General features: G+C 46.4%; 2 protein-coding genes across 2 annotated transcripts; both read left to right on the top strand.

Moving 5' to 3' along the window:
- The first annotated feature begins 21881 nt into the window (after positions 1–21881).
- Positions 21882–47366, top strand: EIF4EBP2 (eukaryotic translation initiation factor 4E binding protein 2). Its single transcript, XM_048507022.1, has 3 exons — positions 21882–22275; positions 33360–33536; positions 36746–47366. Exons 1-3 carry the CDS (start codon positions 22137–22139, stop codon positions 36775–36777), a joined length of 348 nt encoding a protein of 115 aa, XP_048362979.1. The 5' UTR covers positions 21882–22136; the 3' UTR covers positions 36778–47366.
- A 25626-nt stretch (positions 47367–72992) lies between these two features.
- On the top strand, positions 72993–226771 carry PALD1 (phosphatase domain containing paladin 1). Its single transcript, XM_048505826.1, has 21 exons — positions 72993–73012; positions 138576–138770; positions 139844–139946; positions 141913–142092; positions 143013–143177; positions 144060–144220; positions 144658–144733; positions 146340–146491; positions 147271–147384; positions 157524–157546; positions 159116–159152; positions 162951–163077; positions 165781–165915; positions 166515–166631; positions 168513–168692; positions 170798–170995; positions 172461–172601; positions 172984–173055; positions 174195–174335; positions 205308–205463; positions 223922–226771. Exons 1-21 carry the CDS (start codon positions 72999–73001, stop codon positions 224069–224071), a joined length of 2637 nt encoding a protein of 878 aa, XP_048361783.1. The 5' UTR covers positions 72993–72998; the 3' UTR covers positions 224072–226771.
- Positions 226772–241324: the final 14553 nt, after the last annotated feature.

Raw genomic sequence — 241324 nt, 5'->3', positions numbered from 1 at the left:
CTGCTGGGCTAAAAACTGCACCCTTGCAGGCCAAAAACTGAAAACACTAAAAAATACAAAAAAACCCCCCTGAAATTGGGGTGCTGTGTGGTTTCCGGGCTGTATGGCTGTGTTCTAGCAGCATTCTCTCCTGATGTTTTGCCTGCATCTGTGGCTGGCATCTTCAGATCAGGCGAAACGTCAGATGCAGGTGAAACGTCAGGAGAGAATGCTGCTAGAACACGGCCATACAGCCCGGAAACCACACAGCACCCCAGTGATTCCGGCCGTGAAAGCCTTCAACAAAACCTGAAATTTTTGCTGCCCCCCAGGAGTGCCCAGTGCAACGCGCACCCCCCATCCCCCTTGTAGCTCTGCCTCTGCTCCATAGAGCTCTACATTGCGCCCCCCCCCCCAGTTCCAGAAACATTTCCAAAACAGTTTTTCTCCATCATCCTTGAAAACTCTTTACAGTGCTTCTTTCTGCTGAAACATTTTGGAGCCCGTCGGCATCCCTCCAGTGTCTTTTAAAACATTTTATCTTCCCCACCGGCTGATTTTCACACCTCTGTGCCATCGCCCAACTTTCCCCTCTGTGCCATTTTTCACATCCCTCATTTCACTCCTTTCCCCCGTGCCGCTATTTAGCCATTTCTTCTATATATATTTTGGCTGTTTTGGTTGAATCAAGAAAGCATTGATTAAAATTGAAGCAATAAATCGATGAATCATCTTTTCAACGATTAAGCAAAAATAATTTAAAAAACCTTTCATGGCAGCCATGAAACATTTTGGAGGACATGAATGTGAACAAACGTCATGGTAAAGGGAGGTTGAAAACATTCTGGAAACGTTCTATGTGACTTATGCAGAAAAGGCCTTTCATAAGCTCTGCACGCCTAGGATAAAACTGCAGCTGCTCTGTTTCCCTGTCATGCTGATCCTTGTGATCTTTTCCAACTCTATGATTCAACGAAACAATAATCATCAATGCTAAATGTGTTGGAAGACAAACAAATCTATTAGTTATAGAGCCTGCAGAATTCTAAGAGTCTTTCTAAAGGTATCAGCTAGTGAGCAGTTCTTGTAGCAGGATAAGCAGTCAGTCTTAATTTGAGATTATATCCTTGCAGCCCACTGTCAAGAGAAATGGTCCCTTCTGTATCAATCAGTCTGACAGTTTATAAACGTCAGTGGTTGGCCATGCCATTAATTTAAAGCAACAGACAATTTCCTGATGTGTCTTCCAAGTGTTAAAGAATAACACGGGGAGAGTCCCATCTCAAACATTTACAAACTCTTCTGCTATTCCGAGGAGAAGATGAGAAGCTTGAGAGCGAACCTTTGTATTTCAAAGTGATCTGACTTAACTGCTCTCAGCTATGTCAGATGGGAGGAGGAATCTTGCTCCTCTTCAAGAATCACCTTTTGGATTCCAGCCTTGATTGGCTTATACGAGTCAGGGGGTCAGTGGTTCAGATTCCTAGGAAGTTAGCCTACAACCATCTGACACAAGTTCTTCCAAGCATGGCTCAGTAACACCACCCAGATCAGTAATGGGCCAGGGACTGTTTTGTTGCATCTCCTATTTGGTTGCCTTCATGTATATAAATGTATGTTAAGAAGCTAGATTTTTCTGTTTTATTGCACCTGCTTGTCCTTTGTCTTATGCTTACGCCTGAACCTTTAAAAGAATCTTTTAAATAAAGCTGTTGTTTTCATTGGTGGGTTCTACTGTGTGCATGAGAGTCTCTAAGCACAGTTTCGGTCAAACCGTTTCCTCAAGCCTCGCCCCATTCATAAGGACTTGCCCTGGGAAGGAAAGTGTCTGAAAAGAAGCACTTGCAAGGAACATAGTCTGACAGGGCTCAATCATCCAAGACAAATAATTTACTGACCCTTCTATATAGAAACCACCAGAGTCCTGCTTTCCATATCCAATCAATTCTGAAGCGATGCTACAGAAAGCCACTTAATGACTACAGTAACTTCATTTCTACCTCCTCTTTGGGGAAATGCTTTTATGGTACTATTTCTCATCACAGACTAGAGTCACAATGCTGGTGTGGGCTCAACTTTGTTGAACCTGTGGGGATTCTGGGAATTTTGAGAAAGGGTAGTGGATGATTACCATAGAGAATGTGTGTCATGGGAGGCAATTATAAAATGCTGCCGTTTCCAAGCCAGTCACCCTCCCATGATGGGGCAAGCTATTTCCAAATTGATTCTTCCAGCTGACACAGAGGTGGATGATGCCTCTTGGGTTCTTCTGAACCACCTCCTAATCCAGTGAAGTGAAGGGAAGTCAGGATTGGCTCTTAGCTTTTGGAGGAGGAAAGTTCCAGTTGGGTACTGTGTTGGGATTCCCATACTACAGCAGTGAGTACAGATATCCTGATAATGAGGTGATGAATGGTGAAGATCTAGCGATGACCTATTCATACATAAACCACTAGGCCAAAACACATTCAGCAATAAGAACTATGTTCTAATTAGAACACGATTCCATCGTTTCAATCATTTGCTTTAGCAGCACATTTGAAAAAAAAACTAGAATACACCCACTGAAGTGTGAAATCACAACAGATTTCCTACACAATGAATAGTTCTGAATAATTGATTTAGGCCAGGGTTGCCCATGCTCAGGTCTTCCAGATGTCCGGGAACTACGATTCCCATCAGCTCCTGTCAGCATGGCCAGTAGGCAATGCTGGCAGGGCTGGTGGGAATCATAGTCCATGACCATCTAGAGAGCCAGAGTTGGACAACCCTGATTTAGGCCGTCTAAAATAGCCACTGCAAAATATTGAAAGTTACCTGTGGGCAATTTATAAGACCAGTTCCAACTGATACCTGCACTCCAGGGGGCCAGCCACAACCCAGAAAACTGCTGCCCTCAGTTGTTGTTGTTGTTGTTGTTATTATTATTAATTCGATTTATTGGACCACCCTACCCCCGAAGGGCTCAGTTATCTTTTTCCAACTAGCAGAGGTTCATGGCAGAGTACAATTACCAGCCAGCTTGCTGAATCTCTGGTGCAGAAGGCCAGGGTAAAGGACTAAATAGTTTATTAGCAAGAGGGTCGTCCCCTTTGCCAATAAACTACAAGACTCATCCTGCTTCAGTTCTACCCTGCAGAATGAGCAGCAGGGAAGCATACTCCACCAGTGGGATAGCTATCTATACCATGCTGCAAATGGCATAAAAGCATATGGCCACACGCACAAGTGGATAACCTCCTAACCTCCTACTTAAGTCTTATTCTCTAGTGTGGTGCAGTGGTTAAAAGCAGCAGACTCTGATCTAGAGAGCCAGGTTTGATTTCCCACTCCTCCACATTGGTGACAGATTCTAACCTGTGCATTGGGTTTGTTTCCCCCTCTTCCACATGAAGCCTGCTGGGTGACCTTGGGCTAGACACAGTTTTCTCTGAACTCTCTCAGCCCCACCTGCCTCACAGGGTGTCTGTTGTGGGGAGAGGAAGTGAAGGAGCTTGTAAGTTGCTTTGAGACTCCTCATTATTGAGGAAAGTAGCCTGCAGGGTATAAATCCAACCTTTTCTTCTCCATCATCCACCGCTTTCATTTCCATTTCTGACCTGGGTACTTCACACCCAACATTCTCTTACCTCTTGCTTGTTCTGCTGAGTTGCATGCACTGGCTCACTTGCTTGAGCCCTCTACACTGCTATAATGAACCATTTTGCAAGACACCTCCAAGGACAATTTGGTATACTGCCTTATTCAACAGCAGGAGCCACAACGTTAAGCTAGGAGAATCTTTTCCCCTGGCATTTGCTCTAGAAATGTTAACGGCAAGCCCTACACAGAGAAAATCAAGGCAGCCTTCGTGTTATTGGTCTCGGCTTCTGAAAATGGGCATATGTTTTAGCAGCAGTGAAACAATTCCAATTGAATAAAAAGTGGAGCAGAAGGTGGCATTAGAATTTAAATTAAAGCTACTAATTAGAGTTACTGATGAATGCTTAGGATCAGAGCAAAATATGTTTTTAGCTCCTTTCATGCAAGAGAGACAGACCTCACTCCTTCAGACTTCACCTTCCCAATATTTTTTCAGGTGTGGCTGCTGCATTCATATGTACAAAGTATCGCAAGAAGCATCTTCACTTTCTATTATTTCAAGGTGCCCAAAGGGGGCATAAAATGTGGATTTAAAAAAGGAAACTCTAATCCTCTTTCAGCTATTACCGTAACATCTCCAAACGATTCCTACCAGGAACTGAATCAACGTTTAAACAATATACTTGTCAGTTTTACAAAAAAAAGGCTCTTGACACAGGATTCATAAAAGCTTTTACAAGAACTGTTCCTTGTAACCCCGAGAACGGTCACATTTTAGATCGTTTCTGCACAATATCAAAACAATTACATGCAAATAAATTCACTGCCCCAAATTCCTTTCCACAGTTTTTCTATCCCATGTGAGCCTAGATCTGCTCTAAGTTTTAAATAACATTTATAATTATTTTATAGTGCAGGTTCAACTTATCACAAGGAATAGGACTATAGCCTTCCAAGGGAAACATCTCTGTTACTCTTATTCCTGGCAAAGAGCTCCTGTGACCACAACTCATGCTCACAGCCTGGTTGGTGTTGCGGTTAAATGTCAGGCCGTGAGTAATGGGCCCATCAGCCCCTTGCCAGGAATCTGCCGCAAAGTTTTACCGCAAGAGTGTTGAACTCATTTGTGATGTGGGCTGGATGTGACATAAATGTGATTTGGTCAAGCTGGGCCATGGGGGGTGAGCTGCCTCAGCTGGCTACAGAACGGCACTGTGGGTTTGTCTGGACTGCAAGACTATAGAAGGGTGGGGTGGCCACCTTGAGAGGGCTTATCAGGGCCACGAACCAGCTGAGGAGAAACCTTCTCAAGGGGTGGGGGGTGCCTCAACTGGTTCGCAGGCCTGATAAGCTCCCTCAAGGGGCCACATCCAGGCCACATGTTAGAAGAAGAAGAAGAAGAGGAGGAGGAGGAGGAGTTTGGATTTATATCCTCCCTTTCTCTCCTGTAGGAGAATCAAAGGGGTTTACAATCTCCTTGCCCTTCCCCCCTCACAACAAACACCCTGTGAGGTGGGTGGGGCTGAGAGAGCTCCGAGAAGCTGTGACTAGCTCAAGGTCACCCAGCTGGCGTGTGTGGGAGTGTACAGGCTAATCTGAATCCCCCAGAGAAGCCTCCACAACTCAGGCAGCCTGCTTTAGAGCATAACTGCTTTAGAGCATAACATGCCTGCTTTAGAGCATAACTTTGGGCAAGTCACTCTATCTCTCAGCCTACTCCAAATTACGTGACTGTTGTATGGGCAAAATGGAGGCAGAACCACATGAAAAGAGCCACTTTTCCTTGAAGGAGAAGTGGCTCTTTTCATGTGGTTCTCCCTCCATTTTGAAGGAAAAGTGAAAGGAAAACATGTAGCCACACCACGCCAACCACCAGCCTGAAGCGTGCATTCAGAAGCACTCTGCGTCAACTGGTCAGGCTGTTCAACAAAAGGCACAATTATGTAAACACTGAATACCAAAGCGGGTTTTTATACACAGGCTACAGAAGAGAGAAGGACAATGTCAATGGACTTTCAATTTGACCTGGAAATACGGTTTCATTTTTTACACCGAAAAAAGGAGACTTAAATGAGCAGATTAAAACTGGTTTCTTGGTTATTAGAGAAACGATGCCCTCTGCTGGATTTCTCATTACAGAACACCTGCAGAAACACAGGAACACTGGTAGACTCGCTGTTGTGGGTTTTCTGTGCTGTGTGTTCACAGTCTGGTAGTTTTTGCTCCTAACATTTTGGCCATATCTGTGGATGGCATTTTCAGAGGCGTGTCATGGTAAGATGTGTTTCTTTCTGTGGCACAGTGTGGAGTGATTGTGTGGTGGGGGAATACGTTTTGTCCGGCTCACGGAGGGATATGTGTGTGGGTGAGCTATATTTGCATGTGCCCGGGTAGAGTTCGACAGCTATTTGATATCATCCACACACATTTCACTAATCCAGCAAACACGAAGTAGCCAAACCAGCAAAATTGCAGGCAAACTCTGAAAACGGGTGCTGCTGCGTGTCCATGGGGGGAGGCTGACGGGGCCGTGTGATTGCCCTTGTTTTCAACGAACACAGCCCTCAGCCCTTCCTCCTCCTCCACTGATCCAAGCAAAACATGGCTCTTCTTGGAACGGGTACATTGTCATAAATTTTGAAGTGTGGAGGAACATCCTGCCCCTTTATTTTGTTTTGGTGTGATAAGTTCATCACAGTAGACCAACAGCAGGGTTTTGGTGCATGCAGCCTCCATGTTTGTATTTTCCTTCTAAATTGCAAATTTAATCACAAAAAGGGGGGGGGGTTGGAACCTCACAAAATAAGGCAGCAAAATAAGTCTCCTAAAATGGAGGAGAACCTGCAACTGACCCACTGGGATGGAACCCCCTCCATATAATGGTGTGAGGAACGCAGATCCCAATCTGGTCAGTGTCTGACTGTGGGAGCTACCAAGTCCTCTCCTGGAGTGCCCTTTCTGGAGAAAGGGAAAGTACTGCCAAGATGCCCGTGGGCGCTTGGATGTCTTGGGAGTACTGGCTCCGTGAATCAAGCCTTGTCAATTTCATCAGCGTTTAGCATGCTTTTGCTAGATTGGTGCTGCCAAACTTTTTAAAATAAAAAATGCTGGGAAAATCTTCCACGAACTTTCAAACATCCCAAAGTGTTGGTGGCGTGGCAATGAAGGGGGAGGAGGCGTGGAAGGTCAAGTGGAAGGAACAACAGTGGTGCAAGTGGGGGAGGGGGTAGAGGGGGAAAAATCCGTGGAAGTCTTTACACTTCAGGATTTCCTCCACCTTCGCTGCAAAGGAAAAATTCATGTTTTGTAAGCATTCACAAAACACAGGGAATAACTGAATGGGTGGTGCTGAGGAGTGGAAAATACAGGCAGGCAGGAAAAGCCCTTGTGGGGAATGTATGCTGAAAGTGAAGGAGAAGACTCGTGGGTAAAAGGCCTAACATTTTTAGAGAATATTTTCTTCATATTATGATTTAAGGTAGTAAAGAGCCGTGGGTACAGTCAACTCCTGGAAACCATGCTACATGCAAAAGAGAGGGAGAGCGAACTCACACAGTGCAATCCTAAACCAAAGGTCAGTAGAGAATAAAAGGACACAGCTCTGTTTAGGATTGCGCTGATAGTTACAAAGTAAGAGCCAGATAAGAATCCAAGCTGATCTTGCAGATAGGCGGTGGTGCCAAGTTCAATTGTGGGCAGTCCCCGGGCACAGCTCCCTGATGACAGGAAGGTCTTCCTCAGGTTCTGGAGTTCGCTAAGAAGTGTCACTGTGGCAGACACATCCAACCACAGATCACTCACACTCAGACACACAGATACACAAAACAAATCTCACTTAGGAAAATGTGCCAGACACATGAAAAAACTGAACTCCGTCCTTGAAAGAACAAAAATTAATTATTAGCCTAATAAAGCTGAACCAGGTAAGGAAGCTAAATGCAGTTAAACCGTATCTAAAAATAAACAACTATGATCTCAGGGAGCATTATTCAAATAAATATTGCAGTGGGGCAAAAATGCTGTCTCTGTTAGTTCTTATGCGCACAGGACCAGTGTGGTGGTTCTTGTAATTGTTCTGGATGATCAAATATTTTATTTTACAAAACTGTTTTTTTTCCAGTCCACAAATATTTGTAAAATCTACGATGTGGTCTCAAATTGAAAAGTTTACAGACCCCTGATTAGAATCACAGGTGTCTAACTCGTGGCCCTCCAGATGTTATGGACTACAGTTCCCATCATCCCCTGGGGGGGGGGGGTGGGGGGGGGGCACACGGGGGTGGGGGGCGTGGGGGGTGGGGGGGGGGGGGGGTGGGGGGGGGGGGGGGTGGGGGGGGGGGGGGGTGGGGGGGGGGGGGGGTGGGGGGGGGGGGGGGTGGGGGGGGGGGGGGGTGGGGGGGGGGGGGGGTGGGGGGGGGGGGGGGTGGGGGGGGGGGGGGGTGGGGGGGGGGGGGGGTGGGGGGGGGGGGGGGTGGGGGGGGGGGGGGGTGGGGGGGGGGGGGGGTGGGGGGGGGGGGGGGTGGGGGGGGGGGGGGGTGGGGGGGGGGGGGGGTGGGGGGGGGGGGGGGTGGGGGGGGGGGGGGGTGGGGGGGGGGGGGGGTGGGGGGGGGGGGGGGTGGGGGGGGGGGGGGGTGGGGGGGGGGGGGGGTGGGGGGGGGGGGGGGTGGGGGGGGGGGGGGGTGGGGGGGGGGGGGGGTGGGGGGGGGGGGGGGTGGGGGGGGGGGGGGGTGGGGGGGGGGGGGGGTGGGGGGGGGGGGGGGTGGGGGGGGGGGGGGGTGGGGGGGGGGGGGGGTGGGGGGGGGGGGGGGTGGGGGGGGGGGGGGGTGGGGGGGGGGGGGGGTGGGGGGGGGGGGGGGTGGGGGGGGGGGGGGGTGGGGGGGGGGGGGGGTGGGGGGGGGGGGGGGTGGGGGGGGGGGGGGGTGGGGGGGGGGGGGGGTGGGGGGGGGGGGGGGTGGGGGGGGGGGGGGGTGGGGGGGGGGGGGGGTGGGGGGGGGGGGGGGTGGGGGGGGGGGGGGGTGGGGGGGGGGGGGGGTGGGGGGGGGGGGGGGTGGGGGGGGGGGGGGGTGGGGGGGGGGGGGGGTGGGGGGGGGGGGGGGTGGGGGGGGGGGGGGGTGGGGGGGGGGGGGGGTGGGGGGGGGGGGGGGTGGGGGGGGGGGGGGGTGGGGGGGGGGGGGGGTGGGGGGGGGGGGGGGTGGGGGGGGGGGGGGGTGGGGGGGGGGGGGGGTGGGGGGGGGGGGGGGTGGGGGGGGGGGGGGGTGGGGGGGGGGGGGGGTGGGGGGGGGGGGGGGTGGGGGGGGGGGGGGGTGGGGGGGGGGGGGGGTGGGGGGGGGGGGGGGTGGGGGGGGGGGGGGGTGGGGGGGGGGGGGGGTGGGGGGGGGGGGGGGTGGGGGGGGGGGGGGGTGGGGGGGGGGGGGGGTGGGGGGGGGGGGGGGTGGGGGGGGGGGGGGGTGGGGGGGGGGGGGGGTGGGGGGGGGGGGGGGTGGGGGGGGGGGGGGGTGGGGGGGGGGGGGGGTGGGGGGGGGGGGGGGTGGGGGGGGGGGGGGGTGGGGGGGGGGGGGGGTGGGGGGGGGGGGGGGTGGGGGGGGGGGGGGGTGGGGGGGGGGGGGGGTGGGGGGGGGGGGGGGTGGGGGGGGGGGGGGGTGGGGGGGGGGGGGGGTGGGGGGGGGGGGGGGTGGGGGGGGGGGGGGGTGGGGGGGGGGGGGGGTGGGGGGGGGGGGGGGTGGGGGGGGGGGGGGGTGGGGGGGGGGGGGGGTGGGGGGGGGGGGGGGTGGGGGGGGGGGGGGGTGGGGGGGGGGGGGGGTGGGGGGGGGGGGGGGTGGGGGGGGGGGGGGGTGGGGGGGGGGGGGGGTGGGGGGGGGGGGGGGTGGGGGGGGGGGGGGGTGGGGGGGGGGGGGGGTGGGGGGGGGGGGGGGTGGGGGGGGGGGGGGGTGGGGGGGGGGGGGGGTGGGGGGGGGGGGGGGTGGGGGGGGGGGGGGGTGGGGGGGGGGGGGGGTGGGGGGGGGGGGGGGTGGGGGGGGGGGGGGGTGGGGGGGGGGGGGGGTGGGGGGGGGGGGGGGTGGGGGGGGGGGGGGGTGGGGGGGGGGGGGGGTGGGGGGGGGGGGGGGTGGGGGGGGGGGGGGGTGGGGGGGGGGGGGGGTGGGGGGGGGGGGGGGTGGGGGGGGGGGGGGGTGGGGGGGGGGGGGGGTGGGGGGGGGGGGGGGTGGGGGGGGGGGGGGGTGGGGGGGGGGGGGGGTGGGGGGGGGGGGGGGTGGGGGGGGGGGGGGGTGGGGGGGGGGGGGGGTGGGGGGGGGGGGGGGTGGGGGGGGGGGGGGGTGGGGGGGGGGGGGGGTGGGGGGGGGGGGGGGTGGGGGGGGGGGGGGGTGGGGGGGGGGGGGGGTGGGGGGGGGGGGGGGTGGGGGGGGGGGGGGGTGGGGGGGGGGGGGGGTGGGGGGGGGGGGGGGTGGGGGGGGGGGGGGGTGGGGGGGGGGGGGGGTGGGGGGGGGGGGGGGTGGGGGGGGGGGGGGGTGGGGGGGGGGGGGGGTGGGGGGGGGGGGGGGTGGGGGGGGGGGGGGGTGGGGGGGGGGGGGGGTGGGGGGGGGGGGGGGTGGGGGGGGGGGGGGGTGGGGGGGGGGGGGGGTGGGGGGGGGGGGGGGTGGGGGGGGGGGGGGGTGGGGGGGGGGGGGGGTGGGGGGGGGGGGGGGTGGGGGGGGGGGGGGGTGGGGGGGGGGGGGGGTGGGGGGGGGGGGGGGTGGGGGGGGGGGGGGGTGGGGGGGGGGGGGGGTGGGGGGGGGGGGGGGTGGGGGGGGGGGGGGGTGGGGGGGGGGGGGGGTGGGGGGGGGGGGGGGTGGGGGGGGGGGGGGGTGGGGGGGGGGGGGGGTGGGGGGGGGGGGGGGTGGGGGGGGGGGGGGGTGGGGGGGGGGGGGGGTGGGGGGGGGGGGGGGTGGGGGGGGGGGGGGGTGGGGGGGGGGGGGGGTGGGGGGGGGGGGGGGTGGGGGGGGGGGGGGGTGGGGGGGGGGGGGGGTGGGGGGGGGGGGGGGTGGGGGGGGGGGGGGGTGGGGGGGGGGGGGGGTGGGGGGGGGGGGGGGTGGGGGGGGGGGGGGGTGGGGGGGGGGGGGGGTGGGGGGGGGGGGGGGTGGGGGGGGGGGGGGGTGGGGGGGGGGGGGGGTGGGGGGGGGGGGGGGTGGGGGGGGGGGGGGGTGGGGGGGGGGGGGGGTGGGGGGGGGGGGGGGTGGGGGGGGGGGGGGGTGGGGGGGGGGGGGGGTGGGGGGGGGGGGGGGTGGGGGGGGGGGGGGGTGGGGGGGGGGGGGGGTGGGGGGGGGGGGGGGTGGGGGGGGGGGGGGGTGGGGGGGGGGGGGGGTGGGGGGGGGGGGGGGTGGGGGGGGGGGGGGGTGGGGGGGGGGGGGGGTGGGGGGGGGGGGGGGTGGGGGGGGGGGGGGGTGGGGGGGGGGGGGGGTGGGGGGGGGGGGGGGTGGGGGGGGGGGGGGGTGGGGGGGGGGGGGGGTGGGGGGGGGGGGGGGTGGGGGGGGGGGGGGGTGGGGGGGGGGGGGGGTGGGGGGGGGGGGGGGTGGGGGGGGGGGGGGGTGGGGGGGGGGGGGGGTGGGGGGGGGGGGGGGTGGGGGGGGGGGGGGGTGGGGGGGGGGGGGGGTGGGGGGGGGGGGGGGTGGGGGGGGGGGGGGGTGGGGGGGGGGGGGGGTGGGGGGGGGGGGGGGTGGGGGGGGGGGGGGGTGGGGGGGGGGGGGGGTGGGGGGGGGGGGGGGTGGGGGGGGGGGGGGGTGGGGGGGGGGGGGGGTGGGGGGGGGGGGGGGTGGGGGGGGGGGGGGGTGGGGGGGGGGGGGGGTGGGGGGGGGGGGGGGTGGGGGGGGGGGGGGGTGGGGGGGGGGGGGGGTGGGGGGGGGGGGGGGTGGGGGGGGGGGGGGGTGGGGGGGGGGGGGGGTGGGGGGGGGGGGGGGTGGGGGGGGGGGGGGGTGGGGGGGGGGGGGGGTGGGGGGGGGGGGGGGTGGGGGGGGGGGGGGGTGGGGGGGGGGGGGGGTGGGGGGGGGGGGGGGTGGGGGGGGGGGGGGGTGGGGGGGGGGGGGGGTGGGGGGGGGGGGGGGTGGGGGGGGGGGGGGGTGGGGGGGGGGGGGGGTGGGGGGGGGGGGGGGTGGGGGGGGGGGGGGGTGGGGGGGGGGGGGGGTGGGGGGGGGGGGGGGTGGGGGGGGGGGGGGGTGGGGGGGGGGGGGGGTGGGGGGGGGGGGGGGTGGGGGGGGGGGGGGGTGGGGGGGGGGGGGGGTGGGGGGGGGGGGGGGTGGGGGGGGGGGGGGGTGGGGGGGGGGGGGGGTGGGGGGGGGGGGGGGTGGGGGGGGGGGGGGGTGGGGGGGGGGGGGGGTGGGGGGGGGGGGGGGTGGGGGGGGGGGGGGGTGGGGGGGGGGGGGGGTGGGGGGGGGGGGGGGTGGGGGGGGGGGGGGGTGGGGGGGGGGGGGGGTGGGGGGGGGGGGGGGTGGGGGGGGGGGGGGGTGGGGGGGGGGGGGGGTGGGGGGGGGGGGGGGTGGGGGGGGGGGGGGGTGGGGGGGGGGGGGGGTGGGGGGGGGGGGGGGTGGGGGGGGGGGGGGGTGGGGGGGGGGGGGGGTGGGGGGGGGGGGGGGTGGGGGGGGGGGGGGGTGGGGGGGGGGGGGGGTGGGGGGGGGGGGGGGTGGGGGGGGGGGGGGGTGGGGGGGGGGGGGGGTGGGGGGGGGGGGGGGTGGGGGGGGGGGGGGGTGGGGGGGGGGGGGGGTGGGGGGGGGGGGGGGTGGGGGGGGGGGGGGGTGGGGGGGGGGGGGGGTGGGGGGGGGGGGGGGTGGGGGGGGGGGGGGGTGGGGGGGGGGGGGGGTGGGGGGGGGGGGGGGTGGGGGGGGGGGGGGGTGGGGGGGGGGGGGGGTGGGGGGGGGGGGGGGTGGGGGGGGGGGGGGGTGGGGGGGGGGGGGGGTGGGGGGGGGGGGGGGTGGGGGGGGGGGGGGGTGGGGGGGGGGGGGGGTGGGGGGGGGGGGGGGTGGGGGGGGGGGGGGGTGGGGGGGGGGGGGGGTGGGGGGGGGGGGGGGTGGGGGGGGGGGGGGGTGGGGGGGGGGGGGGGTGGGGGGGGGGGGGGGTGGGGGGGGGGGGGGGTGGGGGGGGGGGGGGGTGGAGGGGGGGGGGGGTGGGGGGGGGGGGGGGTGGGGGGGGGGGGGGTGGGGGGGGGGGGGAGTGGGGGGGGGGGGGGGTTGGGGGGGGGGGGGGCGGGGGGGGGGGGGGTGGGGGGAAGGGGGGGGGGTGGGGGGGGGGGCTGGCAGGGGATGATGGGAATTGTAGTCCATAACATCTGGAGGGCCGCGAGTTTGACACCTATGGCCTATAATCACTCATCTATTCCATCTGACATTTTGATTTGGACTTCCTTCCAGTGTTCCCCCACCCCCACGAGGTTTATCTAACCACCAGACAAACAACTCAACACCGCGGTCCTATATTTAGTTGACAGAGTAGCAACATTAAAATGCTAGGCCAGTTGCAAAAAAATAAAAAAACTTGGATCTGCTGAGCTGAAACTCCTTGCCAGACAAGTAACACTAAACCTGCCTGAAACTGGGCTATGTGTCCTATGAACCTCTGAATATAACAGCAACCAGGCTCTGCCAATCAGAAGTGTGTTGAGACATACACAAACCAAAAGTTCAGTATGCTGAAGCTAGGAAACTGTTTGCATTCACCCAGATTGTGCACATCAAGCCAAAACGCATATGCTGCACTTTTGCCTTAGTGTTTTTCAATTATGTTTAATTCCATACAAGAACATTCAGGAATGTGGCCTTAACATCTTTCCATTACACGAAAGCTGTGCCTTGTGTTGATGTGCTGCATTATGTCTTTGTGATATATGTACTTTGGAATCAAGAGAGATCAGTCACCTTGTCCTTGTAGCAGTCAAGGTTATGTTTATCTCACCCTTTCTTAACAGCCAACCAAGAGTCTTCCAAGAACATTGCCCTCTCTGGCGAAGGTTTCAGCTTTTCACTCTGGCTCTGCACCAAATTGTTCAGATTGTCTTCATGAAATTCCCCTTCACTTGCATTTTTTTTTAATTCTGGGAAAAACAAACTACTTATTCTTTAGCAGAAGCGCCACTTAGAAAGCAGCAGAAACTAGACAAGGGCAACAAGCAGTTGGTCTCTCCTTCAGGGTTGCTTGCTCTTGGTTGGGAATACCTGGAAATTGGGGGGGGGGGGTGAATCCTGGGGAGGGCAGAATTTAGGGAGAGACCTTCGCAGGGTACAATGCCACCCTCCACAGCAGTCGTTTTCTCCAGATCTTGGTCGTCTGCAATAGCAGATCTCCTTGTCTGGAGATCAATTGCAATAGCAGATCTCCAATAGCAGACCAGATTTCCTACTTTCCTTTCGACCAAGGACTGCACTGTTTCTCCAAGGAACAATGCATGTGTTCCTATACTGTTTCCCTTCCTTCCTTTTACCCACACAACAAACCTGTCAAGATAGGTTTGCCTGAAGAAAACCGACTTAGCCCAAGATCTGGACCCAGGTCTGCCAGGTCGTAATGCAACACACTAAGTAAACCCCACTGGTTGCGTCCTGAAAAAAATTAACCCTTCTAACACAAATAAATATAAAACTCCCCCTCCTTCCACCAAAGGCTTTCTCTCGCGTCACCATAGAGTCGGGAAAAAAAGTCACCCACCATAGCAGTAAGGAAAGGCAGCACCGCGATTGGCACTGAGGGGGCACAACGGAGCCGTTCTAGGGTTTGGCGTCTCGGTGACAAAAAGCCCGCTTTATTTTGCGCGTGGCACCCCACGCGCAAGATAAAGCGGGTTTTTCGTCACCGAGACGCCCAACCCTAGAACGGCTCCGTTCTGCGCCCAGGGCCAATCGCGGCGCTGCCTTTTCTTACCGGAAGCTCAGCTCCCTTTCTGCTTGCAGCCGTCGCCCAGGCAGGCTGCTTAGCCTCTTGCCCCGTAGCCCCAGGAACGGGTTGCCCCGTCTTACCGAGAGGCTGAGTCCAACGCTGCTAGAGCTTTGCTACCCTGCAAATACAAAGAGCGCCTGACCGGCTGCCCCTGGCCATGGTGAAGAACAGCAACAGCTGCCCTTGGCCGCTGACCCAGTTTGGGTGGAGGGAGGTGATGGAGGAAGTCCAGCGAAAGCGAGCCGGTTGGTGGAGGAAGGAAGACGGAGTACAGATGCCGCGTGGATGTGGCAACCCCTTCCTCGCCTAGACAGAGCCCTCCGCCGCTGGGTCGAGCGGGGAGGGGCTTTGTGTCCAAATGCTGCAGAATAACCCCCCGCCCCCCGTAAAAATGTGTGTGTGATAAAGGGTTTAAAAATTGCAACCCTTCTAGGCTACGTGTTGCACTGCACTGTACATTCTGTTATTGCATGACGAAGCAGGAACGAATAGTGTGGGTGCCAGTGCTTCAGGTCTTTGGTGGTCAGGAGAATGAATAGGGTAGTTTCTTAATCTGATTAACTGGACTTGTAGTCAATGCAGTTTTCAATAGGGCAAAATGGACACTCTTTTTTTGGCCCTCTCCCTCACGACCCTCTCTCTTCACCTGTTTCATTTTCCCAACAGCTTGTTGAGGCAGCTTAGACAGGCGGACTGATGACTCTATGGTCTACAATGGAGCTTCATTGCTGAGTTAGATTCCAGTTCCCCAGCAATAAATGGGCATTCTAATCTTTATACCATGCTGGCTGTATGAGTGAAAGGTGTTTCAGAAAACTTCTGCACTTCCTTTCATCTGGCCTGAGAGGGATTTAATCCCCCCCCCCCCTCCAGGAACTCCGGTAATGAGCAGGAAATAAGTACCCAGTTAAAGTAAATAAATACCACTTCAGGATTCTGGCATCTCGGGCATGGCTCACACGCACGAGGATAAATTGGCAGAGTTCTGAGATGGTAGAATGGCTTATGCTACATCAGTTTTGGTTGTTCCTTTTGCCTACTATTTGTCCATACAGATAGAAAACTAACAAAGCAAGAGAAGAGAGTCTATCCCCTCTATTTTCTGTATAGCTTTTCTGTTTGTTTTAAACATAGGGAAGCATTCCAATGTGTTTTGTGATGCTTCACCCTTAGTAGTTAATTCTTCCACTCTCCTGGCTGCAAGCGGAAGTACAGTTTCTGGGCCTGGTTGATTAAAGGGCATGACCCTATTTGTCTTTTTTTCAAATGCAGCGGAAGTATATGTAGGATTACTTTGTGCAAACAGTTTTTCAGTAGACTTGTACCTATAATACTGCAAGTAAATATTTGCATTGCTTAGCTTTGGCTTATCATTGAGTTTTTAAAAGCACAGGAACCCTGACTAATGAGTAGTATAAAGTTGGCAGCTCTATGGCAAAATCTGACCAACACACCTAATAGGATGACCAGATATAAAGGCAAAGTGGACAGATAAGAGAATTTCTGTAGGAGCCATTTTTCTAACCCTGCAAATGCCTGCTCAAATGCCTTCTGTTAAAGGTACAAGAATCCTGTTTTCCTTTGCATCCGGTCACACAAACAAAAAACACCCAATAGCTTTATTTTCTGAAAGCTGAATACTATTAGTGTAATCCAAATAACATTTTCCTGGGAGTAGGCCAGGAACTAGATGAGTAGATGGGAATAGGCTTCGGAATAGCCTTGTTTAGGATGGCACTGTATGTAACAGAATACATTTTTCTGTGTAAAAGGCACCTACGCCATTGGAGAGCAAATACAATGGCAGGCAAATGCCATACAGCCTCGCAGTCCCCAAACCCAGAAGGGCCCACTGCTCCAAAGCTATGCCCATGTAGAACAACATGCTGGTGGGGGATGGGGGAGACACCTTTAATCATCTTCCACCAGGATTTCAGGCTGGGAATGCCCCTCTCCCTGGCTGCTGACTTACGCCACCAGAAAGTGTGGCTTAAGTCATTTTGCACATGTGGCTTTTTCAGGCAGTCAAGGGGGTGTTATGTTATTTTGTAGGGGTGAACTTCCCATGCCACCTGAAACTCCTTTGGAGGCAGCACAGCAATGCAGAAGCAATGCTGACCCTGGCCGCCATGCACTCTGAATTGAGCTGCCTATCCCACATCCTCGTTCATACATCAACCATCAGGTACCCCTGGAGGGCTATAAGCAGTCCGTAGAAAGCTAAGTCTCCCCATAGTTGTCCCACAGTTGTACTCAAGCCAGTTACTGCCTCACCATGGAAGTCATTGTGACTATTTTCTGTGTAGGACAGAAGAGCCCTGAATGGAAGAGGTGTGAAGCCACATTCACATAAACAGTTCAGCAGTTAAGGGTTTTTTATTTACTCCTTTCCACAAATGTATTTAGACAGCTGAATCACGTTCCATTTCTAATTTTCCCTCTCTGAGGGTTTTTTTAACCTATTAAGTGGATTTAAAATGGATGTAACTTTGCGTACTGGACCAGCACTCCTTGTTGATAAGAAACGTGGGGTATAAACAAAATAAATAAATAAATAAATAAAAAGGACTACCCAACTGCCTTTTCTATTGCATTTGCCAGTAGCATTTCTCTATGCAGAAGGATGTGTGTGGTGGGGGGATCAATTGAAGCAAGGAGTAGTAGATGTTTCTGAATTGACTGGAGGAAAAACAGCATGTGCAGACAGAATACCACTGTATTATGTGACCAGCTACCCATTTCCTAGTCAGGAATTACTAATACCCAAGGCATTCTCCACCTCAAACAGCGAGTCTGCGTACCATGCACATAAGGGTGCTTGGGCTAACTCTTTCCCTGGCTTTAGAAAAACATACAGGGGAAACCCATATCATTATACTGTGACACTCCACTTCCGCAAGCAGAAAGAAATCACAAGGGTAGCACTTACCTGGTTGGGTTGCCTTTGGAGGAGAGAGCGCTGGAAACTGGTGGCTTTTTTCGGAGGGGGCAGGGGTAGTATTTGCTATACCTACAACTATAGAGGTAGCAAATCCACTTCTGTCATCACATCCTTAGACAGAGGTCACCTTGGGTGCTTTAGCCAACTCACAGAAGTGTCTATTTCTTTAAGAATCTTAAAGGGGGTTTCTTTTCATGCACAAAAACCCATATAGTTGCCCCTTTCCTTCAATATGGAGGAGGAAGTCACTTCTTCCAAGTCCGTAAAGACTGGAGCAGGAGTCGCTTCCTAGCATTAAGGAAATACCTGCAGTTGTTAACACTGAAACTACAATTGTTTCTTTGGTCATAAACTCTGGTTCCTGTGGGCAAACCCACAGACCCATTCTCTGTACATTCAGAACAATACTGTTCAATAGGTGGGGCAGGCACAGCCCTAACCTAGTGCATTTGTACTGAGAAGTAAGTCCTACATTACACAATGGCACTACCTTCCTAGCAAGAGTGCATAGGTTGCAATCCTGCACACACTTAGTTCAGTACAGACTCCAAGAAACTGGATATTTAATAGGACCAAGATCCTGGGAACTATCTGATCAAATAATTTCAGTTGGAAAGAGCTAAAAGGGTATGTCTTTAAAGTGCTGTCAAGTCCCAGTCGACTTATGGCAATCCATTAAGGTTTTCAAGGCAAGAGACTAACAGGTGGTTTGCCATAGTGACTCTTCGAATAGTGACTCTGGTATTCTTTAGTGGTCTCCTATCCAAATTCTAACTGGAGTGTGCACTGTTTAAGTTCTGAGATCTGTTGAGATCAGGCTAACCTGGCCTATCCAGGTCAGGGCAAAAAGATACTTAGGAGTCCTTAAAAGTCTGGTTTAAATCAAAGGGATAAAGAGGCAAACCTAATGACCTATGCACAGGCATTTGAAAGAAAATCCTGCCAACTCTGATAAGATTGTCTCCTATGTAAATGAACCCAGAACTGCAGCCTTGACTTATAAAGATGTGAGCCAAGGCCTAGCTACTGTTTTGAAGAGTATTAACTCTTTGTTAAACACGAAGCTTACTGAGAAACTTAAATATTGTACTGCAGACTGTCACAACACAAGCCTTTATTGGCATATAAAACAGGACAAAATTTTAAAACAAAACAAGGTTAAGAAATATAGTTAAAATTACTAATTTCCAGTATAAAATTTGCAACTGTTTCACAAAAGAGCACATCAGAGCTGTTCAGGAGATTGGGTATCTTATAACACTCATGCCACTGAGAACATTGCAGTGTACTGCAGACTGGTTCAAATGCAGAACTAGGGGTGGATACATCTGTTGCTAAAATCAACTAGCTTAGTCCCACCTAACACCATATAGCTTTCATGGCATTAATCAGTAAAACAGAGTTTATTGCCCACATTTGACTTCGTAAAGGTCAGAAGTATAAAGTGCCTCCAGTACTTTTCACTTCTAGCTTGTCAAAACTAGTGCTGGGATGAAGTGTGCCGGAAACAAACAGTGCCTTGTATGCCAAAAGAAACATTTAATTCTTCACTTATTAAATCACAGGGAAGAATCATGCACTAGTAAAGAACAAATAAATACTAGCCTGCCCTCAAGTTCCATTTTAATTCTGTGTCCAAAGTGAGATCCAATGTATATTTAAGCCACATTTTACTCCATGGGATCTCACACCCAAGTAGAAGTGCAAATGATTTCAGCCATAGGAAGCAATCCAGGGACCCTGCTTCCCATTGATCTCATGTTTGCTTTGTGCTCTAATGAACTAATTTTTCATGCTTGAGTTTCAGTTGATCAAATTAATTATTAACATTACAAAATAAATGCAACAGATGATTCATACACATGATAGTTTTACTTCTGCATGGACTGAGGCACATACAGAAAACCTTATGTAAAGGTCAGCTGTTAGAAAAACACACCTGGTAACAAATGTTTGTTATGGTGGTGAAGGTCAGCATGAAAAAAAAAACTACAGCCAGCCAGTGGAGGGTAGATAAATTTACAGGCAGGCAATTGCATTCAAGGCAAGTGAGAACCATGTAGATATTCATGAGGGAAAAGGGAGGATTGGGGTGAGAGGAGGTGTACCTTTGGAGTCCAATTTCCTCTCTCTTAGCAGTCCTTTTGCCAGTAACTGGACAAATGTTCACCACTGAGAAGATCATTTTGCCAGGAATGGGATGAATTCTTTCACCTTGGCTCATTCCGCACACGCAGAATAATGCACTTTCAAGCTGCTTTCAGGGCTCTTTGAAGCTGTGCGGAATGGCAAAAACAGTTGTGAAAGCAGCTTGAAAGTGCATTATTTTGCGTGTGCGGAATGAGCCCTAGAAACTGTTTCCTGAGCAGAAAGAAACCTAATCCTAAACTGCTTGGCCCTTCCTTGGTATGCATTTGGATATCTTACTTGTGCCTATAGAGCCCATTCTGAGAAGCATGTGCTTTCGCAGCCCACTGAATTCAACAGACTCACTGCCAAGTAAGTGTAGGAAGGATTGCTTTACTGTTTCGCCGTCTGATCAAGTAATATGCAAATTTTGCATGCACCTGCTTGCACTGCAGTCAGCCTCAACCTGCACCACCAAGATCATCCACATGGCTTGCAACTTGTCATAGCTCTTGTTCAAGCTTGATCTTACAGATGTTTGCTCAGCGCAGAGCACAATGAGGCTTGGTCTCCAGTACAAAATGGATAGGCTTGAAACATTGTTGTTTTGCATGCCTGCCTGCTTTCCTGGAGCAGGGCCAATGAAAAAATGGCCATGTGGCTTGTAACACCCTTATTTATTTAATTTATACCCTGACCTTCTCCCCAACAGGGTTCCAAAGTGGCTTACAATAATCTCCTCCCCTTCATTTTATCTTCACAACAACCCTGTGAGGTAGCAAGCTTCTCTGGCATGAGTGGGGATTTTAGTCTGTTGTGCTCACTGTTTTTTTTCTTTTTATTGAAGTTGCATTTTTGTCTACCTCTTTGGGCCCCCTGTGGGAAGAAAAGTGAAATTAAAAATGTGTGTGAGCAAATGTGCACACTCAAGAATGCATGAACCCAGCGTGTGCTCAGCTGAAGTGACTCCACACACCACCAAAATAAGATGCTACATGTTCTAACACTAGCACTTTGCATTGTGCCCAGTGGGCAATGGGCAGCAAGCACAGGTAGCTGTGACCCCCACGTCCAGTCTTTGACATTCATCCTGCAGACACTTTGGGGGCCAACTGAAGTTTCCAGTCTTGAAAGGCAGCCTTACTTACAGAGCATTATAATAACTGAACCTGGATATGATCAAAATATGGATCAAAGAACACCTGATAGATCAACTGTAGGTGATAAAAGGTGGTTTGTGCCATAGAAGAAACTGAGCCCCCAATGACTGGTCAAGAGGACCTAGCAACACTCTCAAGCTATCAATCTGCTCTTTCAGGAGTACAAACCCCCCTCAGCACAGAAACTTCATAAGAACATAAAAATCTTGCTGGATCAGATCAAGGCCCCATCAAGACCAGCAGTCTGTTCACAGCGGTCAACCAAATCCTTGGGTGATTTTCACTGATCTACAGCATCCCTATTACTCTCTTTAAGAATGTTTCAGGACTATCACAGACCTTGTTGCTGTTATCTGCTGGGAATTATTCACAGTCCGTGAGTAAATAACACAATGCAAAGGCTGTTTCCATTCCTAATCCAGAATGTGCCTCCCAAACCTATTTCTTCCAAGAATGCCCCAAACCTGTGACTATTTTAATAGTATTTTAAACCATGCCTATTGTTTTTGCGTCCCTATGCAACAGAGGAGATGCCATTATGCATTTTAATTGCCCAGCAGGAGAGTTTGGTCGATGCTGCCATTCCTGCAGAAGCAAGAAAAGGCAGCACCTGCCCAAATGACCTCTTTCGTAGAACTTTTGCAGCGTTTTGGCCCTTTGCTGGTCTTGAACTCATTGCTCATCATCACCCAATGAGCAGCAAGGCAGCCAGTCCATGTCAAGGCAGGTTTTTCTAAGTCCCCTAAGACACTCAGTGGCCCCACATTGGCCACAAGCCCTCGATGCACTGAGCTTTAGTATGGGGCCAGGAGAAAGTGTTCACTTTATGGCACTCTAATCTGGAGAACTGGGTTTGATTCCCAGCTCTGCCACTTGAGTTGTGGAAGCTTATCTGGTGAACTAGATTAGCTTGTGCATTCCAACACATGCCAGCTGCGTGACTTTGGGCTAGGGTCAGTTCTTCTGAACTCTCTTAGCCCACCTACCTCACAAGGGCTCTCTTGTGGGGGGAAGGGAAAGGAGCTTGTAAGCCGCCTTGAGTCTCCTTACAGGAGAGAAAGGTGGGGTATAAATGCAAACTCTTCTTCTTCCTCTCCTTCTTCACTGGGCTTCCCTTCCCGAGCCAGTTGCTCCTTGGACTTCCCGCGCGCCCGGCCTTGGGGCGGCTCCCGCCTCCTGGCTGCGCCCCTCCTCGGCCGCCTGTCCCCGCCTCTCCGCCCGGCCCCCTCGTTTCCTGCTGCTGGCGGAGGCCGAGGGAGAAGGTGGCGGTGGAGGCGGGGGACGGAGAGTAAAGTGCCCGGAGACCGAGAGGCGGCCCGCCGCTTGTCCCCGAAGGAAGCCCCGCGCCGCCGCCGCCGCCCCCTCCTCCCGCGCCCTCGCCTCCCCCTTTGCTTTCCTCCTCTGCAGCCACTTTCGCCTCCTTCCCTCCCGCCCCGGGACAAAAGAGCAGCAGGGCCATGTCCTCCTCCGGCGGCCACCAGCACAGCAAGAGCCGCGCCATCCCCACCAGGACGGTGCCCATCAGCGACTCGTCGCAGCTACCTCATGACTACTGCACCACGCCCGGCGGGACCCTCTTCTCCACCACGCCCGGAGGTGAGCGGGGCAGGGGGCGCGCCAGACCAGGCCGGGCCTGCCCTGCAAGCCACCACCGCACGGGGGGCACGAAGCGGCCGGGCACGCGGGAGCTCGCGGCTGCAAGGGGGGGCTTGCAAGGCGTGTTGCGTCGGGTGGGCGTGCAGGGAAAAGGCCCCGGGCTCGTGGTGGGAGGGGAGGGGCCGCCCGGTCCGCCATGCAAGCATAAGAGAGGTTTATTCGCAAGGAAGCCCCGGGACTTCGCTCTCCCGCAGCGTGGCGGACGCCCCCGGGGCCCCCCTGCGTTGCGAGGGCAGCTCTCGCCGTGCAGCGGCCCGGGGGTGGGGTGCGAGAGGGCAGCAGCGCGCGTGGCCGAAAAGGGAAGCGCTTTGCCTGCGCAGGCGATCGGAAAAATACGTTAAAAAATATAAGTTCTGGCCGGGGCGGGGGGAGACCACCAGCACCACCCCTTTCCCCGTGTGCTGCTATTCTTGCTGCCGGGGAGGCGAGGCCTACCTCGGGAACCGCGGCGCGCTATTTGTAAACAAGGCCCCGGAGCCTCGAGGAGGAGCCCGTGACTGTTGCACAAGAGCAGAGGAGGAGGCGGAGGAGGAGCCGCGGTGGGGAGAAGCCGCCGACAGCTGCCGCCGCGGGAAGGAGGCCGACGGGCGGGCGCGAACTCGGCCTGGGCAGGGCGGCCGGCCGACCTCCCGCAACATAACGGGGCCTCCTGGGTGGGGTGTTGTTGGGGATGGGAGTCCGGGAAAAGGCGCCTTTGGGGGCCTGCCCTGTCGGAAACCCCGACTTCTTGCTCGGTCGGGGACTTTTCTCCTTGAGTTTGCTAAAACGGAAAGGAATCTAGAATCCCTTCGGGTTGCCTGTAAATTTGAAAGCCTCTTGTGGCCACACCAGAAGGGGGGTGTAATATACGAAGCCTGCACCCAAAGCCATTTAAGCGCTGCATGCAAGGATTGTGTAAACCTTACAGGCTAGCTGGGAAGGCAGCATCCTAGTCTTGCAGTAACTGTTGGTCCAGTTTCAGAGAAGTCAGGCCAGGGCATTGGAATAGCATTTCAGGCAGGCGGAGGAGCTTTTGTTTTTAAAGAGTTAGATGGGCAGGTATTACACTTTAGGACCTGAGGAATAGTGGCCTCCATCCTGCAGCCCCCCAAAATTCATTGCTTTAAAAAAGAGTAGAAGTAGCCTTTAAGCTGGTTCTGCACAGGCAACACAAACAGATTAAATGAACCCATGAGGCCTGTGTCACCATTCGCACAGTGGGTGCAGGGGCCGTCCGGGATTGCTGGGATCCCAGCATCAGGATGCAGCATGGTTCGCACAGGAAATGCTGTGTTTCCCTATGAACCACGCATCTGAGAATCCCCACACCCAAGTATCCCTCACACACTTACTGGCACAAAAAAGTCAGCAGCCTAGAGAACCCACAATAATGGTGGATGGAAAGGGGGAAATAGAACAATTTCTGCTTGCCGTAGTTCACACAGGCAAGTAGGAAGTGTCTGAAACTCAGTTTAAAGGGAAAAAATTGCTAATGTAGCAATTTTCATTTTAAGCTGGGTTCAGACAATTATAATGGTTTAGAGGCGTTTGGGGAATCTGTGGGAACTTCTCCCCCATAACACTTTTTTCACACTCCTGAACCCATCATATTTGGCTTGTGGAGAATCATCCTACCCTGTTTCCCCGAAAATAAGACATCCTCTGAAAATAAGACGTAGTATAGGTTTTGCTGAAGTGCTAAATATAAAGCATCCCCCGAAAGTAAAACGTAGCAAAGTTTTTGTTTGGAAGCATGCCCGTCGAACAGAACACCAGAAAAATAAGACATCCGCTGAAAATAAGACATAGCGCATCTTTGGGAGCAAAAATTAATATAAGACACTGTGTCATTTTCGGGGAAACAGGGTGTGTTAGTTTCTTATAGCTATACAGGATTAAAACAGATACCCAGGATTAGTGTCCTGCTGTTTCTCTCTGTACTCCTTCATAACTCAAACATTGTCTTTACCTCAAGCTTAATTTTTCATTGCTCTAAAATAATTGATTAACACAGTCAAGTTCTAGTGTGGGTACAGCAAACAGGTGAAGCAAAGGAACGAGGATTGTACATTGTGTGTCCATTTCACACAATTTTCTATACAAGTCTTTATACCTAACTTGGGCTGCCGTCTTGCAAAGGCACACATCAGCATGATTTGTATCTGTACAATTATGTGTAGGAATATTGCCCTTTTTGTCAAATTTTGTCAGGCTTATGGATTGTTAATGTTTACCAGAAAACCTTAATTTACCTGTCACTTTTTTTTGCATACAGCTGAAAACCCAGCTCTTTTGTTTGCACCACTGAGTTGAGCTTAGTGTGCAGCCCTTGAACAGTATTGATGACATAACTTTCTTTTGTGGGTAATGGATTTCCCTTATGAACCTACTGCATTTTGTGCTACTCCTGTGTTTAAGCCCCCGGTATTTGAAATTAATGGGGGCAGGGTAGCTCTTTCATCAGGACACATTTTTGAGCCTCTTTAGTAGATAGTGATTTTTCTCTTCCATATGGCTGAGAACTGTGATGGTTGCCAATCGAGTGTAAGGGGTTAAAAGAGAACGTTATGGCTACAATATGTCAAAAAGCCATATTAGGCAGCAAAATAAACTATAAAAGTATTATTGTTTTGTGCAGAACCGCTGTACCATGCTGGTTATCCTTGGAAATCTGCAACAGAAATTTAAGCAGCTTCAGAAGTTAACCAGAACTTCAGTGACCGTGATACTGTTTAAAGGGAAATGAGGATTGTGCATTATAGATACCCCATTTTAGCTGAACGTCAGTTGTTCAGTCATCTGAACTGCTGTGTTTTTCCCACAGTGATATATTTCCATGTAGGCTGCAATCTTCTGTTTTGTTAGAAGCTCTGGCTGTCCAAATGTGTGATAACTAGTTATCTCAGCAAGGTTATATATGAAGTCTTACAAGTATATAAATAATGGGCAAAGAAAATGTGAAAAGAGGACAAATGTAGGAATTCAAAATATTAATTATTGTCTGTCAGTGTTTGTTTTTCCTCCAATCTTTTTTCCTTAGAACAGTTGTTAAAAGGTGTGTTTACTCCAAAATTACAAATTTTATTTCAAATACATCCTACCTGGCTTGGATAGCCCAGCTAGCCTGATCCTTGTCAACCTTGGCAAGTATTTGGAGGGGAGACCTCCGAGGAATACCAAGGTCATGATTCTTGCCTTGAAAACCATATTGGGGTCACCATAAATCAGATGAAACTTGACAGCAAAAAACCCCCGAACCTTTCTTTCAAATTAGCTCACGAGACTCTATCAATAAAACCAATAATGAATCCCAAAGTATGTTGAAAGGAAATAATCTGCTCAACAATATTAATTTTTTAAAAAAGTCTTGAAACCCCTTGCAAGCTACACAGCCTTGCACTGCCCCCTGAAGCCATTCCACTAGGTGGGTGTAACAAAAGAAAAAGGTTAAGGATCTTACAGAAGAAGAGTAAACAACCTTGGATGGGGGAACAGTGAGAAGAGACTGATTTAAGGAGCATAACTGGTGCATAAAGGTCATCTAGGGAGAGATGAATACGCTGCTTGGCCCATCATAATTAGCCTCTTTGCTGAAGATGCTAAAAGGATACCTGATTTGCTGCTAGCAGCTTTGTTAGCACTTGGCCAATGTGGCGCTTTCCCAGGAAATAATTGATGGCCTTTGAGGTCTTTAATTCCATCAGTGCTTTGCAGTAGTGGTGGGACGAAGATAGCAACATACCAGTCAACTGCTTAGTGCCTGTTGATTGACAGGGATTCCTGTGAAGGAAGCTGGATGAGGTTTACCTTGATGTGATTCACACATCTTATGCTAAATGAATGTATGCTTGGGACCACATAACCTTTACATTATAACTATTGTGTTTGCAGAGTACCAGCATATTCACTCTTGCATTCTAAGTTTGAAATGCACCAATGGACCACAGAAATTCTAATTAAAATAGCAAGTGATATTGCAAGACTAATGTCAACCTGTCCATGTTTTGCAGAATTTATCTGGCCATAATTGTTGTTAGGGCACCATTTTAGTTTTAATGTATTTAAATTCTAGAGTTTGTATCTGGTGGGCCACTGCGAGTAGCAGAGTGCTGGACTAGATGGACTCCGGTCTGATCCATCTGGCTTGTTCTTATGTATGGTTGTTGTTAGCCACCTTGAGCCTGGCTTGTGCTTGGAAAGGACAGGATAGAAACCTATACGTAATAAAATTGTTGAAATAACCTTAGGAATGGACAGACCAAAGTGCGTTTTGTGAATTTTGACTTTGGAAATATTGATGGATGCATATCCCGATATTCATAGTTTCATATACATAAGAGGAAGGTGGCTCAAAATGGAGACTAAAGATTTGCTGACAGGTACTTTGGGAGATATCAAGGATTGGAATAGTACTGCAGAATGTGACTAGCAGATAGGCAAAGGAGAAGGAATTTAGGAAGGTCAGAATATCAGCTTGCTGCTTAGGACTGCCAAGAAGAACTGAGGAGAGGCAAAAAGCACAGATTTTTGGCAATAGTGGGTTGGTTTCTCAGCGTATACAGAGTTCCTTCTGTCTTGCAGGAGACAAGTACCATGCTTGGTCTGTTTTTGTTTTGTTTGAAAGTACTGTGTGTGCCTTATTACCTGCCGTGGACATTGGCACTTTGCCCAGGTCAACAGGGAGTTGATGCTGGTGCCAAGAGGAAAAAGACATGAGCATTTGTCCAATAATTGACACTTCTGCTGAATCTTGCATTGAAAAGCTGCTTCGTGGCAAACATCTTGGGAGCTGTGTTGACTGAACTCTTGAAAACCAAAGTAGAAGAGTTCTCCCAGCTCAAGCCAGTTGCTTTCTGTCTTTCAAGAAGTGGATTCCTGTTAGGAAAAGGAACCATTGCTGCTTTCTGAGAGCAGTTAGAGAAGGTAATGGCAGTTTCTCCTGCCTGCAGCTATTAGTTCCAGGAATATATATGGTCAAAGCACATGCCATTAATTCCTCATAACCATGGGGAGTCGTTACTCAGTGTTTGTTTACTCTTAAGGCATAGTCCTTACTGCCTTGTTTTGAAGTTCAAGGGAACTAGTATATCACAGTCTCGTTATTCTCCTTGGATTAAAGTTGCAAAACATAAGGCAGCGTGTCTTGGTTTCAAACTTCTGTATTTCCGAAGGAGGTCAAGATCAAGGAGTTGGTTTTGAGATTCTTCCAGCATGCACGAAGACTGAAAATATTTAGAAATAAAAATGTGAGTTGGGGCGGGGTGCAGCGCTGAGATGCAGGTTGTATTAATCAGAATTCTTCTTGTCCCTCTTAATTTGCATTAATTTGATATCTAAAGCTTACTCTTACTCAGATGTGAAGAGTTTAGATTAAAAATATTTTAATTATAATATATTTCTGGCCTAGCCACTCTTTATGTGAACAATGTTAAGTAAGACTGTGCAGTGCTGGGTGGCATGCTGTGTTTCTGGCATCCAGTCTAGGAGCGAGGAATAAATAAGCAGGCTGATTTGACTAGAATATCCTGGATTTCATGCAGCTTTCCAAAGCAGCTACTGAGAGTCTAGCTGCCTACCTGCTTCATCAGTCACCTGCTCATCTCTCTCCAAGTACCAGCTGCTACTTTGGACCCTGTAGTGGGGAGTGAACCCTTGTGCTTTATTGTGTTAAGGTCAGAAGTACAGTCCCATGGCATATTTTCAGTTAGCTTAATAAGGCCATCTCTCTGGAATTTATATGAACTGCTACAGTTCAGTTTTGGGTGAACGTAATGCCTTGTTTACCTGTCAGTAGCGTTGCAGATTGACAAGCAATATGAAGTCATCTCAACTAGATAAACAGTGTGGTTTTGTGCAACACATTCTACAGTCCAAACCTTTGGCTTGCATCTCTTGGTTGTAAATTATCCCCTATCATTTTGAACACTTACCCTTGGTTTCCATTTATATCTGCATTTTAATGAGGTTCATGACCAAAAGAATGAACATGGAAGCCCTGTGCTGTCACTCAGATCACAGTTGAAAGAATCTGTTTAGTGTGTTGCTGTCGACAGTATATATAGCTTCTGGACTGTCCTTTTTCTTGCCAGTGGGCTTTGCAGACCAGTTCTCTTTTCAGTCTCCCTGTGGTTGTAGTGCAAATGGTGGGAACAGTTGGTGGGAGCTTTAAGCTGCTGGCATCAGTCCTCTTCACTGGAAGGCTATGTCAGTTACCTCGGTGAAGCTTATATCATTCTAAATATTGATGCAAAGGCTGGAAAAATGATACTTCTTGTATACAGGTAGACTACATGTACATGTTCTCAAGGCTACATTTATTGTCCAAATGTGAAATCAGTTTGATAATACGTGAAAGAGTTCAGTTATGAAATTCAACTTAATATTCAGACAATTTAACTTAATATTGCTGACAATTCATTTGAGACTATGAGGCTCTGATCCACCCAGTAATAATTTTGCATCTGTTTACAAAATTTGTTTTCTAATGTTAACATTTTTTCCCTGTCAGATTACAAAAATTAAGTTGCAGCTGTCTGTCCCTCTGAGGCCCCTTCTGCACATGCAGAATAATGCACTTTCTGTCTACTTTCACAATTGTTTGCAAGTGGATTTTGCTATTCTGCACAGTAAAAGTCCAGCTGCAAAGTGCATTGAAAGTGCATTATTCTGCATGTGCGGAAGGGGCCTGACTGTCTCTCACTTTCTCTCTGTCTCTTTCTCAAGTTTTGCATGTATTTGCATTTCTGTTTGTAGAAAAATATGGCATTTATCCTTTTACATTCCAAAAATGTCAGATAATATTTTATATACCAATGTTATAAATTATTTATTTTACATTGTTAAAGTAAGAAAATAAATAGGTTTGATGGGAAAATAAGTATTACATGTGTTTTAATTTCTCCCCAAATTTCTAGGTTTTTCTCCCTGAAAACTTTTTAGTTCCAGAAGTTTTACATCTCTGTATGCAAATAGCTGGCTGCTTATTGCAGTACCTCGATCCTTATTCTCCAGTCCAACTACAAATATTGATGATAATTAGACACCTCTGTTCTCCAAAGTAAGCTTTAGATCACCCTCATAGTGTGCCCTGCAGATTTTGGATCTCTGCCTCACAAGGTAACACATTCAGAGGCCTGCCTCAAATCCTTGCTTTTGAGAATCCTGGAAGCTCAAAACCCAGGTTTTGGGCAACAGATTAGGTTTATGGTTTATTAAATTTGTATACCGCCCTACCCCCAGAGGGTTCAGGGCAGTGAACAACAGCTACAGAGTAACAACAACAGTAATCATAACATTCAATAGTAACAAAAAAAGCGTAACATCAATAAACAACAACAATAATCCTAATAGTCAATAACAACCAGCAAGAGCATATAATAAACAAGAAGTAAATAACATGGCATGAATAATAACATAATATTTTAACCCAACATGCTAGCTATAATACATACAGCTTTCCAACATTGGATTTATAATAGTACAACATCAGCATAGTACATCGCTACATCCCATAACATCGCATAATAATTAACAATCATAAAATAATAATAACATAAAATAAAATAACATCACAAATTATAAACAACAATACTCATATAATGACATTCCTAGCAGCCTGAAAACAATGAGACGTAGGGTATGTCTCATTGCCGAAAGAGTCCCGGAGTCTGGGTACATGGCTTGATTCACTCCAAAACATGTTTCGGGGCATAGAGCTGTTTAAGTATCATCAGTTTTGTGGCTGGATTAGAGAATAAGGAACTGGAGCTGATGTCAGCCCCTTTAGGATCATTAATGGGTGAGGAGTCCTTGTTCAACATAAAAACGCTTGTGGAAGTTACCAATATCCAAATTCAGATTTTTTTAAAACAAAACCTGCCACAGGTCGCTGAGCTTGAATGTACTATATCTGATTTTATGTGTTTATTTTTTAAAAAAATTCAGCCTTTCTTTCTCTAGAACGTGAATAACAAGATATGAGATTGCCTGGAGGCTTCGCTTCATGAACAAATAGCATACCATGTGACTTTATAGCTTTCATAACTGAAGTGGCAACTTCCTAAATGTTTACAAAAAGTTGAGGCCTGGGTTTTTTGACTATAGTGGCGTGGTGGTTAAGAGCAGGTGCAGTCTAATCTGGAGGAACCAGGTTTGATTCCCCGCTCTGCCGCTTGAGCTGTGGAGGCTTATCTGGGGAGTTCAGATAAGCCTATACACTCCCACACACACCAGCTGGGTGACCTTGGGCTAGTCACAGTTCTTCGGAGCTCTTTCAGCCCCACTGACCTCACAGGGTGTTTGTGGAGGGAAGGGAGGGAAAGGAGACTGTAAGCCCCTTTAAATCTCCTACAGGAGAGAAAGGGAGGATATAAATCCAAACTACTACTCCTCTTCTCCTCCTCCTCAAGTTGAAAATGGGCTTTCAAATGCTGTTATCCTTTTCATGCCAGTCTTCAGTCACTTGGAGCGCTGTCGTGGCCTGAAGCAAACAGCAAAGAATCAGTTCCAGTTGAAGTTTGTGATCGCTTCCAGGTTAGCTGACCCTTTTAGGAGATGGTTGATAGCCATAGGTAGCATCTGGTCCTGCAACATCCCTTCTCTTGTTGTCTGTTATGTAGTCCTTGTCTTTTAGCTATTGTTGCTTGGTGCACAGATGGGACACCTAAGTATTGTGGATTTTAACAAGTGTGATGGGGCATAAGAAGCAATTGCTCTGCTTTCCTGGGCCCAAGCCGTTCAGAGCTCCTAGGTCAGAACAAAAGCCATAGCTGGTTGTTTGTAATAGCTGGGCAACCATTCTAGTTGGTGGACTATATAAGGGAAATGGATGCTCCAGGTGCGCAATTACAGAAGAAGAAATCATGACAAAGATGAGCATATCAGAGATTTGAGCTGAGAGAAGGGATGAAAGGGATGTGCAAGAAACAAATACCTTTGTCAAAAAATACCTTTGTTAAAAAGAAGTCTTGTTTCTGTACCACTGTACTACTTCTCACTTTTTGCCTTTCACGGGCCAAAAATGAGAATTAGACTTTTGGTGGAATGGCGTTTCACTCTGGTTGAGCCTATGAGTGCTCCCAGACTACATATTGCTGATAGGGGCTATTTTGCCAACTGCAGAGCGGGTTTTCCTTAGTTCTCGCCTCACTAGATACTGGGGACCTTAAAATTTGACAAGTGGACTGCAGAGGTCTGGATTCTGACCCACCAGTTCTGAGAAATTGTGAGCTCTCGGAAACCGTCTCCCCCCTCCCTTTTTTGTTTTTTCCTCATTAGTCTTTCTCTCCTTTTCTTATCTTTTCCCTTTTTTATCATTTAAAAAAGGAATTCTCCAAAATAGTCCTTTCTCTGTTCCTTACCCGCTAAACCTTTGTGCTTGCTTTGATTAAAACCAGACGAGGTAACTTTCTTAAGCTGGAGTAATGCCACTCATATGTGTTAAGACTGCTGTTTGTGTTTAACAGTGCACTTAGATGGATATCCTGTCTTCAAGAAAAAAGCTGACCAAAAAGACAAGTTTGTTTTGTTGGAATGAAGTACAGTGGAACCTTGGTTTTAGCTAACTTCAGTTATCGTTGGTTTGGCTTTTGTCGATTTTTTCCATGAACATTTTGTCTTGGTTTCCATTAGTTGCCTCGGATTTTGCTGCTTTCATCATTGTAGATCGCTACTAATTTCCTATGGAACTGTCCTATGGAAATCATTGCCTCACTTTTCGTCAGTTTCGGATTTTGCCGATTGTTTTTGGATGGATTACCGACGAAAACCGAGATTCCGCTGTACTGTGTGGCAGGTGATAGCAGTTAATGTGCTAACCTCCAGAAAATGCCAGAAAAGGGAAGAGGTATGCCTTTTCAACATAAAGAACCAAAGAGATGTATGGATAAATCCACCACAACTTCCTAGATCTTCTTTAGGTTGACTGCTGTGTCCTAGTGCCTGCCAACTCCCCCCCTCCCCCGCACCGCATTCTCTGTTCACATCAGAGAATCCAATTTAGGTGCTGGTTGTGTCAAAAACATTATTGCCTGCAATGGCAGCCATTGATCTTTGTAAAAAGATCATTTATGTTCCCCTGGACGGCTCTTAGCAAGACTTCACTTTTTTGTATAGTTGTGCCCTCCATTTAGTTTTCCATTCCTGGTGCGGGACCTACTAGTGCCAGGGAGCAAAGTGAAGCAAAGGAAGGAGATGACAGGGGTGGATGAAGTGTGTCCTTTTCTCCAGTTGAAGTTCAGGAGGCGATCAAGGATCAGAGATGGGGCAGTGGGCTTTGGAGAGCAATTTCCAAATACAACTTGGCATGAACAAAGGGCATGTACCTTCATCCTGAGCAGAAGAGAGAGCTGATAAAGCGTCTCTGACCTTAAACAGTGCTTTGGAGGCACTTGCCTTCAAAGCTCAGTATGGTGCATAAGTGCATAATTACAAAGGACAAATTTTGGGTGGGCTTCTAAGGTCAGCTCAAAATTGTGAATCCCCTCGAACAGGGGGGAAATTAGGCTGTCCTGTTAAACTGAGGTTGAAACCAAGTTTACCCTGAGAATACTGGAAGGAAAAGAGAGTCCTCATCGCCCCACATTCTGTATTTAGATTTGGGATACATTTGCAGGAAATCTGACTTTGAGCTACAGCCAGCTTGGTGTTCAAGCATTGCGATCAAAGAACTTTTGTATTAAAAATGCGTTGAAGATTCCTGCAGAAATTAATGACTTATGACTCCAGGAAGCTGACTGACACACAGCTTTGGACCTACCTGACGACTTCTTTCCAAACTGGTTTCTTGCACGTGCAGGGTCAGTTTTGTAACTGTCTCTTCCAAAGGTCACGATTTTGAGTGTCTTAGCCCAGGAGTAAAAGTTCTTTGCCTACCCAGGTCTTCATTGGTTGTAATTTCATCCCACCCGTTTTTTTTTTAGGTCACCACTTAAGAAGTAGCATCCTATCTGGCTAGTTCTCTTAAAACAAGTATTGTTTCTAATTCATCCCGGAAGAGAAAAAAAAAACTGGTGTGCCAATCATTCTTCTTTCCCCCTTCCCCCTAGGCACCCGAATCATCTATGACCGCAAATTTCTGTTAGACCGCCGCAACTCACCCATGGCTCAGACCCCTCCTTGCCACCTTCCAAATATCCCAGGAGTTACCAGCCCTGGCACTATGACTGAGGATTCCAAAGTGGAAGTAAACAACCTGAACAATCATGATGGGAAGCCTATCATAGGTAAGAGATAACACGTGATAATGGAGTCACATCACCATGACTGTTGGCGCTCTAGAGTCTAGACTGCATCCATGCAAGGATTTTACCCACATGGAATTCAGGAAACCCCTGGATGTAAAAGGAACGTTCCCATGACTGGGTGGTTGTTCTGAGACCAACTCTTGATACTCCTGGGGCTTTCCCTTTTAATCAGGAAAAAAAAATCTGTGGTTTAAAGGGGAGCTGCAGGGAGGTACATCCAGTTTGGATGCTGTATCCATAGCCACTGCAGGGATGGTGTGGAGCTGAGGTGGACTTTCAAAATGGCATGGGCAGCTTGATTCTGTGTGCCATTCTTTTGCACACTCCCCTCCCCCTTAGTTATTTAAAGTTGTTTGTTCATTTCCCTGTTGATTAACACTGTGGTGTTGCAGTGTGGCAGAGGAGGGGGAGAGGAGAACATCTGGGTCACTGGTTTATCCATTGTGGAAAATGATCACATTTGGGCTTCTTCCAAGATGTGATGGGGGTTGATAGATGCAGAGACTTCCCTGTACAGCCTTGGATCAGCATACCTCAAAGATCCCCTTCCCTCATATGAACAGACTCGTTTGCTCTAGTCTAGTCATTTTCAGAGGCTCTGTTTCAGTTGCCTTTGCCATCTGAGGCTAGACTGGTAGCATCCCAAAGAAATGTTTTCTGGGTTGAGACACCAAAACTTTGGAACTCCCTCTTGGGAGATTTTTTTCATTCTCCTTCTATTGGCATCTTCCACTAGTGGGTGAAGACTTCTTTGTTTTGTTTGGCATACCCCAGTGACATGCTAACTTGGGGATCCTGATTGGGTGGATAGGTGGCATAAAAGATAACTAAATAATGGTGCAGGAATAGATGTGTGCGGAAGGTGTTCTTGCCCGTTGCTGTTCCACTTTCTGCTGCTCGTATTTTCACACTCCTACCTGGAAGCAGCCGTAGTGATATAAAATTTCAATGTGTTTCCAAATGTGTGTCAAAAGTTAAGCAACTGCTTTTCCTAGAGGAATAAATGTTGGCTCTTGCCTGTCCCTGCTGTTTCAACAGCATTCACCCACCAGTGGAGTGGAAAAGGGAGCCTCGAGAAAAAGACAATTACTTTTCTTGGATTTTAAGGGCAAATATAGGTGGTCTATTTTCAAAGACTTGACCTGGCCTTTGGGGTGGCAGCAACACAAAACTGTGGGCTCTGAACCAGAACTCCAGACCCCAAAATACGTTTTTAACATGGTATTAAAGAAAGGAAGTAAAACATAGGTTGAAAATACAACAGTGAGCACAAAATTAAAGTACAATTCAGTTACATAGTTAAAACAACAAAAGCTAAAGTCTACATACCAGAAAGAAATACTTGCAGGCAAAAGACTTCCATACATGTGCAAAGTTGCAACAGAATTTTTCAGCAGAGTGAGGGGCAAAACATAGACTAAAGAAGTAGAAGTAACTGCTAGCACAATAGAACTAATTTATGGTTTAGGCTGGCCATGCCAAGTGATCATTAATTAACCATTCAGGGTACACTTGGATCAGAACGTTCTGGAAGATGAGCAGACCTTCCTCTCCTTTCTAAAATGAAACCATTTCAGTTAGTCTCTAACTGACTTGTTCCAGCTGATTGGGATTAATGAAGATGATTCCATACCTCCTAACAAGCACCATGACCTTGAAGAGATAATACACTCATTCCCAGTTAAAGACACCTACTTTGTGAACCCACTGAGTTCATGAGAAAGGCAAAAGGATTTTACTAGGCCTTTCAGCAAACAAAATGAATTCTCTCTTGACAGCTGTCTTCTCCTGACAGAAGGGCTGGGTGGTACCATGTGAGATTAGCCCAGTTCTCTCTTCTGGCTTTAAGAGAAGGCAACTAGCACAATCATAAATAGTCTGTAGTAACATTTATGCTTCATGTGGCCAGAGGGGCTGGGGGTTTACAGAGAGAGGAAGTAGGTGGCAGCTGACAATGAGAAGGGTGTGAGTGAATGCATGGCTGGACTCGAAGGTCTTATTTATTTGTAAGTCCGAGTCATAGGGCGGCATACCTTATTCTACTGTTGCAATGAGATACTACAATGATAGCAATAATGTTGCACCTTTTTCTAATCCAGGGGTCTTCAAACTATGGCCCTCCAGATGTTCATGGACTACAATTCCCATCAGCCCCTGCCAGCATGACCAAGTGGTAGGGCTCATGGGAATTGTAGTCTATGAACATCTGGAGGGCCATAGTTTGAAGACCCCTGTTCTAATCAAAACGGAAGCAAAATAATCCGCTGAAGTTTCAAAAAATTTGCTTGAAAATTGCTCAACACAAGAGCAGCTTAGGATATATTCAATTTAAAGTTACAGAATGTATTGCTTTGAATTATTGCATAGATGTCATGTGAGCAGCCGATATGCTGGATCGTCTAAAGCAGCGTCTCCTACCTTTTTCAGCCTGCGGGCACATTTGGAACCTTGACACTGTGTGGAGGCCGCAGCGACAAATGGCTGCTGCAAGAGGCAGAGGCAGCCACAAAATGGATGCAACAGCTTAACTTCAGTAACATAATATATATCCTTGTACTGCGGTGGCAGTGCTGCCAAAACATTTTAAAAATCTGCACAGCCAACCCAATCTTTAGTAATCATTCAGAAGCCTTGCTGGCCAAAAGCCCTACCTGCACCTGCCCACTTCCTAACAACACTTGGGTGGTGCCAGAAGAAGTGTTGGTGTGGGCTGCATGTCTAAGAATCTGTAACAGTGGAAATGGCTATATAAACCTCAGAAGCAAAATATATTTTCTGGGCTAAGCAAGTAAAGTTTGCAATACAGTATTGACAGCTGCTTTAATTAAAAACTGAAAAGAACATGTCTGATTTGCTTCTGGATGGTGGCAGCTGCCAGCAAGCTCCTTACAAGTAAATAAGCAGCACCTTAGCGGGAGAGCTTCTGTCCATTTTAGCTCTTTCCCTGCTGTGTTGCTTTTCTTCTTAGCAGGGAGGGTTTTTTTTCCTGCAGGGGCACATTCAAAACTGCAATCTTCCATTTGCGAACTGAAGTAGTACATCCTGCTGATCTGGGACAAATTTCATGAACGATGGACAAGGGAAACATTCAGTTGCAACTGTTCGAAACTGTTAGACCTTCTGTGTATCATGATTGTCTTCAGAAGCCCCTGTTCTGATGTGTTTGTGTCTCCTTACCTCCATACCAGGTGATGATGCTCAGTTTGAGATGGACATCTGATCTTCCTTGAGGGTAACCATGGAGAGACGCCAGCTCCTGACAACCTGCTCACACCTGATTTGGCCAACAGGATCAATTACTGAAGGATGGAAGAAGCAGAAGCTGTTTCCACCAGACTCCCCACTTCAGCCTTTGAAGTGCCAAAGGATAAGAGGACTGTTTCCCTCCTCTCCCCGAGTCCCTTAGCCATGCCATGATACCCCTGACCCACTTTACCGCCATCCCCCCCCTTTTTTTTTAAGTCTCTCCTCCCTGGTCTGTGACTGAAGCCCATGATACATTTATATAGAGCTAAGGAATTAATCTTGGCTTCTCGCACTTTAGAGACAACCTACCAAATCATGCACATGCGAGAACATAGTTCCATCAATAATTGGATATTTATTGCGAGCCACAAAAAAAGGGCTGTGATCCATGTTTGAAGGGGCATGGTACTGCCGTTGTCCCCTCCTTCCTCCTGTCAATCATAGTTCAGAAGGCAGTTGTTGATTCCTTTACTGCTGTGTGGAAAGCACCTGCTTGGGGGTCTGATCCTCGTTCCTTCTGTTCAGTCGGCATCTATTTGCAAATGGGAACATGGCGAAGTTCTTCTTTTGCCCTTCTGTGTAATCAGTTCCTGTCGCGTTCCTTAACCTAGAAAGAGCCATCACTGCATTTTTGCTGCTTGCCATTTCATCCCAAGGAGTGCCTCCTAGAATATCCTGATTGCAGTTGATTATGTCACCATTTTCAAGCTTGACTCCATCAGTGTTAAAGAGGAACCATGTTTTGTTTGGATATAATTAAGGGGTGTCATGCTTGACAGTCCTCTATACCTGTCTTTAATTTTTGCTGCTGTTATGTTCGCTGAATTCCTTGCGAGTCTACTATTGTGCCAAAAGAATGAATTAAAGTAACCTGGCTATGCTTGATTAGGAGGGGCTTGGCAAACATCTGATGCTTTTGTGAGAGATTCCGGTTTAGGCTTAGGGCATCCTATGAATCAGGATGTGCGTAGCTGATTTCATGACGTGTGATGACAAATAAAGTAGTGGAAACAATTCTGTATTTTACTGCAGTCTCCTCTGGAGCAAAACCATGCCTCTGCTATCTGGTCTGCATGTGGTTCCTGAATTCGCACATTACGAAATCAGCTAAGGGAGCCAGCTGAACTTTAGTCTGTTGAGAGCCAGTTGCGGCATACAGGAAAGTGCCCTTAGTCACCAACTTTTAGAGTTTTTACCCATTTCTCTCCCTCCGCCCATCCCAGTTCATGTACTGGCTATTTCACAGGGATGAGTTTTCCTCCCATTAACTGCTGCTTGCACGGGGCGGTCCGGATCGTTGCAGAGAGACACAACCCTTGTGAAGGGAGTGCTTAGCCAGCCCAGTTATCTTGCAGCAATGGCAATTGCTTTGGGGAAAAAGTGGGCCCTTTGCTTTCAACAAGGGGGTGAGTTCAGGCATCAGTTGCAATACCCCCTGGGAAGCTAAACTGTCTGAAACTGTTCCTTGGGGTGGTAATGTTTGCTGTCTATAATTGGTTAGGTAATCGATTTAAGAACCTGTGGATCGATTAATGCGCATCTGATAAAATAGGCAACAATTTTGATGGGGGTGGGGGTAGCTGTTATTTAAACCCTGGTGACCTCTTGGAATAGGGATCACCACCCTTCCCTTCGTTCTGACACAAGGAATGTGTATTCCCCCTACAATTTTTAAAAAAATACTCTCAATTCATTGATTGGAGCTATATCAAACTGCTGTAATTTCTTCCATTAAGTTCAGTCTTGTTTTCTCCGAGTTACCAAGTAGCTGGTTCTTGTCTCGTATTACCTCATGAAGCTTCCCAACAAGGGGTCTGATTCATGGGCTACTCGTAAAGCATGTTAGTCGCTTTCCTGTGACTGAATCTCACCCCTCTTGGGTCACGGTTGAAAAATGGGATAACATGGGGCAGGTAGATAATGTGGGAAACTCCCCCCCCCCCTTGCAGGGTTAGAGGGAAGTGTGGCAGTTAAACTGATGGTGGTGTTTAAAAGTGACTAGACTGGCTTGAGACCCAGCCCTGGGAAATGACCCCCACGCTTCCCTTGTCACTTGGGAATTGGTCTCGGAAACTAGCTTAGAGGGTGGAAACTCTGCTCCGTTCATTAACTTACCTTCTGCCTCTTCCTTTTGGGGCAGAATTCTCATGATCATTGCCAATTTGTTTTTGTGATTATTTTTTAAAGGGAGGGCCACTATTCCGGTAAAATCATTTTGCTTTCTCTGTTCTTTTGTGGTAGTTCATAGGGTTCATAGGGACAGAGGAGTAAACTACAGGAATGTTTTGTTCAAGGTTGTTGGGTTTTTTGTTTTTTTTTTGCCTACACTAAAATGTGAACAATACAAGAGCAAAACTGCTTTGTAACTGTTGATCTCTCAGGAATAAGCTCTGTTTGCAGTGTTTCCGGGAAAAGCGGCATCACTTCTGAAGTTGTGGTCAAAAAGCAGTCGTAAGCTGTGACTAGTGGGGAGGGGACACTCTTTGTAGGGCACAGTCTGTGCTACCTGGTTTGGGTCGAGGTAGTTCTGAAACGTCGTGTAAGTTCAGCCTGCAGTCATAACCAGTTGTTCTTCTAATCTTGCCTTCTTCATAAGCACCAGCAGTTGTTTCTGGAACCTACTGTCTAATTTGTTGACGCGGCAGAACGGATACCAGGGTATTGTGTGGTTTCTGGGCTGTATGGCCATGTTCTAGTAGCATTTTCTCCTAATGTTTCGCCTGCATCCTCTGAAGGTGCCAGCCAGATGCAGATGAAACATCTGGAGAAAATGCTACTAGAACATGGCCATACAGCCCGGAAACCACACAACACCCCAGTGATTCCGGCCGTGAAAACCTTCGACAATACATAGAACAGATACCGCTTTGCTCCGCAGTGCTGAGAGCCGTGGAATGTATCTTTGTCCGTGAACTAAACCAATTTTGATAAGGAGGACGACAGGGCTTCAGGTGTTCCTAGCAGCCCCTTTTCCCATCATTGTAGAAGCACTTTTATAAGTTTTGGATTAGAGGGGCAACTTCAGACTTATTTGTCCTTCCCTCTCCCAACATCCCAAGATCTTGTCTGTTAGAAGAGATATTGGCAGCTGCTGCTTGTACAGGCTTCATGTTGCTTCTCTAGGCTGTCCTACTAACACGACGGGGGGTAATCTAATAGTGCTAACTTGGGACTTGGTGGAATTCTTTTTCTTGCTCTGCTGCCAGTTTCCTAAGCAAGTCACTTACTGTGCCTCAGTTCTCCAGTCTGTAAAAATGGGGGACAAAGAATCCTACCTCACAGGGTTGTTGTGAGGATAATCTTTTTTTGTTTTGTTTGTAAAGGTACTCTTGATTAAAATAGGAACGAGTGCCATAAAGAAGCTAATAAATCTTTTGTTTTCTTTATAAAATTGCAGGGTGGTTCAGTCACGGCCACAAAGGTATCATCTTCTGTATAGCAAAGAATTTTTCATAGGAGTGGTATTTTTAATTGAGCAAAGAATAAAGGGTCAGAAGTAGGAGCACTGCTTACTGACTCGTTCCTGCTTGAAGCTGAATGTTGGGGAAACGTCCTTCGTCCCCAGGGCAAATAGCAATACAGGCTGCTATGCATTTCGCCACCGCCCCCTTTTCTTTCTCCCTGTGTGTTTGCTTGCACAAGGAAGTGAATAGCTGTGGGGCAGAAAGGATGAGCTCTGCCAACACCTATTGCTGTTCATGCCGATAAGCTGGTGGTTCAGAAGACCATTTGCCAAACTAGACTCTAAGTAAGGCTTGTGACCATCACGGGGACTTGTGTTCCAGTTGCATCTGTACATTCTCTGTGGGAATGGACTTCTGCAGTGCTGCTGCAAGGGCCCAACTTAGATTGAGACTGTGGTGTGGGAAAGGAGGGGCTTCAGTCCCCGTGCTGTTTTCCTAACCTCAAATGGTCTGGGAGTGGTTCTTGCCTCATCAGGGGTGGGGGCACATGAGTAGTATCAGGCAGCTACACATTAAATCCAATGTCTAGTTTGGCTCCCTGCTTCATGGAGAAGAAAGTGATTGAGCAGTGGGTAGAGCAGTGGGCTCTTTAGATTGGAGCTAAGGGTGGGCAGGGGAGACCAGTTTGAGCCACCTGGGTTGCCAGGTTCTTGTCCCTGTCATAGCAGTGTGGGAAAACAAGGCCAACAATACCAGCTTTACATACATGACAATTTCTAGTTCCACTTGTCTTGTTCCCCACTTGCAGTCAGTGCCTGCAGTGCCCTGCAGTGATGACATAGAAAAAAATTCCGTGTGCAATCTTTTTGACGAATCCTTGCCTGGAGAGCCACATTTCTGTTCTTCCAAGTCTTACACACTTGTTCGTTCGGCATCACCAGCCGTTGGGAGGCAGAGGAGAACGCAAAGACGGTTTCCACCAACTCATCAGCCGTGATTTGAACAGTCAAAGTGCGGAATCGCATGGCTTGCAGTTGTAAGACGTCAGTACCTACTTAAGAGCAAAGATTCTAAAAACATGTCCTTTCCTCTTATACCCCTGATTAATAAGAAATATGCTAATATATGTTTTACCATTTATTTACTGTTTGTGGTTGGGTGGGGCAATGGAAGCAGTTTGGACTCTGGATGGCGTCTTCTGTCATTCTCAGGCTTCATGCAATGCTGCAGAAGCTACAGCGTGACAATTTAATAGCATTTGAATAAAGACGATTGAATCACGTTCAGCCAGGGGCTGTGGCTCAGTAGTAGAGCATCTGCTTTGAATGCGCGTCTCAGGTTCAGTCCCTGGCATTTCTAGTTAAATGGGTCAGGCAACAGGTGAATTGAGTGACCTCTGCCTGAACTGCTGTTCCGTAGGCGACACCAGTCTTGATGGACCAGCTGTCAGGCTCAGTACGCAGCAGCCGCTCCATGCGATCAAAAAGGGAAGGGTGGGTTTTGCCCGCTGACATAACTGCAACATTTAATCACCTTCTTAAAATCTGTTGTTGTGGCCCAACATTTGAAGCGGCTTTCCTAGGCTCTGAAAGCTTCTTGAATGTGTCGGGGTCAAATTTTGCTCAGCTATTGTTGCAGCAGTTATGTGACACTTCAGGTTCTTGTTTTGGTGGAGTGGAGGGAGAATGGGACTTCTTCCAACTGCACCAAAGCTAGGGAATTGTTACCTTCCAAATCCTGTAGAAACATATTTTGAAAATCCACGTTCTTTATCTCTTAACAAAAGATCACTGCTTTCAGAAATAACAGACTAGCATGCTTATGACTCGGTATGTAAATAATCACTCACCTATGGTGTGAGAGAATTGTCTTCAGGTAATCAGAGAGGACAATACAGAGAGGAAAGGTTTGCAACAATTAGATCTGTTCTGTTTTGGGTGTGGAAAAGGATGAACGGGCAGGGTAGTAAAAATTATTGGGAGACTACTAATTTTCTGAGTGCTTGTTGTCAGATTGGATTAGAATTAAAGAATTATAAAAATTATAAAAGTAGAGTGATCAAATAACACCCACCCCTCCAGCCCTGCATGTAATGCTTCTTTTTGAAATAAATTCATCCAGCAAACTATACAGGCCACAGGGATCGCACCTTTTTAGTGGTGCCTGATTGAAAATCATGTTGAATTCTTTTTTGTTACTTAAAGAAAATTATCCCTTGTGCCAAGCAGCGAGCTTTATCAGTGCAGCCAGCCAAAAAACAAACATAGCAGCTGTCGCTTCCCTCTGTTCCTTCCTTTCCCCAGCACTGTTATTAATTGTGGGTATTAAATTACAGAGGTTTTTAATTTTTAAACATTGACCAGTTTAAACAAATACAAGGAAAGTTGATTTGGGGTCTCCGTGCGTAAGGACACGACTGCTCTGATAAAGTGTTCCGTGTTTGTCTAGTTTAATCAGCTCCTTCCTTAAACATTGGCTCACTCTAGTTATTATTTGGGCCGGGGGTAGGTGCAGATGAACCCAAAACAATGAACCCTACTTGCCTTGAAAAAAAAAAATTCACCTGCAAATTCAGTCCCTTTTGCCCTGCTAGTCCTTGCTACCTTGTTTCTTTAGTCTTGTTGCTTCATGCAATTCAGGTTGTCTTGAAAAGCTTTTACAAGGTAAAGTTGTTTTTGAGAATGAAAAAAAATTACTGGGGAGTCACACAACCATGGTACTGCTTGTTCATTTGTAGATGTAGCTCCTCTAGGTATTGTCCTTCGCGAATGAGCAAGGTCTCGAAAACTTATAGCCAAGTCCTATGTGTGGTTTCTTGCAACTGAGTCCCACTGAGTTCAGTGGATTTCCCTTCTAGGAAGGGCACATCGGATTGAAGCATAAACGTTTCATTCCCTGCTCTTGCTTGGCTTTGTGATTTGAGTTTTGCACTTTAACAAAAGCATAATTTCACCACCACTCCTTTGAAATTCTTGAAATTGGATGTTTGGAAGTAGTAAGGTTCGGTGACTGAAGCTAGTGCGTAAGAACCTTCATCTTTTCAGAGACATGGGCTGATGGAACGGATTGCCATGTATTGGAAGTTGCACTTTTTGTTTTGTTTATAGTGCAGTTTTATTCTCTAGGAGATGCATTCAGGAGTGATACTAAATCTGCAGCAGCTGCTTAAAATGATTGCTGCTGGTTTTTGCTAGTTCTTGCGCTGTAACGGCTTTACTTGAATTTCTGCCTGGGGCTGATTGAATGGAAAAGGTCTCCTGAAACTAACATGCTAACATAAACTATCCCTGCAACCCCAGAACAGTTGCGCTGTTATTAGTGGGGATAGTCTTTTACTGTGTCTTTCTCAGAATAAGAGGCCTGCAAAATGTTCAAATGATTGGTTTCTGAATTGTCTTGCACTGTGTATGTGTGCTTTTTAAAAGTGGTTTTTAATGGCTAACACAGACTTCTGCTTCAGGTTAGATTCAATCATTAATGGATTAGAAGGACTGAGATTTTCCAGTGTATAAATTTATGCAAGTTTAATCAGTTGACTAAACGATACTATTGTCAGTCCAATAATCCCTTAATTATGTGATAGCCCTACAAATTAATTTTTTTTACATCTTTGTCGGGCAATTCTTTAGAATCACAGCCCTATGCATGTTAGTGTACAAATTAGACCCATTGAAGACAGTGGGATTTATTCCAAACAGGGAAGTACGGCAGGGATGGTCTGCTTATGTATTCTTGGCTAATTTCATTTTCTAGACAGTAATCTGAGGGCAAGACACAGTTGGTTCAATTTATCACCTTGTGGATGATTGGGCTCTGCCATAATGTGGGCGCCATCTTGTAGTAAGGGCTTCACATTTGTAGATCAGGTTCAGCTCTACCATAACATACAAGATCCAGCTATATTTGAAGCTTAAACTGTGTGTGTGCAATGCAACTTTAAAACATTTCCCCCTTTTTCTCACTAGTGAAATTCTGAGCAAACTTTCACCTCACTTGATTCAAGTTTGGGAGGCTGGCAAGGTACTAGGTTGGATCAGGCTTGGTCTGAAGGCTACCACGAGCTTCTGCTAGATAGAAGGAAGGCTGCCTTTCTCGTTGTGTTGGGTGACAACTACATATAGTGAGCTTTCATTTGCACCTTTTGTCTCATGTGAATTCAACTGGCTGTTTGTGTACAGGAATTGGGGGAACATTCTGGAAAGAAAAGGCACAGTGATGCCATGAGCAATTGGTTTGATTCTCTTTCAGTGTGTTGCTCAGAAGTTCTCGGATGCATTAGTTCTGGTCTTGCCTTCGTGATGTGGAGACTTGTCCACGTGTTCTCAAGCTGCAAATGTAAAAAGTTCTGTGAATGTTGGTGAAATGCCTACTGTTCTGGGCTGTCTGAATGGCCACCAAACTAGCTGAATCTCTGACTTTATTGCCACTGAAATAAATTTGTACCAGGAAACTGAGGCTTCTTCACTATGCCTCATCTTTCGATCTTCTTTCCCCATCTTCAGGGGGAAATGGAGTGTAGCTGTTGCCAGCAAACAGATGTTTGTGAGGAGTGCAGATTTATTGAAATGCTCACCTGCTCCTTCCCTCTTGCGAGTGGAGCAGCATTCCTGATTTCTGGTTAAATCAGATAAAACCATGGTCTTGTTTATCCAGACACCCACATTTGGAAGTCAGGACAAATTGGAGCTAGATTGAAGACCTCCAAAATGAGGTCATCAACAGCATTCTGCTTGCCTGTTACAAACAAACCTCTGTTTGATGTCTTGAATAAGCCCATGCTTATTTCTACATTTTGAGATTTTTGCATTTCGAGATTGCAGGTGCAAATTAATTTTGCTTAGGGGATTCCTTGTAGCGAACATTTCAGGTCCTGAATTTTCAAGAAGCACAATGGCTGGATCTTGACTTAAACGGTGGCATTTGAATTTACTGTTTAGAAAAACTGTAAAATTCAAGAGAATTTATTTCATGCTCTTTTTCTTTATGCACCTCTTGTTGGTAACGTCCAACTAGCTCTTGAAAACGGGAATTTGGATATATCTAGCATAAAATGGTTGGAAAAGTAGGCCACTATCCCCCCCCTCCACACCCCATGGGATAGCAACGATCTAAAATAGGAACAGTACTGGGAGTGTTTGTACTGGGAGTTTTATCTTTCCTGATATCTAATTCTTTCATCAGACTCATGCATAACACATTGCATCTCATTCTGGCGCATAAATCCACATGAATAGCAGTTAAGGATATAGAATAAGTAATATTTAAATGCTTTGAGTTACAAACTTACTACTTGTGATTATTTCAGTTTGTGTTAGTAGCATCACCAGTCTAATTAATAATGATGGTTGTGTTTTTGTGGCCTTGAAATACGGCCAGTGTTATGCTGGACACCCAAGATCTTTCCCTTTGGAGGGGAGAGAAGCCACACCCAGCCAAATCAATGGTGAAACATCACATTCTGTCACCAAAGAGAACTTGCCCAAAGCATCGGTGGTTGTACCACCAATGAAAGTGATTTCAGGCCCAAAGAAAAAACAGTTTTCTCTCTATTGATGGCTGAGTTGCCATTTGCTTGTGAGTGTGTCCCCCCCCCCCATTATAAATTTATCAATAGTCCTATCTTTTGACCATGAAGTGATATTGACTTTCTTATCAGATCCAAGTTGGGAGAGATCTTGCGTTAGACCTCTTCTTACCATGAATCTCTCCAGGAAATCTTTACAAGTAATATTTGATATCAACAACTGCGGGTTTCCTGCCTGCAGCTGCCACTTTTCTGCAGCTCCTGAAGCGTCCTCACTGTAGTCATACTGTCCTTAATATTTCAATAAACGGTCACTTTCACATTTTCAGTACTTCTTAGGTTTCAGGGCCGTGTGTAACACATTCTGGATTTGTTTTGTCGTCAGGATCTTTTGGCATCAAAGATGCAGAGATTCTTACTCCCTTTACCTCTTTCTAAATGTAATTGGCTAAGATTGATGCAACCGTGAATCTTTTAACTATTCTCTCTCCCCGTGAGCCAGGAGAACAGACGCTTTGGTGTTTTTATAATCTGCTTAGTGGTAAGGGAAGAAATCCTGATAGATTTCTTTTTAAAGGGGGACCCTCCTTTAAACTAAGCTTATGCTCCTGTTTAACAGTGGTTGAGGTTTCGTTCTGTGCCGACCTTAAGGTATGGTACTGTGGTCCGTAAAACTTGCAGTCCTGGAAAAGGAATCCTCCATATGCAAATTCTGCCTGGCGATAAGCTTCTTGCCATTTGACTCAACTTTATGCTGCACAGAGTGTGTGGTGGGTTGAAAGATTCACTTTGAATAGTCACCTGGCGAAACCAGATGATTGTGGGAAATGAGAGACCTCTCGTGTGGAAAGGATGAGTGCAAAAAACAAATGTGTATATGTATGTGGGTGGATGTTTATGCACACACAAATATATATAAATATATATTTTAGAGGGAAAAAAATAAAGAGCTATTGATTCTTCTAATGCGGGGAGAAATAAACTTAACGCAGATGACATAGACTATCCAGTTTAGTAGGCGATCACATTTCACAAAAACCCCAGCTTTAGCACATCCAAGGGTGGCGCATCTGAAATGGAATAGCGAGAGGCGTGCAAAGCGGGGACAAAATGTAGGCGTGGGTGTGAATCAGGCAAGACGTGGGGGCATGGATCAGCACCTTGGTCCTGGTGGACATCGAGAACAGGACTTGGGTGCCTCTCGTCTGCCCCGCCCCCGCCCCCCCTCTTATGTCTGTCTGCGTCACCGCGAGGTAGTGATCCAGTGCCTTTCTTTGTTTCGGACTGGAGAAGAACTATTTGTGACTTTGTATGGCAGTTTCCTCCGGAGTCAAAATGTAAAGGCTGCTGCCGGTAAAATGACTGAATGTTCTCGACTTATTTAAAAATTGATTACGACTGTCCCCTTCCCATTTACTGGTCCCTCACTTCCTTCCTCACCCTCCAGATTTTTCTTTGTTTAAATGTAATCCTGTTTTTTTAAAAAACAAACAAACAAAAACGACAGAGGTTGTCTGAACAAATCTTGGGCTCCTTCTGTGCCATTCTGGTTTTTAACTGAAACAGGTGTTGGGAAAACACTCTCACCAATGGTTGCTGTTACAGTGAGATCAATAAAGATCTTGATTATATCAAGGTATAGTGTGTTGGGTTTTCTTCCTGAAAAGCTTCCGCTGATTGAGGATATGGGAATTATGCAATTTTAATTTCAGTGGGGTGTTGCCAGTGGGGTGGGGGTGGGGGAGTCATCGATGCATGAACTACCCCACTTGTCCAAACCTGCACTTCTGTGCAGTTAGCTCCTCTTGTGAAATCTGTCTAAATCTGCCAAAGTATAGTCAGTGCATATGCCCAGATTGTACCCTTTTCAACATAAAAATCCAAGGAGATGTGTGAATTAATCTGCCACATCTTTCTGGACCTTCTTTGTGGTTGGGCTGCTCTGCCGGGGTCCTCCCCCCGTATTCTCTTTCGGTGGCTTAGAATCTTATTTACACACTGCTTCCATCAAGACCATTATTGCCTGCATTATTAAACACAAACTTTGAAAAAAGATCATTCATATTGCCCCTGACAGCTATTAGCAAGACTTGCCTTTTTGTAAAATTGTGCCTGCCATTTTCTTTCCCTTTCCTGCCATGGGAAACAAAATGGCAGGCGCAATAAGAGGATTTTTACATAATAAAGCAGGCAAAGACAGACATTTGGCACCCTCAGAAGAAAGGCAACATTACAAAGTAGGTAGAAGGCAAGTGGATTTATACAACAGGCACTGGCCTCCATCTGGCTTTCTATGAAAGGTAAGGGAGGCAACAACTTAGGGCTGGTAAAGGCAGGGTTACAGAAGGTGCACAAGAAGTAGGTGATGTGATGCTTATAGGATGGACACACACACCCTGGGAAACCAGTTAAAATTACATAGTGGAAACAGAAAATGTTCATAGCCCTAGATCTGGGTAGGCACATCGGCAGGTATTTTTATATAGCCACCTTTTTCTAATCAAAATGTTTAGTGGCCCGTAAGCAAATCACCAAAGTAGAATATGCTTACAGCACGGCAAAGAATGACTAGCAGATTTGTGCAATGAATAACAGTATGCATTTTGCAATACCAGGAAGTAATATAGAGGAGGTAAAGAGGGGGATGTTTTGCTTACAGCTGTAGACAGGAAGTTAAGAGAGCCCAGTGAACAGCATCTGGCAATTGACACCCTCAAATCACAGCCTTATTGGTGGGGAAAAAAAGATCTAGTAGAACAATTATCTTCTGTTGCTAGATGTTTGACTTTGATGATTGGAGAAATCCTATTCCCGTTTTGTATTTCCTGTCTCTTCTGATTCCTTCTCTATACCCCTGAACTCTATAAACCAGACTGCCAGGTACCAGAGAAAATCATTAAGTGAATAAAACAAATACTTCTAGGTCATTTCCATTATTTCTATTCAATGTTTGTTTCTCTAACATAATAATCGGGCTTCTTAATTAATTTTTCAGTCGTTTAGAAATGAATGCACGTTTCTAAGACTTTTAGTTATGTTAGGGGGTACTTATTTTTTCAATTTGACAAGAACTTGTTAGAGTTGTTTCTAGAAGCCCTTTTTAAAAAGATGACTAACAAAAGCTGGGAAATGTTAAAGTTGCCTTCAGGTGACTTCTTTGTTTTGCATTTTGAAACAGATGATTGCTTTTTCAGATATTCCTGAGTCATGAGCGGTAAGACATATTCAGTGTCCACGCCATCTACAGCATCTGATAGCGAAGTACTGTATGCAATCTTGTACATGAGTACAGGAACTTTTCGTCACCTCTTTCTGGCAACAGCCCCATTTCCTTCCGAAAGCTTTCCTTCAAAGTTAAGACTCCCCTAGTATGGTACATTGGGGTGAGCTTGCCTGCCCCCAGAAGGGAGAATCAGCACACATTGTGCCCTCAGGCAAAGACTTCTTTGGGTCCTGGTCTGGAATTCTGTATTAAGAAAAAACTAGAAATGTGTAATTTTTAAAAAATTGATCCAAAACTTACAGCTATGCTCAGTTTTTGCATCTATTGTTTCTGTCTTTCCCATTGGTTTCAATAAGCTTGCTGAGGGTAAAGTGTCGACGAGTGGGAAAGGCAGCAGCAAACCACCCATAAATATAGTCTGCCTAGTCAACATGCCGGTGCAACATCACCCCATGGGTTGAATGATCTGGTGCTTACACAGGGGACTACCTTTACCTTTTACAGTTTGTTCATTTTGTACCCAATTTCAACGAAACTTTTGGAGAGCGTACCCCACACCCAAGAAGTTTTCCTTACCATATTTCAAACAGATGAGATAAAAGTGCTAAGCTTTAAGCTTTATAGGCAATAAAGGTGCACATTTCCAAGTGTAATTTGGTTGATTTCTGCAAAAATTGGGTAAGATTTTCAGATATAATCCAACCCCATCCCCCAAACCCCACATGAATAATTAAAGGCAAAACAGGGAAAAGCAAAGACCCTGGAGAGCTGCTGCCAATTTGAGTCAGCAATGCTAACCTGCTGTACCAGTTGTCTGGCTCTCTATAAGGTAGCTTCATTGGTTCATGCCAGTGGCGTAGCACCAATGGGGAGCGGGGGGCATGATGCCCCAGGTGCGTGATGGTGCAGGGGTGGCACGGGTGCAGGACGTGCGCATGCCCCAGGCACAGTTCTTCCTCGCTCCACCCCTGGTTCATGCAACATGAACGTACTTCCCTGATAACACATCAGTGATCTTCACTTGATGTTACTGCAGCTCTGCACAAACACTGCCTACACTGCCTTTGATTAATCTCCTTTTTGGAGATTTCTGTAGGGTTTTTTTTTAATCAATTGGCCATATAAATTGCTTAACCAGCTCTTGAATGAAGGCTGCTTACCAACTGACATGGTGAAGAAACTCTTCTTAGGGGTTTGGATTAACTATTCTGCTATCCTTCAGTTTAGGAGGCAAGCTAAATTTAGGGCCAGATATGGTTTCATTCCTGGGAAATTCTCTATATCGAGTAGCCATCCTGTCCATGCTTAGAACATGTCTGAGGGATAGTGATCATATTCCCAAATGCAAGGAAACTTAAAATACCTGTAACATGCTAAACCCAGGAAGAACAGTCAGGGAAGAGTGTAGGATATACCTTGAGTTTCCAATGTCCAGGCAGGGTCTCGAAATCTCCTAGAATTATGGCTGTTCTCCAGATTAGGAATAGTTCCCACGGAGAAAACAGCAGCTTCAGAGGGTGGAGTGTGTGGTATTATACACCTTTCAGGCCCCTCTCCAACCCCCCATTCTCTAGGCTCCATTTTCAAGTCTCCAGGAATCCCCTAACCGAGTTAGCAACTCAGGTACACCTGCTTCTCCACCCAGGAATACTTATGCACCTGACCCTCCAACTGCTGTTAGTGACAGATGTGGTCTGAGGTCAACATAAGTTCAGCATTGCCCCCAAACCCTTTCATATGTCCCTGCAAGCAATACATTTTTGTTTTATGCCACATCAACTGCATTGTAGCAGAAGTATTTCTGAAGAACGCAGAGACTGCCTGCAATGTATTGTCGAAGGCTTTTACGGTTGGAATCAATTTGCCGTTGTGGGTTTTCCAGGCTGGGGTGTGTGTGTGTATGTGTAACCTGGTAGCTTTAGCTCCTAATGTTTCACCCACATCTGTGGCTGGCATCTTCAGAGGCACGTCACAGTAAAAAACACACCTTACCATGACATGTGAGCCACAGATGCAGGTGAAACTTTCGAAGCTAAAACCACCTGGCCACAGCCATGCTGCCCAGAAAACCCACACTGGCCAAACTGTCTACAAATTCCAAATCATCTTGTTTTAGAAACAGGAATATGAATACATTACTCTTAATTCCAGCCAGTCATTATGGGCTTATTTTAAACCACAGCCACAGGATGTAACAGAGGTACTCTCCCCAGACTTCCTGAGATAAGATGTGAATGGTATCTAGAAGAAATGGCCAGCTTTTGTGTCCTCTGGCCACTCCATTGATATGTTTTGCCTCACAAACGGATCTCCTCATGGATAGTCAACTTCTTCTGGTGTCTTCTTATACAGCTTCACCAAATAACGCATGCAGGCCTGGACACTGGGTACACATTACACATCTCTTTGAAGTACAAAACAAAAAATTCCTTTGCTGGCGAAACTCTAGGCAAACTTTTTACCACCACTTTTGTTTGATGGGGCTATCAGGTTTCACCTGCAAGGCTACCTGGGGAAGGAGGATCCTTCTTTCTGATAGTTGGGATAACTTGTGTAGTGAGTTGCAACTGGCGGGGTTTTTTGTTTGTTTGTTTTTGTCCTGACTGCTTTTCACATACAGGGCTTGTGACTGTGGTCATAAAACAGGGCCTGGGAGCTGCTTGGCATCTGTGCTACTGAATTTCCACTCCAAACGCTGAAAGAAACCAGTGAGTGGCTCTGTGGCAAAGGTTGAGCCATCTTGCAGTAGGAAGCATTTGACATCAGGCAGAGAGTCCAAGCGTTGCATACAAAAATGAGAAGGCTTGCATTACTTCCAGACTGCTTCCATCACAAGAGCAGCCCAATCCGGGATGGGGGGAGGCACAACGGCTCCTGGAACTGGTGTGTGGCTGCACTGGTGCATCTGCCCACCCCGCTGGTTTAGGTGGCATCTCTGCTGGCGGGGAGGGCAAACACAGAGGCCTGACCTGGAAGAGCCTGCCACCCGCAGAGCTACACTGGCCTAAAGGTACACACTAGCATAGTTGGGGGTGGGCTAGGGGTGTTCCTTGGGGCCTTTGGGCCTCCAACTTAAAGCCACCCAAATGTGTGGCATAAGTCTATTTGGTCCAATGGAGGACTTTCACATGGCTGGGGGAGGATTGGATACTGCTGCCTCTCCATCCCACCTGGAAACTCTCTGAAGGCGGCACAGTAATGGCACTGTCCCTGGCTGCCGTGGTCTCTGGAATGAGCTGTTCTCTTATAAGGAAAATTGGGGGTGGGGGGGCAAACCTTTCACTAGATGTATGTAAAATTTCAGTAGGACACTAGAAGCTGAGTAAAGTCATTTTCAAGGGGCAAGTTGGCATGCAAGCCACAGTTTGGCCACCCCGGTCTTCCCACATGGATTTTAATCACTAGCAAGAATAGCATTTCCTTAGTCTTTTCTGCCAGAGTTCAGTGTGTAGACTTGGAGTATCCTTCTGTTCATGGAAGAGAAAGATGTCTGTGGTTCTTTAAATCCTTAGCTGCGGCTGCAGTTAAAATCCAGAAAGCTTTGTTATCTGCCTGTCAGTTAGACGGTACATCAAGACAAATGGTTTGGAGCATTATTTACTCAAATCAAAGTAAACAAATCGCATCTGCTTTCTTCTCAGCGGGCAATAGGCATGCCCCTCTGGGAAGCAATCATTTGTGAAAGAGCTTCTCTTTCTGCTCTTTGAAGTCAGTTATAGAATTAGAAACAAATGCTAATTTTGAACGATTTTCTGCATTCGTTAAGCCCTCCTTTAATGCAGGGTAAATGTGTGAGATGCTTTGCCCTTGGAGTCAAATCAATTCTTGTTCAGCCTGAGTCCCTGAAGTAAAACACTGCATAACATCAGTATTTCCATGTATCCAAGATCAAGGAGATTGTAGTCCGTATTCGCCCCTGGGAAATGGGCCTAATTGAGTCGTCACAGTTTTTTTCAGATGATGGCAGATGTGCTCATGAAAGGATACACATTCAGAAACCACTAAACCAATGTTGGGTTGAGAGAAGGTGCAAATATTCCAGCTCCCTGGCCCACTCTGCACAGGCCAATAACAGCGGTGCAAGCACGGTGAAAACATCGGTTGGGGGGAGAATTTCCATGGCTTCCGCCCCCGAAACGAAGCTGCACCATGCTATTCCCCACCACCACCACCAGTGTTTTGCACCCTCTGCCGAGAGAACAACCCTGGGTGGGAGGCGCCACTTTAAAAAACCCTTCTCTTTTGTGCAGCACCGCAGGAGAGGATGACCGGCCCTCCGACCCCCAAGGCATCTCCAGGGCTGCAGGGGCCTGTCCCCTCATCCCTGTGAAGCTGTGCAGGGAAGAGAAGGTAAGTTCAAAAAACAAAGGATGGGCCTCTGTGTGAAGGCACATCTGCGAGCCATGGCAGCTCCAGGGCAGTTCACACGGAAGTGTGCAAACGGCTCCGGGGCTGCACCAGAATCATATATCTCAGTGAGCACCCACGTTCCTGGCCCTTGGTAAAGGGCCTCTGTGTAGCCTAAACCAGCGTTAGTGGTTTTTGAGAAGCCAACCTTGAAATCTGGTTACACCAAACTCTCATTATTACCTTCAGGAAACAGACTTCATTGCAATTATAGATAGAATACTTTTGCCCATCCATAACTTTGTGTGCAAGAGCTGGCTGCTTTCCATGTTAGATTAATCATGTGACTTTATCAACAGTTCCTTGTGGCTCAAAAGCGCGAGAGCCATTGTCTCTTCTTAGGTGGGGGAAAGAGAAGCCTTCGCTAACCTCTGCAGCTTCCTCAGTGGCAGCCACATTCTTCGACTATCATATCTTCATGGTGATGGAGAATTACGTAGCTTTCCTTTGTCATAATGAAGCAGGCTTAGTGGTCTCAGTCTCACTGGTACACAGCAAGAGGCAGGGACTTGTTCAGGGTGAAAATACTTCAACAAACTCTGTAAGAAAAATGTAAACGATGTTAATAATCTGCTCAGTGACATGGGCAAGGAATGCAAAATAAGAATTTGGACATTCCATGCATAATCACTTGTGTTTCTCTTTTTTAAAATCTCAAGAGTGGGAGGGAGAAAAAGGTAGTTTTCTTGCATCTCCAATAGCTTTGAGGGGTGGTTCACTTTCAGTAAAAACTACAGCAGAGCTAAGGTCTGAAAGCCATGCCTTCTCCTCTCCAACCAGGACTGCCAACATCCAGGTGAATCATGAAGTTCTCCTGCAGTTACAACTGATCTCCAGACTACAGGGATAAGTTACCCTGGAGGAAATCGCAGCTTTGAGGGTAAACTTTATGGCATCATACCCCTACTCAATGGTGGGATTCAGCAGGTTCGCACCACTTCGGCAGAACCGGTTGTTAAAATGGTGCTTAAACAACCAGTTGTTAAATTATTTGAATCCCACCACTGGAATCGGTTGTTAAATTATTTGAATCCCACCGCTGCCCCTATTCATCTCTTCACTCTTCCCAGACACTGTTCCCAGATCTGCAGGAATCTCCCTGGCTAGAGTTCGCAGCTCTGTTGCCAATTATTGGGTTACACTGCGGCTATCTGGAGGGGAGGAAAGGTATTCTGTGCATGTTTAAATGCCCAATTACTGTTTCCAGGTTGCAAGACTGTTTCCCAGAACACTGTAGATACACGTACATCCTACACATTTGTGCATTCGTCTGTTTGTAAGAAAGAGCCAGTGTGCATTTGTTTTAAAAAAGATAACAAGGGATCAATACCTGGATAAATGTGTGGTTTAAATTGTGTGTCCAGCAACAGACATACTGAAGAATTGACGTGAGTACAAAGAAAAATCCTGCATCCGTAGTACGTATGTTCAGTGTAATGTGTGTGTGTGTGCAGGTCTGTTTAGCCCTGTTGATAAACCTTGGCTGAGCCTTTGTATTATAGCATCAGGCCAGAAAAGAATCTGTGGGAAGTAGACAGGTAGAGCTACGCCCATCACACATTTTCACCATCTTGCCCAAGTGCCTGAAAGCATGGTGTAACACCCTCAATGACCAGTAATGCCCATTGACTGTTTGCTGAGTGATGGTCTAGGCGTGCTATTCAGAGAAAGGCAATGGGGATTCCTTCTTTCCAAAGAGAAGCTTTTGCTTGTCTAATCCTAAACAATAACATAGCTGGAGCCTTTGAAAATGGTTTGGATGCTAGCGGCATCTACAGGAAGCTCTTCCTTTGCACAGCCCAGTGAGTATTCGGTCTCTTTTTGGAAGCAGACCACCTGGGGCAATGAACTTGGCATAATTTCAGACATTTGTAGCAAGTCATCTTTTCTAGAATTCCAAGTGCCTCTGAAAACAGAAGCTCGCTGTGCTTGCCTAACCTCCCATGTTGTCCAAATTATTCCTGCGTGAAATTATCAGGCGTCAGATACATCCTTTGCCAAACATTCTCACCTGCTCGAGCACCAAGGTCATGTCACAGCAGCTTTTTCAACTTCTGCCAACGTTCAACAAGAATCCTTTCCTTTCAAAGGCACAGCTCAGTTGCTTGAGCCACAAACCCTTCCAAGCACCTAGGGGCTTCCTGTTTAATTCTCTCCAGCCTTATTTACTTGTGAGAATAACAACAACAATGGAGAGATCAAAGAAGCTGTTACAGCACTGCCTCTTTGGAGATGCCCTAGTTTGTTTACCACATATATTCAGGCAACAGCCTATTTTGTCTGACGCATGCCGGTGAATAAATAGGGCCCATCCTAAATAATCAAGGCTGTGCATTATGTTTCTCCTTAGGGAAATAAGAATTGTCAGTAGGAATGTGAAAAAGAGGTTGTATATTTGAAATGAAAAGAAGATGCCCCCTTAAATTTACGTAGACTTGTGTAACTTTTCGGTCATGCAGAGACCTACTCCTGTCATTTTGTGACTCTGTTCAAAGTTTGTGTTGGACAAGCTGATATTGGCTTCTGTTTTTGTGTAAGAACTGATCATGCTGAATAATGTATGATGCCATTATTTCTAATCTTCAGAGGGACTGTTGTTCCACCCGCTGGGGAAACAATACCAATAATCTAAGGCATGCATTTTTTCTTCTGCATTTTCCTGCAAACCTGAGAGGCATCTTGTTTTAGGAAGATATTAATTCCTATTTCAGTCAACCTTTCACCCAAACAAAGCTGCATTCATTACCTATATTTAGAGAGTCTTTTCTTCCCCTTTCCTCAGTACTGTTATCAACAGTAACAATGGTATCTAAACATCCACAGACTTCACAGAGCTGGACTTTTCCTCTTACCCCCTCCTGCTCCAGTCCACTGGGCCCCTTGAAATTTTATTTTGGGGGGGGGCAGGTGGTCCAGCAGAGCCTCATGCTCAGCATATTTTGGACAGTGGAAGTCTGCAGTGGGAGGATGGAATTGGCAGGAACTGCCAATGGAACGGCCATTCTGTTGGAGAAACTGAATAGCTGAATTTTAAAAAGGTAAAGTTTCCCCTTCAGTCGTGTCCAACCCGGGTGTGCCACTGCGAGCAGTGATTTCATAGGCAAGCCTCTTTTGTGGGGTAGTTCGCCATTGTTTTCCCCGGCTATTCTTCACCCCCTAGCTATGAGCGAGGTACTCATTTACCGACCAGGAAATGGATGGATGGCTGAGTTGGCCATGAGCCAGCTGCCAGGATATCTGACCAACAGGGGGCTCGAACTCCTGGCTGTGTGAGTGACAGTGCAAGTACTTAACCACTATGTCACACAGCTCCCAAATAGCTGAATACATGGCACAATTCATGTACTTTAATACTCATTGTGATGATTCTTACAGGGGACCGTGGTGGTCTTCCAGATGGTTGATCAGATCTGTACCTATTTGCTTTTAGAAATATGGCAGCACTAAGTGTTCTCTAGCCAATGCACTGGGCAGTCAGGAGTTGGGGGTACAACCTGTGCCTCCAGTCTGATGATGTCAGGCTCTACTAGCGTAAAAGAGTGGAAAGATGATATCATCCACTGCCGCCTCCTCCCTGCAGTTGCCTGTGTTTCATGGCTTTTTGCTCACAGGGGTTCTTCCAAGGCAGGGGTCTGGAACCTGCGACTCTCCAGATGTTCATGGACTACAATTCCCATCATCCCCTGCCACCATGGCCAAGGGATCACTTTTTTGGTGCTGACTGGCAACCACAGGAAAAAGATAGAAAAGACAAACAACTTCTTAAACCATAATAGGATACAGCCCAAGCTTTAGAGTCACTTTTTTTGAGACTGTGTTTGGTATTCCACTGTCTGACCATCCTGAAATGGTTCCGTCGCTGGACTGTTATTGGTGAACCACTTGGAAAGTTGCTCTGTGACTTCCAGGACTATTCAGCTCGAAGGGAACGCTGAAGACACCGTAAAGGAACCCAAGTGGACAACGTGTGGGCCATTGTGACCATTTGGGCAAGTTACATTCTGCTGGTGAAATAAGTCTACCCAGACTGGATCATTTGTGGGTGGAAAGTTTCTCCCAGGCTTGGAGAGTTGGAGTTGTAACTCAGCCAGCTGCAGCTCCTCTCCTTGATGAGCAGAAAAGTTGAAAACGATGTTCCATTTCTGTCTCACTTTGTGAACACCTACTCCCCAAAAATAAGACATCCTCTGAAAATAAGACATAGTAGAGGTTTTGCCGAAGTGCTAAATATAAAGCATCCCCTGAAAGTAAGATGTAGCAAAGTTTTTGTTTGGAAGCATGCCTGTCGAACAGAACACCAGAAAAATAAGACATCCTCTGAAAATAAGACATAGTGCATCTTTGGGAGCAAAAATTAATATAAGACACTGTCTTATTTTTGGGGAAACAGTGGTATTATATAAACAAAGCATGGAAGATCAGCAAGCAAAGACCGCTTTCTATGGGAACAAAATCTGCTCCCCCTTTAGTTCTCACCAAGGAAGAAAACCTGTTTCTAGCAAGTGTGCCACTTAGTGTGGGCTCATGGGACTGAAGGCTATTCCACAGGAAACTAGGCCTTGGGGAAAAGTTAGGCTAGTCAGAAGTGGAACAGCTTGGGAAAACACTGGGTAAGCATGACGCCTGAGATTGTTGGTCTGTTTGTAAAAAACATTTCCTGACTGCCAAATGATACATTTGAATGTGATAGAACTGCCTTCAAAGAAAACATCTCAGAACCTTTCAGGTAAGCACCCAAATAAGGCTGGGGAGAAGACAGAATTTCAGAACATTGTCTCTGAAAATGGGAGTGAACCAGTGAGGAAGACCTCTCATTGTACCACCAGAAGGTACCCATTAGGTGACAAATATCTTTCGTTTTAAAAAAGAAAAGAAGTCCAGACCATTCAGTTGGACAGCCATTTTTTCCTCCTAGAAGGACTCTTTCTTCCTCCTAATAATTGTGTGATAGACAGAAATCAACAAGTGAAGCTTTTCATGCTGCTGAGTCTCTATGCCAAATAAATTTCATCTGCTGCTATTATACTGAATTATACTATTATATTATATTATATTATATTATATTATATTATATTATATTATATTATATTATATTATATTATATTATATTATATTATATTATACTAAAGTCACCAGAACCCTGCCAGGTAAATCTGTTGAACCTATGAAGACACCTTGCACCAAGTCAGCTCAATGGTCCATCAAGCTGCCCAGTGACGTAGGTATACATTTCTTATGGGGTGGGTTTGGGGGCAGGGCTCAGGGGGCAGGGTCACACCCCCACCCACCCCTGGGGCATGGCCACACCTCCCCAAGACGTGCCCCCCTCAGCTCCACCCCTGCCAGCCCATGCCTGGAGATGGAGGCTCACCCCCACCTTGCTCCGCCCCCTCCCCCCACCCACCCCAGAGCTTCGGAGCTTCAGACATGTAATGGGGGGGTTGAACCCAGGAACCGCCCCCGTTACCTACATCCTTGAAGCTGCCTACTCTGACCAGCAGCAGCTCTGGTAGGCGAGCAAATTTCTAATACCAGCTATCTAAGATTCTTTTTGATGGGAGATTTTAAGAACTAAACCTGGGATTGGAACTGCTTCCTTGTTTTACAGCTAGTTAACGTTGAAAATAATTCTTCTGTCTTCTGCGGAGATATAGACCTGACCCTAACCAACCTACAGGCCTTATTTGAGCTGTACTTTTTGTTCTGCAGAACCAGTCTAGCTGAATCATAGAATCACTGAGTTGGAAGAGACCCCAAGGGCCATCAAGTCCAACACCCTGCAATTCAGGAACACACAATCAAAGCACTCCCAAGATATGTTCATCCAGACTTTGTTTAAAAACCTCCAAAGAAGGAGACTCCACAACTCTCAGAGGCAGTGAATTTGAGTGAATTCATGTCCCTGACACACTTTGCAGATGGTGGTCTGGAGATAATCTAATCACCTTAAGTTGAAAGGATAGCTAGCTACTGGACATGAATTGTAAATCTGTTTCTATAGGGACTGGTGTCTGACTACTGATCCACATTCTTCTTGTTTAGGTCAGCAAAAGAATACAGAAGCCCCCAGAGCTGGAAGCAAGGTAAGTAGGTGGGTGGGGAACTGTTCAGATAAATACATTCACATCCTTGCTCCCCAGGGTGGAGTACATTCAGCCAGCAATGTGGATTGAGACAGCTGGGAGTGTCTGGAAAGGAGGGCTCGAAGGTTTATTGGCTTCCCATAGACTTGTGTATCTTGGCATGCAGACAAACCATCTCTGAATTCAACATTGTGAGGACCACCAGGGGCTGTAAGCAGACCAAAAGGAGTATGCCAGAATGTGGTGAGCAGCACAGACCAAGTCGTGAAAGAATATGAAAGACTTTCTAAATGCACAGCGGAGGGTCAAATATGTACGCTGGTCTCCTGGGGCTGGGGATGTAGCTGCTCCTTGCAGACCATGAGAGGAAGAGGAAAACACCTGCCCCAGTGTTCTTGGCAGCCAGGAAAAATGCAAGACTGAATAGGCTGGAGAATGTGTGGAGAGCCTCGAGGCCTTGGGGAAAAAGCTACAAGGCTTTCCAAGGAAATGTCCTGTGCTTATGGCTATTCAGTACACTGCTGAATTGAGAAGACAGGCTGTGTGGTCTCCCCTTGAGTGAACAGCTGCAGAACTTCCATTAGAGTTGGCTGATCTAATAAATGAAATTCCTTCACTCTAAAGTTGTTGTTATCAATTATCTGTACAGTAAGATGAGAGACTGCAAGTACGATAGGAATGAGGAACTCAAAACTTTGTTCTATATTTATGTTGTACTATGGATTGTTTTAAAAAAATACCATAATTACTGCTTAAATTTTTAAACGAGGCTGGCCACCCACACTCTTTGTCCAAGGCTGCAATCCTAAAAATGCTTTCCTGGGAGCGAACCCCACTGAATAAACTGGGCCTTAGCTGCTCAGATGGCTCCCCAAATTACCTAAGAGAACGGAACAGTTTTGCTTTGAGCGTCAAGGACTGGAAGCAGATTGGAGCCTTCAAGACTTTAGTGCTACACAGTGGTTTCAAATATTCAAAGCAAATCTACCCAAATAACGCAAAACCACAAGAAGATGCCTTCTGCTGAATCAGGCACTTGGCCCTTCAAGATCCGTGTTGCCTACTCAGACTGGCAGATGCTCTCCAGGGTCTCAGGCAGGGTCTCAGGCAGGTACAACCTGAGCCTCCTTTAAAGAAGAAGAGTTTGGATTCATATCCCCTCTTTCTCTCCTGTAAGGAGACTCAAAGGGGCTAACAAACTCCTTTCCCTTCCCCCCCCCCCAACAACAAACACCCTGTGAGGTAGGTAGGGCTGAGAGAGCTCTGAAGAACTGCAACTAGCCCAAGGTCACCCAGCTGGCACGTGTTGGCATGCACAAGGTAATCTGGTTCACCAGATAAGCCTCCGCAGCTCAAGTGGCAGAGTGGGGAATCAAACCTGGTTCTCCAGATTAGAGTGTACTTTTTACCACTATACCATGCTGGCTCTGGATTTGCTGGGGATTGAACCTGGAACCTTTGGCATGGTTTTTTGTCCCTAGACCCAGTCTGGTGGAACTCTCTGTCCAATGAGACCAGAGCCCTGCAGGACCTTAAGCAGCTCCACAGGACCTGTATGGTTGAGGCAGCTTTGCTACCATCTGGCCTCCCTGCCATCTGCCTCCCTCTCTGGTTCTACTGAATTCCATCAACAAAACAACCCCATTCATGTGGTTGCTATTTTGGTTGCTATTTTGAAACAAGTTTTACATGTTAATTGAGAATAATTAATGTTTTAATATTTATATTGTTTATTTCCATTATTGTTTGTGTGAGCCACAGTGAGCCTGGAAAGGGAGTGGTGGCATAATAAGTCTAAACAACAACAACAACAACAACAACAACGAAATGACCTGGCTGTGGTTAACAACTGGAACTCTGAAAAAGGAAACTTAATAACTGATTTTAGTCACTCAAGAGCAGGCCATTAGGAAAATTTGATCAAGATCAGAATTAAAAAAAACCTGTTCCACAAAGTGTAGATTGTGCAAGGAAGCTGACAAAACTGTAGATCATGTACACAGCTGCTGCAAAAAGATCGCCCAGACTGAGGGACAATTCAGTCGCCAAGATGATCCACTGGAATTTATGCAAGAATTACAACATTAGGACAGCTAAAAACTGATAGGAACATTGTCCAGAGAACATCATGGAAAATGAGAAGGTCAAGATCTTGTGGGACTTTTGAATCCAAACCAACAAAGTGTTGCCACATAATACACCGGACATCACAGTGATCAAGAACAAGAAAATGACCACCATCAACATAGCAGTACTTGGTGACACCACAAAACTATGGTGGAAAGTGTTTTCAAGCTAAAGCTAAGTTATGACAACACTAGGGTTTTCAAGGCAAGAGACAATGAGAGGTGGTTTGCCAGTGCCTGCCTCCAAGTGAGCTGAAAGAGAACTCTTAGAACTGAAAGAGAGTTCTCTTAGAACTGTGAGAGCCTGAGGTCACCCAGCAGGCTTCATGTAGAGGAGTGGGTAATCAACCCTGTTCTCTGGGCTAGAGTCTGCTGCTGGTGTAATGGTTAAGAGCAGGTGGATTCTAATCTGGAGAACCGGGTTTGATTCCCCCCTCCTCAACCTGAGTGGAGGAGCCTTATCTGGTGAACCAAATTTGTTTCCCCACTCCTACATCCCTGCTGGGTGACCTTGGGCTAGTCACAGTTCTCTCAGAACTCTCTCAGCCCCACCTACCTCACAAGATATCTGTTGTGGAGAGAGGAAGGGGAAGGAGTTTGTAAGTGTGCCACTTACAAAGTGTGCCACTTTCTCTCTTACAGGAGAGAAAGGTGGGGTATAAACCCAAACTCTTCTTCTCTTCTTAACCAGGTGACTACACCATGCTGGCTCTCTAGCCCTCAGGTGTGGGGGAGAGGTGGAGATGCAAACCATGGCTCATTCTGCAAGGGTGGCGAAGTTTGTTGGTCAACACTATTCCTTCTTGCAGGGGTCTAAAACCTGCGGCTCTCCAGATGTTCATGGACTACAATTCATTGGCCATGCTGGCAGGGCTGATGGGAACTGTAGTCCACGAACATCTGGAGAGCTGCAGGTTGCAGACCCCATGCAAGATAAGGAAATGTTAGACTGAAAACATTGAAAGGTCTCCAGTATTCCGCAATAAACGCTTGCAGACTATGTCAAATTCTCATGTCTATGCTTTCCTCCACATCTAAGTCAACAGAGTTTCTAAACTCAGGTACAATTATTTTATATAAAATTCTATTCATGGCAAGTCTTGTGAGTAGGGAAAAAATAAATATTACTGTAGTGGAACTACAACAGCACTATGGAGCTGCAGATAAGTGTACAAATCAAAATAGGCAGTGTACATAACCTTTCGTTAAGGTGGGATTGGAAGCAAGGTGGTACAGGCCGGTATGAAGTACAGGTAAGATAGTGGAATCTCTCATGTTTGGCTTTGAGCCTCCCAAGACAGATAATATAGGCAAGAAATGTAAGTTTGTTTCACTCTTGACTTCTGCACTGATTGCCTAACTGGGCAGAACTACCACAGAGTTGCAATTGACTCTTTGCACAGATACTGGAACTGTTCCATAGTGATTCCCTTATTAAAGGTAAGCATGACGTGACTGTGGATTCAATTAGTCTTGCACCAACAGCTTCAATTACCTGCACACGATGTTGTGTTTAATAAAGCAGCTCTGATTGGCACAGAAAGAAATCTACTTAAGTGACCATGTAGTTTTTTTGATGTTTGGGTACTGCTCGGATTTAATAGGCTACCAGCGCTCGTCTTACTTGCCTCTCATTTCCTTGCAGATATTTTGGGCAGGGGCAGCTACTCTTAATTTGGGAAGTGACTGACTCAACTGGACACACAGGACAGTCTGACCAACACAAGGATTACCTTGAGTACACTCCCGTCCTTTTCCCCTTGGACCTGAAAGAGCAAAAACTTAATCCAAAAGTGCAGTTTGTGCATCATTCTTACTGAATGGCCAGTGTTTCCTCCTCTCAGTATGCACTTACTGGACACTTGCAAAGTGTGAATATTATTCAATTGAGAATAGTTTCTATTAGCTGATCTCAATTTCACTGGCTAGATCTATAACTCTCATTCAACACATTGCTGGAACTTGGAAAACATTAATCTGCTTTTTTGTGTGTCAAAAAAGAAGAAGTTTAGTTAACAAATCCATATCAAGTGAGCTTAAGCGTGCGTGCGAACAGATCAAGGTAGATGTCTGATTCTTGTCCGGGTCTGACAGCTCTTTGCTTGGAAATGTGTGGCAGAGTTCAGCTCCTTTGTTCCCGTCAAACCTCTCAGTCAGTCCCTGAAAGATCAATTCCCATCCCCCACAAAAAAACCCAAAGAAGCTCAGAGCAGCATAGGTACTTCCCTCGTTTTAATGTCAAGCACCCCATGAGGGAGATTAATCCAAGAGTTACAGGTCCAAGGTCAACCAGTGAGTGAGGTCTCCCCATGTTTGGTCTAGGCATTGTACTATATTGTCTCCTGACCCCAGCAGAACTGCCACATACACCCCACACTGAACATCCATAGATTATGAATGTATGTGCATGCATCTGTTAGCAGGGAAGATCCAACACACATTCATTTTAAAAATAAAACCAGGGACCAGTACCTGGATAAATGCCGCATTCAAATCTCATTTCAACTGTACATATGGTAAAAAATTTCAATGCACACGGAATACAATGTACATGGACTATTTTATGCATTCCCTGTAAGATCGTTGTGTGTTGTATATCCATGATATCCCTGTCCACGTTACAGAGAATGCATATGCACAATCTTGATTTTTCTGCATGTGTGCTTTAGATAATTCTCACGCTACATACAATGCATAGGCATGCGACTGTACTCCCACACTTCCTCAGGTCCTGGTCCCCAAATCTTTTGTCACGTTAACTTGGGTTGGCTCTCCTGCACATGCAGGACGTACCTGCTGCTACCCTGTAACTTGTGATCACGATTGAGACGTTTCTGCATCCGCCCCCCGCCCTCTGTCTCCACCTGGTCAGGTGAGCATCCCTGGCCACCTCCCGCCCCACCTGCGAAGACGCGCAACCCACGCCGGCTTACTGCGCGGCCGCAGGCTCCGGACGAGGTCTGCGCGCGGAAGGGCGCCCCTCTGGAGGCTCCTCATGTAGGCTGGCAAGCAGGGGCGTAACGAGGCAGCCCTGGGCAAACTGTAGCCCTGGGCAAAACCTGAGTTGGATGCCCCCCCCCATGGGCAGCCACTCCACCACGACCAAATTTTTTTTTGCACCAGGACATTGGTACCCCCCTCAAAGGGGGTACCCCATTCCACATTCTTTGCTAAGGAGATGGGGCTACCCTTTTGAGGGTCCATAACTTTGGACCCCCCTGAACCAAACTGCACCAAACCTCGGGGGTGCCATCAGGACAGTCTCCAGATTATACCCTGAAATTTTGGTGCCGATACATCCAAAAATACGCCCCCTGCAGGAACATCCCAGAAATTTGCCCAAGAATCTTTGTTCTGTATTGAGTTTTCTGTATTGCTGTCAATGGGGGTTGCAGGCTGGGGCGGGGGGCACATTTCTGAAGGCACAGTCTCAAAACTTTCAGGGTCTCATCAGGAGACTGCCCTGATGATACCCCACAGGTTTGGTGCAGTTTGGTTCAGGGGGGGGGCAAAGTTATGGACCTTCAAAACTGTAGCCCCCATCCCCTATTAGCTCCCATTGGAAACAATGGGGGATGGGGCACCCCCTTTGGGAGTCCATAACTTTGGACTCCTTGAACCAAACGTCACCAAACTTGGGGGGTAGCATAAGGACAATCTCCTGATGATTCGCTGAAATTTTGGTGCTGCTAGCCTAAAAACTGCGCCCCCTGCAGGCCAAAAATGGAAAACCACTAAAAATACCCAAAAACGAACCCAGCATTTTGATGCCCCCCACAAGGTGATGCCCTGGGCAGCTGCCCACCTTGCCCAATGGGCATTACGCCAGTGCTGGCAAGGCGGGCGAGACGGCACAGCACCTGTCCCTGCCTGGCCGGGCGCCGCTGCCCGCCTCGGACACGAGCCCTGCCAGGACGAGGAGCAGAAGGCTGCCCGGGCGCATGGCGGCTGGCCACGGGCCCTTTGCGCCCCTCCTGTCAGCTTCTTCGTGTCCCCGGTTCAGGGGGGCGCAAGAGGAGCCGTGTGGTGCTGAGCGTGCTGCGCAAGGCGGGCGCCAGAGGGAAGGGTCAGGCGGCGCCCTTGAGGTGACCCCGCGCAGCCTCGGGCTTTGGAGGGCCCACAAGCCTCGGCTGGTCCTTCAGGCACTTCACTCTCTTGCCCCAGAAGCTGCAGCAGCCTGGGGGCGTGGGGGGAGGAGGAGGAGTTTGAAATTTATACTCCACTTTTCTCTCCTGTAAGGAGACTCAAGGTGGCTTACAAGCTCCTTCCCCACCCTTTCCCCACAACAGACACCTTGTGAGGTAGGTGCGGCTGAGAGAGTGAACTGTGCCTAGCCCAACAGGGATGTTGGAGTGTGGAAACACATCTGGTTCATTAGATAAGCCTCTGCCGCTCAGGAGGAGGAGTGGGGAATCAAACCTGATTCTCCAGCTTAGAATCCACCTGCTCTTAACCACTACAACATGCTGGATCACAAACAGCCCACTTCCTTCCCCGTCCCATGCAAAAAAGCCTTCTCATTCTTCCATGGGGCCTCAAACAAGTTATCCTGGTCTTCAGATCCCGAAGCCTCTTTCCAATACCAAGCGGAGAAAGTGCACCCCAATTGGTGGTTGTTTGAGTCACAGCAGATAAACCCGGAGGGAGACCAGACCACCCTCAGATTTTTTCATCTTTGTGTTCCTGGCTTCTTAAATTTTCTCCACTATACCTTAATCTTTTCTTGTTTGCTCAGCAGCACAGGAAGCTCTGCCTTCTGCATGAATGCACCCTGTTCTTGGATCTTGGCATTCGTTTTAGCCACTGCCCTCAGCGATGATTAGGCTTGCCAGCCTCCATGGATGTCTGGCTACTACATCTCGTTTCCAGATGACAGTGATAATTTTCCCTGAAGAAAATGGCAGCTTTAGAAGGTGGGTTCTATGATATTTCACCCCGTGCCACCTTGCTGGTGGCCGAGGGCACCTGGCAACGCTACGGGCTACACTAAGATCCCTCCCTATAGTCTACAATCCTGCAACTCCACTGCCAAATTTCCAGGAATTTCCTCACCTAGAGTTGGAAACCTCAGCAATGACAGAATGGCTGTCTGATAGCCAGCATGGCATACCTCAGTCCCACCATTGCACTTTCTGAACCTCATGACTCTTGGAACTAACCTGGGCCCTCACAATTTCTTCAATACTTGCTGTAGCGACTTCCTCAATCAATAAGGCCTTACAGAAGTTTTGCATCACTCACATTTCTTTATGCCATCCTCTATTTTGCAGCTAAACACTACTGCTTTTTCACTCCTTGGCACCTTTTTAGGTACTTAGTTACTACCCCATCTTCACACCACAAAGCCTTTCACACTCACATATTTATCATCTATTGGACATATTTCGTTTGTATTTAGCCCCACCCTCCACAGCAATCCTGTTTGGTAGGTTAAGAGCGTGTAATTGGCCCAAGGTCAAGTTCCTGGCAGAGAGGGGATTTGAATCCCGGTCTCTTCATTTCTAGTTCAACTATAACGATTCTCTGCACCATCACCCTTCCCTTGGCTTTCAGAGGACACAAATCTTAGGCATGATATTAAATAGAATAAAATAAAAATCCTCATATAACAGCTCACAAGTCCATTGCATGGAGCTTCAACTGCAATAGATCCGACGACAGGTTTTTGATGTGATCTGATGCTTCTCTTAATTCTGTACAATTTTTGTTTTTTAGAATCCAGTCTTGTTCGATAACAGAAGATGGTAGCTTACGAGTAGAGCAAAGGCAACTCCCCAGTTTGTGGCAATTGATCTGTCGCATTGACTACTCAGCCTTTCCTACGTGTGTTTGAGGTGGGTCATATCCTTTACTCTTTTTATGTCAACACTCCTTATAGGAGTGAGTTTATCTTTGTTTTACAAATCCCATATTTGCAGAGATTGTGTCATCACAATGATCTGGATCGACCTACACCATGTCAAGATGTTCCTTGTTGCCAGAGCTGGATTTATGCACAAACTAAGCAAGTCCTGGTTGATGGCCACGGATTATGAGGAGCCCCTAAAAACAACAAATTAGAATGACTACTGGTGTCTTTTAAACTTGACAGACCTTGACATGTCTGAATCTGGCCCTGTTCGTTTCATGGTCAAATCTAGAGTCTTGTTATTTATTGAATTTACAACATTTGAATACTGCTTTTTCTTTACCAACTCAGATTGGGTCCTGATGGCATTTTGACCATTCTGTGATATTTCTAGAAATAACATTTCAGCAACAATCACACAGTCTTCTGACAGGTATACATTTTTTTTTGGAGGGGGTGCAGTCAATAACTTCTGTACAGCTAAAAAGATAACAAATAGAAATTGTTAACATATTGTGTGAGCCCACTTGTTCAATTAATTTAATTGGATGGGAGAGGCATGAGGCAGGGTAAAGATGTGTTGTTCGCTGCTTATTGCTAAGCAGTGCATGAAGCAAGGCAGGCTGGTAATGAAAGATAACTTCCTTTGTGATATTTCCACTGGAGTCGATGCGCTTTCTCTGACAAAAGCCTTTCCTAAACAGCCGTTGTAGGCCCATCTGTAGCAAAGGGTGGCACATTTCTTTCTTACTACATCTTGGATTATCAACAAACTTAGTGTGTATTTGCCATTCCATGCACAGTTACTTCAGAATAAATTCTACCTCACAGTTGTGCAATAATGAGGGGGTAAAATGGAAAGCACAGCTGGAAAATGCAAGGAGTGGTTTCTAGCTTTGAATGTCCTATTGAATAGAGAACTCCACGCAAGCAGTGATGAATGTGCAGCAGAGTGATGATTCCCTTTTAGTAACTTTAGTGTTGTTATTATCTTTATTGGTAGGTAGCCCATCTTTCTCATCGAGGCTTGAGGCAGATTATGTAATTAAAAATTGCAATAAGAACAATATAAAACATATAGCAGGGAGTTTTAAACATAGAGGACAGTTCCAAAAAGTGATTTTCCATCTTCAGTCTGAAGTATGGCAGTCTGTTCCACTGCCTCATTCTGCATGGATGAACCAGATTGAACTCAGATTTAATGCTGAGACAACAGATATAATTGGACTGCACATTATGCTTTTTAAATATTTGCTTTATTGTTGTATCCACAGCTGTTTGACAATCTCTAGAGTGATCAGAAACAGAACAAGGTTCCTTTCAACTTGATCAGTGATCACCTGTAGAGGGCATACACAAGATTCTGATGAAGATTACCGTAATAGTGCTTGGGATTTCTTCCTTAATGTGGGTCTTTAAACCTCTGAGTAGTGGTTCATTTCTGAAACTAAAATGAAGCCTAGCAGCTTGTTGTTTTCTGAATTCAGATATTGTTTTATAACAACTTGCAGCATTTGATATGTTTATATGCATCCTTTTAATGAGAGAGAAAGAGGATATCCAAAGTTCAGGCTTAAAGGCTGTGATACATCTTAGTTGCAATTCAGATTTGTTGGACTTGACAACTTTGCCATAGAGACCAGTCAGCAAAGTTAGAAAACTAGCCCCAGTATGTGAAATGCCTCCGCAGTGCTCTAAAATCCTGAAATGCCAAGTTATGGGAATCGGTTTTCTGCAAATAATCTCCATCACTTGATATTTTCCATTTTAAAATTTAACTGTCTTGCTTATTAAATGTAACAGAACAGGAGTGGTTCTGTTAAAAAAAGGCTGTGATCATAATCCCTGTGTTATACCAGGAATTCATTTTATTCCATTCATTTTAATAGGATCAGTACACATAATCACATTTAAAACTAGACCCAAAGCCTTAATATCATAAATTATGAATAATGTCATAGGAAACAGGCCATGTAGCATTCCATTAAAGCTTGAAGAGGCATTTTAGGAAAACAGAACATGTCCATCATGGACACAGAGTTTTGTATGGATTTGTGCCTCTGTTGTGCTTTTCATTTGCCTCATGTAACCAGATATGCCAGGATTTAATGCTTTTTTTTGGCTGCAAAAAAAGAGAAAAGAATGATCAATACAGGGATTTTAAGCATTTATCTCTTTGCTAAAATACTGACATAGTGAAACTCAGGAGAGACAGGAGTCACATGAAGCAACAACAGACCCTAAAAAGCAGGAATAAATTAAAATATAGACAATACCATTCTCATCGCTACATTTGTCCTGAAGGAATTTCCTTTGGCATGAAGTTTCTTTGGACCAGCTGTGCCAGAAATTCACCAAGCAGTATAAGGATTGGCAGGAATAGAGGGGAAATAGTTTTCCATAGATCTTTTGATGATGCCACTGCCCAATTAATCAAGGCGTTATTGGAAAATGTCAGCTTTTTTAAGTAATATTTTTTTCTCATGTAAAAGGACCCTAAAAGGACAACACAGAATGGAATCTGAAAGGCCCTTAAAAGTTCTAATTAAAGCAGTGGTTACTGCAGTGGTAATCTCATAGATAGTGAAGTATTTAGGCTGAGCTTACAATAGATAGGAGGGTTTTGAGTGGGGTAGAGTTGCCAGCTGCAGGATGGGAAATTCTGGAAATTTGCAGGTGAAACCTGGGTTTAGGGAGGTGAGTGACATAAGAAGGGTATAATGCCATAAAGTCTACCCTCCAAACCAGCTATTTTCTTCAGTGGAACTGATCTCTGTCACCAAGAGATCAGTAGTAATTCTGGGAGATCTCCAGGCCCCACCTGGAGGTTGGCAACTCTGGGCAGAAGATTTATTACGTGCTGTCACGTCACTTTTGAAATATGGTGACCCTGTGAATTAATGACTTCTGAAATGTCTTATCATGAACAGCCTTGCTAAGGTCTTGCAAAGTGAAGGTTATGGCCTCTTTTATGGAGTCAATCCATCTCATGTTTGGTCTTCCTCTTTTCCTTCTGCCTTCAACTTTTCCTAGCATTATTGTCTTTGAGTCTTTGCTTCTTACGTAACCAAAATAAAATATCCTCGGTTTAATTATTTTAGAACTCATTTATTTATCTTTTTTAGTGGTCTACAGTATCCATAATACTTTCCACCAACACCACATTTCAAATAAATAATCTTCTTCCTGCCAGCTTTCTTTGCTGTCCAATTTTCACATCCATATATAGTAATGGAGAATACCATATTATGAATAATCTTGATCTTGGTCTCCAGTGGCACATCCTTACACTGCACGATCTTCTCTAGTTCCTTCATGGCTGTCCTTCCCTGTCTCAGTCTCCTTCTGATTTCTTGGTTGCAGTCTTCCTTTTGGTCAGTGTTTGAGCCAAGGTATGGAAAATCGTTTAACTATTTCAGCTCCTTCATTGTGAACTTTAAAGTTGTGTAATTCTTCTGAAGCCATTACTTTTTATCTTCTTGATATTTAGCTGTAATCCCGCTGTGGCAGTTTCTGCTTCAGTAACCATTTCAAGTTGTCACTATTTTCTGCCAATAACGTGGCATTATCTGCATAAAGATTTTTCCTCAGCCATCTACATCTGATCTGGCATTCCTTTTTATACGTTCTGCATATAGATTGCAGGCAGAAGGCATGTCTGCTTAATGCCTGTTTTGCTGCTCTATTAAAGACAGTTGTGTCCAGCTATTGAAAATAGTATATGTTTTGAAGGGAACAGACCACAGTTCAAGGTAGCCGAAAAGATAGAAAATATTAGCTTGATGAACTTGCTGAGGATTTTTCAGATCTTTGAGAATTGTTGAAGTATGGATGAGGGGCTAGCAAACAAAAACGGGCAGTTCTAATTCCAGTTTTTAAAAAAGTGTGAAAAGGAAGATCCAGGAATTGGAAATGACAGGCCAGTTTGCCTGACACTGATATCCAGAAAGGCAGCTGATTAAGAAATAGTTGATTTATAAACCTTTAGTAAACAGTGCAGTGATTGCTAGAAGACACTGTGGATTTGAAATGAAAGGTAGGATAAAAGTCAGCTCATAAGTATAGAAAGGGAGATGATGACTGACAATTACGCTTCCATCATGCTAGCAAAGTATATGTGCTATTCGAGGGAAGAATCTAATTTTCTCATGCACAAAACACTGTGCATTCATGGGTCTTTGCAAGAACTGGTATCTTTACCAAAGAAGTCCAACTTTTAGAACAACATATGGATCAATGTATTGCCGAAGGCTTTCACGGCCGGAATCACTGGGGTGCTGTGTAATTTCTGGGCTGTATGGCCATGTTCTAGCAGCATTCTCTCCTGACGTTTCGCCTGCATCTGATAGTTGATTTATAAACAGTTGATTATAAACACTGATTTATAAACACAGAGGATCACTATCAGATCCTCTGAAGATGCCAGCCACAGATGCAGGCGAAACGTCAGGAGAGAATGCTGCTAGAACATGGCCATACAGCCCAGAAATTACACAGCACCCCAGTGATTCCGGCCGTGAAAGCCTTCGGCAATACATTGATCCATATGTTGTTCTAAAAGTTGGACTTCTTTGGTAAAGATACCAGTTCTTGCAGCCCGGAAGCCACACAGCACCCCAACATATGGATCACCCACAACAAATGCCTAGTTGTGCTAAAAGCTGAGCATGCGGACTTAAGCTTCAGAGTCCAGGTTTCAGCAGGATCGATTCTCAGAACCGTCTTATCCTCGCTCAGCCCGCTGAGTGATAAAATTCTGTTTTGTGCCTCAGTTTAGCGTTATGGTAGCTGAGCTTTTAAATATTTCTGGGAACCCACCGAACCTGCGTCTGTTCAGTGCGTGATGAGGATGGCAACAGTAAAACAGCATGCCGCCTCTCCAGATGGCATCCCCCCCACCCCCTCGTTTCTTTTTATCCATGTGAAATATCTGCCTTGGTAAAGAAAGAAAGAAAGAAAGAAAGAAAAAAGCAAGCAAGCAGCCTGGGACCAGAGCAAGAGCTGAAAAGAGCCATCTGTCTGCGCCGGGAAACAGCTGCTGCAGCTGTGCCAGAGCAGCCGGGTGCGCAGGCCCCGCCTTCGCCGCCGGTGCTGGGGAAGGGTTTGGCGCAAGCTGCGCCGCCCAGACCCTACCCCAGCACCGGCGGGGAAGGCGGGGCCTGCGCACCCGGCTGCTCTTGCAGGTCGGGGAGCCCAGGAGCCGCGTGGCGACTGCACGGAGCGGCCCCGGAAGCATGCTGCAGAGCGCGTAACAAAAGGTGGGTCAGCCTGCGCCTGAGCCATGTCCCGTCCTGGGGGACCGGCTCTTCCGCCTTCAGGGGCTGCGGCGCACGCCCTCCCGGTGCCTCCGGCGAACGGGCAGGAAGTGCGCCTGGCCCGGGAGGTGAGCTCCGTGCGCCGCTTGGGGAAGATCCGGGGGGACGGGAGAGAGGGCGGGGGGTCGCCCGGGGGTCGCCTTGGAGGGCTGGGAAGCTTCGGGGCGCAGAACTTCATTTCGTGCAACTTGCAAGCATTTGATTTAAGGGAAATCAGGGGAGAGGAGGATGGTCTGCATTCCTACTCGTCAGTAAGCCCCTCGGTATGCACGCCTGCTCGTAAGTAAGCTTACTAAGTCCCACTGGCTCCTTTGGAGCCTGCCTTTTAGGAACTGTTTGGATTGCAGTTTGCAGCCGTGCAGGTTGGGCTTGTGTGTACTTACTGTAAAGTAGTTCACGTTTATTTTAGCGGGCTTGCTCCAAAGTGTGCGTAAGACTGAGGTGTTAACACTCGCTTGAATAGGGCTCAGTTGTGTCTTCCCCCTGCGAATCAGGTCCTGTTCTGCATAGCACAGATAAGACGTTCTGAGGACGCAGGAGGAGGGAAAAGATCTTGGTTCTCTCTGACTTGAAGGCCAAGAAGGTGGTATTAGGTTAGATTCTCCCATCAAAACTTATTTAATGGGGGAAAGGGCAAAAGTAGTCCCTTGAAAGAGACATCCGGATTTTAGTGGACTGGATCATGTGGTTTAGCTTTGCTGTAGCCTGTTTCAAGTGGGCAGATTCTGGAATCTGTGTTGGAGTGAGTGCATTTGAACATGCACAGCGTGGCTCTCCTTCAGTCTTGGGAAACAGCAGTTCAGTCTCTGCACAATGGGATTATGCTTCTAGATATGACATCCGGAAAGGCTTGAGAACTGATGTTTCCAGTTTTTGAAACTAACCGCTGCCTAGTGATAGTGAAACTCTACCTGGCCTCAATTCCTGATTCTGTGTCAGTCTGAGTTGGAACATGATTCTCACCAGAGGAGACAAAGGTGGTTCTAGTGTTGACATTCCAACCAAGCCCATTACATGTAATTGAGGGAAAGAGGCTACATCTTTAAGAAATTTCCCCAACCCCTGAATTTCTATATGCTGGATTATGGCTGCTATCTAGAAAAAGATACTGCCCATGATATGTGTGTGGGGCATCTAAAAATTATTAAGATGTAGATAATATATTTATTTAAAGAGGGAACTTATCGAACATGCTGTTATATTATTTTTTATTTCCTGTGTCCAGTTTTTTTAAGCACCAGTTCTTTTTGATTCCCTTGACCAATTCCTTCTCGGCAAGAACAAGATAATCCACAATGAATGAGAGTGGGTTGCCGCAATACAATACTATCAACCACATCTTTGCATGGCAAGTTCCACCCAAACACTTACTGATTGGTTCCCCACTCTGGGGCATGGACAATATACACCCCACTAAACATTCCCTTCTCACTGGACCCAATGTGTAACAGACTTCCCTCTGTGATACACCTCTGAAGTTGCCAGCCACAGATGCAGGCGAAACGTTAGGAACAAGATCCACCAGACCACGGCCACACAGCCCAGAAAACCCACCTCAACCAATGAGAGTGGGTTTTTGTTTTTGTTTTTTCGAGGCGCATTTCTTCCCAGAAGGTGCAGCCTTTTCCACTGTTGTTTTCATTTATAGGCTCTTCCCCTCAACTCCACCCCCATCATAAAAAGCTTCTTAAAATATCCTGAGTAAAAACATTCCCTTTCTTCCCTGGTGAATTACTGATAGAATCAGCAATCTCAAGGCTAGAAGGAAAGTCTTACAGCTAGAGAAGGCGATAGTTTTTTTCAGCTTCCTTTAGGAAGGAATTATGTTTGCTTTGTGGGGGGGGGGGAGCAATATTTAACATTTTTTAAATTATTTTCTCATTTTAACAGAACATACAGAAAAAAAAACAGAATAAAAAAGATTGTACGAAAGCAAAAGATTAAAAAAGTAAAGATAAAAAGAAAGGGATCTTAGCTTTTATAAAAGATTTTCAATATAAGAAAGCCTGTATTACAGTTATTTATTTGATATATTATTCTATAAGATCGGTTCCCAACCTAGGGTATGCGTACCCCGAGAGGTATATGGCAGAATGCTGGGGGGAATGCGGGTACAATTCTTTAATGGTGAAAAAAGGCACTCCTGTGCACCCAGGTTCCCCCCCTTCCCCCGCTGCCACCTGAAAGTAAGTTAAGCTTAATTTTAAACCAGAGGCCTTTTTTGTGTGTAGTGGCAATGGGGGTGGTGGGGGTGGGGAGAATATGGGAGTTGTTTCCTTCTAACCCTGAAGCTCCCTCTTCCCCTTTTCTCCCCCCCCCCATTTCTTTCTTGTTCCCCCATTTCCTTTTCTTCTGATTCTTCCACCCTTTCTCTCAATTTCTCCCCTTAGAATCATAGAGTTGGAAGAGACCCCAAGGGCCATCAAGTTCAACCCCCTGCAATGCAGGAACACACAATCAAAGCTCTCTTGACAGATGGCCATTCAGCCTTTCTTTAAAAACCTCCAAAGAAGGAGACTCTACCACACTCTGAGGTAGTGCATTCCTCTGTTGAACAGCCCTTACTGTCAGGAAGTTTTTCCTGATGTTTAGGTGGAATCTCTTTTCCTTCAACTTGAACCCATTACTCCTGGTCGTAGTCTCTGGAGCAGCAGAAAACAAGCGTGCTCCCTCATCAACATGACATCCCTTCGGCTGTTATATCACCTCTTAACCTTCTCTTCTCCAAAGTAAACATACCCAGCTCCCTAAGTCTCTCCTCGTAGGGCATCGATTCCAGACCTTTTACCATTTTGGTTGCCCTTGTCTGGACCCATTCCAGCTTGTCAATATCCTTCCTGAATTGCGGTGCCCAGAACTGCACGCAATGTTCCAGGTGAGGTCTAACCAATGCAGAATAGAGATGTACAATTACATCCCTCGATCTAGACACTATACTCCTATTTGTACAGCCCAGAATCGCCATTGGCTTTCTGGGCCACTTCATCACACTGCTGACTCATGTTCAGTTTGTGGTCTACTAAGACTCCCAGATCCCTTTCACATGTAGTGTTGTCAAGCCAGATGTCCCCCATCCTGTATCTGTGCATTTCATTTTTTCTGCCTAAGTGAAATGTCTTACATTTATCTCTGTTGAAATTCATTTTTCCCGTTGTTTCTCTCTCTTCCCCTGCTTTCCCCCCTTTTCTCTCCCTTTCCTTCCTTCTCCACCACTTTATTTCCCTCCCCCCTCCTCTCTGGATGGGAGATACATTACTGAGTGGCAGTGTGTGTGAACAAGATCTTGGAGAAGTAAGTTAAATATGAGAATCCAGTGTGATGCAGCAACAAAAAAGGCTAATGCAATCTTGGGGTGTATCAATAGGGGTATAACATCCAGATTGCAAGAGGTTGGGGGGGGGCAGTTAGAGATGTTGTACAATCAATTACATTTTTTTCTTCTTTTAGAGGGGGAATTTAGTCCATTAACATTACCTGACATAATCTTAATTTTATTTCTTTAACACAAGAGTTTATTTTCTTCTTGTAGCGGTTTTACCCTCTTTTTCAGCTTTAGGTGAGTTGTTGTTTGAATTATCTCGACTTCTGGATTCTTCTGGCATTTCTCTCCTGTGAGATGTTTTGCTAATTGTCTAGCCTGATTTAGCACTTTTAGCGCTTCAATTCTTTCCTCGGCTCTCTTGCTCTTTGAGAAATTAATCTGTTTCCTGTTGTTTCTCTTTTATTTTCACAATTTCCTGAGTGTTTTCATGTATGGTCTTCTTGATATCTGAAAGTTCCTTTGAAATTTCTTAAGTTTTGTACCTCTTTCTTCCAATGTTGCTTCAGTTCATCATTTGTGTTTTGCTTTGATTGCTTAACTTGAGTCGAGATTTCCTTTCTTATGCTTTGAACTTCTTTTCTCAGTTCTTCTCTTGTACATTGCTATGACTATTTGATTTGCAGTGTGACTTATGGGATTTGAGGATTTCTGAAAGGGTTTCTGATTGATCTTGGATATTTTCTCCTTTTTCTACCTTTACATTTACTTTCCTCCCCCAAATTCTTAACTATGGTTTTGTGCTGCCTCCTTTATTGATCAGAGCATTGCTTATTTTAAGGAAAAAATGTGTAGTCACTGTTTGACCCTCCAACTACATACTCAACATTGCAGGCACCACATTAATGTTGGCAGATTACAGCATGTGTATATACATGGGTGTGTGTGTGTTGTAGCGTGGTACAAGAATGTATGCTATGAATAGGGAAGACCCCAAACTAAGTTCCACTTAAGGGATCTTCAGTGACGAAGGGCCTTTTTGAAGGAATCCTTGGTTAAGATCCACTTAAAGGATCTTGGATGATGAAGGGCCTTTTTGAAGGAATCCTTGGGAGAGCCATTATCAGTTGGGCTTCCATGGGAAGCCATTTATAAACACATTTCTGCTGTGAAAGCACCACATCCAAAGGGGAAAATTCTTCATTCTTTTTCTCTGCATCCCCAATGCTTAACACCCATATCTCTCCCTTTCCCTATGCTGTCAGAGGGTTTTTAAATCCTACTACAAGTTATTTTTAAAAGTCCCAGTGGCTGCTTGCCCATGTGCCACTAGAGTGCTTTAAAATCCTACTACAAGTTATTTTTTAAAAGCCCCAGTTGCTGCTTGCCCATGTGCCACTAGAGTGCTTTAAAATCCTACTACAAGTTATTTTCAGAAAGCCCCCAGTGCCCTCCAGCCATGTATGTCACCAGAGTGCTTTGAAATCCTACTTCGAGTTATTTTTAAAAGCCTCGATTCCTACCCGCCTGTCACCAGAGGGTTTTTAAATCCTACAATAAGTTATTTTAAAAAGCCCCAGTGCCTACCACCCTTCCCTTCCCCCCCCCTGCCCCCCCCCCGGGTGCCACCAGAGGGCTTTACGTTTCTACTACAAGTTATTTTAAAACACAGGCAACAAACCTGCTGGGGGGGGGGGGGTGATGGGTCTTGGCAGACACCAGGGAGTTGGGAGGGGAAGTACCACTGGATGGCCAGGTTCAGCCAGCCACCTCTTCCTGTCCACACTGTGGGGAAAAACCACTTTGATTCCGATGTTTCGGGAAACATTGGGACAAAGTCGGGGCAACCATGGAAGGGGAACGATTGGAGGATGAGGTTGTGTGGATGTCTGAAAAACCCCTTTCCAGTTTTCAGAGCTGAGGTGAAACAGATCCTCCATGTTGAAGGAGCCAGGTGAAACAGTAATGGACAAGAGGGATCAGCGGTCTGATGTGACAGAATTTAAATATGGCTGGTTTAATTATCTGTGCTGCAAAGTCACTCATCTTTATGCAGGAGGATACTTTATGACCCAGAGCATCTATTCAATTGGAGATGTGTAAATATACACTCAAGCAGATTATTAACGTGAACCCCCCCCCCCCCCATAAAGCTCCCTGAAATGTATGAAACATTAAAACATTATGGAAGGTATCAAATTAAAATTGTCTACTTTACCCCTTGTCATTAAAACCCAGCATTGCAGGACCCTACTTGGCTTTAATGTAACTGTGACTTGGTCAGGACTCAGTGTGAGTGTTGAAGACCCAAGAGGCTTGGCTCTCTTTGTGGTGCACACGTCCATGCCATGTGGTCAGTGAACAGATGGTGTAATAAAGTGGGAGCTCTCAGCAGGTCTTGCAGATTGCTTGCTTGGTTTGTTCTTTTGAAGCAGAAGTCGTTTGTATGTTCAGCTGCCCAGTAAGAACAATCGTGAAAAGTCTGCGGTTGTAAACTTCCAAGGGCGGCGTACAGAGCGTTCATGTTGAGTAGTGCACATGGGATGTATGCGCTCAGGTTTAACAGTACCTGGCTGTTGAGGTTGCAGAAAGTGGGTATAATATCACAGAGACTGGATTGCCCATGTATTGCTATGGAACATACAGATGTGTGTATGTACTGAATCTTGCTCTGTTCTACAGACTCAGTCTGGAAGGGTATTACTGAAATGTAAACATAATAGCCCTTGTTGAAGGGAAATTTCTAGGCTTTCCTATGGGCATTAGAGTTCTGTAGATCAGTATTGCAGAGAAAAGATGGTCGTAGGCCTTCAGATGAGATAAATGATAAGCAACGTTTTTGGAACTATGTTGGCTGTTTTGGGCGTCAGGGTCAGATTTATACAATGAAGTCCTAAAAGGAGTTACAACTCGCTAAGCCCATTGACTTCAGTGGATTTAGAAAGGTGTATCTCTTTTTAGGATAACACTACAGGAGTCTAAGAGCTTGGCTTTCCTTTCCCCACTTCTCAGTCCAGTATGTCTGACTTCTCAGAGATAGAATATTATGCTTTGTGTACAGTTGATAACAAAACTCATTACACCCATTGTTTATCCACAGTCCTCCACTGAATTAGATTGTTTATTTTAAAAAAACATGGCATGTTTGTTGTGCATTTGCAGGTGTTTCTTCTTGCAGATATTTCAAGATTGCTGTGGCCGGGCTGGCCCAGCATCTAGTGGGTATGCCCTTGCACAGTGCTTGCAAAAAGCATTTTAAAAAAGAGTTGACGTTTTAATTACCTCTTATTCATTACTGGATTTCTGCTCTGCCCTTTTATAGGGTGCTGAAGGCAGCTTATAAGATTAAAAAGGAGTGTATGAAAATAAACATTATAACAGTAGTAACAAGAGCACCGTTGAGCAGCAAAAGAGTACAAAGATTAAACCCAGCCACCAGAATAATATCCCCACATAAAACATCCAACAGCAATAAAAATGGAAACCAATTAAAACCTGGCATAAAATGTCACTGACATTCCCTTTTCAATATTCACCTGCTAGAAAATAGTGTTTACTGATTTCTAGAAGGACATCAGTGAGCTGGCCAGTTGGGCATTTGTGTCCAGGAGGTTCTAGAGCAGTGGTGGCGAACCTTTGGCACTCCAGATGTTGTGGACTACAATTCCCATCAGCCCATGCTGGCAGGGGCTGATGGGAATTGTAGTCCATAACATCTGGAGTGCCAAAGGTTTGTCACCACAGTCTAGAGTGTGTGGGCTCAGGATGTTGTGGACTACAATTCGCCACCACGGTCTAGAGCAGGGGTAGGGAACCTTTAGCACCCAAAGAGCCATTTGGACCCGTTTTCCCACGGAAAAGAAAACACTTGGAGCCGCAAATACTTTTTGATATTTAAAAAGAAGATAACACGGTATATATTGTTTTTTACCTTTACGCTTTGTATAAACAATTATAGTGTGTTGCATAATAAATCCATGAAGTGCTACAGAGAAAATTATATTTTATTTATGTAAAGAACACATTTTGAACAATTTGAACTCTTAAACAATAGTGAAGTGCTTAAGAGAGAGAGATGGGTACCCCTCCCCCGATTTGCCCTTCCACAACTAGCCATGGATAACTTCTTCCCATCCCCAGCTTCACAATGAAGTTTAGGAGGTCATCTATCAGGTCTTCGAGGTACCACCGGACTCAAATTTTTATCCCATTTAAATAGTGAAGTGCTTAAGGGAGAGAGATGGGTGCCTGTGCCAGACCTCATCGCACCCCTCCCACCTGGATTTGCCCTTCCACAACTAGCCATGGATACCTTCTTCCCATCCCCAGCCTCACAATGAAGGGAGAGAGATGGGTGCCTGTGCCAAACCTTTCACGCATGCATGCATGCACACACCCTGGATTTATGGAACTGTGGCACACCCCCCCCCCGATTTATGGAACTGTGGCTCCCTCCAAACCCTGCCAGGGGTTGGGAGAGAGGTGGGTGCCTGTGCCAGACCTGATCTCTCTCTCTCTCTCTCTCTCTCTCTCTCTCTCTCTCTCTCACACACACACACACACACACACACACACACACAGGAGAGAGAGAGAGAGAGAGAGAGAGATCGGATTTAAGCAACTTTGCCCCCCCTGGATTTATGGAACTGTGGCTCCCTCCAAACCCTGCCAGGAGTTGGGAGAGGGTTGGGTGCCTCTGCCAGACCTGATCTCTCTCTCTCTTTCTCTCTAACACACACGCACACGAGAGAGAGAGAGAGAGAGAGAGAGAGAGAGAGAGAGAGAGAGAGAGATTTTGCCCCCCACCCCGGATTTATGGAACTGTGGCTCCCTCCAAACCCTGACAGGGGTTGGGAGAGGGTTGGGTGCCTCTGCCAGACCTGATCACACACACACACACTCACAGCTCGGATTTATGGAACCGTGCCCCCCCTGGCTCCCTTGGCAACCCTCCTCCCTTGGCAACCCTCCTCAAAGTCCTGCCTTTATGCCTCCCTTACAACCCTGTTCCTGCACAGAGTCTAACAGCAGGGAGGGTGGACTTTCCCCCTCTGTTGCTTCACAGAGAGAGGGATGGACAGGTTTGAGGGTATGCCTCTCTTCTGTTCCTTTACAGAATGGGGGGGGGGCAAGAGTGGGTTCCCCTCTTCTCCACTTCCCCTGGGTCCCTGCCCTCTGGTTCTCCCTGGCTCCCAGTTCCCCTTTACTTCCCACCACTTCAATCTTTCCACTTCTCCCCCAGATACCCTTCCACCCTCGTCTCTCTCCTCCTCGTGCTTTTGCCCCACCCCCTTACATCCCTCCGTCCCCATTGCTCTCCCTCGCCCCAGCTGCCGTTGGCGGCTTTCCCGCACAGCCGCTTCAGCTGTGCGTGGCTGCGCCTGCCTGGGCACACAGCCTCTGCCGGCTCCTCTCGGGTGGCTGGCTCCGCCCCCACCCACTCTTCTCCAGCCCAAGCGGCCAGCATTGCATTCTCCTCGGCCATTGGGGCTGCTCAGCTGTCCCCACTGCTGCCGTCCCCTCCGCTGCCGCAAGCGAGGGGCTCGCTGCTGCCCTCGTCATGCCTTTGGGGCCAAGACCGCCCTCCACTGTGTCTCCCCAGCGGCTGGCGGGGCCGGCAAATCTGGGCGTCGCACCCTTTGTTTCAGCTGAGCTGGGACAGAAGGACTCCCCTCAGATCTCCCTTGGACCGCGCCCCCCGTGAAGGGGTGGCCACGAGAGCCGCAGTAGAAGGAGGAAAGAGCCGTGTGCGGCTCTCGAGCCACAGGTTCCCGACCTATGGTCTAGAGTGTGTGGGCTCAGGATGTTGTGGACTACAATTCCCAATTGGCCATGCTGGCAGGGGCTGATGGGAATTGTAGTCCATAACATCTGGAGTGCCAAAGGTTCGCCACCACGGTCTAGAGTGTGTGGGCTCAGGATCCAAATGTGAAATTGCCAGTCTGCTAACTAGTATGTGTAACTTGTTTGCTAAAATCAGCTTCAGTGGAAAGCATTACATTGATTTTATTAAAGGGTCTAGGAAATTACTGGTCAGTTAGGCTAATGTCTATTCTAAGTAAGTTAGTAGAAATTGTTGGTTAACTGTAGAGTTATTAGGCATCTGGAAGAATGACGCTTGCTGAGGGAAAACCAACAGGTCTTCTGCAAAGGGATGCCCTGCCTCGCCAACTTTTTGGAGTTCTTTGAAAAAGTTCACAAACATGTGGATACTGGTGACCTTGTAGACATTGTATCCTTGGAATTCCAACTTTTTTTGACAAAGTACCACATTGAGGACTCCCAAGTAAGTTTGGGAGTCGTGGGTCTTTTATGGGTTAAAAACAGATTGGTGGACAGGGAGCAGAGAGCAGGAATAAATGGACAGTTTTTACGGTGAAAGGAAGTGAATTGTGGATTCCTCCAAGAATCAGTTTTGGGACCAATACCTCAATTTTGTTAGTGATATGGAATGAGGTAGATGTGTGTGTGTGTGTGTGTGTGTGTGTGTGCGTGTATGTAATATTGTGACCAAGTTTGTGGATGATATCCAATTATTTAGGATGGGGAAAACCAAAGCAGATTGTGAAGAGTAGTTTGCTAAATTGAACAGCAACATGGCAAATTAAGTGCCATTCTGACACTGCACAAAACCATGGTTTAATCTAACTAGCTGTGGTTAGTTTGATTGTCTGAATGCAGCTCCATTGTTTGAGTTAGCTAGTCAAATTAGCATCTAAAACCAGTATGTAAAGTTGGCTTGTTAACCACAGTCACAGCCAATCCTGTGGGTGGGTGGGTGGGTGGGTGGAATGGAGTCTTGGAAGTGGCGGTGGCTTGTGCTGATGCGGCATCCGCAGCATCCATCCACACAGCATCCAATCCCGGAAGAGCCTCTATGACGTGCGAGGCCATACTGGCACAGCAGGAGGTGGCCTGAGGGTGTTTACAGTGGTGGAGTTGACTTTAGTTCAGTGATTCTCAACCTTCCTAATTCCGCGACCCTTTAATACAGTTCCTCATGCTGTGGTGACCCCCAACCCTAACATTTATTCATTTTACAGATGGAGAACACCGATGCAGAGAGTCTTAGGCGACCCCTGTGAAAGTGTCGTTCGGCCCCCAAAGGGGTCCCGACCCACAGGTTGAGAACCATTGCTTTAGTTGAACTTTATCAGGCTTTCAGCCTGGAACATCCCCCTGCAAGTTGTTTTTACAATAGTAGTGGCACTTTGATGTATTTAAGTATCAATTTGGGTGCTGCTAAATCAACCACTGCTTGCAAGTTCAGTTTCCTGAAATATGCCTTGTATTACACTTAAATGTAAAGTAAGCTATTTGTGCATGATTGCCTTGATTTGCCAGAAGAGGTCAGCATGAGACAGCATGTTGAAGATTTTTTTTTGGGGGGGGGGGGTACAAAATCCAACTGTTCTTGATTAAAATCTACAAAAAGCACTCGTGAACTGGTTTGTTAGGGACTCGTAATCAGAATAAAATATAAAGATTGTTTAGGGGTGGGATGGGGGAAATGGCACATCTAATCGAAGTAAGCATTGATTGTGCCAAAAGGCAGAGATTTGGTCTCCAATGTGCTATGAGCAATTCCTCCCACATCTATGACAATTCCACACATGCTGTCTTTCTCCTTGGAATGACCAAACAGTGAGGGATCTCATTGTCATTTAGATCACTCTCTGCTATTATATTATTCATGTTAACTTACTTCCCTGCCACAAGGAAGAGAAATAAGCAGAAGACTTACAGCACCTTAGAGACAATCAGATTTGATGTGGCCTAAACTTTCGTGGACTACAGCCTTCCCCGACTGTGGAAAATAAATGCCAACCAAAGTTTTGGGACACCATGTTGTTGAGCTGACGTGGGCCCCACTGGCCAGCTGGTAGGGGAGGCTTGCTGGTGAAAGCTGGCAGGCCTGTGCCCCAACATTAAGATTGACAGCTCTGGGAGGGGAAATACCTGGAGATTTTTGGGGTGGAGCCTGCGGAGGGTGGGATTTCTGGAGGGGAGGAACCTCCACTGGGTACAATGTCATACAGTCCACCCTCCAAAAAAGCCATTTTCTCCGGGGGAACTGGTCTGTCATCTGGAAATCAATTGTCATAGCAGAAGATCTTGAGGCTGTACCTGATCTTAATGATCATCTTGGTGACCATTTTGCTGACCTGACCCATCAGCTGACAGTGGTGAGAGAAGATGCCCATCATCTCACTCGGGGGGGGGGGGGGGTTGATAAAGTGGGAAAACAGAGGGGAGGAAGCAGGGCCAATGCTGTGTGTGTGTGGAGAATTTCTCTGTCTGAAAACTCCCTGTAAATATACTCTTTATAACCACGCTCAGTGGTTAGAAAGCCACATCTGTTGGGGCAGTCCCAGTGGGCTCCTGTTACCCCCTTTTTGAAGGATCCCTGGGCAAGCTGAAACAAAGTTCACTATTTTGTTCACTATTTCTTTTGTTCACTATTCCTGGCATTTGTTGCAAATGAAATTACTAGTTAATGACGGGTCCTGCACCCAAAGTTTCTGCGGGCAAGCCCCCCCCAACCCTCCCCCCCTTGATATATTTTATTGGGACCAACCAAAATAAAACCGTGTGGAAACTGAGCCTCCAGAACTCTTCATCTGGCTGATGTTTAAAAAGAAAGGGGGAAAATATAATTTTGGACCGTGGTATAAGGTGCCCCCCCCCCCACCCATATCCAGCCTGATGAAGAATTCTAGAGCACTTGAAATTTAAACACTTACATTTGGGTTGATTCAAATGAAACAATATTAAGTGATCATTTTGTTTTTTTACTTGGACCAACATGACTGCCTGCAACCATTTCTAAATTCTTGGGGTGAAGAAAAATAGATTATTAACAGTTTCAGTCCCCTGCATCCTTGTGGACATCAGAAACTGCAATTTATGTTACTTGGTGGGAGAGGGGATCCTTTGCATCTTCCTGCCAACTTGCCTTACTTTCTCAAGTAACTTCTAAATCAGTCATTACAAACTGGATCCCTAGAGAGTGAAAATTTTCTCTCTGGGACCTTATAAAGGCACAGGTTACTTCCATGGTAACCCAAATGAATGCAGAAACTTGTGTAGGATGGTCATATGTTCGGTGAGATAGAGACCTTGTAAACACCATCTGTGTGGTTTCCTTACAAAAATTGTTTCACAGAGCATAAATTTTTGTGCAAGTTTTCCTTCTTTCTTTAGGGCATGACTCCACAGACTTCCTTTCATTGGGAAAGTTGACAGGGAGCTGTTTCCACCTTTTCAGCTTCATAAATAGTAGTGTAGCAAAAAAGAAGGGGGAAAAAAACGTGAGGAAATTTCTGTTGCTTGGAAACAGCCTGGCAACAGACCGTATTTCAAAAAGCCAGAGGGAGCAAGTAAAAACAATCAAAGCTTGACACCCTTGCGGCTAGTGGCAATGGTTGGGACGTGGGTTTTTTCTTTTCATTTTCCAAATTGTACCATGTCTACTTCTGTGAACTTCTAGTCCACTTTCCCTTGTAAGTTTTTTAAAAAAAACAAAATTGATTAAATAATTATAGATTTGTTTTGCTGAAACATTTCAGTTCTTTAATGCCTCAACATTGAATTCTTGTCCTAAACCACATGTTGAAAGGAGCACTGTAAATCTTTTGACACCCACTAGAATATGCTTGGTTGTGGGGGGAAACTGATGCCTTTTGTTAATTACATTGTGGGAACGTATAATCCTTTTTTCTAAGGCCAGCTGCAGTAGATGCCTTTCCCACTGTGGTAGTGCTCCATCTAATCCTTCTCTGCCTCCAATGGTCCTACATCATTTTCTCCCACTCAGTTTCTTCCTCATGTTGACAAAGATTAAGGGAACGTAACTTGACTAAGGCAAATGGTAAGTTTATGGAAGAAAATCCTTATACATAATTAGACCATGACTTAATTTCCTTATCTAGTTTGGGAACTTAAAAAAGACGGCCTGACAAGGAGAGCTCATTCACACATTGATGTGTTCTTGTCCCTGTGACTTTGTTGGCAGATGTACTTCCTTTCTTGGAGCTCAAGTCTCAGGGACGCACAGGCCTGATCAAGATAATGGTGTGCAGGGAGAAGGGTTTTCAGCCTCCTTTTACAGCCGGCATGGTATAGTGTTTAACAGTGTGGATTCTAATCTGGAGAACTAGGTTCGATTCCCCACTCTTCCACATCCAGCCTGCTGGGTGACTTTGGGCTAATCATTGTTTTCTCAGAACTCTCTCAGCCCCACTTGCCTTGCAAGGAACCTATTGTGGAAAGAGGAAGAGTTTGTGATTGTAAGCCACTTTGAGACTCCTTAAGGTAGAGAAAAACGGTATAAAACCAACTCTTCTTCTTTTCCCTACCTGAAGAGGTGAAGGGGAGCCACTGTTTACTACATTGGGGAAACCCCAATGAGCTATTAGCTTATGTAAATATACCCAGTGGTGCAAATAGTGACTTTCCATGATTGCTTCAAAGTGGAAAAATCAGGTAGGGGGCTCATGGGTCTGTAGTGGGTCTGTATGTACCTAGGAATTAAGGTCTGAGCACAGAACCTTCAGAGCATAGTGGACGATACAAAGACTTTGTGATGTGTATATCGGCCCCTGAGTCCTAGTATGAAAAATAGCCTGCTTGATTTTAAATAGTCATGTAAGGGGAGCATCTTTATTGAAGCAGTTTACCTCTTGTATTGTTATAGGACTTCTTTCTAGAAATGCGACTGTTACAGCGTATATGCAAAATGAACTTCCCTCATCATTAAATAACTGTGTTTGTCATCTGTGGATCTGAGATAATGGTGGAAGGGAGCCCAATTTGGTATCTGTGATTTCCCACCTGACTGGAGATATTCTAGAAACTGAGGGTTAAATGGGCATCCTGGAAAGTAGGTAAGACAACTGGGAGATTGAGACAACGGTGCAAGAGTCCCAAAAAGATTGTGGCTACAACGAAACATTTGCAGGACAGGACATGGAGGGGAAGTACGGATGCGTGGGACTTGAGGGGAAGTTACTGGGAAAGTACAACAGCAATTTGGGGCTTGGAGGGACACAGATGGAGTATTTTCTACCAGAGCGAAGACCGTCCCATTACTGCTTTCTCTTCGTTTATTAATCCTTGACCCTGCTGTGAAGAGGGGGAGGGGGCGGGAATTTTTTGTAAGTATCTACACAGGAATCTCTACTACTGTTTTTACAGGCAAGACAAATAGAAACTGCCTTGCAGCTAATCTCCAATCAAGATCAGTGAGGCTAGACTTCATCTCTGATCCACCCGCTGCATGCCAAGATCTTTCTTGAGCAGGGTGTTCACAGTTTTCCCAATTCAAAACGACTGGCAGAGAAACCAGTGTTTTTATAAAGGACTGAAGTTAAAAAAAGATAATGGATGCTAGAGAACCACTGCTCCCTTGGTTTCCTTGATGAAGATTCACTGTCCTGTTAGAACATGTGTTGGTGTCTATAAATAACCAATCCCTTGTCCAGGAAGCCCTAGTCTGGTTTCAGGGCAGAATTTCTGCAGACGTGCAATATTACAGATGCATGAGAACGCAGAGCAGAGGTGGCATTTGCGATGCCCACTCCGATTTCTTTACAGATAAATAATATGATCGGTGCAGATTAATGTTTATTTCTTCCTTTCGTTCTCTGTCTATATTTCTTTGCCACCAAGAATTTAATTCCAAATCCCTTTCTACTTTCCCCTGAAATAGCGCATTTGAGCTTTAAAGCAGATTCGAAGGGCTACGTGATCCTGAGGAAAATTACTATTGTGAATTCCTGGTTACATTTAACAAATTAAAATTTTAGTTATGTATGTTCTTAAGCCTGAAGGTTTCAATAAATGATTCACAACAAATAAAACAGAGGCAGCAACTTCTGCTGAGGTGACTTTCACGTTACATCAATCCACTCTCAAACTCCTTTACATCACTGAGACAGTATTAGGAGTTGACTCCTTTTCTAGTCTCGCAAGGTTTCTATACACTTAGTTAACTCAGACAGACTCTCTGTCAATCACAAACAGAGTGTTGTCTCTCTCTCCAGTTAGACACACACTCGGACTCTCTCTCAGTTCAGCAAACTTTGCAGTCACTCTCCAGTATCATCCAGTCACCTTGCTCTCTCATCCCTCTTTCACCCCCCCTTCCTTCTCTACAACTTACCTCTTGATTTATTATTTATTTATTAAATTTATAGGCCGCCTCATCCCCGAAGGGCTCGAGGCGTCTCACAACATGGCTGTTTCCAACAGCAATTTAATACCGCATAAAAACTTAACCCATTAAAACACAACAGCAGTTAATAACAATAAATAAATTAAAACAACAAGATTGTGTAGAACATACACACACAGGTGCCCGATCTAAAAGGCCAAAAAAGAAGAAGGAAGAAGGGGAGGAGGTAGGTAGGGCCCAAGATGGAATTAGGGCCCAACCAAGGTGGTCCAGACAGGCAGCTTTGATTTCAGTGGGGGTGGGGGTGGGGGTGGGGTGGGGGTGGGGGTGGAACCGCGGTCTGCCCCTCCAAATTTAAAGACATACATAACATTTTAAAATGTTACAGGGTTTGTTTGCTTTCTCTCTCTGTCTCTCTTTTTTACTAGAGCAGAGCAGAACCCTGTGAACTGTGATGGAAACCTTCACTGAGGAAGGCATTTGTGCTTAAGCCCACAGAGATCAAAACTTCTTCAACATTGCAGCGGCCAGTTGGAGGCCTGGTTTAATTGGACCTGCTGTCACTGGCTTGGGGGGTGGGGGGAGAGTCGCAAAGCTTAGTACTTTTGCATAACAGGCAATGATTTCTTAAGTGAAGCCAAAGTCAAATTAATTCTCCCAGATCCGTTTGTAAGGTGCGGATGTAGTCTGGCTATTATATCCATAACCAGCATGTTGTGTTCAGCTTTGAAGACCCATCTTCAAGCTTTACCATTTTCGGACACTGGCTGGGTTCCGTTTACATTCCTCCTTCCTCCCTCCTCTTGACTTTGAATGTGCCGAAGGCTATTTTTCTTTCCCTTTGGCCTCATAGTATCCTATAAATATTTGGCTTCTGCTCAGCAGCTGTGGTGTGAGTTGACAGCGTTGTCGGAGGAAGGATAATATTTAAAGAGCATGTTTCGTTTCTGTGCAGTTGATGCTTTTCCAAAAGCTTCCTCAGGCAAAGCTTGCTAGCCATAAAAGACTCTGAAGGGTCTTAGCAGTTCAACGTTGGCTGCTGCCACTTTTTTTTTGGGTTGAAAGAATAAAGTAATTTGAATTTGGGATGTGAAGTCAAGATACAGAGTGATGAGAATATTGTAAACAAGATGGCCCTGCTCTTAGGTGGGCGTGCCTGCTGCACCACATGGAATAGAGCATAAATCTGAGGTCTCTGTAGATCTCCTCTTCAGTCAAAAGCTCTTAGTCCACTGAAATTTCAAGCACTAATCTGGTTGGGATTTTGAAACTGGGATAGAGTTTTTCTGCCCACCACAGGTTGCTTTTTCCTAGCTGTCCCCCATCCCAACTGTCTTTCTCAAGGATTTCAGACTCTGCCCAACCTTGCCACTTGGATCCATGTGGTGGTTATTTACTTTGAGGCTAGACTATTGCGATGCACTCTGTAAAGGTCTGCCCTTAAAGTCAACATGGAAATTCCACTTAGTGAAGAATGTTGTAATTCTGTTACTGTTGGGAGCTTGGTGGAAAATGTCTATCACAGCCATTATGCAGTTACTCCATTGGTTATTAGCCAGTTACCAGATTCAATTCAAGGTATTGGCCATCACCTACAATTTAAGCCAGTGGTTCTCAACCTTCCTAATGCCGCGACCCTTTAATACAGTTCCTCATGTTGTGGTGACCCCCAACCCTAACATTTAATCCATTTTACAGATGTAGAACACTGATGCAAATAGTCTTAGGCAACCCCTGTGAAAGGGCCATTCGACCCCCAAAAGGGTCGCAACCCACTAGCTGAGAACCACTGCTCTAGATTATCCAATCTCCTTGTATTACCAAGATTCCCGGCTCTCAACCATGCTTTGTTTCCTTCGTCCTTACTGTATATGAGCAGTGGAATTCAGATGCCCTGGATTCTAGCTGGGCCACCCGGCAGACAGCTGCCATAGAGATGGAAGTGAAACTAGCTGGTATGGGGGGGGGGGGTCGTAAAGGAAGCAGCATGTGAGAAATTGCTGGAGGGTTTTGTCTACATAATGGGGGGAACCTTTGTGAGTATGTGGGCCCCTTTGGAATTTTATGAGAGGATGGTGAACACCGCTCCAAAATGGCTGCTACAGGGGGTGGAGCTGAACCCAAAATGGTGGCTCCAAGAGGCAGAGCTGAGAGGAATGCTTGCCTCTTTACACCTTCTAAGAAGAAGGAAAACATGAAGGAGAATGAAACCACAAACTTGCTAAGGAAAACCCAGCAGCTTACCATTCCGCTTAACTCTCCAGTGGAAATATTCCTCATTTGAAAGAGGAAAGCCAATAACAAGTCCTGTTTTAGAATGGCCCCATTCATTTCCTGAAAATCTTGGAGAGCGCCAAGTACTGTTGGACTTGACATCATGTTGGGGAACCCTGGTTCACACATTGACTGTATTTTGCACATTCAGTTTCCTGTGCTTCTGAGTGCTTAATTGCAAAGAGCTTTCTGAGAAGTTCTGATTTGCTCATTAGGATCGCCATGCCTCCTGGGTTCTAGATAGATTGACTGGAGGGAAGGTGGTTTTGGCTGCAGACCTTCCTGGGAGTAAATCACCCTGAATAAAGTGACACATACTTATGACTAGAACTCCTTAAGATTTGCTTTCTTCTTGTAGGAGGCAATGGTATGTACAAATCTACCAAGAGGTTCCCTATACCCATTTGCAGCCCCACCACGTATCAGTCTTTGACCTTGATCATTACCGATTATTACCGATTACTGAAACCGATTATTACCGGTTACTGAAACCAATTATTACAGATTATTACCAATTACCGAAACCGAATATTACTGATTGCCAAAACCAATTATTACCGATTATTACCAGTTACCAAATCCAATTATTACCAATACCGAAACCAATTATTACAAATTTTTACAGATTACTGAAACCGATTATTACCGATTATTACAGATTACCAAAACCGATTATTACCGATTACTGAAATCGATTATTACCGATACCAAAAGCTATTATTACCAATTACTACCAATTACTGAAACCTACTATTACCGATTATTACCGATTACTGAAACCAATTATTACTGATTACTGAAACCAATTCTTGCTGATTATTACCGATACCAAAACCGATTATTACCGATTACTGAAACAGATTCTTACCGATTGATACCGATAATTACGGATTACTGAAACTGCTGATTACCAATGATTACCAATTACCAGAACCAAATATTACCGATTAATGAAACTGATTATTATTGATTATTACTAATTACCAAATCCGATTAGTACAATACCAAAACTAATTACCAATTTTTACCAATTTTTAGTGATTACTGAAATCGATTATTACTGATTATTACCGATACCAAAACTGATTATTACCAATTATTGAAATTGATTATTACAGATTACTGAAACCGATTATTACTGATTATTGAAACCAATCATTACTGATTGTTACTGATACCAAAACCACTTTTTACCGATTATTACTGACTATTATGGATTACTGAAACTGATTATTACCGATGATTACCGATTACCGAAACCAAATATTATTGATTAATGAAATCGATTATTACCGATTATTACCAATTACCAAATCCAATTATTACCGATTAATGAAACGATTATTACAGATTATTACCAATTACCAAATCCGATTATTACCGATACCAAAATGGATTATTACCGATTATTACCGATTACCAAAACTGATTATTATTGACTACTGAATCAGATTTTTACCGATTAATACCAGTATCGAAATTGATTTTGACCGATACTGAAACCAATTTATTACCGATTACTGGAACCGATTATTATCGATTATTACCGATAAGTGATACCGATGATTACCAATTACCCAAACCGATTATTACCGATTACCCAAACCGATTATTACCAATTACTGAAACTGATTATTACCAATTATTACCAATTACCGAAACATATGGGAACGTAAGCTCTAAGAGAAGGAGGAGATCACATGTGCATAAATGACCTGATACTTTAAAAGCTGTTCAAAGACAGGTTCTTTTCCCCATATTTCCCTTTTCTTCTTTCTCTCCTACCCTAAGCCCTTAGTGGCCTTGGAGGCACCTACTTACACAGCAGCATTTCTGGTTGTGCTTTATTGCGTCAGCTTTGATCTTCTGAACAAAACTGTCTGAAGGTACCACCCTGAAAACTAGTAAGATTGGTAACTGCTCATAATGTGCACACGGGTTTGTGGTTCTTGCCTTGTGGAATGACCTGTCAGAGCAGGTTGGGAAGGCTCCCGCACATCTATAGTTCTATAGAATGTACACAACAGTATTGCTTGGGAGGCTGCTTTTTAAATATTAGAACTGTAGTATAATGGAGCAGCAGTTCAGGATGGCACTTGTATAAGGGAATGGGATTGTAGTTTGTTGTATGCATCACCTTGTTTTTCGATCTTCAATATTGTAATCCATTTTTTCTGCATTCTGTATGGTATGCCATGCCTTACCTCAGACAGTGTTTGATTGCCATTGATTCTATTTCTGTCATTCTAGTCCTATCACACTTTTTATTGGATATTTTTGGTTCCTGGTTGCATTGCTTTTTACCCACCTTGAGTCTCAGTGAGAAAAGGAGGATATAAACAAAGTCGGTTAACAAAGACTTATGAACTTTTGCCACATAATTGCATTAGGCAAGTTTTTCATCATATTGCTGGTCTTGGTGTGGAATACTTGTGGGGGTATATGTGAAACACTGCCTGAGAAGTGTTGACAGTGAGGTTGGTCATAAGTGACCGAATGGCTTCAGAAGGGAAGTTTTCTATATTCTTTTGATACAAGTAACAATGACCCCTCCTAACCATCTGATGCTAAGCACAATTAAGGATTGTTTGTTGTTGGAAGTAGAATGATCTTTGAAATAATAGAGACAGACAGAGGGAAGGACTAGAGCTGCTGCTTTTTCAAAACTAGCAGTAATGGCTTTGTACGTGGGGCATGAATTCCCAGTCTTACCTTCCTATCCTTTAGGAGTCAAGTCCTATGTGGATTTCCTGTTGCAAATTGTGAAATCTCACCTTTCCCCTATGCTCCTTCTGTGCACTGTAGCCATTTAAGGCTGTAAACGTGAGAACGTTTTAATAGAAAACAAGTCCCAATGAACAAGTGTAGAATCAGTCTACACTGCATCAGTCTCATTTTTAGTTTGGTTTTCCTTGCACTGTAGCCGCTCAGCACCTTTTTAATGTACTAAGGTATCTTTTTCTATAGTACCTTTTCTTGAATATTAATTTTCCTCTGAAATGTTAGTTAGTTCAGATGCAAGCCAATCTGTATTTCCGGCGAGAATAAGGGAACTATAACACACGTTACCCCTCTTCTTTTGACTGAGTCATGTGTTTCTTTTCTTTTTTTTATGGGAATGTATTAAACCAAGCTCATGACGTAGGAATCTAAAGCAGCTGCAATATGTTTGCAATTGAAACGGCAGCCCTGTGTGACGAGGGGGAAAGTCCGACAGCAGACCCAGTTTATACTTCTATGCAAGTAATACTCCAGTTGCCCTGTATTTTCAGCAAGACCTTTGATAACATCGGGTTATACCTTTGGCCTATTTGCCCCCTCATTGTGGTGCTGTCCTTTTCGCAAAGAGAGGAAGAAACACAAGATCAAAAGCTTGATAGAGAAAGTGGGTTAAGAATGGAGGAGTGACCCATCTGTAGGTGCTTTGTGCATGCAGGGAAGTGGTGGAAAGGTGGGTAGAGAAAGCTTGTGTTTCTGCTGCCGTATGCTTCCGAGAAACGTATAAGGAACTGACAATTCCTCTGCAGTAAAATGCACAAGTGTCTCCTATGGAGAGCCGGCGTGGTGTAGTGGTTAAGAGCAGGTGCGCTCTAATCTGGAGAACCGGGGTTGATTCCCCACTCTTCCACTTGAGCTGTGGGGGCTTATCTGTTGGACCAGATTAGCTTGTGCACTCAAACACGTGCCAGATGGGTGACCTTGGGCTAGTCACAGTTCTTCAGAGCTCTCTCACCCCCACCTACCTCACAGGATGTTTGTTGTGAGAGGAGAAGGGAATGGAGATTATAAGCCCCTTTGAGTCTCCTTACAGGAGAGAAAGAGGAGATATAAATCCAAACTCCTCCTCCTCCTCTTCTACCACTTCTACTACTTCTTCTATTCTTCTATGCCTGCTTTTTTCTTTCAGTTTGTGAAGCAGCTGAGTCAACATTCTTCTCCCATCCCAGGATTAGGACACTCTCGCTGCTGCAGGGGCTAGAGCTAGGAGCTTGTTGCATGTTCCAAAAAAAATTTCTCACATTTACTTGCCACATCCAATACATGGCCAGTGAATCCTAAAAATAAATTAAAAGCTGTTTATGCTGCCTCATCAGTGTCCACATTGCTTCTGAGCTGCACAACAAAAAATACTAAGTTTAAATTTTGAGAATGCAGCAGCAAAGGAGAGGAGCAGAAGAAACAGCAAGGGATGAATGGAGAGGCATATGCATTCAGCCTCTTTTGTGTTAGTGCAACTAGGGGAAAGGAAGAGGCCAGTATTTTCTTCACTTCATAAACACAGTTCAACCCATTAACAGCTCAGTTAAAACAAATTCTTATAGCGCCACCCCTTCCAGGATGGATTTGTTTCTATTGTGCATGCATAGAAAATCAGCCATGCTTTTTGCCCCTGTTTATGTGCACATTATGAAGAACATCAGGAGGGCGAGGGGACTGGTTGACGAGCATTCCTATTGACTTATTGCTCATTATGGTATACCTCCAGGTGTTTGGCTTGCATTTCCTATCCTTGACTCTTTCAATTTGCTGCCAGGACACTGGCAATATTTATATCGCTGACTTCCTCTCTCGCTGCCATGTGATGGGAAGACATCCATCACATGATTTCCTGTCTCACGTGGATCCCCTGTTCCCTGGGCACCTTTGCCTCTCAACCCCACTTCACAGCCCCCCCCCCCCCCCCGATCCCTGAAATGCTGTTACTGGGGAACAGATTTGCCAGGAGCCTCATAATGGGCTGGAGATCTGCATTAGAAGAGGAGTGCATCAAATTTGTGAAAATATATCCCCTATCAGTGGAATTTTTCTGGTAAATCTACCCTTCTACTGATTGGCCTAAGGCAGGGGTGTCCAACTCTGGCACTTCAGATGTTCATGGACTACAGTTCCCATCAACCCCTGCTGGCATGGCCAATTGGCCATGCCAACAGGGGCTGTTGGAAGATGAGAAATGGGAACAGCTGGCTTGCTTTGCAGCCCCTCTCCCCACCCCCCCTTTCCCCTTCCAGTTTGGTGCAACCTCCTGAAGAAGGAATAAACATGAACATCTGAGGGTGAAAGCCAGTGACCTCCCATCACTCTTGCTGAAGTGGTAAAATTTTCCTCAGAGGTGCTGTGGAAGCTCACCCACCGGTTGGATTCTTGAGGAAGAAGTTCCTCCCCACCTCTCCCTAATCAGCTATAGAAACCTCCTTCTTCTGGGGCTGTTTGTATGTCCTGTGGTCTCTTAGCGCGTGTGGCTTGAGTTGCCAGGAATCCCGAGCTTTTCATTGGCAGAGAAGCCCACGGAGCTGACCCTCTTTAAAGTCCACCCCCACATCCTCAGGGGCTCACAGACAGTGGAGGCTGTTCCTCTCGGAGGGTGCAGGGTATAAGCCGCTCTTGCTCCACTTGCCTGTTTTTACTGGCAATTGCTAGGATTCGATCTCTGCAGACAAAGTGCTACAGTCTCGGCTTCTGCTGCCGGCTCCTCCATCGATTGCCTGCTGTCCTGCCCCCCTCCCCTCCATGGGTTTAACTGCTCTGAGCCACTGAAGCAGCAGCAGCAGCAGCTGCTGGCTCTTGATGGATTGTCCTGAGAATCTGAACGACGAAGGGAGTTGCGTGCGTGATTTTGTTGAAGCGCTGCAAGTTTAAACTTTTCTTCTTCTGTGCACCGGAGAGGAAACTGGATGCCCTCCGCTGCTGCTCAAAATCAGGTACAGTAACTGATTTGCTGATGTCTGTTGCATTCCATCATTCTGGAATGGAAAAGTGGACATGCTTGGTCAAATGTAAAGGGGACGAAAAGATGCACCTTTCGTATCATCAATGTTTTTAGCCGCCTTCTGGGTTGGTTGTTACCTTCTTTGCTCTGTCCTGGATGGCTTTATTCTTTTCTCCGATCCTTTCAGAATGGGATTGATTCTCCCATGCTTTGTTGGGGGTCGCAAGTACTTGATCTTCTGTTATATGCTTAGGATCGTGAAAGGTTTCCCTGTCTCAGCAGTCTTAAATCGTGCCTTTTACTCCAGTGCTTGTGTATATCATCTGCTGAGTACTGAAGATCATGTTGGAAAGATATTGGTGCTGTAGAGTTGCAGTTTCTCTGCATTCTTTAGCCGCATGAAACGAACATAATTTTTTTAAATGATCTGGATTTTTCTCTGCAGGGGGAAGCAGTTTGGCTGCCAGTGTTCTGGTGGGGAAACTGGGATGCTTGAAAGGTGAAAATCTGGTGTTGGCTCATTAAAAAAATATAACAACACTTCAGCATCTGTGTAGCACATTAAACAAGTTAAAGCGTGTCACGCTTAAGTGACGGTGTTTTTTTTCCCCAAGTTGTTTGAAATGGAAAGGAAGACATGCAGCCTGCTGTTGTGAGGGCCAACTGGGATGTTGTGTATTTCCCCGTTGGTATCTGCACATTCCAGGGTACATCTGGTAGCCTGCACGTTGTCCATACCACCGCTGTTGTTTATACAATAGATTTGCATTATGATTTTAAGGTTGTCAGTTTGGAAAGAAATGCTGATGCCAGTGGAATCTATTTCCAAGTGTGTTTTAGATCTGAAGCCTTAGTTACATTTCTTCTGTGGCCAGATTAGGAAAATCCTCTTGCACCTAGTTCCTTTGGGCCCTTGCCCCAAGCCTTTATGCCTCTGCTGGCTTATTCTGAGGTCTGTTTGGCTTACGATTTGGTATGTCAGTTGGGGGGGGGGGGGCAGTGTTTACCATGAAGGTGAAACATTTGCAGTGAGATCTACAAGAACTTTGCAAAATGTTTTTAAGAGGGAACTCGAAAGGAAACAGAGCTTTTGTTCTGCTCAGCTACAGAAAGTGTTTTTGTTCTGGGTCCTTGAGAATAGGGGGTGGGTGGGTTAGGAGGAGGTTTTCAGATTTGTCTTCTTAGTCTGTGGCAGCAAAAACAAGAGTGCCTTGTGGTGCCTTAAAGATTGATGGATGACATGAGCATTTGTGGACCTGCAGCCCACTCCTGTGGTCACACATGGGGCACTTTTAGAAGGCTTTGGTCAGATGGGTGGAGTTGCCTTTAAAAAAAACTCCTGTTATAAAAACTGTAACCCTTCTCATTACTTTGAAAGAGTTCTTTCTGAAGTAAGGCTCATGCCAACATGGCAGGTGAGGAAAGGTTCCCAGAAATTGCCCCCAGACTCAGGAATCTCCTTTCTTAGAAGAAGGCCTACGTGACTCCATCACTCCAGGCTGCCTGGTGCACAGGGAAGCCATTTTGTGGAGGAACGTATTTACAGATTTGGAGAATGAGATTGGTCACTATTTGCAGTTCTTTTGCTGCTTGCACTTACGTTGTATGTGCTGTTTTTAAAATATGTGTGTGTGTATGTATGTAAGGTTGCCGAGCTCCAGGTGGTAGCTGGAGATCTCCAGGATTGCAACTGGTTTCCAGGCAACAGAGATCAGTGGTAGCTGGAGAAAATGCCCGCTTTGGAACATCGACTCCATGGGTTGTATCCCATAGAAGCATCTTCCCCTCCCCAGATCTTGCCTTCCTCAGCTATACCCCCAAATCTCCAGGTATTTCTCTACCTGGAGCTGGCGATCCCATGTATAGGAGGAGATAGAAGATTTGCTGTTTTTATTGTTTGGTTTGCCATCTTGATATAGAACAAAGGGAAAGGTGTACATAAATGAAGTGGTCACTTTCCTCCCCCCCCCCTTGAAATGGACCTTTTGGCCACACTTTGTTCCCACTCTTGTTTTTCTCTTCTTTCTGAATTTGCCTACCCTTCTCAAAGTGACTCCCAATGCAGTGCTATGTGGAGTCCCTCCACTGAATTCAGTGTGCTTGGACTGGTATCGTCCCACATAGGATTGCATTATGAATTGTATATCGTGACTTTGTGGGCTATAGCCCACAAAAAGCTTGTCCAACAAGAAGACTGTTTTTTAAAAACTGCTCATTTGGCAGGAAGAGTATGCATTTGTGTGAGAAATACAGGAATTTGTTTGTGTGCAGACGTCAAAGATGCAAACAAGTGCAATATTGAAATGGATTTGGTCCTCAGCACATACCTAGTAGTACTTGCAGTCCAGCTGCCCTACAATTGCCCATTCCCATGTAATCGATTGGCACTAGTTGTATTGTAAAGGGGCTAGTTTTGATAGCAGAGAGATAAGCCCCAAGACAGGTCGCTGGGACATCTGTAAAGACTGGATAGAAATTGCATTAGTATATTGCCCAGAAGAATTATAGGTCTACTTACTTGGATAAGTCTGGTACATGCAAAGAGGGCTCTCCACCTGAGCCACCCAAGTGGCCTTTTTTTGGAGCAGCACATTGAGGAAGATGCTAATTCACCCTAGGTGTTGGGCTGGCTCTCTGCCATCAGTGGCATAGAATGTGATTGCATTACCTGCTGAGCCTGAGTCACCGTTTACCCACGGGATGATGGGTATCTTGCTTGAGGTAGCAAAATCTTTTGAACAGGCCCTGGGGATGTATGAATCTTAAATCTGAAAAGGGATGGGGAAAGAATCCAACAGTATGATACTTTAGTAGTTTGCGCATTTTTAAGAAGGCTAATCCAAGCACCTGAATAGCTTCCACAGAATTTCTGCGAAGAGGAGCCATGCCCATCTAGTACAGTAGTGGCGAACCTATGGCACGCGTGCCAGAGGTGGCACTCAGAGCCCTCTCTGTGGGCACGCAAGCACAGAGTTCATCATGCGGGGGCGGGGGATCACACACCCACTCACATCTAGGCTGGCCTGGACTGCTGGGCACAACGTGCATGCACCGTGGCGAGCAGGGAGGACTTGGCTAGTGGGCCTGGTGCCTGTGCTCTGGATGGCTGCTGCCTAAGGGGGGGGGGGCAGAGGTGGCAGAGATGCTAGAGAGGCATAGAGTGGTGCACGCAAGACTTCCTGGAGGCTAGAGCAGGCTGGCCCCTGCTCGAGCGGGTAGGGTGGAAGCAGAGGGGTGGGGCAGAGGCGCTGGAACAGCGCAGGGCAGAACGGCGGGTGCACGCAGGACCTCCTGGAGGCTGTAGCAGGCTGGTTGCTGCTGCTCAAAGGGTTGAACAAACAAAATGTGTGCCTTTCTAAACACCGGGAAAACGCTCAGACCCAAGTTTTTTGCTGATCACCTGGGCAGTTCAAGCCTAGGGTGGGGGAACTGAGATGCATTTAAGATTTTTTAAAAAGCACACCAAGGGCTTTGCTAGAACTGCTTTTAGTTTTCTGTTCCTGTTGCATTTTTGTGGGAACTCAAGTGCTGTGATGACATGTGAAGAAAAAAACGCAGATCAGAGTGCTGCTCTACCAATTTTAGCTTTCCTGAAGTTATCCCATCCCTTGCACAGCATTCTTTCTTAGGATTGCCTTCCTTGACTGCCTTTTTACTTCTATTTTGTGGTGGGGGTTTATTGGGTTTCGGAAAGCAAAAGTTTTACTCCCCTCTCCCACCACACCCCTTCCCCTCCCTGGCCCCCAGTGTGATAATAGTGTACTTATTTCAGGGAGATTATTAGCATTAAACCTAAGACCTAGTTTTGGGGAAGCAGTGTAGGTAACCCTGTTAAGCACTGTTAAGCCCCACTGATTTTCATGGGAAGAACTAAAGTGCGATCCTTTACCTGGGAGTAAGCTTGGTTGCTGGCAATGGGGCTTGCTTGTGAGTAAACCCTCCTAGGGTCATGATTCACCTGTTCGAAGCATTGCACGGTTGCTTCAACAAGCTTACTCCCGAGTAACGTGCCTTGGAGCGAACTGTTTTTTTCTAATCTAAAACCTCAGTATTCAGGTTAAATTGTTGTGTTGGCACTTTATGATAAATAAGTGGGTTTTGGGTTGCAGTTTGGGCACTCTGTCTCAAAAAGGTTCGCCATCACTGATCTAGTACCGTACTTATTGGGCCTGGAAACCTGGAGCTGAACTGTGTTGTTGTTGTTGTCTTGAAAGCCACAAGTGCTGTCCAGCAGCCTGCTGCCCTTTGGTTCTTGTGGACCCTTCAGAGACGGCCAACTGGCAACATGTGAGCCCCCTCTGGCCTCTTCACCAGGATAGCTTGAAAGTGCAACGCTCAGCTCCTTTCCTGGCAGGCTTTGGTGGTGAGTTTTCTGCTCTGCATTTGATAGTGTGGTAGGAAGCTCTCTTTGAATTCCTAGAAGCACTTAGAATCATAGAATCAGAAGGGACCTCCACAGTCATCTAGTTCAACCTACTGCACAACACAGGAAATTCCCAACTACCTCCTCTCAACTACCTCAGTAATCCCTACTTCATGCCCAGAAGATTGTTTAAAAAAACTTCACCAGGATTCCTGGTCAATTTGACCTGAGAAAAATTGCTTCCTGACCGCAAACCAGTGATCAGCATTACCCTGGGCTTGTAAGAGTGGGCCATGAGAGCCGAGCACTGATGCACCCCTTCTCACCCTCCCTCTCATGATCTGCCTAAGTTCACTGGTTATTGGTTCAGGGGTGCCAGCCAGGCCAGGGCCCTGCCTTTAGTGAGTCTTTCTGCAGCAGGCCTGGCAGAGAAGTGAAAAAGAATTCCATGGGGCCACCCGTTGCTTCTCTCTGTATCCGACCAGCCTCTCTCCTTCCTTCTGCAGCCTTTGAAAAAAGTTTGGCTTTTCTGACGCTTGTTTCCTATTGGTCCCAAACGGTGGCAGGTTAAACTATGAATAAACAAACTTTGGGAATGGGGGGACCTGAAAACCTTTTTCAGTTTTAAAATCACTTGGGATCAGCAAAAGAGGCTTTCACAAAGTCTCCCCCCTCCCCCCCGCCACCCAAAACAAATGGTGCACATTTAGTAACTTGTTTTCCTACGTGAGCCATAATAGAGACATTGGAATGAGAGGCTGAGCTGCATGAAGGGAGAAATTGGCAAAGCCGGCTGTGTACTTTGGAGGATGCCTTTAGGCACATATAGGGAAGAAGAAGAAGAGAGGAGTTTGGATTTATATCCCCCCTTTCTCTCCTGCAGGAGACTCAAAGGGGCTGACAATCTCCTTGCCCTTCCCCCCTCACAACAAACACCCTGTGAGGTGGGTGGGGCTGAGAGAGCTCCGGAAAGCTGTGACTAGCCCAAGGTCACCCAGCTGGCGTGTGTGGGGGAGTGCACAGGCTAATCTGAATTCCCCAGGTAAGCCTCCACAACTCAGGCGGCAGAGCTGGGGATCAAACCCGGTTCCTCCAGATCAGAGTGCACCTGCTCTTAGCCACTACGCCACTGCTGCTCTCAATTCAGGCCACTGGGGAGGCATCCTGGTTCATATATTCCATAGGGAACACGAGGGTTTGTGGGACGTGAGAGGCGAATGGAGCTCTTGGGATTCCTGTCTCCAGTTTGTTTTGCTGCAAAGTCACTGCAAACCTTGGTCTACTTCCCAGCCTTAAATTTGCAGCTCCTGAAATCTGTATATAAATAACTGCACTATAAAGGCTGTTTGGTGAGACTGCAAAAACAACTCCAAAGTTGGGTATTGGAATAAGAACAGGGAGAAACCCTGAGGACATTTCGTCTAGTTCCCTGGTTGCAAGTGAGGCCATCAATGAAACCAGCTGTTTGATCTGCACCACCACTGAAATGACTATTCACTGTATACTGGTGCTTATGGAGCAAATGGCTCGTTTGCTGTACACAGAACTAACTTGCAAGCATCCGGGAAAGGCAAATACTGAAACAACTCCCCCCCCCCCCATCAATGTGTGTGTGTGGGTGTGTAAAGTGTTTTCAAGTCACAGCTGGCTTATGGTGACCCCAGCAAGGTGTTTTTAAGGTAATTGAGAAGCAGAGGTGGTTTGCCAGTGCCTTCTTCTGCAGAGTCTTCCTTGGTGGTCCCTCTTCCAAGTACTGATCCTGCTTAGATTCCAAGATCTGGCTACCCCTTCCTGCCCTCTCTCTCCTTTGGTCAATATTCAGCCTGATTTGGGTGACTGTGGTAGGGGTCGGGTTTTTTTGCTTTCCCCCCCAATTCTGTCCTTCTTTACAGCAACTGCATGATTTTGTAGGATCTGTAATTGCTCCTTTTTAACCGGAGTATATTTCAGCTGGGTCACAACTAGGTCTCCTGTCTCTGCTCACTGTTAGAAATTAGTAGAGCAGGTACCAGGAAATCGTTTTGAGCTTGAGTGTAAGTGTAGAGCCATTTTTGTAAGCCGGTAGTTTCAGAGGGTGTCTGTCTTGGTCTGCAGTAGAACAGTTGAATCGAGTCCAGTAGCGCCTTAGAGACAAGATGTGGGGGAGGGGATGAGCTATTTCAGGGGTAGGGAACCTGCGGCTCTCCAGATGTTCAGGAACTACAATTCCCATCAGCCCCTGCCAGCATGGCCAATTGGGGCTGATGGAAATTGTAGTTCCTGAACATCTGGAGAGCCGCAGGTTCCCTACCCCTGAGCTATTTAGAGCCACAGCCAGTGTGGTGTAGTGGTTAAGAGCAGGTGGATTCTAATCTGGAGAACCGGGTTTGATTCCCCGCTCCTCCACCTGACTGGCAGAGGCTTATCTGGTGAACCAAATGCGTCTCCACACTCCTGCATTCCTGTTGGGTGACCTTGGGCTAGCCACAATTCTTCAGAATTCTCTTTACAAGGTGTCTGTTGTGGGGCGAGGAAGGGAAAGGAGCTTGTAAACTGCCTTGAGTCTCCTTACAGGAGAGAAAGGTGGGATATAAATCCAAACTTTCTTCTCCAGACATAAGGAATGGAGATCTGAGTCTTTTCATCCCAGACAAAAGGTGAGTGAGGTGTTGTAAAGAATTCTTATAAAGGATGCAAATGCCATGCATATTTTAAACAGCTTGATTAGACCAGTGGGGAAATGCTTGGGCGCAGAAATTAGCATGTGTGGTAGTATCTTGCAAGATGGGAATCAGTTAAAGTGATTGTAGTGAACAAATTAGGAGATGGGTTTAAAGAAGGATACCTTCGTGTATTTTGGGAAGCTCACCTAGACCACGGGTGTTCAAGCGTTCCAGATTTAGGATCCGTGCTGCAAGAAACCCACTGAGCTGCAAGCAGATGTATAGCAAGCATTCGTATGGCAGGAAGTTGCATGACATTGCAGTCAAATGGTGGGCAGCAGACCAAGAGAGGTAGTTACAGGAAACAAAAGCTGAGTACCAGATCCTGAAGTGAGAAACAAGCCAATAGTCAGAGCCATGAAGGAATTCTCTGCCCTGCAGAATAACGTCACCTTCTTGCAGCTCCTGTGAGCATGCAAAGCAAGGCACCCTCCCTATCTGCACATTGTGTTGGCACCAAAGAAGTAGCAAAAAGTATGGCGGTTTTGTAAGGGCTCTTGACCCAGTGAGCAGGTGGGTGGCTTTTGTGACCTACCTGAGGCTCTTGACTCATGGTTTGAAAACAAGTGATGTAGGCTGTATTGAAGTCAGTGGAAGCTCCTAATGGGGGGATGTGTAGCCATATCTAGGGCTCCTGGTCATACTGCATAATGAACAACGCATAGGGTGAAGTCAACTTTAATTAAAAAAAACCCCCACACAAATTAGCTGCTATGCATTCAGAGGAAATAATTGGGTAGAAAGCACCCCTTCCCCCCCAAACTTTTTGTTCTTCAGGAATATGATTTGTAGAACTGCTCCATCTTACAAGCTGCTGTCCCTCTTAATTGCAACAATATGGAGAGATTACGAAGGCTTTATACAATTGTTCCCTGTTGCTTTTGGGATTCTCTAATTGGCAGGAAAGAGTGGTGGTTTTGCTACAAATAGAACTAAAATGATAGTGTTGAGTTTCCAAATATGTGTCCTTTTGTATGCTGAGTCCCGTCTCCAGACCAGACCTCGTGCGTGCCAGTGTTTCATGTTATCTTAAGTGGTATGTAGCATTTGGGTTTGCATGGGTGTTTCCACTTATTCTGGGTCAAAAACCTCACATTGTTTCTGGTGTTCTTTCTTATTTTTGGCCTAGCTTTTTTTTGCATCTATACTGAGAGACTTCTGGTCTCACCATACCTCAATCCTTTATAGTACTGGCTTCGCTATAGATGAACATTTTATTATTTTTTGTGTAACATTACTGTTTTACATGGTGCATTACAGGACAACTTGGGGGTGGGGTGAAGACAAATCCTCTCCATGGTAGTTTTTTTCTTTCAGCCTGAACTACCTCACAAATTGTCAGAGGGGAAAGTAGGATAACCCTATTTATTCTGTTCTGAGCTCACTGGAAGAATAGGGGAAGTGGCAGGGGCACAGGAACTCAGATTTAGGTGAACACACCTAAATCTGGCATGTTATAAAATAATGTTACAGATAATTTTGAACCCAGGTATCTTTTAATAACAGATTTATGAGACAGACCCCAATATAACTCTCCTGTTGGAAAAAAGCTGGATTCTCTTTTTTAGTTCCCCTCCCTCATCTGAATAGCAGAAAATCCAAATAGTCCCACTTTTGCTGCTTTATTGCCCTTTCAAATAATGTTCTATTTTCCCTCAGAGTAGCTTGATTTAACGGTCCCTATTGAAATCAAATGTGTGTATTCATCTTCAGAACTGCTTCTCTCAACTTTTAAAATCCCCCCTTAATGGCTTAAGGCCCAGGCAATAAGTCACTTTTTAAATGTGGCGCGATACCTCTCTTCAGAGCAATATTTTAATGGGTGCTTGGAGAAGCTACTGGAAATTGTGGCTTTAAACATCCATTTGGCTAAGTGTTTGCTTTTCTGTTCATAACAATATAATAAATTTGAGGAAAAGAAATTTAATCTGCCCTCCTTTGCGTAAACATACTGTAGTTCTAATACAGTGTCCAAATTCTTTTGGCTTTTGGCAAGCAGCTCTTTTTATATATTTGACAAAAATTATATCTGTTATGTCTAGTTTTCTACCACTTCTCCTTACACCGAAAACAGATGTTGTTTTACACTGTTTCCTCAGTTGCTGAACGCCTCTGTTGAGTTAGGCCTTGTTCCTGTGGTACTAGGAATCAAATTATTGTTACAGAAGCCATTATGGGATCTTTTCCTCTTTAAGCAGTAGACTGTTGTGGTTAAACTGCATATTCCCTTTGCTGTGAGGTAGTGACATAGGTTGGAATGGTTTAATGGGAAGAAATCTCAACCTGTTAAGCTTTGTTTGAAAAAGCCCTTTTGGTTTAGCAGCTGTACAAAATCCCCTGTACCACACATTCAGGATAAAGCTGGGCCAACGTACGCCTCAATGAAATGAATTTTCTCTGGTTTGAGTGTGTATTGCGTACTTTTAAAATTTGTGCCCTGCCGGGCTGTTCAGAGCAGGTTCTTCTGGGTCTTCGCCAGGGAGAATGGATTTGGCAAGGTAGGTCAGCTTCATTACTAACTGTGTTGCTGCTGCTAAAGATACAAGTTGTCAACCAGACTGGCTCTACTTGTGTGTTTCAACAGTGTAAAAACCTCACCTGCACAGTGGTACCGTGGTATCTTAATCTATGGATCTGATTCATATAACTGCTGCCTTTCTGCCATTGAATTCAAGGTGTCTTATAGTTCAAAACGATATAAATTGTTTTGAACCAGTTACCTGGCACTGGCGTTAGAGAGCTCAGTTGCCTCATACTAGCTTATATGCCACTTATTCTATTCTCCCCCCCCCATGTTGTTTATACCACCAACATTGCAAGGAATGGTTTTAGTGACACATGACATGAGATCTTCATGACTTGTTAAATGTAATACAGCAACTTAGTTTTAGTTGTGAGGATTTTTGATCCACTTGAGGGTTCATGGAAGGCTTTGTGATGCAACCAGTGGTGGGATTCATTAGGTTTGCACCACTTTTCCAGAACCAGATGTTGAAATCGTGCTTGTAAACAACCAGTTGTTAAATTATTTGAATCCCACCATTGGATGTGACCATATCTTCTTGTACAACCCATTAGCCAGTTTTGCTTCTCTAGTCATCTGTCATTTATGGTGCTTTCCTGGACCTCTGTGTGGCTTGGCCTGGAAAAGAGCCCCGTAGTTGCATTCATTTGCTTGTTCTAACGTTAAGAGTTGGATTGAAGTTGGCAGATCGCTTGACTGAAAGTTCACCCCAAACTGAATGGTTTGTGCACACATTACATTTTTAAGTGTCAGAGAGAAAGTTACAGGCTGTCTTTCCCCTTGACATAATAGGATCATAGCAAGTAGAACTTTCTGATCAGAATGTTAATAGTATTGGAACATTGATTAGCAAATTTGTCTGTTGCTCTTTCAGTCAGCTATTGCAGGTTGTAACATTGCAGGTTGTAACATTGCCTGTATCCCCTCAAGTACGTGTTTTTTTTATAATGGATACAGATCACACATTTAACAGTGAGCTACTGAATGGTGAACCTGCACATGTGAAGCAGATTTTGTCTTTCTTCAGCATGTGATCATGGCTGTAACCTTCAGTGCAGCCGCTTCAGGCTTGTTGCAGCATTTCATAGCTTGTCAGTGAAGCGTCTCTAGCTCATGATCCTGAACTCTGTGTGTTGGAACCTCTTTGCAGGATTGATTAATGTGCTGTAAAATGATACGGTCAACTGACATTCTGGGATCATGACGAGATCTGACAGGGAAGTGTTGCAGATTACAAATGCTCTCCTGCTGCACAGGATGTGTCTCTTGGCTTGGATCTGGTTTAACTAAACAGCCAGCAAAAGCTGCTGCCCTGATTTGCAGGGGGAAAACAGGAAGGTAAAAGGAAACAGTTGCCTCCCCCCCACCCCCAAGAACTGCATGCCTCATGTTCCTTTCTTGCATGGATAAGGGGTAGGTTGTTAACTTCCACTCCCACTCTTAATTTTCTTGGAGATGTTATCACAGTTTCTTGACTTTTGTAAACAAATCTCTCATTCTAGTGAAAGCCACTGTAATGGAGTGGTCAGAATGTCAGACTAGATTCTGTGAGACCCAGCTATGAATCCCCACTCTGCCATAATGTTCTCTGCCATGGGCCCTCCCGGGGTGACTTTGGCACACGGGAGCTTCTGGGGTGACTCTGCCATGGGAGCTCCCGGGGTGACTTTGGGCCAGTCAAATACTCTCAGCCCAACCAGCCTCGCAAAATTATTGTGAGGATAAAATGGAGAAGTGGAGAAAGGCACCGTATAAAAGAAGCAAGGAAACAAATAAAATTCAATGCCATCCTAAGCAGAATTACTGTTGTGCGTCTGGGGAAGCCAATCCTGAAAAGGATGCAACTTTGTTTAGGATTGCACTGAAACTCTTTTTAACAATATCGTGTTTTATAGCTGAGAAAAATAAGCTTGAAAAAGTATGGCATTTAATCATCTGCCAAAGTTCTAAAAATTAAGCTGGGCAGACTTTAGTTAAGATTTCCAGGGTTTGGTATATCTGAAGTTTTTGTAGGGGCTTAAGGACTGAAACAGAAATAAATTAACCCAAGTTCAAATCCCTGTTCTCTGCCACGAAAATGTAGCTCTGTTTAGGATGGCATCGCAGAAGCCCTTGGGCTGAGGGTGTTAACGTTTTAACCTTCATCCGTGTGATTATGGGGATAAAATTGGAATCTCCATAGACCATTTGAGTATCTGGAGAGATGGGTGGGGTAAAACTCAGGTAATTTGTTTTCCATTTCACAAAACTAGCAAACGTGGAACACTCTGTAGTCAGTGACTTTATGGAAATATGCTTAACTTGTTTGATGTGTACAAGTCAGACCATTCAGTTTTCCTCATTGTACAATTTAGGTTATATTTCCCCCCTCCCCCGTTACATGGAACTAGAGTTATGAGGGCCTATTAAAAAAAACCTGCAAATCTTTTCCCGTTTCTCCCCTCTCCCCATTTTGGGAAAGTTTAAAAAAATCCTTTCTGATTTACTTGCTCTAGTGAGAATTAGTGGAAATGAAATAGCTTGTGCTAGAATAATAACTTGATGGTCTGAGGATGGTTTTGTTTTCTGAGCCTTAGGGAGCTATTCAAAGCAGGCCTATTCAGAACGAAGCCCCACTTTATACTGCTGGGAGACTGTTGTTAGGAATGTTGCCATATTCTATAAAAACACAATCTTTTGTTTCTATATAAGGATGAAATGTTCCTATTGTATTTAAGCCCAGCTCATGAAGAAGAGGAAGAGGAGGAGGAGGAGGAAGAGGAGGAGGAGGAGTTTGGATTTATATTCCCCCTTTCTCTCCTGCAGGAGACTCAAAGGGGCTTACAATCTCCTTGCCCTTCCCCCCTCACAACAAACACCCTGTGAGGTGGGTGGGGCTGAGAGAGCTCCGAAGAACTGTGACTAGCCCAAGGTCACTCCGAAGAACTGTGACTAGCCCAAGGTGTGTGGGAGTGCGCAGGCTAATCTGAATTCCCCAGATAAGCCTCCACAGCTCAGGCGGCAGAAAGGCACCGTATAATTGTTCCTCCAGATACAACCTTCCCTTTGTCAGTTACAATGTTGATGGTTTCTGTTTTCACTAGACTGAGTCTATTTGTAACTCTTGTTTTAATAAAATAAATACATTTGTAGTTTACATGCCTCAAATATGCCAAATAGTACGTTATGTGACAATTCAGCTTGAATTGCCAACCTCCAGATGGGGACCGGAGATCCCTAAGAATTATAGATGTCTCCAGACTAGAGAGATTCGTTCCCCTTGAGGAAATGGCTGCTTTGAATAGTGGGTGTTACGGCATTACTATTATCTTATATTCCACAACTGAAGTCAGCCAAATGTTTAGAAACTTCAATCCAGTGACTGGACCTGTGAACCAGCAAGGGAGATCTCTCTATAAACCTGAAAAGGTTTGCGGAAATATATGACATTAAAAAAATACATTGGGAGTGATACCCGCAATAAAATGAAAGAAGCTCATTTTAATTTTATTATCTTATGTTTATTTAACCATATTCTGTTTAGGTAGTTTAGTTAGGTTTTTAATCCTTAAGGTCCTCATCGTGTATGTGACTATGGAGGCATCCAGGCCTGGCTCATAGAGCTACACTCTCCGCTTTAATGGTCATGCAGTTTGAAAACAAAGGACTCATGAAACATCACAAAAGGGTGCAGGACTTGGGCCACCTATAAGATCACCCACAGCAGAGAAGACCCTGCTTTACCTCTGGACTTGCCTTCCATCAATGAGAAAATAGGACCTTTTATTATTTACCCTCCTTCTTTGTGTTTGAATTTTTCTCCTATAAATTGTGTTGCAAGCCCCTTGTTTGGGCGTCCGTTTTAGCAAAGAGCTCCTTCATTCAAGATTCTTGTGTCTATCCTCATTTCCATTGGGAATCCCTCTCTTCTTGCCGGGCCGAGTTTTGCTGCCGCCCGGTTGATACGGTTTCAGTTCAGCAGCATTAATTGTTACTCTGGCAGCAGGTAACAGGAGGTTTACAAAACCCAAACATGACAAAAGAAGAGCCTGTAGCTTTTAGCAGTGAATTCCCTCAGTGGCTCTTTCTGAGCAGCCATAGGGTTCCAGGACTTGGTTCTGTCTGTAAAAGCAAGGGGGCTGGGAAGAGCCTTTCAGGCCTATTTTAGCTTTTGAGAGAGGGCATCTTGGGGCCAGGCCTGACTAGGGTTGCCAGCTCCAGGTTGGGTAATTCCTGGAGATTTTGTGGTGGAGTCTGAGGAGGGCAGGCTTTGGGAATTGGTCTCAGCTGAATTTAATACCATAGAGTCCACCTTCCAAAGTAGTTATTTTTTCCAGGAATCTCCAGGAATTTCCCAACCCAGAAATGTCAACCTTTGTTATACATTTTGAAATTAAGTAGTAAATGTTTAATTTTTATATGAAATTAGACAATGATGCCCCCCCACCTGCCCACCTGGCTTGTTTTCTGAAAGAAATTGGACACAGTCCTTTCCCTCAATTTTGATCATTTCCCCCAGTTTTGCATCTTTATCCAGTATTGTCCCAGCTACAAGCACAATTCTTTTTCCAAACTCTTATCTCGCTTCCTTCTCTTTGTTCCTCATTTGAGTTGTGTCCACTTGGCCTTATTTTATAGAATTTTGTTCGTCCAGAAAAGTTCCTCAAAACAAGAAGTTCAATCTGGTGACTGCAGGAGAAAGCCCTCTCCTTTAAAGATGTTATTATCTTTTCACATCAATTGAAAAGGAACATATGGGATGTTCCGGATGTTCCCTGGGAAATACCAAAGGACAACTGACTTGGAGAAGCACTTCCTTCCTTGTTCTCTGAACCTCTGATTGTGGCTTTCTTCCACAATAACATTTCCTTTTTTTAAAAAAGAGCCACTTGCTGTAATCCCATTTTGCTGCAAGCTTCAGGTCATGAACAGATGTAACTCTGCACACTGCCCTTTAGGACGGAAATGTCTTTTGTGCATTTTGTATGGCTTCTTTTTCCTGTCAAATTAGGCCAGCGTTTCCCCTGGAGAAGTTAGCTTTGATTTATTAGTACATAGCTGGTCTGGGAAAACCCCATGTGGTGCCTCAGAAAATGGACTATGTTGGCAAAACCACAACGCAGGAGGTTTATTTAATTTTCAGAAAGATAGAATTAACTGAGCCTCATGAACAGAATCTAAAAATGTGGGCCTGGCTTGCTACAGGATAAACTTGGCCTATTTTCACATCCATTTCTGAGGGCACATGACTTTACTCAAGTTATTTGATGGTGTGAGTTTCATGCCTTTTCCAGGGCCAGGACCAAGAAGTTGGAACATTTTTCTCCCCACAGAGAAGAACTGTTTGGAGAAAGATCCCCATGCAAAATGAGCTTCTTGTGAGTAGGTGGCTGTACAGGGATCCCTTTGTGCTGTTCCTCTAGAAAGACCAGAAAATATGATCAGAGTGGCATATTATAAGAATTGGTGAAGATGAATTACTTTCATGCTTGTTCGCCCCAAATTACGAATAGCAGAATTGGAACATGCTGAATTTTACCCACCCACCCATCCATCCATCCATCCATCCATCCATCCATCCATCCATCCATCCATCCATCCATCCATCCATCCATCCATCCATCCATCCATCCATCCATCCATCCATCCATCCATCCATCCATCCATCCATCCATCCATCCATCCATCCATCCATCCATCCATCCATCCATCCATCCATCCATCCATCCATCCTCTTCCCTCCTCATCAATCCTCCTCCTCATCCCTCCTCATCCATCTTCTATCTTCTATCTACTGCCCTTCCCCATATGGCTTATAGCAAGTACATAACATTAAAATACAATCAGTTTCTGGTGTAACAACTCCTGGTGCTAAAAACCAAATCTAGCTAAGTGGGGGAAGAGAGTAGGGCGAAAATGAGGACAAAGGGTAGGGCAAGGGACAGGAGGCAGAGAGGCTTGCTCTGTCGAAACTACTGTTGCTGCCCTAAATCACAGGCCTGGCCGAACAGCTCCACCTCACAGGCTCTGTGGAACTGTTCAGGAAATGCCTGCCTGCCAAACTGTATGTCTGAGTGATGTGGTTTACCTTTTCCTAACCTTCCCTTGACTTCAGAGTTGAGGTGGAAGATTGCATGTTTAAATGCTCGCCCTTTAAAATAAACGAACAAAATCAAAACACTGCTTGTGCATAGGTGTGGAGAAGCCTTCACTGTGCAAACCATCTGCAAAGTTACTCCAGCCTATGCCCATTGTTCAGTTGGTAAAGCCTGGATTAAATGTGCTAGTTAGAGTGGTTAAGAGCAGGTGGACTTTGATCTGGAGTACTGAGTTTAATTCCCCCCCTCCTCTACACGAGCAGCAGAGTGTTATCTGGTTCACCAGATGTGTTTCCCCACCCCTACATTTCTGCTGGGTGACCTTGGACTAGGCACAGTTCTCTCAGAACTCTCTCAATCCCACCTGCCTTACAAGGTGTCTGTTGTGGGAAAAGCCACCTTGAGACTCCTTACAGGAGAGAAAGGCAGGATATAAATCTCTTCTTTTTCTTCTACTTCTACTTGACCAGAGGTCTCCATGGCCGTTTAACGTAGGAAAAAATGAGAAGTAAATATTTTCTTAAAAAACCAAACAAAAACAAAGAGACTGCACTGAAAGCCAGCGTGGTGTATGGTTACAAGTGGTGATCTGTAATCTGGAGGAATGGGTTCAGTTTCCCACTCCTCCACACGCAGCTGGCTGGGTGACCTTGCGCCAGTCACAGTTCTCTTTGAACTCTCTCAGCCCCACTTCCCATTAAGGTGCCTGTTCCAGGGAAGGGGGGGGGGGAGGGGAAGGGAATGCAGCTGTAAGCCACATTGAGACTCCTTCTGGTAGAGAAAAGCACGGTATAAAAACCAACTCTTCTTCACCTGGAAAGGGGAATGATGTACTGTGCCCTTCCCCGTTCCCCTTGCTGATGTTCAAAAGCACACTGGGTCTGTGAAGCAAACTGGGGCCACGTAGCACCTGAGGTTTTTAATCCCTAGGGTAGCACTCTGGCAGAATTAGAATCTGCCAACTCCTGGCTGATGAAGGGATGGAGGTGGTGCTGAGGTGAATTATCCTCCCCCCATCTGTACCTCCTGCCTTAACCTCCTAAACTTATCCCTACTCAATCATGCAGATAAAGGAAGACTTGGAAGCCAAAAACTTTTTGACTCCCTGCTGTTGCTGAGTGTTTTTGTTGGTGGGCCTGATAATTTGGCCCTAGTCAAGTCCAACACATCAGGCCCTGTACTGCTTTTGTTTTCTGAAGTGTGGCCCTTGATTTGAGAAAATGCTCTTGCACTACAAATGTGTGTGTCAAATAGTCCTTTCTCTCTTATCTTTCCCAATGGGCTTTCTTTATCCTTTTCCCTGCTGAAAGGTAGGAAGGCACTTAGTTGGCATTGGTGGGGAAAGATGGGTGGAAAATAATCTTTCCTGTCTGCGATATGCTGTCTAGCTCACTTGTCACTTTCAGGGTGTGGCTGGGATACAGACCTGTCATCCTGAAGAGTTATTTCTGCTTAGCTGTTGGAGCAGCTGAGCAGAGCCTTGTATGCATGGATTTCACCCCCTGCCAACCAGTTCTGAAAAGAAAGGAAGGTGAGGGGATGCTTCTGTGTCATGAACACAATCCTGGACAGATGCATCCTGCAGCTGCGGGTCTCTTTCTCTCGCCCTGGTAGACACACTGTCTATATTTAGTCCCATTGTCATGCGTGGCTTTGATTCCTTGCCAATCTCCCTCCTTTGGTGGGACGTAAATGCAAGATGTGTGAATCATTGTGGCCCTGGACAACTTAGGAAAGGAATGAAGCTCCAACGGGAGGGGATCAGCAGGGAGTTGCTATCATGTTACTTGAAGGAGATAATCCAAAAGCTAGCGTTTGGGGATGCATCTCTGATTTGTTGTTTTTATCTCTGCTTGTCTCCTGGAAGGGGGATTCTGAGGCACAGCTGAATTGGGAACTGTGGGCAAACCCTTCTCTTTCTTTTCTCCTTTTTAGGATAACTTGTGAAAAGGGGGAGCTGCCCTTCAGGCCTGCAGGGAAATGTGGTGATAGCCAGCTAAGGGACAGCTCCTACTTAACTTAGCCTTTTGTGTCGCATCAGAAGTGTAGAAGATGGAAATGTGAATTATGAACATTAAGCAAAATTCTGCTGTGAGGGGAGAGGTTTCTGCTGCAGTCTTTTTTCATATGCTCCCTTTAACCTCCAAGCTTAATGTGTTAATGCTGGGTTAGACTAGTAATTATCTCTGTAGAAGTGCAGGTGTTGAGGCCATAACCTGTGGGAATCACATCCCTTAGGAGAGGCCACAATATACTGCACAGATGAATGTCAAATGTCAGCACCTTTTGTTCACACCTTCAAAACCCTCTAAATGGGCTCAGAGACTGATTTAAGGCAGGAGAAATGGCGTTCAGAATTTCTGTGTTGAACCAAAGAGCTTGAGAATTTGTGCCTTTTTTTACATTATTACAATTAAAAGAAAAACAAAATGGACATAAAAACCTGTTCACAGAGTGGTGAGAGTGGAAAAAGAAAGATCTAAAATGCATTTCTCACAAAAAGCTACAACTTGCTCATTTAGGCCCCTTCTGCACACGCAAAATAATGTGTTTTCAAACCACTTTCACAACTGTTTGCAAGTGGATTTTGCCATTCCGCACAGCTTCAAAGAGCATTGAAAGCAGTTTGAAAGTGCATTATTCTGCATGTGCGGAATGAGCCTTAGTGAAAGAATTCAGTGATAAATTCAGGCTTATATAACGCTGTGCTTTAATGGTTGAATTCACTGCTATTGGATGTGGTGATGTCCACTAATTTGGGTCCAAACTTTTCATAAAGCACCTGTCATAGAAAATGGGTCTTTTGATACCTGCCAGCCATGTTGAATAAATCATAGAGTTGCTATATTTATGATTGCTGGACCAGCAAGGTATGGTGATTAAGAGTGGCAGACTCTAATTTGGAGAGCTGGCCCGTTTCCCCACTCTTCCATATAAAGCCTCCTGGGTGACCTTGGGCGAGTCAAAGTTGGCCTTAAACCTTGAGCAAATCTAAGAGAACTGCGTGGAACCATTCAATGACAAACCACCTCTGAACGTTTCTAGCCTTGAAAACCCCAGGGGGTCACCATAAGTCAGTTGTGACGTGATGGCACTTTCCCCCACTAGACTCTTGGGACAAACAGTAGATAATGAGAGTTGGCATTATGAAAGCTTCTGTAAGGTATTTGGCTTCTCTTAGCGACTTAACAGTGCCATCCTGTGCAGTTACACCCTTCTAAGACCACTGAAGTCACAGGGCTTAGAAGGGTGTAACTCTGCTGAGAATTTGCACTGTATGTGACTATTTGGTCTAAACCACAACCATCAAGGCAGTTTTTGAGGTTGACCAATGGTGCATTTCCTTGCATTTGTGTTTGACAGGTGGCAGCTAGATTCTAGAGCAGTGTTTCCCAACCTTTTTGAGGTCAGGGTACCCTTGACCTCACTCTTCATATCTCACGGTACCCCTGCTGCCACCCTCCACCTTCCCCTCCCATTGCCCTTGCTTGCCACACCCCCCACCTTCCCCTCCCAGGGTGAAGGGTAGCACGGGGGGGGGGGGTGGCTGCTGACCTTGTGGCTGGCCCTGCCCCATGGGCCAGCTCCATGTCCTTGCTGGCGCCGGTGGGAGACACCACAAAAATGAGGGGGGTGAGGTAGTGTTGCCGTGGTACCCCTGGGACATGCTCACGGCACCCCAGGGTACCAGGGTACCCCGGTTGAGGCAGCTTGTTGGCATCTGTCCCCCCGCTTGATAAAAAGGTCGCTTCTGCTAGTCATTAGTACTTTCTCTGATTGTATTTGCTGTCTGTTGTGACTACACACCATCAACAGACTTGTCCTTCATGTTGTCTTGTGAGAAGTTATTTTGTGCAAGGGGAGATTGCAACACCCTTTCAACCCAAATTTCATTTTTCTGTCTACTGGAAACAATACATATTTTACCAGTGTTTAAACTCTTGCCTAATGCTGTGGGTCTGCATGTTGCCATATGTGCATGCCCCCACCCACACAGTCAAGGGGGCTAAAACCGTTAATAAAATGTGATCCACAATCCAAGGATTTATGATGAAACAGCACATTCATTGCACAAGAAATTGCCCCTTGGGCTCCATGTGAGTGATGTGGTACTAACTTCTGAACTGAATCAAGTTCAGAGCTATCCCAAAGGCAGCCCACAGGATTTTGTGTCTGTTTTACATCTTTATGTGATAGGGCTTGGATTAGTTGGGCTTTACCAATTTTGAAGGCAGGCTTTGCATTTTTAGAGTAACCAGAGAGAATGCACAAACATGTCTGGTTTCTAATGAGGAGGCTGAAAGTCAAGTGCTGATTCAGCAGCTGAGGTTGCAGCTGATACTTTACGCTTGGACGGCACTTCCTTTAAAGCTTAGGAATGGGCAGGAAAAGGGGGCTTTAAGAAATACCATTTTTTAATGAGAAGATTCCTTATCACAATCTTTGTAAACCTAAAAATCTTTGTTCTAATGAAGTATCTTCCATGTACAAAAATGGCATGTTTGTCAGAATCAGCTTTTTCCATTTTCTTTCTACTTGTGGTGTTACCTACGTGCCTGCCCCCACCCTCCTCCTGCTGCCCTGTTTCTGTCTTTTTCTCTCTCCAGGCTTGGACATCTGCCCGCCCGTCCGTCCTGCTTTTGTTAAGTTTTGCTTTCTATGAAAACAACAAAGAAGCCCATCAGTCTCCCAAGAACATAAAAAAGTGGGTTAGGAAAGCAAGCATGATTGTTTAGCTGCTTCCTGGCCATTTGCCACTAAATTGCATTTACATCTAATTATCTGTACTGTTAAATATTGTCTTTCTGGACCTCAGCCAAGGTTTTCCCTGCATTCTCAGCTAGAGAGCTCCCTCCCCCCAATTCTTATATGCTCTTTTTTAGGACACAACCCTTGGTTGTTCAAGGAAAAGGATAGGGAAGGGGCGGGGCACATTAAAATAAGGAAACATTGGCTGGTTTGGTAAATGAATTCTTACAGAATTATCAACCGATCAAAGATTCAAAAGGTCAGCAGAACCCCAATGGAAGCAATGGGTAGTCTCTGAGGGCTGCGGTCAAGTTTTGCTCAGAGCAGGCTGGGCCTTTGCTGTGCTGACCCCTGTTGTGTAATTATAGTCCAGTAAGAAGTAGGGATGAGAGCCACATTGTGTACTGGTTAAAGTGTTGGACTAGGTTCTGGGAAACCCAGGTTCGAATCCCCACTTTGTCATGGAAACTTGCTGGGAGACCTTTGCCAGTCACACACTGTCAGCCCTGATCGGGGTGAATATTTGGATGGGAGACCTCCAAGGAATGCCAGGGCCATGAGGCCAAGGCAGACAATGGCCAACTGCCTCTGAAGGTATCTTGCCTTGAAAACCTCTGTGGGGTTGCCACAAGTCAGCTGTGACTTGATTGCGGAGGGGGGGGGGGAGGGAGTTGGCAGGTGAAACAGATTTAGTAGAGCTGTAGAACTGGTAGTTTCCTGGCTTTTGGATTTGTCCTGAAGAGTGGGAGAAAGAGCAAAGTGTGTGATCAAGATGTGATTGTTATAGTACAGTTGACGAGACACTGCATTGTTCTGTGATCTGACGTACGTTTCTGTACATGGGCATGGGGAGAATGTGGGAAAATCATCGACAGCAACAACCAGGGAATCCATGAAAATCCATATAGAGCTTTTTTGATATTGATTCACTGCATATGTGACAAGTGAATGTTCTGTTGTAGCATAGCGGCTAAAACTTAGTGCATATATGACATTGCCGGGTTGCCTAAAAATGGAATGGATGAGCACTGTGCCAGGGACATATCTGCCACAGGGACATAGGAAGTCAAATGTCCCCAGACACCCCCATTTGGTCATGTGGGGGGGGGGGGCAAAAATTCAGGTTCGTTGGTGTTTGTGTGTGTGTGTGTGTGTGTTTTGGTTTTTGGCCTGCAGGAGGCGCAGTTTTTAGGCTAGCACCACCACAATTTCAGGGTATCTTTAGGAGGCTCTCCTGATGATACCACCCAGGTCTGGTGAGGTTTGGTTCAGGGGGTCCAAAGTTATAGACTCCCAAAGGGGTGCCCCATTGTTTCCAATGGAAGCTAATAGCGCAGGCGTAGGGAACCTGCGGCTCTCCAGATGTTCAGGAACTACAATTCCCATCAGCCTCTGTCAGCATGGCCAATTGGCCATGCTGGTAGGGGCTGATGGGAATTGTAGTTCCTGAACATCTGGAGAGCCGCAGGTTCCCTATGTAATAAGCGGGATGGGGCTACACCTTTGAGGGAGTCCGCATAACTTTGGACCCCCCTGAATCCTAAGCGATCACCAAACCTGCAACTGAGTATCATCAGGAGAGTCTCCTAAAAAAGATACCCTGAAGTTGGTGCTGCTAGCTTAACAATTGCACACCCTGACAGCAAGCACCCCAAATTCCCCAGATTCTCCTTTTAGAAATCCACCCCTTCAGCACATGGATTTAAAAGAGGAGAATCTAAAGGTCCCAAGTTTAAACATTGAAAGTGATGCTGTTTCAGGGTGAGGGATAATCCACTCCAAAACAGCATCACTTTCAATTGTGTTTAAACTAGGGACCCCAGATTCTCCCTTTAAGGTGGGCACCACAGGTCGAGGGAGGATGCTGACCTTCCGGAGCCAGAGCCCGTGCCAGCACACCAACTCAACCCCTTCCAGCCTACCCAGCAGTAGACCTGGGCCCCTTCCAGCTTTCCAAAGCAGTATACCTGGTCCCCTTGCTGGCTGCCCAAGTGGTAGACCTGGGCTCCTTCCTGCCTGCCCAGTGGTAGACCTGGGCACTCCTCTGTGAGATCGGTGAACTGCTTGATTTCTCTCCCCCACTCCACTGTATCTGGGAAAAATGGAGCAGCCCCCCCCCCCCCGGAAAACTCAGATTATGCCCTGGGCTTCATTTCCCTAGATATGCCTCTGCTCCACCCTCCTGGGGTCCGTGCAGGCAGGCATCTACCTCCCCAGGCCCTGGGAAGAGCAGGAGCTGGCAGCAGGGGCACGTAGGAGGCGGGGTTATGCAGTGCATGGGGGCAGGACTACGTGACCCATGGGGGGGGGCCCGGAGGAGGTTTTGTCCCCGAGCGCCACTTCCCCCCCATCTGCCTCTGCCCTGTGCCCATTTTGTGAGAGCAATTCCACTCTCCCTTTTTGGTTTCAGAAGCAAGTTATAGTATGTTCTCTGCACTTGTGTTGTCACCAACCAGACATAGTGTTAACCTCTAGTTTGTAGCCAAGGTTAGAAGCAACCTTACAAAGTATAGTTTGGGCAAAGGCTGCTTTCAGATACCCAACAAGCAGAAGCAGTGGCACAGCTGGGGGGGCTTGAGCCTCAGGCGCCACTTCTAATGGTCATGTAGGGGGTGCACTGTACACTCCCTGCAACTGCACCCCTTCCCTGGACTCCCCACTGAGTTCAGTGAAGGGGCAGAGTTGAATGCAACCAGTAGGACTGGCCCTCTCCCAACCTCCATTGGTTGTAAATGGAGCCAGCAGTATAAAAGTGGAGCTGGTGAGCTCAGAGGTTCAGTTCAATCCTGGCTTCAGGGAGGTTAGGGTCGAGCTTTAAACTTCAGGCTTGAAACAATTTAAAGCAGTTGGGACCCTGGTCACCTGAAGCCAGCGTGGAGTGTGCCCTCCCCGAGTGGGCCCTGCCCCCAGCTCCACGTGGAGCTTAGGGGCGGGGCCAGTCTAACTGCACCCCTGTCCTGAACTCTGGGAGTTTGGGGAGGGGTGCAGCACAGCTAAGGTGGGCAGTACCCAGGGTGAGTCCCAGGCATAGTTTTCCTCAGCTACATCCTTGAGCAGAAATGGGTCATTAGTCGGTGCAAACAGATTGTTGTTGCGCTCCTCTGTCCCCCAATTCTTCACACCACTCACAGCTTAAGGCTTCCTGTTTGGAAAGGCTTAAACCAAGCTTGTGACACTAGCTTGACATGCAGAAATTAAGTGCTGCATTTGATATTTGATAAGTGCCAGGTTTGTGCAATCCTGGTGTACCTGTACAGTGGAGGAAAAGAAAAAGAACTGCAATTTTTCCCTCTGAATTTTCTTCTTTCCTCCCTGCTTCAGAGGTCACACATTTTTCCGGCACTTTTGCCACCAGTGAAAGCTCTCGGTTCCAGCCCATGTCCTGTCTTTTTCTGAGGGAAGCCAGGAAATACAAATGTCCCTTCTCCTATACACATGTAAATGTGGGCCATTCATTCTTTTGTCCTCGCTGGTGGGCAGTTTGGCACTCTGAGCATGCCCCACTTTGCCATCTTCACTGAAAGCTGGTCCAGACAGTCCTGCATAATTGTAGCTTCCCATGTTGGACTGGATGATCAGAAGCCTCACTGAATGAAACAGCATTATGTAGCAAAGCAATTTGGCTGCAAGTCCATCTTTGCCAGCAAGGCACGTTGATACCGAAAACCAGCTGGTGGTCAGTGCTCAATTTCCCAGTGATGATGGGAGAGAGGCTGAGTCTTATGTTGTGGCTTTCCAACAGTTTATTAGTCTTTCCCCTGTAGGCTTGAAACTAATGCATTTGCACAAAACTGTTTTTAAACACACACCCCCTTCTCTAAAGGCAGGATTGGATTATTATTGCATGATATTTATTTTGGGGGGGAAATAGATCTATGTGTCATATTCAGAAAATGTTCATATGTTATTAACAACTGATTTTCATATCATATATTCACCCATATGAAAGGGGGTGCCCTCAAACACCTGAGTGTCTGTATACATTACATGTGCCCCCTCCCCCCTTTTCAGGTCATTGGGTATAATGAGGTTGCCTTCAAGCCTCATTGCAGCAATAGGCAATTTCAGGAAACAAAATAATGCAATCTATAAAACATAAACATTGCCATTATTAAGTATACACTTATCATATTATGCTTACCAAACACAGTTTGCTAAAGCATAAAAACATTTTAAACACATTTGAGTTAAAACATTTCAAAACAATGTAACTAATAAATCACCAGTTGATTCCATTCAATCATACAATTTTGTGGGGTCGTCTTCGATGATTGGACAAAGCATCAGCCATTACAGTTCCTTTTTCTTACATGAATAATATTAAAGTTACAGGCTTGCAACAGTAAGCTCCATCTGATTAGCTTGCTGTTGGTGCTTTTAACTTGGTTTAACCATTGTAAGGGAGAATGGTCAGTGCGCAAACTTCCTCCCCCTGTGGTAAGGCTTAAGTTTGATAACTGCCCATATGATGACTAAACATTCCTCCTTGATTACAGAAAGGTGCTGTTCCCTTTCGAGGAGCGTCTGACTCAAATATAAAATGGGCTATAAGGATCCATCCTCACCCTTCTGACATAAAACAGCTCCATTGCCAATTTTGGAGGCATTTGTGAATAGTGTGAAGGGCTGAAAGAAATCCTGCTTTCAGGAAGGGTTCAGTGATCAAGGCATTATCTTAACTCTCAAAAGCCTCCTGGCAATGAGATGTCTGGTTAACTTTTTCTGGTTGTGTCTTCCTCACACAGTCATGCAATGGTGCGGCATATGTGCTGAAGTTGGGGATAAAACATCTGTAAACCCTACTGCCCCCCCAAAAGGCTCTGATCTGCTTTTTGGTAACTGGTCTAGATTATTCTTGTATCAATTTAATTTTATTGCAATCTGGTTTTATAATACCTCCACCCAATAAATAGCCTAAGTTGCTTGCTTGCTTCATTGCTGGTTGACATTTAGCAGCTTTTACAGTCAACCCAGCAGACTTTATTCTGTTAAGCACTAATGTGAGGAGGTAAAGATGTTTCTCACACTTATCAGAACGAATATTAATCATGCACTTCACCTTAGAAATGTTACCCATAATATTATAAGGGCCCTCCCTAGAAATGTCAAGTTTTAAAAAAATTTCTTCCGGGTTGCAACATTAAAACTGAATCTCCTGCCTGGAAGATGCAGTGTCTGGCTCTGTTGTGCTTTTTCATCTGTTTATGTTGGGCTTTGCAAATGTTCTCTGAAAGTCTCTTTAAAATTCTTCACAGTTTTTGTAGACTGTTAATAATATCCTTACCATCGAGGTGCCCTTGTCCATTACAGGCTTCCTATCAAACTGTCTGTCAAACTTCTCTGGTCAATTTCTTGACTCGTCTTTTCTTTCTCAGTTCTCTCTAAGCTTCTGCCTCTTTTGATGACTCTATCTTCAGGTGCTACGTGAGCATGTATTGATATTCACTTCTGATGACTGGCGATACAGGAACCATAATATTATCTCCAGTGGCTGAAAAGGATTCAGCAACCACAGGATTCAGTTGGAGCTTTCTGAGCCTCTGGTCCTAAGCTTTCCCTACCAGCTGTCAGACTTGGCAGAACTGGCAGAAAACCTTTAGGTCCTTTCCCATATAGGGCCAGTAGAACCTTGCTTGAATATGGTCTCTGGTCCTGTTGATACCTGGATGACCAGCTAAAGGAGTGTCATGTGCCATTTGTAAAACCTTCATCTGGTGTTTGTGTGGGACAACAGGTGGGTTCTCTTTTCCCACATAACAGGAGCCTTCTTTCTCCTGGCAACTCTATAAAGTCTATTGCCCATGATTTTAAAAAGGCAGGGATGTTCAATGGTAACTTCAGCATCAGATGGTTCAGCTGCATTCCAGAATTCCTAAAGAGATTCATCATCTCTCTGATAATTTTGAAACTGTACTGCATGAAACATGTCTATCTGGATTGCTGGCTCTGCCTCATCAACTGCTTAGGTCTCTTATTTTCTTGGCCAACTGTAATCTAAGCACTCCCTCTTGTTACAATCTTAATATTTTTACCATGCTCAGCCAGGTTGTTGCCAATAAGTACGGGCTCTTCTATTTCATCCCAAACTCCCATAGGTCATTTTCCAGTAAAATGCTTATATTTGATGGGAATTTCAGCAATTGTAACCTAAAATTCTGACCCACTTATGCGATAATATCTATTGTTGACATATTTTTCTGGAGCTGCTAATTGAGATTTTATTAAGGTGGTCTCAGCACCAGTGTCTCTTAATCCCAAAAGGTTCTCATTATTTGTAGTCACCTCTTCCATCAAGTTTTTACTGAGATCTTCTGCCACGCTCCAGACCTGTAAAACTTGTGCAGCTTTGTCTGTTGGGGTTTGGTCAGGAGCTACCATTTTGGTGTTTTGACTGTTCATGTGCTGAACCTGTTGAACTCGTTTGACATGCTTGGTGCTAGTAGGCATCCTAGCTTTCTCTAGTTTAGGGTACCTAGATCTAACATATCCCTCCTCCTGACAGTGAAAGCAAATAATCCCACCAGACTTACTTTGTGCCTGAGTGGCCCGCCTTGCAGGGTTGGGACATGTAGTCCCAACTTTCTCTTTTGGATTCCAATCTCTTGGTTTCTTTTGTGGTTTTGGGATTAGGTTTTTTCCAAAGTCTCCCTCAATCTCATCCAATAATGAGGCAACTTTTGCCACTATCTTTAACTTTTTATCTTTAATAATCCAACTGAGTTGGTAAGGGACTTTTTTTTTTGGTAACATTGTTCTAATTTAAACAAGTAGTAATCTTACTCCCTTCCACCCACCTATCCAGCACTTTGTCTATGCAGTTCCCCATCTGGGAATATGTTTCACCTGGTTTGCGTTTGATATCTCTAAAGGTTTTGCGACTTTGTTCAGCTCTCAAACCATCTAATCCTGACCCTCTCTTTAAAGAGAGCTTAATTAGACGTTTCTTCCTCCCTTAAATCAGCATAAATCTTGCTCAATATTCCATATAGTAGTGGACAAAAAACCCCCAACATGCTTTTTTCCTCAGGTATTTCTAAATCATGACATGTTCTCTTAAAATTAAATAAAAATGCCTCCACATTATCTCCTTTTTGATGCTTTGGAAATCATTTTGCATCTATTGAAGGAGATTCTACATTGCTGAGGGGGTTGGGCAACTCAACCATAAGTTGCATTTCTTGGGAGGTTTTTAAGGCAAACATTTCCATCTCATGAGACAACCTGGCTTCTCTTCCTCCAGTTCAATTCTGGCTGACTTCTCCTCACCTTGAATTCTGGCTAATCCAATTTCTTTTTCTTTCTCTATCTTTGCCATCTGAAGCTTTATCTTCATAAGTTCTAGTTCCTGATTAACATTTTCCTCAGGTGAGATGGCCTGTACAGCATCATCATCTCCTTTAGCCTCTTTAGAAGAAGAAGAGGAGGAAGAAGAAGAGTTTGGATTTATATCCCCCTTTCTCTCCTGCAGGAGACTCAAAGGGGCTTACAATCTCCTTGCCCTTCCCCCCTCCCATCAAATACCCTGTGAGGTAGGTGGGGCTGAGAGAGCTCCTAGAAGCTGTGACTAGCCCAAGGTCACCCAGCTGGCATGTGTGGGAGTGCACAGGCTAATCTGAATTCCCCAGATAAGCCTCCACAGCTCAGGCGGCAGAGCTGGGAATCAAACCTGGTTCCTCCGGATTAGATACACGAGCTCTTAACCTTCTATGCCACTGCTGCTCCACTGCTTTAGTTTTCTTTGTATGTGCCATTTCTGACAGGAATTTTTTTCAATATAATTAAAGCTTTATTATGTTGATGAGCGAAAGTTGTGAGAACACTGAAAAACCCATTTACTGGTATAAACATTTGGCTTTTTTGGGCTTTTCCTAAAATTTTTGGGTCCAGTAAACCGAACCTGAAAAATATTGGGGGGAAAAAAGCGCTTCCCTAGTTACATCCATCACACATTAGAGTTGTCTGTTGGTTGTGTGGCCAAATGATCCAAGCTACCTTGGGATGATCTCTCTCATTCTGCAGTGGTTTCATAATCTGCGTCAACCTTTTGAGAGATAAGAAGGGTTTTTAATTTATTTACATTATTTTTAGTCCACCTTTCTCATTGTGATGCAGGACGTTCTGATGTGTGCTAGAATAGTAACGTGTAATCCTTTCTGCCGTAAAATGTGGTCTCAGAATTGTGGATGCCCCCTTCAAAGCTTGAACTGTTATTTAAACAAACACAGCTTTTATTAAAGGGTGTGGATAGTCCAGGCTAGCCTGATCAAAATCAGGGTTGATCCTGGCATGCATTTGGATGGGAGACCACCAAAGGCTACCCAGGGTTGTGACATGGAGGTGAGCAGTGGCAAACCATCTCCCAAAGTCTCTTGCCTTGAAAACCCCACCAAAGGTTGCCATAAATCAGATATGACTTGATGGCAGAAAAGATGGTGATGGAGGACCAGGGGTGTAGAACTATGAGTTTGGACCAAAGCGCTGTTAACAATAAAAATATATTGAGTTGATGGTAAAAGAATAAGCAAGCCTTGGCTCCAACCTATGCACTGCAGGAAAGTCTGTATGCTTGGCAAGAGGTCCCTCTTCTTTCTTGGCTCTGAGAAGCAGCTTTTGCTCAAAGCAGCAGAAAACACTACAGAAGAAAAGACCACTGCCAGAAGAAATCCACTGTTCTGCAGTCTGCCCTTCTCACGGCTTCACAGACTGTGGAACTCCTTCAGAAATCCTACGTTCCCTCAAGAAAAAACCAAAAAAAACCATAGAGCTCCCCTCAACTGTCCACTGCCATCTATCTGAACATCCCAAGATGTCAGCCCCTCACAATCAGTGAAGCTTCCAGCACAAGGTTGCAGTGCCATACATGTTTCCATCCTCCCTCTGTCCAGAGAGCTCGTCCTACATGGTCCTCTTCCAGCAAGGCTACAATGCATCTCCTAGCAGCCATGAGCCAAAGCCTCTAATATCTCAGAGCAGAAGCAGGAGAGCAAGAGGCCTTGACATCATGGCCGGAAGCAAACACCTCCCTTTCATTTTTGTTTGTTCCTTTATATTTATTTACCTGTTCCTATGCCGCTTCTTCACACTACTCAAAGCAGCTTACAGTGTAGTGGTAATGAAAAGTGCCTCCAAGTTCAGCCAACTTGCGAGGACCCCATAGGGTTTTGAAAGCAAGAGGTGTTCCTTTTGCCATTGTGTTCCTATGCCTCATGACCCTGGACTTCCTTAATAGTCCCCCATCCAAATACTGGCCAGGCTTAACCTGGCTTAGTTTCTGAGATCAGATCAGATTGGGCTACCCTGGGCTATCCAGGTCAGTGCATCTTACAAAAAAATCCAGGCAGCCCAAGTCATGTAATATCTTTTTATTAGAACTTACCAGAACTACTAAGCAACAAACAACTATTTAACTAGAGTGTGCATCTTATAATATATACATTACCATATTTTCCAGCGTATAAGACGACTGTTTAACCCACGAAAATCTTCTCAAAAGTTGGGGGTCGTCTTATACGCCGGGTGTCTATCCCAGTCGCCGTGCCCAGCCCTGATGGCCAGACAGCGGCACCCCATGAGGCCGCGGCCTCGACGGAGGCGGACCTGTCGAGGAGGTGGGGCAGAGCCGCGGCGGAGGCATCAACGGCACCCCGGATGGCTGCAGCCTCAGTGGAAGTCAGCCAATCAGCACAGGGGCGGGGCGGCGAACGGGACACGCCAATGGCGGCGGTGCAGGCCTTGGCCTCGGTCTCCTGAGGCCAGGTGTGGCAGGGCAGGACGGAGCTGCGGTAGAGGCGGCAACGGCACCTCGGATGGCCGCAGCCTCAGTAGAGGCCGGCCAATCAGCATGGGGGTGGGGTGGCGAACGGGATGCGCCGGCGGTGGCGGCGCAGACCTCTGCCTTGGCCTCAGTCTCCCAAGGCCAGGTGCGACGGGGCGGGGCGACACGGGGCGCGAGGCTATTGCGGGACGCCCCAGAAGGCCATGCAGGCCTATTTAAAGAGGGGCTTGGTGGGTGAGCAAGGGTTCGGGTGGAGGGAATAAATTGGAGAGGGTGGTTGGTAGAGGAGGCGAAGGAGAATCAGGAGCCAGAAAGTTGGGGGTTGTCTTATACCCCCAGTTGCCTTATGTGCCGGAAAATACTGTAGTTAATTGTTAAATAACACATTAGTTAATTGTTAATTAGTTAATTGCTTAAAACCAGCCAGGTGAAGGTTTTTTGGAAAAATGGCAAAGTTGAACACAGTTTTGTGGTTTTAGTTGGTCCTAATAAAAATATACTTTGGCCTGGATAGCCCAGTTTAGCTGGATCTTTTCAGATCTCAGAAGCTAAGCAGGGTTGGCCCTGGTTAGTATTTGGATGAAAGACCACTAAGGGAGTTCAGGTTTGTGATACAGAAGCAGACAATGGCAGACCATCTTTGAATGTCTCATGTCTTGAAAACCCTACAGGGTTGCTATAAGTTGGTTGTGACCACATTTTGCATCAACATAAAAAAAAATATTACATAGAATCACAGAGTTGGAAGGAGCCATACAGTCCGTCGAGTCCAACCCCCCTTCAATGCACTATTAGCTTAAAATATCCCTGACAAGAGTACGTCCATCTGCTGCTCAAATACAGCCAATGAGAGGGAACTCACCAGCTCCAATCTCACTGCTAAACTACTCTTACTGAAAAAAAACCCCTTAAAATCCAGCTGGTATCTTTCCACCTATAATTTAAGCTCATTACTGTGAGTGCTATCATCTGCTGCCAACAGGAACAACTCCTTCCCCTCCTCTGACAGCCTTTCAAATACTTAATGAGAGGAATCATGTTACCCCCTCAAGAACTTCTTCTCCATACTGAACATTCCCAAGTCCCTCAGCAAAGGACGGCAGCCTCCAGGAGGGACTTGGGGATCCCCTGGAATTGCAGCTCATCCCCAGATTGCAAAAATTAGTTCCCCTGGAGGAATTGGATGCTTTTGAAGGTGGGCTCCAAGGCAGGGGTGTCCAACTCTGGCCCCTCAGATGTTCATGGACTATGATTCCCATCAACCCCTGCCAGCATTTACCACCCACACATTTGAAATGAAGCATGATTGATTTATAAGTACAGAGGTAATTGAATTTTTAAAAACTTCTCTCTGGCTATTAATAAAGATTTTTGGAGAAGGGCAAACCTGGAAACAAAATTTATAATCCCAATACAACACAAATGGTTTGAAGTGTTGATTTTTTTTTCATAAAGGAATCTAAATAGCTCAGCATATTACTAATATTGGGGAAGAAGAGATGACCTCAATGGCCCAGACTATTCTCATGTGAACTCAGAACCAGGTTAGCCCTGGTTAGCACTAGGATAGGAAACCACCAAAGAAGTCCAGGGTTATGCAGAGGGAGGCAATGGCAAATCCCTTCTGTTTGTCTCTTTCTTGGCAACCTTATGGATTCACGATAAGTTGGCTGAGACTTGATAGAACTTCACACACTCATTGATGATGACTCTTTAATTGAATAACTGGAGAATTGTTGTTGTTTTTTAGTTGTGCCTTTATTCAAAGAACTTGGGGGCACATTTAGGGCTTGTAATTTGTTTATTTCTTTAGGTATTTATGGACTCCTTTTCTCTCCCATGTGTATTCAAAGTGGTTCACAGCATCTTTTCTTTCTTTTCAGTTTTATCCTTACAACGCCCTTTGAGTTATGTTAGACTGAGAGAGAGCCACTCACTGAACTTCCATGGCAGAGTGGGGATTTATTCCTGGGTCTCTCAGATTCTAGATTGACACCCTGATCACTATTCCTTACTAGTTTCACTACTACCAAGTATGTAAAGCTGAGATACAGCGATGCCAAAGCTATCCATTCAAGTTTTTATAACTGAGGGAATTTGAACTTAGGCTTCTGCGTTCTTTATTTATTTGATAAAAAGACAACCGTGACTTTTCCTGTAAAGTGTTTTCCTGCTGTGTTTCAGTTTTAAGAAATTCCTGCACGACTGTAAATGTGGACCAAATAATGCCGACTGGAAGAGAGAGGCCTGTTATAGAAGCAGAATTGTTTCTAAATAGAATATATACTAGCTTTCCCTAAAGCTTCAGCTGTTGTTTTTAAGGGCATCATATTTCTGTGGGAAGAAGACCTCAAAATGCCTCCAGCAGCTATGTTTGGTGAGATTTTGTTGTTACACTTCTTGACAATTGCTGTCTTAAGGACTCCATTACCCAGCTGTTTCCAGAAGGTTTCCTTAAATCACATCTAGGGGATTATAGTAAAAAGACTGACAGCAGAAAAATTCTTTCAAGAGTTTTAGTTTTTAAAGCAAAATTGTCTAATCCTCCTTTGATGGCCTTTAGTCATTTTACAGTGTAGTCCTAAACCAAGAGACACCCTTCTAAACCCATTGACTTAAATGGAGCTAGAAGGATATAACTCTATGTAGGACTGCACTGCTAGAATCTTTGTGGTGATATTTTTCCCAGTGGAAAAAGGTATTTTATCTAGCTTGTGATTTATTAGAGCTTGCTTTTTGCTTTGGAAGCATTTTCATTGGTGTTTTGCTCATGATCTGTAAAAAGGATGACGGGTTTTTGTTTTGTTTTCTTTAAAAAATAGTTAGATACCTTTTAGAATAATAGACTAACTCATAGCGAGTAACTATAATTCCTCTGCAATGGCAGTTCTCAACATAAGGGACCCCTTTTTGATTTTAACGTTTTAATGGACATCCCAGATCTCCCTTCTTGCCACTGCCTGCTATTCACCAGACTGATGCTTTGCCTAGAACTGGAGAGAAAATGGATTAACTGCCACCTATTCCGTATTTTCTCTTCTCTATCCTTGCCTGCCACTTATCTGGTAAAAAGTAGCGTGTTTCCTATTTGGCTGCCTCCCAGCTAGAGTTGCCAAACCTGGATGTGTACTGGAGTTCACCTGGAATTACAAGAAAAAGAGAAGAGTTTGGATTTATACTATGCTTTTTTCAACTGTAAGGGGTCTCAAAGGGGCTCACAAGCTCCTTTCCCTTTCTCTCCCTACAACAGACACCTTGTGAGGTAGGTGGGGATGAGAGAGTTCTGGGAGAACTGTGACTAGCCCAAGGTCACCAGCAAGCTTCATTTGTAGGAGCAGGAAAAAAATCCAGTTCCCCAGATAAGGGTCCACCACTCATGTGGAGGAGTGGGGAATCAAACCCAGTTCTCCAGATTGGAGTCTGCTGCTCTTAACTGCTACACCTTAACTGCTACACCATGCTGCCTCTGATCTCCATACTGCAGATACCTGCTTCCCTGGAAGAAATGGCCACTTCAAAGAATCCCATGGCATATCATGTCTGCTGAACCCCCTCCCCTAGGGAGCACCCCCAAATCTCCAGGAATTTCCAGGAATGGCCTCTGTTCATGCCCTCTTTGGTCATTTCCATCAGCCTCCTCCTTTCATCCACCAGTAACTCTGGTTGCTGCCTCTTGTGATTCACTGGGCCTCTACCTCTTCCTGTTACCTCAGAGCAACTTGATCAAGCCTCAGGAGGCTTCCCTGAGGGGGACAGTACATTTATGTTGGTTCATTGCTGGATCGCTTGAGGGCTGGGGCTGGGCTGGGCTGGAAGCCCCATTAATCACTGTGACACAGCAAAAAAGATAATAAAGTCTGATTGTCCAGTATTTTAAATATTATTTCATAAGATAGGCTTAAAGCCATCTTTATTTACATAGAGGCCCTTTCCGCATGGGCCATTAACAGCGCCCTGGGGATGGCAAAAATGCCGTCCCCAGGGAGCTGTTCGCACAGGGGGCGCAGCTGCTGTGCAGCCGCGCCTCCCGAGCTGCGCGAAGCCGCCGTTTTCCGACCTCGCTTCCCCAGCGAGGTTTACAGAAAACGGCTTCGACGGCAGCGGCTCCAAGGCGCCCTCCCTCCCCCCTTGTAACTGTCGACCTACCTTCGCTGCGGCCGTCCAGCGCGTTGCCGATGCCTGGGGACACGCCCCCCCTGCCCTGCGACGCCAGAGCGGATGGCCGCAGCGACAGTAGGTCAACCGGGCAATGGCGCTCCGCAGCGCCGTCTTCCCGGTTGTTTCTGGGACCGTTCGTGCGAACAGTCCCGGGGGGTTGGGTCAGCGTCGTGTACGCCAACCCAACCCCAATTGTGGCTGTGCAGAAACGGCCATAGATTTTCTGAAGCAGAAAGATTAGCCCAGTCTTAATTACCCTTTTTTTTACAAAGTTTTGGAACAACTGTTCCTCCTCCTGTTGTACTTGAAGTGGTGAAGGTGCCTTTTCATTGTACTGAGGGTCTTTTGTCAAAGAGTATAAGCAAATGGGAACACAGAGTCCCACAGGTCTTAGAAGATCAATGTCTAAGTGTTTCAACAGGGTACAGTAGGAGGAAAGAGCACTACCATCTGTTCTTAGAAGAAAAAAACCTGATATCCTTCTAGGATTCTACCCTTTGAAAGAATCTCGGCCTAAATATTCATTTCTAATAATAAAGGAAATCTGTATCATCTTTCTGAATTACTCTGTAATTTAGTGATAAACAAGCCTCCTTTCTTAGTTCAAACAAAAATAAATGTCATTTCTACACTAATTCCTAAAGACAGAAGGCAGTGAAAAACCCAGTACAAATCTATCCCTAGGCGGCCAGTTATTCTTCTGTTTTTGTGCGACATCTGGAGTTAACTTCTCTTTAAAAGAGAGTTGAGGTTTTTGAGGATAAAAAAGCGGCCTTGCCTTTTAAAAAGCTGTTTCTTCAGATGAGCTGCTGCCCATCTTGGGCCGTATCTGTATTTATTTGAAGTGGCTTGGAGTACGAAACATGACTGAACATTATCCGTCATCTCAAATGACAGCATTTTAAGGCTCAAGGTTTATAAATGGGATTTTTAAAAAAATAACTACTTGTATAGGGAGTTATTCTCTCACGTTGGCTCTTTTGTTGGAAGAGTGTAACAATTTCTGACTGGATTGTGAGCTCAGCTTGCCTACTTTATGTATATAATCATTGCGGCTGATTTGATACTCTCACTTCACCTCTTTATTTAAGCTCTAAGGCCAATTGGTCATAAGCCAATATAGGGGATTATTTGTTACAGTGGACCCAGTCTGGTAGCAGTTTCCCAGAGATGTTAGCAGGTGAGGCACAAAGTAAGAATATGGAATTCCCAGCTGAACCCACCTCACAGGGTTGTTGTGAGGAAAAAATGGAGAGAGGACAACAGTGTAAGCTGCTTTGGGTACCTACTAGGGAGAAAGATGGGTACAAATGAAGTAAATAATAAATTTAACTGCTATTAGAGGGCATCTCACCTAAATGGAGATCCAGGAGGAATCTTCTGAGGTTTAAACCAGAAGTGTCCAAATCTGGCTGTCCAGATGTTCATGGACTACAGTTCCCATCAGCACCTGCCAGTATGGCCAGTCGTAGTTCAAACTGATTACAGTGTACGTAATTACTGTAATCAAGCTGATGGGAATCAAACTGATTACAGGGCACCCTGAACCTTTGCATCCTGAGTCGTCCCTTCTTTGCAACATGTGTTCCACCTTCTGACTGGGATGTCAGGTTGGGATCTAAGCTGCTGCTGGATTCAAATCTACCTGTTCTGTTTCAGTCTGATACAGCTACCCTCTAAAAATATCTTGAGCAAGAGAATCCTAAGGAGGCTTTTTGCAAAGTTTTAAGCTTTTTTAGTATGGAAAATAGCTAATGATTATGTAGTAGGTTGGTAGTGTAGATATACAAATATAAGAGATCACGCTCTATTAAAAATATAACCTGTTCCTCATGCCCCATGTACATATGTGTGTGTTATGTATGTATGCATAAACATAGCCCCGGGGCTTAGTAGGCTATTACTTAGCACCCCCCAAATCTTTAATGTCAAGTATACCAGGCCAGTGTTTGTGTGGGCTTATTCTACTGTGAGACAATTGCTCAAAAACTGATTTCATGCCTGCGGGTTTAATGTGGGTGCCTCCTTTTAACCCTGCTGAGCAGGAGGAAGGGTGGAGTTGGCTGTATTTTGTGAAAGCGCATCCTGGATTTATGACAAGGCATAGTCAGAAAGGAAACCTTTTTTGTTGAGATTGAGAATCTGATAGAGGAGACCTCATCATTGAGCAAAACAGAAGGCTGCTGATCTTGAGAAACTAAACTTCTCTTGGAGGCATAGGTCATCTTGGTGGGTGGTTTCCACCCCCGACTCAGGGAGGTAGGAAGAAGAATTCCGTCACTTCCTGTCGAGGCTTGGAGTCTATCTTAGCCAGTACCTTTCCTGCCTCGACAGGGAGTGCCTGGGATTCTCGGTTCTCCGTACCTGAATTCTTCTCTTAGCTCTTCTTGGCTCCATCCATCCTCCTGTCTGTGTTTTCTTTCTTTTCCTTCTTCTCTGTTTGTTCCAACTGTAAGTAGTAGGGGTAGGATTGGATTTATTTCTCCCCTTTCTCTCCTGTAGGAGACTCAAGGGGGCTTATAATATCCTTGCCCTTTCCCCCTCACAACAAACACCCTATGGGGTGGGTGGGGCTGAGAAAGCTCCGAGAAGCTGTGACTAGCCCAAGGTCACCCAGCTGGCGTGTGTGGGAGTGCACAGGCTAATCTGAATTCCCCAGATAAGCCTCCACAGCTCAGGCGGCAGAGCAGGGAATCAAACCTGGTTCCTCCAGATTAGAATGCACCTGCTCTTAACCACTATGCCACTGCTGCCCCCACTGCTGCCTTTACATACCATGTTCATGATTAGCTTGGGTTCAGAACAGGGACTAAAGTGGTGACCAGTCTATAAATTGGGATCCTCGGGTAGGATATAGTGTCATACCTGCTGGATCGCGAGCCCTTATAGAGCTGTTACATTTTTGCTGCTTTTTTGGAAGGTCCTGCTGATACTGTGCTTGCTTACATTGCTCACTACCTTTTGATTTCTTTATTTCCTTACTGCAAGGAGTACCAATATTGCTAGGTGAGGTCACTCAGCGGTGGAAGGGATTCCTCCATGACTTGGTGCTTGACCCGGGTTTCATGACCGTGGTTTTCTTGGTTTGCTACCCACAGTCCTGGTCTTCACATGGACAAAACCATCACTCTGATTTCCCCCCTCTTCCCAATGTACAAGTCTGATGCAGCAGGATTTTTTTTCTGTCCCTTTTTTACAGCTTGATGGGCTTTAAGTCAGGAATGGTTCACTACTACTGCACTACTACAAGGCTAAGCCAGAAGATCCTTGTAAGGGGTTTTAGGGAGTAGTGGAGAGAGAAGCGGTATTAAGATTCACATTCTGGGAAGTCCCAGTCATAAGAGGCATCAATGGAAATGAGAGGACTAGAAGCTAGAAGCACACAGGCAAACTGATAGGAATGTAGTGGGGGATGAGGACTTACTGAGGCTGGACCCAGTCAGCGGAGGCATTGAGACTGTGGCTCAGTGGTAAAACGTCTGCTCCAATTAAAAGGACCAAGTAGAAGAAGAAGAGTTTGGATTTATACCTCTCTCCTGTAAGGAGACTCAAAGTAGCTTACAAGCTCCTTTCCCTTCCTCTCCCCTCAAGAGACACCTTGTGAGGCAGGCGGGGCTGAGAGAGTCCAGAGAGAACTGTGACTAGTCCAAGGTCACCCAGCAGGAATGTAGGAGTGCGGAAACACATCTGGTTCACCAGATAAGTCTCCGCCACTCAGGTGGAAGAGTGGGGAATCAAACTCAGCTCTCCAGATTAGAATCCACCTGCTCTTAACCACTATACCACCCTGTAGAAGGTGATGTGGAGGACCTCCACCTGAAACCCTGGCCTCAGTAGAGTTCTGACCTCGGTAGACGAAAGGCACCTTATTGTGAAACCCCAGAAGCTGTGAAACAGAAGAAGCTGCCTTCATTTCACTGTGTTTTGGGGGGCTGTGATTTCTTTTCTCAAGTGGGAATCCCAGGAGCCAGGCTTCACTTTTTTTCTTGTTTCACAGATGCTGCTTTTTGACAGACTTGTCAGTGGCAAAATTTTTAGCATCCTGTTTGTTGTTACAAACAGATATCCCCATAGTTGCTCAAAAGCAGAACTGTGACATTCTTTTGGGCATGTTGGGGAACAAATCTGCAGACTTGCAGTTCAGAAATGATATCGATCGCTTCCCCTGATCAGCAACAATCAATGCTAAGTTTGTTCTCACGGCTACCGAGTGGGCACCAGAGCTTGCAGGGGCTAAGGAGGGATGGGGGTGTGGCACACTTGCTGTCCGCTGCTTGCAAATCCTCGGTTTGCTCAGGTGGGCCACCTGCTGGCTGATAGTTAACAAGGCCCCTGGCTGTTGTTAAAAGCGGATTTTAGAAGCAGACTTCATCACTGTGTTCTGATAAGGAGGATGCATTTGCACAGAAAAATAGATGGTGACCTTGGTAGACCAGTCCTCTGCCACAGTTTAAGGTGACTTCATGTGCTCGCTCAAACTACTTGATGGAATTCATTCTGATGCACAAGCATAGCGACCACGGAATAAGGTGTTGCTGAAGTCTATACAGATTTTCCGCAGTAAATGGTTTGTATTTTGCCATTCAGGCAGAGTTGGCACACTGTGATCATTGAGTATGTGTGCGCACCCAACTTCTTATGTTCTGTCTTTTTTCATGCTCTCCTTGCTATAAACTGCAAAATGCTTGTTGGGTGGTTTTACTTTCTGAAAACAATTTAAAATGAAACCTCTGTATTCAGATGTAGTGTAGAGTCATAGGATCATAGAGTTGGAAGAGACCCCAAAGGCCATCAAGTCCAACCCCATGTCATGCAGGAACACACAATCAAAGCACCCTCATGTTCATCCAGCCTCTGTTTAGAAACCTCCAAAGAAGGAGACTCCACCACTCTCCGAGGCAGTGAATTCCACTGTTGAACATCCCTGACAGAAAGTTCTTCCTAATGTTTAGATGGAATCTCTTTTCCTGCAGCTTGAATCCATTACTCCGTGTAGTAAAACTCTGAAATCCAATGCTAGGAGGCAATATCAGAGGAAGGCCTTGGTCTCTTTGCCTTGTTCGTTGGCCACTGTGTGAAACACAATGCTGGAGTAGTTAGACCAGGGGTCGGGAACCTGCGGCTCGGGAGCCACATGCGGCTCCCTCACCCCTGCACAGCGGCTCCGCCCGGGCACAACACAGTTGTCCGGGATTGGGGACTCTCAGCCAGCCCTGCAAGCCCCAGCCAGCCTGACCCATGAGCTCTGGCGAGTGAGAGCACCGTGGAGATGAGCTGGCGCAGCCCTGATCCATCTGCCAAGGTGCGACAGCGTCGGGGAGGCGTTAGTGGCTACTGAGCCACCCAAGCTTGGCTGGGTGGGACCAGGAGGAGGACGGGGCTGGCGGCGAGGAAGTGCTGGCAGCATAGAGGCCAGCCCGGACCTGGCGGATCGGCCAGGGCAGCAGGTGGCAAGGAGCTCGCCCAGCGCAGCAGGGCGGCCCCAGCTGCAGAGGAGCCCCAGCGAGAGAGGCGGAGACTGATGCCCAGACAGGCAAGAAGCAGGGAAGCAGAAGGAGGAACCGGCGCCGGGCCGGGCGAGGTGGAGAGGGAACATGGATTGACAAGCTCGAGCGAAAAAAGGTGGAGAGCTGGTTGCAGAAGAGCACACCGCCCTCTTCTGCGACCAGCCCTCCTGCCGCTTCGCTGCTCGGAGGCCTCCGCCCTCTCCACCTCGACCAGCTCCTCCACCGGTGCTCTCACTGCGTCGGGCCGCTCAGCGGTCAGGTGTGCTGAGGAGGGGACAAAGAGGAGGGAGAGGCATGAGAGACGGGAGGAAAAGGGACGAGGTGGGAGGCTGGAGGAGGAGGTGGTGCCAGGGAAAGCCAGACACTCAGAGGTCCTGGTGTCCCAAGCCTCACCCCAGCTGCCCAGGCAAGCAAGCATGCAGCTGCCACTCCAGAGCCATCCTTTAAAAGGGATCCCCTCCCACTTTCTCTCCCAGTCTGCGTGCCCATGAGGCTCCACCCTTTACCCGCACACCCCACAAAAAATGTTCAAAATCCACACTCCATACAAGTAAAATTCAATTTTCTCTGTAGCACCGCATGGACTCCATAACAACACACTACAACTGTCTACTCTATACAAAGCATGAAGGCAAAAAACAACATATACAGTGCTATCCTCATTTCAAATGCCAAAAATATCTGCGGCTCCAAGTGCCCTCCCCTCCGTGGAAAACGGGTCCAAATGGCTCCCTGGGTGCCAAAGGTTCCCGACCTCTGAGTTAGACTGTTGGTCTGATCTGGCAGGGTTCTTCTTTTGTTCTTAAAAGATTTGTCTTCAGAACTACCTGTATGAAAATGGGAAAAGAACTGATGCTATAAGATGAACTTGGGGGGCACATTAATCTATGACATAAAATATAGGGTTAGCATTTGGATTCAGATTGGTGATTGTTGTTCATGTAATATTCATATTATCAAATCTGAATTCTTAAAGAATGCCATCAAATAAAGCAGTAGTATCAGATCTGATACCTGTGGCAGCTACTTCATAAAGGTAATATTTGTATTGTGGACAGCAACTGAAGGAATCCTGCATGCATTTGACAAATGTCTATATAGCAGGAAGCCATTGTATGCTAGTGTGTATCACATGCCTTCAGAGGCATGTTGGATTTGTGTAGTTTCCGTTGTGGAAATGAGTTCCAAATTTGGCAACTCTGTTTGTAGGCGAACCAAGCTCACACTTCCGTGCTGAATAGGTGGATGGAAGAATGCATTGCAGTTCAGTGTATGATATTGTCCTTTCATCATCATTATGAATCTGCCCCGACCTGATATATGTGAGATTATTCAGCTTTGTGGCAGCATTTTAGTACTTGCTGCACAGTGGGAAGAGATTACTAGATGTGTGTGTAGGGGGGGGGGGTTAGAAAAAAACTCATTATTTTATTTTAAGACTACTGTTCAACTAAAAAATCCCCAAGGCAGTTTACCATATAGTAAAATGCAATGAATATCAGTAATGCAGTAAACTATTATACATAATTTAAAATACAATATAATGAATGTCACCATCTCAATAGTGTTCCCCCTCCCTGTCTCCCCTCCCTCTCTCTTTTTGATCTAACGTGGCTCAAAGGTCTTCTGGAAAAGACAGGTCTTCAAATCCATCCAGAAGGCTGTTGGGGAAGCAGCCATTTTCAGCTCCTGAGGGAGCCAGGGAGCAGGCGCGTAGCTGCAGTGGGGACATCCGGGGCGGCTTGTCTCGGGCGGCACCGTTGCAGTCAGGTGGAGAGGCAGGGTGGGGGCTTTTGGGGGGCAGGACAGGGGTGCTCAGGCAGTTCATGCTCAGGCGCAGCTCCCCAATCCCTCTGTCCCTGCCAGGGAGTTCCAGATTTGGGGTCAGAGCTGAAAAAGCTGACCTCTGCATTTCCACCAACTGATGGTGAACTAACTCTGATTCCCAGAGAAACGTTTAGGTTGGTCTTGGGTCGTATTCAGTTGGAAGTGGTACTTCATGAACTCGGAGCCTAAGGTGTCTATATGATCTATCCCCTCAATAATGCTATTCAAATTGTTGCTGGTAGTTGCTATGTGGCTGTCCATGACTTGGCTTTCTCCCCAAATTGTGGACCATGATGTACATTTACAATAGACAACATTATGTTAATATCTGTCATGGGATCACTGCAGTATACTGAATAAGATTTTGAAGTTTGTTTTTTTAAGCACACACTCATTTCACATGGGGAGGGGAGTTGGGAGGGGCTGTTGGACTTCACTGTTGCTCTGGTTAAACTGAGTGTGACTCCCAACCTTGTCATATACAGTACAGGAACTGTTTTGTTGTGGTGGGCAAGATGTCTTTCCATGAAACTCGTTGGCACTTGCTGATTCTTGTAGAGGAAATTCTAATAAAACCATTACCCCTCGTAAAAAAAGCATCTTAAAGAACAATGCAATACAAAATGAAATTGCTCTTTCAGGGATAGCTCAGGTGATTATTTTGTTGTAATTGTAAACAAAGAATAAACTGGTCTTGATCTTTACCTGTAATTTATTTTGTTTCTTCTGATTTATATTTGTACAGTTGCCTGTGGATTATGGGTACAACTGCTAGCACAGCTCAGCAGACAGTGGCCACAGCAACGTTTGAGAACATTCACGGCAACGGAACCATGGAAGACCGCCATTCCCTGAGCATCCACTCCTTCCAGACAGTTGGCCTCCACAACAACAAAGCCAAATCTATTATTACTAATAAGGTGGCACCAGTAGTCATCACGTGAGTATCTTTGATCTTCATTAAATGCATGTTGGCTTCTCTGCCCTAAAACGTTTGGTGCCTTGAACAATCTTATCAAAAAAACCATTTTAAAATGTTTTTAAAAGTCATGCCATCAACAAATTGATCAACAAACTGGCATTAAATATATGCCACAGGCTAGGGCGTGTGTCTTATACCTCTGCTCTGTGAATGCTTTCTTCGTGCTGTGGAAGCAGTTCTCTTCTATGGAACTCACTACCTGTGGTTCGAGGCACTTCTGTTTGTGTAGTTCCAGTGTTTTTCAATGAACCTTTAAGGAACCAACAAGAGGAAGCAAGCTACATAGCAGAGGACCAACTTCACAACTCCCAGAGAGACTAGCAAAGGTGTAGGATCCAAGCCTATGAATGGGCAATTTTATTTCTTTCAAATATTAAGGCAAAGAAGAAAAAAGAAAGCTAGAAGACCCATACAGACCATTGTGAAACTTTACACAAGTCATGAATAAATCGAAATATTTCAACCTGATACCTAAACTAAGCTCCAGATTGATAGCCATGGAGAGAGAGAGCCTATGATTGAGGTGCCACCCCTAAGAAGACCCTTTTCTGATAAGAGTGGAGATGTGCAAGCAGGGTCTCTGGAAAGATGTTAATTATCAGATAATATTGCATAGGGATAGGTGGCCATTAAACAGCCTCACTGGCAGGCAGCTTAGAACTTTAATAATGAGCACTTTAAATTGTGCCTGGAAGAAGATGCAGTTTTAAAAAATAGTGAGATATATTGAATTACCAGAAATTATTACTGATCAAAGACCTTGCTTCAGGGCTTGTACCAGCTGAAGCTTCCAAATGGTTCTCCGGGGAATCCTCTTTTGAGCATCCCTGTTTGTTCACACTTCCCTGGGTTTCTTCTGCAGATGTCTTGGAAATGGAAGAGGGGATGGTACATTATTGTTTCAGACTCAGCAAAACATAAGCAGTTGGTGTCAGTGCTGGCATATTTTTTCAGTGTTTGAAAATGCATAACAACTATTCAAATTGGGAGAAGGGGTTATTTTATTGATGTATTTCATGTGATTTTCACAGCTACAATTGTAAAGAAGAGTTTCAGATTCATGACGATCTATTGAAGGCTGGCTATACCGTGGGCCGGATATCAGAATCTGCTCCAGAGCATTACCTTGTACAGGTGAGAGCAACAGATTTTCCTCTGCAAAAGACGTGGGGGAGGCTAACAAATCTACTATGGGATATCAGAGTGAGATTATGATTGGTATCAACAAGTGGCTTAATTTTTGTTGTTGTTGCTCTGTCCTGTGTACAAACGGGAGAACAACAGAGCCACATTTACCTGCAGGATTCATTTTGCAGGATCTTTAGTCTCAGCCCATTCTGGAGAATGGCTTTCTGTCACACAGACTATGGTTTTGGGAGTTCTTCTAGAATGAGTTCATCGGGGTTTTCTGCACTCCCCTGTGAACCCCCCCCCCCCACATCCCTGGAGAGCACATGGCATCCTTTCCACCTTCTACCGATCCCCCTGGTAGTCTGCATAGTAGACAGTGCAGGAGGCTGTCTGTGGTTTGATTCAGGTCCTTGATATCCTCCCTGTGATCCCTTACAGGTGCACTTGAGGGCTATCAACTGGGTCAGCATCCAGCAGGCAACTGCAAGGAAAAGTCAGTTTTATGAACTGGCTCCTTTTTGTGAGGACTGTTAATGCAGCCACAAATTGCTAGTGGCTTGCATTTACAGTCTGCTGGGGGGTTGCATTCACAAAAGGCAGATGGAGGTATCCTGTATTCTTCTGCACAACTGCAATCCCTGCCAACCCCTGGGCCCCGTTGCTGGGTTCATGTGACCTCTGTACCTGAATAGCTATGTGGGATGGGATTCAAGTTGCCAACCTTCTGGTAGCACCTACATATCTCCTGCTATTACAGTTGATCGGCAGACGACCAAGATCAGTTCCCCTGGAGAAAATAGCTGCTTTGGAGAGTGGGCTTAATGGCATTATACCCTGCTGACGTTCCTCCCCAGGCTCCACTCTCCACATTTCTATGTGTTTCCCAGCCCAGTGCTGGCAGCCTTAGGCTGCAGTGAGGAGGAGGAAGAAGGTAAAATTATCTCCCTCCCTTCCTCTTCACCAGCAGAATTGTGCTGATGCAAGAAGTGTGATCCCCCCGCCTTCTTTACTATTCCTGCACAGTTGTTTGTTGACACAAATTCTCTAATCTGGAGAACCGGGTTTGATTCCCCACTCTGCCGCTTGAGCTGTGGAGGCTTATCTGGTGAACCAGATTAGCTTGTGCACTCCAACACATGCCAGCTGCGTGACCTTGGGCTAATCACAGTTCTTCAGAGCTCTCTTGGCCTTACCTACCTCACAGGGTGTTTATGGGGGTGGGGGGGAGGAAGGGAAAGGAGATTGTAAGCCTCTTTGAGTCTCCTTATGGGAGAGAAAGGGGGGATATAAATCCAAACTTCTCCTCTTCCTCCTCCTCCCCCTCTTCCTCCTCCTCCTCCTCCTACTCCTACTACTACTATTACTACTACTACTACTACTATAAACCCCAACAACAACCTTAATGGGAGTCAGAAGGGTTGTCAGAAGTGGAAAGAAATATGGGAAAATCTGCAGAAGGGATGTCAGAAGTGGAAAGAAATATGGGAAAATCTTTGTTAAATGCTGGCCCCTTTGTGATTCTACCACTGCTTGCTCCATTCTGCTTCACTAGTTCTGTTGTTACTGGTTTGCAAGCTGGCTGGTGGCTTTGGTTTCCTTAAGATTCCCTGTGTTCTACTTTATTATTTTTTTCTGGTGTTGCTTTTTAATGGTACTGCACACAAGGAAATATAAGTAAAAAGAAAAGCAGGCCTCAAAGTTTTCCTCTCTTGGGTGAATTTCTAGTGAAAATGTGAGGAACTTCTTCCACATCATTAGCTGGCTTCACAAAGCCTTATGGGAAAGGCCTGTAGCTGTTTGTTTCTGGTGAGAGTGTAGCAGATGGAGGACAAATATCAGAGATGACTATGTTGAGTGAGTATTCCTCCATGAGGTGCTGGAGGCTTATTGAAGATGGCTGCTTCATTTTTGTCATGTCACGTTCTTTTGCATGTTCAAATTAATGCATTTCTTTCTCTCTGTTTTGCAGGGGAAATATTTTATGGTCCGTGATGTGTACAGTAAGCTAGATGTGCTGAACACCACTAGCAGTTGTGGTGCTCCGAACTTTCGGCAGGCCAGGGGTGGGTATTCTGTGTTCGGCATGGGGCAGCCCAGCCTCAATGGATTCAACCAGGTCCTGCAGAAACTCCAGAACGATGGCCATAAGGTACGTGTATTCTTGAAAGCAGAACCTAATATATGTCTGAGTGGGAACCGGGACATGAAAGGAAACTAGATTTGCGAGATAGATCATTAGGTACAGTTTGGACAGACAGTTCATACTTTAAAAGATTTGTATCCCTCTTGGCAATGGCAGGTTAACACATATTTATGAATCTGGCAAAGGTAGCTTTGATTCTTGAAAGCACATACCCTGAAAATCTTGTTGGTTTCTAAGGTGCTATTGGACTTCTAGACGAAGCTTAATTTTATCTCATTCTTTCTTCAGGGAGTTGAGGACAATATCTTAGCCTTACGTCTGCAAGATGGATTAGGCTGAGAGCTGTGATTTGTTGGAGGCTACTCAGTGAATTTCATAATTGAAGTTTGCCTATCTAAGCCCAGCACTTCAGCTGCTGTGCTGCAGCACTGCAGAGGCTATTTATTGTTTTTGCAGAGCAATAAAGTAAATCACCAGTGTGGCATAGTGGCCGCTGGGCCAGAGGAAGGTTAGGGTTAAATCTGGGTTCAGCCCCTACTTTTCCACTGACACTCTTTGGGTGACCTTGGGCCAGGTCCTCTCAACCTAGCCTACCTCACTGGGTTGTTTTGATCCCCTTAAATGTCTATAAACAGGAGATAGATTTCTTCTTTGTATATACACATTGTTCTTCAAATAAGTGACGTAGTAATGTGCTCTGTGTAGTCTTTTTGCTATGCCTTGCTACTTTGAACTGAAATGTGGCACACATGCAGCAAAATGGGGCTAGAAATAGCCAGTCACTTTTAGTGAATAGAAATTGCCTCCAGACAAGTAAGCAGCAGCCATGTGGCCTGGCAAATTGGATGCGGGCGCTTTACTTTCTGTATCTTAGCCTTCTGCTTGGACAGGACTTTAGCAAATAGTGTTTCTCTTTGTCACAACAGGAGTGGATCATGTTATGTGTGCGTGAGGAACCTGTGCTTTTTCTGCGTGTGGACAACGACTTCGTGCCCTACACCCCCAGAGGAAAGGAGAATCTGCATGAAAATCTACACAGCTTGCAGAGAGGCGTCAAAGTAGAAAACCTGGAACTTGCCATTAGGAAAGAGGTGACTGTGGGTGGCAGAAGGAAGGTGCATTGCATTGTGGGGGATGCTCATCAGTTGTCCTTTGTTGAAAGGTCTGCTAATTACCTCACAACATCAAAGTCTCTTCAAACATCATGTGTGATCCTTATTTCAGTTACTGTTTTTACTTTTTTGCAGATGTTGTCTTTTTGACATTTTGATATAATGCATATAATGTAGTTTGCTATACATTAATTATTAATCCGAAAATAGGCGTCGTTGATGGGGACCAGTGTGAGCAGAAGGAGCTGAAAGAATGATCAGTGATCAGCTTGGAAATCTTCTAATATTTCTGAGCAGTTGAGTTTGGAGATCTATACGTTGTATTGATCCACTTCCTTATGGTCTGGTTGAATGCTACCCTGGTCAGATCTAGGTGCACAAACCATGTAGGTGGAATAAATAAAGCCATGCTTCCATCTAGATCAGGAGTCGGCAACCTTTACCACTCAAAGAGCAATTTGGACCCATTTTCCACAACCTCGAAGATCTACTGAGCCGGAGAGATGGCTCCACACGGAGCCACCTCCGGTTAGGCCCCTCCACACACATTTCCTTCCAGCGCTGCTCTGGAGGGCTGGAGAAACATGCTCACGCTACCCTCCAACCTCCAGGCCACACGGAGCCACAGTATAAGGCTGAAAGAGCCACGTGGCTCCAGAGCTGCGGGTTGCAGACCCCTGATCTAGATATTACCGGAGCAGCACTGGGCCATGAGAACATATCCTTGTGTCTTTGTGGTAACATTTGAATTAAGACAAAGATATCTCTAGGGAAGAAAGAAATCTGTGTAGAGATGCTGTGGAAGTATGTTTATCCAGCAGAACTCTCCTGAAGTTGTCTTGTTGGATTTATCTGTTGAAGATACATGACTTTGCCCAGCTGAGAGAGCACGCGTATTATGTCTACAACGATATTGAGCATTTCAAAGATGAGCCTCATTTGGTGGGCATCCACTGTGAAGAAGACATCCATGTGACTGAAGAAGTTTACAGAAGGCCTGTATTTCTGCTGCCCTCTTACAGGTACTTTTTGAGGGAAAGACACTTATACCTTCTAGTGTATCTTATATGATGATTTGGCTGTCCCTTCTGTTCAGTGCCCTTTGCCTTCCACTGCCTTTGTATGTGTGTCTAATATGTTTATCCGCAGTGACTGTATTTTTTCTGAGGTTACAGGGCAGTGAAACTGTAGCAGTTTCCTCTCATTAATGAACCTCAGAAAATATTAATGATAAGTACATATAACTCACAGGCGTTGTATAAAATGCAAGCACAACTCCCAAGTGTACAGCAGACAAATGGTCAGAGGGAAAAACTTGAATGGAGGCATAATAATCTGTCACTCTTCTCTCCCATGTCTTTGTGGACGTCAGTATTTGAGGGCTGTGTCAGTTTGCCTGCCTTGAAAGCGGATACAGTCCATTCCTCCCATCCCATTAACAAGCCCTTTCTGCTGGCAGGTATCATCGGCTGCCTTTGCCTATGGATGGAGCCCCTTCAGAAGCACAGTTTGATTCGTTCATCAGTTTTCTCAGGGTAAGGGCTGCCGCCAGATGTGAGATCTACAAGGTAACTTGGGTATAACAGCCTCATTGGGAGGTAAAGTCTGGAATAATGCTATACTTGTATAATTGCCATGGAAATTATTCCTGTCGGGGGAAATCATTTGGAATGAAAAGAACAAACTGTCTGATCAACATCTGCATAACTGGCACAAAAAAAGGAAGAAAAAAAATGTAGAAGTGATTATAAACATGTATTCAATAATATAACAAGTATTACAATTCCCACCAATATGAAATACAACAGTGTGAGCCAATTAATGAAAGTGAATATGTGCAACCCCCCCTCCAACCTAAAAAATAAATAAATACAAAGAAAAATGTTTTTGATATTGTGAATAGGGGGTGGGTAGCAGGAGCTGTGGATGTTTCTGTGTAGTATTTATTTCTGAATACATGTATGAGTTTATATTTGCATTGCAATCATCGTCAGGGATGGTGCAATAGAAGGTTTTTGATACTGGCAAAACCAGGAACTTTTCCAGTTTCCTCATTTTCCTTTACTTTGAATTAAGTAATTCTCTTCCTTTGTCTTTTCCCCCAGGGCCCCCATCCATCCCCGCAATGTTTTATTAGGGCTTCTATAAATTTTTTTTAAAAAAATATGTTCCTTTATTCCATCACATCTGTCATTACTCGTCAAAGGAATGTCTTACTGATGCCAAAGCATTTCTTCCTGTTTTACTATAGAATGAATTATGAGGGAGAAGAAACCAACTTTTTCCCACCCAGTGAGCCATTTTATTGTCATCCCTTTTTGTCTTCTTGCTAGCTCAATTCAGTGTGGCAATGGCGACATTCTGATTTTCTGCAGTTTTACTTCTGGGCAGTGGTGGGATTCTATTAATTTATCTAACAGTCCCCCTGCCCCCCGCCACTTGCCACCCCCCTGCTGCCCACTTACCAGGCTGCTGCAGAGGAACGTGGCTGGCCCAGCCGGGGCCTTTTCCTCCACCTCCCCACCTTTTTGATTGTTGGGCCACGGGGGCGGGGGGAGGTGAGGGAAGGTGGCGGCTGCGGCTTGGCCTGGAAGCGCGAGTGAGGGGGCTTTCCAAGCCCTGGAGTGGCGTGGCGCCTTGCTGCCAGGCCACTCCAGGACTCAGAAAGCCCCCTTAATCACCCTCCCCTTGGGTGGTGGGATTTAGCCGGTTCAGCAAATTAAGGGAAAAATTAGCTACTGGTTCGGCTGAACTGGTTCGAACCAGCTGACTCCCACCACTGCTTCCGAGCTAGTTAGATGACTGATTAAATTAAACCTAAATTAGATTAATACTCTATCAAGGAGTGTGATGAACAGAAACCCTACATAAAAAATGAGAATTCTTGTATATGCATAGGGAAGCAAAAAACAGTGTTATGACAATAATCTCCCCACAAGGCAGATGAGGCAAGATGGCAGCCATTTTGATAGAAATGCTACTATGCCACTTCTGCCATGCCAGGAATCAGTTACTATCCTTCCTCTCTCTCCTTGTTAGCCCCAAGAGGGGGAAAATATGCCTTTGCTGGTATCACTGTATTGCCAGTTGTTTAGGGAAATGGCAGCCCAAGGAATGTTTCTGTTGTATTTTGTTCTCCAGGAGAGTCCAAACCTGCTTCTCCTGCAAGACCCCAGTAGGCCGCCACCTGCTCTACTGTTCAGCTGCCAAACAGGAGTGGGAAGGACCAACTTCGCCATGGTCTTAGGGACCCTAGTGCTCTATCACCGCAGGGGGGGTTTGCAAAAGCAAGAGTAAGTGTGTCTTTTCCCTTTGAGCTGGCGTTAGGGTTCAGTATTGGTGACTGATGGGTATCAGAGAGTTGGTCACCTCCATCCAAAGGGCACAGTGCTGCAGTCTGGGAATTGTTGAGCTTCAAGAGACAAAAAGCTTCCCTTGATTCTTGCCTGCCCCAGAGATGAGTCCTTAAACTTCTTAACACAGTTTGCCATAGGCAGGAAATAGGTGTTATGATGCCAGCCAGTTTCAAATGGCTAACGCAAACCAATCCATAAAATACAGAGGAAGGGCTGGAGAAGACCCTGTATGTGGTATTAGCCTGGATAAGCATGTGCTGGAAGTATAGTGCTTACAAGAGGAACATTCAGTATTATCTTTGGTATTCCTTGTAGGTGGTCCTATTCTTCCAAAATGTAAAGCTAAACCCACCCAGAGACCTCTGGGGATGGGGCGGGACATAAACCCCCCCCAGAAATACAAATAAATAAAGAATCCAAATAATCACAGGATCATGAGAGATGTTACAGACTCCAGCAGTATTTGGGAGTTGCTCTTGAAGTAGAAATATTCGAAGTATTTCAAAGCAGGTGCCACTACTTTTGAACATAATCCATTTGCACACCACAGCTCATGTGCTCCTTATTTAGTAGTGCTATGTGGACTGTGGAATGAAGTCAGTTAATTTCTAAGAGAATGGAAGGAGAGACCCCTAAATCCTTGAAAGAACAAATATAATTTTTTAAAAATTGCAGTGTTTAAAAAACCACCTGAATTTGGTTTTTTCTACTCACAGCCTTCCTCAACCCACTAAATGCTTGCCAAGGGATCGCTTTCGGATAATTCAGAACTTCATTGACAGGGTACCAAAAGGCCAGCAAATAGTGGAGGAGGTAAGTGATAGGTTCATGTTGACTATGCCTTACTGTTTTGGCAGCAGGCGCTCTGGGGGTGCAAGTCTCATCCTTGCTGCTAGCCAGTCCTTGGAACTACCTGAGCTAGCTGTTGCTAGTTAGGAGGAGGCTTAAATACTTGAGGCCAGGACAGCCGTGCGGTAAAGATGGGCACACAGTAGCTTGAATTCATCAGAGAAGGTCTGTGGATGGGAGGCTTTCTGCCCACTGAAGCCAGCTTTCTTACTTTCTCCCTATTGTTGCACTTTCAAATGCTGCCTCTAGGTGGGGTGGGGGGATGGGATGCCTCTAGGTGGGGTGGGGTGGGGGGATGGGATGCCCAGGAACAGAACTGACAGGGCATTAGCAGCAGGGGAAGCAAGAAAGTCATGCTCTGTGGGTAGAAATGTTTCTGGATGCAGAAGGCATCCACTGGATATAAGCCAGTGGCTCTTCAAGGCTAAATGGGGAAAATTAGACTGCCGTCTATGCATTTTCATGATGCTTGCCCTTGATCAAAGGTGATCGGTACGACGTAAGCATTGTATGAAGCTTACTTTTGATGCTGCTGGTAAGCAATGTGGTGCCAAAGGAAACACTAGGACAGTGGTGGCGAACCTTTGGCACTCCAGATGTTATGGACTACAATTCCCTGGGGGGGGGGGGTGGGGGGGGGGGGGGGTGGGGGGGGGGGGGGGTGGGGGGGGGGGGGGGTGGGGGGGGGGGGGGGTGGGGGGGGGGGGGGGTGGGGGGGGGGGGGGGTGGGGGGGGGGGGGGGTGGGGGGGGGGGGGGGTGGGGGGGGGGGGGGGTGGGGGGGGGGGGGGGTGGGGGGGGGGGGGGGTGGGGGGGGGGGGGGGTGGGGGGGGGGGGGGGTGGGGGGGGGGGGGGGTGGGGGGGGGGGGGGGTGGGGGGGGGGGGGGGTGGGGGGGGGGGGGGGTGGGGGGGGGGGGGGGTGGGGGGGGGGGGGGGTGGGGGGGGGGGGGGGTGGGGGGGGGGGGGGGTGGGGGGGGGGGGGGGTGGGGGGGGGGGGGGGTGGGGGGGGGGGGGGGTGGGGGGGGGGGGGGGTGGGGGGGGGGGGGGGTGGGGGGGGGGGGGGGTGGGGGGGGGGGGGGGTGGGGGGGGGGGGGGGTGGGGGGGGGGGGGGGTGGGGGGGGGGGGGGGTGGGGGGGGGGGGGGGTGGGGGGGGGGGGGGGTGGGGGGGGGGGGGGGTGGGGGGGGGGGGGGGTGGGGGGGGGGGGGGGTGGGGGGGGGGGGGGGTGGGGGGGGGGGGGGGTGGGGGGGGGGGGGGGTGGGGGGGGGGGGGGGTGGGGGGGGGGGGGGGTGGGGGGGGGGGGGGGTGGGGGGGGGGGGGGGTGGGGGGGGGGGGGGGTGGGGGGGGGGGGGGGTGGGGGGGGGGGGGGGTGGGGGGGGGGGGGGGTGGGGGGGGGGGGGGGTGGGGGGGGGGGGGGGTGGGGGGGGGGGGGGGTGGGGGGGGGGGGGGGTGGGGGGGGGGGGGGGTGGGGGGGGGGGGGGGTGGGGGGGGGGGGGGGTGGGGGGGGGGGGGGGTGGGGGGGGGGGGGGGTGGGGGGGGGGGGGGGTGGGGGGGGGGGGGGGTGGGGGGGGGGGGGGGTGGGGGGGGGGGGGGGTGGGGGGGGGGGGGGGTGGGGGGGGGGGGGGGTGGGGGGGGGGGGGGGTGGGGGGGGGGGGGGGTGGGGGGGGGGGGGGGTGGGGGGGGGGGGGGGTGGGGGGGGGGGGGGGTGGGGGGGGGGGGGGGTGGGGGGGGGGGGGGGTGGGGGGGGGGGGGGGTGGGGGGGGGGGGGGGTGGGGGGGGGGGGGGGTGGGGGGGGGGGGGGGTGGGGGGGGGGGGGGGTGGGGGGGGGGGGGGGTGGGGGGGGGGGGGGGTGGGGGGGGGGGGGGGTGGGGGGGGGGGGGGGTGGGGGGGGGGGGGGGTGGGGGGGGGGGGGGGTGGGGGGGGGGGGGGGTGGGGGGGGGGGGGGGTGGGGGGGGGGGGGGGTGGGGGGGGGGGGGGGTGGGGGGGGGGGGGGGTGGGGGGGGGGGGGGGTGGGGGGGGGGGGGGGTGGGGGGGGGGGGGGGTGGGGGGGGGGGGGGGTGGGGGGGGGGGGGGGTGGGGGGGGGGGGGGGTGGGGGGGGGGGGGGGTGGGGGGGGGGGGGGGTGGGGGGGGGGGGGGGTGGGGGGGGGGGGGGGTGGGGGGGGGGGGGGGTGGGGGGGGGGGGGGGTGGGGGGGGGGGGGGGTGGGGGGGGGGGGGGGTGGGGGGGGGGGGGGGTGGGGGGGGGGGGGGGTGGGGGGGGGGGGGGGTGGGGGGGGGGGGGGGTGGGGGGGGGGGGGGGTGGGGGGGGGGGGGGGTGGGGGGGGGGGGGGGTGGGGGGGGGGGGGGGTGGGGGGGGGGGGGGGTGGGGGGGGGGGGGGGTGGGGGGGGGGGGGGGTGGGGGGGGGGGGGGGTGGGGGGGGGGGGGGGTGGGGGGGGGGGGGGGTGGGGGGGGGGGGGGGTGGGGGGGGGGGGGGGTGGGGGGGGGGGGGGGTGGGGGGGGGGGGGGGTGGGGGGGGGGGGGGGTGGGGGGGGGGGGGGGTGGGGGGGGGGGGGGGTGGGGGGGGGGGGGGGTGGGGGGGGGGGGGGGTGGGGGGGGGGGGGGGTGGGGGGGGGGGGGGGTGGGGGGGGGGGGGGGTGGGGGGGGGGGGGGGTGGGGGGGGGGGGGGGTGGGGGGGGGGGGGGGTGGGGGGGGGGGGGGGTGGGGGGGGGGGGGGGTGGGGGGGGGGGGGGGTGGGGGGGGGGGGGGGTGGGGGGGGGGGGGGGTGGGGGGGGGGGGGGGTGGGGGGGGGGGGGGGTGGGGGGGGGGGGGGGTGGGGGGGGGGGGGGGTGGGGGGGGGGGGGGGTGGGGGGGGGGGGGGGTGGGGGGGGGGGGGGGTGGGGGGGGGGGGGGGTGGGGGGGGGGGGGGGTGGGGGGGGGGGGGGGTGGGGGGGGGGGGGGGTGGGGGGGGGGGGGGGTGGGGGGGGGGGGGGGTGGGGGGGGGGGGGGGTGGGGGGGGGGGGGGGTGGGGGGGGGGGGGGGTGGGGGGGGGGGGGGGTGGGGGGGGGGGGGGGTGGGGGGGGGGGGGGGTGGGGGGGGGGGGGGGTGGGGGGGGGGGGGGGTGGGGGGGGGGGGGGGTGGGGGGGGGGGGGGGTGGGGGGGGGGGGGGGTGGGGGGGGGGGGGGGTGGGGGGGGGGGGGGGTGGGGGGGGGGGGGGGTGGGGGGGGGGGGGGGTGGGGGGGGGGGGGGGTGGGGGGGGGGGGGGGTGGGGGGGGGGGGGGGTGGGGGGGGGGGGGGGTGGGGGGGGGGGGGGGTGGGGGGGGGGGGGGGTGGGGGGGGGGGGGGGTGGGGGGGGGGGGGGGTGGGGGGGGGGGGGGGTGGGGGGGGGGGGGGGTGGGGGGGGGGGGGGGTGGGGGGGGGGGGGGGTGGGGGGGGGGGGGGGTGGGGGGGGGGGGGGGTGGGGGGGGGGGGGGGTGGGGGGGGGGGGGGGTGGGGGGGGGGGGGGGTGGGGGGGGGGGGGGGTGGGGGGGGGGGGGGGTGGGGGGGGGGGGGGGTGGGGGGGGGGGGGGGTGGGGGGGGGGGGGGGTGGGGGGGGGGGGGGGTGGGGGGGGGGGGGGGTGGGGGGGGGGGGGGGTGGGGGGGGGGGGGGGTGGGGGGGGGGGGGGGTGGGGGGGGGGGGGGGTGGGGGGGGGGGGGGGTGGGGGGGGGGGGGGGTGGGGGGGGGGGGGGGTGGGGGGGGGGGGGGGTGGGGGGGGGGGGGGGTGGGGGGGGGGGGGGGTGGGGGGGGGGGGGGGTGGGGGGGGGGGGGGGTGGGGGGGGGGGGGGGTGGGGGGGGGGGGGGGTGGGGGGGGGGGGGGGTGGGGGGGGGGGGGGGTGGGGGGGGGGGGGGGTGGGGGGGGGGGGGGGTGGGGGGGGGGGGGGGTGGGGGGGGGGGGGGGTGGGGGGGGGGGGGGGTGGGGGGGGGGGGGGGTGGGGGGGGGGGGGGGTGGGGGGGGGGGGGGGTGGGGGGGGGGGGGGGTGGGGGGGGGGGGGGGTGGGGGGGGGGGGGGGTGGGGGGGGGGGGGGGTGGGGGGGGGGGGGGGTGGGGGGGGGGGGGGGTGGGGGGGGGGGGGGGTGGGGGGGGGGGGGGGTGGGGGGGGGGGGGGGTGGGGGGGGGGGGGGGTGGGGGGGGGGGGGGGTGGGGGGGGGGGGGGGTGGGGGGGGGGGGGGGTGGGGGGGGGGGGGGGTGGGGGGGGGGGGGGGTGGGGGGGGGGGGGGGTGGGGGGGGGGGGGGGTGGGGGGGGGGGGGGGTGGGGGGGGGGGGGGGTGGGGGGGGGGGGGGGTGGGGGGGGGGGGGGGTGGGGGGGGGGGGGGGTGGGGGGGGGGGGGGGTGGGGGGGGGGGGGGGTGGGGGGGGGGGGGGGTGGGGGGGGGGGGGGGTGGGGGGGGGGGGGGGTGGGGGGGGGGGGGGGTGGGGGGGGGGGGGGGTGGGGGGGGGGGGGGGTGGGGGGGGGGGGGGGTGGGGGGGGGGGGGGGTGGGGGGGGGGGGGGGTGGGGGGGGGGGGGGGTGGGGGGGGGGGGGGGTGGGGGGGGGGGGGGGTGGGGGGGGGGGGGGGTGGGGGGGGGGGGGGGTGGGGGGGGGGGGGGGTGGGGGGGGGGGGGGGTGGGGGGGGGGGGGGGTGGGGGGGGGGGGGGGTGGGGGGGGGGGGGGGTGGGGGGGGGGGGGGGTGGGGGGGGGGGGGGGTGGGGGGGGGGGGGGGTGGGGGGGGGGGGGGGTGGGGGGGGGGGGGGGTGGGGGGGGGGGGGGGTGGGGGGGGGGGGGGGTGGGGGGGGGGGGGGGTGGGGGGGGGGGGGGGTGGGGGGGGGGGGGGGTGGGGGGGGGGGGGGGTGGGGGGGGGGGGGGGTGGGGGGGGGGGGGGGTGGGGGGGGGGGGGGGTGGGGGGGGGGGGGGGTGGGGGGGGGGGGGGGTGGGGGGGGGGGGGGGTGGGGGGGGGGGGGGGTGGGGGGGGGGGGGGGTGGGGGGGGGGGGGGGTGGGGGGGGGGGGGGGTGGGGGGGGGGGGGGGTGGGGGGGGGGGGGGGTGGGGGGGGGGGGGGGTGGGGGGGGGGGGGGGTGGGGGGGGGGGGGGGTGGGGGGGGGGGGGGGTGGGGGGGGGGGGGGGTGGGGGGGGGGGGGGGTGGGGGGGGGGGGGGGTGGGGGGGGGGGGGGGTGGGGGGGGGGGGGGGTGGGGGGGGGGGGGGGTGGGGGGGGGGGGGGGTGGGGGGGGGGGGGGGTGGGGGGGGGGGGGGGTGGGGGGGGGGGGGGGTGGGGGGGGGGGGGGGTGGGGGGGGGGGGGGGTGGGGGGGGGGGGGGGTGGGGGGGGGGGGGGGTGGGGGGGGGGGGGGGTGGGGGGGGGGGGGGGTGGGGGGGGGGGGGGGTGGGGGGGGGGGGGGGTGGGGGGGGGGGGGGGTGGGGGGGGGGGGGGGTGGGGGGGGGGGGGGGTGGGGGGGGGGGGGGGTGGGGGGGGGGGGGGGTGGGGGGGGGGGGGGGTGGGGGGGGGGGGGGGTGGGGGGGGGGGGGGGTGGGGGGGGGGGGGGGTGGGGGGGGGGGGGGGGGGGGGGGGGGGGGGGGGGGGGGGGGGGGGGGTGGGGGGGGGGGGGGGGGGGGGGGGGGGGAGGTGGGGGGGGGGCAGAGAGGGTGACAGACGAGGCTTTCAGGGACTTAACAGCTGGGTCCCACTCCCAAGGTGACATCTCTTCAGATGTCATGGAGAATGAAGGCCTTGGGGACGGAGGGTGCCAGTCTGAGGTGGGGGAAGATGCTCCCTTAGATGGGATCCCTTCCTTAACTTGTGATCAGCTATCCTCTCGCACTGAGGATACCCCTCGGGGAGGTGGGGGGCTCCTTGTAGTGGGTGATTCGATCATTAGAAATGTAGAGAGTTGGGTTTGGGAGAGGCGTGATGACCGCATGGTGACTTGCCTGCCTGGTGCGAAGGTTGCGGATGTCACGCTTCGTCTAGATAGGCTTTTAGACAGTGCTGGGGTGGAGTCAGCAGTTGTGGTCCATATTGGCACCAACGACATTGGGAAATGTAGCTGGGAGGTTCTGGAAGCAAAATTTAGGCTGCTAGGAAACAGGTTGAAGTCCAGGACCTCCAAGGTGGCATTCTCAGAAATGCTACCTGTTCCACATGCAGGGCGAGCTAGGCAAGCGGAGATACAGGGTCTCAATGCGTGGATGAGAAGGTGGTGTAAGGCAGAGGGTTTCAGATTTGTCAGGAACTGGGGAACCTTTTGGGACAAGGCAGGCCTGTACAAACGGGACGGGCTTCATCTTAACCAAAGAGGAACCAGGCTGCTGGCGCTCAACATTAAAAAGGTGGCAGAACAGCTTTTAAACTGATCACTGGGGGAAAGCTGACAGGAGCTGAGGTGACTTCGGTTCGGAATACAGTATCTATGGGGATGCAGACAGAGAGGGAGGTTTTTCTAAATCAACCACATACAAGCGAGGAACATAGCAATGTGCATGTGACTAGGGATAGTGTCTGCAAAAGACTTGAGGGTAAAGCACATAAATCCCAGGTTAAGGACAGAGACAGGGTATACAGGTGTCTCTATGCTAATAGTAGAAACATTCGACCTAAAATGGGGGAGCTAGAGTACAGAGTTTTGAAGGAGGACTTTGATATAGTGGGCATTACAGAGACATGATGGAATGAGGAGAACCAGTGGGATGCTGTTATACCAGGCTACAGGCTGTATAGGAAGGATAGGACAGGGCGAATTGGGGGTGGAGTTGCCCTTTACATCAAAGAGAGCATAGTATCACATAAAATAGACAATGCAAGGGGAGCTGGTTCCCCTACAGAATCACTGTGGATATCAATACCAGGTGTGAAGGACAGTTTAATATTAGGAATATATTATCGTCCCCCAGACCAAAGTGCACAAGAGGATTCTGAGATGGAAAAAGAAATTAGAGAGGCCAACAAAAACAAAAATGTAGTGGTAATGGGTGATTTTAACTATCCCCATATAAACTGGAAAAATGCATGTTCAGGTCATAGTAAGGAGAGAGCATTCCTGGATATGCTAAATAACTGTGGCTTAGAGCAGATGGTTGTGGAACCAACCAGGGGAGAGGTGATCCTAGATCTAATTCTATGTGGGACCCAGGACCTGGTGCAGGAAGTCAGTATTGTTGAGCCGATAGGGAACAGCGACCACAATGCTGTCAGATTCAGTATCTCAGCATGCGAACAAGTGGCAACTACTAATGTAGTTACATTCGCCTTCAGAAAGGGAAATTTCTCAAAGATGAGGGGGATAGTGCGCAGGAAGCTGAAAGGGAAAATCAAGAGAGTCAAAACTGTCCAGGATGCTTGGAGGTTATTTAAAAACACAGTAATAAAAGCTCAGCTGGAATGTGTTCCACAGGTTAGAAAAGGCAGCACCCAGTCCAAAAGAAAGCCACCATGGTTAACAAGAGAGGTTGAGGAAATTATCAGAAAAAAGAAAATGTCTTTTAGAAAATGGAAGTCCAGTTTGACTGATGAAGAATATGAGAGGGAACACAAATGGTGGCAAAAAAGAAGCAAGTTAGCTGTAAGGGAGGCAAAAAAGGATTATGAGGAACGCATGGCTGCGAACATCAAGACCAGCAACAAACAGTTCTTCAAGTACATCAAAAGCAGGAAGCCAGCAAGGGAAGCGGTAGGCCCGTTAGATGACAAAGGAACAAAGGGTGTGCTAAAAGATGGCAGGGAGATTGCAGAGAAGCTGAATGAATTCTTTGCATCTGTCTTCACCCAAGAGGAGGTGAGGAACATTCCTGCACCTGAACCAAGCTTCTTAGGAGGCGAATCCGAGGAACTAGCGAAGATAGTGGTAGACAAGGAAGGGTGGTGAGAACCACAAAGGATTGCGAAGAGCTCCAAGCGGACCTTGATAAATTAGGTGAGTGGGCTCAGAAATGGCAAATGCAGTTCAATGTAGCTAAATGTAAAGTGATGCACATAGGGGCAAAAAATCCAAACTTCACATACACGCTACAGGGGTCAGTGCTATCAGTCACAGACCAGGAAAGGGATTTAGGCGTCTTAGTTGATAGTTCCATGGGAATGTCAACTCAATGCATGGCAGCTGTAAAAAAGGCAAACTCTATGCTGGGGATAATTAGGAAAGGAATTGGGAATAAAACTGCAAAGATTGTCATGCCCTTATATAAAGCAGTGGTGCGACCGCACTTGGAGTACTGTGTCCAGTTCTGGTCGCCGCATCTCAAAAAGGATATTGAGGAGATAGAAAAAGTGCAGAGAAGGGCAACAAGGATGATTGAGGGACTGGAGCACCTTCCCTATGAGGAGAGGCTGCAGCGTTTGGGACTCTTTAGTTTGGAGAGGAGGCGGCTGAGGGGGGATATGATTGAAGTCTACAAAGTTATGCATGGGGTAGAAAATGTTGACAGAGAAAATTTTTTCTCTCTTTCTCACAATACTAGAACCAGGGGGCATTCATTGAAAATACTGGGGGGAAGAATTAAGACTAATAAAAGGAAACACTTCTTCACGCAACGTGTGATTGGTGTTTGGAATATGCTGCCACAGGAGGTGGTGATGGCCACTAACCTGGATAGCTTTAAAAGGGGCTTGGACAGATTTATGGAGGAGAAGTCGATTTATGGCTACCAATCTTGATCCTCCTTGATCTGAGATTGCAAATGCCTTAACAGACCAGGTGATTGGGAGCAACAGCCGCAGAAGGCCATTGCATTCACATCCTACATGTGAGCTCCCAAAGGCACCTGGTGGGCCACTGCGAGTAGCAGAGAGCTGGACTAGATGGACTTTGGTCTGATCCAGCTGGCTTGTTCTTATGTTCTTATGTTCTTAACTATTAGGAAGATGTTGCAGGTCATGAAGTAAAAAATATGTACCCCTTAAACAATACGCACTATACAGTTTAAGAAGACTGACCCTTGAGAAGTTGACATTTAATTTCTATTGGGTCCCTGCATACAAGGCAGTCATAGGACGATCACACACAAAGTCTTTGCTGTGTAGTGGAGGCCAGTGTCCGCCGCAGCATGATTTCTTGTACAGAAAATATGTCTTTACAAATTTTCAGACATATTTTCTGGAGCCTCACTTTCACTTCCCACTCACTTTGCGGCAAGCAAAACCATTTATAGCACGATTTAGATCTTGCTTCTCTGCCAGAGCAGGACAGTTTTGCCAGTGGACACAGCTTTGCCACAGACATCTTCACCCATGGCCAGCCTCCCCAGTCCCCCGAAGTGCTTTGCACGGCTTTTCTCTTACCCCTTCCCTTCATGCTATTGGCTCCTTTCTACTTCCCTAAATTCACTGTTCAAGAGACCAATAGAGCAATCTCTCATATGTATTGGGTGGGTGGGTGGGTGGGTGGGGGGAGAACTCTCCCTCATTTCTATCTAACATCTGTGTTCAGTCTCTCCTCCACCAGTACAGCCTCAGGACAGGTGCTCTGGAGCCCCCCCCCCCCCCCCCCCCCCCGCCCAATGCTTCTGGCTTCTCCTGCTTCTCTCAAGTGCACATATTGAGAGATCGAGAGATCAATAATTTAATAAAAAATAACAAGAGGGCTTTTGGAAGGAACAGTACAACCAGGCATCTTTTCAGCTCCACCCACCTCCCCCGCTCTGCATCTGTCCTCCCCAGTGGCTAAGAGGGCTTTTAAAACTTTATTTCAGGCAAGACTCGGTTTCAAAACAAGTCTCTCATGGGATGTAAATCCGAACTCTTCTTCTTTTTATTTATTTCCACTCAGTGAATTGAACATTGGTGTAGAGTTCAGATCATAATCCTAATGCAGTGTTCAGTGTGCCTTAGGAACATGTGTTTGAGGCGTGTGTATGTGGTGAATATTCTGTCACGTGTGTTCTGTAGATATGGTAGTTCAGGCCTTTCATGCCAGTTTCTTGCTTGCCGCATGCAGCGCAAGCAGCTTTGCGTGTGTGAATGGACCATCGCAGCAAGAACTTTCAGGCTGTATTTGTGGCAGTGGAAGGCACTGGTACTTAATGTTGTTGGCGCATTTCAGGTGCAAGTCATCCTGTGTGGAATAGACATGGTGTATGCATGTGGGAGGGCGAATGAACACCAAGCCGTAGGATTTGAAAAGGAGGAGACAAGCCAACCATGCATGAGAAGTCACTGTTATCAGATGCATGGTACAAACAGAAGGACCATTCCTGTGATGACCTCTCTTGTGAGTGTACAGGCACATGTGAAGCTGCTTTTGGCTGGTTGGGGGTGGAGAGTGCCGTCAGGTCACAGCTGGAAACCCTGTAGGTTTTCAAGGCAAGAGAGGAACAAAAGTGATGTGTCATTGCCTGCCTCTGCATGACAACCCTGGTCTTCCTGTAACAACCCTGGTCTTCCTAGGTGACCTCTCATTCAAGTCCTAACCAGGGCTGATCCTGTTAGCTAGCCTGGACCATCCTGGTCAGGGCATTGGCTGGGTAGAGAGAGTCTTTCGTTCTGATCTAGCAGAGTGATAAGTTACATTTTTTTCCTCTTGATCCTCAGTCTTCGTTTCTCAAACAAAAGGAAAAAAGAAAATTCACTGTTCAGTGTCTACCACTCCTACCCAAGCATATTAAGCCTCCTGAATACTCCCCTCCCCTTCATGCAACTGGTCCCTGTGACCCTCTAATTGCAGACTTGTCTCCTGGCCTGTTTCCTGTAGCAGTGCTCTTCCTCTCCCTGAGGTGCATCTGCTGTCGGCTGTCACTTCCTCTCTTGATCTTCTCAAGCAGTGGCTTTATGAGAGCAGCTCCACAGTTCCTGTTGGGGTGACTCTCAGCTTGCCCTTGCAGGATATGAATGAGGTGTAAGTCCTTTACCGTCTCTGGGAAATCAGATTTTGGAAACGGCTCCACATTTAAACACGGGCGGTGTTTATTTGAAGCTGAAGCCCAGCAATAGCTCTCTTAAACAATGGAAAAAATTATGGGAAAGTATTCTTATTTGGACAAAATACATCGGGGTGGAAGGGAAAGCCGGATTATGTAAGGTAGGCTGGACCAGACATGATTGGTTGGGCCCCAAGCTAATTGCAGCTCAGCAGCTACAAATGGTTGACTTTTGGGGGCTGGGGGTGGGTAATCGGCTGCCCAGGCAGTGGTGTCAAGTACCTGGCAAGGCCTGTTGTGTGACTATTGTGTACAGCCCAATCCTGCTTTGTTGAATTGAGGAGAGGAAGGGCCACTTCACTTGTTATGGTTGTCCCCAGATGCGCACTTGCTGCACACATGTTAAAATGTTGGGGGCTCGTGCAAGGTTTGCGTGCTTTTGCAGCTGTGTGTGTGTTCTCTTAGAAAGTGTAAAGTGTGTTGTGTCACAGTTTCAAACTTTCTCCCATTTAACTCTTGCATAAACCTCACTCATTAGTGTGTGCGACTTTACCATGCTTAATTCTGGTTGGAGCTGTGCCTGGTAATCCCCCCCCGCCCCCGGTCTTATGTGTGGCTGGAAATATTCCAGGCAAGAATATTTCAGCTCAGTCCTAAACATCTTTCTTAATCTTTTGATAAATGGCTGCAGGCCGGATTTCTCGAAGGGACAGCAAGTAAATATTGATGAAAGGCGATTGCATAATGTCAGAGTTTTCCAAGAGACACTTGCCAAGTTGTTCCCACTCAGGGAGAGAGAAAAGTTTCTTACAAATATGGAGTTAAATGTTGGTGCTGTAAATTTTCCATCAGGAGCATTGGTGTGTGTTACAGTAGACAGACTAGGGATCAAGTCTTCTCTCAAGTGCGAAACACACCTTGAGTCTGTCTGTTTCCCAAATTGGTTGGGGTATGCATGTGTGGGTATTGCTTGCACGTGTAGAACTAGACCAGGGGTCTGTAATCTGTGGCTCTCCAGATGTTTGTGGACTACAATTCTCATCAGCCCCTGCCAGCATGCCATGCTGGCAGGGCTGATGGGTATTGTAGTCCATGAACATCTGGAGAGCCACAGGTTGCAGACCCCTGAACTGGACACTGATCCCACGGGGTCTCTTGAGTCTGTTGCCCATACACTAGAGGCCTTTAGTGGAAATAAGCCTCCCAGGGAAGAAAAGGGGACAGGCCCTTAACCAAAAACTAACTTCATTGACCAAACCAGGAAACAGAATAGCAAAGGAAAGTGAAATAATAGCAAATGTAGAACTTTAGGATCCTTGCCCCTGTGGGTGGAAATGCCAAAATCCAAGCTGTCATAGGCTAATTTAAACTTTCTATTGTGAGAGGTATTAGTGAGGAATAATTCTAGGTGATGTAATGGGAACAGGAGATGTGTCTGGTTGCATATGATTGAATTAGCTTGATGATAGGTGTAACTCATGTGTGTGTTATGTGCTGGGAAGTTGCTTCGGAATTATGGCACCCTTATGAATTTATGACCTCCAAACTTCCTGTAATTAACAGCCTTGCTCAGCTCTTGGAAACTGAAGGCTATATCTTTCTTTACTGTGTTGGGTTCTCCTCTTTTTCTACTGGCTTCAACTTTTCCTAGCATTTTTGTCTTTTCCTGTGACTCTCTTGTCATCTCATAATTTAACCAAAGTATGACAGTCATTTTAGCTACCAGGGAAAATTCAGGTGTGACTCAGACTTGTTGACTATGGTAAGGAGATGGGTAGATGGTCCTTCCTGTGTACTTAATTAAATAATCAGAGAAGTCTAAATAAGGAAGGTGATTCTGAGTAGATAGGTTATTGCCCTTCAAACACGAGTGGTTACTAATTGTGAGGAGGATGAGGAGGCTTAGAGGGCCAAAGTAAAGAGTCTTAATTGACGTGGCCTGTTGTTCTATCGGTGGCCAGGTTACTTCCTCTTGAATGATCCTGGGGAAATGCATGGCTTAAATCAAGAGACCCTGACTTGATCTCAAAAGAGGTGTTCATCTAAGCATCTGACTTCCCCTAGACCAGAGGCTTTTGAGGTGCAAAAGACGTGGTTGTCAGTGTGTATGTATGAAGAGAGGTTAAGGGGGCAGCACCTCTACCTCTGCCTCAGCCTGCCCCACCTCACCAAGTTGTTATGAGCTAGACAGGAGGGCAGGTTTTTTTTTTAAATTCTTCTTTGTGGTATATTTGTGCTGTCCCATGTGGAACCATGCATGCATAAGCCTACTGTGGAGATCCAACTACCAAGCTTCTAGAAAGATCTGCTTAATGGAGTGCTTTTCCCCCCCTTCCTACTGTGGGCTATAGATGGTTTTTTTTCCCCTGTCCAAACAGCCATGTGGCAAAGGGAAGGAGAACACCTATTCCTCAGTTCCCTTTCTGCTGCTATGGAGAGATAACCTCTTGCTTCTGCACTTCAGCTGTGGTCTCCAGCAGGACAGAATGGAATCAAAGAAGGCTGTTTTACGTAAGTGTGTCAAGTGTGGCACCAAAATGCCTCAAAACGACAGCCATGCAGAGTGCCTTGTGTCCCTTGGAGAAGGGCACATTCCATCTATTTTAAGGCTTGCAGGCTGTTAACCCTGAAATCTAGGCAGGAAAGGACAGTCAGACTAAAGGCTGCACTCTGGGAGAGCTCCCTCAGGAGAAGTTGGATAAGAACAGTAAGAGGGCCCGCTGCCCCCTGGTTGCCTCAGAACCAGTGATTGGAAAACAGTTTACTATCCCTTCCTTGGAGGACCAGAGAGCCACCTCATAACCACCTTCAAAGAAAGGCAGAGATCTAACCTTTTGAGGAGAGACCCCTCCAGTCTGACAAAATCGTCAGAGCATCTGCCAACTGACCCGCTGTTGTCTTGGCGCTGATTGGCATCAAGATACAGGTTGCCTCCATCGTCTTGAGAGGTTGAGAGATCCTACCAACCTGGTGCTGAATAACATCACATCCAAGAAGCTGATCATCCTCTCAGTGCTGTAGTAGGCCACCTTCTCAAGCCCTTTGACTCGACCCCAAACCAGCAACAGGGGCATTCTTTTTTGCCTGTTGAACTTCCTCCAATGTCAACACTTTCCTTGGGTGAGAAGGAGTCATATTCTTCATGGGCAATATCACTAAGGTGCCTCCGTCCACATCAGAATTGCCCTACAATTACATAGGGCTTCAGAGGCTTGGCTAGGGGACAATAATTCTGTCTCCTCACCATAGAGCTCCTGCTTCTTGGCAAGCAGACTAGTGGTTTCCACGGGGGTTGTGTTCCTGCCTCCAGTCTTGCACCCCCCTCCCAAAGGTGCAGCGGGCACAAGGCTGCAATAGATCCCATTTTAACTCATGGAATCATTTGAGAGACGTCCCTCACAAGAGTTTTTCAATGTTGAAAGCTCAATGTTCCCTTCAGCCAGTGTTGGAGGCTCTGCCATCCGAAGTTGAGGAGCAGACCCACAGAGACTTGAAGGACGAGTCAGAGGCGACATCGATGCCATTTCCAGAAGGACATCTTGGGTGATCCCACACCTTGGATCACGTTAAACTTTATGCAGGACATTTGTGAACTGAGGACTGGTCTCTCCCTCGCCTCTGTTACGTGGCCATTTATGAGGGAGAAACGCAGTCTGCAGTCTGTGGGAGGGAGGAAGAGCACTCCATTGAGCAGATCTTTCGAGAAGCTTGGTAGTTGGATCTCCACAGCAGGCCTGTGCATGAGCGGTCCTCTTGGCATTGCACAGAAGACTACTGACTGAATAACAGTTACAGTTAAGTGCAACACTATTTTTCTTTGGAAGAAAGAGGTGGGATAAACATCAGGGCGTTCTCCTAGAGCTGAGTTTTTCCAGTGTACATGTTTGATCAATCTCCTTGGAGTACTTTGTGTGTTTTTTGAAACGTGGAAAACATAATGGCATCTTTAGAGTTTGAAAACTGGGCATGTGCAGCATCAGAATTGGTCCTGATAGTGAGAAGGAAGTTTGGCAAAACATTTCCCTAAGGTGGCTTCCGATGAGAAACCTTCAGGAGACAGTATTTCCTGGCACAGCTGACAGGCTTGTGAATGTGCAGAAAGGGACTGGAGCAGGGGTCTTCAAACTATGGCCCTCCAAATGTTCATGGACTACAATTCCCATCAGCCCTGCCACTTGGCCATGCTGGCAGGGGCTGATGGGAATTGTAGTTGATGAACATCTGGAGGGCCATAGTTTGAAGACCCCTGGACTGCAGTCTCAGTGGAGAGCTGTTGTGTGTCTTGGGGTTTTATGCCTTTCACAAGCCAGCCATCACGATATGTAAGAAAGAACAGCCAACATGGAGTCCAAAATTCAACCTAATGAAATCCACATTTTTTTTAAAAGCAAGTTTCTCGTGGGTATGGAGTTGAGATTAATTGCCTTCTGGTATCTGTTTGTTGATGCACAGAAGAAAAATGTGATCATACTCAAACATGCATAGTCGTAGGATTATTTTCTTGACGCAGAATTTGATTTTTTTTAAAAAAAAGAATACACACATCTCTGAGTGTTTTCACTCACTTTAGTTGGCATATGGTTTATGTGGAGTGTGAATCGTCTGTTCTCATACATTCTTAAATAATGTATTTATTTAGATGGCGAATAGCTTTCCCACTGAATAAGCCTAGTGCAGCTTTCCAGCTGAACAGACTAACTTGTGGTGTATTCCTAAGCAGATGTTTGTGTGATGGTTTTTGTGCCTTCCAGGGAAACAGCACCAAAGAGTACTTCCTTCAAAGGACGTTGCAGAGCCTGGAGCGCTATTTCTACTTGATTGCTTTCAACTATTACCTTCATGAACAGGTGAGCACTCTTCCTGGAGCTCCTGGCAAATCATGCACACCTTATATCTTTGTCTTGGCTACCCTCTGGGCAGGGGGAATTTGAAATTGTTTCATTCTTTTGGTGAGTGAGCAGGGCCCTCTTATCATTTGTAGTAGCCTTGCAAATACATCCATAAAAACTAATATGCAGTGTTGAAAAGTACCTGTGGGGGCAGCCCGTTCCACGGTGATGGTGGTGGTGGTGGTGGCTGTGGCGGCGGCGGTGGTCTCACCTCTGAAGCTGGTGCAAGGAGTGAATGTGCCATTGGAGGACCATACGCAGGCAGGCACCCCTCACCTCCACCTGTGTAAAAGCTGGAAGGCCTGACTGTGGCTGAGTTGTGCTGGCGCCTGGAACAGATACCAGAGTGGAGGGTCGGCTGGGGCATTCCCAAGGGTGGAGCCCATATTAGTCACCTCCCACCCCAGGTCTGTGGCCAGTTGCATTGCAGCCCTAGCCTTGGACATATCCCACCATTTGGGGGCGGGGGCGGGGGCGGGTATAAGCCCCAATGGAGGGCTTTCCAGATGCAGGAAGGGTTTTTGCTGTTTCCTCCCTGTGCCTCCAGATCAGAGGGGTGGCACTGTCCCCAGCCAGCTCCACTGTCTGAATTGGGCTGTCAGTCAGTTGTGGTTTAGAAGGCAAATTGCCAATATTTGTAAAGGTTGCCTGGAGACAAATCTTCTTTGCCCTTGCTGAGATTAAAAAGGACCAGGCGCTACATTTACTGTCAAGTTTTTTTGTACAAGTTGGGCGGGAGTCCCACGTGGGTTTAATGAAATTATCCATTTGCGTGACACCCTTTTCGGCGATGGTAACAGTACTGTGTACTGCAGAGAATCTTTTGCTTACACAGCCAGAAATGAAGGCTGCAGTGGCAGTCTTTGCAGACGAGGAGGTCATTAAAGGTGACTCATGGAACAATTCACACACTTTGCTTAGTGCTGTCATGATTCACATTTTGTGACTGGGTCTGGTTTTCGTTTTCTTTAACAAGGCATTGCCCTCTGAAAGATTACTCAGGTTTGGGGTCCCAGTGAGGGTAAGAACCCAAGGCCACTTATGAAAACGGCAACTTCGTGTTGTGTTTTTCCTGCCCTTGCTGTAATGTCCATCTATCTACTGTTTGACATCATTCAAGTATGCGTTTCCCCATATTTGCCAAATGCATCTAATGATGGGGGCGGGGGGCATACTAGTGATGCCATAGCATAGGGCAGTGATAGCGAACCTTTTCGAGACCGAGTGCCCAAATTGCAACCCAAAACCCACTTACTTAACACAAAGTGCCAACACGGCAATTTAACCTGAATACTGAGTTTAGTTTAGAAAACTGAATACTGAGTTTAGTTTAGGAAAAACGGTTGGCTCCGAGGCGTGCGTTGCTCAGGAGTAAGCTTGGTGGTAGTCGGTGGCTTTGCTTGGAAGCAACCGTACAACTCTTCCAATGGGTGAATCACAACCCTAGGAGGGTTTACTCAGAAGCAAGCCGCATTGCCAGCAACCGAGCTTACTCCCAGGTAAAGGATTGCACAGTTCTTTGCATGAACATCAGTGGGGTTTAGCAGCATTTAACAGGGTTACCTACCCTGCTTCCCCAAAACTAGGTCTTAGGTTTAATGCTCATAATCGAGCCCAGAGGCCCAGGCCAACCTAGATGTCTGTGTGGGGGTGGGAGCAACTCTGTTTGCACGTGCCCACAGAGAGGGCTCTGAGTGCCACCTCTGGCACCCGTGCCATAGGTTCACCACCACTGAACTAGGTATGTTGGGGGAGGTGGAACTTCTTAACACAGGGCTATTGGAGTTGATGGGAGCCCTGCGACCTTTCTTTAAAAATGGTGCATCCATTACTGGCAGAAGTTGACTGTTGTGCTGTTGAGACTAGTGTATAGTAAGTAGTAAATCAGTAGAGGAACTTCTGTTTTTTTTAACCTGCTGTCCACTTTTGCATGTGGCTGTAATTTGGGATTGCCTCTTGACCGTTTCCTTTTGTAGTCTATGATAAAATGAATTGTGGCGAGATAGAATTGTGAAGGAAACGGCCTTGGGTGACATCAGCATTGGCATCATTACCCTTATTCAGTCATTCAGTCATTGTTACGCTGAGAAAATATGCAGTTTAAAAGATCAGGAGGCCTAATGTGAAGAAGCCTGCAGCCTTGCTGTCAGACCATTAAATCTCTCATGAGACTTCATTGCATTTGCTTGCAATAAAAAATCCAGTGAGATTTTAATGTAGACGCACTACTTTTCCTTTCTCCATGCAGTGCATGTGTTGGTCTAGTTGCACTGGTCAGCTTCTAATTCTATGGCCTAGTTTAGTAATACGTTGGGTTGCTTTACACTGTTCTGTAATGAAAAGTGCTCGCTCAATGTTCAAGCCAACAAGAGCCCAGCAGTGCTACTTCTAGGGTAGTGGGTTTGCTTGGCTCAGATACCTTGACAAAATCCTCTTGACTCCTTGAAAGCCCATACCCTGGAAATCTAGTTGGTCTTTAAGGTGCTATTGGACTAGAATCTTGCTCTTCTACTGCAGACCAACAGGACTGCTTGTCCACAAGGTTTTTTTCTGTGCATTTCTCTGTATAGATTACTTGGGACATGTGCAGTATTGAGGGTCACAAGCGTATTCCTGAAACTGTCCCTGTCCGGGTCTCTTTTTTCTCTTCCTGACCGGCAGTACCCCCTGGCCTTTGCTCTCGATTTCAGCAGATGGATGTGTCGGCATCCCGAAGTGTACAGGATGCTGGTGAACATGAACCTTTCGGAGCATACAGTCACAGGGGAGCACATCACTAAAGGAGCACGGGTGCTGGTGAGTTAATTGAATGGGGTTTCTTGGACCTTGGAATTGATCAAGTAGCATTCCCCTGACATTTCTCAGCTTGATCAAGGTACTTTTCCTGTCAGTCTCCTTTTTAAATATCGCTTCTTAAAGCTGAGACCAATAGCTCTCAGCTTAAGCACAATCATATAAGAACTTTAAAGTTTAAGGTTGGACAGATTCTCTTCACTCCTCTTAGAAATCATTTTTGTCATCTTCTGGGAATGCAGTGAGATTTGTTCAGGGTCATCTCTGTACCATGAGAAAAGGAAACATGCATTCTTCCAAGGAGTCTGCTAAACCGTGCCTGCATATCTCTGTTGTGCGCCTGTTCATGACTGAACCCCTATGGAGATCCGACACCTCCCTTGCATCTGAATACACTTTTTGGGATTCTTTGTTTGAATTCCACTTAGGTGACTCTTGTGTCCCATGAGGCTTCTTCTAATGCTTTTAGGAGTTTGATTCTAGTGTTTTAGGAGTTTCGTGACAGCTGTTGTCTTTCCCAAGGAAGTTTTTATTGGACCAGGGAATGCCTGATGAAATGATTTTTATGACTGCAGTCTCTGTTGTTTTCACCTCTGCTGAAGGTGGCGGATGAACGGTTTTCTCCGGATGTGCTCAGCACCATCAAAGAGATGAGCGTGGCCAATTTCCGCCGGGTCCCCAAGATGCCTGTGTATGGAATGGCACAGCCCAATTCCAAGGTAATCAGTTAATACTGTGCAGATCTTGGAGAGTGTGTGAGAGGGAGAGATGAGACAGATAGATAGATATTTATTACGGCCTTTAGGCCAGCCAATAGTTTAAGATCAGAAAACATGTGAGTTCATAGCATTCCATTTATACAAAAATATAATATAAATTGTAAAATCCATTATAAGATCTATTGATAAATAACATTAACTTCAGGCATTGATACAGTCCTCGTCACACAGTACAGCTCTTTGTCTTAATAAGGAACTACGGTTGTTGTGTACCAGTATGGAGAGGTGAGGCCAAACAGCACCTGAGTAAAAATGGGAGCTATTCTCAAGAAAATTTGCATCCTTTTTTTCCCCAAGCAATGTTGCTGGGATTTCCAAAGGTCCTTCAGTTGAACATTCATGCAACCCACAGGAACCAACTATAAATAACAGTATAAAAACAGTGGCCTTTTTATTATTCTGGTGATCATATTGTTTCTTGAAAACATTCAGTGCTAAACGCTTAATTGAAATCACAGCAGAGTTCCGTTTGTGGGTGTCTTTGGAAACTGAGTGTATTGTTATACTAGTAAAGGGACAGTATTTTTGTCATTGCCAACTTGGCCACCTCCCCTGTATGCATCAGCCACACCTCCTTGTGCTTCCTCCAAAAACTTGCATCCACCCTCCAGTTCTTCTGCTTGAAGAAATATTTCCTCATATGGATTGATGAGTACCATGGAAGAAGCAATGGCAAACAAGGGACTGAAGCCTTTTTACCCTTCTCACTCAAGTTCTTCTCACTCAGTTTGTTGCTGAGCTTGAAAACACCTGGGGAAGGAGAGGAACCCTTAATAAACAAATAAAACCCTCAATGCCCTCCTGTTGGCTCCCTTTGTAGCTCTGGGAGGAATAGCTGTCAGTGCTATCAGAGCCAGTGTGGGATAGTAGTTAAGAGCAGGTGGTCTGTAGTCTGGGGAATCGGGTTTGATTCCCCACTCCTCCACGTGAGTAGCGGACTTTTATCTGGTGAACTGGATTTGTTCCCCTGCTCCCTGCTGGGTGGCCTTGGGCTGGTTGTAGTTCATTCAGAACTCTCTCAGCCTCTCGTACCTCACAAGGTGTTTGTGTGGGGAGAGGAAGGGAAAGGAGCTTGTGAGCCCCTTTGAGTCCCCTTGCAGGAGAGAAAGAGGGGTTATCAATCCAAAACTCATATCTTCTGTGGAGGCCAAAGCCATTGCGTTGAGCGTGAGTTGCAGCAAAGCAGGGATGCATGTGATTTCGGTAAATCCATGTGCCCAAGCCTGTGTTTGCTGAGAGAACATGTCTGCACTTTCAGAAGCAGATCAGCTGGTGAGAATGCATGAGCTGCATTGGAACGCTTTATCTCTAGAAGTGTTCCCCCTGACCAAACCGTTCTCAGTTTCAGAGACCGGCTGGTTGTGGGGACAGAATGGGGAAGACCAAAATATCCAGAGGGACCTTAAGGTGGAGAATGGGTTGATAGAAGGTTTAGAAACCTCTCTCGTTCCTGCTCATTCTCCCCGACAAATACTCTGCTCTTTCATTAGTTAGAGCAAAGAAGGAGCTTGGGAGCCTTGCATTTCCCTGAAAATCTAGCTATGCCTTTCGTTATATCCACCTTTTGGAAGGTGCAGTGTATTTATCCTCCAGCTTTTCAGACTTTCCCCATTTCCTACTAACTAGAGCCACAGAAAAAAAAGTTATTATTATACTGGATAAATTCTGAGGAATCGCAGGAATCAATTTAATGTGAAATATGCTAAGAGAACTGCAGTGTCTCCCCAAAATCCTAATGTGTGGAGACACCATAAAGAACTTTTAACAGCTGTGGCTTCCACTGTAGAACAGTCGTGACTCCGTGTCCCTATTTCTATGTAGGCTATTGGAAGTGTCTTAAGCTACTTGACTGATGCTAAGAGGAAATATTCACATGTGTTGTGGGTTAATCTCCGTGACGAAGTGGTTCTAGAAGGAAATGAGCAAACTTATACTCTCCGGGAGGCTGGCAACCTGGAACAACAGATAACAGTGCCCACAACATCACCTGAACAGCTAGAGGTGAGCACTCTGGTATTGCTTTAACTGACTACTGTTTGCTGTTTAACCAACTACTGTGCACAGTTTTCTGAACAGCTGTAGAGGTTTTCAGAAGGAGTTTTGGTTGCATGTTAACTAAAAGTGGCCTCCACCTTTACTTTATGTGATTGGGATGGATTCTGGGATGGAGAATAATTACTGTTCTCCTCCTGGGCAGAAATAAGTGGAGAGAGAGCCATTTTCCAAAGCTGGGCTTCATTCCACTGGTCTTGTAGTGACACAGAGATAGTGGGTGTTTTAAGCCATCTTTTTTTTCTTTCCTCTCAGCCAGAGCAGCCAGGCATTGGGATAAAGTAACTCCACATAATAATTACCCCTCCTCCCCAGTATAAGCTGCAAGGATCTCACATCAGTAGATACTGAAGTTCATCTCGAGCCCTTCGGGGATGAGGCGGCCTATACATTTAATAAATAATAATAATAATATCTTTTTACCTGCTTACTGTATGGATAGCAGCAGGCAATATTCCAAAACGCTTTTGAATGTTATGCTGAGACAAACCCAAATTTATAGCTGAGCCTCCTCCAGCTTCCTTTCTCTGTTCACCTTGTTCCTCCTCTTCCTCCTTCTTGGTTTCACGATTCACTTGTGAGTAAATCTCAGCCCACTTCTGGGTCCTGACTCACAGTCTGAAAACTGCTGCCTTGGTAGTAAGAAAGCAGTGGTGGGTTTCTGCTGCCAATTGGCAACAAGGCATCTCAGCAACATCTGGTAGGTTTGTTTTGCCAGTGGAAAAAAACAAGAGGGCTCTTCACAATGAACAGACCAGTGTATTACGGAAGTAGAAGTTTAACAGGCTATAAGGTCAAGTACAGACAATTTCTAGGTATCCTAAACTATACTGTTCTCTTCCGAACTCTGGAATTAACATCTCAGACTTGGTGGACTCTAGATCTGCTTCATAGTTAATCCAGCTCTTTTTTACAGCTGGGATAGAATCATAGAATCATAGAGTTGGAAAAGACCACAAGGGCCATCAAGTCCAACCCCCTGCCATGCAGGAACACACAATCAAAACTCTCCTGACGGTCACCCAGACTCTGTTTAAAAACCTCCAGAAGGAGACTCCACCACTCTCCGAGGCAGTGAATTCCACTGTTGAACAGCCCTGACAAATGGGCTTTAATAGACTGAAAAAAATACAGAGCAGACCTAGAGTTCACAAGTCGAAATTGATTTACAGAGTTTGGAGGAGCACAGTGTTATTCCTGGATATAGGGATTTTCCCCATTTGAATATATATCATTTCAAAGCGTGTTTGTATGAGTTGGTCTGTTATTTATTGCACAGGAACTTAGATTATCCCTCGGTGTGTTCATATCTTGCGGAGCGTTTTGCCAGCCGTGTGCCATTGCCAACAATAACAGCTTGCTGTTTCAGATCAGTCTGAGAATCTGTCAATCCTGAAAGGAGAATGGTGTGTAGGACAGGGTTATTGCCTGCTTCTGTTAAGGATGATGCGTTTTTCCTCTTCCACTTCTGCAGTTGTAGTTGCATTATGCTGTTGGGGTGGACAGGTTGGGTTTCTGCCTCTTCCTGAGAGTGATCAATGGGAGCAAATGTGTCAGCCTGACCTACCTGTAACCCTGAATCTAAGAGAGACAGGTGCAGAGGGTGGTAGGCGTTCTGTGTGAGTGGAAAGAAGAGAAGAAGAAGAAGAGTTTGGGGCTTACAATCTCCTTGCCCTTCCCGCCTCCCAATAATCGCCCTGTGAGGTAGGTGGGGCTGAGAGAGCTCCGAGAAGCTGTGACTAGCCCAAGGTCACCCAGGAGCATCACAGTTGCTTCACTAAGGATCTTTACTGTTGAACCTGAATGTTGCTGCTGTATTTTGTAATCCTCGGGCTGATTGACTACATATCTTTGCTTTCCTAAGAATTTTTGCTCTTTGATTCAAATATTGCTATTTTTCAAACGTTGTTATGTTTTTGTAATAGGCTTATTGACTGACTGAATAGTTCCTTTGTACTTGTAATCCACCTTGAGTCCCAATAAGAAAGGTGGACGATAAATGAAAATAAATAAAATCTGCTTAACACGACTCCACCTGTGCATCCCTGCTTTAGAAGCTGGAATCCATTTACAAGAATGATGTGCTAAAGTCCCAGAAATGGCTTGAGGTTTACCTGGAACAGGAGAAGCAGATGAAGATGTTTAAGACCTGCCTGACTATGCAAGAGATATTTAACCAGCATAAGAGTACCTGTCAAGGACTAGTGTACAAACGGATCCCAATTCCAGACTTCTGTGCCCCCAGGGAACAGGTAAGTCCCTCCTCAAAATGTTTCCTATGTAAGTCAGTTAGTTTTAAGCCAGTCCTGTAATGGGGCTTTTGCGCCTCCAAGGCCCAGTTGGTTGGGCAACAATTTTGTAGGAAACAATGACTTTTTTCTTTGACTTTGGGCTGGCTGAGGTTCTGCTGGGTCCCATATAGTTACTGGTGAGAGCTGTATGGAGTAGTGAGTCTGACGTTCTATAACGTAGGAAATGTGTGTCCAAACCCCCACTTTGCGACAAGACTCTCTGAGTTGTTTTAGGCTGGTCACCCATACTCAACTTTCCTTATAGGGTAGCTATGAGATTAAAATAGGAAGGGGAGAAACCGTGCAGTTGTCCTGAGCTACATGTAGGAAGAATCGACTAAAAATGTAATAGATATTGCCATGAATAGGCTTGCAAAGGTGCCTCCGTGTGGACAGACAGCTGCTGCCATTTGCGTTGTCATGAAGACTCTCAAACGGGCTTCTGCGCTTGAGCAAGGAGGACCTCCACCCCCATAGGAGGGTGCTACATTGGAGGTGCCCAAGCCGAGCTAGACCTTGAATCCATCAGCCAATCTGTGAGCTTCTGTGGATCATTTGTGTAGGGTCAAGAAGCAGCTGAAGTCCTTAGACTTAACATGACTGGCACAGGAGGGGAATTCTGGTTCTTGGTGAAGAATCTAAAGACGGGCTTTGGATAGTGCCCACAAGTGTGGTCAGTTGGCTGCACAGCCTTATCCTTGGTTGCCTGTGGCTGCTCTTTGGCAACTGCATTTTCCCCTGTGAAAGCATTGCATTTCCGAAATTAAAAAAACAAAACAAAATAGGAACACAAATCGTTTCCGTCCAGTCTACCAGGGAAAACATACCTTTCGTTGAATTCTGCTGCAGAGCTAAGCGTTCAAATCAGTTTTCCATTCTGACTTAACGTTGTACTTAGATTGGCCACAGAAACATTGTTTTCAGTTTCGCTTCCATCCTAGCTCCATGGCCTCGTGGCTTCTTTTTCTTGAACTGTGCATTAAGGAACGACAAAGTGACATGGGAAAAGTATTGATCTATATATGGCTCAGAGACAGTATTTCTATCAGGCTGCGTTTTTAGACATTAGTGTAATTGCTTGTTGTTTATATCCTAAACCTATAGGGTACTCTATGTGATCAGTGCACTTTGAAAATGGAAATGGGAACCTTAGGACCCTCAGTGTCAAAGATGTGTGGTTTGCCTTTTTGGGTCGTTCTGAGAGCCAAGGGGCATTTGGAAGTATTTGTTTATGAGCAGCCATAACAGCTTCATAACATGCAGCCTGCAGTTGGAACTCATGGCTTGTAGTTTGGTTGACACTGGAAGTGAAAGAATCCTCAGCAAAGTTGGTGTGTAATGCAACAGGGTGCACCTAAAATCTCTTGATTTACGTGCCCTGAAAGACCTCTCTTGCCACTTGCTGTTTTTTGTTTTCCATCCGCAGGACTTTGATCAGCTTCTGAAAGCAGTGAAGAGCTCTGTGTCCGAGGACCCCCATACAGCCTTTGTCTTCAATTGTCACAGTGGGCGGGGAAGAACGACAACCGCCATGGTTATTGCAGTCCTCACACTCTGGCACTTTGGTGTACGTATTTCTGATACAGAAATGTGTGTTCCATTCAGTAAAGAGTCTAGAATTCTCAAGGGAATTATTTGGGGATGCTTTTGAGAGATGTTCTCAGGGATTGAGCTCATGTACTTTGATGTGGAGTGCATCCTGGCTTCTGGGGCAGAGTTCAGAGGTCAGAGTTTAACCTTTGAAGGACTCAGTAATGAAGGTATCACATACTTTGCAGAGCATCTCTTCCTATTAATATCAACAAAAGCAAGGTCCTGATTGGATCCCTCTGAGCAAAGTTTTCAAGCTCTTCTGTGAGAATGGTCCCCCAGTTGCTAGCAGGAACTCATCATTTTGTGGCTGTGTTAACATCCCACATGGCTTAAAAATATCATTCTCGTTGTTGCAGGGAATCCCAGAGATCACTGAGGATGAAATTGTGAGTGTGCCTGATGCCAAGTACACGAAAGGAGAGTTTGAGGTGAGTGGCAGCGTTTGTGCTGCAGCGTCTTCCAGTTAAATTCTGCAACTTGACTACTCTAGTACTTCTGAAGTGGTCTTCGGGAAACCCGAATCTTTGCAGATGATGCGCACTGCAGTTCCACTGTGAGCCGAGCTGACCGTGATGGTGAACTTGATCCGGTCTTAAGTTTGTCATTGGCCTTTAATAGTGATTTTTGAAATGTCGTGATGCCCTGATTAATCATAGGCTTGTTGTGCAGAATTCTTTGGCTTCACTTTGATCCTTTATAAGTACCAAAACAGCTGCAGGGGCATCCCTGCATCTGTTTTTGCACTTGAAAAGGTGGGGAGAGCCCACGTTGCAGGTACAAGCTTGACTGGGGCCTTGTAGTGTTTTAAAACGACTATAAAATGGCGACAGTGAACTTTGTGGCAGGCTCAAGTGTGCCGTCGTGTTCAGTTGGGCCCTGTTCCACTGTCCCCAGTTCCTGCCACTTTTCTGCAGCAGCCATTACAGTGTTCAGGTTTCTCATAACCCCTAAGAAGAACTAGGCACTTGGGAGTAGTAAGCAGCTATGCATTCCCTCACATTGTGGTTCAAAGGGGAATGGGGAAAGCAAAAGAATCACAAGGCAAGGGCTATTGGTGCAGAAATTGGAAGAGTGCGCTGACCTGTGACTGTGTTCAACATTCTTCCTGCTCGCATATTGTAATGCCTGAGCTACTATGCTGGTGATGTGTATGTGTGCTCACATAACGCTCTGGGAGTTTTGCTAATTGAGGGTTTTGTACATGCATCTGTCTTTGTCACTGTTAGACATGATGGCTTTTAGCTAGATTCTGCAAAGTATGTTTTTTTTAAAACCCAGGCATAGGTATGTCATGTCCTAGGTGACATTAGAGGCAAGCAGTGCCTTCCATTTTAGTAACAGAGGTTACATGATTTTTGTATTTTCCCTTTTTGGGCATTTATTTAACTTTTTGTTTTCTGTTATTTCCCCCCAATGATGATGCGTAGGATTCTAAATCCATGACAAATGAAAAGTACAAGATTTTCCTTCAGAATAAATGTTCATCTGCTTCAAAGGTAGCCCTCTTGTTGTGCCCTGAGCAGCAAGGTTTCATTTCACAAGTTGCGCTACTGCTGTTTTCTGTCAGGTGGTGATGAAAATAGTTCAGATACTGCCAGAAGGACACCGGATGAAGAAGGAGGTGGACATGGCATTAGATACGGTGAGCGAGACGATGACACCCATGCATTATCACCTGCGTGAAATCATCATCTGCACCTACAGACAGGTGAGTCAGGTTCTTTGCAACAAGGGCAGGTATATCCTGGTTGACATGCTTTGGACTTTTGCACAGCTATGACTGTCCAACTCTTCTCTGAAATAGCAGCATGACATAGTAACGCGCGGAACTGACGTTATTTGGCAATTGGGCATGGGTGAAGATATAAATGAGAGTGCAAGAGAGGGGAAATGACATGCCAGGAATTACGACGGTAAGGAAGAGCTTTGTAGGCTGGAAGTGGCCCTCTTGAGAGCTCTCTCTGTGTGATCCCATCACACAGTTATAGTTGGGAGGCTTTGGCTCTGCCTTAGAAACCGGAAATCCTGGTTGCAGATCATTTAACCCTGAGCCAGAGCTGCATGTCCACTGGCAGTGAATGCCACAATTTAATGACAGGCTCAGGGCAGAAGTATTTCGTGGCTTTATGGGGCACCCCTTAGTTCTGTATGGGAAGAGGGTTTCATGTCCAATCTCCAGATCAGAAAAGGCACTTAAAGCGCTGGTACCCGGCCAGTACTGTGAGCTACATGGATTTAGAAATGCAACTAGAAATGTTTTTTTAAAAAAAGTTCTTGTCCAAATGTTCTGCCTGGGTCTGCAGGTCGCATTCCTGCAGAACCATCCTTTAGCAGGGATATTGTATATCTTGAAGTCCCGAGTCATGTCCTCCGATCAGCGGAGGCGAATCTGTTAGTGGTCCCTGGCCCCTCCATGATGCAGCTGGCCTCCACGCGGGCCAGTGCATTTACTGCCCTGGCCCCTGCCTGGTGGAACGCTCTTCCTCCAGCAGTTAGGGCCCTGCGGGACCTCGGAGAGTTCCGCAGGGCCTGCAAGAACATGTTGTTCCACCCAGAACTTTTTTTGGGGAGGCCAACCCATGCAAAATTACTCCTCTTTTGTTGCCCGTGCACTGGCTATATATCTGACCATCTGTCTACCCCCTCCCACCCAGGGTTTGTCCACTGGGGTTTGATCATAGATGCCTTTTGTTATCATTCATTTTTTGTAGGTTACTGCTGCTATAGTTTTAATAGTTTTAAGGTTTTGTATTGTTTTAATTGGGGCTATTCGATTTGTTTTATTGTCTTGTTATTTCCTGTTGTACACCACCCTGAGCCCTTCGGGGGTAGGGCGGTTTATCAAATCGAATAAATAAATCAATAAAATAAATAAAAATAAGTTCAGGTAAATGTGGATTGTACTGAGAAGCACCTAACTGGAAGAGTCTAAGTGTTGTGTGATCTACCGGATCAACCAGGGCTGCCTGCAACCTGGAGGAAAAAAATGTTCTGCCCGTCTGTGGAAATGGGTAGGTGAAACTTTTCATGGCACAGAGACAAATAACATCACCTGGTACATAACTTCCCACTCAGTCTCTGTTAAAGGGGCAGGACCTTTTTCTCCAAACTTTTTGGCATTCAGAGGTTCAATGTGTGTATAAAGATATTGGAGGGGGGTCTTTTTTTTTTTAACATCCAGCTGCCCGTTCTTGAGTCAGACCATTTCACCCAGGGTTGTTTATTCCACTTTCAATTGGTGGGTTGTTCTTTACCAGAAGCAGGTTGCATCTGCAGTGGCACTACCAATTTCCTTAAAAGAAAGGGGAAAATAGTTTTAAAACCCCTGAAACCCCTGCAAGTTACAGGGAACCTCTCTGAAGGTGCATTATTTTAGGAAAACTAGTGGAAAACCACACACAAACAGGGAAATACAACGCCTTCAGCTCTGTTGTCTCTGCCTCCTCCTGTTTTGTCCTGATGTACATTTCCTGAAGCATTCCTTCCCTGTGCAGACATCTAGAAGGCACTCAGTGATGTCCCAAATTGTTCGTTTTTCACATTACGTGATAGCTGTATTTTATGCCCCTGTTTTACTAGGTAGAGCACTGCCTGTTTGCTCAGCTTGGCAAACTGCTCATCAGCTTCTAATCTGCAGCCCAATGTGACCACAGTACTCTTTGTCTCTTCAGGAGGTGACAGTGGTTGTGTTTCATCTTAAGGACACCACATAGGCCATGCATTTCATCTTCAGCCAGGCTTTTGATGTGATGGGGGTGGGCCACATGTCTCAGAAGGGGCAGCTGTGAGTGTTAACCCCCACCAGGAGCCATGTGTTGGAGTTCCAGAATGGGACAGAGGAGTCTGTGATTTAAAGGGCATCCACAGGGACATCCAGCTTGTCTCCCCGCCCCCCTCCCTCAATGGTCACTTGGAACACCTTGGTAAATATCCTTTCCCCATTGTGTCCTTTGTGAGTTTGCCCAGGTCAATTCAGATCAGTCTTTATTACAGTCATCAACCAGCAATACACACATGCAAGCAAGAAAAAAAATACTGTTGAACATTGGGACCATTCAGCTAATTCAAGCAGATTTGCGAATTTGAACAGTAATCATTAATTAATTTGGCAAAATAAAACTGTAAAATATTGTCTATGTAACAAAATTTAATCCGCCTGAGGAACTGTTTGTGATTTTTGAACTTTGTATGCCAGTATGCATACTGTATGCCAGTATGCATACTTTGTATGCCAGTACACACAATCTAGCAACTTGTCCAGAGAGCTGAGGATTCTCATCAGATAAGAGCTGCTCTAACCCAGCTTTTCCAGATTTACCTGGAAACTTGTCCAGCAAAGGGCTGATAATCTCAGGGACAGCCACATTGTAATATGTTTGTCCAGGTCTGCCATCCTCTTCCAGAATCTGAATTAGCCCAAAGCACTGAGTCAAGCCCAAATCAGATATGATGTTACTGGAATGAAAGCTGTCAGAAACCAACTATGTGTGGGTGGAAGTCCGTGCAGTTAATGCTGATTGGTTGAAATGCCTTTGCTTCTAGTGACTCAGTCCTCTTTGTTTCTGCTGTGAGTCACTAGCTGCCATGCTGACAGCTCATGCACTGGGGAGTATTGGTGGTCGTGGAAGGGTTTTTGTCATTGATGTCCAGAGGTGGTTTGACATAGCCTGTTCTTCATAGTGACGTTGAACTTTCTTGGAGGTCTCCCATCCAAGTACTAACAAGGGCTGTCATTGCTTAACTTCAGAGGCCTGACAAGATTGGTATGGCCGGGCCATTAGTTGGTCTTAATGGACCAACTGGTTTACTGAGGTTCCTTTGGCTTTCAGGACACAGAGTTGCAGTTACCATGTTAAACCAATAGATGGCAGGCAAGCATCAATGGTTTCCCATCAGTATGCCTAGGGAAGAGAAACTTTTCTATTAAATCAACACACTGCTTTAATTGGATGCTGCTTCTGAAAACTCAGGAAACTTTTGCTGTTCCTTTGTCAAAGTCTGTGTTTCCAGACAGTAGACCTACATAGGGATGTGCATTCAGACGTTTCCAAGCTGAAAATATATCTGAAAAATATCTTATTGGTATTTTCTGGATATATTCAGGTCTTCTAAATATAGCTGGGGTTTTGGGGGATATCGAAAGTTGGTCCCAAAAAGTCGCTGAAATATACAGGATTAACCAGGAATATGGGGAGATGGCATTTGCAGTCTCCCAGGGCTGTTTTTTCCCTCCCCCTTTCCCTATGACGCTGTATTTCCCAGGACCTGGTATCGGCATGCCAGGCTGCTTCAGATAAGATTCTGGGCGTTTCAAGTGCTTTCGTTGTTTTTTAAAGTTTGTTATTTGCTGGAATTGGTTTGTGAGATTTTGTGGCTTCTTGCATTTTATGTAGGTTCATTTTATGTAGATTCTCATGTTTTACATAAGTATTGATTCTTACATTTATGTAGTTTCTGATTCTTGCATTTTAAGTAGGTTTAGATGCTTGTTTTTTATGTAGGTTCAAATTCTCCCATTTTGCATTGGTTTTGTTTAGTAATAGGTTCCAGGGGTATTCCTATTTCTTGGGTTTTACTTTTTTTTCATTTTTCCCTCCATAGAAAACGGTGGAGGATTGCTGGGGGCCCGTTGTTCAGGGGCCTATAAAATTGGACTCTGTGGTCCAATTATCTTGAAATGTGGTTGTTATTTAAAGGAAAGGGATCAGCCGCTCCCTTGTAGCACAATCTGAGGCATGCCCACTAAGAAGAAAATCAGAAGTCTAGCGGCATCTTAAGAACTAACAAAATGTATCCCAGTGTAAGCCTTCATGAGTTAGAGTTCATTTCGTCAGATGATTGCGACATACATCCGAAAAAGATGTATGAATACTATGGCAGCACATGGTGTCTCCAGTGGATATTTGGAGTGTACCTCCATAGTATGTATACATATTTTCTACATCACCGGTATCAGATGAAGTAAGCTCTGTCTCATGAATCCTTATGCTGAAATAAATGTTGTTAGTTTTTAAACTGCCATTGGAGTTCCCTTTCATTTTGCTGGATGTAGCTCTCAAGCAAGTTTGTAAAGGATTTCAAGCTCACATCACAGTCTTATGCATATAGAAGTCTGTCCAGTTTTATTAAGTGAAGCTTACTTTCTTGCAGATGTGTGTAGGATTACAGCTTGTGCCTCCTAGAAGTTTGTGTTCCTTCACTTCTTAAACAGTTGGCATTGGAGTTTTGTTTCCAAACTAGCACATGTCTGAACTTACCTACTTTTGTTGTCTTTTGCACCACCGATTCTTTGCCTTTTTGTTTTTATGCGGAGTTTTGATGAGCAGGAAGTGCCGCTAGAGGGCAGGCTGCAACAGTCAACCCCCCATCTAAATCATGAATGGTGCCTTTTTGTGGAAATAGGAAAACTAATTTTAAAAAGGTCTTTGTCAAGGTCTCTGTATTATGGACACTTAAAAGTAAATAGAAATATATCAGATGAGATGTGGCTTTATATTTTTCACTGGGAGTTAAGTGTGTATGGATTTGGTGCTTTTTTGAAAAGGTAGGTTTTTATGGGAGCTATCAAAATTTTTAGCAACTAAAAATTGGGTATCTTATGCTGTATACACATTTTCCTCCACCTGACAGGTGGGTGCCAATCATCACTCAGAAGAAATGGGAAAGTCTTCTCACTTCTTGGGGGATGATTAAGGTCCCAAAGTTAGATGGTAACAACTACCTGTTCACCAGGGTGCAGGCAGCCATGATTCCACAAAGGGACATCATGGGCAGTACACAGAACAGTTCCCTCACATGGTACTTGTGAAAGGGAGGCGGGGTCCAAATGATGACAGTCTGCTTAAGCTTGCCCTTACTCGATTGGAGCAAGTTTTTAAATAATCATATATTATGTTTATCAAATATGCCTAATGCACACAAAAATATATAATCTAAAACTAAGTGCACTGATTTTAAAAAAAATGTAGTCAAGTTCCAGTGATAGGGAAACATTTGTTGGCATGATTTTCAGTGACTGTAGCTTGACAAGCTTAAGTTGTTTTGTTGTGGGTTTTCTGGGCTGTGTCGCTGTGATCTAGTTTCAGCCTGGAAAACCCACAACAGCCAGTTGATTCCAGCAGTGAAAGCATTCAACAGTACATTTAAGTTTTGTCTCAATTTGGTTGTGGTCTGGAGGAGCAGACAGTTCAGGGGTCTTTATGAGGAGCTAGACTGGTGTGCAACACTCATGGCTCCTAGGAACTGTGAGGGAAATAGAGGTCCCACGGTTTCTGAGATACATGGATGTTGCTGGCCAGCCTATTGGACCTCATGAAAGCGCTTCATACAGTTTCTACTCATCAACAGTTTGGGCGGGAAAGGGTCATGAATTACATCTGGCTGAGTGCATGATAAGCTGACCCTGAGCTCAGAAAGATTTTGGGCTTGTCACACAATTAAGATTTCCTTAATCTTGTACTTCTGTGAAACAGTCCAAACAGCAGCACCCTATGATCAGTGGTGGGATTCAACAGGTTCGCACCACTTTGGCAGAACTGGTTGTTAAAATGGTGCTTGTAAACAACCGGTTGTTAAATTATTTGGATCCCACCAGCAGAACCGGTTGTTAAATTATTTGAATCCCACCAGTGCCTGTGATGCCCAAATAAATAAAAAGCATAAAAGTAGAGCACAGTTGATATGATAACTCAAGACCTAGGCCTCTTCTACACATGCAGAATAATGCACTTTCAAGCCACTTTCAGTGCACTTCACTTCTGGGTTTTACTGTGCAAAATGGCAAAATCCACTTACAAACAATTGTGAAAATGGATTGAATGTGCATTATTCTGCATATGCTGGGTTTAGTCACAGTTCTTCAAACTCTCTCAGTCCCAACTATCTCACAAGGTGCCTGTTGTGGGGAGTGGAAGGGAAGGTGATTGTGATCCACTTTGAGACTCCTTAAAAGTAGAGAAAAGCTGAATATAAGAAGAAGAAGAAGAGTTTGGATTTATATCCCCCCTTTCTCTCCTGCAGGAGACTCAAAGGGGCTTACAATCTCCTTGCCCTTGCCCCCTCACAACAAACACCTGGTGAGGAAGGTGGGGCTGAGAGAGCTCCGAGAAGCTGTGATTAGCCCAAGGTCACCCAGCTGGCGTGTGTTGGAGTGTACAGGCTAATCTGAATTCCCCAGATAAGCCTCCACAGCTCAGGTGGCAGAGTTGGGAATCAAACCCGGTGCCTTCAGATTATATACACGAGCTCTTAACCTCCTACGCCACTGCTGCTCTAACTCTTCTTCTTGCATGAAGGGCAACGTAGACGTTAGAGAAAGTCTGTTCAAAACCTCTTCAGTATTCCTGGAAGGAAGCTTTGGGGGTTTCTGAATCCTCACTGTGCTGTGGGTGTTTAAGGCAAATAAAACTGTGATGGGTTAATCTGGCAAAGTTGTGTGTCTTCAAAACAAAAATGAAGGAAGGGTTTAGAAAAGAGATTTGTTCTCAATGGTTTGAATAGTTTTTAGTGACTGCAAACATTTTTCTCCCCCACTCATAATACCATAGTATGTTCAGGACACAGAAAGAAAGTTTAGATGATACTCAGTTCACCGATAGATAATAGGTAGCTTTAAAAATTATGATGCATGAAAGGAGGTGTGTCTGTGAGCAGTTACATATAATATGGTTTGTCTCCTTGAACATGTTGTAGAAAGGAGACTCTGACATGTTCATAGATCATTATAAATTAGCTGTGATAGGTAAATGGAGTGTCCATGTTAAAGACAGCATACCTTTGAATATTGGATGCCTGAGGAAATGTTATCATTATTATTCTCTGCTTGTGAGCTCTCAGAGGCAACTAAATGGCTTTTTCTGAGTGTAAAATGCTTTATTCAGTGGCTCTCAATCTGATTCAGTTAGTCAGCTGTCCTCTTAAGTATAAAAGGTCAAGGGGCTTTTGGAGAACAAAGTCAATTTACGCAAGTTAATATCGCTAGTGACGCCAGCATCTTCTTAAAGGCCATTGAAAGCAGCCTGTCTTTTTTGTGACGGCACAGCCCAAGAACTGAAATGTATGAACCCAGGTTTGTTTCTTTGCTGCATCGCTGCTGCTTGGAGTCTCTGTGCCTTCAGGACTTGCAGCTTTTCCGGGCTGGGATAAAATGTAAATACCAGGCCAAGGGACATAAGCCCAATGTTCTTGCAGGTCGTCTTCTCCCGTGTCCAGTGAAAGAGTCCTCTTTCCAATGACCTTGACTCAACCCTGCTCCAGCGCAGTGTTTTTGGAAAAGGAAAGCAGAAACCTTCCAAAATAACAAGTCTGCGCCTCATGGGCCTTCGCAGGAAACTGTCAGGGAGGCTGGGCTCCTTCTAGAGGATTTGTGTCTAGGAGCTCAAGTAAAGTTTTAAGAAGTGCAGTTTTAAGAAGTGCAGTCTTCAATTTTAGAAGGTCTGTCTGTCTGTCTGTCTGTCTGTCTGCCTGCCTGCCTGCCTGCCTGCCTGCCTGCCTGCCTGCCTGTCTGTCTGTAATTGTCAGAGGTTCTTAATGCTCTTTTCAAGCCTGCCCGTAAATATGAAAATATGTCTGCTTCTTTGGCTCAGTGAAAATAAATTAGATCAGTTGCATGCAGCAGTAGCTCAACTAAGTAGCTCCTAGACTCTGCGGTTACTTACATCAGACTCTATAGTGGTATATATGTATATGTTATTATTTTTAATGATGATAATGTCAACCTTTTTCATAATCTTCTGTCTCTTCTTAGAGTCTCATGATGTGCGGCAACATTTTTATATTCATGTGTTTATTAATTCTAAAGGCACGTCAATTAATTAATATTAATTCATGCACATCAACTGAACTACTCCGGATTATATGTTTTCCTCAATTTAGGCAGTTAGAAGTCCATACCTAGGAATTCAAAATCCAAAACCCCTTAAACTTTTCTTGTCAGAGAGTTATCCCCCCTCCCTCACTGTGTCATCAAGTTGTTACACCAATCAGAGTGCATGATACCACGTCCAATCAAGTGGCTTCCATGTTCCTGAAGCTTATTCTCCACTCTGAATGTAAACAACACTTTTTCTTTAGACAGACCTGCACCTTCTAAACTGTTCAGTGCGTCACAATCTGCCTTTAGTCCACCTCTGTGTTAGATTATTCCAAGTGGTCACTTACATTATCTCTATGATTCTTATCCTGATTCTTCTAAGAGAAGATAGTGTTATTGATAGGGTGTGGACCCAGCATGGCTGACGGCTGCACAAATATCCTCCATCTTTCAGGTCATTATTATCCTGATCTTTGCTTAAGGAACTCTTTCCTGTGTTCTCCTTACAACTCTGGGGGACAAATTAAGTTGAGAGGGAACTGACTTGAGCTTTTCATCCTTTTAAACTCTCATCTTCCAGACTTTCCAATACTCCAGGGGTCTGCAACCTGTGGCTCTCCATATGTTCATGGACTATATGTTCAATTGGCCATGGTGGCAGGAGCTGATGGGAATTGTAGTCCATGAACATATGGAGAGCCGCAGGTTGCAGACCCTTGCAATACTCTAACAACAACACCACACTGGCTCTGGTCTTTGCCTCAATCTAGTAAGATTCTGGTTATGTGAGGTACCGTTTTCCTGAGTAGAAAAGGAAGGTCTTGAGGAAATGTTTTGCCTGGAAGTCAGTACGGCTTAGAAATCAAAATCGTGAAAACTGGGATTTTATGATTCCTGCCACATTCCAATTCCATGTGCTGGTATCTGCTCCTGAATTGATGGACTGCTTCCCTTGGTATGCCTTGGCCTGTCTTTTTAGGAAACAGGTTGAAGAATTCCTTGATCATTTTAAAAGAAATGCAAAAGATTTTGAAAAAAAACAATTGAAAAAGAAACCTGAGGCATTTCTGTTGGGATTGATGGGGAAAAGTATTCCTGATCAATACAGAACACTTTTTATGTATATGACAAATGCAGCAGGGATTTTATATGCATACCAATGGAGGGTCAATAAAATTCTAACAAAACAAGACTGGATCTTGAAAGTCACTGAGTATGCAGGTATGGCAAGGCTGACGGCGGTTGTAAGAGACAAGAATATGGACAATTTCCTTATAGACTGGAAATCCTTTGCGGACTACTTACTGAAAGCATATACAAACAGAGAAACAATGGCAGAATTCGAGACTTAAGTGAAAACAGCGTATTGGATTAAGACAATTTTATAAGAAGAACTGAAAGTGGGGAAAATGTAGATATTGATTATAAGCATGGAGTTAGATTATGTTTGGATCCATAGTGAGGTAGCTGGAAGTTACCATATGTATGTATAGGGGAGGGGTGTATGTGTTTTTTCTTTTTGTTTTCCTTTTTTTCATTTAGTATTATTATTATAGGGGGCATAGGGGACTAGATCAGGATCTCTTCTTTGTCTTTCTATGTATGTGTTATCTAGATGTGCAAAATAAACAATAATTCTCAACGAAAAGAACTCCTTGATCATAAGTGTAACAAACAAATCCAGCTTTGCACATGCTCTGCCCTTTTTTCTTTCTTTTTTTCTCCTGCTCTTCCATTTGTTTGCCTTACCTGCTACTGCTGCTTCTTTAACGTTGGAGGTTGAATGTTCCTTCCAATGGCATCAACTTCTGGCGATCCCTTGGGGGTTTTCAAAGAAAGAGTCAAACAGTGGTAGTTTGCCACTGCCTGCCTATGTGTAGTGACCCTGGACTTCACTGGTGGCCTCCCATCCAAGTAGTCTTGGGCAGTATTTTTAGACAATACTGTTTTTCTTCCTGGATTAGTCACTTGGGCAGTCCCAACTACGGGAGATAGCATAGACAATAAAATGGAATTATGTCAGAGCCGGCTATGTGGTGTCTTCATTGAGGATGAATGAAGTTGACTGAGAGAGGCAACAAATTAGGAAAATGTTAATGGAAAAATCATGACAAAAAAGGGAATGGCTTTTGGTATTGCTGGAAAATGTTCCTCAACCACTGTAGGATCGGCGGGGCTTGGTGTCTCGTGAAACATTTTAATCTCGCTTCAACACTTCAGGTGAGAAGTGCTGTGGCCCTTCGGAGGATAATTGGTCTATCATGTACAAGTGTGGAAATGCTTTAACTTCTGCTTGCTACTAAATCACGGACAATGTTGCTCCCGCCAGGCCATATGAGGTTTCCTTTGCACTCTTGAACTGCTGCTGTTTTCGCCCTGAGGATCAAGCAAGGCTGGCGGGGGGGGGGGGGGGGCGGGGGTGTGGTTTTTCGCCCAGCAGTTGGTTTTCGTTTTGCTGGATTAAATGGGTTCCAGGTGGCAGAGGGAGAAAGCCCTGCCCTTGCTGTGTTCTGAAACATTGGGGAGGGGGGGATATTTTGCGCTTTTGCCTCCTCCAACCTTTTTAAGTGAGCTTAGGTGCCTATTAAATTTATGTGCCAAAATTCCAAAACAGCCGCCTCCAAACCTTGCCACAATATTGGCACAAAGCCCCCTTTCTCTAGCCCAGCAGGGTCGGTGAAAGGTGAAGGGGAAACGATAGCGGCCCCAAGCTCTTAATTTGCAGTCAGGTAATTCCCCCAAGGGGCCTGTTGGCCAGTTGTTATCTCTCCTGCTCTCTCTGTACATCTGCTCTTGCTCAACCCTTCTGTCCTCACCAAGGACTTCAAGGTCCCCTCCCCTCCCCTCCCCTCCCAGCCTTGTATATGTGCAGCTGGTATCAGTGATTGGATCGCAGGCAGATGTGGCCTCTTCAACTTCACTTAAGTGCCTGCCACCGACTCTGTTTATAAAACAACAGGGCTTTGTCCCTTGCTCTTTGCTTAATTTCATCTGGTTTCTGCCTCTTCCTTCTCTCCTCCCTCGGTTCCATCCCTGATGTCGGCCAGATGGCTAAACTTGCTTGACTGGAGCATGACTTCTTGCTGTTCATAACTAAAAGCTCAGAACAGCTTCCTGTGGCTATGCCCACAGTCCAGCACTTCTTTTCATATATGGGAGAGATGCATAGTAGTTGCCAGTGCGCTCCCCGTGCGTGCTCTGCTTTTGGAGCAGGTGATACACTGGCAGGCAGACCATCTCTCTTTCTACAAGCCACGTGGCTTTTTGTAACATGCAAGGGATCTCAGTCGAAGGGCCTTGAGAGCCATGTTCCTGCCATCTTACTCCCTGTGCCACTGCAGACAAAGGCAAACCAGTTTGCCAGAGCCTGAATTGAGCCACAGCCAACGTTCCCATAAGCTGCGCGCGTGTGTGTGGCAACACAGCTGCTGTGTTGGTGCTGCACAGGTAAGGGACTGCCCAGCAGGGGGAGCACTCCCAGGCGGCTCAGTGTTTTCAGACTGTTGTGTAGCACCTGGGGATGCTTAGAGGGACCATTGGCCATAGTGCTGTCCTCCAAGCGTCATCACAAGAACTACAACCTGGGCCAGCCCGGCAGAAACGTGTGGTTGGGAGAGCCAGTTAGAACGGGGCTGTGCTGTGTAAGCTCAGTCTGAGACTTGTTAGCTGCAGGCAGAACCAGTTCTGTCCTGCCTGTTTACAATAATATGTTCTGCCTCTGGACTCACTGTCTGCTGTATTAGAACTGACCCAAAGCCTGCCAAGGACCATGCCTCTGCCTCCGTCTTGAAACTATTGATACCATGTTGGACTTGCTCAGCCTTGGCGACATCCAACGTGGTATCAATAGTTCTGACTTACCTAGAGAGCCTAATTTAGTTGGATCCAAATAGAGTTGATCCTCCATGGCACTAAAAGAGCCCCAGAGATTTTAAAGTCTTGGCAGGTGCGCCTATAACCCATTTTAAAAAGCAGCACAGCTACTTCAGGTGCCTGAACTTCAGAACTAGTCATATTCAGGATGAACTAAGCAATCTCACCTATGTGCCTTGATATCCATCCTTTCTATGCCCAAATGATGACAATATTGGGGTCATGGAAAGCGAACCGGCTCCTTTCTATTGACCAGCCACATCGAAAGGGCTGCCACAATTCAAGTTTTGTGCAAAATATGTACTAAGCTCTCAGGAGCAGAGCAGGAAATCTTGTCAATGGAGCATCCTCCTAATTTCTAGCAAGCCTTGATGTCTTGTCTGCTGAAATGCAAGTTTACCCAGTCCTTCTCAATAAACAGGAGCCTGTATACCAACACCACGGGCACTGGTGATATTTTTGTAGACGCTGCATAGACCAGTTCGTAAATGCAGAAGGGGACAAACGTTGCCATAAGGGTGGTCTTATGAATTCCATCTCTGCCTGCTAGACCTTGTCAAAATGACCTTTGGTGCCATGAGCCTTCTGAAAGGCCATGCAAGTGAAGAAAGCTTTTGATGAAACGAACTTTGAGATAGTGAACTACTTCTTCCCCTGCTAAGTTTTCAGTACCCGTTCTGCGTGTAGTAGGGCCAAAAGAGCAATGTTTGCAGCTCAGAGATCACAGAGGTGGATGTGTAGTCAGATATTTATTTTAGCAGAGGGAACATTTTGCTATTCAATGGAGGCCCTCATGGAAATGAACGCAGTCTCCAGGTTGCATGTGGATTTATGTTAGGTGACTTAATTATATATGGATTGTTTTTCTAAATTGCCCAGGTAATGGAATTACTGTGTTTTTGTCCAGCTTTACTTGGGTTTCTAACTACTTGGATGCAGGAATAAAAAAAGATCTTGCAATGCTTTTCTGGAGTTCATAAAAGCTTTCTTGAAATATTTTTTAAATGACTAAGATCTTTTCTTTTTCTGATTCTGTTCATTCTCTTTTGATTTTAATGTAAATTTGCTAGACTTGGAATGAATAAGAATGAATGAACAAGGAAACTGGAACGTTCCTGATTGTTTTCTGACTTTTATTTTCCTTACTCTTCTTCTCCCAGTTTTGACTTCTGACAAAGATCTTTTTGATCTGTAACCTTTCCTTTCTTTTCAGGGATTTTGTTCCTGAACTTCAGGTTATCTGTCAGCATGGGATTCCCTCCCGCCCCCCCCCCCCCGGCCCTCCCTCCCCATTTAATGTCAATGTTTAGGACTGTGAAGAAATGCTCACTGCCATTGAATTCAGCACAGTAATCCAGCCATTGAGTTGTGCTGTGCCTGTGATACAGGAGCCCCTGGCAAACCTGTAGCTGACAGAAAGAATGCCTGGAACCACCTGGAATGACGCTTTCATCTCCCAAGGACTGAGCCAGCGTGGTGTAGTGGTTAAGAGCAGGTGGATTTGAGTCTGGAGCACAATAGTTTGAAGAGACAGTGTGGCGTAATAGTTAATAGAAATAGACTCTGATCAGGAGAACTGGGTTTGATTCCCTGCTCCTCCACTGATTCCCTGCTCCACAGGTTTGTTTCCCCACTCCTACACATAAAGCCTGCTGGGTGACCTTGGGCTAGTCACAGTTCTCTCAAAGCCCTCTCAGCCCAACCTACCTCACCAGGTGTCGGTTGCGGGGAGGGGAAGGGAAAGTGTTTGTACGTCTCTCTGAAACTTCTTATGGTTGAGAAAAGTGAGGTATAAATCCAAACTCTTCTTCTCTTCATTGTAAAAGTGTCATCAGTAGTCCCCATCCTCATTTGCAGCAGCAAAGAGGGAGACACAGCACTTAGGCAGAGCCTTTAAATGGCATTGTTGGTATGGAGTGCTGGATGTGCAAATCTGTCATGAGGATGATATTTTCTGATTTGCTGGGGGTGGCAGTTACTACCCAGTTGGTCCCCTTAGGACAGTGGTGGCGAACCTTTGGCACTCCAGATGTTATGGACTACAATTCCCATCAGCCCCAATTGGCCATGCTGGCAGGGCACAGTGGGGTGTGAATCTAGCATCTGGAGTCTCAAAAAAAGGTCCATCTGACTAAGGCACAAGGGGAGTAAGAAGCAGTGTGGCTGAGCAGAGACTTGGGACAGCTGCAGGCTTTTCCTGCTCTGGGAAATCCGGAGGAACAGGACTGAAGAGACTGTGCCTTCACAAGAGTATCTAGTATTTCCCCAGCTCTAGGGCTGTTTAGAGGCTTGAACCTGTTCTGATCTCATTTCAGTAAGATTCTTGTATTTACTTTGCAAAAATAGTCCTGACAACTTTGAGTTATTATTTAGAAAAGGATTGGTAGCAAATTTTGTGAGGTCATATCTGTAAGGAGAAGGTAAATAAGGAAAATAAATGGGTGTTCAGGGTGGATGTACTCCGGAGTCTGAATGAGGCTTTGTGTGTTCAGAACCCGAGCATAGGTGTCAAACTCGCGGCCCTCCAGATGTTAAAGACTACAGTTCCCATCATCCCCTGCCAGCATCATGCTGGCAGGGGATGATGGGAACTGTAGTCCTTAACATCTGGAGGGCCGCGAATTTGACACCTGTGCAAAGTGACTGTAACAGCTACCAGTTCGGACATCTGCAATAGCCACCTACTTTTCATAGTCCAGCCACCTGCATTGTATGCCTTTGTTTTGGTTGGGTCAGTTTTTACAAGCGGGATTGGATCAGCAGAGAAGAGCAAAGAAAATGCAGTGATGTGCTTGTTTCTCTTTACTAATTCCCATTTAATAAGCAGCCTGACACCACCGGGGACAGGGTGAGCAGGTAGATGGCGAACGGGTCTGAGAAAGGTTGGGAAAAAGCTTTGGTGGTTGTTGGTTGCTACTTCTGCGAGCCAGCCGGAGTGTTCCGAACATGTGGAGGTTCACTTATTGCTTCCTATGGGATGATTCATTTTGGTGGCTGCATTTGTGTGGAATACTGTAAAAGGCAACAGGACGGGCTCGGAGGTTATAACATGCAATTGGATAATAACATAAATGGTAGGTTGAAATGGAGAATGGGTTTTGCGGCAGCTTATGGGAAATATTTAAAGATGTGGTGTTTTTTAAAAAGTGGAGCTCTAAAAATAGAACTACTAAAATGGCCCTTTGGATGCTTTGCTACGTAAGGGCATACCCTAGTGACCCAAGTCGTTGGTGGTGACTTGCAACAGATTTTTTTGATTTTATTAAAATTGACAGCAAACCTCTGATAACAAGCTGCATCCCATTTGAATCCAAATTGCTTTTTGAAGGCCTCTTGGTGGGAATGGCTGCAGAGGAAGTTGCAAGGTCATTGTGTCAACTCGCACTTTTTATTACTTCTGAATGCGGGGTTTGGTTTGGAGGGCTTTTTTCCCCACACAATCCAGACATCAATGACATTCTAATTTACATCTGTGAACGAGATTTTCTGGAAGGATAAGCCCAAAACATAATTGTACTGTAGTGTTGTCTGCTTAATGTCAGTTTACATCTTAATTTTATATAGTCCTCTGATGATCCCCCCCCCCCCAAAAAAGAAAAGCAAAGGACAAGCATGAGTTTTCAGTAGAGGGGTTTTTTTAATTGCAGAACAATAGAGGATTTTTATGTGAGGGCTCATACAAATCTGCATGGCCTCTAATTCTGTTCCATTTTAATGCAACAAAGGGATGCACAAACAGAACCACCCACATGTCAGTCCAGCTGTGTGTGTGAAGATGGACAAGGCCCAGCTCAGCCATGTAAGGGGCATGTGTTGACTGTAGCGGCTATCTGTATCTCCAGGGAAAGCTGCTCCTTGTGCTGTGAGAATTCCTCATGCTAAATTCTAAATCCCTGCTTTGATGGGGGTTTCTAGAACTGAGCCAGCCACAGCAGATGTTCAGCATGAGAATGTAAACAGTGCCCAAACTGCTATTCAAGCATGTTGTTTTCTACAAGCAGCTATTTCCCTGCTGTCACCCATCTACTTATCTAGATCAGAAGTCTGTAACCTTGTTGAACCTGTGGGTGGATTTGAAAGTTTGAGAACTGGGAGAATGCATCAAAACAAAATGGCTGCCATCAAGCACAGTGGGGCCAACAACAAGATGGCTGCTATGGAGGCTCTGGCCAATCTCAAAATGTCACAAAGTTCATCCCAAGAGTTCATCCCAAGCATCTTTGTATCATGGAGACAGCTGTCGCTGAATGGTTGCTGTCTGAGGACACAAAGGAACGATGCTTCTTGGTCTCTTTGCTTTGATGATGCTTTGGGGGATGAGCCAATGGGCACCAAGAAACATTAGCAGTCACTATTGTGTCCATGAGTACTATGCGCAGGGTCACTGGTCTAGATTACTATATTTACTAAGTCTTTTGGCAGCTAAGGACACATGTTTTGATAATGTAATTAAGAATCGCTGCTGTTCACAATAGTACCAAGATCAACCTGAATTTGAATGTGACATTGCTGGGTCTCTGCATATGGTGAGCCACTCAAGGGTGAAGAGTAAAGCAAGGAAATCAGTAACATGGTGCTGTCCTAACATGTCTTCACCTTCCCAGACACCCTACTGGTTCTACTTGACCTGACCTGGCAGGCTGTAAATGTAAATATTTCCAGGTCAGAGCTGAGTACTATGTAGACCACAGACTTTATAGCCTTACTCAGCCTAGGTGTTTCTGACTACTGGCTGTCCCAGTCTGGTAGCTTCCAACACTTGCTGTCCTGCTTCGTACCTGAATCCTTGCTCCATCTCCACTGTGGGAGAACTTCTAGGGTTGGGCCCCCCCTGGTCTTAAGTAACTTCTGCCACTTCCCTACTTCTTCTCCCAAGTCTATACTAGCACTTTGTCTGGTTAGGAAACACTAGACAAAGCAAAAGACTGCTTGACTCATTCGGAAGATGGGGGCAGAAAAGGACAAATGAGTCGCTCTGGGGTACTAGTTCAAGAGTTTTAGTGCTCTTACCAATAAGGCCTTCTCCTGGGTTGCTAGCCATCTAACCTCAGCAGATGGGGAGCCTGAAGCAGGGCCTTGGAAGATGACCGTAGCAGTTATTCTTCCCAACCAAATTGCCTGAACACTTTTTATGGTCACTCCACATGAAGCAACATGCAGTAATCTAATCTAGATGTGAATCAGGGCCGGATCACAGTGGCCGGATCTTTTTAGCCCAGAAAAAGTCACATCTGGCTCACCAGTTAAAGCTGACTCCTGGCCACAGCTACCTCCTATTTATCCAGCAACAGGCCTGGGTCCAGGAGTACCTCCAAACTGTAGATCTGTTCCTTCAAAGGGAATGCAGCCCCATCCCAGATCAGACTTTCTGCTCACCAGTAGCACTTCCATCTTGTCTAGACACAGTGTGTAACAGACTTCCCTCTGTGATACGCCTCTGAAGATGCCGGCCACAGATGCAGGCAAAACGTTGTGAACAAGATCTACCAGACCACGGCCACACAGCCCGGAAAACCCACCAGAACCAGTTGAAGCCGGCCATGAAAGCCTTCGACAATAGTTTGCTGTGCACTGTTTGGCATTGGGTGTATTCACAGTTTTGTTGGCAGAAATCGTTACAGTGCAATTTTAAACAAAGTTACCTCTTTCTAAGTGAATTTTAAACAAAGCTACCTCTTTCCACTGAAATCAGCGGGCATAAAATAGTGTAATGCTACTTGGGAATGTGCTGTAAATTTCAGACATATTGTAAATAGCATAAATGTAATCTGCCAAGGAAATTATAATTTATACATTTTATTTTAAGCTGTAAACTTAGTTTACATTTGCAAAGAAGAATATCCCCCCCCCCCCCAAAAAAAAATTATGTTAAACCAAGACAAATTGTCAGGCTTTTTTTCATGACTTAAGAATTTCTGGAAAATTTGCATCTGCTTAACTGTCTGTGCCCCAATACTAACAGACAACATCTAGGTCTAGCTTTTGATGCTACCACATGGGGTGCATCTTTCACAGTATTTGGGGGGGGGGGTATTTGCAGAATTCCATGCAGCCTTGACACAACCACATCAATGTGTGGCATCCAAAGTGGAAATTGGCGTGCATGACAGCTGCCATGCCAGGCGAGGTTGCTTGGATAGGCCTTGGCTCAAGAAAAATACAGTCCCACCCACAGCTGTGGATCCTTAATCATATACTTACAATGTTTCTTACTGGAATGCATTACCGATTTGAATCCTAGTGTAAACTCTATGCTAGCTTTCTGGCAGGTGAGCAAACCAAAGTGCAAATGGGGTTGAAAAATATGCCAGCTAAAAGCGTAGCAAATGTTGGCTGTTTCAGTTTGGTCCTTGGTCTGCTTTCCTACCCTATGACAAGTAAAAAAGCAGTTTAAAAAGTTGCCCCCCCCCCCCAATCTGGTGCCTATCTTGTTTTTGGTATCCCAACAGTGTTGCTGTGTCTGACATTATTTATTTACTTCATTCATGCTCCGCCTTTCCCCCCAGCAGGGAATCCAAAGAAGCTTAGATCATTCTTCACCATTTTACCCTCACAACAGCATCACTGTGAGGTAGGTCAAGCTGAGGATATGTGACTGGGGATTCAAACCTGGATCTTCCAGATCCTAGTCCAAAACCCTAGCCACTACACCATGCTGGCAAATCCATGCAGGATTTGCTTTTAAATTAGTCTTAAAGCTTCAGCAGTTTCCTCCTAGATTAAATCTAGACCTCGGGAATATTGACAGCCATTTTTTTCTCTCCTCCGTCATTAGTATCTACCTGTGACCAACCTTGATGCACTTTAGGACGTCTCTGCGTGTGCAACATGTTGTTAACTCACAGCGGACTTATGGCGACCCAGTAGGGTCTTCAAGGCAAGTGACCTCAGAGGTGGTTTGCCATTGCCTGTCTCTGTGTTGTGACCCTGGACTTCCTTGGTGGTCTCCCATCCAAATACCAACCAGGGCCAACCCTGCTCAGCATCCAACATCTGATGAGATTGGGCTAGCCTGGAGCTGTGATTGGCCAGAGCTGCAGTTGACCCACAATGTACCCAACATCCAGTGTGCCCACCTTTCTAGCAGGGGGTATGTGAGACTAACATTGTCGGAGGCAGCGCTTGAGAAAAAACTGCATCAAGCGCAGTCAATAACTCTTTTTGGAAGTGGTGGCTCAATTCAGCCATGCCTCCTTTTCTTGAAAAAGGGGCCAAACTAAGCTAAAACTGTGAATCTGACCAGCGGCCCCTTTTTGCTTAGTGGTATCTCCTCTTGACAGTGCCTCGGACGAGAGGTCTTTCCTAACTTTTTGCCCAAGATCCCTTTAAGTGGGAGCTAGCAGAAAGTGAACCTGGCGCCTTCTGTAGGCAACATGGGATCTCCCAGTGATCTGTGCAGCCTCTCCCTTCAATAATCCTGTCATAGATTTCAACCAGAAAAATGTTCCTGGCTCCGCTGAGACTTAGGCAGAGTCCTTTCCCAGTTTTCCTACTTGAGAAGCTTTTAACAGGAGCGCTGAGAATTGATCCAGGGACCCTCCATAGTTTTTATTGCGCAGTGATGTCCCCAAATGATCCTTTGTCTTGAGCAGCTGGTAACACTGAGGCTACATGTGTGATGACACAGGCTTGGAACTAACCATGCTCCTCCCCCCCCCCCCCATTCTCCTCCCAAGTGAAACCAGATGTGTGTGCTGGATTGGAGTATCTCTGACAGAGAGGATATAGTTTTTTTTAAAAAAAAATTTTTGTTTGTATACATGGTGGCCATTCTGGCAGGGGCTGATGGGAATTGTAGTCCATAACATTTGGAGTGCCAAAGGTTCACCACCACTGGATAGTCGGACCATTCCAGTACATACATGCACAACAGCTTACATTTTATCCAAACCATACAGTTCCCCCCTTTTTCCCCTCCCCCCAGGAGTTAAATTCTTCTTAATTTCTTAACTGAGCAGCAGCAAGTTCATTCTTTCCAGCCTCTTCTCCCATCTTTCTTCTTTAACTCCAACTTCTCTCATCCAGTCCGCGTACAAAATCCATATCTTCATGATTTCATTCTGTCTATCCTGCCATAATTGATTCCTTGACATTATTTCAAAGTTTTCTAGCTGTTCTTGTTCCCAAGTGTATTCTAGCCATTTCTGTTTTGTCCATATTTTCCTACCCTTCCAACCCAACGCTATAATTGCATGTACAGCTCTTATCATTGTTTTATACAATGTTCTTTGTCTTTTATCCTCTTCTATCATCCATTATACCCATAAACAATAAATCTTTATTTCTGTTTTAACTTTCACTAATTTCTCTATATACATCAATACCTTTTCCCAAAATTTTTCCAAGTCTTTACATTCAAGCCACATATGCAAATAAAATGCTTCTTTGTCCCCACAATGCCAACATTTTGGGCTGAAACCCCTAGCCAGTTGCTTTGGAGTTCTATACCATTTGGGCTGAAACCCCTAGCCAGTTGCTTTGGAGTTCTATACCATTTTAATATCACTTTTCTTTCCAGCTCCAAATATTTTTCAATTTTTATAGTAGTCATCCCTTCCAACAATTTCCGCATTTTATCTTTATCTGTAAACCTGTCATACTCCCATTTTTGATTCAAAACTCTAATAATAAATTCCTTGTCCTGTATCATATATTTATATAAAACAGTGAGGATATAATGAGGGCCCTGTGCCTCATATTTTATGTGGGTTCCAGTTTTCCTTGCAGGAGCTCAAACCAGCATGCATTGATTTATTTCACTGGTTGATCTGCTGTTTAAAAACCTTGAGAACAATAGTATGATGTAGCTAGATGAATTGTCACATTCACCCATTTGTTATATATACTATTAATACTGTTTAACTTAAGTTTGACCTGGAGTATTCCACACCTACCATCTAGTTGCTTTTAGGCTTGCAGATTTGGGTGCAAGAAATACTGGGCTAATTCGGGCATATTCAGGCAAAAATTGGCTGAATATGTCCTGCCCGAATACGAACAAATCCAAATGCAAGGTATTCAGGCTTTTGCGGGGTATTTTTGGTGTTTTTGCGTTTTGGCCTGCAGGGGACGCATTTTTAAAGCTAATGGCACCAAAATTTCAGGGTGTCATCCAGAGACTGTCTTGATGAGACTACCTGAGTTCAGTGAAGTTTGGTGCAGTGGGGCCAAAGTTATGGAGCCCCAAAGGGGATGCCCCATCCCCCATTGTTTCCAATGGGAGCTAACAGGAGATGGGGGCTACACCTTTGAGGGTCCATAACTTTGGCCCCCCTGAACCTAACTTCACCAAACTCGGGTGGTATCATCAGAACAGTCTCCAGATGATACCCTGAAATTTAAAATTGCACCGCCTACAGGCCAAAATGTGAAAAAACACCAAAAATACAAAAAAAATCAGATGGACCCGAATTTTTTGGGTATATCCAAATATGTTATTTGTCTTATTCAGGCATACAAATAATTTTATGCCCTAATAAATCCAAATCTCACCGAATTTCTAGGGTATTGACCAAGCCTAGTTGCTATACTATGCTGGCTCTCAAATGTGTTGTCACTTTCCAACAGTCCCCTGCAATAGTTGATAAATCTTATAGCTTTGGAGACAGCAGAAAATAGTGGTGTGCGACTAAGATCTGAGAGATCCAGGCGCAGACCCTTACTCCACCATGGGAACTTGCCGGCTAACCTTCTGCCAGTCACATATTCTCAAGTGAACCTACTTCACAGAGCTGTTGTGAGGGAGGCACAGAGAATGATGCAAGCCACTTTGGGTCTGTGTCAGTGAGAAAACTGGAGTATAAATTATGTAAATATGGACAGAAATAAATGTATTCTAAAGACCAAATTTCAGAAACTTTGGCATGGGTTCAACATAAAGCATGGATGATCAACTTGCTACATGGGTCTGACAAGCAGTGGTAGATGATTGTGGAATACATGGACAGGGGAGGTCATGGGCAGCATCAGAAACGAAGCTCTCATAACTCATTCCTTTTGGTGCCAGGTGTATTTCTACAGAATGTATTTGGCCATTCTGCTCCCAAGGGGGTTGAAGATGAATTTAAAGCTCATCTTGTCCAGTATACTATTTCACACACTGGCCAACCTGTTGCTTGCCGAGCCAAACGAACAGAAGTTGGTGAAATACTTTGGCTTGGAGAATATGCACGAGAGCAAATAGGAATATAATACCTCTGCTTTTTAAAGCAGCGGAGCATTGTTTAGAAAGAAGGGCTGAAGCAGGATTCTGTGGAAAAGTCTTAACTTCTCATTCAAGCTGATACTAGATTGCTGTTTTGAATTCTTAGACGTAAACGTTGAAAAGTTTCTGTGATTAAAAAAAAAATCCAAATGAGTTATTTGCAGAAATGTGCTGGCATACATACTGATGTGATTAGCAATTTACCAATGCGGTGCCTAAAAGGAACAGAACAGGCTATTCACCTAACTGTGTTTACGTAGAGATACTCCCTTGGGTTTCTTTGTGTATGCCAGTTAGTGAAGCTGCAGCTTGCCAGGTGTGAATAACATGAAATGAGGGAAGTGTGAAACTTGAAAGGCAATGGAGCTTTGGGTTTTCTTAGGAACAAGGCCCAGACTCCCCCCACCCTGCCAAGAGACAACAAGGGCCACGGATCTGTTTGTAAGCAGACACACCTCGCACCAGAAATAATCTGTCATTTCAAACCATCCGTTCCACCAGTTCCCTAGAGATATCCTTTTGGTAGGTGAGTGGATCTGAGGTCCGACCGCATGTAAATAGAGCTGCTTTGGAATGCTCTAAACTGTCCAATAAATGGTGATTCAGGGAAGAGTTGCCATCCCCGGCCTCTTAACACCTGTCTTAAAATAGATCCACCAGGTTGTCCTTTTTGGCAACTAGGACAAGAAATTCTTGGCTGCCCTGCAGACAAACACACATGATGCAGACACCCTGGATGGCGTTCTCTTCTTTTTGCGTTACGGCATAGAAACTTCTATTCTTCACTTTGGTGTTAGTGTTGTCAGTGATGTCATATGAGTTACTTGGGTTACCAAACACATCGCAAAAAGCTGAGCTTTAAGCCACGATGAGATGCTGAACACATGCATGTGGAAGTAAGGGCTCATTCATACCTCCGTCTTCATCTTTGGATGGGCGCAATCAAGGAATTACAAGCGTGTGTCGATCGGCCATTACAAAGATAGGATTTTTCACATCATCTCAAAGACTCTGTGTTGAATGGAGTTCAGATTCCAGTAAACCCTCCTTTATAGGGTATTTGCATGATGTGTAGGCATGTGTGAACCACTTCTACTTCCTGCTAATTTTCAGTAGACGCGACTTCCTCTTAGCCAAGTATGAGTAAGAAGTGTGCCATGGTGCTCCTTAGAATACTTTGGCATAGACTTTCATCTACACATTTCTTAAACTTTTCAGTGGAATTGGAATTTTTGCATACGCGTCTTAACTTTCGGGCCCTTCCTGCACTTTCGATCCACTTTCACAATTGTTTGCAAGTGGATTTTACTATTTTGCACAGTAAAATCCAGCTGCAAAATGGATTGAAAGTGTATTATTCTGCATGTGTGGAAGGGGCCTCGGAGAGCTCCTTCTGGCACTAGCTGTTCAGTACTGTGAACATTATATCACTATCTATTCTGTCCTTTATATACAACTGGATTTTCAATTATGTGGTGACCAATCACTCCAAATTATTAGTTAAGTGCATGACAGTGTAACAGCACTCGTTAACAGATGGTGAATCTTGAACTGAGTTTGTGTTCAGATTCCTGTAAACCCTCCCTTACAGAGTATTTGAATAATGCGCATCCTTATATGAACCACTTCCAACTTCTACCAATAGTCACTCTGAATTATTAGTTAAATGCATGTCAGTGTAGCAGCGCCCATTAACAGGTAACGAATCTTGCAATCCAATCTTTAATCAGAACTCACTCCTATTGATTTCAGTAGGTTTTATTTCCAGGTAAATGGCAAAAGCTACTCTGAGACTTAGTCTATAAAGTGCGGGGAGAGAAATCAGCTGAGTCAATTTAAACCTAGCTAGATGATAACCTTGCTCTAGAAGGCTTTGGGGCATTTTAGTCCCTATGTCTTTCATTTATTATATTTATACGTTAATGATCAGACAGGTGAATGGAATAGTTATATCTGCAAGCAGTATCTGCCAGCAGCAATTTGAGACCTTGGGTGCTGGTCATAATTTCATCCAGATTGCACACTGGCCTCTACTCCAAACCCACAGGCTATGTGGAATAAAGACAGTAACACACCACATGGAATCAGATTGTTTAGTAAAGATTCTGTAAAATATATACAGCTTTGCAGAGAAAAATAAAAAGTGGGAAACCAAGATCACATGGCAAACAGTCCCTTTGTCAAAGGAATTAGAGGTGGGGAGGAAGATGGGACTCACTGGAATAGAGAAACAGTATACTGGGCTTTGGAAATGGCACTATGCTCTGTCTAAGACAAAGATGTTAGTATGGTCAGCTGAGGTGCAGTGGTTGAAAATATCGTTTGCTTCCATATTAGAATATACTCTCAAACCAATATGAGAATTGTCATTCATTTTTATATGCTACCTTTGTCAGAATCATTATTTTTTGCATTGTTGAACATGGTACTTTGATGCAAGAGCATCTATAGTTCATTGAACGACTATCATTAAACTTTCAAACAGATTGGGGGGGCGGGGGGAGCAGGACGAGGTAGGCACTAGGTCCAGGTGGAACATCCTACAACAAAGAAGGTCTGCCATGTTGAGTTCTATGGGGGAGGAATATACAATCTACTGACATCTTTTTTTGTGAGACAGTATAGTTTGCTGAAATTGGACTCCTCTTATTTCATTTATGCTTATTTTATCAATAACGGAAGGCCAAAAATCGTGTTCAGTGTGTGAGTCAGACCATTGGTCTTTCAAGGTCAGTATTGCCTGTTGTTTAGTTGTAGCAGCTCTCTAGGCTCTTGAGTGGAAGTCTTCTGCTCTGGGTAGCACCGGACCCTTTTATCTGAGGATGCTGGGACTGAACGAAGAACCTTCTGCTTCCAAGGCAGGCATTCAACCACCAAGCAGTGGCCCTTTGCCCATTGGGAATCCCCTGTAGAAAAAGAAATCTGGATGAAACTGAAAAGTTGTGTAAATACTAACGAACAACAGAGATCATAGGAAACAACACAGGAAATGGGTATGTGGGAACATTTTTAACAAGAAAGGAAACTGGCAAGAAAGAGGAAAACTGGCTAACAACTAATATGGCAAAGGAAGTACAGCAAAAATGAACTAAACCCAATAATAGCCCACATACGGTCTCACACGCCTATCTCTGACTACTCGTGGCCAAATGGAGAAAAGCCCCGGTTTACATCCTCCCTGCCTGATTACTTGAAGATGATTCGTATTATCTTCAGGTAACCCGCTACATAACACCCTGGTGGGCTGTGCAGTTAAACAAGAGTACAGAACTCTGCAGATGGGTGCTCCAATGGAAGAAGGAAACAGCAGATGCTTGATACAGGGAAAGACAAAGCAAGATCAGATTGCCACAAATGATGAATTTCATTTTCTCTCCCTCTGATATTCTACTGTAATATCCTGGCAGCTGTCCCACGGGTCCATTAATTTTTAGGGAAGAGAGATCACAGAATAGGCCTGCTGCAGACTTTAAAAGTTGTTGCATTGTAAAACTATCATTAGACACTGATATTTTTAAAATTATGAGTGTGGAAAGTGGGTTTAATTAGAACAAAACGTCTCTTGGAAGTCTGGGTTATAACCCAGGATAGCTGTCCGAGGGGAGCCTGTTTCCCAGCTGTGCAGAATCTGAATCACAACAATGGTTAATTTGTTTGCATTTGAGACCTACAACTTTCTGGAGACTCTTGGGTTGCCTTCTTCTTTCTTTCTGCTTAACATTTACAAAACAAAGGAAGTGACCATTTTAAAATGTAAATGGAGCAGGTTGATCATCCTGCCATTCAGAACAGATTAATAATGGCAGAGTTTGCAGCTTCTTGCCGTATCATTCAGAGGGTACCGAGATGTGCCTTCAGTGATAAAGTACTGAACTACTGATTTCAGTAAGAAGCCATTTCTGCATATCCTTGAAAAGGCGAAGTGTGAATACCGCAATATATTGACATTTCTATTGTATTGGCCTTCAAAGCCTTGTACAGCCTGCGATCAACACAACGAACCTACCACTCACTCTGGTGATTTTTAGAGCCTCTGCTTTGGTCGCCCCCACCATTTGAGGCTAGACAACTGGCAACTCAAAACTTTGCAACTCTCTCCCCAGGGAGATGTGTCAGCGTGGTGTAGTGGTTAAGAGCTGGTGGATTCTAATCTGGAGAACCGGGTTTGATTCCCCACTCCTCCACCTGAGTGGCAGAGGCTGATCTGATGTTTCCACACTCCTACATTCCTGCTGGGTGACCTTCAGCTAGTCACAGTTCTCTCAGAACTCTCTCAACCCCACCTACCTTTCCAGGTGTCTGTTGTGGAGAGAGGAAGGGAAAGAAGCTTGTAAGCTACCTTGAGTCTCATTACAGGAGAGAAAGGTAGGGTATAAATCCAAACTACTCTTCTTCCACCTCTTCTTTCATTTCACATACTCCCAAGTAACCATTATTACTACTTCCTCATTCTGTTATTGTTTGTTTATGTGTTTTTATTGAATTATTTTATAATTTTAAATGCTGTTTTTAATCGTTCAAATGTTTTCATGTTTTTACATGCGCTGCTTTGGGGACCCTGATTGATTGGAGAGGTGGCATAAAATGCTTTAAATAGATTTTTTTTTAAAATCCCAGTTGCCTACCTTGGGGCATTATGGCTGGTTCTGAATAAGGGGCTTTCTGCGTAACTGGAATCATTGAACTCAGTCAACAGTGTGTGTCTGTCCTGCTCTAACAATTATGATGGTTCTGTAACATCCTAGCAGGAAAGTAGAAATCACAGTTTATGGATATCTTTGGTGTTACAATGTTCTATTTATCCTGTTGTTAAGTCACTTTTCCAACAATCTGGTGGTCAAATGATGTTGGGTGGACATATATTGCCTTGCTAACTTAGAAACAATAATATCAATTAATGGTCTTTTTCCTTTAGCTACTCACAGCCAGGACTGGTTTGCACTGAAAAGTTACAGTGCTCATCACTGACCACTTGCTAAGAGTAATTTTAAGTCAGTGGTATTCACTCCATGGCTTGCAGAGAGCCCTATTAGTAATTACTGTCAACTGCAAGAGCACTGCATGCCCTGTGTGCCACTCCAAACATGCACACAAGCTAACACATGATATAGTTATGAATATTGAATACATAGCTGTAATCTTTTAATTCCCCTGACGTGGGTGGCTCAGGCTAGCCCTGCAGATCTTAGAAGCTAAGCAGAGTTGGCCCTTCTTCAGTCTGGAGTTATGCAGGGGTAGGCAATGGCAAATCACCCTCTCGCCGTGGGAGACCACCATAAAATCAGCTGCAACTTAATGTTACTTTCCACCCATCCTTTTAATTACCAGATTGCTTCTGAGTGTGCAGAGTTGTCTGTCTTAGGATTGCCAACTCTAGTGTGGAGGTTTGGGGGGCGTAATGTCATGGGGTCCACTTTCCAAAGTGGTCATTTTCTCCCAGTGAACTGATCATTGTCAGCTGGAGATCAGTTGGAACAGCAGGAGAACTCTAGGCTCCTCCACCTGGAGGTTGGCAGCCCTATCACCCAGGCAGACTTTGTGTCCGTAAAATGAGGGAGGGCTTCCCTCTCTTTCTTCCTGCTCTGTGCTCTGCATAAGGAGCAGCAGGCCAGGCAATGGAGTGAGATCGGCAAAGCCCCTGGAGGTATGCAAGCTTGCTGGTCAAAGAGAAAGGGAAATAAAACTGCCATCTCTCCCCTACTGTGATCTGCTTACTCTTTTCCTGGGAGACTGCAGTAGTGGTGGATGCACACTCTGTTCAATGTGACCAGCTAGGCCTGGGTCTTGGGATGGGAATGCAGAGGATGCTTTCCCATCCCTTAGCTGCTGCTTCAAAGTGGGAACTACCTTCCAAACACAGCACAAAGGCCTTGCTTCCTTTTTTAGAACATGGGGCAGGTGACACATTGGGGAACAGTGCCTAGAAAAGCCACTGGAGTCATGTCAAAGAAACACATGTGACTCCCAAGTACTGAGTATTGCTGCTTCAGCTGATTGCTGTGTTCCTGTAGGATAGCTAATTGACCTTCACGTTGTCTGCCAGAGGGCAGGGTTTGTTTCATTAATGAATGAACAAAACAAGGGATCCTATAAGCCCAAATTATTCAACTATGCAGGAGGCCGTTCACAGCGGTCTCTGTGTGATTTACTGTTTTGGCTTTGTGTCCCTCCAGTCGTCTTCCATCTGTGTAATTCTGCCATCTCTCTGCATTGGTCAAGTCACTCTTGATTCAACCATGTAGCAGAATTACCTTGCACTAGAGAAGATATATCCAGAACAGATTATTATTAAAGACACAAGGAGTGGGCACCTCGGGAGTGTGGATAGTTCTTATTCTTATACACTTTACAAATAACCTTCTCCCAGTGGCATAGCACCAAGGGGGTGCGGGGATGCATGACGCACCAGACATGTGCCCCTGTAGGGGTGTGACCAGGGAGTTTTGGGGGCTGGCGGGGGCACAGGGCACCCATATGCCCCAGGCGCAGTTCCCCCTCGCTCCGCCCCTGGCTCCAACTTTACTTCTGAAGAAAATGAGGTGAGGTGCCACCACAGAAAATGCCCTGCCTCTAGTTACCCTCTGTCTCTCCTCTGAAGGTGAGGGCACTGTGACAAGGGCTTGAGAGGCAGATCTTAACCGGAGGGCTGGGCAGTGTGAGAGGAGATAGTCCTTCAGACACCCTTTGCTCAAGCTGTTCAGGGTTTTGAGTCTAAGAACAAGGACTTTGAATTTTGTCTGGAAACAAATAGGTAGCCAGTGCAGATCTTTCAGTATAGAAGTGATACAGTCCCTTCAATCAACTACTGATGGTAGTCTTGTCATCACTTTTTGAACTGGTTGAATTTTTTGTACTGTTTTCAAAAGGCAGCCCCACGTAGAGCCCAGTACAGTAGTCTAACTTGGATGTTCCCAGAGCATGGCTCACTGTGGCCAGATCACACTTTTAAAGAATGGGCAGAGCTGATAAAAGACTTCAATATTCCTTGTGAACTTGGAAGCATTATAATACAGATCACGAACTGCCTACCCTTATACAGGAGTATTGGAGTGAAGCTGACTTGTTATGTTGGCTGACTGACTACACTCTACAAGCTGTTAAGTCTATCTTTCTTTTTCCAGTTCTGCATATGGTGTTTCTATTCTATAAAGCTCTAATTGCTCATTTCTACTTATAGCTAAGTGGTTACTTAAATATCAGTTCAGTCTGAAAAATGGGTAGCGTCTATGCTCAGTTGGAAACTATGAATAAAAATCCAAACACACCTTAAAATATCTACCTCAGTGAGGGCTGTGTACGGTCATGACTCGGCCAAGGTCAGGGTAGGGGCAGAAATTGGGAGGGGGCTAATTCTTGGTTGGGAGCCTGTCAGGAACCAAAACATTATATGGAAGAATGGTCCTATTTATAGCTTGAAATCTCCTAGAACGCCTATTCCTAGCCTTGATGTGAATATATAATTTTATGCATGTGTATGTGAAAGTAGCCAATACCACTTTTTTTTCTATTTGAGGGAGCTCTTGTGTTCGAAAGTGGAAAGATTTTCATATAAGCCAGTGTTTAATGAGAGCTTGGATTGCCAAGTTCAAAATGTGCTCTTGTTTTAGGCACCTTTACAATGAGGTTGGATATTCATCGCATGAAGGACTTAATTTTCCAAGGGTTCATATGATGCCAAAACCCGTGGGGAAGCCTCCAACATCACAGGGGTGGCGTGGTGTAATCCATCTAACCATCTTCCCATATTAGCCCAGTTGCAGAAAGCGTCTTTTATCACCAGATACATGTCGCTACAGAGAGACTAGCCATGTGCTCAGGCCAAATGCATGCTTCGAGGCTAGCAATGTTACAATCAGGTCACCACTCCACGGAGTGGAGAAAACGCCTTCCATATAGAGATTCTAACCTGCAAAGCAGCCGTTGGAGATTTTCCTTGGTGTGAGGAAATTAAGGAGGAAAATAACTGCATTTTAGGACCAGCCCTCAGTATTTCCAATGAGGCATTCATTTTGGATAGCAGAGTCTAAAGGGGGCAGCTCCAAATTCTTTCCAATAAGCATCTTAAGCCCCTGCTCAGTATAGGGGGTATACTTGTGCACTTCTGCAGACTCCTGAATTAACTTTAAAATAGTTCAAACTTCATTATGCTAGGGTGAATCCAAAGCCACATTTGAGAACTTTTGCCTATGGAGCTATGGAGTGTTTATGTCATAGCCCACTCCTATTGCAACAGTTGGGGAAAAAAACCCATCTTGTTCTTGGGGGGGTCCCCTCTCCCTGGGATGAGGATTTGGGAACCATTTTGGACTGCTATGGGATGGCAGTGCCACAGGTGTTTCACTGGGCTGGTGAATCTCTGCATAGAAATACGACGTTGGACCCACCCATCCTTTTCCCCTTTGTTTTCTTCCTGTCTAGGTTTCTGGACAAATCAGTTGGGTAAAACATTGCCTGTTTCAGTGCAACAACATTGAATGTAGTGTTTCATGGGCTAAATAGGGACCTGTATTGCAACCTTTCCCCTATGACCTTTGCCTCTCATGGAAACTGGGGTCTCCACGTGGACTCTTCTCACAGGCTCAGTGCCTTCTCTTTTTTTCCCTTCATGTTTCAAGAAGGTGCTGCTCCTTAGCAGTTCTAGCACCATGACAGTAACCTCAGAAAACACCCTGAGACGTTGTGTGGGTTGCTGTGGTGTTGCATTTGATCGCAGGCAAGCGTGTCCTCCTGAGAGGCTACATGAGAAAATCAATGTGATATCAGATCTCATGCGACTGTTTGTTTTATTACAGGGCAAAACTGCCAAGGAAGAGAAGGTGATGCGTGCGTTGCAGCTGAAGAGCCTGCAGTACTTGGAACGTTATATCTATCTCATCCTATTCAATGCGTACCTCCATTTGGGGAAAAAGGACTCCTGGCAGAGGCCATTCAGCATCTGGATGCGTGAGGTAAAGCAGTGAACGTCTGGAAGCCACTTTCATGGGAGCTGTGTACCTTTAGGGAATTATGCTGGCTATCTTTGAAAGGCAAACAAATTTTGGTGACCAACCAGCCTGTTCTGGCCTAATCCTGCAAATATCCCACAAGCAGGATTTCATATATGTTGTGAATACCTCCCCCCCTCATGACAAGTGAAAGTACTCCAAAATCTATACCCTATATCTATAATACTTAAACAATACTTCCAAGCCTCTTTTGACAGCTAAAAGTGGACTTAATTTTTTGCACAGCCAAGTTTAATAGAATGATGACTTTCGTAACTGTTATGAGTTCTGATCTTATATGGGTTGGGTTGAAGAATTTCAGAATAAATTTATCCCAGGACCATATAAACATGCATGCTTGGGTTGGTATGCTGAGGAACTTCAGGAAGTTATGACGCCCTTACCTGGGCCTGTTATCCTTTTTCAGTAGGTGTGATATAGGCCCATTAAGCATGGAATGCTTACCTGAAAGCTCTTAACTGTGCAGTGGGGATATAGTGTGGTCTCCTTGTGTTTCTCTGTTTACACATGAGGAGGCATTCCCTGCCTGCTCCACAGCTTGCTTGCTGAATTTTCAATGGGCCTCTGGTTTTCCTGGTTCTCTTAACTCCACTCATCAAATCCCTCTTAAAGGCACAGATCTCATCACATCCAGTAGATGCAAGATAAAGGACTTTCTTATATTGAAAAAGGCTGCAGTTATATCGGTATTGTAGCCCCTTTCCAAAAATAACCCCCCAAAGAAAGAGACAAAGTAGTTCCATGGACCACATTCTGCTGAAGAAGGGGACCATGTCCTAGAGTTGATATCTCTCCCTGCCCCTCCACACACGCATATACTTCCTGCTGCTGCTGCTGCAGGAGGAGAGAGAGGCTTGCTATTAAATTGTTAGCCCCCCATTCCTAAGTCATCCTACAGACATTCCTCTCCCCCAGCCTGTTGTTAACTGCAACAACTCTGGAAATGAGAGCGGGAGGGAAATGACAGATCTGCCATTTGGAGGTTTTCAAATGCAATAAAAGACAGTGATTTTGCAGTGATTCTCTGTTTATATCGATATATCAATATAATAAATAACAAAAATTGAAGTAATAACAAATCTGAAAAGGAGGAAGGGGAGAGGTGTGCACGGGAGTGTGATGGAGTGTGAGGGGCTGGTGGTGGGCAGAGGGAAGAGGGAAGAGGTCCAGGGCAAAGCTTTGCTCATTGACAAATCTCCCCTGCTCTGGCCTCAAAGTAAATTAAAGTCATCCTTAAAGTGGTGGCATGGGGAGAATGGGTTTTAGGGAAAACATCCATACAAGAAATCTTGCTACAACAAAGTTTCGCCCCTGCTGTGCAGCTGACACCTTGTACATAATGGGCCATAGTCTGTGCTCTGTGGAATTATTAATATATTAAACATGGCTGATTACCATACTGAATTTTGTAAAGTTTATCAATATATTTTATTGGGTTTTTTTAAAAGCTGAATAGTTTCTGAACATCGGCTGTTTGGCTCTCATGGTTTCAAACATATTTGTAACTTTCATTCTTTCAAACATATTTGTTACTTTTGGTCTGTGCTTGAGAAATTGAAAAGCCTACATCTAAGATGTCAGCTAGGGGGATCGGTATTGTAATCACAATAGAGCCTGTGCAAAGGTGCTTGCTTCTGGCCATCGTGCACGGTGTGAGAGCAATTCCCTGTTTAAGTTCGGAGTGGTATTTATGCAACGCATCTCTCCCCAATGTTGAAAATGTTAAATGACATCTCTTGGCTATTGCACGACGATGCTAACAAGATGGTATGGTAAAGGTTACAAAGCTCTTGTGTAATTATAATGGGAGAGTTTTCATTAGCTTAAATGTCTGCATGGTACACATCGATAGGAGTCATATTGTGGGTGATCTACAGAACCTGCATTTTAGGGTCTTCAGTTTCTGTCAGCCCAGTTCACATTCTTTCCTCTCAGTTTCAACAGTTGTTCACAGCTGCTGCTAGCTGTTCGGCCAGCTGTCTCTGAGAGTAGTGCCAGGACCCAGAGGACAGCTTTTTTCCCTCTTGTCATGCCACGGACCGCTGTTAAACCCTGCAAAACACACACACCCCGTTGTTGCATTCCTTTAGGATTCATTCCCATGGAAAACAGCTGTTTCCTTGTTGTTCTTTACCCTGAGAATATCTTCACTTATCTTGGAGGAATGCAAATCTCAGCTAGGTGGGAGCTATCGAGAGCCTGGAAGTCACATTTCTTCAGCTATTGGAGACAAGGCAGGCAATGATCAGCAATTAATTTTGCAAAACGTCCCATTTTGAGGAATGTGTATGGTAAGATCCTAACCTCTTCCTCGTTGGGGGCGATCAGGCCCTTTGGGGTGGTCGAGCCAAGATTCCACCCTAGCAGTTCCTGCTGAAGGGATCTGTGATAAAAGAGCTTGACCTAATGTTTTGGTCTGACTTGGATTAAGCCGGTTTCACCTGTCTCATAGTCCGATCCTTACCCTCTTACTAACAACATCCACTCAGATCTAGACAACAACATCCACTCAGATCTTGGTTAATTAGGCAGCCAGTTAAAAACTAGAAAGTGAAAAGAAGGGGGAGGGGGAACATACTCAGCCCTAGTAGTATGAACAGTGTGAAAAACTGAGAAAGGTAGTCCTTTAGTTAAGGGTAGTTTAGTAGTAGTAGCAGTAGAATTAATGTTATGGGAGATAAATCTACCAGTGCATCTTGGGGGAAAGGCCATTTCCCACAATGGTCATTTGGCACATAAACTTGAGTTCCCATGACAGTCACAGAGAATAACACCATGGACAGCAGAGTTTTCTGTACTTCTCCTCTAGGAACTGTAGCTCTGCGAGGGATTTCAGAGACCCTTGGAAGGTTCAAGGCCAAACTGCAGTCCCTAAGATTCTTTGGAGGAAGCAAAGATAAAGTGGGATAACACCAAACAAAAATTCCTAGTGTGGACTTACAACAATGCAAAAAATAAGTGATTTCCCCCCGCACACTCCTTCCCTGTCCATCACCTTGGCCGCCCCTTTCCCATCCCATCCATCCCAGCCTTCTTTTTCTCTTTTCATCATCTTCTCCTTCTTTCTCTCTTTTCACCTCTGTCTCCTTTCTCTCTTTTCATCTTTCTTCTCCTTTTTCCCTTTTCATTTATAGGCCACCTTTCTTATGAGTCTCAAGGCAGATTACAGAACTGGAAAACAATGCATTGAAGACCAGCGTAACACATATAACAAGCAGTGCTTTAAAACAAAATTGCAGAATCAGAGAACTTTGAACAAAAAGGAGCAGAGTAATCCAATAACTTATTTTACTGAATACTTCCCCCTTTTTGTTGTCATTCTAACGCTCTTTATACAAGTGCTTACTTGAAACATTTCTGGTCGCATCAGGAGGTCATTCCGCAAAGCAGGAGCATCCACAGAGAATTCCCAGGGTATGGTGGCTGATAGTCATTTGCAGGATGGTACCTTCAGAATGCTTTCCTCAGATGGACTAAGCTGTGACACACAAAAGCTCATACCTTTTTGTTAGTCTTGAAGGTTCTGCTGGACTTTTGCTCTTTTTAACTGCTGCAGACTAACACAGCTACCCATCATGTTCTGCATGTCAGGATATAACAGTGATAGCGAACCTTTTCGAGACCGAGTGCCCAAATTGCAACCTCAAACCCACTTATTTATTGCAAAGTGCCAACACAGCAATTTAACCTGAATACTGAGGTTTTAGTTAAGGAAAAATGGTTGGCTCCGAGGCATGAGTTACTTGGGAGTAAGCTTGGTGGTAGTCGGTGGCTTTGCTTTGAAGCAACCGTGCAACTCTTCCAACGGGTGAATCACGACCCTAGGAGGGGTTACTCAGAAGCAAGCCCCATTTCCAGCAACCGAGTTTACTCCCAGGTAAATGATCGTGCTTTAGTTCTTTGCATGGAAATCAGTGGGGTTTAACAGCACTTAACAGAGTTACCTACACTGCTTCCCTAAAACTAGGTCTTAGGTTTAATGCTAGTAATCGAGCCTAGCAGCCCAGGCCAGCCTAGATTGGGACTCTGTTTGCGCATGCCAACAATGATATTTCCACACACCAGAACTTGGAGCCATTAATCTCTGCTGTACCATTAATACCGCTTACACCCCTTCCTACCTTACTTCATGCTGAGAAGGAGCCTTATAATCCCCTCCTCCCAGTGGAATGCAGAAGACAGTGTTGTACAGTGGTTAGACTAGAACTGGGGAGACAAAAAGCACACTGATTAACCTTGGATCCTTCAGCCTCTCTGAGCCTTCATAGCAGGGTAGCTGTGAAGATAAAATGGAGAAGGGGGAATAGTTTCACTATCTCATTGAGGGGTGTGGGAACAAGATAAAAATTCCGTAGAACACACACACTTAGTGGCACAGAAGAGAATGAAATTTTTAAGATGTGTTCAGTAAGGTAGCATCTGTAACCCAGTGAAAGGAACAGAAACAAAATTTGCCCTCTTCCTGTTACTGGCACATATTTATACACTTGAGAAAAGACCAAACATTAGTCAGGTTAACCCTATTACAGATCCCATAAAAACTTGACACAGCATCATTACCTCTTGTTGAAGGGGTGTTCTGAAAGGATTAAGTGTAGTTAAGGATTGTGTGAAGTGATATTTTCAGTCAGTTTCTGGCACTTTATACAGGGATCATGTATCAAGTCTACCTGAGCTGCTTTCCTTTGTATCACACCTCCCCCCCAACCTAACAGTTACTTTTACCTTCTCCCGTTTGTAAAAAATATTAGAGGTTTATTTGCAATGCATGGTGATGGAGGAAAGATTTTCCCATCTTTGCAAGAAAGTACCAACAGATCTCTATTATTTCCATCTGCGTTCTCTGCACAAAATATACTTCATAGTGTTTTGATAAATCTCCATGTGGTTTGATCAAATGGACATGCTCAGAAATGAATGGAATTTATGTGCATTCTTCACAGATTATGGCTGATTCATCAGTTCTTCGATTCGCTATTTTTCTCTTTTTGCTCCTTTGCTGAAGAGAGCTCACTAGAAAAGAATATTATTCCTACATAAACCCCAAGTCAGGAAGAAATAGGCGTAGCTCCAAGGGGGAGCCCCTGTAGGAGTGTAGCGAGGGTGTACTAGGGGTGTGGTGGGGGCATTCCGGAGTGGGACGGGGTGGAGGACGCACGGGTGCATCGGACACTTTTCCCTCTTGCTACGCCTCTGCGGAAAGACAGTGGATGGGCCCAGTCCTTCCTGCTTATAGTGATAGCTACATTTCTTTAGCAGCTTCTCTATAGAGATAGAAGAATAAACAGATCTTAGAATTGTTCTCAGACTGATTTTTGTAACCTATATTCAGTAAATACAGGAAGAAATTAATTTTTAAAAATTGTCACCTATTTTTCAATTTTATTTTTTAAATAACATAATTATAGATCTAACAAAATATAAAAGAATAAACCTTCAAAGATAAAAATGAGAAAAGGTTACATATATATTTAAAAAGAGTCTTGACTTTTATCATATTCTAAATTAAATAAAGCCATTGCTATCTATCTTTATTCAGTCTTAAATCTGTTAAGATTAGTCTTCTTTTAAAGATCGGAATAGGTGAAGTATCTGGTACGAATTAATTATATTAACTACAAATCATCCAGTTGCCCTTTTTCCTTCTTAAAAACATCTGCAGATAATAGTGTACTGGATCTATTTTTGAACATTAGTACCATATTTTAGTTGCCTTTCTTACTTCTCCAAAACTTTATTTAGACATATTAGCACAATGCAAAAAATATAATTTCAATTTCTCATGAAACTTCTGTTTTTGACATCTGTCTACAAGTCTTGCCATTGTAGTGTATCCTCTCGTCTGGTCTTCCCATATTTCTCGGTCAGGACAAGTATCTGCTTTCCATTTGTATACCAATATTACTCTGGCTGCAGTTAATAAATATAAGAATAGTTCTTGCAGTTTTATGGAATTCCCAATAGTCTTTGAGTCTGTTTGGAACTTGATTTTCAGTATTTTTTTTATTTCTGCACATATTTTTTTCAGTATTTCTCCACTTCTTTACAAGTCTACCATATATGGTTAAAGTTCCGTTTTCTTCTTTGCATTTCTCGCAGATTCCTTTCAATTTTTTTGTTCATCTTCACTATATCTTTCAGAGTGATGTACCATCTATAGAACATCTTGTCCAATTTCCTCTTAAAGTTTGGCACGTGAATTTAATATTCTTCATCCATAGTGATTCCCATTGTTGGAAAGATATTTCTTCTTGGAAGTTTTGCATCCATTTTATCATACATTTATTCTGTTCCAGTCTCATGTTTTAACATAAGTTTCTATATTCTTCCCAACAAATGCTGTTTTTGTTGGGTACTTTTTATTTCATATCTTATCAGCTCCCTAAACACTTCTGTCACTCTTAGTTCTCAGTCTTGAAGCTGTTTGAAAGTGTATCTGTCATTGCATTTTCTTTACTTCATTTTTAATCTCTTCCATGATTTAATTTTCCTTGTGTATTAATCATCTCTTTGTACATTATACTGTCATTGTCCTTTTGCACCTTTTTTGTCAAAATAAGTCTTTAGTGGGGACATTCATGATGAAATTGGGGAACTTAATCTTTTGTATATTTTTATCCAGATACCCATAAGTCCATTCTTTATTACATGACTTTTAGATTTAAATGTTTAATCTGTCCCACTTTTTCTGTCAATTAATTCCAGCATTCAATTCTGCAATTTCCAAGTTAACAATTCTTTGTTCTGGATTTTTTGTCCATTGTGAAATCCAAACCAATCCCACTGCTTGGTGATGTAATTTAATATTAGGTAATGCCAGTCCTCTACTCTCTTTTTTGTCTTGTAAGTCCTTATATCCTATTCTGGCTTTCTTGTAATTCAAAATGAATTTATTTATCTGGGTTTGCCATTCCTTCAAAGTTTTATCTTTTATATGGATCGGTAGCATTTGAAACAAGAAGTTCGGTTTTGGTAGAACACTCATCTTAACAGGAGCAATTTTTCCCAACCGTGAAATTTTTAGTTTCGTTCATCTTTGCAAATCTTCTTGTCTTTTTCCACATTGTTCCAGATTATCTTTGAATAATAGATCATTATGCCCATTCAAATTCATTCCAAGATATTTAACTTTATTCAAACTAATACCACACCTGTAATTTTGCCAATATCAATTTTTCTTGTTTTGTTACAATTTTTTAAAAAAAGTTTTATTTGTTAATTGGGTGTAAACCGAGTTGTTCTCTTTGCTCCATCAAATATTTAATTGATAGTTGTGGATTGGTGATAGTTAATATTACATCATCTGCATAACTTTTCATCTTATATTCTTCTCCATTAACACTCAAACCTTTAGTTTGTGAATCCCTTCTAATCTCTGTTGCCAGAACTTCCAGTCCAAGAATAAACAACAGTGGTGATAATGGACAGCCTTGACATGTTCCTTTTTCAATTTGTAATTCCTCTGTAAGAGCTCCACTTATTAATATCCTCACACATTGATTTGTGTAAATGCTTTGTATCCAATTAAGAAAAAACACAATTTAAGCTTTCCAGTGTCCTTAATATAAAAATCCAAGAAATATTATTAAGGACTTTTTTTAAAAAAAGGTAAACTGTTGGCGATAGCGGCAAAACAGAAAAAAGAATGGAGCAAATAAATAATATACATGAAAGTATGAGAATTTTGGAAGAACAACATAAAGACTTTGGACAAGAAAACCCTAAAGGAGATTAAGTGCTTAAAAACTAAGTTGGACCTACTGGAAACTGAAGAAATGCAAAAAACCCCACAAAACCCTGAGGTTTTTGAAATGAAGTATAGGAAGAAATTCAAGCATTGAGAATGGTTTATTGGGATGAGAGTAAATAGCTTTGCTAGCTCTGCCTGGGCTGTGTGATGCTGTGTATATTTCTATGCACAATGCATACACAAACATGCCTGTATAAAACATAGCATATCAATTTGCTGTTCTTACCTTGGGTTTCTTAGGCTTTGACTGAATGTCTTCAGAGGCTAGAGTTTGTACTTTTTGTTTGTTTTGCCTTAGAATAAAGCTTATATCTAAAGGGATTTCTGGTTTTTTTTAATTTTTGTCAACTAATTGCTTTACCTCAGGATTATTGCTAGGATCCTGCCCTGAGGTGATTGGGAGGCTGGATTGAATAAAAATCAGATGATAATTAAACACACTTTGCTGGAGAATCTTTCTGCTCTGAACGAGTGCGAAGCCAAACAAAAATGTGCCTGTCAAAAAGATAGCTTCTCTCCCCCACTACATGCTTTTCTTCTCCTCCACAAAAGACTTTGTCATGAAGGAATCTCCTGGTGTGAGATGGTTTGGTCATTTCTACCTCTGTAGCCAATCAATGACAAGAAGTCATACAGCTCTTTCAAGGCTGGGTTGAGTCACATCTTTGGAGGATGAGGTCATGTTGAGGAAGCCAGGGAGATGGACCGCAGACCAGCGAGTTTTGCCAGCTCTCTTTCCCGCTCCCCCCCCCTTCTCTTTCATGAGTTATCAAAGTGTCCCTTGCAAGCATCCTCTTTCTCCCTATTGTTCCAAGACACAAAGAGCTTTTTCAGGCCTTCTTTTCATTGGGCTTTTGGCCTCTTCTGTTTCTCATCCACAGGCAATCAACTCTTTCTGTGCTGCCTTTTCCCAACTACTGTAATTCGGAAGGCTTTGTGAAGGCAGCCAGTAATGGCGGCTGAGCAGGGGTGGTTCTTGCAGCTATTTCAATGAGGACATCACAGGTCTTTTTGTGTGTGTACAGAGAATTTGGGTGGCCTGGAGAACTGTTGCCTGGTAGAACTCTGTGTGTGTGTGTGTGAGCATGCGCGCGCTAGACGTCTAGAAATGGGAGATTGCTAAGAAATTAATTGTCCCACCTGCCTCATTCCTCACAGATGCTTTAATAGACAAGCATGATGATTATATGAACACTTACACCAGTATTTGCTTCAGGATCCATGTAACCTGTGGACATCTTTAAACATCATTGTCGGTACATCTGGGAAGCTTAGCTGGACTAAGGGGTATAGTGTGCAAGCTTGCATGTATCACAAGTATCAGGATGTAGTTCTTAACCAAATTTCTCCCTGTGAAGAGGAAGGTGTGTGTTCAGGTGCCCCAACAATTGCTCACAACCAAGCTTGAAGCCTGTACACAGCTTACATCAGGGGTATCAAACATGCAGCCCGGAGCTTCATCCAGCCCCTTGAGTGACTCATCAGGCCCACAAGCCAGCTGAAGCAACCCCCCCTTTCCAATCTAGCTCGGTGAGGGTTTTTTTTTTAACCTCAGTTGTCTCACAGGCCTGATAAGCCCCCTCAAGGCAGCCACCCCACTCCCACTTTGGGGTCACCAGTTTAGACACCCCCACAGTGCTGATCTAGGGCCAGCTGCGGCAGTCATCCCTCTCCCCCAGCCTCTACCACCCCCACCCCAACCATGTCACATTTATGTCATATAATCCGGCCCTCTTAACAAATGAGTTAGACACTCCTGGCTGATATATTTTGGCTGCAAAATCAACTGAGGTTGGGGGGGGGGGGGTGGGCTTCTGTTCAGTGCCTTCTTTTTTAACTTCTTGAAGTAAAAAGTTGTCTGCTGAAGGAACAAAGCAGACTTTTCATGTCCCTCATAGAGGGCATTTCATTCAATTGTTTTTCTTATATGACAAATGAGGGTATAACCACAGGTAGTAATCTGAATTTCAAAGGTGAGAGGGTGGGCCGGGCCTCCTTAATGCTGTTAAAGGCTTCCTCTGTTTTATTTTAACGAGGGGAAAAAGCATTCCCCTGCCCCAACCCATTTTCTGTCCCATAATTTAAGTACTGGCCACAGGATAGAAGAAACAAAATCTTTTTTGCTCTCTCTGGGGTATTCTGATGATGCAGCAAGAGGTGGGATTGGGGCGGGGTGTGTGGAGAAGGGTAATAAATTGTGCTCGCAGAAACTTAACTGGAGTTTACAAAAGATTTTTGTAGTGTGAATTTCCTCAAGGTAAAAGAGTGTCAATGTTCTCCCACCCAGTCCTTAAGGGGAAAAAAAGCTAAATGTTCTTAGGCAAAGTTCAAGGCTTCCAAATACTTCTTTCTCCAACCATTCAAGGCTTTCATCAGTAAGCTCTCCGCATGGCTACTGTACATGGGCAAAAATCAGTACTGAAAGCTTCTTTTTTGTGAGGCATGTATAGAAATATATGCTCCTGAAAGAAAGCCATTCTTAGTTTCCTCTAGTCTCAAGGAAGCACCTTCTTTGAAAACATCCCCAAACACATCGTGAAACAGGGAGTTCTGTAAAGACCTTTTGGTCCCAACACTGCTACTTGTGAGCAGTGATGCTTGTGTAAGGAAGAACTCTCCTAATTGGACAGCAGTAGAGCTGCTAACCACAGCTTGATTTTTTCCTTCCAGAGAGAGAGAAGCTAGCACTATTTGGAATTCCTGCCTACTATGCTAGACTCTGAGCATCTTCAACTCCTTGAATGTAAACAAGTCTGCATAGGGAGAAAGACGTCAATCAGGAGAGGAGGTGGGGGCGCTTGCATTTCCTGGCTCTTGCGCTTCACATTACAAATATAAACATCCACACAAGTGAAGTCATGGCCCCAAGGGAATAAAGTTGCTGCCGCTACTGATATCCTAGTCCAGTGGTAGCGAACCTATGGCAGTCCAGATGTTCATGGACTACAATTCCCATCATGGCAGGGGCTGATGGGAATTGTAGTCCATGAGCATCTGGACTGCCATAGGTTCGCCACCACTGTCCTAGTCAGTAGACAAGAAATTGGTAGCCCTTAGGTCCACATCTGGCCCACTGAGGGTCTGCATGCAGACCTCCCACCCCCAGTTGCCAACCAGGATTAAGATGAGCATGCTGTGGGAGTGGCAGCTGTGACCGCAGGGCTTGGTGGCAATTCACTGGGAGGGCTTATTTCTTTCCACCTGATCCTTCCTCTGAGTAAAGGAAGTTGTTGCCCAGGATGTGGGTCATGGTTCGTACTAGAATGCAAAAGCGAAGGCAGCAGCTGGATCAAGGAACAATTGAGAATCAAGATGGTGACACTGGAGTGGAATTTGCAGTTGCCACTGGGGGCTGTCAACATTCATAGCATTTCAGAAGAAGAGGAGTTCATTTTATACTCAATTTTTCTCTATCATAAGGAGTCTCAAAGAGACTTATAATTGCCATCCCTCCGCCCCGCCCCCCCCACAACATGCACCTTGTGTGGTAGGCGGTATGGAGAAAACTTTGAGAGAACTGTGACTAGCCCAAGGTAACCCAGCAGCTTCATGAGGAGGAGTGGGGAATCGAACTTGGTTCTCCAACATAGAGCTCACTATTCTTAACCTCTGTGCCACACTGGCTCTCAGATAGCAGGTGGAACAAATAAATACTTAATAAATAGCCACAACAAGCCTGGGGGTGGTGTGTGTGTGTGTGGGGGGGGGTTGGGCATTGGTCTCAAAATTATACTTAGACTGGATTCAGCTGCATTGGAGATGATTCCCTGGGAGTTAAATTCATAACAGAAAAGCAAAACAAAAAGGTTCTGGCTGTTGCGGGTTTTCCGAGCTGTGCTGCTATTCAGAACAGTGACTTGGTGGCAACAGAAGGCTAAACTGTGCAGTGAGAGAAAAGAGGACAGTTCTTTTTATCTGTGCCTTTGAGATGAGCTTCTCTTGTTCTTGTCAGCTGTGAGTGGGGAATCGCCGGGTAGCGTGTGATGGGAAAACCTTCGCTCCTCTCCGTCTCAATTAGCTTTGCTGATTCATATTGGCATGTTTGATCTCCTTGGTGAGAGATGAAAGGGGCATCTGCCAACTGTGGTTACAATCAGAGCCTGGCTGCTTTTGATGGAAGGGGCTCGGTGGAAAAGGGCGTTGATCCAGTTGAGGAAGTGTGTGTGTGTGGGGACGGGGGGGGGGTGAGGGGGGGAAGAATCAAAGAGTCATGTTGCCAGTGCCATGTCCGGGTCATCCGTGCCCTACGGGAAGGGGGATGGCTAGGGAGCAGAGGAATGCTGCTTGCACGCGCTCGGGCTGTTCTTGGTTGGAAGCTCACCTGGCACTTGTTTGGAAGATGAAATAGGAACAGGAATTTGCTCTGTTGTTGGAAGCGAGGCTTAAAGTCGCAGAGGGTAACAGCACTTGGCTTGCTTCCTGGTTTTTGCTGCCCAGTGGGCAACGGCTTGGAGATGAGGCACAGGCTCAGGACATTCTCTGGCTGTGAGCGAGTTTTTCTTTAATCATAGGGATGATGTTACTCTTTCATTGTTTAAGCCCACCCAACTTGCAAGAGGTTGTAGCCTGAAACAGGACCAGCAAGTCTGTGGTGGTGGGTGTGTTTTTTCTCCCCTCCAGCTGCTAGCATGAAAAGTTTGACTGGTGCTTTTGTCAGAAACAATTGGCAGCCATCCTGCTCCGGTGACCTTTCTTTGCCACGTCTGACAAGTGAATGTAACCTGTCAAGGACCATGGGTGGTCCGATCTAGACCTAGAGAGCATAGAGAAAAAGTGTCAGCAGAGGGGAGCCAGGAAAAGCAGGACCTTGGAGCCTGAGTGATGCCTGCCTGCAGAGCAGGACATGGCCCTGTTGATTCGATGCTCATCAAAAAGGACACTGGGAAACGTTCGGAACCAGTATTAGAAAGTGAGGAAATTGAGGAAATGTACTTGTGTAGGGCTTCCTTGTTCATTCATAGAGCAACACTGGGGATTCTGATTTGATTTGCTGCTTGGAACACTTCAAAAGCTAACACATAATGTCTACAGCATTTTAAGTTGTCAAAGTAATAAGCTTACCCCAGAAAATAAGAACTGTATGTAAACAATATAAAGGCACAAGGTATTAGTCAGTGGTGGGATTCAGCAGGTTCACACCACTTTGGCAGAACCAGTTGTTAAAATGGTGCTTGTAAACAACCAGTTGTTAAATTATTTGAATCCCACCACTGGACTCAGTACTTTTGAACAGGTGGATCAAGAGATAAGAAACATGGCTTACCTTAGCAAGGATCAATTTGTAAAAATTTTCCTTACCTAATTCAGTTGCTTGCAGGCACAGATACAAACAGCTTTTCAACATTAAAAAATTAGTTAAGAATTAGTGGGGCAGGCAGGCTGGAGATTGTTAAAAACTTGGCTAGAAAGCTCTGCTACAGAACAGAGCCGTTTTCCTCCAGGGAGTTTTTGGAATGTATTTTATGATTATGAGCAAGGCTTCTTAAATGGACCGATTCAATAACTGAACTGGAATTTGACTTGATCGTTCTTTGAAATTTCTGCCAACTGCCATACCTGATGCTCAAGGGACAGTTTCCTCAAAGTATGCCATCTCTGTGCAGGTTCTTTGACCTCAACTCTTAACCTGCTTTGCTATGTCCCGCTGTGTATCCTAGATTTGCCCTGGTTTCTTGCATACAAAAGATGTTGTGCAGAATTTAATTCTTGTATCTAGAGATCAACTAGTTGGCATCACATACATGAAAAAGAAACCAGAAAGCAAGCTAAATTGTTCACAGTGTAATCCTCTGCAGAGTTACTCTCGTCTAAATCCAGTTCAGTGGACTTCAAGTGGAGCAACTCTGCATAGTGTTGCCTTGTCCGACTCACATGAAATTAAGGCTCTTCACTGGTCAGTGGGCTTATAATGGGGTCCCCTCATGTTTCTCTGTTGTCATGCGAGGATGCACTTACTTCTTGTCCCACAGCTTTTCTGCTGCAAACTGTTCCAGGCCTTCTTTTCCTGATTCTCTTAACTCTGCCCATCAACTCAGTCTTAAAGGCGCAGATCTCATCACATCCAATAGTCTCGAAATTGCTGGCCTTGTAAAAGCCTTTTAATTACTGTTATATCGTAGCCCTTTCCCAAAATAATCCCCTTTAAATGGAAGAGGCAAAGCAGTTCACAGGCTGCTGAAGAAGGGGACCATGTGGTAGAGCTGATATTCTTCATTATACCACGCAGAATTCTTGCCACCGCCACTGCTGCTGTAGGAAGAGAGAGAGGCTTGTTATTTCTAAGCACTCTCTGATATTATTCTTTCGAGATGTCAATATATCAATATGGGAATTTAGAGGTTGGTGTAGTAGTAGTAGTTTATTATTATGGCCTTTAGACCAGCCAATAATTTAAGGTCAGAATACATATAAAAACATAGCAGGGTGAAGCTATATAGGCCGTGGGTAGAGGGAAACTGGCCGGGACAAAGCTGTGCTCACCGGCAAATCTGCCACATGCTGGTGTTGAAGCAAATTAAAGTTGCACTAGAAGTGGTCTCGCTTGCCGTAGTGAGAATGGACAGTAAAAGCAGGGCTTGAGGAAATACGTCTGTACAAGAAATTTTGCTGCAATGAACATTCGCCCCCACCATACAGCAGACACTTTGTGCTTAATCGGCCTAACAGTGCAATCTTAAACAGTTATACTCTTCTAAGCCCACTGACTTCAGTAGATGTAGAAAAACGAACTCTGTTTAGGATCACACTATAACAATACCAAAGAGGTGTAACAATTAATTTCCTAGTGGACTTCATTCCATTGGCCATCTGTATACACCTTTAAAAACTTTATATTGTGGCTTAATGTTCAGAGAGTTAAGAAAGAATTAAAATACCTCTTTTTCCGGTGTCTGTACTTTCATTCTATTTTTAAAAAGCAAGGATAGGCTTCCTACCCTACATTTTATACTTGTCAGTGTCTGGCACTCTGGTAACTTGTTTTTGAATGCTGGGGTTGGGGGAGGGGTTAGGCATGAAAGTTACAAGGAAATGGGAGTTGTATCTTCTGGAGCTCTTCAGAAGGAAATTCTGGCTGTAGGACAGGGTTGGAGAAGAGCATAAACAAGCAGCTGTTTGTCTAATCACTGCTGCATCTCTAGATGAAACATACTCTGAATTAGTCTCTGGACTCTGCTCTTGCTCATATTTGATGTGGGTCAGGGAGACAGAGCAGATGTTCCAGGAACAATGTTTTCTTAAGAATTTCTTAATGTGCATCTTCACTTTTATCCTTATTGAGGCAAAAGCAACTTGGGAGGAGCGGTGGGGGAGAAAGTTAACCCCCTCTCCTTCTGTAGCTGCTTTTTGAAGGTAACATTCAGATCAGGTGATTGGATTATGGATTCCAGGCTACACTGGCTATTCTTAATGTGTATTTTGGCCATTTATCAGTCCTAATACAAGGCATTCTTATGCTGCTGAAGAGGGACCCAGGGGTGGAGCATCTGTTTGGCACGCAGAAGGTCCCAGGTTCAAACCCCGACCTCTCCAGCTAAAACTTCAAGTAATAAGCGATGGGAAAAACCTTTACTGGAAATCTACTGTCAATCAAAAGAGGCAATACTAACCAATGGTCTGCTTTGATGTAAGTTAGCTTCATGATGTACTTGTAACGCGACTGACGCCTACACATTTTGAATCCAATGCCATCAGTGAATGAGCTTTGACCAGTAGGCTTACCGGGTGCCTGCTAATGTTGGGAAAGATCTTGGAAATTACTGCCATTGCCTGCTGTGGCACACACACACCGCCCTAGAACGCCCCCGCTATGCCCCCTACATGGCCCGGCCACGCCTCCGCCACAGCTCCGCCCGGGGTGTTGCCCCCCATCCCGTGAGCGCTACGCCACTGGGCCTATGTACTGTAGCCTAGTACCTACCATACAAGGGTCAGGCTGTCAGCTGTAGTGGAATGAAAGACTGAAGTCCTGGAGGGGACCCAAAGTCCCTGAAAACCTAGGGGCCTGGCCATGGGTCAATACAGCCATGGTTCTAACTCAGCACAAAACTTCAGCACACTGGGCCAGAAGTGATTTGGCGTGGTTTTGATGACTGCTTCCCCCCACCCCCCACACACACACACACCTTCCCCCCTGCCACAGTAAATACCCACCTTTTCCCAGCTTCTGCCAGTTTCCAACCCTACTTGAACAACAACATTTCCCCCCACTACCTTTGCTGTTTCAGCAAATGAGAGACACTGCCTTTTGTGCTCTGTTTATATTTCACCTACCCTCTCCTGATTTACTTTTTCTTTTGTACAAATCATAGGGCAAAAGGCCTGTGGAAGTTAGAAGGGGAGTTTGTGGGTATTTCTTAGAAGTATTTCTGAGGTGTTTTTTGGGAGTGATGTCTCTATAAAAAGAGCTTTGAGTCTCAAGTGCAGTCACACCCTCCTTTTGATTTTTTTTTCACAAGCTTTTTAGCACAAATGAGGCAGCAGTATAAGTTTTGCCCTCCATCTGCCAAAGCTAACAAACCTTGCAAAATGCTAAGACAAACAGCTGAAAAGTGGCTTATAAAGTGGTTAAGCACCAGATACCGAAAAGCAAGAAAGGGTTTTTGGGAGCTGAGGGTGGTGGTGTGGCTGCCCTGCAGTGCGAGCTTTTGTTAAGTCAAGTCCACACTGAACCCTTTATGGTTTCTTTGTAGAAAAGAGGGGGGGGGAGTTGGAGAGGGTGACTAATGGAAGGGAAGGGGATAGATTAGGTAGCTCTTAAAGTTCTCCTGAAAAATGTTGGAGATGTTGCTGGGTAATCTGGGGGCCAGGGGGGGGGGAGGTCGGGGTCATAATGAGACTGTAAGTAGGAGTTGATTCAGGCTACCTGATGCCAGAAAGTGTATCAGGATTATGTTTTTCCCAGGTAACTCAAATGTAGAATTTAAAAGGTCTCTGAATGGGGCTAAGCAGGGCTGTTGAGTGCCTGTGTGTGATGACATTGTGAGGTGTAGATCCAGACAGCCTTTTCACTAACAAACCTGATGTTTGGTCACATCCCACACTCTATATCTCCCCGATTTAATTAGATCTCACTACTTGTTGGACAACCCTGATCCTTCTCTCTGTATCATAGTGGCAGACTTTCTCCTGGAAATTACTAAACGCCAGTAGATTTCCTTCGTCCTAACATGTATTTCCTATATTGTATACGCTTTTTAATCCGTTTTTTATTATTGTTGTACTGCTGTCTATGCCAATAAAGGCTTGCTTCACATCCCACACTCCAGACAAGCTACTGTGAAGCGAGAAAGCTAATATAGCTTGGTTGGCTAATATAAGCTGGGCATCCGTATGCAAACTGGTACCAAAAAAACAAGCAAAAAGAAAACCCTAGCAGGATTGTGGAGGCTAAATGGATACATAATCTAGGTCTTTTCTGCACCTCCTCCAAATGTTTTACAGCTGGCATTTTTTTCTTCATTTTTTTTGTTGCTTCATTGATATGTACCCAAAAACAAACAAACAAAAGACAAAAAAAGAGGAAATGAGGCAAGGGGATGAGTGATGGCACAGAGGCTTGGGAAATGGGCAGACAAACAAGGAAATAAGGTGAGGGGAAAACTTGGATACCGGGGCTTGGGAAATAGACTGGCTTTTTGGCGGGAAATTGAAAATGTTTTAAGTTTGACCTCACTACAAGGGAAGCTGGCTCAGAAACATTTTAGAGAAAAGGATTGTTCTAAAAGGGGTTTCAGAAACAACGAATTAAAAGAAAAATTAAACATATCCAAAAACCCAAGGGTGAAAAACAATGCAGAGCTCCACAGAGAGAACGTTTTATTTCCTGCCTGAAAACATTGTAAATGGTGCATGTAGAAGAGACCCCAGCTAGAGAGAAAGTTTGCTAAAAATTATCAAAAACTTAAATGACTGGTTAAAGTTATGGGGAAACAAGAGCTGCGGACCAGAGGAGACAAATTGTGGAATGGTTTATGAAGTATTTGTTTCATGTAAAAACACCACTAATCAAGATGAAGCCCAGGATGGGTAAAGGTTAACTAGACAGGGCAGAGGGGAGGGGAGGGGGGGTGTTAGCAATTTGGATCAGGACTGCTGTGCAAGTGGGGAGGGTGACTTTTTTCCCCTTTCATCCCCCCTTAAAACATCTTCTGTTGGGACAAATAGCACCACCAGGAAAATGCTATTTGTGAAAGGAATGCAGGGAGAAAGGACCAATTCATCTTACCCTTCACCATGTTCCCAATCTGTGGTAAATAGCATTGTGGAATCTGAGCTGGTTTGGACTTGATCTAGGCCTAGAAATTGTTTGGTACAGGCATATCTGAAAGACCTTCAAGCAGGCCAGAGTCATTCGGATCAAGCTGTGTACCAAATTCAAGAGAGAGGGAGGATGAAATTCATCTATACAGTCCTGATACAGAATCTTTCTGTCCTGTCCCCTGCAAAAGGGCCGTGTTTGACTTCCTTGCTCCGGTTTTCCACACATTACACTACTGGTGCTCTCCCGGCTGCCCTAATTGTACCCTTTTCAGACCTCAGTGCTTTGACAGGCTCTTTCTTCTGACTGCAAAGAACAAGGCCGTGCACGGGGCAAGTTGCCTTCTCCACCTGGAATTGTTGAAAAATTCTACCACTCCCTTTTTCGTTTCAGGTAGCAGCCAAAGCTGGAGTCTATGAGATCCTGAACCACCTGGGCTTTACGGAATTTGAGAACCTAGAGGACAAACTGCTCTCTCAGCTTCGCTATCGCTGGCAGGAGCAGAGCCAGAGTTCACTGCCTTTTCGTGGAGAGTTAATTTAGGACCCAGTGTTGCGAAGGGCCATGAGAATTGCAGTATTTCTTCAGATGTGGCTGAGTCTCTTTCTCTGTTTGCTTTTATGGATGGGTGTTTTGTTTTTCTAAAATATATATATAGATATATGAATAAAATGGAGAAATGTGCCTTAAAGGGAAGGACTGTGATCCTAAGGAGACATCGTACTGCCTCAAAGAAGACATTTTATGGAGTTCTTTCAGACACAATAGAAACACTGTACATTCAATTAATTTTTGACTGGGGTCATCGCAAATGCTGTTTCCGTTTTCCACATCCCTGAACATTTCATAGCACAACTGTGACTGGGCAGAGTGCAAGCTTTTCAAAATGACTCTCACCAAACTGTTGCGCTGCCCTCTGAAAACTCTGTATATATTATGGATGGATGGATGCAGGAAATGCATGGGTAGCATCGCTGTGTTTGGAAATATTTGGTAGGTAATTCAAGATTCTTTTATTATCTCTTTAAACTTGAATTGCTTCATATTGATGGCACTCTCTTTAAATAGTATTGGAAGCCACTGTTGGCAAATAATCGCGCCGAATCCCTAAATGGAATCCTTCCCACTGTGTCTGCATGCAAGAGGAGATTGGGAGGGGAAGATCCTGTGCACCCATTTTGTGCATGATGCTCTTCTCAGTCGGCTGGCCCACATGCTGCTTGCATTCACAGGTCCTCCTTCTCTACTAGCCTGGCTGGGATTTAGGCAGCCAGGAACTGTGTTTTATAGTGTGTTTTCTTAGAAATGTGTAGGTTGAATGGGTTTTGGAACAAGCAAGTACTGCTGACTCCTAAAAGTTGCCTCTGTTCCTGAAAGCAAGGGTCCCACCAAAGTCCCAAGCTATTTTTACAGCTTCAGAGAACCAAATGCAGGAAACTATGAAGCTGACTTAACATGGTGTCAGATCACTGGTCCATCTAGTCTAATTCTTGAGAGGCTTATTTGTCTCAACTGTTCAAGCAATTGGGCATTAATTCAGGGGATCAGATTGCCCTTGGTGATGCTTTGGGTACACTGAATTTTTCTTTGGGGAAAGTCTTTTCTAGTCTCTCTCCCTTCCCTCTGTTCTCCCCACCTGTCATCCCAGAGGCACATGGGTATTGCAAAAGGGTCGTCTTGTCAGTCTGTCCAACAAAGTGAAACAAAAATTTAGTGGTACCTCTCAAAAGTCTTTTCAGTATGAGCTTTCATGGGTCAAATGGAAGATGTAAAAGAAGATGTAAATAAATGCTTTTTAGTTTTTAAGGCAAGTGAGTATTGCTACAGGGTGGTGGATGTGACTGAGCAGTAGGGTGAAGCCGTCTTATCCTGCATCAGACCACTGATGCATTTAACACAGTAGCCTACTGTGAGGAGCAGCGGCTCTCCCAAGGGCAACAGGTCTTTCCCAACCCAACATGAGATCTGATAAAGGCCAGGAGGAAGCTGACTAAAATCGGTTCCTCCCCCGGCCACAATCTCAGTCTGCCCCTGCTACACCAGTGGCAGCAGGGGCCCTGGGATACTGGTGCCGTGTCCAGCAGCACATTTCCAGTGCTGGAGGAGGAAGCAGTGGCAGCCTCACACCAGTGGGATTGCCCCTCCACCAGGGTAAGTGTCCCAGAGAGGGCGAATCCGCCAGCGCGGTGGCGCGCTGCTTCCAAGAACAGATTCATGCCTCCCCTTTGAATGGAGCTCTAACTCATCCACTACAATGGCTGTGGACAACTGTAAGGGCTAGAAACTTTTTTTTTCTTTTTAAAATAAAAGCTATGATTCTCAAGAAGTTGAATTGTGGCCCTCGTGTTATATGATGTGCTTTTTCACAATACATGCTGCCCTGCAATTTGATCTCTTAAATTTTGGTCTACTCCTTATGGTTTTAAACTGTGATATAATAACAACAGTTTGCTGGAAAGTAGGGAAGATAGACTGGAAACTAAGACATTTGTAAGTAAAGGTACATATCAGGGCGTGGTCTCTCATTCCACTGTTACCAACACTCCTCTACAGACTCTGAGTACCAAGACTGTTTGCTTCTTCCCCAGGAGCAAAGTACTTGGCCGTGAAGAGGGTGCCCCCCCCCCCCCCGTGTAAAATGTCTGCCGTATAATTTTATTGCTCTAGTGGGAATAATTTATAGATGATGTCATTGAACAGTGGACTTAGTACGATATGTAAGAGGCCATCTCTGTTAGCTTTTTCTAATACAGCTATTTGAAAACTGAAAGAAAGGCCCCTGGGAATAGAAAAGTGGTTATTTTGAATAGTCAGAAGACATATTCTAACTTAGGACTTGAAAGAAGCTAGTGTTCTTTCCTTGAGATACCTTGCAAAAAAGCCTGCCATTTTTAAGCACGTATTATAAAACAGAGCTTCTTTTGCATGTTTTCCCTTTCACTGCCCCTAAAATGGAATTGATGCTGTATTACTTTGCGAAACTACTGTATATTTTGTATACCGTGATTTTGTTTCCCTTTCTTAACTTTTTTTTTTGCAATATCTTTGTTTCCCACAATTTTTTGTGTGTCTTCCTTTCTTCTTGGCAACTATGTTACATTTACATTGGGCTGGATCTACATTTTTTGGAGGACAAAAGTACAGAATGACGCCCCCATATGTTATATACATATTTTTTTCTTTTTATACACGTATATAATCAACACCGCTTTTAAATGATAGAATAAATTATGTTGGCCTTTGTGAACTGTTAATTAATCATTATATTTTTACATCGTTTTCTCAATTTATAATATTTAGATATTCTCTCAACCCCTCTGCACACATAAAAAACCAACCCAAAGAGAGAGTTTTTTCAGCCTTGCCTTTTCCCAGACATTTTAAAAAAATATAGCGTGCGTATATTTTTATATGGTAAACATCAAACACACCTCACGTTTCTTTGCAGCATGATAAAGTACAGCCCAAGAAAAAAACTTTGTCTGGTAATTGCACTGCTAGATGTTCAAATGACTAAACTGAAGCTACTGTACTTTAGTCATTGGAAAAGACTCCCTGGAGAAGACAATAAAGCAGTGATGGCGAACCTATGGCACTCAGAGCCCTCTCTGTGGGCACACACACACACAGTTCATCATGTGGGGGTGGAAAATCAACACCCCCACACACATCTAGATTGGCCTGGGCCACTGAGCGCAACATGCGCGTACCGCGGTGAGCAGGGAGGACTCGGCTGGTGGGCCTGGTGCCTGTGCTCCAGGTGGCTTCTGCCTGGGGGCGCAGAGGACGCAAAAATGCTAGAGAGGACGCAGAGGACGCAAAGATGCTAGAGAGGCACAGAGTGGTGCGTGCAGGACTTGCTGGAGGCTAAAGCAGGCTGGCCCCTGCTCGAGCAGGTGGGGCGGAGGAAGAGGGAGCCAACTGGTTTTTTCTAAACTAAAACCTCAGCATTCAGGTTAAATTGCCGGGTTGGCACTTTGCGATAAATAACTGGGGTTTGGGTTGCAATTTGGGCACTCGGTCTTAAAAAGGTTCGCCATCACTGCAATAAAGCTAGGAAGTGTTGAAGACAGTAGGAAAAGAGGAAGGCCCACCATGAGATGGATCCACTCAGTCAGTCAGTCAATCTTTATTTGATAGCCAGAGGCCATTCAAATTAAGGCAATAAGAAATCAGCAAATAACACATACAATTCAAAGCTAGATCAAATGAAAGAACAAAACCTTAAGAGCTAAGAAATTTGTACGATACTGGAGATTATAACGTGGCCTTTATACTACAACCTTTCTGCAATCTAAGTTTAGATGAGAGAAACATAAATGTGGCTACCTTGCATGTGACATCATCAAAGACATCAGCCATTGTAAAACACACTGTATTCTTCTCTGTACCTGATAATGTTGCTGAAATATTTTAAAGATATAAAGTCCAAATATGAGAATGCATAGGACCGTACAAGATATAATGCATTACACCTTCTATCCGATCTAAGCCACCATCACATATGCGTTGAGATGGATCCACTCAATAAAGGAAGACAGTTTGCATGATCTGAGCAAGGATGTTGATGAGAGGATGTTTTGAAGGTAATTGGTTCATGTCAGAAGCGACTTGGTGGCACATAATGCATATGAACAAATGCGCCTTCATTCTAAAGTATAAAATCAGGCTCTTGGGGGGAGGCCAAGCCTATCAGATGAGGGGCAGGTCTCCTCATGGCCTTTGGCAAAGCCAAGCGTAAAACAGCTCCCAGTTTTAAAGCGGGGGGGGGGGGGCCTCTCCACCCCATTCGACTCCAGGCTGCTCCAGGGCTTGCAGCTCCTCAGCAGAGCCACAAGGCAGGGGAGTGGGAAGGAGGGGAGCATCAGGCCTTCTAAACAATTAATGGTCTCCAGTCCCCAAAACTGTTCTTCCCCTGTGAATGTTTAGAATGCACCCTAAGCCCTTTCCCAGAAGCCTTCGTGCTCAAAGCTTACTACAGTCACTGTCAATATACGGTTCATGAAAGAGGGGCAGGAAGACAAGGAATTAGAAGGTGCATGTGGAAGAGGAAAGGCTACTACAGCCAGCGGGAGTTAATTGAGGCCAAGGTAGGTTACCTCAAGGTTTAAGTCTCCCTCTGCATAGAATCTGACATCTTTGAACATCTCAGAAAGATTTAGCTCTTTCTCCTCTTTGGTCACCCTAGTCTCACCTGACTAACAGTCACAGTTTCTGCCTTACTAAAGGCTGCAACTCCCCTCTGAGACCCAGAGTCTTCCTTTCCCTTCCCCCCCCTTCCTGGCAGTAGCCTAATCAAGAAAACAGGATGCATGAGTTGCCAAATGCAATTGAGCCTCCCCACTTCCTAGTAATAGGGTGAATGGGACATGCTTGCTGCAGAATGAGCCATCTCTTCTGGGCAATTGAGCCACTTTAACTTTCAGCTGCCCCGTCTCTCTGCCTGCCGTCTGGGACATCTGCCCCCCACCCCCCAGATCAGCCCTTGCCTATGAAGCTTATTTACTGTCACTTCCAATTCCAAATGTGTTTTAAAGTGTACAGCGGTGATGGAAAGCCCTGTGTTTGTACTCATACACAGTCCCTTCTGCAGCTCTTATAGCTATTTTAAAGTACTCTGTTTATTTGGTTCATTTTGATCCCATCTGTGACAAAACCTTCCCCCCCCTCCCTACTGAGGGGACTCACACAGCCTCCTAAGGATTTTTAGGATCTAGATTTGTTTTGAACTGTAAACCCTCCCCTCAGTTTCCAGGTGCTCCACAGGTAGTGTGTTTGCTTTGGATTCACTACTATGATCTAAGTTTTGTGGTGCACAAGTAGATTATTGAAATCACTGAGACTGGATTAGTATATAAACAACTAAGAAGATTTATTTATAAACTGGCTTTGATGGAACAAACTAACAGCACTGGTCTCCGGGTAGGCAAAGGAGAAACAAGGCTGAGGCACAACAAATTAAATTGGTTATATCTCAGAGTAGTTAAACTTTTCTAGAATGCTTTCAGGCACAAACTTTTACTGACTAGCTGATAGTTAGATCCTCTCTCACACACCGGATTCCACCCACACCAGCCTGCCCTTTCCCCAGAGTTAGACTGCATTTTACAAGGTCTGCTCGTCCCCAGAGACAGGCCTAATAATCAAGCACTCTCTTCTTTCCCAGATATAGACCCAAACCACTCTGCAACGCTACCAGGCAGAGCACCTCTTCACTCTGCATACAAAATATATCCTCCAAACTTACAATAGTCACCTTGTGGTGACTATTGTAATCATTCTTATTGTCCCTGTCGTCTGTAGCTGGCTGTGCACATTTCCAGCCATTCATCTGCCTTAGCCTCTCAACACTTGTGCTGACATTTAAAATTTTGCCAAGGCTAAAATGTTAGCATGAGGAACAGTTGAGGATTATGGTAGAGAAGGGAAGGTGCCCTAGTAGCAAACAGACAGATCCTGTTTCAGAAATACACAGCACAGGACGCTATGCCAGAAGCTCAGTTTGGCACTCATCCTGTGGAATTGCATTTCAGCATTTTGAGGGCAGTATCTGCCCTTCTCACACACCAGAAATTGAACTTGCACTTGGCAAACAAAGTTGACATTAACTTGCTAAAATCCTGGAAAGATGATAAGTCTACTTCCCCCCCCCCCCCTCTCTCTTTGTTGTTCAGTCCATGTGTAATTACTACTCATGAATATTTGTGGTCAACCGACTGTTTCCATTTGCCAGCTGAATATTGTTATAGAAGATAAATAAACCTACAGTCTAGGCATCCACGCTTAATTCACAAATCTTTTTTCAAAAAAAGATGAATGGCTGGTGTTGATACGGTTACTATAGTTATTACTAAGTACAAAAATGCAGCACCCACCAATGCTTTTAAAACAGTTTGGGTTTAGGGGGTGAGTGATTTCATTTTTGGGAGAGGGGTGCAATTATATGCAAAGGCAGACTTTTAAATCTTAAGGAGATTTTTGCTGTCTTACCATCACCACTAGAAATCCCTTCGCTTTCTTGGCATCTTCTAAGAACATGTGAGACTTTTTAAAAAGAAAAGAAAAAAGCCCAGATGCACAGCCATATTCTATATACTGTTAATGTTCTATAACTGTATTTGCTTTCCAACAGAAGACTGAACTAATTTTGTTATATATTTTTCCCCCAGTCAGCATGAGAGAGATTTATTTTGTTGGCATCCTAGTTAGGTTGAGAGGGCCCTTGTGGGAACCGGGCAAGGTCCTTTCAGGCTTTGCTGGACCCAGTAGTCAGAGGGCAGGAAAAAACACCCCAGCAGCTTCAGAAGTGGACTGCAGGATGGGAGCAAGGGATGGGGATGGTCTCAAGTCAGACACAGGATCTAGCCAAGCAGACCCTGGACAGCTCCAAGGGGGAGCAGACAATGGATTGTCTCCTTTGCCCTACCAAGAAGATTATTTCCCTCACCAGTGAAAGAGCATAGAGTAGTGATGGCGAACCTTTTCAAGACCGAGTGCCCAAATTGCAACCCAAAACCCACTTATTTATTGCAAAGTGCCAACATGGCAATTTAACCTGAATACTGAGGTTTTAGTTTAGAAAAAATGGTTGGCTCCGAGGCGCACGTTACTTGGGAGTAAGCTTGGTGAAGCAACCGTGCAACGGTTCGAATGGGTGAATCACGACCCTAGGAGGGCTTACTCAGAAGCAAGTCCCATTGCCAGCAACTGAGCTTACTCCCAGGTAAAGCATCGTGACCAGGCTAGCCTAGATGTGTGTGTGTGTGTGGGGGGTGATTTTCCGCCACGTGTGCCCACAGAAAGGGCTCTGAGTGCCACCTCTGGCACCCATGCCATAGGTTCGCCATCACTGGCATAGAGCTTAAAGGGACCTCTTCTGGCCTAGGGCCTTGTGTTTTTATGCTGCTGTTTCACTTGCAGTCCTAAGCAGAGTTGCGCCCTCCATGGTCGTAGAGGATGTGGTTCTGCTTAAGACTGCATGGGTAGAGTCTAAGCCAGGGGTAGGGAACCTGCGGCTCTCCAGATGTTCAGGAACTACAATTCCCATCAGCCCCTACCAGCATGGCCAATTGGCCATGCTGACAGAGGCTGATGGGAATTGTAGTTCCTGAACATCTGGAGAGCCGCAGGTTCCCTACCCCTGGTCTAAGCTAAGTTACCCCTTTATAAATCTGTGGACTTTGAAGGGTGTAACCCTGCTTAGGACTCCATTGTTAGTCTAGAGTTTACAAAGTCTGTTCTTCTGGGGGTTCACTGCTTGTGCAAAAGGTCTCCATTGCTAACAGTGCAGTCATATGAAAAATCAATGGGATAGTTAGGACTAATAAAAGGAAACATTTTTTCACACAACGTGTGTGATTGGTGTTTGGAATATGCTGCCACAGGAGGTGGTGATGGCCACTAACCTGGATAGTTTTAAAAAGGGCTTGGACAGATTTATGGAGGAGAAGTTGATCTATGGCTACCAATCTTGATCCCCCTTGATCTGAGATTGCAAATGCCTCAGCAGACCAGGTGCTCGGGAGCAGCAGCAGCAGAAGGCCCTTGCTTTCACAGTCTGCATGTGAGCTCCCAAAGGCACCTGGTGGGCCACTGTGAGTAGCAGAGTGCTGGACTAGATGGACTCTGGTCTGATCCAGCAGGTTCGCTCTTATATTCTTAAGACTGGAGCAACAAGCAGGGGAATGCACTGTAAGTTTGGGATCAAACAAAGTATAAGGCCTCCTTTCATGTGGAGGTCTTTGGCCTGCTGCTGTTAAGGTGGGACTTCTGCTTCCTTTAGAACATGCTAACTTTCAGAAGCCTCCTCAAAGTTACTCCTTGGGACAGAGGACATCCTGGTTGAATGGCAACAGCCTTGACAAATCCCAACACTCTCATGAAAGTCTTGATTCAGATGGCTTATTTGGTGATAAATAATTGCATGTAATAAGGAATCTACCGCTGTAGGTTAGATGAGGCTGAGGGTGAGTGTCTGCCCCAGTGTCACCCAGGGAGCTTCTATGGCAGAGTGGGAATTCAAACGTGGGTCTCCGAGATCCTAATCTGGCACTCTAGTCACTACACAAACAAGACATTTGGCAGAAAGAAGGGGAGATTGCTGCAACGAAAGGTCATTTTTATAACACGTTATCTTTTCTAGCAAAGCACGGCTAGGAAAGAATGAAGAGAAGGGAAGACTCTGTCTTAGTTCCTTGGCTTTGTGCTTGTTCTATTGTTTGGACTGCTTGCAGGCTGCCCACAGTCTGGGAAGAGTGTTACTCAGTTCTGGCCAACTGTGATATTTGTGTGTTTGCTCTCCCTTTGTGTCAGCAATCCATCCTTCATTCTGCAAAAACCTCAGCAGTGAAATGACTGCAGCTGAGCTCGCGTTTGAACTCTTTAACAATGGTTAAAATAAGCTGTGTGGGCAGGGGGACTGTTGGGACATTGTCTAATTTTGTGGATTTCTTTCTGTTCACACCCACACTCTCTTTATGAGCTCACCCACTTTCTTTTTTCAGATGTGAACACTTGGTTTGGTTTTCCTTTCTGGAATCCTTGTCAGAAGCTTAATTCAAGAATAGCTTTCGGCCCTTAATTTCTCTTGGTCAAGAAAAGCTGGGTCTTCTCAGGACATCTTCGCCATGTATTTTTTTTGGGGGGGGGATCAGCTTCTGTTCAGTTAATCTTGAATTCTTGTTGATGGGGGTGGTCTCTAAGGCCATCTTCACCCTTCAATTTTTAGGTGTACCTCTAGGATTTTCAAGTGTGCACTTAAATACTATGATGTGCGAAGAAGCAGGATTTGTGGCAGCTCAAATATATGTTGTGTTTTGAAAAATGATTGGCGCCTCCTGTGACTCCTGTCCATTGAGCTCTGATACTCTTCCACTATGAATAGCTTCCATGAGCGGAGAAAATTCCACCATTATAGGTCGGATGCTATGACCATCTCCCAAATCTTCCTTCACAAAGAAAGGCTTCCTCCAGGGAAGAATGGCTCTCCACCATATCTTCCACCAACAGAGAAGGGGTTTCTCTGATGGAGAGTCTTTCTCCTTCAGAAGAAGGCTTTCTCTGTTGGAGAGATTTGGTGGAAGGAGGTCACAGGACCTAAAGGGTATTTCTAAAGCTCTTGAGCTGGAGAAAGCTGTTATGATGGAAACAGTATTTGGAACACTAACCAGGGGCCTCCATCTCTCCAGCAGTCTGTTTGACTATTGTGGTTGACCATAGGAAGAGATCTTTTTTTAAAAGTTTATTTGTTCACAACAATGCTGCCAACACTGAAACAGCTGGGAAAATCTGTTCTACATAGAATTGTATAATGGGATTAATTTAGATTAATTCCACAAGTTACTGCATTCATTAATCATTTATTGTAACATTACAAATGACAAACAGGGCAGTTCATTGACTGCAGTCCACTGAGCCCCCTATGGATAAGCTCTCTGTTTGTTTCATCTGGCAAGATCGGTTTTCGCCCCCCAAAGCTTCCGCCAGAATAAATGTTGGGTTTCATTGGCACTGATCCTCCAAGACCTTGTTCTTACTGTCCAACTTCACGTTTATCTTATCAGGATTCAGTTTCAACTTGTTCACACTTAACCATTTGACCACAGTAGATAGGCACAAACTCAGGATAGCTACAATGTCTGGAGGTCTGGACAAAAGAAATATAGAGCTGGGTGCCATCACAAACTCTGCAGCGACTACATCACATTGAGTATTAGGAGTTTTGGTGATGGTCAGACCAGATATGATGCAAGAGATATATGTTCAGGACCTCTCTGGGGTCTTTTTAAGAAACTGTTTAACAGCCCATGTGGTTGCTTTGAAGAGCAGGGAAGGGGTGCTAGAGAATTAATATTTAAGTTTTTCATCCCATTCTACTTGAATTATTTTAAACAACCCCTCTGAAACGGCAGTCAGCTTTGCAGGAAGAAAAAGACAAGACACAAGTAGAATGGGATGTCGGTTTCTTCTTCCAGTGCTAACTGTTGATTTGAGAGGCAATTTCAGTCAAATCTGTTCTTCAGCTCAATCACAGACAGCCCAATACACAGGCTGAGGCAGCCAAGGACGGTGCCACTCCCATGCCATCTCCAGAGGGCTTCCAGGTGACATGGGAGGCAGCAAAAAGAGCGGGGGGGGGGGACCCCATCCACCTGGAAGCTCTCCACAAGGGTGGTATAAGCCCTGTCCACGGCGGTCCCAGATCTCAAGCCCCGGTGGAAGCCAAAGTTGACTCCACCCCAGGAATGCCCTGGCCCACCCCGCTTTGCACAGCATCCACATGGCCGTCAGCGTTGCTATGCAGCAGTGCTTACATCTGGGTTTTGCCACCATGGAAATGTGAGGCACTTGGACGCCAGTGTCTTTGCCCTCTCCACTGGCAGGGGTGCCCCTTATGCTGGCAGAGGGGGAAAATGTGCCGGCACAGCCCAACTCTGCTCCCACAGCCATTCACCATCTCTGTCTGGATTGGGTTGCCCTGTCCGGGCTGCATTTTAACTTGTTAAACAATGAGTGATCGTAATTGTGGATTCCTCGAATCCCATTGAGCTTGACCTATTCTTTTCCCATGCTGATGGTTAAGCATCACCCTGTCAGACCCTCATTCAGATCAGATCCTCATCATCAGGAGGGCCTGGTGTGATGGTGCGAGGCCTTCACGTGGAATGGCAAGAGTTGGGATTGAAAGAAAGCACGGAAAGACTATGGAAATAAGAACTGTGTTTGTTTATGAAACGAATTTGTCTCTCATATGTATTCTATGCATTTCCAGATGCTGACAAAATGCTTGAGCAATAAACAACACTCCTCTTGCCAGTGGCCAGATGTGGAATACTCAATGTTCTTTGGAAATGGGAACAAGGAAGGTCATTACTATGAAACCAGTTTGCACTCCTGGCTTATGATGCAACCATGTTAAAAATATTACCAAAAAAAAAGAGATTAGGACTCTTTGACATCTTTCTGACTTTACCTTACTGGCTTCTTCAAATATTCTGCAAAGGCAAACATGTTTTTGACCATGGTTGGATCCAGCCAGCTTTTTTACTCAACCATTTCCAATTCTCCTTCTTACTACAGTCCCTGTCCTATGTGGCTTTTGTCTGTACAAGTCCCATAATCCCCTCAGGCGTTTTTGAGTGGTTAGCAAGGACCTTTCCATCTAGTCTACTTCAATCAAAGTTGGCTGGAGCTATCCCCATGAATGTAAGCAACAAGAAGCATGCTTGCTATCAAATGTAACCCAAGATTAAATTCCATGGTGTGTGGGCTATCAAAGAGTGACACCCTACTGAAAACTATGAAAGGAAAAGGGATGGGAAGAAAGCATTTGTGTGTGTGTAAAGTGTCGTCAAGTCGCAGCTGACTTATGGCAACACTAGGTTTTCAAGGCAAGAGACCTTCAAAAGTGGTTTGCCATTGCCTGCCTCCCTGTGGGCTAAAAGAGTCCTGAGAGAACAGTGGCTGGCCCAAGGTCATCTAACAGGCTTCATGTGGAAGAGTGGGGAATCGAAGCTAGTTCTCCAGATTAGAGTCTGCCACTCTTAAACACTACAGTAAAAAAGTTTACAAATTTGTCAAATATGGATGATCAACATTCAGCAACTATTGAGTAAGAGAATATTTGAAGAACGGTCATTGTTAACTTGTATAGAGACGAATCTTGAGAAAAAAACGTGGGTGCAATTGAGCTCCTACTCTAGTAGAAATGGTATCTTGATATGAGCAGGGACTGCCTTGGAAGAGAAGCTGAAACAAAGAATGTGTCAAGCCAGTAGCTCTAGACCAGGGGTCTCCCGTTTTTTTGAGCACCGTCTGAAATGTCTGCTGTAGGTGGTGCAGCCAAAGGCAATATGCCCCTCCTCACTTTGCAAAAGAATGTCACAGCAGCCATGCTGAACATGTGAAGCTGCCTTATTCAGAATCTGGCTGTTCGTCTGTCAGGATTAATATGATCTGTGCTTTGGTTGGAAGCAAGGCCCAGCCACTGGGAGGCAACAACCCTGGAGAAGGAGGGGGTGGGCTTTTGACCCTGAACATTTATCCCACCTCATGCAACAGCCCACCTCCCTGGTCTCTAGGAGCAGCAGTGGCGTAGGAGGTTAAGAGCTTGTGTATCTAATCTGGAGGAACCGGGTTTGATTCTCTGCTCTGCCGCCTGAGCTGTGGAGGCTTATCTGGGGAATTCAGATTAGCCTGTACACTCCCACACATGCCAGCTGGGTGACCTTGGGCTAGTCACAGCTTCTTGGAGCTCTCTCAGCCCTACCTACCTCACAGGGTGTTTGTTGTGAGGGGGAAGGGCAAGGAGATTGTAAGCCCCTTTGAGTCTCCTGCAGGAGAGAAAACGGGGATATAAATCCAAACTCCTCCTCCTCCTCCTCCTCCTCCTCCTCCTCCTCCTCCTCTTCTTTTTCTTCTTCTTCTTCTTTGACTTCTTCTTCTTCTTCTTCTTCTTCTTCTTCTTCTTCTTCTTCTTCTTCTTCTTCTTCTTCTTTGACTTCTTCTTCTTCTTTGACTTCTTCTTCTTCGACTTCTTCTTCTTCGACTAGAACAAAGCTCCCTCTCCACTTTCCAAAAGAAGCTCAGGGCCAATTGGACTTCACTTAGACCAGCTTTCTCCCACTATTACCACTGATCTCCAGAAAATGGCTGCTTTGGAGGGTGAACTCTATGGCAGTATGCATTGCTGAGGTCTGCCCTCTCTCCAAACCTTTCCTTGCCTGGGGTCCACCCGCAAGGTATTTCTCAACCCATTTCTCATTGTACCAGTCAGGCCAGACAACCTAAGGAAAACCCAGTGTTCCTCCAGTGACCAAGGCTGCTATTACACCTGTGGAAACCTCTTTCATTTGAATGAGGGCAGCCAATAACTACCAGAGGAAGTAGTGTGGGGTGCCACATTGGAGAACTCTGCTCTAGACATCTTCATCGTATTGAAATACAGAGGTTAGTGTGCCAAAGCCGAAATTCTAGTGCACATTGGATGCCCAGTGTTCATCTGTCCTCCACATTGTGTTCAGTGGGAAGTGCCTCTGAGTGGATATCTACATGTACATCTCCACTAATATTCTGGTTCAACTAAGTACTATTTTTATGTGCAGCTAAAGCTGAATCAGGGCACTTAGCCAGAACCAGTAATGAAGCTCGCTGATTTCAAAGGCTGCCCAAAAATATACAACAGCTGACAAAAAGGATTCTATGGCGGAAGAATCAATTCACATGTTACCTTTGTGATGTACTTTCTGACTCTGTGAAAGTGGGCTGGAGCTGTGGTTATGCACGGTATGAACTGGTCCATAGGATTTGTTGCTGTTAATGTTTTGATTCCCCTCCCAACTAAATATATCATAAGAGAGTTTTATTTGCCAGAGTGTGTGAGGGTGTATGCGTGCTTCTGCAATAGAGAGAGAAATATTCTGGGAAATGGTTGGAGCCACGTATTCTTTTCCCCCACTCAGTGTTTTCCTGGAACTTTGGGGACAGACGTCTTTGTGATCCCACTCCCAAGGTTTTGTCACAGTCAGAAATCAAGTCGATACAAAAGACTGGTAAAATGATAATTCACTTTTCTTGCAGGTAACAGGACAGTCTACTGCCAGTTGGCACCAGTTCCTACTTATATCCACTGCTATAATGGGAGTGTTCAACAACAAGGTTGAGCTACTGGGCTCGCAGTCTCTCTCCTAACACCATTTGTGAGAACTGGCACCTCCAGTGGGGGTTTGGGCGATCACTTGCCGTGAGCGCCATTTGCAGGGACCTAAACAGGAGTCCAATAATGTACACCTGCCATACAGAGCACTCTTTCATGTTCATGGCAAGTGCATGAGAGCTATGCATCCCTGTGAGTCTTGTGACACTATCTGCATACTTCTGTGCTACTGACACGGAGGCCTCCATGAACACTGAGTAGCTCTTGGGCAAGGAAGCAGAGAAAGAGAGTTTAAAGTGGGCTGGAGCTGTGGTAAAACATCCCAATTTTGGATCAGCCAGTGGCCACCTACCCAAAGGTTACATGAATGGACTGTGGGACATAGATACTGGGGTGGTGCTGGTGTGTGAACATTACTTAGAGGCTTGCTGCATGTCTCTTTGGGTATAGATGCCTCCTGATCTCACTTGTGAATCTCTTGTTTGTACTCATTCTGCCATCGTTACACAAGTTACTATTACAACATCTTCTGGCATGAGAGCGTTTGGCTTGCAAATGCTTGACTTGGTAATAAATAATTCGATCCAAACATTTGGCTTGCGAATGGCTCTTTACAAACTTGCTCTGGGGCTGGGGGTTGTGGCAGCAAAGAACCACAGACTCTCATCGTGGAGAATGCCGGCTGCTATGGGTGTTAGCGGCTGTTCCTTCTGAACAGGCTACTGTCTCCTTTCCTTCCTTGCCCTTCTCTCTGGGCAGCAGCTTCCAGCCTCCACAGCTGCTCTCTCGCCCAGAAGTGGTCATCTAGTGACATGAAGCAGTCCATGATTCCTGCTCCAGTGACCCTCTGCTGAGAGAGAGGGGAAAGGGGAGAGAGTCCAATCCTCCAGGGGAGCCAATCTTTGTGGTTACTAAAAAGGTGGTTCCAGCAGGGATTCTTGGTGGGAGGCAGTGGCAGGGAGCCCTCTAGCTGGGCAGGTATGTGTGTGTCCAGGGCATCAGTCGGAAATTGCTGATCCCCAATGCCAGGTCTTCATTAAATCTCTCTAAGCTGGAGGTGACAGGGAAAGGACCTTGCCAGACAAGTGTTCTGTACCCCTCGTTTCAGTTAGTAGTGAATGGAGATGCCCTCTTCTGTAGATGACTGGAACATGAATGATCCCAACCAGTGGTGTGATTCAAATAATTTAACAACTGGTTGTTTACAAGCACCATTTTAACAACCGGTTCTGCCGAAGTGGTGAGAACCTGCTGAATCCCACCACTGATCCCAACCCATCTCAATCTTTGTGTTGGGAGTAAGGTGAGCATACCAATATCTGAAACAACTTCCCTGTGGAAGAATAGCTGTGCTGAGTCCCGCTCCTACCTCACTGGAAGCCCAAGGGCAGCCACTGACGATGGCTTCCATGAGAAGGATCAGGGGTCACTTCAATCTTTTGCCACCTCGGCTTGGGACGTTCCTGGAGATCTAGGTGGTGGTACCTACTGAGCTCAGCAAGGGGTGGCCACCCTCCAAAGCTGCCATTTCTCCCTGGGGAACTGATCTCTATAGCCTGGAGATCAATTGTAATTCTTGGAGAAGTTCAGGCCTCACCTGGAGGTTGGTAACCCTACTGACCCCACCACCCCAAATTTGTAGCCAGGGCTGTCAGAGTCTAGCTGTCCTCCTCAGCCTGTGCCAGGAAGCTTATTTCATTTCATTTATTTATATTTGCATTTATACCCAGCCCTCTCCAATTGGGCTCAGGACAGCGAACAACAAAATGTCAACATTAAAACAATAATAAAAAACATCATTAAAACCATTAAAACAGCAATACATGGCGTCAAAACCAACTTCAACTACAACTACCCATGGGAGGCCAATGATGGTACCCGTTAGGCTGGCTGGCTAGATGGAAAAGCCAGGCTTACTTCTTCCCCTTTTTAGACAGCTCTTGGTCAGTTTCTACAGTGGTGAGGAGAAAGTTGCCCATAACCTCCAGGTTGGGGTGGCATCTCCATGTGCCCCTGCAACCATCCAAATGAAAACATTCACTCGTCCCCCAGAGCACAGCGTTGGCTCCAAGCCACTCAGTATTCCTCCAGCAGGACTGTTCTTTAAAAAATAATTTCCATGTTTTTATTTCTGTGATGTACCACCATACATAAAACCTTATTAAACTCTTGGCCCACAGCACAGAAACGCCATCTGGGTTTCATCAAACAGTGAAAGAATATGGTAATTAAGAAACTTTTGTGGAGCCGGGGCTTGCAAAGCTAAAAATAAAATCAGTTTATGCTTGATATTGTACCACTGAGCTTCATTAACTTCTCTCCCTCTGCCCCATTTTGTCCCCTCAGCAGCTCCCCCCCCCCTCCACACACAGTTTTACTCCCTTCCCATAATCATTCATCTCTGCCAAATGTAACAATGGCTTTCCACTTTGTGACGCTGGGCAGTGAAATCTGGAGAATGCCCCAGGTCAGAATGCAGTTATGTTTTTAAAAAATACTAAAATGGGATTGTGCTCTTGAAGGTGTGAGGCTTTAGACATCATGGCCCTTTCCACACAAGCCACATACAATGTTTCCAGAACATTTTTGATCCCCTCCCCCTTTACCTCGATGTTTGTCTGAGCTCATCCCTTGAAACGATTCATGGCCGCAGTGACGGATTAAAAACACAAAAATTATGAAAAACACAAAATTATGAAAATGAGAAGCTGAGGGAAGGAACTAAGATTAGGAATGTGGGAAAAGAATGCTGAGGGAAAGTTGGGCAATGGCACAGAGGCATGGAAAATGGCAGTGAGAAAGATAGAACGTTATAAATATAACCGCACAGCCAGGGAAGATGGTTTGGAAACATTTCATTCTAATGAATGGTTTTAAAGGGTTTTCAAATAAAATGGAGAAAAAGCCGCTTGGAAACGTTTGTGAGACCAAAGGGAGGGGAAACAGTGCAGAATTCCATCGAGAAACCTTTTATTTCCTGCCTCAAAACGTTTCAAATGGTGTGTGTGTAAAAGGCCACTGTGTTCCCTCTTTTTCCAACTCTTATCAGCGCACAAACGCAAGAGGTGAGTCTGAAGGAAAATAGCTAGCCCAAGGTCACCTAGGGTTGCTTCTATCACCCAGAGGGATTTGAAACTTAGGAA

This window comes from Sphaerodactylus townsendi, linkage group LG08 (assembly GCF_021028975.2).
Source record: "Sphaerodactylus townsendi isolate TG3544 linkage group LG08, MPM_Stown_v2.3, whole genome shotgun sequence".
Classification (NCBI taxonomy): Eukaryota; Metazoa; Chordata; class Lepidosauria; order Squamata; family Sphaerodactylidae; genus Sphaerodactylus; species Sphaerodactylus townsendi.
This window is presented reverse-complemented; position numbering and strand designations above follow the sequence as displayed.

What these genes read in the sequence shown, in the direction of transcription:
- EIF4EBP2 (XM_048507022.1), top strand. Translation starts at nt 22,137, where the DNA reads ATGTCCTCCTCCGGCGGCCACCAGCACAGCAAGAGCCGCGCCATCCCC. An exon ending in CTTCTCCACCACGCCCGGAG is followed by an intron (nt 22,276 to 33,359) that starts GTGAGCGGGGCA and finishes CCTTCCCCCTAG; the next exon opens with GCACCCGAATCATCTATGAC. An exon ending in TGATGGGAAGCCTATCATAG is followed by an intron (nt 33,537 to 36,745) that starts GTAAGAGATAAC and finishes CCTCCATACCAG; the next exon opens with GTGATGATGCTCAGTTTGAG.
- PALD1 (XM_048505826.1), top strand. An exon ending in CATCACCTGAACAGCTAGAG is followed by an intron (nt 168,693 to 170,797) that starts GTGAGCACTCTG and finishes TCCCTGCTTTAG; the next exon opens with AAGCTGGAATCCATTTACAA. An exon ending in TCTGTGCCCCCAGGGAACAG is followed by an intron (nt 170,996 to 172,460) that starts GTAAGTCCCTCC and finishes TTCCATCCGCAG; the next exon opens with GACTTTGATCAGCTTCTGAA.